General features: G+C 35.2%; 1 long non-coding RNA gene and 1 pseudogene across 1 annotated transcript; one reads left to right on the top strand and one right to left on the bottom strand.

Annotated features, from left to right (window-relative positions):
• Positions 1–5,608: 5,608 nt before the first annotated feature.
• On the bottom strand, positions 5,609–207,077 carry LOC141581963 (uncharacterized). Its single transcript, XR_012514789.1, has 3 exons — positions 206,961–207,077; positions 94,482–94,574; positions 5,609–5,723 (listed from the first exon to the last, which is right to left on the bottom strand). It is a non-coding gene; the product is annotated as an uncharacterized LOC141581963 (long non-coding RNA).
• Positions 110,224–133,533, top strand: LOC101039078 (eukaryotic initiation factor 4A-I pseudogene; annotated as a pseudogene).
• Positions 207,078–288,358: the final 81,281 nt, after the last annotated feature.

Genomic DNA, 288,358 nt, shown 5'->3' on the forward strand with positions numbered 1-288,358 from the left:
TGGAGACAACCAGGCAGCATCTCACTGTCAACTTCTCACCAGGGCTTTTCAGAAACTGCCATGTGGAAGGCCCGTTGGAAGGAGAGTGGGAAGAAAGTCAATACATTAACACATTCTCTTTTATTCCCCCCAGGCAGATGGTTTTGAAATACACACCATAAGTTTCTCAGAGTGTCACATGGGATTGAGCAAATCGTTGCTCCAAGTGGTAGAGTAGTTATTATATTGTGCTTATATATCAAGGTAAGGATTAAAAGTTAAGGAGATATATCTAAATAAGAGATCATAATTCTATGGACTAAATAGTGTCCTCTCAACATTTGTAAATTGAAGTCCTAATTTCCATTTGACTATGTTTGGAGTAAGGAAGTAATTAATATTAAAGATGTTGTAAGGGTGGGGCCTGATCTGATGCGATTAGTGTCTATATGATAAAAGACACTTTCTCTCTGCCATGAGAAGACACAATGAGAAGACAGCCATTTGAAAATCAGAAAGAGAGTCTTCAACGGAAATTGATTTGACTAGCATCTTGATATTGAAATTCCCAGCCTCCAGAGTTCAGGGGGAAAGATACATTTCTGCTGTTTAAGCCACCCAGTCTATATAGCACTTTATTATGGAAGCCCAAGCTGACTAAGAATAATTTTGGTACCAGAAGTGGGGTTCCATTGTAAAAGATATCTAAAAATGTGAAAGTAGTTTTAGAACTGGATAATGTGTAGAGATTGGAAGAGTGATGAAGTGCATACTAGAAATATGGATGAGGTCACAGATGAAGTAAAGGATCAAGTTGTTAGAAACCAGAGGAAGAACAGTTCTTGTTATACAGTGACAAAGACTTAGGTGAATTGAGTTGTAGTGTTTTGTGGAAAGTAAAACCTCTGATGAGATTTCTAAGCAAAGTATTGAATGAATGGCTTTTGTCCTCCCTGCTGCTAATAGTAAAATGTGAAAAGAGAGAGATGCATTGAAGAAGAAATTGTTACCATAAATAAACCAGAACTCTGAGATTTGGAAAATTCTGTCTTCCATATTGCAAATTTAAAAAGAAAAGAGAGACAGAGAGAGAGAGAGAGAGAGAGAGAGAGAGAGAGAGAGTCTCCTTTGAAGAGGACACTAAGAATGTAGCTAAACAACCATTTGATAAACAGATCATGGATAGATTTAAGCAGTTATTTCAACAGCAGAATTTAAGAGAGATGGGATTATAGCAACAGAGACATTGCCAGTTTGAACTAAAGGAGAAAACAGGATGAAATGAAGCAAGCAAGCTTGTTGAGCGTGTTGGATTCTACAAGAATAATCTATAACAGGATCATAAGTCTATTTAACTTTGAAAATGTGTATTCTTAAAAAAAAAAAGGAAGAATCAGTGCCTAAGGCAATTATTCAGAGATCCTCCAGGCTGCCACTCCCACCTCAGTCATATGGCTCAAGGTTGTATCTCCCTCAGTTTTAGAGAGTAGCAATTTAGCAGAGGACCCGGGAGACAGGGAATGTTCCCCAGCACCAAATAGGCAGGCCTGCCCTGTAGAGGTGTGAGGCTGATGTTGCCAGCCCAGTGGGCCATGAAGGCAGAAATTCAAGACAAATAAGATGATTCTTGTGCCTTAAGATCTAATGAAATTTGCCTTGATAGGTCTTGGACTTGATTGAAACCTGTCTCCCTTCCATCTTTTATATTTCTCTTTGTTTGCATGGGATGTCTTTTTTATGAATGTCTCACCATTGTGTGCATAACTTTTCTAATTTCATAAGTTCACAGCTGGAACAGAATTTTGTCTAGGAATAAAGTGTATCTCAAGTCTCATATCTGATCTAGTTATACTTAGATGAGATGTTGGAGTTGAGTTGATTCTGGAAAAACTTAAGATTTTGGGGGCTGTTGGAGTGGAATCCACCAATTTTGCATGTGACTAAAGTAATAAATTTTGGAGGGCCAGGGATAAAATGGTAGGTACTGAATTATGTCTCCTTCAAAATGTATAAGTTGGAACCATGTCCTCAATGTAAGTGTATTTGGAGTATGGAAGTAATTAAAGTTAATAAAGCTCACAAAGGCAGGGAACTAATATGATTGAATTAAAGTCCTTTTTTTAAAAAGATACCAGATACATTGCTATCTTTCTCTCTATAGCTGGTGAAAGCTCAGCAAGAGGGCAGCTATCTGCAAGCCAGAAAGAGAGCCCTCACCAGAAAGTTTTTAATCTTGGACTTCCCAGCCTCCAGAAATGTAAAAAAAAAAAAAAAAAAAAAAAGTTATTTAAGCCAAACAATCTATAGCAATTTATTACGGAAGCCTGAGCAGACTAAGAAACATGCGTAGGAAGCAGTCTTCTTTAAATAAGTGATTTTAATAATTGTTTTCTTAAATCAAAATTCCATCTCTTATTATAAAAAGATAATCTTGTTGCCTCCCCCAGGTTGGTGGAGTGCACTGGTAAGTCTTCTGTTTTAATGTTTCCCTCTTGCCCAGGCTGGAGTGTAGGGGAACAATCATAGCTTAGTGCAGCCTTGAATTCTTGGGATCAAGGGATCCTCCTGCCTCAGCCTCCTGAGTATCTGGGACTACAGGCATGTGGCACACCACCAAGCTAAATTTTTTTAAAGTTTTTTCTTTTTCTTTCTTTCTTTTTTTTTTTTTTTTTTTTTTTTTTTTTTGTAGAGACAGGGTCTTGTCATCATGCCCAGTCTGTTCTCAAACTCCTGGGTTTAAGGGATCCTCTTGTTTCAGCCTCCCAAACAGCTGAGATTATAGGCATAAGCCACTATGCTCAACTATCTGGTATATTACCTAAAGATTGATAACAGAAGCTGATATATTTTTGAACTGGAGGATTCCAAACTAACACGGGCACGGGAAAGTAAGTCACTATTCTGTGAAGAAACAAATACAACACTTCAAATATTCCTGTCACTTCAAAACTAACTTTCACATAATTCTTCAGTAATTGTCCTGTAGAATATGATATTACAATTTCATTCCCCACTATGACCCATGTGTCTACTAGTCAGCTTCACTAATATCAAGATTGCCAGGCTCTGAGAGGAAATTCTAATATTTAATTAATATTTAAGCAAAATGTAAAGAGTAAAACCACCAGTCCATTGCTACTGTTGAGGTTTTGTAAAGTGAAAATTTCTCTTTAAGTACTAAAAAAAAAAAATGTTTACTAAAGTAGGTTCTTTCTTAGTATTTTACAGCACATTATTGTTCTTAAAATTTTTAAACAGTTGTAAAAAATTATAACTTCCTCAAATCTTAACTAGTGTTCACCTTAGTAGCACTTGTCTGTGGAGCCTAATTATTTCCTGGTAGCATGTTTGACATCTATTAATGGTCATTATTAAATGACTCAATTTTACACAGCCAACTAAAATGCAGAAAATCTCACAAATCCACTCCCTCGCTTTCCATATGCATAAGCCAAGGCTAGGAGAAGTAAAAAATGACCAAGGCCATGGTAATAAGTAGTGACAGAAGCAATCTAGATATTTTAGGTTTCAGACCAATGCTGTTTGCAATGCACCATTTATTCCTTTTCTATGTCTACTGGCTAGGGGGTATGGCTGAAGAGTGTGTGTGTGTGTGTGTGTGTGTGTGTGTGTGTGTGTGTGTGTGTGTACGAAATGACTATCTAATTGCAGCATTAGCTTTGTATGGAATTCCCCGTGTGGCTTTCCCATTGCTTCATTTTCCTCTTGGATTCCAGTATGTTAAGGCAGGATGAGCACAGATTTATATAGTACCATTTTATTACAATATAATGAGATCTTTGTTTTTAGCTTTTTATGCTTTGTTTCTAAGATTAAAAAAATATGTGAGAACAGGTACTAACAACACAAATGAAACAGAGTTTCATCTTCTGTACAATTGGTATCTATCTTGCAAAAAGTTAAAGTTTTTACATTTATTTATTAGTTAAAAAGGCAAAGTGATTTTCTTTGTTCATTCAAACCCTTGGAAAGAAGAAAGTTTGCAAGTAAACACAGTGAATTTGAAAATTATTTTTGCATTTATGCTCTCATTTCTCTGTCAAGTAATTTCTAAAAACTAATTTAGATATCCTTTTGAATATATCCATTTGGCAAAGGGCAAATATCCAGAATCTACAAAGAACTTAAACAAATTTGCAAAAAAAAAAAAAAAAAAAGACCTTCAAAAAGTGGGTAAAGTATATGAGCAAACAATTTTCCAAAGAAGACATTTATGTGCCCAAGAAACATATGAAAAAAAAAAAAGCTCATTATCACCCGTCATTAGATAAATGCAAATCAAAACCACAATAAGATGCCATCTCATGCCAGTTAGAATGGCAATCATTAAAAAGTCAGGAAACAACAGATGCTGGAGAGGATGTGGAAAAATAAGAACACTTGTATACTGTTGGTGGGAGCATAAATTAGTTCAACCATTGTGGAAGACAGTGTGGGGATTCCTCAAGAATCTAGAACCAGAAATACCATTTGACCCAGCAATCCTATTACTCAGTATATACCCAAAAGATTATAAATCATTCTACTATAAAGACACATGCACACGTATATTTACTGCAGCACTGTTTACAATAGCAAAGACTTGGAACCAACACAAATGCCCATCAATTATAGACTGGATAAAGAAAATATGGCACATATGCAGCCATAAAAAAGGGTGAATTTATGTCCTTTGCAGAAACTTAGATAAAGCTGGAAACCATCATTCTCAGCAAACTAACACAAGAATAGAAAACCAAACACTGCATGTTCTCACTCATGAGAGTTGAACAATGAGAACACATGGACACTGGCAGGGGAACATCACACACTGTGGCCTATCGGGGGGTGTTGGGGCTAGGGGAGGGATAGCAAGAGGTGGGGTGATTGGGGAGGGATAACATTAGGAGATATACCAAATGTAGATGGCAGGTGGATGGGTGTAGCAAACCACCAAGCCATGTATATACCTATGTAACAAATCTACATGTTTTGCACATGTATCTCAGAACTTAAAGTATAATAAAAAAATTTTTTTAATAATAATTTATAGGAGTATGAATTTTTCAGATGAATCTAATAAATTATAATCTAAATTAAATAAATATTTTGTGGTGATTTGGTAGTGCCGTGAGGCAGATAAATGGAGTCCTGCTGAGCTGTGTAGTATTAAGTCTGCTGGAAGTGTCTCATCTTTGTTGTTTCTCCATTGCCTTCAGAGAAATTCATCAGGAAACATCCAACACACCATTCTAATTTTGCCCATCTCTGACATGCTGATCTGAACACCAAGCCATTTCTTTTTTTATTAATTGTATTTAAAATGAAAAGCCATTTTAACATATCACTTTACACCCAATTCTAAAAGTGAAGATCTGGAGTAAAAAAACGTCATGTCTTAGATATTACCAACAGTTGTTCTACCAATCAACTATTTAATTCATTATCAATCATAAAAGTTCAAGTCTTGGCCGGGCAGGGTGGCTCACGCCTGCAATCCAGGCACTTTGGGAGGCCGAGGCAGGTGGATCACGAGGTCAAGAGATCGAGACCATCCTGGCCATTGTGAAACCCCGTCTCTACTAAAAATACAAACAAATTAGCCGGGCGTAGTGGCACGCACCTGTGGTCCCAGCTACTAGGGAGGTTGAGGCGGAGGAATCGCTTGAACCCAGGAGACTGAGGTTGCAGTGAGCCAAGATTGTGCCACTGTTCTCCAGCCTGGTGACAGAGCAAGACACCATCTAAAAAAAAAAAAAAAATTCAAGTCTTTCTCATTCCAGATTTCAGAGTAAGGCTGCTAAAAATAATACCACCACCAATAACAACAATAAATCACAAAAAAATGAACGTGCCACATTCATGTCAATGCTAGCATTGATTAAAAATACTTAAAAAGATAGCCACGATTTTTTAAAATAAAGCCATCAACAACAGAATAATTAGATAACATTTTCTTTCTTTTTTGTTTTCTTTGTACTTTGAGCTCTGGGGTACATGTGCACATCCTGCATCCTGCAATATTGTTGCATAGGTCTATACATGCCATGGTGGTTTGCTGTCTCCACTCCCCACTGCCCCATCACCTACATCAGTCATTTCTCCAGGTGTTATCCCGCCCATCCTCCCCACTATCCCGTCCCTCCCTTACCTCCCCTCCAACCCCTGCACCTATCCCTGAGTGTTGTTCTCTTCCCTGTGCCTATGTGTTCTCATTGTTCATCAACTGCCTGTGAGTGAACACAGATGGTGTTTGGTTTTCTGTTCATGTGTCAGTTTACTGAGAATGATGGTTTCTAGATTCATCTATGTCTCTACAAAGGACACAAACTCATCATTTTTTATGGTTCCATAGTATTCCATGGTGTACATATGCCACATTTTCTTTGTCCAGTCTATCATTGATGGGCTTTTGGGTTGGTTGTTTAAATGCTACTTGTCTTTATTTAGCACTTTTCAAATAAAAATTCCTGAAATAATAATATTTAAAATGCTTTAAGTTCTATTTAGTGATTTATGTTTGTCTTTTTCAAATAAATTTTTAAAAACCTCAGTGTTTTAGAAAGAGATTTCTATAAACTATTTTCCATCATGCAATTACTAATTTGGACCTGATTAAGACATCATGTTTGAAGACCTCACACAATGACCTAAGATTAGTGATTAATAACTGATTGTAGTGTTTAATGGACGTTTAGATCACCTTAAATATATTTGGTTATGCTTCTTCTTATGGCCCAAAGCTCTTGAGTGATCTTTGTTTCTGAGTTAAGAAAACAAACAGGATCAAACACATACCTAATGGTCCTTGGTAGTCCTAGATAGATAGAGAAGAATCAGTGTTGTCAAGAAATTGTAGAGCATGCATGGTGGCTCATGCCTGTAATCCCAGCACTTTGGGAGGCTGAGGAGGGTAGATCATTTGAGGCCAGTTCAAGATCAGCCTGGCCAACATGGTGAAACCCTGTCTCTACTAAAATACAAAAATTAGCTAGGCATGGTGTGTGTGCCTATAGTCCCAGCTAGTTAGGAGGCTAAGACACAAAAATGTCTTGAATCTGGGAGGCAGAGGCTACAATGAACCAATGTCATGGTACCTCATACCAGCCTGGGCGACAGTGAGACTCCATAGCAAAAAAAAAAAAAAAAAAAAAAAAAAGAAAAGAAAAAAAAGAAATTGTAAAAGAAAAACACATATCCAAGAACATACCCAAAAAATAAAAATAATACAACAGTATTGATTAAAGCTGTGACTACCCCTAAGGGTAGGATTTTCACAACCCAGTTGAGAAACTTTCAAAACTTTCTTTGAGCAGACAACAGAAGACATTTCATTATATATTCATTCCTCAGTAAGATAAGGGCAGTTTCTATTTGTCATTGAAAAACTTTCAGGATGAAAAATCAGAAATTTCCTTTCCATAGACTTCAGAAAGTCATTTACTCATTGGCCCACTGAACAACAAAATCATTTTGAAGCATTTTAAAATGTCTTTTTAATATTGATTTTTCATATCAATGTATTTTGTCTGAAAAAAATGACCCATACATATGATTTAATAGATTGGTGACTATAATTAATGATAATGTATTGTGTTCTTAGAAAATGCTAAGAGAGTGTTCTCACCATATTAATAATAACTATATCAGGTAATGCATTTGTTAATTAGCTACATTTAATCATTCTACTATATATGTACTTCAAAAATTATGCATAATAAACACATAATTTTATATCTCAATTAAAAATAAATTTGAAAAAATACATATATTTTTATCATGAACAAACGTTTTAATTGAAAAGAAGTATTGCATTTTTACAAGATTCATTTCTATTTATTGATATTATTTACAGGATACTTAAAATCAATATTAAAATGTTAAATATACAATCCTACACAGTTTCACTAAAATATGTTTACTCCTTATGTTTTGTATATGTAAGCATTCAATGAATTATTTTGACATTAGTGAGTTTGGACTATTTTAGTTAAAATACTTTACTCATGCTCCCAATTTCAGCAGCTATTGTTTATATTTTTTTGCCAAATCCTAAAATTCAAAGTGGTGACATCCAGCTAGTATTTTTTTTCTGGGATAGTTTTCAGTTTCTAATCTAATCTGCTTCTTTCCCACTTCCTTTCTTTCTAGCAAAATATGTTTATTTAAGTCTTCATACCTATTTTTGCATCCAGCCAGCCTCCAACTGTTGACTACTTATTTCCCATTAATGCATGGAATTAAGCCACTTAGTTCTCGATGGCACAATTTCTGAGATTTAGGTACACTGTGTCAAATGGAAATAAATGCTAAAAAAGCTTTGGAAGTAAGTCCAGTCATTGTTCCTGTGGTAGTTGCTGTTAGACCTGTCACTTATGCATATAGCTTATATTTTCACATCTCAAAATATGTGAAGTCTGATATGGTTTGGCTGTGTCCCCACCCAAATCTCACTTTGGACTGTAATAATCACCATGTGTTAAAGGCAGGGTCAGAAAATGATTGAATTATAGGGGTCATTCCCACATGCTCTTCTCATGGTAGTGAATAAGTCTCATGAGATCTGATGGTTTTATAAATCTAAGTTTTTATGCACAAGCCCTCTTTTACCTGCCACCGTGTAAGACATGTCTTGCTTCCCCTTCACCTTCTACCGTGATTATGAGGCCTCCCTAGCCACGTGAAAGTGTTAGTCAATGAAATCTCTTTCCTTTATAAATTGTCCAGTCTCCAGTATATCTTTATTAGCAACCTAAGAACAGACTAATACAGAGTCTATACAAATTGTATTTTAAAACAAATTAGAATTGGTGGGTTAATTATTCCACAGGTAGTACAATAACAGTTCAAATGATCCGTTTACAACAACTATCTCAAATTAGTTTGGGAAATCAGGAGCTCACTTTCTGGACTTAAAACAGCACAATCAAGATGGAAAGAAAATCATACCCTCTGAACTTATGCCTCCTATTTGGGAAAGGATTAAATTTACAACATTTCTCTCTCAGTGTCAAGTCTATTTGTTTATTTTGGGAGAAAAACATGTTCTTGCCTCTGAGTTTCACCCTAGAATCCCTTTGGAAAATAATTGGATCAAGATGATACATTCTTGGTTTTAAAAAAACACAGAATCCATAGCTAGCATTTTTGGGGTTTGGTTTATATCCAAGTTTCAATAACTGGCACTTAAGGTAAGTCCTGCACTCATTTGTTCAGAGGCTTGATGTTTTCTGATGGCTAAGGGCAAACTGTTATGCATAGCTGGCTAAGATTCTGGGTGTAGGTGGTTCTGACTAGAGTTGGCACTAACTGACAGGAAGGAAGGGATTTCAAAATTTAAAGGGGATTTATTCATGAAGAACACATAAAACAAATACAATTTTCTATAATTTCAAAGTGATCCCCCTTAAGCAGCTCCTTGGTATGGACTTTAGCAGGTGTTGGCAAATGACAAAGTTATGTTTAGTGAATGAGAGTCGCTCTAGCCCACGTGTTATATCACTATAGTCCATTGGGCAGCATCATTGCAAGGCATGGAAAAGTATGCTCTTAGAGTTTTAATGTTTAACTTCAATAAATATATTTTTACACCTTTTCCTTAACTTATGCCTCTTTGTCTTTTTTAATCTGAAATGGATTCCCATAGGGATTCTGTTTTTTTTTTTTTTAAATATTTTTTTCAAGATGGGTGTCTTACTATGTTGCTTAGGCTGGTCTCAAATTCCTTAGCTCAAGGGACCCTCCTGTTTCAGCCTCCCAAGTAGCTGGGAATACAGGTGCATGCCATCATGCCCAGCTGGGATGCTGTTAGTTAATTAGCAACAAAAGTATTAATAGTTCTAATGAGTGAAAAATAAATTAGCTGACTTCTGTGCCAAGTAGGTTAGAAAGAGGGCAAACAGATTTCTCTGAATAGCATGGCAGCCATATGTTCCCTAATTGTTTTTATACTTACGTCCTTATACTGTTTTTCTTTGGAGCAACTACTCAATGCTAAGTAGTGGTAAGTGCTTTGAATGCATTAATTTGTGTTATCTTCTAACAACTCAATGAGATATTGGCTACAAATTTATAACTGATGAAACTTGAGCTTAAAGCTGTTAGGCAATTTCTGCAAGGTTATGGTACTTCTATCTCTAAGAGTGAGTTTCTGACACCAAAATCTGTAATTTATGCTATAAAACCTCTGCTGAATTTTTTTTATGTCTTACTTAATGAGATGACACAAGTACTCTTTACACTAAACATCAGTTGTTCGTTTTGGTATTAGTTTTATTTTTTTGTAGATACGTTATTCACTTTAATTGGTCAGGGTATTTAAGTGAACTATGTGTTGCTGCCTCAATGCTTATTTCTGCTTTTAGAAAGTATTTCTACATTGAAACACTAATATGCTTTCAAAACCATTTTGAAAATGTAATTACAAAATTTAGTACCCCAAGAAATTAATATAGGTTCAATTTGCTCAACTAAAACAAAACACGTACTTTTGTTACTCAAAATGAGTAAATGCACACTTGCAAGAGTAATGGACGCATCAAAACCTAAGGTAACAACAAAGAAGATATATCAATATAAATCATAAGTATTTCAGAAACTTCAGTTTCATTAGATCAGAATCTTCTTAATGTTTAACTTTATTCAGATAAAGAATGCCCTAAAACCTCAGTTTGGAAGCACACAAATTGTTTGAAAATTTTGCATTTTCACTTCAGAGTTATTTTAATTAATAAAATTTGTTATTAATTTCATGAATATTGTCATGCACACAAAATATAACATTTCTCAATACCTGGATTACTTTGATTGAAATCCCTCATGTGAAAAATAACACAATCTTGGTGTTTTCCTAGTTCTTAATTAAATCATGTAAAAACAACAATGTACATAATACAGTGAATTTACATCAAAATATGAGAAATACGATGAGCTTTACCATCTTTATGCAGGCTTTTCTTGTTAAATACTTGTCTTGCCTGGTTGATTTAAACTCTTCTGGTTTTAATGCATCTTAATATATCTTGACACAGGAGTGTAAAATAAGATGCATTGAGTGTTTTCAGGTATAAAAAATAGTAATTAGCAGTTACTCTCACTGATTCTGCTGAAGCCAAGAATCCTGTATCCACCTCTTGGGTGAAGATTATCTTTAATTTATTATACGAATATTGTGATAAGAAAAATAATTGAACTAAATTACAATATACAGTAAGTGGGATTATAAGGATACCAGACTACCCTGAATTTAGTGGAATTTTTCTTATTTTTTTCTGATGTGTAGTCCTGTTTAAAACAGAAAAGTTCATTTTAGAGTGTAGTAATTAGGAAATATTGTCAAGCAGTTTGATAAAATAGATGTTGTTTGACTATATATATATAACAAACTCGTGTTAAAATTGAATGCTATCTAAAGAATACAATTTAATACAGGTATGAAATGGCTTAACTGTTGAAAAGTGAGGAGAGTATCACATTCTTATTCTTTAAGATGGGAAAGTATATGCATGGTGAAGATGACTTCTCTGAGATGGTAGTACACGTAGTACACTACTGATCATTCTCAAGTCTCTAAGTATCATCTATGTTTTCTATTACTTTAACATATGCTAGAGTTGTATCACTTGCCATCATACAACATTTTCATGTAAGACAGCTTAACTTTTTAAAATTAAACATTGATTGAGTTTTGAATATTGAACTGCTCTTGGCCACTTGATCACAGTGTACCATTTTCTTAATATTGTGCTTAAATCAATTTGCTCATATTTTGGTAAGAATATTTGCATTATATGTATAAGCAATATTGGTCTGTAGGTTCTGTTTTGCATTGTGTTTTTCTCTCTTTGCCTGGTTTGAGTACCAGAGAAAAACTGTTTCAATAAAATAAATTTGGAAATATTTCTATTCTATTTTCAGAAACATTTTGTGTAGTATTGATGTTCATTCTTCCCTAAATTTTCAGTGGAATTCTCCATGGAAACCACATGGGTCTGGAGATTTCTTTATTGTTTTTTGCATTATAAGTCCTATTTTCTTAAAATGTATTAAGGCTGTTCAAATTATCTACTTTTATTGGATGACTTTTGACAGTTTATGCTTTTTAGAATATTGGTCCATTTCATCTTAATTGCCAAATTTTTATGTATAACATTGTTATCAGTATTCCCTTATTCTTTAAATGTCTGCAGAGTCTGAAGTGGTATTCTTTACCTCACTTCTGATATTGATACACGTGTTTTCTGCCTTTTTTAAATCATCAGTCTTGGTAAAGAATCATCAATTTCATTGATTGTTTAAAAAATCAGCTTTTTCCCATTGACTTTTTCCCAATTTCATTGATTTATATTATTTTTATGGTAGCAAGATAATGTAGAAACCCATAACTATCCTTGGCAAACTTCTTGAGTTAGGGAGTAGCATAAAGTATATATGGGAATGATAACTTGCCTCTTTTTACTTAGTAATTCTGTGGCTAGTAACTTTCAATGGGATCTAGGAAAAGAGAGACATCGAAATCAGCCCAAGTTTTGGTATAGGAAGCTGTACTACATGAACCTTTCATCTAGAATAATTGATTTGATTACCAAACAATCAAACAAAAAAAGGATTGCTGTTACATAAGAGTGACACAAAGAAATATTTTAGTAGTGATTAACACTACATACAAATCTTAGCTTACAGGAATATTAAGGTGTGATTGTGACAGAAACAAAAGATGAAACACTTCTCAGGTTTGAGTGTAGATTATAATAGAATCTAAGAGTTTCCCTTTCCATTTTCCACCATGAGTTGAAGCAGCCTGATGTCCTCACCAGTAGCAGCTGCCCAGACTCAAACCTTCTAACTGCCGGAATCACAAGCCACATAAACTATCTTTCTTTTTAAATTACCCAGGCTTGAGTATTCTGTTACAGAGACATCTCATGCCAGTTAGAATGGCCATCATTAAAAAATCTGGAGACAACAGATGCTGGAGAGGATGTGGAGAAATAGGAACACTTTTACACTGTTGGTGGGAGTGTAAATTAGTTCAACCATTGTGGAAGACAGTGTGGTGATTCCTCAAGGACCTAGAAATTGAAATTCCATTTGACCCAGAAATCCCATTACTGGGTATATATCCAAAGGATTATAAATTGTTCTATTATAAGGACACATGCACACGAATGTTCATTGCAGCACTGTTTACAACAGCAAAGACTTAGAACCAACCCAAATGCCCATCGATGATAGACTGGACGGGGATAATGTGGCACATATACACCATGGAATATCATGCAGCCATGAAAAAACGATGAGTTCATGTCCTTTGTAGGGACATGGATGAACCTGGAAATCATCATTCTCAGCAGACTGACACAAGAACAGAAAATCAAACACTGCATGTTCTCACTCATAATTGGGTATTGAACAATGAGAACACATGGACACAGGGAGGGGAGCATCACATACTGGGGTCTGTGTGAGGGGAACTAGGGGAGGGACAGTAGGGGATGGGGAGTTGGGGAGGGATAACATGGGAAGAAATATTAGATACAGGTGATGGAGAGGAAGGCAGCAAACCGCATTGCCATGTATGTACCCTGGCAACAATCTTGCATGCTCTGCACATGTACCCCAAAACCTAAAACACAATAAAATATATCTTTAAAAAAGGAAAAAAAAAGCATGAGGATAATACATCAGAAATCCATTAACAAGATAAATATTTCTCTCCTTTTTAAGTGAATTACAACTGCAGAGCAGGAAACACATTAGCACACCACTCTTGAGACTTTAACAGAGAACCATTTATATTGGTGTTATAAGATTAATTGACCTAATGAAGAGAAATCGGACTGCTACACAGTTCACAAGCTGAGAGCAATCAGGAAGCCAAATGAAATGTGGTTCACTTCAGTATCCCTTTTTCCAAATAAATGTAACCTTTCTTAATCATGGAGAAACACTCCATATGCACCACTGCGAGTACTCGATCCATGACAATGAGCAACTTTCCTTCTTCCCAAGACCTAAGGTTTATCTGGGCAGGTCTAACAAAAACCAGACAACAGGTTATATGAGGAATTGACTAAGCTTTCTTTTGATTTCTTCTGTGTTTTTTTTTTTTTTTTTTTTTTTTTTCATGGGAATCTGCCTTTGTTGGGAGAATTCTAAGGGTGTCAAATGCAGACATATGTGTATGTTTTGGAATGTAGTGCTGTGGAAAATTACCAACAGATCGTAAAGGCAAGATCAGATAGGGTGGGGCAGTAATAGAGACTCTTCTGGGAAGGGTGAAAGCCAATGTAATGAACCATTGAAAAATTATTTGCATGACTTGAAGGAGAGCATTTCCTTTTCCCACGTTTTATCATCTAATGTCACTACAGTGGCTTTGACTTCCTCTCCATATCATATCAAATCCCCTTGATGTCAAATTTAAGACCAACTCCCTATTTTTGATAAGATTAGGTTCTATGTCACTCTCAGTCCACCTTCTTTTTAGTCTCACTATCAAATACCATTCTTCCTTTCATCATGCATTCTATTATAAAAAGTCTACTTCTACTTCTATCAGGCAAGGCCAGCTAAATTGTTCTTTTCTTAGTAAACTTTGCAAAAAAAAGTTCTCAAATTTCAGGTGAATGTGTATTAATGCACAAGGCAGTGTTTCAGTATTTCATACATTGTAAGCAATTAAGAGAAGTTTAATCTTAAAAATTACATAACCAAATTGAAATGAGGATTTTAAAAATACTACTAATTATTAGCAAGTATATTACATGTATAAATCTATTAGATATATTTAAACTTTATTTTGAACAACATTTAACCTTAAAAAATTGTGTAAACAGTGAAGCTGATTCTCATGTTTTGAATATATACTCATATTCACACTACATTCAATTTATATACACAACCTGATATTATGCTCCCATTGCCATGGAAACAATGAAAACGATGATGGCTAATAGTGCTGAAAATTATTGCATCTTTTACATTTTTAATTTATTATTTAAGAAATTAACTTAAAGTTTCATTTTCCACCTTTTTGATAATAGCTTTCCCTAGAAAAGTGCCATGTATTATTAATAGCATAAATTTGTTATGAAGGAATTTCCAGCCACGTGTGATCAGTATGAGGCTGACAAATGGCAATGTTTTCATTTTGCAAGTAAAATTTATATAACAAAGGCACGAGTTCTGTTTCCTTTATTCTCTCTTTATCAAATCCGTATGTATTATGATTATATGCATCTGTCAATGGCTATAGTTAAATATTCACTGATTGCTCCTGCTAAAATTAAGTCCAATGTTAATAAATATTTTAATTAAAATAAAAATTCATGGGATACCATTATATGTTTTAGGATTATATTGATAAATTCAGTCAAGGTCCAAAAATCACCAAGAATTATGATACTCAAGATTAATGTAACACTCATATACATTTATCAAAGCAAATTCCATAATTCTACTTTTTTAAATTCATTTTTGAGACAGTGTCTCTCTCTGTTGCCTAGGCTGGAGTGCAGTGGTGCTATCTCAGCTCATTGAAGCCTCTGCATCCCAGATTCAAGTAATTCTCCTAACTCAACCTCTCGAGTAGCTGGGACTACAGGCGTGCAACCACCAGCTAATTTTTGTATTTTTTATTAGAGATGGAGTTTCACCATGTTGGCCAGGCTGGTCTTGAGCTCCTGGCCTCAAGTGACCTGCCGGTCTCAGACTCCCAAAGTGCTGGTATTACATGTGTGAGCCACCATGCCTAACCAATTATCAATTTTAGCATGTTCTTCTTAAGATTGTATAGTGAATGAAGAATTTCTAGAAGCTAATACTAATGAAACAACCTGTGTCAAAAATTCTGCATGACCACCCTTACAGACAAAGAAAGGATGTTGGTTATTTCAGACAGAAACAGTATTTTTATGTTAAAAAATATATTATATGCTTGTTAATACTTTGCATTCATGTGTCTTAAACTTTGCTTTGAAACTAATGCTACTCCTTTATTAGGTAGTCTCCATTAACAGAGTAGTTAATAAATTCCAAACATAAAACACAATTATTTCAATCAAAATGTAGTGGGCTTTGTTTTGTTTTGTTTTGTTTTGTTTTTTGATAAGGCATATCTGAAAATACCTGGCAACTCTATAGGAAATCTAAGTGCAGTTGCCTCTCTGGGCACAACAACATGGCCTATCTATATAGCAAAAACTTTGCAAAGGCTACATGTAATTTGCATTTAATCACTATAGAACCTGATGTAAAACCTTAACCATAGCAGATTAGCAGACAGTAGCTGCCCAAAAATCCAGGGCCTTGAAATTGAGTCACTAGTGAATATACAGCCATGATAAGAACCTGAGGGATGCCCAGCTGAGCATCTGAACGCCATGTGGTGACCTCATTTTTTCAGGACTACTATCCTGGTTTTCATCCAGTCTGAGGTAAGAGCTGGCATCTAAGAACTTCCAGTTCCAAGACTGTTATTTGACTGTTTTGATCTGTAGCAAGAAAAATAATTTTAGGCATTCTAAAATCTTTGCTATTAGTGAAGTGTCTCTGAACAGCACTATTACCTACCACTAGTCTGGTTATACACTGCATAACTCTAGGAGGTGCCATTTAAAGAGTAACTTGTATGGACAGTGTTCCTATAATTGTGTATTGCACAACTTATATGGCTGTACATGATGACTCTCACTACTGTCTTAGAAGTATGCTTATTCCTGAAATAACAGAGCCACCCCTTGAAATATTTTATATACAAGGATATTACAATGCTCTTTCTGCTCTCTTTATATTTTTTAACTGACAACAATTAATTACTTTGTAATTACTAAGTATTTCTTGCTGTTTATAGTGATTTTAAGTAATACAAGGTATCACAAGTAAAACATTAGTTTTTTATTCTTGTACTTCAAGTTCATTCTCCTGAGATAATGATTATAAATGATTCAAGCTATTTGATATGCATCAGCTCAGATCCTGTAATTTGTTATTACACATGCTTATTGTATATTTCAACCAAAATTAAGTCATACTGAACCTTCCAATTTGACATTTGCTCTTGTTTTTTCTCCAGAATAAAATATGTTCTGGGCATCTTCCCAAGTTACTATAGTATATTGATCTGTTTTACTTCTTGATTGTGTAAAATTGCTGCCATCTGTTAATATAACAAGTGGAAAGGAGGTGGGAGAAAAATGAGCTTGGAAACAGGTAGTGGGAACGTGAATCTGTACACACACATGAGACAGCCGCTCAGCAATGTTTGGTGCAAATGATTCTCTTTTTTGAATTGAGATGCGGTCTTGTATTGCCCAGACTGGAATGGAGGGTCCATTCACAGTTGTGATCATGGCACGCTACAGCCTTGAACTTTGGGGCTCAAGTGATCCTCCTGGTTTAGCCACTGGAATAGCTGAGACTACTTGCACCCACCTGCAAATGCTCAGAAATTTGATTCTTGATGTGCACTATTGGAGAATACCCATAAATGTTTACCAGTACACAGTTTGAAAATAAGACTCAATGTATAAGATAATAAGCTACTGTAGTTAAAATGGATAAACCGTATTCATGTATGTTATATTACTAATAGGTAGAAGGATAGTTCAATGTTGATTGTAAAAAGCAGACTGCCCAATTATTTTACAAATTTATAAACATATAGTGAGAAATGCAGTGCTATTGATTGTTCATAGGTGTGTGTGTGCACACATACATACACACAATGTTCGAACATGACAAATAGGTGTGTGTGTGCACACATACATACACACAATGTTCGAACATGACAAATAGGTGTGTGTGTGCACACATACATACACACAATGTTCGAACATGACAAATAGGTGTGTGTGTGCACACATACATACACACAATGTTCGAACATGACAAATAGGTGTGTGTGTGCACACATACATACACACAATGTTCGAACATGACAAATAGGTGTGTGTGTGCACACATACATACACACAATGTTCGAACATGAAAAATAGCTTAGTGATTTTAAAATTTGAGTTGGTAAAAAACTTTATATTGCTACATAGAAAAATAGGAATCAAAAAGATTTAAGTAAATTATAGTACATTCAACAGTAGAATGTACATTTGCATAGTTCTTACTGCAATTTATATTGATGAAATAATAAGAGTAATCAGAGTCTTAGAAATGGGAACTTGGGATTTGTCTTGCTTAGTTATTATGCACAAAAGAGAGGAGCTTGCTTTTAGAGAAGGAGTGAAATAACAGCTTTTCTTTTAGCATCAAATATTTATAGAAAGCTAAATAAAACATATGGCAATGCAAAAATATTATATAGCATCAAGAAATCAAGATTCAGTCTCACCCAATCACATATCGCTTCTTCTCTGTATGTAAAGAAAGTAATTCAACACAGGGTATTTTTGTCTAAAATAACATTTGAAAATAAACGAAAACATGACTTTTATTCAAACAGTAAATGAAATATACCTGAAGCACTTTTCAAAAGCCATTTTAAAATTATTTACTTACTTGCCTACTTCTTCTTCCTCTTTGCTTTTTAAATATAGACCATTTAAGCATGTGTAATATCATGGAATGTATGCAACAGTGGTTTAGATAATTGCACATACTTTTCCCCACAAATTGAACCTGTTATCTCTTGTTCCCTCTCTGGTTGGAAAGAGCCAAATATATATATATATTCATTCAACACAGCTATTTTACATGTCTATTCTGTCCTAATCAGGGTGTTCAAAAATGCAAATCCCTTCTTCTTTTTAGCAAGAGCTGAGTGTCACTCATTGGAAGGATTAAAGCCCATAGTGATTTCCATGTAAGATTTATGAGCATTTAATTTGAATGTATTTTTTAAAGTCTGTTATAAAGATTACTACCGGTATCTCTTGCTAGACATAGGCTTGTACCAGGAATTTAGGAGTGTCCTCCTGTGGGAGAGAGTACCTTTGAAGCATTTCAACAATATCAACTGGAAGATCTGTTAAGTGAATGTCCATTTATCCTGTTGGAATACATATGAACCCAGTTAAAGTTTTCTGACTATTTTTTTTCAGTAATGTTAGTGTTACTCTCATCAGGCAATCACCTACTAAGTATGTAATTAGAGTACATGAAATAGAAAGTGTGTGCTAAGCATCAGAAAATTAAATGCCACACATATCTGGTCAAGAAGTAGAGCACGAAGGCTATCTTCCAAAATATTTGTAATCTACTTCAGTCATGGCATATATCAGATTGAAAAGCAAGTTGAACAGTCAGTGTAATTTTTCATCGGCAATTCTAACAGCTGTGACATATTTAAAGCCATATTTAGCAGAATGGGAACCAGGTGATACTATATAGCTGATTAAGAAAAATATATGTGAAAACAGTAACTGATTAGAGAACATATATTAAAATGTGCAACCTGATAGTCTTCTTCCAACAAAAATAAACATCAGTGCACTCTCTGCTTTTTCTAAATCACAGTACATTGCTCAACTCAGCTTGGCAATTTAAATGCATAGATAAGCAAACTTCCCTTGTATTTTATGTGTGCAAACTTTTGAATTGAAGTTTTGATCTGAGTACATTGTGTGAATGGAAAACTAAGTTTTCCTGCCAATGTCAGTGAAGTATACACACACATACAAACACACACACACACACACACACATACAAACACACACACACACACGGTGGTTCTTTGCAATATATTTTTTGAGGGGGTAATCTATTTTAATGACATTCGCTATTTATATATTTACAAAAAATACATATTATAGCTTAACAAAAAAGTACAACTGCACACTAAAAGTTGAGATACCCATCTGCAGCAGACCTACCCTGTTTCATTTGGAGAAAGGACAGTGGGAAAAAGACAGCAGTCTCAGACCAGAGATGCTCCTGTCTTCCTCCCTAGAACGCAATGCGGTTTCATCCTGATATTCAACCTCTCATATAATTCCTTGTTAGGAAGATGGCTGAACTTGGGAGGTAAACAGGAGTGGTGTTGTTGAGGAGCAGAGGGAGGTACAAGACATGGTGGAAGAAGTTGAAGAGGGATCCTGAGGAAGGGCAAATGAGAGTGGGTAACTAAGGAATTAATCAGGAGCTAGAAGCTTCTATTTGTAATTCCAGAATCTGGGAATCTGGCAAGAGTAGGGAAGAAAAAGAAAATGCAGAAGGGAGACTGGCCTGGAAGTTGAGGAGAGAAGGAGACTTCTTTATCTCTCTCTCCCTTTTGTATAGTTCCACTCCTTTATGTTAACCCCAGTCTGTGACAGGGCAAGAGAGGTTCTGGTCACAAACTAGTGTTTGTGTCCCCATGGGAAAAAGGGAAAAAATAATCTAGGAAGTAAACTGCAGAGCCGGCAGAAAAAGCTGGGGTCCTTCTTAGTAAGACACAGCTCCTGGCTGAAGGGAACAACAAAAAGCACTTGAGTTTCATCACTGATGGAGTATAGGTGACAACAAGAGAGAAGATGAGGGTGCCAAAGACCACCATCAGAGTGCCAAACTCACTGTTTTCTTTGAATTAATCCCACTCTTTTCTCCATTCATGAACCAAACCATAGGCTGTATATTTCATCACTGAAAATTACCAGTTTATTAAATGTTGCTTAATTCCAATTTAATTGAGAGAAAGGAAGATAAAGTATGTGTGCTTGCAATAAGGACTGTTTTTTGTCTATTAAGGGATTTGGGGCATCACTGCCTGAAGGAGAACAACACATTCTAAATATGTAGAAACTCCAACCAATGGTAACTCTGCAGGACAGCAGAACTGTCCTTAATCACGTGCTGACACGTCAAAGGTGCTACAAATTCGGTTTTCCTCAGCCATTTGCCCTAAAAGGCTCTGGTAAAATCTGTATTTGTGGAATGTTTGGACCTACTTAATCAGTAGCACTGGCAGTGGGACCCAGGAATATACATTTTAATATGTCTGTCTGTACTTCTATACTTGTTCAGGTTTGACAACAACTCTTTTGAGAAATCCATGCTTTTTTTCAGAAAGCGATTTGAGGCATTTTTTCATATAGTAATGTATTTACCAGTGTATTCAAATTTTTCTAGATATTGATTCCCTCCAAATTCATGTTACATCTCAATAGCCTTGGAACCAGTTTCTAGAAAACTTATCGTTTGTTTTATCTTTGAATATTTTACAAGTTCTCATACCTTTCATTCTCTGATAGCTATTTCCTTGTTAGTCCCAAGTCATACCATCTCTAACATCTCATTCAGGTAAATGGTTAAGCCAGTAATTACAGATTTTTTAGAAATTACAACCATTACCATGAGTTTATTCTTGACCACTTTCTTTTTAGGTATTCACTTTAATGACATTTCCTCAAACAGTCTTTCCTGATGATCCTGGCTAAAATAAACTACTATAAACTTGACATTTTCTAACACACAGTATTATATTTTTGTTTATGTTAATGCTATTTTTAAAATTTATCATGAAGTTTATTGTCTGGTCCCCCCACTTGTGCATAAATTCCATCAGTATAAAGATCATATCTAGTTTGCTTATACTTATAGCTCTATTACAATACTGCAGACAATTTATATACATACAATATAATGATTTAATAAATATTGGTTGATTTAGTTTTTTATCAAATAAAAATGTGTATAATCAAAACTTACGAGGTAAAGCCTGCATAAAAGCAAAATGTATACCTTTAAATGTATTCAATACTGTATTTGAATTTTAGAATTGATTATTTTTTAAACAGTAAAGGGTTAAGATTTCAATGTAGGAATGTGGGGAGAGGGGCAAACATTCAGTTCATAATAATGTTATTTCTTTGCCTTTCCCCAAAAAGTTAAAGCGAATTGCTTACTTTTTGGTAGCATAATTATGCTAAGCAGTTTCAGCAAATCTGTCATGGATGTCCTGAAAGACTGTGCATATATCCTGAGTGTTCAATATATTTGTTTTTTGGACATTACTTGATTATATAAGTAGACCTTAAAATATTATTATGAAGACAATGGGCACAATCATTTTTGGTTTTTGCTCTTGCTTCATATTATTTTATGAGTAGAGAGAGGTTTTAAAGTCTGTTCCAAATGACTTAAACTTACGTAATTGTAATCTGTTCTTACATAATGTTTAAGGAAGTATATATTCTATCTACAAGTAAACTATTGATGATTATACTTACATATACATCATAAAAACAAAGGCCGCATGATATAACTCTGATTTTAAAAATGTGAATGATATGCTTGCAAATAAGATGTTAACCACTAAAAATCAAAGAGAGGTTTTCTTTTTTGTTTGGTGGGGACTGTTTTTAACATTTTATTCATTTTATATCTAAATACAGAAATACAACATATAGGTATACTTAGAGTGTTTGAATGAAGTTATATTAACATTCCAGAAATTTCTCCTGTTGAATTAGCAAATATTCTCCAGAACTACAGAACTACCAGATTAGGTTCAGATATAACGTGGCAGTATCTTTTCCTGTACTTCAAGATACTTGATAAAGCCCAGGTGATGGGTAGCAGGTGCTCAATTTTACCCCCATATCAACTACCTCCAAGACTTTCTCTAGGATGTTTGTTTAATTCCCTAGGATGCCTGTTGAAACGTTTCCCTCACACCATCAATTGACCTCTTAGTAAATTGTATGATGGTGGACAAAATAATAATAATTGTAAAAATAATATATATTTTTTTAAAGTATAGCTTTCCAAATGAAGAGTTACATGGGGAAAAGATGCATTTCTCCACAATCAGTGGAGAGTCACAGTCAATAGAGAAAAGTCTTCGCCCCAAATATTCTGCGATCCAAAGGCATGGGGCAGAGACATTAGAAATCGTCAAAGTAAGACAGAAAGGTCACTCTGTGAAGGAGTAGAGAGACATCATGATTGAGATGTAATGGTACATTTGCAGTGTTTTGAAATCAACAGTTTTCCTTAGCATTGCCTTGTCATCAATGAGGACTGTAATCTTTGGGGTTCACCTTGAGAAGCTCTAAACTCAGGGACTGAGAACTTATAGCTACCTCAGTGATTCCAATACAAAAAAAGAAAAGAAAAGAGAAAAAATGCTCATCATCACTAGTCATTAGAGAAATGCGAATCAAAACTACTTTGAGATACCATTTCATGCCAGTTCGAATGGTGATCATTAAAAATCTGGAGACAACAGATGCTGGAGAGGATGTGGAGAAATAGGAACACTTTTACACTGTTGGTGGGAGTGTAAATTAATTCAATCATTGTGGAAGACAGTGTGGCGATTCCTCAAGGACCTAGAAACAGAAATGCCATTTGACTGAGCAATCCCATTACTGGGTATATATCCAAAGGATTATAAATCATTCTACTATAAGGACACATGCACACGAATGTTCATAGCAGCACTGTTTACAATAGCAAAGACCTGGAACCAACCCAAATGCCCATCGATGATAGACCGGACAGGGAAAATGTGGTACATATACACCATGGAATATTATGCAGCCATCAAAAATGATGAGTTTGTGTCCTTTGTAGGGACATGGATGAACCTGAAAACCATCATTTTCAGCAAACTGACAGAAGAGCAGAAAATCAAACACTGTATATTCTAACTCATAGGTGGGTGTTGAACAATGAGAACACATGGACACAGGGAGGGGAGCACTACACACTGGGGTCTGTTGGGAGGAAATGGGGGAGGGACGGGGGTGGGGAGTTGGGGAGAGATAGCATGGGGAGAAATGTCAGATACAGGTGAAGGGGAGGAAGGCAGCAAACCACACTGCTATGTGTGTACCTATGCAACAATCTTGCATGTTCTTCGCATGTACCCCAAAACAATTATATATATGTATATATACAGAACTGAACGATTTCTTTTCTTTTATATATGTATATAATATGTCATTTATATATATATATACATATTTATACATATATATATGTCAATTTGCTGAGAATGATGGTTTCCAGGTTCATCCACGTCCCTACAAAGGACACAAACTCATCGTTTTTGATGGCTGCATAATATTCCATGGTGTATATGTACCACATTTTCCCTGTCTGGTCTATCATCAATGGGCATTTCTAGAACTGAATGATTTCTTTTGTTATATATATATGTGTGTGTGTATATATATATATATATATATATATATATATATATATATATATCAATTATATATATATACACATTCAATTCCGGGCCCACCCAAGAATGTGTATATATATATATATATATATATATATATATATATATATGAAAGAAAAGAAATCATTCAGTTCTAGAAAGATATGATAAACAGGATGAATCTGCTGACCAGTGTGCCAGGTTTCCTTTCAGTTGGTAGTGTGGACAGATCACTGCCAGATGGAATCATCTTTTCTTACCTGAACATAATATAATTATTCCTCAGCATTGGTCCTTGAATCTTTTTTGCTTTCAGATCAGTCAGTAACAAAGACAGTTATTTTCTGCAGTGTTTTCTGGGTATGTGGGAGAAGGTGCAGAAAGATGGGGAAAATAATACAGAAAGAAGACTTCTTCATCGAAATGCCATACCCATCTCAAATTAGAGGGATAACCATCTAATATTCTAGTTGATAAAATGCCAACCCTCTGGGTGTCATGCAGGAATTCGAAGGCATCAATGGGCACACTATTTATTACTTAATTAAAATGTTGAAATCGATCAAAATGTAGTCTAAGATGTATTATTTACCTCAGCTGGAGAATTTTTGCCAGCAACACATTGCTCTTTGTGAGATAAATTCACCCATACCATAAATATTTAGCATCTTCAAACTATAAGGGACTTCAGGTAATCCAAAGATAAAAGAGGGCAGAGCTTATATTTAGAGAGAAAAAAAAGTGTAGTGAAAAAAAGAGATAAGGCATTTAGTGCATAAATACAGTCCATATGAGATATTTGCTTTCTATCAAGTAAGGTAGAATTTCAGAGGACCAAGAGGTGCTTTCCAAGTTAGAGGAAGAGGAGATTTATACTAGGAGACTTAATAGAAATTACAGTGTGTAACATTTTACACACGGTTTCAGGGGTAATAGAATTTGAATATTTAGTGATAAAAGGAAGATCATCTTATATACAAAGAAACAAGGATATTCATAATGTTTAACTAGAAACATTCAATTCCGGGCCCAACCAAGAATGACAGATTTATAATACTCGGGACTGGGATATAGGAACACATGTTACCAAAAGCTCCTTCTGTAAATCTAAGACAAATAAATACAAGGTTAATAATCAATTTTGACAAAAAAAAAAAAAAAAAAAAAGACCTGGTGATGTTTTTTTGGAGATTGATGACAAAGAAAAAAAAGGAACTAACTTGTCTGAATGTAGACTTTTGTTTCTTTTAGTGCCTTAGGCTGCATCAAAACATTCTGCTCAATATGTACACAGGGACTACAGACAAAGTTGCAGTCACTGGGAAGTCTGTCTCCTGATTGACACTGAAGGTGTCTGGATGTAGGGAGGTAAAGTGACCTGGAGACAATGAAAGTGGTTGGGAAGGATTGTTTACAAAGTATAAGAGATAAAAAGAAAGGAGTGTTTGAATGTAGACCTGATAGGATCTATCTAATGATTAGGTTTAGAGAGCAAGAAAATAAAAGGTAAAATTCTTTGTAGGATAAAATATATTTTCCAATATAGGAGTAAGCAATTGAGTGGATAGAAAAAATATAAACTCAATTTTGACATGTTAGAAAAATATAATGGAATTTTTGATTGGCTAGAATTTGTCTATGAAGAAATAAAAATCACACAATTTATTATGCCAATAAATCATTTCAGGTACATATTTATGGTATAACCTGTATACTATGTCAGTTACTTTAACTCATCTATGTTACTGAAACAAACATTATTTAATGGAGAATTGGCTTGCAAATAATAAAAAATAAAAATTAAGCAAATTGGCAAAGAGTTGAAATTTTTACTCAAAGTTGACTTAAAATTTTCACTCTGAACATTCTGAATTACATAAACCAAAAAGTCTCCACAAGTCTGTGGGTTTTCTAATTTTCCAGATGGTTTTTCAGACTTTGGAAAAAGCCAAGATCGAAGAAAATGTGCCAAAGACAACTATAGATCTTGTAATAAAACATGAATGGATTTAGTAATTTAAACACAGAAATGTAAGGAATGATGAATAAGATTTGAGCACTAATATTTGGCAGAATAGTAGTGAAAAATGGTTACATTTCTTATCTTGTCTGTTGGAAACTATGTCTACAAATCTAAACAACCGATTGAAGACAATATTCAAAATTAGATATGTATTTAACGTGCAAAATGTCAAATAAGTCATTTTAGCTTTTCTTTTGAAGAGGCAGTCATTGTGAAGAATATTGTTAATAATTATTCATGGCAAAGTTACAGATAATGAATTTCAGAATTATCACTTTTATGTTGGTCTACTCTGGACTTTCTAGTAAGCTTTTTATTTAATAATTTACCACAAGAAAACTCCTAGCATAGCAGTAGTATCTATTTTATGATGTTTTCCCTCCGTTCTATAATATTTGGTTAAAATCCAGAGACTATAATGTTCACAGTCTAATTTGAGTCTCATCAACATGAGTAAGAGGAATAAAGAGTGAATAATAAATAAATAGTAAATAAATAAATAATTATAATTATATAATATCTCATTTAAGCTTTCTTATGTTGGATGACTTAGAAAAAATGATCTGAGTTAATTTAAAGTCCCATGACCCCTTGTCTCTGGTTTGCAATGAAATTGTAGGCACTCAGTGTGCAGATATAAGTAGGATGGATGTCTCGGGTGTCATTTGTCCACACACTGGCACCTGATGCGACACCTACTGTCCCTCTAATCTTCACTTCTTCACTCCACACAGGTATTTGCTCTGTTATCCTTTGTTCTCTTCTTTGATTCTGGTTTCTATGGGTCTAATTCTATTTCAGCCTCTTCCAGTGCCATTTAAATGGGCAAAAAGTCACCCATGCCTCAGGACTTCTCTGCCTACACCTGCTACCTGAATCCTCTCTATTCTCTCAGTATTTCTATGATAGAACTTAATGCAGAAATGAAGGTGCAGGTCCCACAAATTTTTGTCATGTACACTAGGACAGCCATTTTCATGCCAAGTAAGCTTATGTTTGGAGGAAAACATCCTTTCTAGGCATCTACTCTTAGAATATCACTTGAGTCAAATGTCATATGAGTCATATGGTTTAGCTTCTTGAAGTGGTATAGGAGTAAAAAGTTATGTAAATTATCAAAAAATACACTTTTGTAAAGTAATTTGTCACATGAGTAATTAGGTTCATTTTAGATTGGAATTTACCTTTCCTTATGTATTTTTATTTTATATAATAAAAATAATACTTTTATACTTAGAAATTAACTGGAATTAATTAAATTAAACATGATTTGATGTAATTAAAGCACACATAGTACAAGCTGTGATGTTTAGTGTTCTGTTTGCAACATAAATTGACTTATAGATAACAGAACCATTACTCTGAAGAACTGACAAAATATTCCACTATTTTTCCAAATCTTCTTTTAAACTTACTTTAGTTGAAACTTTGGTCAAGAAAATCAATAGCAAATAGGAGATAGCAGTCAGTTGACATGCTTAACATATTTATTCACCCTTCCACACTCCATATAAATATATCTATAGAAAAGAAATCGTATTGGATGTGGTGCAGTTTAATCTTTTATAGACACACATTGTTCCACATTAGTACTGACTAAGACTGAATAATAACATTATGGTCTTTTTGTTGTTATTATTATTGAAACCATAAGGAAGAATTAGTCTTTGTATGAGAAACAAGATTTCACCTGCAGGGAAGAGGTAACCCATTGTTAGCCAATCTGGTTCTGAAAGAGGAACAGAAGGATTTTGTCCTTTTCTGTGGCTGAGAAGGCACTTGAGCCTAGATTTCAATGTGTGGTAATATCTGCTGATTCCTCCTGACAGAGAATGAAACTACCGACCACAAGAAGGACTTCTTGTGGTTGGGTAAGGCGTCAATGTTCCTCTGTTTTGTTCACGGCCTCTACAGAAGCAACCTTTCCTAAGTAAATAGTAGTGAAGTGTAGTCACTCTTGCTATTACGCATAATCTGTGGCTGAGCTTTAGCAGTGTTTAGCTCAATAACTTGCTCTCAGTTTTTCTGAAAGGTATTAGAGAAAGAATGTCCTCTCTCAAACCTTGGGCAAAGGTATGAATGGCAATGGTAAAAGAGAGCTCTGTCTCACAACACAATCGCTTCACAAAGGTAATTGGCTTCAAATATAGCCACAGGATTTCACCACAAAGTCACTGCCTAAGAATTTGGGAGTATACTTGAGTTAATGGCAAGGCAAAGTGATCAGAAACATTGGGGTTTGGCACTTATCATGAAAGGAAGTGATGATAAAATTTTTATCATAATTTCTTTTTTTTGAGATGGAGTCTCACTCTGTCACCCAGGCTGGAGTGCAGTGATGCAATCTTGGCTTACTGCAACATCTGCTGCCAGAGTTCAAACAGTTCTCCTGCCTCCACCTCCTGAGGACCTGGGAATAAAACCCACTGCACCCCGCTAATTTTTGTATTTTCAGTAGAGACAGGATTTCACCATCTTGGTCAGGCTGGTCTTGAACTCCAGACCTCGGGATCCACCTGCCTTGGCTTCCCAAAGTGCTGGGATTACAGGTCTGAGCCACTGAACTTGGCCAATGATAAAATTTTTGACTCAGGCTGGTGAGACCAGGAAAAGATGCAACCTATCTGTATTACTAAATACTTATGAACATGTGAGTGGACATTCATGTGTGTATGACTGAATATGAAAGACCTTATACTATATATTTCTACTACCTCCTATTACCTATATGTTTATGGTTATATATAAATTACAAGGATAACTAAATAATTGCTATGATCTGTGTCCCCCAAAATTCAGTCATTAGAAATTTAATCCCCAATGTGTTAGAAGGTGTGGTCTTTTGGGAGCTGTTTACGTCAGGAGGCCTCCACCATCATTCTTCTTAGGGATTACTTACGTCACTGTAAACTATATTTTGATATAAATATGGTTAGTAAAAGCCATTCTGATGAGGTCTCAGATGGAAATGAGGAATGAGGTGTTGAAAACTGAAGGCAAGGCCATCCTTGTTATAAAATGGCAAAGAACTTGACTGAATTATATCTGTGTCCTAAAACTTTGTGGAAGCAAAATTTAAAAGCTATGAGTCAGGGTAGTGGGCAGAAGAAATCTCAAAGCAGCAAAATAGTTACAATTCTGCTTTGCTTTTCTTATTTGCCTATAGTAAAATGCAAAAACAGAAATGACGTAAAGATAGAATGTATAATCAAAAGACTAGCAGGAAGTAAAGATTTAAAAAATTCTCAGCCTGGTTGGATAAAGTATTTTAAAAGTGTGTTGAGGACAGAAACCCAAGGATGTGGCTGAGATACATCGTAATAAGGAGATTAGGGTGGCTAGGAGGAAGCCAGGTGCTATTCATCAAGACAATGAGGGAATGATCCCAAAGGCATTTCAGAGGTCCTGTGCAAGGAGAGCTCACTTGCCCAGGCTGTCTCAGATCTCTGCTCTCTGCATTCTGGTGCAGCTCTCCTCAGCCACTTCAGCTGTGGCTCCAGGGAGAACAGGTGCAACTCAGGCTGCCACTCTGGAGGACATAGCGATGAGCCTTAGCAGCATGCACATACTGCTAATTCTGCAGGTGTACAGTCTACAAAATCCATCAGTGCAGGTGCGCAGGTGTACAGACTACAAAATCAATCAGTGCAGGTGTACAGACTACAAAATCAGTGCAGGTGTGTCTTCCTTCACCTAAATTTCAGAGGTCATTGCAGACCTTTGCGGCTGCAAGGCCTGAGCAGAGACCTGCGCAGAGGTGGATCTGTCACAGAGAGCCCCACTAGGTCAATACTTAGTGGAGCCATGGGATAAGGCTCCAAGACCCCGCAACTGTAGAGCCACCTGTGTGTGATACCAGCTAGAAAACTCACAGACATATAGCTTCAATGCACAAGTGTTGAAGCATGGACTGTGCCTAGCTAGGCCATGGAAGCAGAGCTGCTGGGAGCCTAAAGACCCAACCCTCACCCTAGCGTATCCAAGCAGCAGAACATGGAGTTAAAATGGATACTCCAAAGCCTTAAGATTTAACGTTGTTGGCCCTGTTGGGTACTGGACTTAATTAGGACCTGTTACTCCTTCCTGCTTAACTCTCCCTTTCAGAATGGAAATGTCTGTCCCACCACTGCGTTTTAGAATCACATTACTTGTTTGATGTCACAGGCTCGCAGATGAAGAAAAATTTCTCCTAGGATGAATCATCCATTGAGCCTTACCCATAACTGATTCAGATAAGACTGCAGACTTCAGATTTTTAAGTAGGCACTAGAATGACTTTTTGGGCTATTGAGATGGTATAACTGTATTTTACATTTGAAAAGATCATCAGTTTGAGGGTCTGGGGTGGAATACTATGGTCAAAATGAGTCCCCTAAAGTTCATATGTTAGAAACAATCCCTAATGCAACAATGTTGGGAGATAAGGCATTTTGTGAAGTGTTTAGCTCATGAGGCCTCTTTGCTAATAAGTAGGTTAATTCCATTATAAAAGGGTCTAATAAAAAGGAGTTTGCCCCTTTTCGATTTTTACCGTCCTGCCTGCTGCTATGTGAGGATATAACATTCCCCCATTTTCAAAAAACACATAATTCAAGGTGCCATCTTGGAAGCAGAGACCAGATCCTTATCAGACAGATGAACCTGACCTGTATCTTGGACTTCCTAGCCTCTAAGACACTGCGAAGATATACATTTATCTTAAATTACCCAGTTGTGGAATTCTGTCTGAGAAGCACAAAATGAACTAAGACAATAGCTGTAGGAACTACATAGTTGCCTTACATACTTTGCCCTTGAACAACATGAGGGTTAGGGATACCAAAGCCCCATACAGTAAAAAATTCATGTATAAGTTTTGACTCCCCCAAAACTTAACTGCTAATAGTCTACTGTGGACTGGAAGCCTATTGATAACATAAATTGTTGATTAACGTATATTTGGTATGCTGTATTTGTTATATATTGTAATCTTACATTAAAGCAAGCTAAGAGAAAAGCGTTACTAAAAAATCATGAAGAGGAGAAAACATATTTACTATTCATTAAGTGGAAGTGGATCATCACAAAGGTCTTCCTCATTGACTTCACATTGACTGGGCTGAGGAGGAGGCAGAACATGGGACAGCTGACCTTGCTGTATCAAGGATGGCAGAGGTAAGGAAATCCATGTGTAAGTGGAGCTGTACAGTTCAAACCCATGTTATTCAAGGGTTTTGTCTTAGAATATGTCCAAGACATTGTTCTCTCTCAGTGTTCTAAAAATAGGTATTATTTTACTGACTGCAGTATTGTGTGATTGAAGACTGTTGAAATAATTTATTCCCTCATTAACTTGAAAATTGAAATGATTCATTCTCTCATTAACTTAAAAATTGAAACAATTTGTTCTTTCATTAACTTGTTACCCTTGAGTACCCCTCTGTCCTCAGTCTTAATAACAATGGAAAATGTCCCATTTTAATCTTTAATGACCTCATTGTCAAAATATAATTCATAAACATAATGCAAAGTCCAAGATTATTAGCCATATTGATTTTTTAATTTCTTCCTGTGATTTACTAGTTCAATTTCTTTACCCACCTTGGTGGATTACTTGAACTTTCTTTAATAATTCATAAAAGGAGGTTATATATATTAAAGATATTGACAATTTATTTGTACACGTTGCAAATTTTTTCCTATTCTTGTCTTTTGCCTTCTTACTTGATTTGATATGGCTTGACAAGCAAAAGTTTTTAAACATTTAAATCTGTCGGACTACAATCCTTTCTGAGTTCAGTCTTTGGTATCATATTAAGAAAGGCCGGTAAGTTTGCATATGGTTTCAGTTTTAAAGTTTAGATCTTTAATCCAACTGGAACTCGTTTTGTGTAAAAGTTGTGAAATAGGGATATATCTTTCCTGTCATGTCCTCCCAAGTGTAGAGTTAATTTTCATCATTCCATTTATTGAAAAATTCATGCTTTCTTCATTTTTTAAATGTCATTTTGGTATTTTATTAATTCTGATACACACAGCTGTATTTTTCAGAATGCTTAATGGAATTATTCTGAGCTATTTATCACTCGTATCTTAGTATCACATTGTGTTATTGTGATTGAATCTGGTAAAATAATTTCCCCCTTAGCACTACAATTTTAGTAAGTATTTGAAACCCCACTCTATATAAACCTCTAACTAGGAAGATAAATCATATATACCTACTATGTATCAAGGACTGTGTACAACTTGAAACAGATTTGCCTAATGGATTTTAAACTCACGATAGGCTGTAGTACTTTATTTCACTCTTAAAAATAACAACGACAGCTTTTCTTTTATACTTTTATAGAATCTTCTACTGATTTAAAAAGCATTTTTATTAAGACAAGATCCAATTTTTAAAATGAACTTTTTTTTTTTTTTTTAGATAATATGTAAAAACCCAGAAGGAAAATAAATTCTTCTTTTGTAGGCAACATGATTAGCCACTAGAGGAAGTAAGTGTTTTGCATTGCTGGGCAGCAACACAGGAACTAACTTATGAAAGAAAATCACTGCTAAGATTTATTCTGCTTGGTAGAATGCCTGGCAGTTCCAGAATGCAGAATTTGCATTTATAATGTGTTAACTTAGTGAGTGTATAAAATGGCATGATTAAAATAACTATATTTGACTGAAAGTAGTTATTAGATGTTCCTGATAGTACACAAAAGGAAAAAAATACTGTCATCTCAACTAGATCATATACCTTTAATTAACTAATTTATTTAAAAAATTTCAAAGCTCTTTTACTATAAACACATTAAAATTAAAATCAAATTTTCTGAAGAACTGATAATCATAAAACTTGTTTTCACCATAAAATGACAAAAAAAAAGTTAAGAACTAAAGTGTTATATTTTTAATTGTAAACGTTCCTTTGTAGAAAAACTGGTCTTGGAGGCATTCAAACATGCATGAAACACACTGAAGGAAAATGAAGAAATATGTGCTTTTCTTTGTGCTTATTTGTATTAGAAAATAGCAATTACAGTCTCATTTAAAATGTAGTGATTATGAGAGAACTATGTTTATTCATTTAGTAAGTAGTTATTGAGCACCTCCCATTAGACAGTTACTGTGTGGGATATCTAACACGTAGTCCAATAATAAACAGCTTATTTGTGCATTTGGCACACATCTATTATAACTGTATTATGTGCTGGAGAACTCACTTTTTCACTCTCAGTAAGTCATGCTCTCCACATACTAAGTAGGCACTTCTTTTTGCCTAGCATTTTTCCACATCAACTATTTTATCTGGTAACATACTTACTCTTTGGGTATCTTTTCTCCTGAGAAGACTTTCTAACTGAAAAACCATAATTAAATATCCTCTTCTAGGACAGCATCATCATTTCTGAACCATGGTATGTAGTAGCAGAAGTACCTTTGGAATCTTCCATATTCTTCACTAGATTGTAAATTCCATGAGAGAGTCATGCATCCATTCAAAAATATTTACTGAGCACATAAAAATTACCAAGACCTAGCCTGCTTGCGGTGAATATAGGGGTTTACAAAATTAGAAGTATAAAAGAGAATGAAAGTTAAGAGTCATCTCTTTTGCCTAGTAGGGTACAAAGTGTACCGACTGGCTCTCACATCATGTAAGTGAGCCAAGTCAGTCATCATCCTCCAGAGGTGCTAACAACAAGCACAAGTTTGCAGCATACTCTAAGCTTCTGGGTCAAAATATCTGGGTGGTGTATCTCGGGAATAGGCACATTGTAAAGTGCTTCAACTGGTTAGTATGCATGCTGAGACTGAGATCCACCGGCCCTCAGTAATGGGGAGACTGTGTTTGAAGTATTCACTGCCAGCATACACAGCAGGAAGTAGAGTACCTGGCACAAAGTGAATTGTTGTTAATTAGGAGCTGAGTGAATGAATGAGTTCCTGACAACCTCGAGTAGTTTACATGACCCACACACCACAGAGGAGTAGAGCATGTTCTCCAGAATAACACAGAAGTACATGACTGCTTCTTTAGGGAGACCAGAAAACATTCAGAGGCCAACGGTGTATGCAAGGAAAGGGTAAGAAGGTTGGGAGGCAGAAACAGCAGTAGAAGGGAGAGCAAGAGCCAAGGCACAGAAGATCAAGTTCATGGGGTGTTCAGGAAGTATGGAGTATGTGTGTGCTGCCAGACACCAGGTAGACATGGGGAGGTTAAGATATGGAGGGAGACTTGTAGACATTCTGGCCTTTCCTGTAGGTGATAGTGAGCCACTGTGACCAACAAAACTGTTGTAAGTAAATCAACCTTGGTAAAGTTGTGGAGGATAGATAGTCTGCTAGGAGACAATGAGATAAAGGGTAAGAATAAATGGTCATTAGTTACATGAGTGGAGTGACACAGAATGGGAGAAGGACAGCATCATGAATTACATATCAAACAAAATCTACCAGATGTGACAACTCTTTTAGGGGATATGGCAAGAGTCATATTTTCATGATGATGTCAGTATTTTTGTGAGAAGACATTAATAATTGCTACAATTTGAATCTAAAAAAAGAAACTGCTATGCCCTACAAAATAATACAGAATTCAGTGGTTAGAACTTCTGAATGAATCTGCAAATATTATTATGGCTATCATTTAGTTCTTTATTATGCTGTTTGTAACTTACTCAGTTTAATTATACTGTTTTATGAACAAAAGGATAAGAAGCAAACTAATTTTTGTTTACCCCAAGCATTACTTTTTCCTCTATTATTATACTGTGTGAACATTGCTGATTGACTAAAATCATTTTTTTTTTTTCTTGATACCAAACTTTTCTATTGAAGTGGCTAGATAAAGTTCAGCAACTTTGACATTAGCTAGTATTTTTCGAAGCAGAAGTAAACACAGAACTTCAGGAAAGTTTCTCCTTTAGAACGTATTTTTAAAATTGCCCTTGTCAACTACATGTCTATTCTGATAAAGTATGGATTCTATGGGAAAAGAAATCAAAAGCCTTTCAATGACATTTTATCTCTGGCTCCTCTGGATGCAATAAACAGCATAACTAATGTTCATTGATTCCAAAGTGCTGCTGCACAGAAAGATGCATCCTTCTCTGTTTTATTTGGGAGACAGAAATTAGGTATTCCTGAGTAGGAAAGAAACTACAATCACGGCCGGGCGCGGTGGCTCAAGCCTGTAATCCCAGCACTTTGGGAGGCCGAGGCGGGTGGATCACGAGGTCGAGAGATCGAGACCATCCCGGTCAACATAGTGAAACCCCGTCTCTACTAAAAATACAAAACATTAGCTGGCCGTGGTGGCACGTGCCTGTAATCCCAGCTACTCAGGAGGCTGAGGCAGGAGAATTGCCTGAACCCAGGAGGCGGAGGTTGCGGTGAGCCAAGATCGCGCCATTGCACTCCAGCCTGGGTAACAAGAGCGAAACTCGGTCTCAAAAAAAAAAAAAAAAAAAAAAGAAACTACAATCACATTTAATCAACAGTAAAACTGAAGTCCAAAATATTGTAACTACTTTTCTTTTTGCTTTTGAAAAGGTGCTGATTTCTCTTTGCACAAAGCGCTGAGTGCAAACAAGAGGACAAACCACGTCGAGACTGAACCAAAGAGACGGGTTTAACCAGGACTGTCATAGACATTTCATCAAGAAAAATGGCACGTCTTGTTTACAATTACTTTGTCTGATTCACTTCTCCATTAGAAAAAGCATTTTTAAAACATCCTTACAATCCTCCTCAAGAGAAGAAAGTTGCTGGTTATTCAGACTAGACTAATATTGGAAGAGAACCCGAAGTTCTGTATGTATTGTGAAGGGCTGTGTGTGTGTGTGTGTGTGTGTGTGTGTGTGTGTGTTATACATGCATATGTAAAATGTTAATCAAATATCTCTCAAGATTAGTGAAATTAGAGACATTTTCTTCTCAGTACTTTGGAATGACTTCACTCAAATGGATAATATTCCCCAAACAGAACAGGGACTAAGAAGATAACAGAACCTATGACCAATTGTTCTTTCATCCTCTCTACCAGGGCTGCAAAATCTCATACTGATGTATTGAATTTAAGTCTGTCCTGGCTCTCATTCCTCAGATAACTGGTGCTTGGACTGAAACACCCAAAGCAAATGGAGTTCAAATTGTTCATAATATACAATAGATATTCAAACCCCTCGTATACTAAGTCCTTCTTTTACTTTAACATGCAGACTGACAGAGATAATTTTAATGGTTACATCAACATAAGCCACTGTAAAAATTCAAAAAAAAAAAAAAAACGTTTTGAGATGGAATCTCGCTCTGTCGCCCAGGCTAGAGTGCAGTGGCACGATCTCGGCTCACTGCAACCTCTGCCTCCCAGGTTCAAGCCATTCTCATGCCTCAGCCTCTTAAGTAGCTGGGGCTGTGAGTCTTTGCCACCACCCCTGGCTAATTTTTTTTTTTTTTTTTTTTTTTGTATTTTTAGCAAAGACACCATTTCACTGTGCTAGCCAGGATAGTCTCGATCTCTTGACCTTGTGATGTGCCAACCTCGGCCTCCCAAGGTGCTGTGATTACAGCGTGATCCACTGCGCCCGGCTAGTAATTCAAAAATTTTAATTCAGTTTTCCTCATCTGATGGAGCAGAAATAACATATTAGAAAACATATTTAGATGAAAGTTCCCTTTCCTTTCAAAAAAATATATCAAATAAAACAAAAACAGGCTTCCTTCTAGGTATTATTTATGCACCTTTCCTTTTTCACTCCTTGCGCTTTCCCAGTGGTTCTTTCTACAGGTATTAATATCATTACTTTAGAATTTACTTAAGATGAACTGATTCTGTGATACATGGAGCAATATTATAAATCATAATTTACAGAAAACTATTAAAAGGTTTAAGAGATTTTTTTTCACCATTAATTAAAAACAATTGAGCTTGTGAAGTAAGATTGGTACTTATAAGGTTAAGGAACGTGTTTCTGGAGGCCATAAGCCTGTTTGAAGCTTGAAACCCACCCGTTATGTGACTCCAGGCAAGTTATTTAAGATCTTTAGGTTTTCAGTTCCTCTTCTGTTAAACGGGGATAAAAATAGCATTTACAGCCTAGGACTGTTATTGGCATTAAATTAGTTAACATCCGTAAATCACTTTTCCTCTTGCCCACTGCGTCAGGTCTGCTAAGCTTCATTCACCTGGGGACCTTTGCCTCACAGGCCACCCAGCCACCTTTGAGGCCATGGACCTCGCAAGTTTACCTCTCAGTTTCACATAGACACAATACACAGTGAGTTACATCATGTCTGTGCTCCATGTGTTCCTCTCTCATTTTCTACCCAAGAGCTTCTCTGGTGTAGCTAAGGCTTGATAGATCAGGGACCAGCTTAGAACCTGCACAAGAGCAGCCCAGAAGTGCTGGGAAGTGAACGCCTGGCAGGGTGCAACTTTCACAAAGGAGACTCTTGACCAGCACGTTAAGTGCTTTCTCCTTCTTTTCCAATGGAGAGCCCAGGAATGCCAGCATCTTAGAAGATGTTCCCGGGAGATTTAGACCCTACTGTTTTCTTATTACAAGTGGCAGCCAGATCAGAGACAACCATTTTTATTCCCTTGCTCTCCTTTCCTACCTCATATCCGTTCTTCTTCAACCCCCTTCCTTGGGATTGCTTTCCCCAATGAAGTGTTAGAACATATGAATTGCTGGAGTATCTAATTTCTACAGGTCTCATGCTGAGGAATTATATGAATTAGGTTCTGTTGCTCAAAAACCACCCTATAAAAAGCCTCACAGTCCATATTACCAGACAAAGCACTTCATTCCAGTCACTCACTATCTTCTTGACATTCCCATTACTTGATACATTGTGTAATTCTTAACTGTTATCAACTGCTCCCCTAAACTAGAATATAAACATTGGAGTCTTAGACTGTTTTGTCCACTATGTATCCCATGCAGCTAAAACATATTTGGCAGTCCATAAATGTGCTAAGTTTTACTTAAAGATCACCTCTATAAGACCTACTGGGACCATCCCATTTGAAATTTCAACCCTCTCTCCAGTCCTTGTACCCAATCTTCTTTGCCATTTCTATTTTTCCAAATTATTTATCATTGTCTAAGTAGCTATATAATCTGACTTTTTTTTTTTTTTTTTTTTTTTTTGAGGCTGAGTCTCTGTCACCCAGGCTGGAGTGCAGTGGTGCGATCTCGGCTCACTACAACCTCTGCCTCCTGGGTTCAAGCAATTCTCCTGCCTCAGCCTCTTGAGTGGCGGGGACTACAGGCCCCTGCCACCACACTCAACTAATTTTTGTATTTTTAGTAGAGACAGGGTTTCACCATGTTGATGAGGCTGGTCTCGAACTCCTGACCTTTTGATCCACCTGCCTCAAACTCCCAAAGTTCTGGGATTACAGGAGTGAGCCACCATGCCCAGCCTGACATTCTTGTTTATAGTTTAGTTTGGCCACCCCTTACCAGCACACAAACTTTGTAAAGTCAAGGTTGCTTTGTTTGTTTGTTTTTTGTTTTTTGGTTTTTTTTTTTTTTGGCTTGCTTGTTTGTTTTTTAGCTTTGTATGCTCATACATTCACATATCCCAAAGGCCTAAAACAGGCCTGTCATACAGAGGGTCCTTTACAGAATGAATGAGGCACGTGCTCGACCTGAGAGGTAGGAAAATTGTCATTGGTTACAGCTTCCATTCAGCCAGAGACTCTGTGAATTGGTTTCATGTGAATTGATTTTCCAGGATTAGATTCCCACACACAGAAAGTTCAATTTAAGGAGAACAAAAAGAGAATTTAAGGAGAGTAAACCGACTTTGCAGATGCTAGAAAAAATATACAAAATATCTTATTACCACCGCTTCCCCCCAAAATATCCTTCAAGAATTTTCTTTGATTGTATCTTTTCTACTTCCTACAACTCACCTATGTGTATTTCTGGTGTTTCAGTGCCCTTTATATGAAACTGAGACTTCATCCTTATTTTTCTCATTTTTGAAGAAACTCTAAAATAGTTCAAGCTACTTTCTTCTTTTATCTTAAACTGTATGTTGGAATGGATATTTTTAATGACAGTATAAACAGTGTAAGCCTTCCTTTAAACATTTTGATCGTATCAGGCACAGAATAATACAAAAACCCTCAACAAATGTAACAAAAATTCCTGGTCATTACTTTGTCAATAGTCGACTTCACTTTTTCACTATAGCTTCCTTCAGTTTCCTTTCTACTTCCAGCCATATTCTAAACTTCAAACATTAACGTTTGTTTTCCCATCTACACCAAGATCTCACCCAGCTATGTTTCTAATTTTTGTACCTTTCATGTTGCATCAACCCAGGCAGGGTAGGTGGAGAGCCCAAGCTGCCTTAGGGGTAGAATAATAACCTCCCCCCGCTCCCTGGACAGGAGCCCTTCAGCTCCAAACTTTCTTACCTCAACCATATATAAATTCTCTGCTAAAGCCAACTTCCCCTGTGAATTATTTTCTTATTAATCTCTGGTCCTCATAATCTCTCTCCTGAGTATATGACTTCATATTTTGGGTTCTTGTATAGTAGGTTTTCTATATTATCATAATGCTTATGATAGCAGCTCCCGGTTTTGAAACTACCTTCTCACTACCACAAGAAGCAACCATGTAACATCAGCGTTCAGTTTACACTGGTGTACATTTCCTATCACCTGAATTGAATGCTTTTGATTTCAGAAGCAAGGACCAGGATTTCCTCTCACTTTTTAAACGCTCCATCCAATACAGATTGAGTGCTCTATACACTCTGTGGACATATGTATTAAATGTTGACAGCTTTTCTTTCTAAGCATGGTTCAAAAACATTAAACATTTCTCATATGATTTCAAACAATGGTGAATCTCTGTGTCAGGATTATGTACGTAGTGATAACAGACAAGAGGAGTGTTACTCATAAAATTTTGGCTGCAGAATGGGACGAAACTTTGGGTCGAGGATAATATATTACTCCGTTTTCATGCTGTTGATAAAGACATGCCCAAGACGGGAAAGAAAAATAGGTTTAATGGACTCACAGTTCCACGTGGCTGGGAGAGCCTCACAATCATGGCAGAAGGTGGAAGGACTTCTTGTGTGGTGGCAGCAGGAGAGAATGAGGAAGAAGCAAGAACAGAAACCCCTAATACGACTATCAGATCTCCTAAGATTTACTTACTACCAGGAGACTAGTATGGGGAAAACCACAACATGATTCAGTTATCTCCCACTGGATCCCTCCCGGGACCTGTGGGAATTATAGGAGCTACAATTTAAGATGAGATCTGGGTGGGGTCACAGAGACAACCATATCAGATAATCACCTCCTATATTAACAACAAAAGCAGAAAGAGCCCACACTGGGGCCAAAGTTGCCTGAGTTAGGTGAGGTGAGAGAGTGTACCTCTAGAGAGCTAAACCCCAGCTAGAGAGCTAAGGAGGTCATAATGAAGTTTGAAGGGAGGTAGCTTTAGAAACATCTCATTGATTCTGCCCTAGAAAATAAGAAAGGACTTTGGCAATGGTTGTGATATTTTTGTTCCAAGAGCACCCCAGTGGGTGATAAGCAAAATTTTATGCCACTGAAGTAGAGGATAAGGAAGCCAGAGAAATATGCAAAATTATAGAGAATGCGTATTTTTATTTGATTTTGTTTTAGGAGGCTCAGATATGTTGCTACAGGCATTTGTGCCATTTCTGTCCTTTTAAATTTTACCTTTTAATTCAACTTGAAAATCAAAAGTTATATTTTACAAGTTTACTTAAAAATGATGAATATGCTTCTACCGTTCATAGAATTTGTTCACTGAAATCAAACACCAGATAGCATAACAGTCAGAGTGGAGTAAATCAAAACTAAGAACTGGTTACAGGAAAAACTGGGAATTGCATAGAAGAATGTCCCCCCAAACCAAGAGGGGCTGAGGGACCGAAGAATGAGTCAGACAAGCCTAGCTTGACTGGTAGATGAGTTTATTAGGACTTTCATACAGGGCAATGGGGCACAGCAGGACAGTTTTGGAGATCTGCTCTGCCATTTGTGTCTAAGCTGCTTTTAAGCTAATTATCTGGCTCATCATGTGCTGTGTTTGTGCAATGAGACTGTTTTCCTCGGTGTGTTCCCAGCTATGCCCAGGGATATTTGGGCTCTCAAGGACATTTGCTCTTTGGCTGAGCAAGATAGACCTGGCTCACTGTGCAGCCTTCAGGGTTCAAGCAGCAAACATACACCCATAAGTAACCTGATGAGAGACTTGTGATAAATATTGGAATAATTCAGAAACCAATCATCTTTAATGTTAGAAAGGCATATCTAATTTTAATTATGGGAAAACTAAAGCCCATTTTAGTTGTGTGTACTGAGATCAAGAAAGTTGTACAGTCATACATGCAAATAGATACATGTCATTGAGATGCTAAGTTTCACTGTTTATGCATCACAAATTTGATGACAGATTAATTCCGGTGGCATGGAATAAACAGGATCAAACTCTGTCACCTAGCAGAATAGGTCAAGTAAAAGCCTTTTTTTTCTGACAAATACGGTTTGCACTGCCCAAATTTATCCTTGGTAGGACAGTGTGTGGTACTTTGATTTTTATATTATACATAGTTATTCCGGGAATGCAAAGTCAAGATATGCAATTATAGAAATCCTACCGTAAATATCTACATCATCTAAAAGCATAATGTCTTAGTTAACTTAGACTGCTACAAAACTGCCACAAACCGGATAGCTTATGAATAATAGAAATGTATTTCTCACTGTTCTGGAGGCTGGGAAGTCTCAGATTAAGGTGATGGCAGATTCAGTGTCTGGTGAGGATCTGCTTTTTGATTCATAGACAACACCTTCTTGCTATTCCTCACATGATGGAAAGGGAGAAGTAACTCTCTGGGACCTCCTTTATAAGGCCACAAATCCTATGTATGACATTACCCAATTGCATTTGATCCACCCCTGCCACTTGTCTTTAAGCTGCTTTTAAGCTAATTTTCTGGCTCCCAAAAGCCCCACCTCCTAATGCTATGGTTGTAGGGGTTAAAATTTTAATGTATGAATTTTGGAGCAACACAATCATTCAGACCATGGCATATGTCATTTTAAAATGGCATTACTGAACTTTTACTGTGTTCTAGGAACTGTACTAAATGCTTTAAATACAAAAGTAATTATTCAATTTAGTTTTCAAAAAATACTTTTGGATATAATTTTTCTGATTTGCTAGATTTTGAAAATGATGCTTTGAGAAGTTGAATACACTGTCCAGAGTTGCACAGGAATAATGAAAAGAACTGGAGGTTTAGGTGGCGTGAGCACTTGGACAGTCTAATCTAAAATCCTTGTTCTATATCACAGTTCTGTGTAGCATTATTAACACCTGGGACCTAAAAGTTCTTTGTGGTGGGTATTGCAGGATGTTTAGCAGCATCTCTGGCTTCTGCCTTCTAGAAGTAATTAGCATTGCCTCAGTTCTAACAACTACAACTTCCTTCAGGTATTGCCTAATATACCTTGTGGGTGTATATTGTGTGGAGAAGGGGGATGGAAGGCAGAGTCTCCCCTCCCACCACTCGGAAGCCACTGACTCTTCCATGTCCACCTACATAATAACATTAGTGGTGTCAATGGGGCTATCTGATGTGCCTTACAGAATGTGTGTGTTAAGGCACCAGTCTATACTGACTCAGTAGCAAACAAAGATTATATTTTACTGATATAAAAACAAAAAAATAATTATAATGGCATAGTAAATCATTTTTTTTACCACTGAGAAAGCCTTTGAAGCTCTACTTCTTGCATCAGACAGAAAGTATTGAGATGACTGTCTTCTTGATATTTAACCTCATCTCAGTAAGTTTCAACATAAACTCTTTTCTAAACAGTGGAGGCAGAGAAAAGACTAGATATTTTCTGCAGCACTTAACGAAACCATGATTTCTCTCTTTTATTCTCAGCCCTGAAAAGGCAAGTGAGTCCTTACTTTGAAGGCCAGCTGAGGATTACTGAATGAACAATAGCTATCCACTGTAGCCAAATCTCCAGTCAGTTGGCCTAATTCTAACGTGGTAATTTTCTGTGTACAGGTCCCAAGAATCCCCAACTAATTCCACGTATTAGTTTGTGTTATGTGTTTAAAGCTATGATTATGTGGCTGGCGAAACTCACCAAACATGAAAAAAATCCTCAGTAAAACTTCACTGGCTCTTTAAACAAAGTAGTACCAACCAGGACAGTAATTTTGTTTTTCTTTTTAATTGTGCATTTTCTTCTTCTTACATTTTGTGGAACTGTGTTAAAGCAAATGAGTGTTTTGGATATTTTGATATGTCAATAAGATGTAAAAAGTAAGACGTTTCAAAATCATTTACAAAATGGGTGTACACTCAGAAGGCTTTTCTGTTATTTCTTCAAAACTTCTCTTCTGAAGTGTTTGTTTATCTCGGTCTGCCTTTGTAACAGAGTAAAACACTAGGATCTATTTTCTCTAAAAGTATAAATTTAGAAAATGTAACATGCGTGCCTATTTTAGGATCCATCAAACCTCCAGCTTAACACACATTTCTTGAGCTCATGTGATTTTTGAGAAACTTGGCTAAATATTGTGAGGGGCGACTTGGAAAAAGAGAACCCAGTATCTATGTTTAATAACACACGTGTAAGAATAACTGGGATCCAAGATGGTGTGAGATATGGGCTCTAGAATAGTTCAAACAAAGTTCATTGGAGTTTCATGTCAGGAGGTTGTGTTGAATGGGAGGATCAGAGAGACTTTATGGATGAAGTGGTGTTTGAGTTGAGACTTGGAAGGGTTGCAAAAAATGAAGATGAAGTGGGAGGAAAACTCTAGCCTATGTGAGCAAATAAATGCACGCAAAAGTGAACACTGTCTTTCAAGAGTAGCGAGGAGGACGTGTAGTCTAGTGATTGAAGTATACGCTGAAAAAAAATAGGAGCGACTGACGGTGGATAGAAAAGTTGGACTGTCTGAGGAAGGCCAGACTGAGGATAACAAGCTGGCAGCAGTGAATCCTTGCGTGTTCTTGACAAGTGGGTGATAAATCATCCAAATGACATTTAAGAAAAAATATTCTAGTAGCCTGGAATGACCTGGATGTAAATTGAAGAGAAAGGAGCAGAAGTACTGATTTTCATGTTTTCCTGGATTACATGTTAGATGTAATGAAAGCTGAGCTCACAACAGTCATGATGAAATAAAGGAAGGAAATAATTCAAGAGACTTTGAGAAAGTACAATTAAAGTCACTTGTCAATCTGATTGAATGTATAGCATGAGGAAAACTTTCTGATTGGAGAAACATACTACTTTACAATTAATTCCTTCAATGAATGTTTATCAACTGTGTAAGTTAATTCCTAATTCTATTAGAAATCTAAATCTAGGTAAGGTAGAAATACTTAGTGATATGTTTCTAAATGTTTTTTTAACTACTATACTGTTTTGGGTGTTTGGGGTAAATTATGTATTTACACGTGTATTTTATATGCATATACACATATATGTATATTGTGTGTGTACAAACACCATATATATACATATATATACTGTACACATATATATATACATATATATGTATATATATATATACATAGACATAATTTAAGTCACCACTATTATATTGTTGTCAAAAACAAACCCCATTTTAAACACATTAGAAGAATTATTGTAAATTACCACCATATTATGGGAAGATCAAGTCTTGAAACTGGTCACATTTGTTATATTAATAACATTAATAACACAAAGCATTAGCTGAGTATTCTTTATGTGCTAAAAACTGTGCTAGACACTTCACACAGATTATTTCACTGAAATCTCACAGCAAGTCCAGAAGGGGACACTGTCACAATCTTTCCTTTATAGATGAGGAACAGAGAAGTTTAAGAAAGTTGCTACACTCACAAGGGTTAAGAGAGAAAGAGAATAAGAAATTAGGCAGTCAAATTAAAAGTCTGTGTAGCTGATTACTGGGCTATTCTCAGTATTGGTCTTTAGGAGGAAGAGAGGTAATACAGAGTTGACTCACAAGAGCACTGCTAGAATGCTGGTAAGAGCTGAAATAGATCAGATGCGGAACAATTTTAAAGGAAACTGGCAAGATTTGTCTGGTTACAATAAGTATTGGATAGTGAGAAAGGGCACAGTGCATGTTTTGTAATATCTTCTCCAATTTGTTTCTGTCCAATCTCTGGAACACAGAAAACACTACCCGAAGTTACTCAAAAATCTATTTCCCTTTGGTTTGCCCCAGTTGTCTAATGGCTAGAACTATTTAGAGATAGAGTGGGCCATATCCAGAGGCAATGAGTCCCCATGCCTGAATGTTACATTTGAACAGTACTTAATAGGGGAGTGCACAGACAGTGCAGGCCTCATTATTCATATAAATGAAAGTTAATATACAATGTCAAACAGAATGTTTCTAAAATGTAAATTAATGGTTTACATCTTTTATAAATTATAATTAAAGGGTAGAAAGAAATAGCCTAATTTTGTAAAGACCATGCCAGTGTTTAATATTAACCAGATAAAATCATGAAATGAGTTTCTGTTTCTGCTCCTCTGATTTAATATCACTATTTATTCAATTTTATATTATTTTCCCTACCATACAAGCCAAGGCACACATATTGAGAGGGATTAGACTGTCTAGTCAATAATGATATTTTGTGGTAATAGAGTGATTTCAAGAACAATGCGTGTATTATTTCCAGCCATAAACAGATAAATCTGTGGGCTGCAATGGGAGTGAATGGTATTTCTAGGTCTGCTTGATCACGCCATTAGGTAGGTGATTCATCTGCTATCATTAAAATTGGAATGATTTTCTCCTACTGTAAGATGACTGCATTTCTATTCATATTAGATTTCAATGAGTCAAGAAAAAACACAACAGTCAGAAATCATGATAACATGTGTTTCAGATACACAAATAAATTAGAAAGTGTCATACAGCTCTACTACTTAGAGTTCAGTTTAGATATAATAACACAAGAGTAATTAATAAAAATTATAGTAATAGCTAATACTGAGCATTTACTATATATGAAGAAATGTGCTACATGTTTTACATAGATGATTTCATGTATCCCCTGGAAATAGCCTATTAAATAAATGCCTTATTACACTGAGGGTAATTATGTAAATTTATCTCTAGTTGTTGGGGAAGTGGATAAATTCTTTTACCTGATTATTACAATTATGGAAAGTTAGGATTTAAATAAAATGTGATGATATTCTACCTAAAACCCTAATGTGAGGCTTGAGCCTCCTAAGGTTCAATGTTGTTCAGAACTTAATGTTTGTTCAATATTGTTTAATATTCAAACACAGGGAACTCATTGCCTCTGGTGGCGCATGGTACAATGTCAGATTGGTATTGATTTTTTTAATCATCTGGGGTAAGAAGTGATATTTACAGGAGAGGAAAAATATGCATGTCTCTGTGTATGTTTATGTATATTTAAATCCCATTATATAATTTTTATATATACATTATATATATGTTTACATATGTGTGAATATAAGTATATATAATTATAGAATATAATTATATTTCTATATGTACATTTCTATTACATTTACATATGTGTGAATATACTTATATACTTATATTCTTAATATAATCATATATGTGTGTATATATGTACATTTAAGAGTAGTTACATGAAAAGTCACTAGATCTGTTTTTCTCCAGAAAGAAAATGATTTAGAATGAACAAATAGATGTATCTGTGAGATTTTTAAAGAAAAAAATGTAATAGCTCCAAAATTCTAATTATTGAATCAATGAAAAAGAAAAGAAGGAAGGAAGGGAAGAAGAGAGGAGAAAAAGAAGGGAGAAAATGCTTTGTAAGGTGCTGAGTGTCTGCAATGGCCCAGTTCATTTAAATGTTGGAATTCTGTCTACCAGACCATTGCTTAAAAAGGGATTTGTGATGGGTTGAGATAAAGTCAAAAAATTCACAGCATCCCTCGGAAATTGAGTATTTTAAAATGTTTTTGCTTTAATGCTACTTGAAGGCTGGAGAATTATTTTGTAGTAAAATAAAGAAACTATTTCTTCCCTCTTTCTAATGTCTAGATAATTTTAAATAAACGGAATTCTTAACAGTAAGTGGAAATATTTAGAAAAATCTTATTTAGTTGGCTTAGGTGGGAGAAATGCTAGACCTAACTGAATTTTTGAGATATACAATATCCAGTTAAGTCCATGTGTGTGTTTGTGTGTGTATGTATGTGACAAAATATCTACATGCATACACACACACACACACACACACACACACATATTTAGGCATCACCACTACCACCATGAAAAACAAACTGGGTATTCCGCTTTTGGTCCAGTTATTTATTGATTTGTTTTTGTTGTGTCCTGGATGACTGTACTGCCAGTTGAGTTAAATTGGGCATTATTACATTAATATTTTCAAAGATGATTAATGATCGAGGCACAACTCTTGAGAGACAAGAGCTCTAAGCATAGATGCTATCTGAGGTCAGATCAGAGAGATCTTTATCTAATCAACCAGGAATAAGACAGAGGCATCCACTCCAAAGAGAGGTCTGGACAAAGGATCCATGTTGTAAACCAAATGCCAGATGATTGCTCTTAGGTAAAAACATTTAAATGATCAAAAAATACTGACCGTCTTGAAAATTTATGTAAAAGCCGTATTATGAAAGTCTAAATATTTCATGAAGTACTATTAACCTTAGGATGAGATACAACCAGGCATTTAGCCTCAGGCATACATAACTTTTTATGGAAAATGCAGAATGCTAGTAATATCTTGCAAGCTTATTCACATTCCTATTTATATGCATGTTTTAGTGTTTTCATAGAAAGAAAATAATTTACCCAAACAGTAAGGTCACTCCTAGGACACAATATCTTCTTATTTGAAAGGTTCTATATACAGATGAAAAATATGAGCAAAATAAAAGGGGAGGGGTTTTCAAGTCTTCACTACTGACCCATTTGTTACTCACTTTCTCAGTGGAGTAACAATTTGTTTGAGAAATTGGAGTTTGAGAAAGTGGAATAACAAATGTGTCGGTAGTGAAGACTTAAACCTTAGAAAATAATTTTCCTGAAAAAAATAAAATCAATATTGGACCTTTGTTGTTGATGGCAAATTTTCTATTTTTCATATTTTAGTATTTTAAATTGTGATATATTTTTCCTCATAGCAATCATGCTAATAACAGGAGAGGGAATTTGCTAAAAGTCAAAATTTATTCTTGCATCTTGAGAAGCCAAGATAATAGTTAAGTTGGTTATGCAATATTTCCAGGATCGAACAGCCTTTTAAATAAAAACATCACCTAAAGATCTGAATTTTATCTTGTTACCTTGTTTTTGTTTTTGTTTTTTTGGTTAGTTGGTTGATAAAACTACAAAATACTTTGTATGTAATGGAAATTCTGTAATCTGATCAGCAAGATATTGCAGAGAAAATGTAAAGAAAAAATACATGAGGAATAATTCTTTTAATGATAATCATCATTCAATTTAGAAAAAAAAATCTGTGTTTGCTTGTTAAAGAAAAAAGTAAGTGTGTGTGTGTGTGTGTGTGTGTGTGTGTGTGTGTGTGCATATCAGTGGAAACAGCTGAAATTCCATTTCCAGGTGGGAGAGGTGTGTTAATGTATCCAACAGCTGAAAATTGTCAAGGCGTTTCTGAGACCCTGACAGCCCTATACTTACCCTCCCTGATAATGAGTTATAAATTACAACCTGCCTCTCTGCACTCAAATGATCTTCTGCTATCAATTGTTTGGACTAGTGCTGTCCAATAAGACATTCTGAGATGAAAATATCTGCTATCCAATTTGCTAGGCATCAGCTTCATGTGACTATTAAGCACTGGAAATATGTTTAGTATGGCCAAGGGACTGAATTTTTAATTAATTGAAATTTTAATGTACATAGCCTTATGTAGCTCATGGTTACCATCTTGTCCAGCCCCTGGTAAATGCAAACATGGACATCAAAACTTGAAGAATTTACCTTTTGCAAAAGCCTTCCCTTGGTACAACCAAGTCTTCTTGGCCATTGCAAACTTCATTCTCAGCAACCCAAGCAACGCTTCGTATCCCCACACATCAAAAGGGTTATGTCTTAGAAGCAAGAGAGTATGACATCAAATAGGAGGAGGACTGAAGTGTCACTGGGACTCAAAGGTAGAATTTTTTTTTCTGGTAGTATTACTTTAGCTACAGTGTAGATCAATAGGCAGTCATGCTTGTTCTGCAAGCCTTAAACTGTGTACAATCTGTGTGTCACTAGTAAAATTTAAAAAAAATCAAACAAAGACACTTCAAGTGTTCCAATTTCCCACTATAATTTTGGAAACACATTTTTGTAATTATCTGTTTATCATTTGAATTTTCCAATTGGCTCTATTTATAATACATTGTTGGGATTCTTGTAATGTGCAAGTCTATATACTAGTCACACACAAAGGCCAATAGTGCAAAACCCAAACTCAAGGAGTTTGCAATCTCTGCTGTACAGTGGTCAGAAAGAGCCAGAAGTGTGCAAAGGCCAATGGCTGAGAGAAGTAATAGCTGCTTATGAGTTCAAAGGAATTGTTTTAAAAGAAAGAATATCTGAGGAAGTGGAGTAACAAATTAAAGATTGTTGATTGCCAGGAGTCAAGAGTAAATAGTAGTGAAGTATTGGAAGTAATATATATTATATTTTATACCTGATTTTATTATAAATACTAAAACATTCTCCTATGAATTAAAAATGAAATCTCTGAATGACTAAAAAAAATTGAGTGTGAATATATCCAAGTGCTAAAGATGCTTTATCCTCCAAGTCACAGAGATTTCTTGGCATTAATAGGTACAGGCTTCATGGCCAAATTCTATTACTAGCATTAATGGGGCTCACTCAGATAGATGATCCCAGAAAACCATGTATGGAAGAGGCTGTATGGCTAACCACGACACAAATATACTCAAAAAGGAGGTGCAGCCCAAGTTTATCAGAAGTAAAAAGGAAGTCTTTCTGGGTGCAACAGCTAAACAGGGTTCAAAGTTAGAATGCAGGACCTCAGCAACAATATTAGCCCTACAGTATCTATTATTTGTTGAATACCAATCTGATACTGTATTGTGCTAGGCTCTGTATTTGTGTTTCAGGTAATCCTCACAGCAACTCTAAGGGGACTACCTCAACTATAATCATGTCCATTTGAGAGTTAATTAACCTTCCCTAATTAGTATGAGCAAGTGCTTCCATGTAAATAAAGATACTTCTACTCTAAAGCTCATACTCTAAATTAACGTATATTGCTTTCTCATACACATGAAATCTGAGATGCACCATATGAAGTTATCAAACTGGGTTGAGCCCAAAACAAAGGCAATTTTATATGGCTTAAACTGATCAAAGCAGTCTGTCAGAGGACTAAAGTATGTCTTGGAAGGTTACCTGCATTGTAAGATAATTTATTATGGGTGTCTCTGAGTTATCTAGAGATTCTCACTTCCAAATGGAATTTTCTTGAATGATAAAAATCTTATACTAGCTTAGACAGGCTCTCACCTGGGGATGAGAAATACTCTTAATTCAGCCAGGAAAATATGGCATAATGAAAGGCGTAGTCTCCTGGCTGAAACTGTGTTTCTGTTATTATCCTATTATCAAGGAGTTACTCTGGTAGATTTATTTTTATTTACTTGTTTTCTTGTAATGTGAAGATATGCCATCTTACTTCTATACCACATTTTCTTTTTTTCAATTTTAAATTTTGATATCTAGTTATGGAATACAAAATTTTGCTAAAAAATACATTTTACTTACTAGCGAATAAACGAGATATTCAGGGGAGAGATTATGAGATTTTCTTTTTTTTACTTCTTAGGTTACAAGTTTTGATAAGGCTGCTGATGAAGTTAAACAAGATTTAATCTCTTATTTCCTAAGGGGATAAGGGAACCAGAAAGAATGGTATGTTGGTCACTCCATCTAGACAAAGCTATGGTGTGACGGCAAAATACTACACTAAGAGTCAGAAGACCTGGGTCCTTTCTCTCTATTGCCTACATCAATTCACTGAATTTTCCCTACATTTTCCTACATTTCAGTGAAGATGTGAGTATCAACGAAAATGTATGGCAAGGAGATGTGTAAATTCTAAAAGCAATATGATTCTAACTGGATCGTGACTAACATCCATTACACATGTAAGATGGGAATAATACATATCACATTTTTTCAGAATAATTATGTGTCATGTTTCATTAAAGATTCAACTGCATTACATCTTCTCTAAACTTAAATTGATATACTCAGGAAAGAGGTATCAAAGCCTTAGATTCTTCTAGATAATTTCCAAAATAGATATTAGTTTTATCTAAAAAAAAAAAAAAACCCAAAATCTTAAAAGTAGGTAGTTGTTGGACCTCCAAATTCTCATCTTCTGTACCTGGTTGTGACTCAAATTTAAGTTGTAACAGTCTGTGACTAGTACTTTAAGGAATATACTTGTTAATACTTTTGTTGGAAATGTTGGGTACATTCTTCTCATGATAATTTTCATCAGAAACTATTTACTACATTTTTTTGTTGTTGTGGCTTAAATAAATATCCTTTGATATTTAAATAAATATCCTTTGATACCTAAATAAATATCCTTTGATCTCTGCCAAATGAATTTCCATTTCTTTCATATTACCTGGATTTGCTGAGTAACATATTGACTAAGGATGAGTATTGTCTGAATTCAGACTTTCAGTCCTAGTCTTAAATTAAATCTAAATCTGCCTCTTCTACTTAAGAAAAAGACATTTCAAAATGTCTCTGAATTTTTCTGTAATTATATGGATCATCTGGAGATACAAATCTCAATAGAAAATTTACTTTTCCAATTTGTCTTGTAAAAAATGAGTCTTTAAGGATGAGTCATTTGATTATTAATTAGAATGCAAATTCTTTACAAAAAATACTCAATGGCAACCATTTAATTGTATGATTAATACAGTAAACATTTGAAAGGTCACACCTTCCCGAAAATTATCCTGATAGTACAAGCAGATATAGACTCAGTGTAGTATGTATGTTTTAATTTAAAGCTTTAAATAGTATATATTTAAACAGATGGCTCAGAATTCATATTTTATATTACAAATATAAATTAGTTATTCAAATAGGATAATAAAATTATCTGTTTGAAATTTAAGTAAGTGGCCTTTTATATTTGCTTTACTATAAACAAATTTAGAAATAAGCAAGAAAAATACATAATATATTAATATTGGGAAAAGGCAAATAAATACATTTAATATAACAATGTATTAAATTATTTTTAGATTATTTGCCAACTGATATATTTCAGTTTCTTCTGTAACAATTACAGTATTGTCATACCGAGTGGAAAAGAATGTAACATTGAACAACTCTCAAATCCCATCTCCTAGTGAATCCCTTAGACCTTCTTTGTAAAATCAATATGACACTAGACTACCCGTGTCTCTTTAAATGGATCTATAGGGACAAAACTTATTTTCTTAATAATACTAAGACATTATTTGTCTTTTTATTATCATCCTCTTTCAAGTGTAGAGTGGAGTTTTTAGAGATGACAACACGTGATGATGTCATCACTAAGCCTGATATTGCAATATGTTGCTTGTGCATTTTTGTGTTTTACATTCTTGAAGAGTGTAAAGAGGTCTTCAGAACAAAAGGCATAAACATTTGCTACCCTAGAAGAAAGTTTAGCCCAATAAGAAGTGAATGACTATGTTGCTTGACATCTGCTCCCTACTTCTGAAGGTCTAGAATTCTGGTTTTCAAAAATTACAGAATGTATTTGGAACAATATTATTTTGTCACTTTTTTCTCCTGTGGCATCTATAACTTGAGCATTTTCAGACACATTTAATCAAAACAGTAGGTGTGCTTGATAAAAATTTGTCTAACAAAAGAGAAATATAAGAAAAGTTACTTTTCTTATATTTAGTACAGATTAAAAGTCGCTTAATTTTGGCTGCTCATCTTTTGCTCCCTGATGAAAGGCAAATCTCTCATCTCACCAACTCCAAAGCAACAGAGTTGCATCACTTACCTGGGCCTTAATTTTTTTTAAAGCACAGACATTTTATACGGACATTAAAATGTTAAAGCATTTTTAAACAACTTAGGAGTGGCAGTTTCTTTTCCACTATTTAAATTATGTTCCTTCAAAGGAAGGGAACATTATGTTCAAAGGATAGGTTTCCTCATAGCAAAAAATTGGAGGAATCACTTTTATTTCATGGTGACAGTATCCAGATCTGAGTGACTTCATCAAAGAAGTGGGTCCCTTGCCGTTAGCCAAACTAAAGTGTTCCAAGTAACCTATTCTAAGTTTCCAACAGAAAAATCAATTCTTAAGACTATCTCAGAATCTTGGGTAAACTTTCAAGCCTTCAGAGTTACATTTATTAACTAATGAACAGGAATCTTTCCTCCAAATGGGTTGCAAGATTATCAAATGAAATAAAACTAAGCTCAATTTTACTATTGAAGAACAGAAACTAATTTCTTTTTATTTTATGCTTATCAATCTGGTTTAGTTAAAACTTTCATAAGTTCTCACATTCAAAATTACCCTGAAAATATTCAATTAAGGAGTATGTGTTAAAGTATATTGCTCTTAGAATCACATTATTGATTCAGCTGAATGGATGGTGATAAGAATGCTTGCTGTCTTTCTAGATCCCTTTTGCTGGTCCCACATTATGAATGCTGAGAAAGATATGCAACACATCTTGACTTCAGAGAATTATCTTTGAATAATGGTTGTTTCCTAGGGTTACACCCACCTCTGCTGGAGGTCACCATTAACTAATATTGTGTTCCAAAAACCCCACCCCCTGAAAACTCTCCTGTGATTTACAGTTTACAATCATCCCATAGAGTATCAGGCATGACTTACAAACAAGGGCAGCTCACTAAGTGGGTTAGCTCACTGAGTAGCCCTGCATAAAGTTACATCAACAGTTATACTAATCAGTTTATTAACAGATCATTTATTGAGTCCCCATTGTGTGCCAGATGGTGGTAGATTCTGGGAAAAATTATACAAAAAGCAGAAAAGATCCCTGTCCTCTTGAAAGTTAAATTCTAATGGATTAAATAAGCAAGAACTACAGAGGCAAATAAAGATTGATTGTGAAGTAACATGAAAGAAACTAACAAGGGCCTGAGTTAATGATGCTTTAGATGATTAAGTGGGTGGCTATTCTAATAAGATATCCTTCAAACAAGAGGCAGAGAACGTAACTGTCCAAGCATAAAGCTCCAGTCAGAGCAGAGAAAAATTCAGAGTGCCTGCAGTAGTAAGAGCCGAAATTTGTCACATTTCAGATTTGGTAGAACCTATGGACTCAGGTTGGTGAGAGATGGGTACTTCAGGTCCACTCTGTGAACAAACACATACGCAGTGATTATATCTTAGTGACAAGGCACTTAAGAAAAAAAAGACAGAGAGAAGAAAGGAAAGGAGGGGAGAAGTAAGGAAGAAGGGAGACAGGGAGGAAAGAAGAAAGGAAGGAAAGTACGGGAAGGGAGGAGAGGAGAGGCAAAGGGAGGTGAGGAAAGGAATGAAAAAAAGGGAAGGAAGGAAGAGAAAAGGAGAGTGAGGGAAGGAGGAAGAAAAAAGAGAGGGATGGAGGGAGGGAGGGAAAAATGCAATTCCAGCATACGCTACAGACAAGATTTTGTGGTACAGGAATAAATGAAACCCACAGATGAGGAACTCTACCAGTCAAATACACAGACTGTTTTATTCCGCACACTCTATGGCTTTATGATAAGAGCCTTTAATACAATATAAGAAATTTATTTATTCTTTATATTGTAATGTTTATATCTATATGTATAGGAAGGTATATGTGTAATATGTGGGTATATGTGTATGTGTATCCACACACAAACATATATTGTATTTATCTAGAAATTTTTGTTTGTTTGCTGTTTTTCATTTTAATCAAATGGGGGAATTCATCTTTCTCAGATATGCTTAAACATGGTCATAAATTTCCAAGTTAAGAAACATTTTGCCCCTGCTCAGGGTAACTTTCTGAGGTCGACATCATACAGAAACTAAGCTAGTTCTACCAAATTGCTAAATTTAAAAGTTTGGTGCCGTAGGGGACAGAAACAAAGTGATCAGCATTTACTTCTCAGAGAATTTCAACCTAAGGCTCAATTCTATCTTGGAATGTAAATTCTATTCACATGCCCTTGTAGCCATCGGCATCTGTTTGTCACATCATGTGTAAGAAGAATAGTAACATGAGCTGGTATTGGAGAGCGTTAACTGGGTCTCAAAGGACATTGTCTAAACTTCAGTCCCATATACCTAATAAAAGATTGGTGTCTACAATTGAAGCACAGACTTTATTAAATAAATTTACTTTTATAAGAGATAGAAATGATTAGTATGCTGAGAAATTTCCATGTAACTTCCAGACAAAATAATACATTCAAAATTAGTATTTACTGAATTCTAATTCTGTCTAAATGATGTTTCAGAGGTACTTCCACATAGTAAATTTGTTTGTGGCCCTCACATTTATTTGTGATGATAATCAACAAAGATGTTTAATTTTAATTGAGAAATGCATACAACTTATACATATTTTTTATTTGCTGATTTTTAATACTTTGCAAACATTAATGTGTCTTGTATTTTTATTATCTTCGAGAGTTTGAATTGATGATTTTTATTTATTGACAGATTAATACTTTTTCATTCTAAAGTAAAAATTAAATCAGCTGGGTTAAGTGCACTTTTTATTACATTGCACTGTTTCCAAATAAGGTCTACAAGAATAGCAAGATGATTCAATATTAACTGTATTTATTTCACTAATTTCAATATTACTCACTATGTATCCTGCTATTCTTCATCCATTTTCAATTGTAAAGGAACCCCAAAGGCAAAAATGACTATTGAACAGCTCATGTACTTTGTCAAGTAAAGTGTATAGGAAAAACTTGTTAATTTAGCCATCTATTCCATTTAAACTGTTGAGATACTATGATGAGGGATGCCAAATAGTTGATAAAGAATTATTTCTGATTGTGTCTATGAGGATGTTTTTAGAGGGGACTGACATTTGAGTTTGTGGACTTAGTGGGGAAGATTCACCCTCAACGTACGTGGCACGATCCAGTTGGCAAGGGGCCTGAATGGAACAGAAAAAGAAGTGGAGGGAGAAGGAATTCTTTTTCCTTCCAGAGCCTGAATGCTCTTCAACCTTTAGAAATCAGAACTTGAAGTTCTCTGACGTTTGGACCCCAGGCCTGGCACAAGCGGTCACCAGGGCCCTTGGGCCACTGGCTTCAAAGTGAGAGTTCTCAAGCCTTCCATTTTGGATTAAGCCATACAACCAGCTTCCCTGCTGCTACAGCTTGCAGACGGCCTATTGTGGAATTTCTCAGCTTTCATAATTATATGAGTCAATTCTCAGTCTCTATAGTTATGTGATTCAATTTCTCCCTAATAAATCTCCTTTTATATATCTATTTATGTATATCCTATGTTCTATCTCTCTGGAGAACTATGACTAATCCAGACAAAGAAAAGACACAAAAAAATCACATAGTACCTTGATGTGCTAGGAATTCTATATTTATAATAGGTCAACAAGTGGTGGAAGAATGGTAAACCAAATTAAGTAGATAAATGTATATATTATCTTAGCTCCCAGTCATCAAATAATCCTAAGAAACTTAGAGTGACTTCGTATTTACACAAAATTATTTATTTTCTCTATTCCTATATTAATATTTTGATCTTATGTCCTGGAATTATTGATGTATTTCACTCTTCATTAACCATAAACTTTTAAATGATAATATTTCAAACCTTCAAATTGATACAATTTTCAGGCTTAGAAATTACTCATTACAACCTGTATAACTCTACAAATATTTTCATGTATTCCTAACATATCTAGGATTCTAATAGTTGTTATTGTATTTTCTATCTTTTGACAGACATCAAAATTATGTAGTCAGTTATTTTGACTCTTTGACTATATATTTTTATTTATTTATTAATATGCCACACATCTCTGAAGCTCATTTGAGTAGAAAATAGAGTGCATGAGACTTTTGGGTATACCTCTTCAGGAGAAGTTGAATGATCTCTGCATGTAAGAAGAAGAGAGAAAAGGAAGTACATTGGAGACTATGAGTGAACTGTAGTGAAGAAAGGGGTACTCAACAAGCACTCTGATTACCTACCATTTTTGTTTTCCAGTCACCTTGGTTAGGGTCACATGATTTTTCCTAGTTAATAAAATGTGAGCAAGAGTAATATGTTACACATTGAAGGTGAAGTCAGAATGTTTATACACAGTTCTCCCTATTCTCTCTTAGCTTCTTGATATCATTCCAAGGCCACATGTTGAAGATGGTATAGTTACAAGATAATAAGCTATGAGGTGGCACACTGCCTTGAAACCATGTGATCAAGATGGTAGTGCCTCCATCAGGCAAACTGGAGGTGCTAATGTCTGCCCTCTGTGAGCAGGGGCAGCTGCTAATTAGCATGGGGTATGTGGCATGAGCAAAATATTAACTTCTGCCCAATATATGGAGAACTGTTTGTTACTGTAAGCATACAGGAATTCATACTGACAAATACAGATATTGACTCAGTTCTCTGAGATTAGTTCAACTTCATGGGAGATACAGGTATAGATATAAAGATATATAATTTATAAATTATATATATTAAAGTATATGTATTTATATTAAGTATATACCTATCTATACTTAATAAATATAAATATACATTAAATAAACACGAGTAGGATAAGGGTTTAATAAAGGATAGCCATTAATATAGATATCCACTTACGAATGGCTTGATCATGTTAAATCAATTAACTAAATTTAAGATACAGTGTCTTCTATCATTCAATGACCTAGAATTTATAAATATTTATTCATCACGATACCATTGGTTTGAGGCTTATTCTTTAATTATGAGTCTTAGGAGATAAATCATTAGGTTTTCATAGTAGCTGACCATATTTCAGTAGAAAATATTTACCTCATGGAACATGCTCATTTTAAAACGTTCAATTTTAATTTCAAGTTCTATAATTCACTGAAATGGCTCTGGTTCCAAAGGGGTATTTAATTAATTCCTTATTAAGTCTGTGCAAAAGAAATGGGTAACACAACAATATCAGACCTGTCACTTGTCATCTGCTCATTTTGGTTGCATTCCTCAGAAACATGGCTCTTGGTCAGTTTCTTGGTAACGTTGACTTTTTTTAGTTAATATCATATCCGTTGTCGTTAAATTTCCAGCTAATATCTCAACAAGAATTTATGAAAATTTATAGATCAAAATATGTGGTTTTAAAAGAAATTAATGTCGATAGTATTTAGAGAGCATATGAAGGAGCTCTAAGCACAAATTGTGACAAATCACAAACTTGACCAAGCTTGTCACTTTAAAACAACGTACAAGGCAATAGGTAATTCAGAGACAGAAAGAGACAGAAACTACTGGGTCAAGATTATTCGATCAAAGAAACAGATGTAGTCGGAGAAGCGTACTTACAGGGGTTAAAGAGGAATTTTTTTTTTTTTTTTTCAAGGAATTGGCTTGCATGTTGTGTGGTTATAGGATACAGTTAGGCCACTCCAAAAGTCCAAAATCCATAGGGCGGGCCATCAGGAAAGGGAGCATACAAGTCTTGGGCACAGTACGAAGCTGCTATCATCATGCAGAATCTCTTATTCTCCAGAGATACTTCAGCTCTGCTTTGAAGACCTTTCAACTATTAAATCAGGCCCACTCAGATGATCTAGGGAAGCCCACTTAGTTATAGCCAGCTAATTATGTACTTTAATCACCTCTATAAAATAGCTTCCCAGAAACACCTAGATTAGTCTTCAGTTGAATAACTGAGGACCATAGCCTGGCAATGCTGATATGTATAAAAAGACCAATTTGTCCTGCTTAAGAGCACTGTTCCACGCAGAAGAGGACCCACTCAACCAGAAAGTATAATTGTGCTTTTGCAGCAAACGAGCAGGCAAAATGAAGAGTTATTATACTGTTAAGGGGTAATTCAGCTTGAATGTAGGAGCTGAGGTTGCTGCTACAAAGGAGGGTAAGAAGGTCTACTTTCTGAACATGAGAGATTCACTAGGGCACTCATTTCATGGTGCTTGTATTGTCAGCACTAGTTTTAAGAGTGTAATTGTAGCAACCACAGCTTAGAAAATATAAAGCAACTAAGACCTTAGATCCTTTGAGGATGAAGATTGGAATTATCTGACTAAGCAAACAATCTGGGCATCCCACAGTGCTGTTCAAAGGTGAGGGAGATATTGAAGGAAAAGCGGAGAGAGCAGGGGATGAAAGCGATGATCAGTACCAGTGGCTGAAGAGGAGACTGAAACTTACTTCACTTACTCTTCAGTGAGAAGGCTTTAGAGCAGATTACGTCTGGTCCAAGTTCTTGAAGTTTCTCTCGTGAATTTGACTTAATGGAGCTCGTTAGAAGGAAATCCAAGCAAAGATGCACTCTCTAGGACATCTCTTATGTTTCCTACGAAATCCTCTCAGCTCACGGCTCCTCCAGCTGCATAATCAGCTTCACAGAGCTGAACCTGACGGCATCTTGCTTCAGCTCTGCCAAGAATCTCTTAGCCTTTTTCTTGGGCTTTTCAGAGAGAAATCTGCCTGGTACAGTGTTGATATTCACTTGGGGTGGCTAACAAAATACTACAGAAAATATTAGGGAAAGTTATAGATTATAGTCTGAAACCTTTTGGAACGCCGAAAGGTTTTATTAGGGCAGGCAGAAGGTGGCCAGCTGGTCGGTCCATCACTAGGAAGGAGATAGGGATGATAAAAAGCTTTCCCAGTCTAAATCTGTTCACCCCACATACCTTTGTCTTTACTCTGTTTAGTCCTGTAAACTTTGTGCTGGATGGTCCTCTCAGGAGGAGATCAAAGCAGAATTATCTGTTAAGAGTGTTTACTCTTAACAGAACCTAAGCCAGAACCTAAGGCTTTTATCGTTCATAAAACCACTCTTTTAACCATGTTAATTGTCCATAAGCCTATTGACTTAGAACCTTTGTTATGAATAAAAGTACAGATAGACAGAGAGGCTTGGTCAATTGGTTACATTTGCCCTCTGAAAGCAGCAATGGCATTCCTAGCTCACTTGTATCGCTATACTAGCGTGAGTGCATTCATTCATCCATCGTTAAGTCCAGGTCTGCAGGTCAGACTTTAGCAGGTGGTGGTTGATGTCTCAGCACAGGCAGGGATTAAGCAAACCTCACAGTGTGGGAAAATGAACATGCTTTGGGGATACCCTTGACCAATGGAGGATGAAATCCAGTGACAAAAAGTCCCTCTTTTCCCTTCCTCATGCAACTTTATGGTGGCAACAGACTGACCCCCAGCTGTTTAAAGTTATGACCAACATTGACCTCTTCTTTTTTCACTCTTTCTCATGTTCTACCCCTATTCATTCAGATCTTGGCAGAAAACAAAGAAACACAATTTGAGGTTAAACCATCTGACCATGTACTAACTACGGTGTATGTTTCATCTGGTAGAAAAACTTTAACAAACTAAGGTACCATTTCTGTAGCAATAGAGAATGAAATATCAACATTAAAGACTCATTTTTGATGAAAAATATATCATTAAAATAATTTTAATTTACTCCTATTTTGTAACAATAATAATTCACAACTGACAGTTAACCACTGTTTACATATCCCAAATATTTTATTTGTAAGCACAGAGGCAATTACCTAGTTCCTAGAATCAGAACCTAAAAAGGTTACAAGTTTTAGAAAAAATTGACAATGTTACATTATGGAGATTTAGTTAAATTTATATCCATTTGCACGTATACAAATCACTATCACACAGAAATATTTAATTTGTCCTGTTACTAGAGTAAATAATTTTTTAATTTGCCTGAATTTAGAATGTATTTAACATCATAGCACAAATCCAAAATAAATTGTTGCTTTTAAAATATATTATTTAGTAAAAAGCATATTTTCATCTGATTCAGAGAATAGCATTTTACTGTCCCTGAGATTAAAAAAAAAATCTCACATTCGATACAGCATTTTTCAAACCCAAGTTACATTAATATTTTTCAAAGTACTATTTATTTACCAAAGTAAAAATTACTTTAGTTGCTTTACCCTGTTGTAGAACCTCCTTGAAGCCTACGTTATTGCTAACATTTTCAAGGATAATGGTTCTTGATAGACCTTTTAGGATAGTTCATTTACCCTCAAATGTTGCCTTGAAATTTACTTTACTCATGGTGGTGTGAATAAAATTATCCCTAGGAATCTCTTTTCTGCTCTGATAAACAAAACTCAGTTTTGTGAGATTAAATTCACGCGTATCAATTGCTTTTCTTTCATATATCTGCCTCATTCCCACCAGAGATTTAGTAAAGCAATCTAGAAAAAGAGGCAAATAGGCTATAAGATCACAAAAAGTAAAAAAGGTGGTAATTAGGTATTTTATAGACTCTCTAATTTGGGAATTGTTCTCTATTCTTGATATTCATCCAACTGGCTAAGATTTGCCTTTCATGAGTCCAATCCCTGACTTCTCAACCGTGGGGAAGCACATAATTTTCAGATCTTCCTATTTCAGTAAAGGAAGGAAACTGCTCAGCCAGATGAACGTCAATTGGGCCGGAATTGCTGCTGAATAGAGGCTCACCTTAAGCGGGAAGGAAAATGTGCTGGTTGCTAAGCTACTGATAGGTTTTGCCCTTCCTCTGTTTAATGGGCAGTCACTGGGTCAAGGCACAAATGATGACGTTAAAGCTGGTGTTTCTTTGCTAATTGAATGGTTACATAGGAAGTGGCTAAGGGTTTCCTCTAAATCAGTTGTTACTCCTTGCTATTCTCTAACCTTCACTCCCAGGGTGAAGGGTAACTGGAGGCTAGGAGATGAAATGAATAGAAGATTTACTGAACAGTAAAATTAGCAAACATTAACAATACATTAAGATACTATAACTGTATAAAAATAATGAATTTGTCAAAACAGCTTATAACAAAAAACAGGAGGACTTGTTTCAACCATATTGGTTTATATTGTTCATCCTTTCCCATGTCATTATTCCTGATGGCAAAAGATTGTGAGGGCTTATCCTTGGGTCTTTGCTCAAATTTGAAATGCCATGCCCTTTTAAGATTAGGGTAACAAGATGAATCTCAGAAATTAACAGGCATAACCTCAAGGCACAAGATATACAGCCTCCTATAGTTAAGTTCAATGAATGTGGCTTTCATTGCCTGTCTCTTACCCACTTACACACATACAGTAGCATGTTACAGCTCTTACACTAATAAAACCACTGCTATCAAAGTTCTGGACTTGACGTCCAGCAGTATTAGCTCTGTTTTACCCTCAAGCTTCTGGGTTAGTGGGTTATTGCTCACCAAAGAAGTTCTGGTTGGAGGAAGAGGTAAGATATTTCCAGTGCAGCTGAGATGAATGAGTAAGGGAAGAAGTCTTTGTGATTTCTGAGCCCTGACTGCATTCAGACATTGTTCTAGGGGCTGGTTATACAGTGGAGGAATAAAGACGTGTAACTACTCCCATTATGTTTCCAGTTACTCAAAGTCTGAAGCTGGACTCAGACCAAGGCAGCTGATGTTATCATTGGGATTTATGGGATGGGATGTAGGAGAAACTGGGGCTGTTAGATGTATTGTGAGCTGAAAGCTGTTGGATTTTCTAACTGTGAGTAAGAGAATAGTACTTTAACATGATTTCACTGAAAGATCTATCATGTGAAGTATTGTGTTTCTACTGTTGGAGACAGTCATCTTGCAGCAGCTCTCCGCTTTGAAAAAAGTATTCAAATGGTCATTATAAGACCATTACTTTAAGACAAATGTCTTTCTAAATTCTTGAGAATGGTGCACAAGATATTTATTAATGGCTGAACTCAATTCAGATGGAGCTGTGTTATATCCATATTTCTTAGTATGCATAGCTGAAATGTTTCTATGTATGCATCTTCAGTATTGTCTAAGCTTTAAGGAGTCATTTGTGATATAAATGGACTTTACTTTATGGTTTACAGGTATTGCAGTTTATGAAGATGATTGGAATGGTTTTGATATAGGCCAGATAAAGAGAAGAAAAATAAAGCATTGAGTTAAAACACACACACACACAGAGCATTGATAACAGTGACAGATTTTGTTTTTGCACTTAGATCTTAATAGTTGGGCTTGACAATAATTAAGAAATGTTTGATAAACAGTCAAGCATTATTAAGTGCTCTGAATAAATATAAAACAGGGGAGGGAGTGATGGTGATATAAGTTGGAGAGATGGTCATAAACGGTCGCTTTGAGGAGGTGATATTTGAGTAGAAATCTGAATGAATGAAAGCATCCTGCCATTTGACTGTCTCAGTAAAAATGATCTCAGGGAAAGCTCTGTTTAAGAAAGAGACAGGACTCCAGCTAGAGTATAGTCAGCAGAGGGGATGGTAAGTGGAAATGTGATCGGAGGGTAGCCAGGGGTTAGAGCGTAGAGAGTCTTGTAAATCAGCATACATATTTTGTGTTTTCTTTCTAATATTAAGGAAGGCCAATGAAGGATTACATTCTTGGAAGTGAAATGGTCTGCTTTGTATTTTAGAAGAACTTTGTTACAGGTTGAATAAATTCTAGAGGGACAAGAGTTGAAGCAGAAAGTTGAGTTAGAAAGCTATTTCAGCAGCCAATATGAAAGATGGTCTTAGTTTGGACTAAAATAATAACAGTGGAGATGATATAAGATGTTGGATAATGGATCTGTTTTGAAGATAGAGATCCCAGGATTTCTATAGGATTGCATGTAAGGACTACAAAAAGAGGAGTCAAGGTTAACTTGTTTTGATCTGAACAACTGGGAGCTTCATGGTGCCATTTTCTGTGATATGATATACTGTGATAGTTAATTTTAGGTATCAAGTTGACTGGACCATGACATGCCAGACAGTTGGTCAAACATAATTCTGAGTGTGTCTGAGAATTTTCTATAAAGATTTAACATTTGAAGCCGGGCGCGGTGGCTCAAGCCTGTAATCCCCGCACTTTGGGAGGCTGAGGCGGGTGGATCACGAGGTCGAGAGATCGAGACCATCCTGGTCAACATGGTGAAACCCCGTCTCTACTAAAGATACAAAAAATTAGCTGGGCATGGTGGCACGTGCCTGTAATCCCAGCTACTCAGGAGGCTGAGGCAGGAGAATTGCCTGAGCCCAGGAGGCGGAGGTTGTGGTGAGCCGAGATCACGCCATTGCACTCCAGCCTGGGTAACAAGAGCGAAACTCCGTCTCAAAAAAAAAAAAAAGATTTAACATTTGAATCAGTAGAAACAATTAAGTGGATAAAGCAGATTGTTCTCCCTATGGTGGATGGGCCTCATCCAGTGAATTGAAGACCTGAATAGAACAAAAATGCTGAATAAGGGGGAGGTCTGTTTGCCCATCTACTCGATCTGGGACACTGATATCTTTCTGCCTCCAGATTAAACCTAAAGCATTTGGTTTTCTCTCATGTCTTAAGCCTTCCAGCTCTCAGCCCGGCACTTACACCATTGTCTCTCTTTGTTCTCAGGCCTTTAGATTCAGACTAGAACCACACCATCAAATGTCCTGGTTCTCAAGCCTTTGGACTCAGACTGGAAGTATACCATTGGCTCTGCTGCATCTGTAGCTTGCTCACTGAAAATTTTAAGACTTCTCAGCCTCCAGAATCACATAGGGCAATTCCGTATAATAGTTCTCTCTCTCTCTCTGACAACCAAGCAAAGGGGTCCACAGAGAACCTCCAACCCTGCTGTGCACTGGGAGAAGAAGCTGGAGCTACTGGAACTTGTGCTATTTGCAGCAGGAAGGAGCCTGGTCCCTCCCCTTCCGGTATGAGAATCTGGGATTCAATCTGTAAGATGAGGGCCTGTCAACAAGAACCCCTCTCTCATTTTCTGTGTTTTTTTTTCCTTTTTCCTTTTTGCCCATTAAATTCCATCCCCCTTATCCTTTAATGTGTCTGCAAGCCTAATATTTCCTGGTCATGTGACAGGTACTTAGATTTTCCTACAAGACATCGATGTATCTATCTAGCTGTGTACCTTCCTACCTACCTACCTATCCATCCCTATTGCTTCTGTTTCTCTGGAGAATCCTGACTAATACACACCTTTTGGGAAACGAAGATAATTTTATTTGCTCATTTGTTTTTGTTCTAATCTCTTCAGTTTTGTGGTGTGCTGAGAATTAAGAAATATATTTTAGACTGGCTAAGATTGTTATGCTTACTTAGCATCCAAGTGGAATTATATCAGAAGCATTGGCTTTTACAGTCATGGGAAAAACAAAAACTGGGAAAATACATGTGGAATTTATCAATGTAAAGGCTTTGAAAGAAATAGTACTTGGCAATTACTTCTGGAGGGTGATTAACTCTGTCAAAATATACTGATTTGGAAAAGTAAGAGGAAGACTGAGAATTGGCCATTGAATTTGGCAACTTTGATATCATTCATGACCATGAAAAATGTAGTTTAAAGACAGTGATAGATGCCAAAACTTGACTGAAATAAGGTCAAAGAGTACAGAAGTGAAGGAGAAAGGATACGTATAAATTATTTTGTTATTGTTGAGAGTTATGATATAAAGAGTAAGATAGAAATGGGATGGTAGGTGAAGATAAATATGAGATAATGGTAGATTTGTGGGTGTGTTTTTTTTTTAAGATTAAATCTATGCTTTAAAAGAAGATAGAAGATTCGGTAGCACATTTGCGAATTGAATGATCCAGTAAAGAAGGAAAAACTGGTGATCGAAGCAAGATAGGACATAAGTGCAAGTAAAACTAATTATTGTAAGCAAGATGCAAGGAATCACATCAGTGTTTAGAGGAGGTGTCTCAATAAAGGAGTAAAGAGAGTGAGCCCACTAAAACAGTGTAGCGAAAGCAGAGATACACTGAGAAAATGTGAGACCAGAGTTGTCTTTGCAAAACCTCTTGTTTCTGTTTTACTTGCTTTAGTTTGAGATACAGAAATTGTTGGATATTAAATTTGCCAGCCTGCAAATAACTGAATTCCCAGTCAGTTTGTATTCCAGGTTACATGCAGGGAATGTCTTCCTTATCAGAATCAGGGTTTTTGTTATGTCTACATGTAGGCTAATTGAGCCCCTATTTATCTTTCTCATAGAAATATGTGGAAGATGTCCAAAAACATCCAAAATGCATTGATTTTATTAATACTTAATTAGTATTGCTATGAATGCTATTGTTTCAGTGAACACTTATCAACAATCATTTTATTAAAAATTTATGATCCAATTGTTGTTTATTGATTTTATGAAATAGTTTTTCTGTGTCATAACAGGGATGAACAGCCTGCAAATTCTGCATCCTCCCTGCCTGTCACTGAAATCACTACTGTAGTGGCCACAACGTGTGGTAATACAATTTCCAAGATAACTCTTGATTCCCTGCCTTTGATCCACGAGGAAGCATGCTATAAAAATTGGGCTTCCCTTAGAAGTACGTACTTCCCAAAACTAACTTCAGATGTGGCCATGGAGATTGAAGAATACAAAGGAAACTCCCACTGCTGTAACAAAGTATAAAAAATGGGTGGCTCAAAAAAACGGAAATGTATTGTCCCACAGTCCTGGAGTCTGGAAGTCTAAAATCAAGGTGCCAGCAGGACCATGCTCACTCTGAAACCAGTAGGAAAATCCTCTCTTGCCCTTTTCCAACCTCTGATACTTTATTGGGCTGAAATCTTTGGTTTTCCTTGATAAATCAGTGGTATATCACTCTGCTTCTCCATCTCCCCATGGCATTCACCATGTGTCCCTTGTCTGTGTTCCTTTCCTCTTCTGATGACACCAGTTATATTGGATTATGGGTCTCCTCTATTCCAGTGTGACCTTGTCTTAATTTATTAAATCTTCAATCACTTCACTTCCAAATAAGGCCACATTCTGATGTACTGGAATGTAGAATTTTCAACATGTCTTTTTTCGGGGTCAGGATTCCACTCAGAACAGAAACTTAGAGCAATAACTTACTCTGCTGCCAGGTGGAGCTGTTTCAGTTCCTGCCCAGCTGCATTTGATAATTACTATGGCTTTAGTGAGCCTTCTGTATCTGGACTCTCCCTTACTAATCACGAGGTTAAGTTCGGCTATCTTGGGATTACTCCCCTTTTGGATATTGGCTTTTTACTGAAAGAAAGGGCTTAGAAATTGCTTGTGTTTTAGGTTTCTGGGTACTGGCTATGATTCCACTGAGCATCATTGTGAAATGCTGGGCACTCTTACTGAGCAGTTGCATAGAACTTATGAGTGGTCTCTCGTGGAGGATGGGGTACATGTTTTATAATTGGAATAATGATAATGAATTTATGGGAAGTGAACAGAGAAGTGAATAATGGCAGGAATAGTCATACCCCAGTAGCTCTTCTCCTGGTTTCCTTAATGCTAATAAACTATTCTTAAAATAGCCGTTGGCCACGCAAAATAAAGGCCCATTAGGAGTTCCAAACTTGTGGTGGTTAATATTGAGTGTCAACTTGATTGGATTGAAGGATGCAAATCCTTGTTTCTGGGTGTGTCTGTGAGGTTGTTGCCAAAGGAGATTACCATTTGAGTCAGTGGACTGGGAGAGGCAGACTTGCCCCCAATCAAACAGGAATGGAAAGAGCAGACTGGGTGAGTCTTCTGGCCATCGCATGCTGGATGCTTTCTGCCTTTGAACGTTGGATTCCAAGTTCTTCAGCCTTTGGACTCTTGGACCTACACCAATGGTTTTCTAGGAACACGCAGGCCTTCCACCACAGACCGAACGCTGTACTGTCAGTTTTTCTGCTTTTGAGGTTTTGGAACTCGGACTGGCTTCCTTGCTCCTCAGCTTGCAGATGGCCTATTGTGGGATTTCACCTGGTGATCCTGTGAGTCAATACTCCTTAATAAACTCCCTTTCATTTATGCATCTAATCCATTAGTCCTGGCCCTCTTGAGAACCCTGACTAATACACCTTGCAACTAAGTTATGGACATTTGGATGTCAGAATAATTGATGTGTGCAACTTTAATACCTTATCATCTGAAGGAAGGGTCTGTTCTCTACCTCCCACCCCAACCTTTGTCCATGCTGTTGCTTGAAATCAAGATTTGCTTTTAAGCTATCTTGGACTATGTAACAAGATTATCATTCTAAGATTAAACAAACAAGCAGAAAAGAATGCATCCAGGATGAATCTATAGGTTCACATCAAACAGTTGGCACAACAGGTATAACACAAAACTGCTATATTTTGGGGTTTCAGCAGGAACTCTATGTAAGTCACAGAAGTCCAATAAGAATAAGGTTCTTGAATGGGCTATTCTGACATTCCAATCTCTTGTCTATAATACAGTAGTCACTAATACTAATTATTTGAAATAAATAAGCTTTCCTAGCATCCTCAGTCTTTTTGAAGAAAAGAGAGAAATAAATATATTTCTTGAGATCAGCAGAGTGAAAGTTCTGTTTTACATGAAATATTAGAAGCTGCTATTTTGTTGTGTAACATAACTTGATAAAGCAAAGCCCGACAGTTACATATTTTAGATCTATTTTACACCTAAGATTCTAAGCTTGGATCAAAATTGCTTTATAGGCTATAACGAATGCCAGTCAACATTAGAATCCGAGTTGATTAAGCATCAAAAACTCCATCTAAATACTAATCATGCTTATGGAGTCCAGTTGGCAATCAAGATCCAAAAGTAAAATTTGAAGAAAAATGACCATAAAATTTGACAAGTCTAGGATAGTCTTAAGGAAGCTTCTTCCACCAACTAGACCCAGCATGAGTGTGTGGAAGAGTTACATAGCGGGACAGAATCTAAGGAGAGGAGAGGAACACCTGCATAAAACCACTGTTTAAAAATCTGCTGAGAGAATAGATCTTAAGTGTCCTTACCACGCATGCACACAAACACATACACAAATACGCAAACGGTAACTAAGTGAAGTAATGGAGGTGGTGATTAACTTGACTGTAGTAATCATTTTATAATTTTTCATATATCAAATCATCACATTGTACACCTTAAATATATTAGAAAATTATGAATTGCATTTCAATAAAGTTGGAAACAAAAACAAAGTTAAAAATAAAATAAAAGGGTTGAGGGTAGGGCAGTACATGGGTATGCTCTATACAAATGACATTTAGACTACAGCCTCAGTCAGATTTAGATTAGGTAAAGGAAAACCGATTTCATAAGATTTTGTGGGCTTCGTAAATCCGTCTATTAACTTTCACTAATAAGAGGCTATTATTATCAGAAGAAGCAGTTTAAGATTGGAAATAATTATCATCACTCTCATTTCATACAAATGTTCTCTATAAATGAACTAAAGTACGTTATGTCACTTTAAAGTGGTATATATGACACAGATATGGGGTTTTTAAGTCTTATGTATAAAAATGCATTTATCTTAAATAAATTATAGATTCCTTTACTGAGTTCTTCCTTTAAACATTAAAATATCTTTCTCAGGGTTGCGTAGAGTAAAAGATACAGGAGAAAGATTGAGAGCTGAAGGAGCTGCATGTTAAATTCGCATTTCAGAAGATAGTGAAATGGGAGAGTTCCCCTTTGTAGGATTGGGATGTGGCTTGCATATTTAGTCATCGCTGCTTAAACCCTTGGTGGGAGGGGGAGCATGCAGACAGGCAGGTACAGAGTCCAGGGCCGAGTGCTTTGGACCGCAGCCCTGAGATACTGGGTACTGTCTAGGAGTGAGTGCTTACAACCCCAAAGCTCTTTCAGCTTTGCTGTCCACAGATAGCTTGAGTGTTAATCAGCTCAATAGCCCTTCTGCCTTTTTGAAAGGGCAGAGGGTCAGTGTGACAGCTTTCAGTATCCCTAGCTTTTGCCCAGACATGGTTTGAAAGATGAATGTGAGATTTTATTGAGTGATGGAGGTGGCTTTCAGCTGAACGGATGAGTGAGGAGCTGGAAGGTAGGGAATGGACTGAGAAGGGCCATCCAGCAGCTGGATTCCTCCCCACCACCCCCAGTGGAACTCCTCTCAGAATTCAAATGTTCCTCCTCTTCTCTCTTTCTCTGCCACATCATTCCACTGTCCATCCATCTGCTGATCTGCTGGCTTGCTGGTCTGCTTCTGGAGCCTGGGGTTTGGGGTTTATATGGGTGCAGGATAGCGGGTACGGCAAGCCAAAAGGCAACTCTTTGGGTGTGAAAACAGGAATGCCTGTTCTCATTTAGAGCCCAGGTCTTCGGGCTTGAGGATAGGGCCTTTGCCAGGGAACTGCTCTCTTCTACACAGTATTTCTCTGTCTCCTGTGCATAACAATGGGGCTAATGTTCAGATTTCAGATAGAATTAAATCTTTGCCTATATGTATTTCATTCCCAATACATTTATGAAATTTATATTGGCTCATAATAAAAATTTTTAAGTCTATATTTACAGATAATTAAAATATCTACTTCTATTTTATTATCAAGCTGCTAATTGGTCAGTTTATGATCGGCCAATGACAAACTTTATGTTTTAGTATATCCAGGGAAATATGGTAAGAATATTACCAAATAATACTAAATATTATGTTATTTAACAATATAATTTAATCCTTGAAATCACTATATGAAATAGGTTATACCACTTGTTTATAGTATAGATGACAAAATTAAGGAGCAAAAAGCTGGAATTTATCTCCCCTAAACCAGACAACACAGTTGTGCCTTTGCTTTGGAAGTTTAACAAAAGCATAAAACCTTCCTAAGCAAAAAGCCTGTAACTAGAAAACAATTTAACTACTTTTAACATGTTTAAGCATCACATTTTAAATTATCGAAGAACATACACTTCCCTGTGCAAGTTCTGTCGGTCATTATTAAACTCATAAGTGGTTTCAGATGTTTCCAATACATTCAGCTGTGAAGTCTAAAACAAGATTCTCTTTAAAGGATTCAGCTAAAAAGATCGTGAAGTCATAAAATAAATTAACTAAACAAGTAAGTAAACAAATAAACAGCACTATTTTAAAACATCTACATATAGAATACATAGAACATCTTCGTGTTTTCATTCAAGCAAACCATATTGAGTTCCCAATATAACTTAGTTCAGTTGTGGACTTTGGAATTACAATGACAAATAATGTAAGAAAAATGGTGACCCTCCAGGGAATAAGGATACAATAGAGTAAATTAGTAAAAGTAATATTAGTCCATAAGACTTAAACATCCAACTCTGAACAGCTAAACACCTCTGACAATTATGTTTTCCCCTTTATTCCTTGGATGTTTGAAGCACATGCGTAGGAACGTTAGTAAATGACACATTAATTGAGTTGTTAAAGAATGCCCTATGTAAGATTATTCTAGAAATCCATCACAGTACATGACATAAGTCCGCAAACCTAGCCATGCCACAAGGCTACCATTGACAATTGTGAAAACATAGAGTATGAAGCTTGTAAATGCAGAAAAAAAGAGGTGGCTTTCTTGAGTAGGGGGTACAAACTTGTCTGAATAGACTCCAGCCACATGTCCTGAAGTCTGAACAACCATATCAGCATCTCTGTCCTGAAGAAAGAGGATCTGAGAAAAAGAGGGAGGAGAGGAGAAGGCTACACACTGAGGGTGTTCTGCACACCACACCTTGGGAGCCAAGTGGAAAGTCTCATTTCCAGACTAGAAGGGAGTCCAGTTGGTAAAAGTTGCAGGCGGAAGTGATATATGAATTGAGTTTTGAGGTAAAAATGCGCTAGATAAACTATTCATGGATTGATAAGAAGGGAATAGCAGTCAGAAGGGGGCTTAATTATCCAAAATTAGATTACAAAATGCAAGATATGTGTAACTAGAGATAAAGCTGCTAATAACACACAATAAACTATGTTAGAGAGTTTCAAGCATTTGCTGGTTTTACTGTCACTGAAGGAATTTGAGAACAAGAGTAACATGAGTCAAAGTACTTTAATTGTATTACCTTTTACACCTGTACATGTTGTTTTCTAAAAACACTTATGTATATAAAGTGTTTTCTAAAATATGTTTCGATTTATAATTTTTAAAAATTTCCTCAAAAACAGTATTAGTCTCAAGAAAGCCAGTGCCATATCTCCCCTTGAGTTTTTCAACTATTCAGCATGATTCTGAAATTTATTTACATTAGAATTCCATATGAGTTTTGGCTTTCAAAATTCAAATCAACTTACATGTGAATACATCACCCTTGAAAATATTCAGACTAATTTCTTTTTTTTTTCTCCTTTCTTTCTTTCTCCTTTCATCCTTTCCTCTTTCAACCAACATGTCTAAGTATCTACTTTGTATTAAATTGGGAAGCCTTTATAAAGGAGTAGTCGCAGACCTCACTGAATTTATACAGCTATGGAGGATAGAGAAAATGAGGATTTAAACACAAAATAAGTATAAAATGAGATCAGGATTATGAAGGCAATAAATGAGGTGTTACGACAGCACATGTCTAGGGAAATAAGAATACTGTGGAAAGCTGGTTCAGATAAGCCTCCATAAGAGATGGCATTTAAATTGAGACATGGATTATATACAGGAAGTAATAATGCAGACAGCCAGGTGAAAAGTATCTTAGGTATAAGGAACAGCATTGCAAAGTTCCTGAGGCAGAAATCATGTGTTAGAGCATCACAGAAAGGGACTAATCAGAGGAGCAAAGTAAAAAGCTAGTTCAAAGAGGTAGGAAAATGCCAGATAATGCTAGTCCTTGATACAATGCTAAGGAGTTTGGAATTTATTCAAAGAATGATCGTAAACGTCTCCAAATTTTAAACTCTAGAATGATATAATTAGAATTGTGTTTGTAAAACACTGTTTCATGTATTGTGTAGACAATAGAGTTGTAAAGGGGTAAGAGTGACATCATCTAAGTCTTTTGAAGAATTATTGAAATAAGTTAAAGGTGTTGGTTGCTGGGACTACAGAGATAGCTGAGAAATGGTGATAATTATGGAAATTTGAGATATCTGGAAGATAATTTAAGAAAGACATGCTGATGAATTGGATGTGTAAAGTCAGGAAAGATTGACTTTAATTTTATGGCTTCATAACTTGGTGAATAGAAAAGTTTTTCACTGAGATGGGAAAGAGTGAGTAGAGGAGGTTTAAACAGGAAAATAAAGTGTTCTTTTTAAACATGTTTCTCTCTCCACTTTTATCTCTCCTTTTCTCTTTCTCTGTCATTGTTTTCTCTGTGGAACAGCTTCTATTTCTCATTTAACTTTGATTACATTTCTCTTCCTACATTCATTGTTGCTCTTCTTTTTTTTTTTAAAGCACTTCCCTGTTCCTAACTCAGACCCATTTTCCCTCCTCACTTGTTTTCTTCTATTCTTTACCTTTTCAACAACTTAAGAACTTTACACTTGCAATGATCTCTTCTCTTTCTTCCATAACGAGGTTTTTAGTTATGTTGGATTACTTCTAACAGCATACAGATACTCATTACTTCTCTATTAAAAATAAAAATAATAAACAAAGCAAGAGCAACAACACAAATCAAAAACAAACATTCCCTTGGTTCCACATCTTCCTCCATCTAATACCTAACTCCCATTCTTGTAGTAAAAATCCTCAAAAGAATTAACATTTGACTACCACCACTTCTACTTTATTTAAAGCCCTAGCCAGGCTTTCAAGTCCCTTATGTCACTGAAAATGTGATTGTTGAAATTTTAACAAATTTCTACCTTGTTAACCCCAAAACTCTTAATCCCAATTAACTCTACTTCCACACAATAGTTGCTAGCATTTATCAATTCTGTCTTCTTGAAAGCTTTTTGCATTCGTTGTTCAGGAAATCTCAGCCTCTTAGTCTTCCTCCTATCTTTCTTACTTATCTTTCTCCGTCTCCTTTGTAAGATTATTTTCCTTTTTCTGAGCTGGAAAAGATGGAGGGCCACAACACACAAAACTGAACCACTTTTATTCTCTATCTAAAAACTATCCTGTGTTAATCTTGTACAGTTTTATGGCTTTATAGATACTCACATTTATATATTCAATCTAACAAATAGAAAACTCATTAATTCATCTGTCTAATCTGTCTACTTCATAGATGCACTCATGTATGTCTATTTTACATTTTAACTTTTAACCTTAGCCACTGGTTTAAATCTCTTTTGGAGTCCAGCTTCCTCTGTGTCCCTGTGTTGCACCCTTATGTTGTTACACCATATCCCCTACAGTGGTTAAACAAGCTATAAGAATATTCCATTGATTGTAACCGAAAAAAGTCATAATGAATACAAATGGGAACAGAATATTTCTATTCTGTGTGTTTGATTCTTGGAGAATTTTGACCGTTAGTTGATGCATTTTCTTCATTGTGTCAATGGTCTTTACCATTTGGTACATTTTGCAGTGGCTGGTACTGGTTGTTCCTTTCCATGTTTAGTGCTTCCTTCAGGAGCTTTTGTAAGACAGGCCTGCTGGTAATGAAATCTCTCAGCAATTGCTTGTCTGTAAAAGATTTTATTTCTCCTTCACTTATGAAGCTTAGTTTAGCTGGATATGAAATTCTGGGTTGAAAATTCTTTTCTTTAAGAATGTTGAATATTGGCCCCCACTCTCTTCTGGCTTGTAGAGTTTCTGCCAAGAGATCCCTGTGAGTCTGATGGGCTTCCCTTTCTAGGTAACCTGACCTTTCTCTCTGGCTGCCCTTGGCATTTTTTCTTCATTTCAATCCTGGTGAATTTGATGATTATGTGCCTTGGTGTTGCTCTTCTTGAGGAATATCTTAGTGGTGTTCTGTGTATTTCCTGGATTTGAGTGTTGGCCTGCCTTGCTAGGTTGGAGAAGTTCTCCTGGATGATATCCTGAAGAGTGTTTTCTAGATTGGATTCATTCACCCCATCACATTCAGGTACACTGATCAACTATAGATTAGGTATTTTCACATAATCCCATATTTCTTGGAGGCTTTGTTCATTTCCTTTTATTCCTTTTTCTCTAACCTTGCCTTCTCATTTTATTTCATTGAGTTGATCTTCAATCTCTGATATCCTTTTTTTCTGATTGATCGATTTGGCTATCGTATGCTTCATGAAGTCCTTGTGTTGTGTTTTTCAGCTCTATCAAGTCATTTATGTTTCTCTCTAAGCTGGTTATTCTAGTTAGCATTTCATCTAACCTTTTTTCAAGGTTCTTAGTTTTTTTCTGTTGTGTTACAATGTGCTTCTTTGGCTCAAATAAGTTTGTTATTACCCACCTTCCGAAGCCTGCTTCTATCAATTCCTCAAACTCATTCTCCATCCAATTTTGTTCCCTTGCTGGTGAGGAGTTGTGATCCCTTGGAGGAGGAGAGGCATTGTGGTCTTTGGTGATTTCATCCTTTTTGCACTGATTTCTTCCCATTTTCATGGATTTATCTACCTTTGGTCTTTGAAGTTGGTGACTTTTGGTTGGGGTCTCTAAGTGGACATCCTTTCTGTTGATGTTGAAACTCTTTCTGTTTTTTAATCTTCTCACAGTCAGGCCTCTCTGCTGCAAGACTGCTGGAGGTTCACTTTAGACCCTGATTGCCTGGGAATCACCTGTGGGGGCTTCAAAATAGCAGGGATTGCTGACTTTTCCTTCTTCTGGTAGCTTTATCCCTCAAGGGTACCTGCCAGATGTCAGCCAGAAGTTTCCTGAATCAGGTGTTCCTTTGTACATACAGGATTCAGGGAGCCACTTGAGGAGGCAGTCTGTCTCTTATCAGAGCTCAAGTGCTGTGATGGGAGCTCCATTGCTCCCTTCAGAGCAGCTAGACAGACACATTTATGTCTGTTGCAGTGGAACTCACAGCTGACCCTTTTCCCAGGTGATCTGTCCCAGTAAGTTGGGGCTTTATTTATAAGTCCCTGATGGACTGCTGTGTTTTTTCAGAGATGCCCTGCCCAGATTTTGTTCAGTGACATAAAATAAGGCTAGCATGTTTACTTCCTGCTGTTTTGTTTCAATATATGTTAATTTTCCTATAATCTGAACATAGTACTTCATGATTAGGGTTTTAGATTAAGCCTAGTTTTATAAGCTAGGAATAAAGTTTATTAAAGAAAACTGAAATCCTGCTCTGGAAAACAGGAAAATCTGACACAATTTTAAAAACGAATAGTTTGTTAGCATATATTACTAATCTTAGATTTCCCCTCATTTACAGTTGCCAAGGCTTTTAAAGGCAGATAAAATTTCCTAATTAAATGAACATTCATCTCTGACTGATACTGACTGAGGACACATGAGATGAACTCAAGGACAGTATGTGCTCCACTGTCCATGGTTCCTCCTACCAGAGCTATATACACAGTCAGTTTATTTATACAATGTAAATACCACCTTCTAGCCAGAGAGGGGGATATATCCAATTGGGCAAATTTTCAGTCATGGTCTAATAAGAAGATGGGCAACTGGCTTTCAGAGGATAGCTGAATATCTTTTTGGTTTCTTTAAGGAATGCATTCTATTTACTCAGAGATTTTTCTCTTTCACCTCTAAGCAAGATTAGAAGAAAACAAACAAAAGATAAAATTTTCTCCTGTTACAATGCAGGTTATTGCTCTTTCTTTTTGTTTGCGTTTTGTTTTGGTTGTTCTGCTTTATTTTTGTTTCTTCTTGAACAATGTTTCCAAAGACCTCTTATTAAGCACATGAGAGTCAAATGGATAGCAATCAGGGACATGCTTCAATTCAAAGCAGTTTCCTAGTGTTTTTCACCATAAATTTGAGAAAATTCCGCTTGGGAATCCTTTCTGTGTAAACTGGATGTGCTTGCCTTTTCAATGCTAGGGATGACAAAGTTTAAATTAATGCATCCAGGTATTTCTCACGTGCTGGGCTTACAGAGGACAGTTTTCTGCTTTCTTTGCCTGTAGGCCCTGCCCTGTATCACTCCCCTCCATCTCTCCCTCTGAGAATGACAGCCCTTGCTTGGTCTCAGTGACCTGGGGTAACTGCCATAAAGCGGCTTTTGATAAGAAACAGGATGTGCAGTATTTCCCCTAAAATAAAGCTGGATTAAAAATGCATGCTTCCCTGCCATATGCCAGCATAGGACTAGATGCAGACACCTGACTATATCATCAGTTTTACAATTACCAGATGAGGTAAATAACACAAGAAATAGAACAAATCTTTGAAAGGTTGAAGAAAATCACCATTATCAAATTACAAGCTGGATAATTAGTGAGCTGCTGGTAGGGGAAAGAATTTTGAAGTTAGTTTAGTTTTTTTTTTTTTTTTTTTTTTTTGACTCAGCATCTTATCTTTTTTCTTTTCCTTGAGGCCATGTTTTGGAGAAAGAGAGTGTGAGAGAGAAAGAGGATGCTGGAAAGTCTTAGGCTAAATAGTGCCCCCTCTCCACAAGAGCAACAACAAAACAATCTATAACCAAATTCCTAGAACCTGTAAATAGCTGCTTATAGTACAAGACAAAAAGAAAGAAGGAACAAGAAAGAAGAAAAGAAAGAAGAAAGAAAGAAAGAGAAAGAAAAGAAAGAAAGGAGAGAAAATGAAAGAAAGAAAGGGAGACAAAAGCAATAACAAAAAAGTGACTGCAAATAAAATTTTAGGTCACAGATATTAATATAGGGTAATTTTTAGGTTACTGACTTTAAAGTAGGGAATTTTTTCTGATTATCTACAGAAACACAATCTAGTCACATGAGGCCTTCAAAGCAGGGAATTTTCCCTGCCTGGTGTCAGAGAGATGTGGTGAAAGAGGAAGAAAGAAGGGGAAGTCACAGTGTTTCCAAATATGAGAAGCATTCAACTTCTACATGCCTCTGCTGGTTCTAGATAAGAGGCGGCCACAAACAAGGACTGGCAAGAGAATTCTAGGAAATATGGCCAGTTCCCAGCTCTACAAGGAGTACAAGAAGATGAGAACGTCTTGGCTAAAACCGTTAAGAAACTGAATTCCATCAATAGCTTCATCCTTTCTCACTTTCTTTGGTAAGAAACCCCACTCTTCTGACACCTCAATTTTAATCCAGAGAAGCTGAGGCAGAGTGGAGACAGAGCTAGGCTTCAAGTCACCTTCAGTAGAGCGGTCTTTCATGCATGTTCACTGATCACGGAACTCACACCACTACCTCACTGACATCACCGTTTAAGTAAACACGCCTTTACTTAAAGAATTTCAGGAACTGGCCTTAGGAGATAATTAAGGTTGAAGAGGGTCCCACCTTAGGAAGAACCACAGCCTTATTGCCCTGGCCAGACCACCAAGTGGTTCATTATTCAACCATTGCAACCAGATAATGCTAGCCTGCACTCTACCATTCATGGTTTTATCCAGCCCAATTTGCTTGTCAACTCTTATGCATTGCCTAATTAAAAAGTCCTAAACATGTATACACCATGGAATACTATGCAGCCATAAAAAAGATGAGTTAATGTCCTTTGCAAGTATATGGATGAAGCTAGAAACCATCATTCTCAGCAAACTGACACAGGAACAGAAATCCAAACGCTGCATGTTCTCACTCATAATTGAGAGTTGAACAATGAAAACACATGGACACAGGGAGGGGAACATCACACATTACACACCAAGGCTTGCTGTCGGGTGGGAGGCTAGAGGAGCAATAGCATTAGGAGAAATACCTAATGTAAATGATGGGGTGATAGATGCAGCAAACCAACACGGCACATGTATATCTATGTAACAAACTTGCACGTTCTGCATATGTACCCCGGAACTTAAAGTATAAAAAAGATAAAAGGTAAAAGCCCTACAGCTCTTTTAGTGGAATTAGGGAATTCTCTCTCTTCCTCTCTTTCTCTCTTATGCCTGAGCAGAAGTTCCAACGAAGATTTGTCTGGGAGAACTCTATTTGCCTCAAATCAAAGTACCTGTTGCCAGTAACATGACCAGTGTCAGACTTTGGACCTATGTGTTTAAGCTGGTAAGGCTATAGTGATGTGTTACATACAACAGGTCTAGAAAACTAATAAAGCAGATAGCTGAACACAGACATGCACACACTCACACACTCATTATTTTTAACACTTCAAATTAAGGAATATTGAGGCAGAAGTGGGGTAGCAACTTGGCCTTTGAGCTCCCAAAGCAGACAAATCAGGCACATATAAATTGCAAGGCTAAATCTTAAACAAATATCTTAAATATACCACCAAATATTCTGTATGTTCCCCATCTCTCTTCACTCAGAAACACATAGCAAAAGAGAGGACTCAGTAAAAAACAAAATGTGTACAATTTATCCTCTTTTATTTATTTAAAGACTTTTTAAGAGGAAACAGAAGATAGGCAAATGAATAACTTAATAGTGACTTTAAAAACCATGGCACATAGCATTGTTAAAAGCATCCTTGAAAGCCTTAACCACAGTGTCATGGTGCAAAATCATCTATGTGCATTTTTACCTCTTCTCCCTTGGGTGTCATCTTCTCCTAATCTGGGAATATAGCACATGCAAGGAGCATTTTACCAGGAAAATCAAAGTGCTGAAAATGTGCGATGGAAAAGAAAACATCTTAGAATTGCTTTGATTTTAGTGCATTGATAGGAAATTTTTTTCCAGTCACTCTCATTGATGTTCAGATGATTGAATTAAGTTGAGACATTCTGGTCAGGAGGTGAAAACAACCATGGGTGTTATTGGCTCCCGTCTGAAAGTTCACTGTCCCAACATGACATGATCCCTGAGTCAAGCTGAAAACATGTGCCACGCTGTCCCTGTAGCTCAGAGCTCACCAGCTGACCACAGTTGGAATTTGCATGCCAGTAGAAAGCAGGGGAAAGGGGGTAAGCACTGAGCTGTTTTGTAGCCTGGAGGAGGCCTGTGATTGCCAAGGATAATAGCATGGCAAACACTTTGCTACTGACAGCCTGGATTCAACTTTCTAACCATAATTCTGCCAAACAAGGCTAGTAAAGTTCAGAAATCACTATTAGGAATAATTAAGGCAGTGGAGGATTTATTTTGTATGGAAAGATTAAATAAATTTTACATGTGTTACTTGGCTGTGCAAACATGAACAGGGAATATGAAAACTATCAACCAATACTTGAATGGTTTAAATTATTGGGAGGGAGATGTGAGTTTTAAGTAATAAAGCATGATAATGTGGCACCATGCACCCAACCTAAGCTAAGAGAGATACATTGAAAAAAACTAAACCATTTCAGATTTAAACTACCATAAAAAGTTACAAAGATTAAACACTGTATTCCCATATCAAGGAAAAAATTAAAGGATATTATTAGAGTTTTCCAACTCTTAGTCAATCCCTCCGGGATAGGTGGCAGGATGTAAATATAATGCTGTTTTTTAGACAGAAAGACTCCATGTGTGTGCCTTTAAATGCATTTAAGATTATATTATGGAGTAAGCCAGAATGCATTTCTTTTTTATTTTATTTTGACGTAAAGCTGATTCATTGTGTCCATTAAGACACTCAGAGAACGCTCTTGCTATTTCCAGACGAGCTGGAAGTCAGTACAGCATTAGCATAGTACTGTCGAGAAAGAGATCATGTGTCCCTCAAAAGAGTGTGCTCCATCAATTCCCCCCAAACCAGGTGGCGACTAGGTGGCAAAGCAGATTCATTTTTCTGTGATCATCTTGCTCCAGTGCGAAGTTCCTGATCCTTAAAGGGGAGTGACAGATGTGCTGATATAAAAAACAAACAACCTGGGCACAGTGGCTCACACCTCTAATCCCAGCACTTTGGGAGGCTGAATTGAGGTCAAGGATGTCGAGACCAACCTGCCAGCATGGTGAAATCCCATCTCTACCAAAAAAATACAAAATTAGCCATACATTGTGGCAGGCACCTGTAGTCCCAGCTACTCAGGAGGCTGAGGCAGGAGAATTGCTTGAACCTGGGAGGTGGAAGCTGCAGTGAGCTGAAATCATGCCACTGCACTCCAGCCTGGGGGATAGAGCAAGATTCCGTCTCCAAAAAAAAAAAAAAAAAAAAAAAAAAAAAACTGTTGTTTTTTTTTTTTCTCTTACTTTCCTACAATTTCCTTAGCATATAAAAGAACAGACACAGTAACACTGGAAAGCCAAAGAGTAAAGGGTCCCTACCACAGAGCAAAACTGCATGAGCAGAGGTCCAAAACCAAGTTTTTACCTCTTCCCTCTCCTCCCATGAGTACCATTTCATTGGTTACATCATAAGACAGTGAGGAATATGGTGGTTGTTTCCTTGGGTAATCTGTTCTCAAGAACTTGCAAAATGGACCTCAGATTAGCAGATTAGCAGGCTACACATCATTTAAAATCCAAGGAAAAAAAAGTTGACTTCTAAGTAAAGACAAGAAGATAGTACAGAAATTAATTTTATAATTTCAGTTAGACTAGAGAAATAAGTTCAGGACACAGTGATAATAGTTAACAGCAATGTATTACGTGCTTGAAAATTGCTGAAAGGGCCGGGCGCGGTGGCTCAAGCCTGTAATCCCAGCACTTTGGGAGGCCAAGGCGGGTGGATCACGAGGTCAAGAGATCGAGACCATCCTGGTCAACATGGTGAAACCCTGACTCTACTAAAAATACAAAAAATTAGCTGGGCATGGTGGCGCTTGCCTGTAATCCCAGCTACTCAGGAGGCTGAGGCAGGAGAATTGCCTGAACCCAGGAGGCGGAGGTTGCGGTGAGCCAAGATCGCGCCATTGCACTCCAGCCTGGGTAACAAGAGCGAAACTCTGTCTCAAAAAAAAAAAAAAAAAAGAAAATTGCTGAAAGAGTAGATTTTAAGTATTGTCACCACAAAAATGATAAGCGTTTGAGGAAATGGGATATGCTAATTAGCCTGATTCTGTCATTCCATATTGTCTCTCTATATATCCAAAACATCATGTTGTACCGCATATATACAATGCTATTTGCCAATTAAACATAAATAAAAATAAATTGATGTGTATATAAATCTTATATTAAGAATTCATGAAAATGTTTGTCCCTAGGCAATTTCAGTGCTGAGATCCTATAGTTGAACATTAAAGTGTTTAAACTTTAACTCATGCTGTGTAGTATATGTCCTACTCACATTACAGACCCAGCCTCTAAGAGTGTTAGGTTACATTTAGTGTCGTGTTAACCCAAGGGATCCCATGTTCTTCATCGATATAATGCCATTTTGCTAAAGAGAAAGAATATGCAATCAACAAAACATGGACAACTTCAAACAATAAAAATATGAATGAATCATTAAATACAGCACTTTCCTTAAAACTTAAAATGACCAATGAATTGTGTTTGTCAAGAAACACAATTCTGATAAATGGAAAATTGACCTCAGAACAATATTTTGAGTTTTTCTTTTTGTATTTGATAAAATTGTAAATTCAAGACACTATGAGGGACATTTCTCTCAACTCTTCCTTTCGTGTGAAAGAGAGAAAAAGAAAAAGAGAAATAACATTTAAAAACTTCAGAAAATGGAACCTGACAGCCACCTCTCTACAGAAAGGTAAAGAAATGAACTCTTGGAAAGTTCGCTCAGCATGGTAATGATGGATTATTCTTTTTCCATGCTATTAACATATTAGAGATGCCCTCACACTTCATAAGTTAATATCTATATTTTTCAGTCATCTTTCCTGTTACTTTGCCTCATTAATCAAGAAATACACTATGCTTCATGTATTCATTTTAAATATTTTGAAGTAAGTGAATGAACTAAGCTTTATTTATTTAGACTGTATTTATCTGACTGTGTGGCTCACTAAAGAGCTCCTCACGACCTGAAACCTCTGGTGCTAAGCTTACACTGTATTTATTTTTGCTCCCTATCGACTTCTTTATCTATACACTTTTCCTGTTATTATACATGAGTAGTTTGAAAACTATTCAAATATTTTCCAAAGGCATTTAATTGTCTTGTTTCAACACCAGAAATACATGTTGCGATGTGGTCAGAATTTCACTATTATCAAAATATTCTTATCCCTTGACAGAGAAAAATGGGACACATTACAAAACCTCTGGTTCCCTTGTAATATGAACTCTAAGAGACTGCTGCTCAGTGTCCCTTTTACCACACAAAGTTATGAATCTCCTTATGGGAAGCAAACTAACTTTCCTTTTATACCCAGGTTTTACCTGGCCCACAGTTTGTCAATTGCTTCTTTTTAAAAGATTTGAAAATTACCATATAATGTCTGAAATACAAATTTTTATAGTTTAAGTTTATTGTAAAATTACATTTGAAACATTAAATTGAAAAAGTACTTCTATTAAAATATTTCTCTAACTCCTTTTCTCTTTTGATACTTAACTTTGATTTCATTGTTCATTTTGTCTGTATGTGTTTTGTCTTTCATAGAATAAATATGTTATTGTACTTCTTAAATGACCCATTCACTATTGCCTTTAACAATTTTGAATGTTATGGATTTATACATGTGAGTCATGACAATCAACTATAACTTGCTATATAAAATACACATAAACTTTTTCAAATAAATGTATAATTCTGGTATTAGAACTCATTTCCTTCATATACTAAACCTTCTGGGAAAATAAAAGCTGAGTACATTATTATTCCAGCACACTTACATTTTTTTGAAAGCTCATTCTTAGAAGACATGCCAAAGATAGTCTGGATTAAAGCTTCACAAGCATTTCTGAGCGCTGGGTCAGTTGAGGAAAGCTTAAAAAGCAGTTAACTTGGGCAAGCCACTTAACCAATTTGGACATCCATTGGTAAATCCATTTGGATATCCTTAGGAAAATAAAGCTGGGACTTCGGGCCCTTTTTGAAATCTATTATTATAAAATAAATGAACAGATGCCTTGAGTTATTTTATATTTTTTAAAAAGGCCCTTTACTTGGAAAAGTACTTTAAATACGTGCTATTAATTTCAATGGGAAATATGTGAATACCATTACTATCCTTCAATATAATAACAAAAAATCATTTAATTATAAAAATGTGTATAGAAATTGAATGAAGTTTAATACATTCTTAAAAGCAGGCATATTGCTACTTCAAGTAAAGTCTAATCTAAAATCCCACCCAGAGCAAATAAAATTAAAGATATAACCATAATCTATTGAGCAACTCTAAGGAAATAGAAGCTCTATCATTTGACATTAATATAAGTTGAGAAAACAGGAAAGGGTAAATACGTTTCTTTACCAAATTCCAGTTGAAAAGTAATTTTAGTAGTTGTTAATTTTACTGTTAAGTGCTGCAATTTCATAATACTTAAAATCAGCTCCATACATTTTGAAATGCAATTATAATATCCCAGGTTTATGAAAGCAACCATTCACAATATCCTAGGACCACAGTTAAATACAAATATTGTATCCTGGGTCACACAGCCAATACATAAGAACATTATGCTAGAGTTTTGTAGTAGCCATCAGATTTTTGCACCTCCCATGCAAATTATGATTTCATTATTATAGTTCATATTTAACCATCTATTTCCAGCTACATCAAATTATTCATCATCCTACTAACAAACCCAAAAGTACTGCATAAGATCATGCTATTTATTTCCTTACCATTACTACATATTTTAACTTACTGTAAACCTTGACAACTAATTTGATGATAAATAAATCTCTAACCTAGTATAAGTGATTGTTCTCCCACTGATGATCCTTTAGCACATTAAAAAGTAAACAAATTTCAAGAAGAAGAAATATAACACAATAATTTTCTCTGCATACACTATTTACAGTAAAGTAAATATTAATATTTTGGCTTCTGTTCTTTCTGTTGTTAAAAATAATATTGAAGGAGTAACACCAGCATGATGATGAAAAGGAGGTTTACAGCTCTCCTCACAAAAACATCAATTTAAACAACCATCCATGCTTGAAAATACCAAGAGCTAAGGAATCCATATGACAGATTATAACACCTGGAGTACAGAAATAAGAAAAGATGGATTGAAGATGGTAGTAAGGACAGTTTCACATTACTCACATCACTTCTCCCCCAAGCACATTGCCAAAAGTGATATCCTCCATATAGGGGAAGAAGAGTGAAGTTAATGAATAATTTCACTGTGGTCTTCATCACCATGCCCCTTCAGGGCCAGCTTTCAGACCCACCCCAGTGCCAGGCTATCTCCCGCTGCCTCAAGGTTCAGGCCAACCCCTGTGGATGTTGGTCCCAGACCTGCCCTCATGGACTCGGGCTCTGGACCCACACCAATGGACCTAGACTCTAGTCCTGTCATCATGAACACAGTTACTATGTCCACCCCAGTGGACCTCAGCAACACACTAGACCCCATGTACCTAGAATCCAGGCTTACAACTGTAGACCCAAGCTTCATGCTCACCCCTGTGGACTGAGACATCAGGCCCATTGACACAAAACCAAATTCCATGTCTGCCCCAGTGGTCACAGCCTAAATGCCTACTCCTACAGACCCAGGCAACAGGCTGGACCCTATGGACCCAAAAGCCAGGGCCACTCATCTACTTATTGAGGTACAAGGTCAGCTGTTTCAAAGACTCCAGCAGCAAGTACACACAGATATCCCAGAACTATTCCTCTTAGAATATCTACATGGGCTGATCAGTGAAGGACTCTCTCTGCTGAAGTCTATCTGTAAAGACTAGAAGAGGTGCTTACTTCTTCGAATACACAGATCATACTGCAAGGCAAAAATAATGTCAAATAATCAGGGAAATGTCACATCACCAAAAGAGGGAAAAAAAATAAAGGAACCAGTAACTAGCCCTAAAAAATAGAGATATATGAACTGACTGATAAATACTTCAAAATAATTCTCTTAAGGAAGCTTAGTAATATACAGAGGAAGACAGACAATTAATGAAATCATAAAAACAATATATGAACAAAGTTAGAAGTTTAACAAAAAGGTAGAAACTATTAAAAAAAAGAACAAAACAGTAATTCTGGGGCTGGATAACATAATAACTGAAGAGAAAAATTTCTTAGAAACCTTCAACAGCATACAAATGTTCCTCAACTTACAATGTTACATTCTAATATACTTACTGTTAGTTGAGAACATGGTAAGTAAAAGATGCATTTGATATACATAGCCTACCAAACATCACAGTTTAGTCTAGCTCACCTTAACTATGTTCAGAACTCTTAAATTAGCCCACGTTGGGCAAACTCATCTAACACAAAGTCAATTTTATAATTAAGTGCCATACATCTCATGTACCACTTACTGCTAGCCTGGGAGAGATCACAGTTCAAAATTTAAAGTATACCAAAATTGTGATGGTGTTGTACCATTTTAAAGTCAAAAAGTTGTAAGTCAAACCACTGCAAAAAGTTGTATGTAAAATACAGAAACATCTGTATTTGATCAAACAGAAGAAAAAAATCAGGGAGCTCAACAAGTCATTTGAGATTCCTCAGTCAACAAAACAGAAAGATAAAAGAATGAAAAGAGTGAAGAAAGGCAACAGAAGTTACAGCTGAACATCAAGCAAACAATATATGCATTATGAAAATTCTAGAAGTAACAAAAAAAAATGACTGAAAGTTTATTTAAAGAAATAATGACAGAAAATTTCACAAATCTGGAGTGGAAAATGAACATCCAGATAGATGAAGCTTGAAGAACCTCAGTTAGATAGAATGTAAAGAGATCTTCACCAGATACACCATAACCAAATTATCAAAAGTCAAAAATTCAGTATGCTTTTATAATAGAGAAAGAAAAAATGACTCTTCACATGTAAAGGAATCCCCCATAAGGACTATAAGCAAATTTTCCAGCAAAAGCTTTGCAAATCAAGAGAGAGTGAGATTATCTATTCAAAGTACTGAAAGAAAAAGAAAATCTGCCAATAAGTCTATTATACTCTGCAAATCTGACCTTTAGAAATGGAGAGACAAAATATCTCAGGAAAACAAAATCTGATGGATTTCATTACCACCAGACATGCCTGACAATAAATGACAAAAGGAGTTATTCAAATTAAAATGCAAGAATGTTAGCCAACAACATGAGAACATGTAAAAATATAAAACTCACTGTAAAGGCAAGAATAAAGGTAATTCAAAATATTCGAATGTATCAAGAATGGTGTACAAATTACTTTTAACTATAGTAGAAAGGTTAAAAGACAAAAGTATTAAAATAACTTTATGCTAATTTGTTAATGTATTCATAGCATACGCAAGATGTAAACTGTGACATTGGTAACATAAAATGCGGTGAGAGAAGGTAATATACAGTTTTATATGTAGTCAAAGTTCAAATTGCCTTAAAACAGACTGTACAACTATAAAAATGTTTTATGTAAGCCACAAGGTAATCACAAAGAAAAATCTGTGTAGTAGGTAGACAAAAGATAAAGAGAAAAGAAAGCATACCATTACATTTAAAAACTGCCAATAGTAAATTAAATAAATAATTTTTTAAATGTAAATGGATTATATTTTCTAACCAGAAGATATAGAGTGACTAAAATGAATGAAAAGACAATATATAACTACATGCTGCATACAGGAGACTCACTATAGCTTTAAGGGTACACAGAAGCTGAAAGTGAAGGAATGGAAAAATATATTCCATTCACATGCTAACTAAAAGGGAGCACTAAATACTATATTTATGAGACAGAGTAGACTTTAAGTAAAAAACTGTCACAAGAGATAAAGAAAGTCATTATGTAATGATAAAGGGGTCAGATCATCTCAAGAGCATCTCTTATATACATTTATATATATATTTATATATATTATAAATATATATTTATAAATATGCTTATATATTTATAAATATTTATATATTATAAATATATATGCACCCATTAATGGAACACTTCAATATACAAAGCAAATGTTAAGAGAACTTAAGAGAGAAATAGGGACCAATACAATAATTCGACACTTCAAAGAAAAGACTGTGTAGACACCAGTCCTATAATGTAAATAAATACATAGTAGAAAGAACTGTCACTGTGTATGATGGAACTGTGGTCATATTTATGGGTCCCAGGCCTTGGCGTAAATTGAACTTGAAACAATAATGCCATATTTTCCAGCAAGTATCACTGAGACAAGTCATTCCAAGTTTTATAAGTTGAGCTACATGTACGTTGAGCCCTTTATTGTCACATGTAATAGAAAGTTCAAACCACCTTAAGAAAAGAAACAAGAACAAAAAGCAAAATGTAGCATTTATCCAGATAGCTGGTACCAAGAGAGTCAACCAAAGCTCTCAAGCTTCAGTTTTATCTATGTCTTGACTCTACATTGGATACTCTTTCTGTTTTCTCTCTTTTCCTACAGGCTTCCAATTTCTACTGATAAGATCCTTGCAAAATCATCCGGAAATACACCTTATCGTTACAGCGTCCCTTAGCAGAAAGGACAACTTTTCTTTTTCCAGTTGTTCTCTAGAGTCTCACAATTGAGTCTCATTGCATTGTGTTGGATACCATGACCTCCCGAACAAACATGCAAAGTTCTAATGTCAGTGTCAAGATCACATTATCTCAAACGGACTCTGTGGAATTAACAGCATCTAATCTAGGAGAATGAACATGTGCCCATGAGAAGGCCAACTAAACAGAATGGGTGGCTGGGTGCAGTGGCTCATGCCTGTAATCCTAGCACTTTGGAAGGCCATGGCAGGCAGATCACGAGGTAAGGAGTTCAAGACCAGCCTGACCAACGTGGTGAAACTTCATCTCTACTAAAAATGCAAAAATTAGACTGGTGTGGTGGTGTGTGCCTATAATCCCAGCTACTCAGGAGACTGAGGCAGGAGAATCTCTTGAACCTGGGACGTGGAGGTTGCACACCAGCCTGGGCAACAGAGTGAGACCCTGTCTCAAAAAAAAAAAATGTGCATACATTTGTCCAATATGTTTCCTCTTTCAGATGAAATTGTTGGAAAAGAAAATAAAGTGGCACTAAACTTTCTAGTGAGTAACATAAAGTCAAGGAATCAAGTCAATAAGGAAAAGAATGAGGCAATTAAGTATTGTTGACAATAGCTTCTGTTATATTTTAAAAGATTTTAGCTAATTTTAGATCAGGTAGACAAATATATCTTTATTGTTTGTTTGTCTGGCTTTCAGTTTCCTGGAGTATAAATCATCCAGGATATTTTTATTTAAATAAGTTCAAAGCAGTCACAGTTTTTTTTCTTTTATCAAATGTATCTTAATCTTCATTTCAAAGTTTAATTTAAGAAGTATTACACTTGAGATCCTGTATACTATTTATAAAGAATGACAAATCTTGCTTAGAACAAGCCAACTTTTGTTTAAAAGAAATTGCACTTCCAGGAATGCTATTATTATTAAAATTCTATTTTAAAAGACATATACCACTCTTCACTCCATAATTATTATTCAAACTTAATTACATAAATATATTGTATTAGAGACTTAATGTTTCAATTTTCAATTACTGTTCGTTTATAATAATTTAGCCTATGAATTGAGTTTAAATGTAAACTCCACTTTTAATATTATTGTTATAACTAAAAATGCATGATAACTGATTATCTTCTGCAGACTGAGCTAGAGTTAGTATTAATGGAAAAGTAGAAGAGTAGTTAATATTTAACATTTCATGTAAATACACATAAAATTATATAATTAGCCCTCACCTTCATCCCTGATTTTTTCTTTAATGAGTTAGCAGTCAACCTTGCAACTTTCATAGGAAACCTAAGAAAAGGGAAGGCTGTTGTTCACGGACTAAAGAACATGCAAATGATATTTATTTTACTGTATACAGTGATAGAAATGTATATTTATCTCATTCATTGGTTTCAATATTCTATCCTATTGACCCAGAGGACATTTTAATTACATGGAAAATCAACAGCAGCCTCTACCTGGAAGAAGAGTAAATGAAAAACAATATCACATCCCTGGAGGGAATGCAGAGATTAGTGCCACCATCAAGGACTTGAAAGATACAGGGGTGGTGATTCCCACAACATCCCTGTTCACATCTCCTTTTTGGCCTGTGCGGAAGACAGATAGGTCTTCTAGAACGACAGTGGATTATCATAAGCTAAACCAAGTATGACCCCAATTGCAGCTGCTGTACCAGATGTGGTTTCATTGCTTGAGCAAATTGACACATCTTCTGGTACCTGGTATGTAGCCATTAACTTGGCAAATGTCTTTTTCTCCATACCTGTCCATAAAGCCCACCAGAAGTAGTTTGCCTTCAGCTGGCAAAACCAGCAGGAAACCTTCATTGTCCTACTTCAGGGGTATAACAACTCTCCAGCTATGTGCCATAATCTTGTTTGCAGAGATCTTGATTGCCTTTCCCTTCCACAAGATATCACGCTGGTCCATTGCATTAATGACATCATACTGATTGAATCAAGTGAGTGATAAGTAGCAAACACACTGTATTTATGGGTGAGACATTTGAGTGCCAGGTGATGAGAAATGAATCTGACTACAATTCAGGGACCTTCTACCTCAGTAAAATTTCTTGGGGTCCACTGTTGTGGGGCCTGTCGAGATATGCCTTCTAAGGTGAAGGAAAAGTTGCTTCCTTTGGCCCCTCTTACAACCGAGAGGCACACTACCTACTGGGCCTATTTGGATTTTGGGGGCAACACATTTCTCATTTTGGGGTGTTACTCTGGCCCATGTATCAAGTGACCCAAAAGGCTACCAGCTTTCAGTGGGGTCCAGAACAGGAGAAGGTTCTGCAACAGATCCAGGCTGCTGTTCAAATCTACTACTCCCCAGTGGAGGGAAAGAAGAATATGAGTGGAATACAGAAGAGCCCTTACGAAATCTCTTAGTATTACTATGCCCTGTGATTAAGGTCAATGGGAAACTACAACAGCCCAATCTGGGCAGGGCTACAAATGGCCCAGATCCTTCAGAAATGAAGGTTCGGGGTCACTCCACCAGGTAAAAACCCATGCCTGCTGGGGTGCTTGCTGAAGGCAAAAGAAATATACAATGGGTAGTAGAAGAAGGTAGTCACCAATACCAGCTACAACAACATGACCAGTAGCAGAAAAGAGGACTATAATTGTCATGAGTATTTCCTTCTTATTTTTTTTAAGAACATGAGTGTGCAGGTATACACTTGTGCTAACATAGTCATTTTATTTCCTTTCTTTTTTCTTCATCATGTGACGTAAGATTTATTGACTTCATGTCAGAATTTAAGTGTTGTTAACTTTATGTAACAGCATCTGGGTTGGGAATTGATCTGTTTCCGGTTGTACAAAGGATAGGTTTATTATGTTAGACATAATAAATAAAACTTTATTATTGTCTTTATTTGAAGATAATATATAATTTCAGGAGATGTATATGGGTTCAAGTCTACAAGGGGTGGACTTGTGATAGTTAATATTGAGTGCCAATTTGATTGGATTGAAGGATGCAAATTATTGTTTTTGGGTGTGTCTGTGATGATGTTGCCAAAGGAGATTAACATTCGAGTCAGTGAACTGGGAGAGGCAGATCCACCCTCAGTCTGGGTGGGCACCATCTAATCAGTTGCCAGTGTGGCTAGAATAAAAGCAGGCAGAGTAACATGGAAGGACTAGACTGTCTGAGTCTTCTGGCCTCCATCTTTCTCCTGTGCTGGATGCTTCCTGTCCTCAAACGTTGAACACCAAGTTCTTTAGCTTTTGGACTCTTGGGCTTACACCAGTGGTTTGCCAGCGGCTCTTGGGCCTTCGGCCACAGACTGAAGGGTGCACTGTCTGCTTCCCTACTTTTGAGGTTTTGGGACACAGATTGGCTTCCTTTTTGTCAGCTTGCAGATGACCTATTGTAGGATTTCACCTTGTGATCCTGTGAGTCCGTATTCCTTAATAAACTCCCTTTCATATCTAGCTATCTTTTTTTTTTTTTTTCAAGACTTAGTCCTGTTCTGTTTCCCAGGCTGGAGTGCAATGGCACGATCTCAGCTCACTGCAACCTCCGCCTCCTAGGTTCAAGCAATTCTCTTGCCTCAGCCTCCTGAGTAACTGGGATTACAGGCATATGCCACCACACCTAGCTAATTTTTGTATTCATAGTAGAGACGGGGTGTCACCATATTGGCCAGGCTGGTCTTGAATTCCTGATCTCATGATCCACCCACCTCAGCCTCCCAAAGTGCTGGGATTACAGGCGTGAGCCAACACACCTAGCCATACATCTATCTTGTTAGTCCTGTCCCTCTAGAGCACCCTGACTAATACAGAGCTAGATTTAGGACTCATGCTTGGGTTTGTGTGATAATGACAAGAAGTTGCATAATAAAATTCCAGTGGGTTCTCCCATGAAAATCACTGTGGTTTTATGTGATTAAAAATTGAATGTAAATTAAAAATAGCTAAATCATAAATGAATTTAAATATAGCGTTCAGAAATTCGGAGGGATGATATGGATAGTTTGTGGAAGAAGAGATTGGGTCATTCAGCTACTTAATTTTGTCCAGTGGGATAGGACTTGATAAATTTAAAGGAGTTTAATTGAGCAATGAATGAGTCACAAATCTTGCAGCCCCAAAATCCCAGCAGTTTCACAGAGAATCCAGCCCAGCCACAGCCATATGGTGGAAAATTTATAGACAAAAAGAGGAAACTAACATACAGAAATTGGAAGCGAGATACAGAATGGCTGGATTGGTTACAGCTCAGCGTTTGCCTTATTTGAACACAGTATGAACACTCATTGGTTTATGACTTGTTTAAGAATAGCCACTGGGATTGGCCAGGACTTAGCTATTGTTACAGGCGCATATTCCTAAGTGACGTTTTTAATCTTAACTGACTCTTAAACTAGGTTACAGTTCATCCACATGGACTCAAATATAGAAGTACAGAGTCCTTCTCAGGCGATAGTTTGCTTTAACAGACTGTACAGTTACACTGCACAGAAACCATATCAATTGAGAATTAGTAAAAGTAACTGAGAATATATATCCTGGATAACAATCGGGTGATTCCACCATCTTCAGATAATACCTACTGACTTATGGGAATAGGCAGAAACTACTTCTGGGAAGCTCAAAGACACAACTGAGAAGTACAAATGAGAATAACAGAAAGGCAGTTTATAGTATAAGAAAGAACTTTCTAACAACTCTTCCAGTTCAATAATGGAGTAAACTTGGGAAGTTAATGACCTTCCCAGAACTGGAAGGAATGAATGAAGAAACTTGTATTTATTAAATAACTATTGTGCTGGTCTCTATAATGGGAATGTTAAATATATTACCTTGCAGAATCCCCAGAAACCCATGAAATGGCTAATATTACCCTCATTTAAATGAAGAAAACAGACTCAGAAGGTTTCCCCTGATCTCAGAGCTAAGAAGTGCAGCGACTATGTAAAGCCAAGTGCATCCAAAGTGTACAGTCCAAAAACTGCAACAAGTAGAAATGGGTTGGGTACCCACTGAAAACCTATAAAAGAGGTTCATTCCCTAGTTGATAGCATATAGACTAGATGATCATTACAGTCTTTTTAAAGTTTGAAATAGTATGGCTTGTTAAAGAACAGAGGTTTAAGTTTAATTTGTCTGACATGCAAATTATTTTCAAGCCTACTCTATTTAACTGCCTCCAGGACTGGTTAATAATATCACTGGTATTACATATGGAATATACAATATACTGAATATGTCACTGATATTATACATAAAAAAACCAGATAGAAGATATAGGTATATATCATACATATGTATATATCACATACATATATATCAGATATAGACATATATATCACACATATATTTGCTATATAATATAGGTGAGATGTATAATATGTACTATTAATATACACATATTTTATATATTATATGTAATAAATATGTTATATATGTGTACACACATACACACACACACACACACTCTATCACTAGAGCTATCCTTCCTGGCATGGCCTCTTTGATAGAGGTTACCATTCTTCCAAGAAAATTTTCAAAATAAAAGCCAGCTGAGCTTCACTTGCCTAACATCTTTCACAGCTTTGTCAACTTCATGAGCAGTAACCCTTAAGCTGAAGGAAGGGTCAGAATCAGTAAGCCATTCCTTGTGTGGAAATTGACAGCAAGGCACAATATGCCCTATGCTAATCAGGAATACAAAACTCAGCATTCTTATAGTACTTGGCAAGTCTCCAAGCAAGCTAAGAGTTCCTGACAAAAGCTGCTTGTTTTGTTCTACACTCTGTCTCATTTAAAGATGGAAACTCTTCCTAACTATTGCTTTATAGACTTTTGCATATGCATGTGTAAAAGTATTTTTCTTATAAGCCATTAAAATGATATCATATTTAGCATTAGATTTTGAAATTTCAGTGAAGCATTTCATGCTAAAACAACTTACCTGAAATTGAAGCATGCTTTAGGTAACATGTTGCACAGGTTGTGACGTTTGGGTATAAGCCTGAATGATGCGATGAACCATGTATACAGAGAGCTGGAACGAACAAAGAAGGAGACATGGAGGAAATTAACTAGAAAAGATCACAAATGCTTTAATAGTAGTTGTATTTATTGTTCAAAATAATTAAAACACAAACTGATTTTTATTTTTCTTCTTGGGATATGTTCTCAATACAAGCTAATGCAATTGTGGAAAAACAAAGAAAAATAAGTAAAAACAGATTTAAAAGGGCTGTTTTCAGATAACATTGCATTTGGTTGGAAGCCAGAAAAAAAAAAAATCATAGAAACAGGAAGATGGAGCTTGGGGAGGAAAAAAATGAGCAAAGAAGCAAGAGCAAGGATGATTCATATTTAATAGCAAGTGAAACGACGCTTTTAAAATCTTTCCCTGCTACTACTCTAACTTGAAACTTCCCAACTTCATGAAATAAGGTAACCTATTTTCTCAATAACCCTGCTATGCTTATTTCAATTTGTGATGTAATCTCTTATTTTTCAACTGCATTTACAGTGGTTACAAAGGACACTTCAGTCTTCTAACAAGTCTTTACGTGCTCTGTCTCAGTAAATATATTAGAAGCGGCTCTGCTGGTACGTCTATCATACGTGTTCTCATTCCTCTTTGTCTCCTACATGCATAATCTCAATTTGCCTTTGCCAGAAAACAGTACTGCCTTTGGCTGAGTCAGAACATCTGGATCCTGATCTCATGGCCCTTGGAAGATAAGCAGAAAATAAAATTGTTCTGAATTCCTGATGTCTTCCCTAACAAGCATTTTATAAGAGAATTATAGTCTCTTCGGGGAAAGGAAAATGATTGAAATGACCACATTCAATCCTAGACGAAAGCTGTAATTCTGAACTATCTGAGAAAGAGGAGCAGGACTGCAAACGGTTCAGGGGGCCCTGACATTCGTGCTGAAACTGAAGGAGTGACAGCAAGAAGCAATCAGAAAAAGATAAAAAAAATTTGGCACTCTGAAAAATATTTATCTTGGCAAATTAGCAAATTTTCATCAAATCACTGAAACAAGTCTATTTGAGAAACACGAAATGCTGGATTACAAAATTTAACTGACCCACTTTACATGCAAAGAAGAAAACATCTGTTTAGCAGAAATTCCTTCAATGTATCCTCAAGTTTAAAAAATGTGGCTATATAAAGCTGATATTTTTCTGTTTAGAAGAAAAATAGCAGATTATTTTAGTAACTAGATAATTTAAATGCCTAAACTAACCTACTCACTCAAATTAAATACACATTCAGCACAATTCTCTTTTGCACTGTCAAGCCAGTGACACTGGGTGGGAAGCTGTCAGACACAAAAAGAGTAAAGACATGCTTAGGTTTTTTCTCTTTAACTCTCCAAATAATTTGTTAAAACCACATGATAATGGAAATTAATGGACTTTATGCACATGAGTAAACATCTGCTTCTCCTTAAGTTGCTACCTCTATTCTCTCACGTTGTTCTTTTCAAGAATTTAAAATGATGAAAAAGCTGTAAGATCAGTACAAACAATATTTCTTCTTCATCACCTAGATTCCCCAAATTCCAACATTTTAACATATTTTCTATGCAGTCAATTTCCCTCTCTCACATACATGTGCACACACTAACACACATACACACACATCTACTGTGTAGCATTTAAAATATGACCACAAATAATTTGACAATTATCCTTATAAAATGTGAAGTTTTTTATTCCTGATGGGATTGTGAAGAACAGAGAGGTGGAAGCGATAATAGAATAGGTCAATAAAACACCCTAAGTTTATATTGTGACACCTTAGGCTCGTTCGTAAAAAGCCCTTATACTTGTGATGACTTTGTAATGTGTTAACTCGGCTGACTTGAACTACAACTGAGTTGAACTAAGACTGAACTTGAACTACATATTTCAGAATTTCCTTTCCTGTGTGCTTCTATTTAGAGTGGAATTAAATAGCAATTGAGGAACAAATGAAGACTGTAGGGTTATTTGCAGTAAGGAAGAAAAGCAGAAGCCATGTTGCAACTCACAGAGACTTTAGCTGATCTGCTAACTTATCTCACTGACTTGAAGCCGTGGCTGTCTGCAACTTCTGTCTTCCCTTAGGTCTAGGTCTTTCTTCAGCTTCCTTGACTTCTAGGCCAGATGTGTGTTCATCTCTCTGTGTGTGTGTGTGTGTGTGTGTGTGTGTGTGTGTGTGTGTGTGTCTTTACCTCCATGACAAAAAGGGCCAGCTTCTTCAGAATATACTCGTCACTAGAGTCAGAGGCAACGACAAATAACATGTAAAATTTCAGTCTGTCCTCATCAGGTTCTAATTAGTGCTTGTGAGTTCTGGCTTGCCCTTGATTTCACCACCTTACATACATGTTCCCTTCCTGACCTCCTGTTCTGGAGACTTCAACTCCAGCCAAGACGCCAGCTTTACACAGGCTGCATAGCCCACTTCCCCAATTGTGCAAGAGCAAATCCTGGTAATAACATTATATATATATATATATATATATATATATATATATATATATACACATACACATATATATATATATGAAAAAATCTATTATATATATTTATGTATGAGTGTGTATATGTACACACACACACACACACATTTCTTCGCCTCTTTTCCTTTCTCTCAACTGATTTAAACAGAACAGAATTTGGTACCAGAGTGATCTTAGAGAAATAGAATCTTAAGATTAAGTTCTCTCCTTAATGAGTTCTGAATTTTCTGGCCGTGATTCTCTGTGTTGAGTATATTAAAAGCATAATGACTTTGTTTTCACTGGTAAAGTGGAAACTGGTAGTTCACGGCATGCAGTGGCAAACATTTATCCAAAATATCATTTGTAGATAACCTGTAATCAAGTACCTATAGAAGGCATGGCTCTGGGTAACAAAGTATTTGCTACATCAGAACATTTAGTTAAAATTAGTAGTGTTATAGAGTTAGTTGGTGTATGAGTTTGCTAATGGCTGCCATGACAAAGTATACCACCGCCTGGGTGCAACAGGAATTAAATCTGCTCTATATGACCCCTAAATCCCCCAGCAGCTAGAACTAGGATCACTGTATAAAAATCAGAGGACAACAATGTTTGGCCCAAATAATGAAAACCATTTTTAATGCTCAGAGCAATCCAAGATAGAAATAAACAAGCTGTCTTCAAAGAAAAATGAGTTTTCTTACTGAAGATCTCCATGCTGTGGCTGAACAACTTTGATAAGCCTTTGTAACATTTATATCACTGCTGTCAACTCTGTGGCTAGCAGTTAGTGAGGACAGGGATCTTATATTTGCATCTATGAGTCACATAAAGCATCTACAAAATAATGAGTGTGTAAAACATATTGAAATTGATACTTTGAATTTATAATTGAACAGTAAATGTGATAAAGTTATACATAGTATACAGTAATTATAATGTCAGAAATATTGTATAATTATTATTTTATCTTTTGTAAAAATGGAAAAGATTCAAAATAAAATTCTCTCAATCATGATGTTTGCTTTTACTGTAAACATTATTGCATGTATTAGTTATAACCAATATATTGTGGAACAACAAATTGCACCAAAATGTAATAGCTTAAAACAAACAAAATTTTTTTGTTTCTTATTTACCTATGGGTTCACTGAATAGGTCTCCTGAGCTAACAAGGCTCAGCTGCTCCCAACTGGGCTCAGCTGCTCCCAGCTGAGATTGCTCAAGTATCTGTGATCAGGCGGAGAGTTGGCTAAAAACAGACTATCGGGGATAGTTGGAACCATTAGGCTTTGTCCACATGTTTCATGTGGCTACAGCAAGCTAGCCTAAGGTTTTTCTTGGTACAGTCCCAAGAGACCAGAGACATGCAGGCTCCCCTAAGACCTAGACTTGAAACGGGCACACTGTCATTTCCAAGATGTTCTATGGGCCAAAGCAAGTCACATCACCATGCAGTAAATAGATTCTACCTCTCGATGAAAGATACAAAGCCAAGTAGCCTAGGGCAAGGATACCAAGAGAGTAAAAAATGGGAAAATTTTAGCAATTAATCTATCACACTGAAAAAGAATGTTTTGGCATGTCCTACTAGGTACATGGCAATAATTGAACTGATATTATTTATTATATATGTAATATTTAATAATTAATATTAATTATTAAGAATAATAGAAGTATAAAGTTAATTTCACAATGATTTGCTTTACTATTATTTATCTGTTAAATAGTCACACTTTGCTGTATTTGCAAATTTAGTAGGAGAACTGTGTCGGTTTTCATTTGTTGTACAACAAATTCACTTGAATTTAGCAGCTTAAAGGAACATACATAGATTGTCTAACTATTTCCGTGAATTAGGAATCTGGGAATGACCTGAGCCCCTTCTGCTTAGGGTCTCACAAGGCTGAAATTAAGGTGTCGGCTAGGGGTGGAGTTTCATCTAAGGTTTAGGATACTCTTCCAAGGCCATAAAGTCATTGGCAAATTTAACTTCTGTTGATTACCTAACTCTTGGTGGCCTGCTACTCCAAGACCAGCAGGACAGTTCTCTGACATCCAGACCCACTTGGAAAGATTTGCTTGATTAAGCTTACTAAATATTTTCCACTTGATTACTTCAGTTCAATTTATTTGGAACCATAGTTGCATGTGCAAATCCCCTTCACTTTTGTCATGTAGCATAATCACGGCAATGGCACCTATCATATGTGAAGCTTTCTTCTGTAATTAAGGAAGAGAATACAAGGTAAATACAACAAGGAGCAGAATTATTGCAGGCCATCCTAAGATTCTGCATGCCTCATAAATTCATCTAAGATAGTTTAAAAGTTTTAATCACAATCACAATTTTACTTACAGAATTCTTCCTGCCTGTATGGTACAGAACAAAGTCAACAAGTTGCTGCCCAGCTTATATAATTGTTTTCAATAACTTCTTCACAAAGTTTTCTAATATCAGCAGGCTTTATGACCTGATAGCTATTAAAATCAGTGTATTACAACGGGGAACAACAGACATAGGGGCCTATATAAGGTGAAGGTTGGGAGGAGGTAGAGGAATAGACAAAAATAACTATTGAGTATTAGGTATAGTACTGGAGTGACAAAATAATCTACACAAGAAACCCCTGTGACATAAATTTACCAATATAGCAAACCTGCACATGTTCCCCTGAACCTAAAGTAAAAGTTTAAAAAATAATAAAAATAAAAATAAATTGGTGTCTTCATTCAATTAAAAAAAAAATCACTGAAATTCTAAGTCTAAACCTTAGCTCTAGTTTTGTTATATGTAAGTGTTTTGGAGATGCTGCCCAACTTACATAATTTGCAGAACTGATATAATAAATCAAGACAAATTAATACATCTATGTTTAGGCCACCTCAGCTAAGGATCAGAAAAGACATCTGCATATTTAATCATTTGAAGGAAGTTTCTACTTAAAAAAATACCTGCTACTCAGGACAGGGGAACAAGAATGCAAGTGTGAGATGTAATGATCAGGAAAAAATGGGTCCATGTTTCCCTTAAATTCCAGTTTAAAGAGACGCAAGAGCAGCAGCTTTTGTTTTTCAGCTACAGGCAAGGTCAAAACAAGATGCAGGGAAGTTGATAAGGGTAACTAGGGCCAATATGGAATCTTCTGGGCAGACTCTCATCCATACTAAAAACAAACTCTGGTTCACCCTTGCTAGAAAGCCCAAAATGTTCTCCCATGGAGCCCTTCATACATTTTAGAAAGCCTGGCAAACTTCTCAAATGTGTTTCTGAATTTCTGTGTGTGTACATGTATGTGTGTGTGTATATGTGTATACATGTATGTTTGTATAGCTGCGTGTGTATATGTGTGTACACCTGTGAGTGCATGTGTGTATATGCTTCTGGGCTTGTGTATGTTTTATATATTCACGTATGTACAATTTTGTGTTTTCAATCTGCAAGTAGAATACCTCGTTTTCCCCAGTATTCATTTTGATAAAGCCACACAGAAGTGGATATCATCCTTCTAAGCTTCCTGAAGTATCAACACATATAAAATACAAAAAAAAAAAAAAAAAGGCACAAAGTGTTCAAAAAAAGAAATAACATCAGAATTGAAGTTTGAAAGCCACAAATCTAGGAAAACACATATTTCCGTAAGTTCAAGGTTTGGCTTTATTTGTATTTTCATTTTAGTGCTTTTTTTTTTTTTTTCTTACAAGGATCCCAAAAGCTTCTGTGGCAATACAACTGGCTGCTAAGGAACTTAAGACATTGAGAGGTTAAAACTGGCAGACTGAGAAAAGTTTGTGGCTCACAGACCTATTTCTTTGGTTTAACAAGTGGTTTAAGAAAATTGAATTTTAAAAAACTGGGCATGTGCTCTCAAACTTAGCACAATCCTCATCACTCTATCACCTTACAATTAAGAGGTTTTATTTGCTGAGGTTTCCTGGCTGTGGCAGGAAGGACCCCAGTATGTGATCCTTACCTTACAGGACTAAAGACGATGAAGAGAAAAGTTTCAGGTTAATCTCATTAATTAAAGCTTGTTTCAAAAATTTTTATTACTTATAAAATAAAATTATAAAGATGACTTATTAGATCCAAAGAGTATAAATATTATTTTATGTATCGCCATTTTTCCCTTCGTTTTTTCCTTCTGTGGTTGAAATGAGATACTTATAAATTGTGCTCTGTGGCAGACAGTTTGCATGTAAGACTCTACGAAGCACTTCCTTTTCCTCAGAGTCTGATCTTCCATCCAAAAACTTAATGTCTTTCTGATGATGACTTTGATTTTTAATTCTGTGAGAGAGGCCATGCAATTTGAATACTTCAGATGGGAAAATGGTTGTGTGTAACCATTTTTAACGCATTCAATCTGCCACAGGGGACTAGGTGTCTGTCAGCCCTCTTCCACTGTTCACAAGGACCCAGGGTTTAACTTTCTGTTCCAAGGTAACACGTGCCAGGAGAGAACTACGATCTGGCTCTATCAATCCATTTCACATATGTCTGAGCTGCCTTCCTGAGACAAGACTGTGAGCGCTGGGCTTCTTTTCTCTCTCCTGTGACTGCTTTGGCAAAGTGATTTTTCCTGCTGTTTTGTCTTCCTTTCCCCTCCCCATCTCCTAGTTTCATCTTTTTCTGATTATCCTCAACCAGAATGACTTAAAATCCACATACAACCAAAATGAAATTTTTGTGGCTGGGGGCAAGGAATTCAAAAGTGAATGTGTGTGTATATTAATGTCATGTATGGGTAAGTAGAGGTGGGGGAGGTGTTGCTGAGCAAAAACATGCATGACAACACAACCAGCACCCCAAAATGAGAAGAAGAGATTTTACCTTGTTTGACACCTGTAAACGTGCCTGTGAATCAATGGATCACTTTAGAGCTATCATTCTTTACCCATTTGAATATCTTTCACATCCATTGGTCCTGCATGATTTCCTGACCTCTCAGCTCACCTATTTCCCAGGCTCCCCATCCCAGGCTGTCTTTGGTTCTGAATGTACCAGCAGTTCCCTCAGTGTGAAACTCACCTTTCTTCCTGGCTGGGTTCTGTAAAACTAAGTTTCATACTTGACCATTCTGTGTATATATCTTTGTGTTTTTTTAAGATAAAACTGGTGGCATTGTGACTGAATACCCTTCACTCAAAGGTAACTTCTTGTTTCATGAGTATGTGTTTTGTGTGTATATGTATGAGACAGAAAAGAATTACTCATATTAATAGAAGTATAGGCAGTATTTTCAGGTAAAAGAACACACCATTTAGAAAAACACTTAAGGAAGTGTCTAGGTAATTCTTGACTTCTTCAAATGATGTCACACCCTTCCTTGTTTCATGTTTAGGGGCAACAATACTTACATTCTTGTTGCACATGTTTAGGGGCAATGATACTTATATTCTTGTTGGACAAAATAAACTAGATATATTTGGCCTTTAAGCTTCTCAGTACTCTGCTTCTACAACTTTGTCATTCTGCAGCATTTGCCTGTGCAATATGTAATAAGTTTGGGTTTGGACGTAAATGAACTTCTACATCAACTTTTAACCAAGCTATTCTTTTTCCCGAAGTATAAATACCATTGGTATTTGTGTTGGGATAAAAACCAGGCAGGGCGTGTGTGTGTTTGTGTAGGCCAACCTCATATGGGTGGGATAATAAAAACAAAACCTCAGCGTAGTGTACCTTGAGAAAAAAGTGGATGAAGAGAGATAATGTGTGGTATAAATTAAAAATGACCTCAGATGGAAATTTTGTGGAAATTATAAAAACATAAAAACAATCTATCTGTCAGCAGAGAGTTTACCATAATGGTGACTTCTCATTCTTCACATCTTAAACTATCTTCCTATTATTCCAAAGCACAATTCATATTTGTGATATTCTTTTATTTTCTGTGGAACCATGGGCTTCATAAGGAGAATGGTATTAATCATGTTTCTGCTAACTTTACAACATGGGTAACCTTTTAGGGATTAAGACCATCAAATTGTCAACTATTTTGAACCCAGTTCCCCAATGTTTCAAGTTAATGAAAACACTGTAAAAAGGGAAGTATACATAACGCCTTTGTTGGTTTAAATTATTTATTTATTTTCTCTATCTTAATGAGCAGAGAGGTAGATACAAACTTCTACAGAAGTCAGTATGGGACAGTGGGAATGAGGAATGCTATGGGACCTTGCATCTCTGGTCTGGAAGCCTGTTTCTGGTACTTACAGCTGGGTGAATTGGGCAAATTACTTAAACTGTCCAGATCTCAATTTTATTAACTATAAAATCACGTAATAAGATCTAACTTGAAAGGTTGTTAGTATCAAGGCTGAGATAACCTTTTGGTTATTATAATGAATAAATAGGTACTATTCTTAGTACTGTTTATTTTTTGGAAAAAATCTATATTATTAATTTATCAATTCTATGAAAACCACTATAGAACACTTATGAATGGAATTACTCATGTAAGAGTTCAGCCTGCTGGAATCATTTGCAATCCCTTAAACAGTCTTAGTAGTACCATGTCAATTTTAGTATAAAATCATCATTCTTCCATGTGAATTTTTGATCCACTTGTCTCTTATCTTTAATTGAACAGCAGAGAGGCTTTTAACCTGCCTTTTCTAAAGTCACTTTTCTTCCTTAGCAGGCTTTCCAGTTCACCGTACCTACTTCAGCCAGACCATAGGAACTGTTTAAATCTATTTCATGTCTTGAAAGATTTGATGATGATCATCCTAAAAATCTGCCTCTCTTGATAACTGAGACATTGCTTTGCCATTTTACTTAATTATTTCAACTCTACATCTTTATTTGAAGATGGTGTTGTGAGCATTTAATGTAAAGCTCTTATTACAGCCCCTGGCTCAAAAAAAATTGCTCAAAAACTGGCATATATTATTATTATGACATCATCATCATTATCATTTTCATAATTACTTAATTTCTTGGTTGGCTTTCCTTCTTCCTGATCTATAGAAATAATGGACTTCCAAGTATTCATTCTTGATCTTTTAGTTTTTGTCCACTCAGTTCTTTTTATGAAAATCACTCATTCAAATAAGTTGGACTATCTTATCAGATGTAACTCTCTAGCCCCAAAATACTTACTAATGTTTCAGTTTTCTATTTCCAACTGCCTACAAGACTTTTACACAAATAGGATATTCTTTCACCATCACAAATAGAGTATGTGCACACTCACCTAGTTTCTCTTCCAAAGTGCTTTATTTGCTTGCCTGGTTATCTCCCCTAGCTAACTTAGCTCTCTTCGGGTAATCCTGCTCCTATCTCTGTCAAAAGACACCAGGACAGTATTTTTCTTGAATTTGTCCTTTCATCTTTAGCAAATCAATACCATTTTCTTCTAATTGCCTTCTAATGGAACCTTAATCTCCCATGAAACTGAATTCCAGTTCTTCACTGATACTCTTATAAGAATGATTTCTAATTTATTTTTAATTAGCTTATTTGTCTGTTTGTTTCAGAGTTTACAAACCTCCCTTATGCTGTTCATTTGACATTTAAGTATATCTATATAGTTTCCAGATTAATAATGTCTGAAACATGTATCTATCCCAGCTTTCCCCCACCACACACACAACTACTCTGTATGAATAGCATTTCAATCAGTCTGGATTTTATGGTACCAGCCTAAAATCAGAATGAGTAACTATTGATTCTAGAACACTGGTTCATGCTTTGACTCCTTACTTGGAAATTCTTTCACATATTCTTCTTTACCTATCAATTTGTTGTATTTCCTTCAAGACAATTAAATATTCATTGCTTTATAAAGCTTTTCCTTGAGAGGTTGGCTAATTTTGCCTCTCTTTTCTAATTAAAACATCTTGTTAAGTGCAGCATAGGTTGATCATACACTATCTCTAATTATAACATCATCTGGGCTAAATGCTTTTATGGCTTTGTAAAATGTACTTTCGGTTACTTCCCAAATATTTTCAATGATCTCTCCCTTCTCTGTAATTCTCCATGCCAAAATTCAGGCATACCAAAGTTCAGGTACTCTTAATTATTTTCAAGAACTATCGCCTCTGGCCGCCTCATACTCAGCATTTGTTTTTCCTCGAATCCATCCTGAATGCTGTTGCCAAGTTCATGTTTCCAAAGCTAAAATCAGCTCATTTAAAAACCTTGTTTATAACAACAGCCACATTCATAGTGGTCTCTTACCTGTTTAGTAAATATGCCCTTTGGTTGTAAACTCTGGGTCTTTATTTACTGTCCTCTAAATACCTAAAATTACTATGCCAAACTGTCCGAATAATGGAACTCTTGGAATTCCATTATTTAAAATCATCTGTCAGCAGGCTTTTCTAGATTTTTTAAATTTTATTTTTTAGCATTTTCTGCTTCTGGGATTTGGTCTTTGATTTTGCCTTAGTTATACTTCTTGTTTAGGCATCTAACTCCTAAATAAGGATCAATTACAATTGCCTCATAAGGATACTTGGTTTCCAATAATATCCCACCTCAGTTCTTTCTAAATGCTCCTGACTTAATGATTGTGCCAAATTAGACCTTTTTGATTCTCTCATTTTATTTTCCATTCTGCTTGGCTTCAATATTTGTTTGTCTGTCTTTTGCATCCTGTTGGGCTATGAACAACTCAGTCTATGCATTCATCATGCTCTGTCTCCACAGAAGATGGAGATGTACTGTTGAAACTAAGATAATTAAATATGTCACCATTATCATCATTGCATGTTTTCCACACAGTGAATTATATGAGTTCTTTTAATACTCTAGGTAGCTACAATTAAACAGCTTCATCACTAGAAAACATATAGTGGGTCAACTTACCCATTGTTACTTTCAATAAGACAATCAATCTGTTTAAAAATGTTTGTTGAGCTCCAGATACCATGCTAAGTATTAAGAGCATAATGATAAATATGACAAATTTCCTATTGCTGAAGAGCTTAATATAGAGTAAAGGAGGCATAAAACTATTGTGCTACATGATAACATCAAAATATATTTTTTAAAAAAGAAGGCTGAAGGAAAAGTCATGGAAAAGACAGACAACAGATGAAGGATAGAGGGGTAGATGAAATACTGTTGAGTGGGTTCATGAAGGATGGGATCTTTTTATTATGATGATGTTAGCTGTGGATGATCAAAAATATATTTTAAAGTTCTCCTAAATAAAAATTTTGTATTTTATCTAATAAAAATTTCTCTGGTATGCTAATCTGCTGTATCCCCATGCATATTTTGAAGATACAATTCTAACTCCCCTCAATTCTATTAGATGTGTTTCTTTTGAACATACAATAAGCTTTCTTTTTCATATTCCCACTTGTTAAGTTCCTTCGTCAGCTTCTGAAATTGAAAGCATCCATAATTATAAGCTTACTTTGTGGCTTAGATGGCAAAGATCGGTATTTTTCAAATAAAAAAGTCATCTGCCTGGATAAATATCAAATCTAGAATTCAATCTCTAAATTACAGGCTGTTTGAAAATCTCTGCATGATTGTGGGTTTCTCTCTCTAACTAATACCTTTCATGGATGGCATAGGTTTTCCTCTGAAAATGAAATACATAGATTGGATCTCTAAACCCACCAAATAGAACTGAATCTATAAAGATGGCATATTTTGTGGGTCAGTACTACCCAGATATTCTAATGTTCATTTGAGATCTCAGTTACCCTCTTGAATGGATAAATAGGTACTAAAGTAAAAACTTAAGATTAAGGTCTCAGAAGCCAGCCGGCCTGGATTTGAATCCTGACTTTGCCTTTTACCAATGGTGTGATTTTGTGCAGAAGCATTAAATACTCTACCACTATATAGTATATATAGCTTACCTAGTAGACTTTTAAGATTTAATGAGTTAGTAACATCTATATTCTGACTCCTAATAATAATTTAATAGCGTTAAACTATTTTTATTGTGTTCACTTTTCAAGTTCCTGTTCACTAGATTTGTTACTCAGATTTTTCTTCCATCTGTACATAGATATCTGGAGCTATAAATAGTTTTCCTGAGTTTGTTCTTAGTTCTTTCTTCCTGAGAATTAACTGACACATTAAGAGCAATGAATACATCAATATTCCATAGTCCTGTCAGTAAAATTAATTTATTTTTACCTTCCACAGATCATCTATGGCCTATTTTCTTTCATTCGCTAAGTAAAATATTAATTTTTTAAAAAGCCTGTTAACTTATTTATAATAGTAGTTGTTATTATTTATACAAGAGTCTTTATTTAACTCTCCTTACTTTTCTCTCTTGATTAATTGAATGAATTGCTTGAATGAATGTGGGTTGTCTGTATGGTTCAGAGAGACCATAATAAACTTTCACTAAATAAATTTAGAAGCAGAAAGGAAGTCACATTTAGTCTTGCATGGCAAAGAACACGTCATGGTTCTGCAGTTAGAGGCCCTTTGGCATAGACCAGATAACTTGCCAAAGGAAAAAAATTTTTCATATTTTCCTTGAATGGCTCAGAAAAAATACATATCTATTCACTGAAATTCTGCTGTCACATAAACTTAGACATTCATGAAAAAATGTACATTTCACTTGGGACATTCTAAGTTGTTAATATATGAAAAGATATTTAAAATTTTTCCTTATTACTGCAATTCACTAAAGCATACCTATCTCCTTCCTCCAAGAAAAATATTTTCATCAAAAAAGGTTTAACAAAAATGCTGTAGGATGGCAGCATTTTCGCATAAGGTGCCAACTCCATCCCTGTTTTGTAAGCTGTGATGTTTACAGTGTGGTAAGCATATTAAACCACAACTCATAAAATGAAAGAGCTAACGGAAAATCTCACTTGTACGTCTGAAACAAGCCAATTGTTTACACTTAACATTTTTAAATTAGTAGGTCATAAACCAGCATCACAGAATTCTGTGTATTGAACATATTTTCAGTAGAAAGATGGAAAGCATATTCCTTTTTTGAGTTTATTTGAAATTAAAAACAAAGCATATTTATATATATATATATATATATATATATATATATATATATACTTTTTCCATTAGAGATCTAATATAGTCATTTCATACTTGAACTTTATTTTGGTAATAATTGTATACTCACTGCTTTTATAAGGAAGAACAAAGGGCAGGAGTGTATCTATCCCTAGTATAATATTAAGGAAGAGCAAATATTCTCTTTTCTTTTTAAAATTTTTCTTCTCTTTTCTTTATTTTTTCTTTTCCTTTTTTTTTTTTTTTTTTTTTGAGACAAAATTTTGCTATTGTTGCTCGGGCTGGAGTACAGTGGTGCAATCTTGGCTCACTACAACCTCCGTCTCCTAGGTTCAAGCAATACTCCTGCCTCAGTCTGCTGAGTAGCTGGGCTTACAGGCACGCGCCTCCACATTCACCTAACTCTGTAAGTAGAGAAAGAGTTTCACCATGTTCGTCAGGCTGGTCTTAACTCCTGACCTTAGATGATCCTCCTGCCTTGGCTTCCCAAAATGTTGGGATTACAGGTGTGAGCCACCGTGCTCTGTCTAGGATTTTCTATACACAGAAAAATAAACCTGAAAGATGATATACCAATATGTGAATTGTACTTGCTCTAGGGAACAAAATCATGGGATTTCACCTTATAGTTTATACATTTCGATAGTCTTAAAATGTTTTTACCTTGAACATATGTGCTTTAGAAATTGGGGTTAATATGTAAACGGATGTTTTAGTAGGACATTTAAAAATTGTTTCCTTATTACTGAAGTTCACTAAAACATAACTATCTCCTTTCCCCAAGAAAAATATTTTCATTAAAAAGGTTTTACAAAAAATGCCGTAGGCTAGCAGCATTTTCATGTAATATACGGACTCCATCCCCTCAAAGGAGAAGCAATGCCACTCCTTTTTAAATACATTTCATTCTCACATATTGTCATGGGCTGTATGACATTAGAGATAAAACCTTAATATTTGAGAGTACTTAGCATCTATTTCAGCTATGGTAAAAATTAATTTAACAACATGTAACTTTCAGTCAGGCTAGATGTGCACAAAGACGAGATCTCTGACAAAGACTGATGAACATGTGTTCAAATTTAAAGAACTGAAATGTATTCATTGTTGGCTGTTCCTTTAAGGACATAAGGACTATTTAATATGTTTTAAGAAAGCTAATTTATTTTCAACCAAAATGTCCTAGGTTTTGATTCCATTTCTTTCTTCCTAAAATGTCTTAAGATAACACATAGACTCTTAAGTTTGTCTGTCCCTCAAATATTAGTTTACCTATTGCCTCAGTCAGTTGTTTCTGCAATATAGTGAAATAATGACACTTGATATTAATTTCTTGTTCACACTTTAGCATGTAAGCTTTAGCAGCTTTTTCCCTTTCCTTTATTTGATATGGTTTCTGAAAGAACCAAATAATAGCAATTAGAAACTCGTACAAGGGTGAGAAGAAGCACAATGTTTTGTAAGATCTAAGTTGAAATTGACACAGTGGTATTGGCTACAGTGTGGAAGTGGGTTCTTTCTGCAGAGGTGAGGTTGGAGAGCAGAGAACAAATTCTGGTGACGAGTGGTGAAGCTACGGCAGCTACGTCTACTACTGTGCTAGGTCCTGGAGACAGAAAATGCAGTGTCTTGTGATAAATGCTATACACGAAAGACACATGAGAATTATTGTAGAAACAGACAGGCAACGACTTCCACCTTTTGGAAGAGCTGAAAAACCTTTATGAAGTCAATAATACCAGAACAAAGTCTCAAAAAACATATGAGTTCACAAGAACAAGTAGGTGAGGATATTGTACTAAGAAAGCATAATACCCATAAAATATGGAAATATAGAGTAACAGAAAACAGTATTGGATGAAGAAAACATGTGAAGTATATGAATTGAGAATATATTTCAAGGGGACAAAGTACCAGGATTGAGACTGAAAATATAAACCTAGAGAGACCTTGATTAGAGTCAAAACATTTGGAATTATTTTGTGAATTATTATGAGTTACTTTATACTGTATAACTATCACAAAATACAGTGGCTGAAAACAAACATTTAACAGCATAGCAAACTCATCAAATATTTACTGGTTTAACACAACACTGTTTTTTAGATAATGATTTTGTGCATCAGCATAGGGGCTGGGCTAAGAAAGGCACTCCTCCTGGTCTCACATGGACCCCTCATTTGTCTGCAGTATTACTGGGTAGGAAGGAGACCCGTGCGACTATGGGCTCTGTGAGATCTCATCCTCCAGTGGACTAGCCCAGGCTCAGTTCCGTGAGCAAGGCAGAGATCCCAGGACAGCAGGTGGAATTCTACAAGGCCTCTTGAGGCCTAGAGTTGGAACGTGCACATCAACACCTTTTTGTGCTGTATTCCATTGGCCAAAGCGTGTCCACAAGACCAATCTAAAGATCATAGACTTTATTTCTTGATACAATAGTAGAGCTTCAAAGTCACATTACACAAGGAAAGAAGCTAACAAGAGTAAAAAGTTGTACCTATTTTTGCAATTTATCAGAAGAGACTTTTGAATCATTTTCTTGGTACAGTGGGTATAACTGTGTACTGGATTTAGATAGAATTATTTCAAATGTCATCTCTTGGCCTCAAGGTAACAAAATGCTGAAAGAAGAAAAAAATAAGAAATACAGAAACTGGAGACATTAGAGCAACTCTGATTGTTATAAAAAGAGGATAATAGAAAATATCTCTTTCTAGGGGACCCTAAAACTCCATTCTTCTTATTTCTCTTAAGCAGATAGCACTCCCAGTTAAAAAAAAATTCTTTATGCCAAGTCTCACATGTCAGTAATATAATAAAATAAAAACTAATTTCAATGAATAGTTATTTTCTTTAAAATAAAAAACCTCAATGTTAACAAGAGTGTCTATTATACATGCACAAACCATAGTTAGTATAAATTGAGAACAGCCAACTAAGTTTAGAACAATATAGCTGGCCAGATGTGGTAGGAGAACGAACATAGTTTTGAGACACTGGTCAGAATGTAAACTCATTTTTTATTGTTGTTTTCTAGAAGTGGAACTAAGAAAAAGGGAGATCACTATCACCAGCTGTGACAGGGAGGGGCAGAACCCAGCACTGCTGAGATCATTTCCCTTTAGACAGGCCACAGCTGGGTGTCCATGAGTTCCTCATGAGGGTACAAGTGAGGAGTGGTTGGAGCCAATGAAGCGCAGCGACTTTGGCCCTTGGCATGGTTAGGCGGTTTTCCCCAGGGACTTTTAAAATTTCAGTGACAGTTATTTGCTTCAATGAGGCTTTTAAAAGACTTGCGTTATTTTCAAGTCTTTTACGTCTTTTTAGTTTAGTTTGATTTTTTCACTATAGAAAAGATGCCCTTTTCTATACTTTTATATAAAACTACCTCGTATTGGGAAGAGCATGTATTGAGAGTGGTATCCGTCCCTCAATATAAGCCCTGCGTATGGGAAATTGAATGCTCCTAAGTTGAGCTGAAATGTGCTCCTCCCCCAGGTGTCTGTTGACATGCAATAGATAAGTGGTGGAATGGATGGAAGTGAGAGATGATGTTGACTTTGAGGCATGTGGTTTCTCCCAGAGCAAGGAGCCATCGCAGAGACTAAAACGGCTTGTAGAGCCAGATGTGGAGACTGACGCAGGCTGCCTGTGACAAAGGAGGTGTGAGAAAAGTATCCTGTCCTGCATGATGGGTTCGCCCAAAACAGACCTCGTTCTCTCGTTGTCCCTGAAACCCCATGTAAATAAACAAAAACAAAAACAAAAACAAACTTACTGTCATTGGAACTTCAGGGAATATCAGGCCCTAGTCCTCCATTAAAAATGATCTCAGCAAACTAACACAAGAACAGAGAACCAAACAACGCGTGTTCTCACTCATAAGTGGGAGTTGAACAATGAAAACACATGGACACAGGGAGGGGAACATCACACACTGGGACCTGTCCAGAGGTGGGGGACTAGGGGAGGGATAGCATTAGGAGAAATACCAAATGTAGATGATGGATTGATGGGTGTAGCAAACCACCATGGCACGTGTATGCCTTTGTAACAAACCTGCACATTCTGCACATGTATCTCAGAACTTAAAGTATAATTAAAAAAAAAATGACAGGAGAGTATGTGAAGTTATTTCATAATCTACCTGCTGCACATTCCTGCTCTTAGAACGTATGAGAAGGTGGATGGGATTGGAAAATTAATGTAGACAAGCAAGTTTATGCTTTGTGGTTGTAGCCACATCCTGGGACAGCGTCAGGCTTCCTCTGCTTAACTGACCCCCTTCATTCTCCCAGACCCTGTCTAGCCTGTTTTCAGGTTTTTCTTCTCCATTTCTTCCTCTCTGAGCCCTCGCTTGCATAAGCTCAAGATGGATGTTGGCTCTGTATAGCAAAGTATGCACTTTTCTCTTTGATAATAATGAGCAGACAAATGAAAAAATAAATTTCAATTATCACAGTGAATAGGATGAGCAGTCACTCATTTCCCACATCTGAGCTCCTAGATTTCTACTTGGCAGTTCATGTAATCAGGAAAAAAAAAAATGTTATTAATGCAGAAAATGTGAATCAGCAAGAGAAACTGGTGAAGCACATTTTCTCACACACTGAGTAAGCCAGTGACTTCACCTGGTGCTTCCGATCCCACTCCCAGACCTGACCATCCCATTCTCAAGAGCTGGGTCAGGGATTTTAGCTTTCCCTCTTGTAGCTTTATTGTTTTAAGACCTGCTCCTCACCTCTAAGCAAACATTTCCACATCCTGCCTGATGAAGACACGCCTTTAGAGATAAGAACTGGAAATCACAGTTATTTTGTGTCATCAGTCTTGGTGTTTGAGATATCAGCTTATAATATTTTAGGATACAATAGCCAAAAAATGTTCAGTGTAATGATCCTTGGTAGTTATATGCAAATTTTTAAACAGAATATAAATTTTATTTAAAATATAATAAAATAGGAGTTATTTGTTATTGAATAGGTTTTTAAAGATTAGATAAATTGGTTTTATATATATTTATATATAAATATATAAATAATTATATAAATTGGTGAATTAGACTACACAATTATTAAATTATAAAGGTATTTTTACTGAGCTATAATTGACAATCAAAATTGTTTACATTTAAGATATATATAAAGTTTTGATGTCCATACACACTGTGAAATGATGACCACAATGAACTTAATTAACACATCTATCTCTTTACGTAGTTACCTACTTTTTGGGAGGAACAACATTTTTAAGTTCTTAAAATGAAAGCTTGTCAATCCAGACTTTATTTATGTAGTAAAACTCTCCTTAAAAATGAAAGTTAAATAATGAAATTCAGAAAATTAATTGCCAGCAGATCTCTACTAAAAGGATAATTAAAGAAATTTTTTTTTTCTTTTTTTTTAGACAGTGTTTCCCTCCTGTTGCCCCAAGCTGGAGTGCAAGGGCACAATCTCAGCTCACTGCAACCTCCACTTCCCAGGTTCAAGTGATTCTCCTGCCTCAGGCTCCCAACCCCAGTAGCTGAGATTACAAGCATGTGCCACCATTCTCAGCTAATTTTTTGTATTTTTAATAGAGACAATGTTTCACCATGTTGACCATGGCTGGTCTTGAACTCCTGACCTCAGTTGGTCCACCCACCTCGGCCTTCCAAAGTACTGGGATTCCAGGCATGAGCCACGACTCCTGGCCTTAAAGGACCTTCTTTAGAGAGAATACCAGAGGGAAATTTGAAACATTAGTAATGAAAGTAGAGCAACAAAAATAGTACTATTGAGAAAGTGTTATAGACTATCATTTTTCTCTTGAGTTTTAAAAACATGTTTGAAAGTGGAAGGGAAATTATAACATTGTTAATAGTATTTTAATTATATGTTGCTGTAATACATGAGACGACTCAACATAAAGTAGGAGGATAAAGAACCCCAAAGGATGGTAAGCTTTCTGCATTCCACGTGCAGTGGGAAAATAATGATTTTAGTTGGACATTACAAATATAAATATGCATATTTATTATGTTAGGAGTTAGACATGAAGAGGGCAAAAGAAGCATCCTTGAGCCCCCATCAGTAATATCGGGGGATCATCAGATGATGGTCAGGTGGTTTTTACACTGTTTCTCTAAAATAATAATTGGCTGCAGCCAGCACTGGGGAAAAGCAGTCTCCCAATAGATAGAAAAAAAAAAACTGAAACGTGATTTGATTACAGCTTCCCAGTACAATGTCAGGAGTTGGGTCAGTAGGCTCAAGCATCCAAATTAAGGGGCAAAAATGGCAGAAATTAACTGGTAGATGACCATCTAGGGACATTTGACTGGTCAAGGAGGACTGCCTCAAGTGAGCACGCATACAACTCCAGTAAACACACTTCCTAGGTCCCTTCCCAAGGGCTAGCAGGCCACTGCACACGTGGACAGCCCACCCCAAGGGAAGAATCAGGGGAGAAGTAAGACAAGACAAGAAGTATGCCAAAATATTTTTAAAAACCAAGTCAAAAGGTCAAACCGTATATGTGATCTCTCAAGTCACCTGCTTGGCCCTCTTCCAAGGGTAATTTACTTCCTTTCATTCCTGCTCCAAAGCTTTTTAAAGAACTTTTGCTCCTGCTGTAAAACTTGGCTAGGTCTCTCCTTCTGCCTTATGTCCCTCAGTCAAATTCTTTCTTCTGAGGAGGCAAAAATTGAGGTTCCTGCAGATCTACATAAATTTGCTGCCTGTAACATAATCCCTAGAACATATATTAAAAGTAACCACAGAAAGACAAAGGACATTATTAAAAACACAGTTAAGGCCAGTGCAGTGGCTCATGCCTGTAATCCCAGCACTGTGGGAGGCCAAGGCAGGCAGATCACTTGAGGTTATGAGCTCGAGACCAACCTCTCCAACATAGCAAATTCCCATCTCTACTAAAAATACAAAAATTTGCTGGACATGGTGGTGTGCACCTGTAATCTGGCTACTCTGTAGTCTGAAACAGAAGAATAACTTGAAATGAGGAAGCGGAGTTCTCGTGTTGTGTTTTTCAGCTACTGTTGGTGAGAGTGTAAATTAGTTCAACCATTGTGGAAGACAGTGTATCGATTCCTCAATGACCTAAAAATAGAAATGCCATTTGACCCAGCGATCCCATTACTGGATATATATCCAAAGGATTATAAATCATTCTACTATAAGGTCACATGCACACGAATGTTCATTGCAGCACTGTTTACAATAGCAAAGACCTGGAACCAACCCAAATGCCCAACAATGATAGATTGGATAGGGAAAATGTGGTACATATACAGCATGGAATATTACGCAGCCATCAAAAATGATGAGTTTGTGTCCTTTGTAGGGACATGGATGAAGCTGGAAACCATCATTCTCAGCAAACTTTCACAAGAACAGAAAATCAAACACTGCATGTTCTCACTCATAGGTGTGTGTTGAACAATGAGAACACATGGACACGGGGAGGGGAGCACTACACACTGGAGTTCGTTGATGGGAAATGGCGGAGGGATGGGGATTGGAGAGATGGGGAGAGATAGCATGGGGAGAAATGACAGATATAGCTGAAGGGAAGGAAGGCAGCAAATCACACTGCCATGTGTGTACCTATGCAACAATCTTGCATGTTCTTCACATGTACCCCAAAACCTAAAATGCAATAAAAAAAAAAAAAAAGAAATGGGAGGCAGAGGTTGTGGTGAGCTGAGATCACACCATTGCACTTCATCCTGGGCAACAGAGCAAGACTCTAACTAAAAATAAGTAAATAAACAAACAAACAAATAAATAAATACACAATAAATTAAAATTGAATAAAAATTAAAGTTTAAATGATACAAAAGAGGACACTGTTAAGGAAGAACTGGAAAATAACAGAAGGAATAAATATAAAATAAATAAAATAGTTTTAAGTCAGAACATTTTAATAATTATATTAAACATAAATTGTTAAACATATCAAATGAAAGGCAGATTGTCAGATGGAGAAAGGTGTATCATGTTCATGCAAATAATAATCAGAAGAAAGCTGGATTACCTATGTATATTGGACAAAGTAGACTTCAAGCAAAGAAAATTGGCGTATCTCTGTATTAGAATATCACAGCATCACACTAAAAATGATCATCATGAAATTACTGATTACTATCCAATCCAAATAATGAAATCAAACTGAGAAATGTGTTTTGAGAAGGAAAATTATAAATTTTTGACCTTATAATTGCCCTTACAAGAATAATACTATTTTATTAACATCTCCAGATAGATTTTTCTCAGGAAAACAAACCAAAAATACAAAAAAAATCTTTTATGATTAAACGATATTAAGATTATGTTTTCTATAGTTTTCTGAAACTTGTACTTGTCAGTCAATAATATATTATAGAAATGCCTATAATTCAACTGCTATAGTTTTGATTTATGCTTGTTAAGTGGCTTCATGCTCTAAATGCACTAAAGATTATTCAGCATTCCCGTTATAAATGAATGAGCATTCATTTCATTTCTTCTTTTGCCACAATGAATGCTAAAATTAATATTCCTCAGACATTTATCTTTTCATACAATTACTTTTCATACAACTAATTTTATTCCTATGATGTAGATTCTGAGGAATAGAATTTTGAGTATATAAGTTTATCAAAATATTTTTAGCCCATGTTTTTAAAACTTGTTAGATTTTTTTAAAAAAAAAACTATTTATATTACATCTAAGTTTTCATTCTTCTGTTAGGTGATGAGCTCATAGGGCTCTCTGACATTTTTTCATCAATAGTCCTCAAATGGTCAAATCCATAATTACCATTAATTTACCTTTTAAAAATACTTTATTTTTAATTGCCACATAATTGTACACATCTTTGTGGTACAGAGCCATATTTCCATATACCTTTACAATGTATAATGATCAAATCAAGGCAAATAGCATATTAATTACCACAAACAGTTACCATTTCTTTGTGCTGAAAACATTCAAAATTTCTTTCTACATAAATCTTAGAAAGGGCAAATAATAAAAAACAAGACTAACTCAAAGGCATAGGCAACAAAAATAAAAATAGACAAATGGAATTCTATCAAACTAAAAAATAATCTGACAGAAAAGGGAACAGTCAATAGAGTGCAGAGAAAATGCACAGAATAGGACAAAATATTTGTAAGCCATACATATGATAAGGGGTTAATATCCAAAATATAAGGAACTCAAACACCTCAATAGTGAGAATTCAAATAACCCAATTAGAAAAGTATCCTGAATAGATATTTCTCAAAAGAAGTTATACAGATGACCAACGAGTATATGAAAAAAAAAACAAAACTCAACATCACTAATCCTCAGAGAAATGCACATTAAAGCCACAAAGAGATATCATCTCACAGCTGTAAGAATGCTATTATCAAAAATATGAAACATTAATGTTGGTGAGAAAGTGGAGGAATGGGAACTCTTGTACATTGTTGCTGAGAATGCTATTATAGAAAATAGTATGGAGCAAAGTAGGGAGCTGTAGCTGGAAAGGAGCTGCACTTCCAGCTGGTGAAAGGTAGGTCAAAATGCATGCATCCCAGGGACTAGGTGTGGCATATACAGCAGGAACATTAGCCTGGAGGGCATCCAAAATGATCCCTACCCAGAGATGCATCCTATAGTCCCAAGAATTCAACAGTAAGTGGTTCTTGGTGGAGAAAGCTGAAGCCGATCAACAGTGGCCAGGCAACAGAGAGGCATCATCTATATCATGGAAGCTATAGTCAAAGGAAACCAACTAGTTGTCTTCGAAGAACTCACAAAATACCTTGCAAGAGAAGGCACAGCTTTAAATACCTGCTAGATACAGGACATATGAAGGCTGCATGCAGTAGTGCCACGCCAGGCAAGGAGGAATGCTCTCTGCCTCCTTCTGCATCTTCTCTCCCTTCATACCACCCTTAGGGATTAGAAGTAGCATCTATCAGCAGGGTTAGAATTGAGTGACAAGAATAGTGAAGTCCACTCCAATTAATTTTTCTGACAGCCACAAGCCTTCCTGAGGCTGATTCTAGCTGACAGAGGAATAGAAAGACAAATTATCTCAAATAGATATTAAAATACCATATCTTCACCCATCCTTCTTTTTGTTTTCATCCACTCTCTTATCTTCTAAGGTTGACTTTCTTTGTGCTATTTCACTGTAGTTATATATGTAACTATATAGCTATATATCTATATCTATATAACTATATATCTCTCTCTATATATAACTATATATATATCAATATATACATATATTGATATATTAAATATATATATATTTATATAAAAAATATATGTACATATATGTATATATTTTATATAAATATATATCTCATACAAATATATATATTTTATATATAAATATATGCATGTATATATCTATATATAATTATATAGAGACATATAGATATATAGATATATATATCTGTATATATATAGACTCGTATAGATAGCAAGACTTGTATCAAAAAATATATATATAACTGTATATATATGTATATATATAACTATATATATACATTTATATATATGTATATATATATTTTATATATATATGTATATATATATATATGTGTGTGTATATATATATATATATATTTTTTTTTTTTTTTTTTGATACGAGTCTTGCTCTGTTGCCCAGGCTGGAGTGCAATGGCAAAATTTCAGCTCACTGCAACCTTTGCCTCCTGGATTCAAATGATTCTCCTGCCTCAGCCTCCCAAGCAGCTGGGACTACAAGCATGTGCCACCACCCCTGGCTGTTTATATATATATATATATATATTTGGTAGATACGGGGTTTCATGGTGTTAGCCAGGATGGTCTCAATCTCCTGACCTCGTGATCCACTGCCTTGGCCTCCCAAAGTATTGGGATTACAGACGTGAGCCACCATGCCTGGCCTAGTTATATAATTTTACTTATTTTTATTTATTTATTTATTTTTCTAACCACCATTGCTTTCTTTCCTTAAAGGTGAGTTTGCCGTAGGGGGAGAAATTTGGCCCAGTAGGAGGCATTGTCAATGTGGGAAGATGTTATGACTGTCATAACTAAGGAGGTGATGTTACCAGCATCAGGGGAAAGGGCCGTGAATGATGACAAATGTCTTAGAAGGCACTCCCTAGGGACTCTTATGATATGTAACTGGATACTTCAATTTGCTGAAAAAATGAGACTATGTTTACCCCTTAAAGTGGACCATATATTTTGTACTATATAAAAATGACCAGAAATTATAGCATCCTCCCCACACGTCTATCTAGTGGTAGAGAAAAAATGTTCTCCTCTGCACAGCTTTAAATAGACAATAAAAGACAAACATAAACTCTCTATTAGCTCTAATGAGTCCTACTTGATTAGCATATAGATTGTATAGACACACTGACTTTCGTTCAACGTGATGTAAGAAGTCAATGATTAAAAAAAATAATAACAAAACTCTCAATGTTAACTAGAGGTAGGTAGATGGATAAATAGATAAAAGATTGATATAGTTAATATATTGTATATACATACACATATACAAATAAATATTGGTAAGGGGGGTTTCTAAACATTCAAATCAGTATATATGCAATGCACAGGGACTGTTTCTATATTTCCAATAGGAGGACTCTCTTCCGTGGATTAATATACATACATCCAACTCTTTTAACAAATACATTTTTTACGGTATTACTCGTCCCACTTTATTAGTTACATGAAGCACAGTTTGGGAATTTATCAAAACCTCCAAACACTTAATAATTCACTGATTTTTCTTCCCGGTTTTTCCATTATCACTCATTCTCTTCCTGATAACTCAGCCTGGATCTAATCATTAATCATTTTACCTACATTTTATCCTGGGATCTCTTTCTGTGCATCTTATTCCAGAACCACACCTGCCCTGTGATAACCTCAAACGCTGATCATTTTCACCATTTGTTTTCTATTGACTGATTCCCTTGAGGTTGAACATTGCTGGGGAATATTTCATCAGCTTGCCTATTGGCACTACTTCAGGTTATTATTCAACCTCAGCTGCTCCTCAACATTCCTTGGCAAGTAATTATTGCAAAAGCTTAATCATGTCCTTTATCAAACCACTAAAAACCTACTAACATCAAACCACCCTCTCACATTTCATATCTGTTCCACTTTTACTTTTCTGGGGAAAAATTGAGTCCTTCAGTTATACATTTACTCTCTCCAAACCCATATCTTCACCCACCCTTCTTTTTATCTTTCTTCACTCTATTACCTTCTAAGATTGACTTTATTTGTGTTATTTCTCTACAGTTATATCATATTTTTTAGTTTTTTTTTTTTTTTTTTTTTTTTTCATTCTAACTGCCAGTGCTGTCTTTCCTTAGAGCTCAGTTTGTTGAAGGGGTAGAAACGTAACCCTGTAGGAGAGACACTTGCCAACATGCAGAGATGTTATGATAATCGCAACCAAAGAGGTGATGCTACTGGCCTTCAGGGGAAAGGGTCATGAATGCTGGCTAATATCTTGGATGGCACTCCCTACTGACTCTCTTCCCTATTAATTCATTCATTAAAATTATCACATTAGTTTTGTTGGATTTAATTACAAAACCATAATACACCTTAAATAAGTATTTTCATAGAAAGGTAAAATGATTGCAAACATTTTTTAAAAAAGAAGACACACAGATCCATCAGGCAAAAACATTAACAAAAATATTTACTGGCACTCAAATAACACACTAAATTAGAAAAAGAATTTTTGAGAAATAGAGATTGTCATTCTGTTTGCCGTTGTTTCCCACTCTGCTTTCCTGGTCACCCTTCCCAATTTGCAGGGTTATTTATTTGGCACCGTTGAACATAATCAGTGGAGAAAAACAAGAACATGGTTTCTATCTCAAGTCTGAGATTTCCAGGCTCTGCTCTTGCCACATCCCTTCTTGTCTGAGTTAATCACAAGGGCGGGGAACACATACAATTCCCGACTTCAACAATTACTCCTTCTGCCTCACACCCATGGGAGAAGTCTTTACAGATAAAGTAATGATCTGCAGCACGTTAAATGCGCCTCTCTGACCAACCTTGGGAGAAGAAAATGACAGGAAGCAAGAACACTTGGAAACACTTGTTCTTTATAATGCTTTAGTAAGTTGATATGCATTGGGTTCTGTAAAATATAAAAAGAGAAAGGAAAAGAGTCTTACACGGTTTAGCTTTCGTTTTAAAATCTAAGAAGGAAAAAAGGAAAAGGGATCCTCTTGAACCAAAAATGTTTATTGTTGTCATTGCTGCTCAAGAAAATCCCGTTAAATAGTTAATGCACCATGGTGTTTTTGAGACAGATTGGGACATTTTTGAAGTTATTGTTTGTAAATGCAGAGGTTATTAAATGCATTCAGTCTGGCAACATTTTGAGTGTGTTATTCTCTCTCATAGGCTCTGAGTATTGTCTTGAAAATGCCTTTGCTAAGCATCTAAAATTGTAAAAGCAGGGAAGTTTTAGCCAACCTTTAAACTTGAGCAGATTTCCAAAATCAATTTGTGAGGTGTACTTCTAAAGAACTAAACCTATATTTGCTAAAGTCCAGCAAAATCTGTACTTCTCCTTGTTTAATGCTTTTCGGCATTGTTTTTCCCTTCAGAAATTGTTCTTCTGATAGAGGGTATTCACAAAACCATTTTCATTTATTTTGGCATTTTGTATTCATGTTCGTTGATTTTCCAGATATACAGTTCAGCAATTTTTGCTTTAAGTTCTCATGAAAGTTTCTTATGATTGAACAACAGGTGAATAAAAACAAAATTGTGGGGTTTTTTTGCATATAGTTTAGACAAAACAAACATTTTGCCAATAAATGCTTTCAATTTTCATTTAATTCCTCGACTAAAATAAAAGACATCTGAATGTTTAGGCCTCATTCATAAACATAGCTTGTGTTTGTGTTATTAAAACAATCTCACCAGGCTTTGGTTAGAAATTTACATTCACAGTAGCAGTTGTTTAAAGACAAGAAATAGAAAGCCATGTGCTGAAGGCCATATATTTAATGCCACAAAGGGAATGACAAGAAAAAACGACTTGGATTGACAAAATAAGTGACGTCAAATGCTAAATCACTTATTCAGATTCTTGAGTATTTAGTGGTTGATGATGCTACTATTCACAGTACAGCCAAACTTCCTGGCTTTTTTATCTTCGTTCCGTTCTCCACTCCCACCCTCTATACTTCCCGTTATAATTTCACTATTGCTGCTTTTGAGTAAAATGGGATATCTTGGAATAAAGTTGCTTGCCAATGACTGTATCATTAAATTTTAAACCATTTATGCTCTACTTGTAGATCTACAATCTCTATAGATAATTTATATGTAAATATGTAGATTGGATTTTGTAGATTAATCTGTCATGCTAAGAAAATTTAAATTGTACTAAGAATATGAAAAAAAAGAGTCTTATTTGACAAGTCGTTCCATCATCTACATAAGGAATGCAAACTTTAAGTATCCTCTGCATTGAACGTTAATTGAACAATAAATACATTCACAAGACACATAAATCCGAATGTTTTGACTGTTGCCCTAAAAGTGCTAAGTCAGCTTCTTGCCCATAATGCACTTCACACATTTTAATTGACTGTTTGTTAGAAAACTCCATTACAAAATAGTATTCAAAGAAGTCATGCAACCCTCTTCAAATAATGTTTTTAGTCCCTGTATCTACTACTTACACCTAAATTTCTTATGTTAATGGACTAATTTCATTTTAAATATGTATAAAAATAAATTCCTGGCCAGGTGCAATCCCAGCCTGTAATCTCAGCACTTTGGGAGGTCAAGGTGAACAGACTGCTTGTTTAAGACCATCATGGGCGACATGGCGAAACCTTGTCTCTACAAAAAAACACAAAAATTAGCTAGGTATTGTGGTGTGTGGCTGTAGTCCCAGGCACTGGGGAGGCTGAGGTAGGAGGATTGCTTGAGCCTAACAGTCAGAGGTTGCAGTGAGTTGAGATCTTACCACTGCACTCCAGCCTGGATTAGCAGAGTGAGATACTGTCTCAAAATAAATTTCTTTACCATTTTATATCAAATATGACATGGTTTTCAGACCTTGAATCAAGTGTCTCCTCCTTGGGGAAGTTACACAGTTTGTTCTGACATTGTCCCCAGTCTAAGCTAAGTGTACCACGTATGGCATGTCAAATATGCAGCAAGCTTTTGGATGAGAGAGTATATATCAGCCAAATTTCAAGCAGGGGACCAGAACCAGTAGGAGCTATATGTTAAAGGATTTATTGCAATGAATGGGCTTATATGATTGTGGAGGCTGGCTCGGCAAGTTCAAAGTCCATAGGGCAGATCTTCAAGAAGGGAGACTGAATCTCTAGAGCATGAACTAAAGCTTCATTCCACAGGCAGAAATTATTATTATTCAAGGAAGCCTCAGTTCTGGTACTAAGCTTTTTAATCAATTGAATCAGGCCCACCTAGATAACCTAGGATAACCTCCTTTACTTAAAGTCAACTGGTGATAGCCCTTAATCACATCTACAAAGTATCTTCATAGCAATACCTAGATTGGTGTTTGATAAAATATTGCTACTAGAGCTCAGCCAAGTTGACATAAAACTGATCATTATAGGATCTTTTTTTTTTTTTACAGATTTTTATAATAAAAGAAGTCAAAAATGCAAGAATGGAAAGAAACTTACTAAAAACACTCACATGCCACCTACCTAGAATTGAAATGTATTAACATTTCAGCAAATTTGCTGTGTGTTTGTATGTGTGCACAGTTGCATGTATTTTTTAAGCATTTGAAAATATATTGCACACAAACATCACCCTGTGTCTCTAAAACTTTAATATCCATAGCCTCGAAATAGGACATTCTTCTTCATAGCCACAATTACATCTCCTACCAAAAATTAAATAAATTAAAAAATAGATAAATCTTACAAAAATCATCAAAAATTACTTTATATTCAAAGTTGTTCCAAATCAAGGAAACCAAAAATAAAGAAAGGAAGGAAAGAAAAACAGAGAAAGCAATAAATAAAGAGGAAATCTTGAAGTTTCCTTCTAAGATTTAAGGTCAGATATGAGATGCATGTGTCTAAAACATCTCCTATAGTCGTTGGAAATTTAAGTTTAGTTTTGGGCAAGTTGGGTGTGGAGTACATCCAACAAAGAAATAGGGTGATGCCTCCAAACCCTACTCATATCTCTGAATTTTATAAGCTGCTGTTACTGTTATACATCTAAATCCAAGATGTGCACTTTAATATTTGATCCTTTGGATATTCTACATTTACTTAATTGCAATCCATTTGCTAGGAATCAGTTGCTACTGTCTTATCATGTACCAAGCAGTGCAGGATAAGGAGTGAGATAAGAAGATTATATTTTACTTTGTTTAATTATTTTTTACATCAATCAGTGCTTCAAGTTTATTTTTACAACCTCTACTTCAAGAGCAGAATTACTGTAGAAAACAGTTATTTTTTAAGTAATTTGGATTAAGCGGGATTTTTTAAAGTATCATTCCTGTATTAATGCCAATTTGAAAGAGTGAGAATATTTGGATTATTTTTATTGATAATAAGAATATGTTATATATAACACTGAAAGTAATTTGTATTCGATTCATAATTAATCCTTCATACAAAAACAAGACACTGAATTACTAGTGAGTTGTTTAATAGATTTCAAAATTGTTGTAACATATGGTCCTTGTGATGAAGAAGAGTAGGCAAATTATTAGGTAAAGAGAAATGGAAAGATAAGATAAATAAAAACATGTAAAATTGTGTTAACTAAAAAGCATATTTTGGTAGCCACTCAACTGTTTCAGTGCCCATCTTCACTTAACCTTAATTCTCATAAATCCTCACTAACTTCCAAGCCATGAGTTAGGAATTACTTGGTTAACAATACGTCATCTGGTTTTCCCAGAATTTTGAGAAGTAGTAACACTTAGGCGTTTGTTTAAAGATAACAACTTTGTACGTGACAAAATTGATTTTCCCTTCATTCATTTAATTCCAATAAATGTTTACCCACTTACCCATTATATAAATCCAGTTTCAAATAGGATTTGAGGAAGGATTACTTCAAAGAATGTTTTCTGAGACATGTTTAAATGATAATTGATGATATGAGTATTTGCTTTGCTAGAGCAGTTTTTTAGCTGTGGAGACATCGTGTTCCTTGCAAGTAGTTTAACTACATAGTAAATGCTTAAGAAAAACAGGAAAAAATAAAAAAACACTCAGAAAATTACTAAACCTTGTATGACTTCAAGTCAACCTTGAAATTTTGTGTGGGGAAAATACAAAGAAACAATTTTGTTTGCCTCCTTCAAAATTTGAAAAGTTTATTGCATTTGTTAGAAATTAACACTGAAGCAAAAGAGACCTCCCGTGAGTTTCTGTCTGGCCATTAGCACCATTGGCATAGGGTAGAGGCTTTTTCAAAGGCTATAAATCCAGAGCCACAGTGTGCCCCCTACAAAATCACACTGTCTCACAGCCTGAATAGAGCTGGATTTATGGAGTTCTTTTTCATCAGAACGTGAGGAAAGCTTAAGAACTGGATGTGTGGGTAAGAAAAGGTGAGAAAAGACCTCCTTTTAAGATAAGACAGAGATATAAAACAATCACTTCAACTTAAAATGCAGTATATATTACTTTAGTATTAAGTATGCTCCTTATGGGGCTTATGTGGGTCCCAAAGTTTCTGAATTCAGATCCCAGGCTAATGTTAAAGAAGTTGCAATTACTTTGATAATTTTTGACTTCACTTCCTCACTCTTTTGCCATATTATATGCCTCTTGATCTTCAAAGAGAACTGTAATGGAATCCTTTTAACCCAAATATGTCCCACATGCAGCTCTAAGGCTTCTTAGTTTCAAAATTAGCAAAGTCTTAGAAGGATTTTGTACAGAGCTATATTTCCCATTGAAAGAAATTTTCTAAGTCTAACCTAATCCACTGACTGATGGTTTTCACATACTAATTAACAAGAATAATTTCAGTCATTTGCAGCATGTGACCTCTCAAGCACCTTTGGTCAAAAGCTTAGTTACCTCTTTTTCATTTTCTGTTTTATCATTATTATTATTTTTAATAGAGACAGGGTCTCACTGTGTTGCCCAGACAGGTCTTGAACTCCTTAGCTCAATCAATTCTCCCACATTGGCTTCCCAAAGTACTGAAACTACAGGCATGAGCCACAACAATTGTCCCTTAGTTATTTCTTTTTCAGTTTTTACAAAATGTCTGTACTGTGTGTACGTTGTATTGTTATTGTTCTGGGTGTGTGTGAGACTGTTCTTTTTTAAAGAACAGAATCTTCTAAAAGTGAAAAGTTTTAGTTAGTCTACACAGTGTAAATGTTTAAAATCTATTTATAAAGTATCCATCCTAGTAACCATAATTGTCATAATGGGCTTCACATGAAGGTTGTTGCATTTTATCAAACAATTGTTTCTTGCTGGATCATAAGAGAAACAATATTTTTACATATTTTGAAGCTGTATTTGGTTTGGGGTATTTTCTCTATCAGGAAAAAAATGTAGTCAGTGACTTATGTCATGAGTAAAAGAAAGTTTGGTTCCAAACAACATCTTATCATAAATTCCACTATTTTTCATTCTGCCTTGCCATTCATAGCCAAGAAGATATTCTTTTGCCATTAAAAATAAATAAATACAGGTGAAAACTGAAGGATAAGAACAAGGCATCTAATACAAGATATTAAAAGGTTAATAATTTGGATTTTATACATATGAACTATAAAGTAACTATACTATAAATTATTAGGATTATAGCCATTAATAAAAGTTGAAAAAGTTGAAGCAGTAGTAATTTTATCTCTGAAAGGATTCCAGTAGAAATTCTAACTTCTGATGTCCCCAGTGTCCCAGTGTCTCTTCTCTATCTGTACTCTCTCTCCAGCAAATCTCATTTATCTCATGTCTCATGTCTTAAATGCAATCTACCAATGAGACCTACGTTAATAACAACCTCTTGCCTGAACTACAGAAGTGTACTTCAGCTGCCTATGTGGCACTTTGACTTAATTCTAATAAGCATATCAACTTGACCTTGTCACCGCCCCACCCATTTCCTCTTGCCTTGATACATGTTATCATCATCTGCCAAGTTACTTATCCAAGTCCTTATTCTTCATGCCTCTTTCCTCTTCTTTCTCACTTTTAATCTGTAGGCAAATCTTCAGGCACTTTTACTTCAATATATACACTGACTGTTCACTCCTCCCCACTATCATTGCTATAGATCAAGTCTGAGTCTCAGTTTTGCTCACACCATAGATCCTTACTGCTCTTCCTGCTCCAAAATCCAAATAGCATGATTTTTCCAAAAATTCAAAATAGATAATGGTGTCTCCTTGTTTATAACAGTCAATAGCTTTCCACTTCACTTCTAATATATATCTCTTACAATGACCAGTCTCTAAAGGATCTGGCCCCTACCTGCCTCTCTGATTACACATGATACCACTTTTACTTTGCTCATAGCAGCCACATTGACCTTTTATCCAGGTTATCAAGAGTAACAGGTGGCTTTGCACTTGTTGATTTCTCTTGTCATCTCCACAAAGGTAATTCCGTGATAAATTAAAATCTCAGTTTAAATGTAAGGCCCTCACTATAGCCAGATTTAATTACATAGTTTGGAGGGGCTCAGTGATTACTTTTTGATTATGTTACCTTCCTTCATTTTTATTGTAATATGTACCACTACTTAAAAGTATCCAATTTATACATTTATTTCTTTATTTTCTGTATCCCTTTGTATAGAATTACACATTGCCCTTTTTTTGGGCCAATCTAATTGTGATAGAATCTTACCAATTTAAGAATGTCAGGTATGGAGAATATTTTGAAAGTCCATACCTCCACTTTTTTCATCTATAAAAGATGAGGAAATGCCCGGTAGCTATCTCAGTGGTTTGTTGTGTATAGCAAAATAGATAAGAAAGATGAAAATAATGATGAATAACAAAATTTCCATACAACAAAAAATAGGACTAGTCTCATTAGGTTTGGGCCTGGGTAACATCACAGATAATGGGAAGACTTTTCCTATTTGAGTATTTTATGGTAAACTCAGAACTGTAGAACTCTGTGTCCATCATCACTTAATAATTTATGTGAACTACTACATATATTGCTATATAAAATATATTTTTACCTCTAGAGTTAATTGACCTCAAGTCAGTGCTTAGAATCACCACTCAAATGATCACCCTTAAAGATGTGGAAATGATTCAACATATTCTGTAATGCATGATCCCACTGAAAGATAAGGCAGTCAAGCGCTTATTATCCTGTGCTTTCTCCCTCAAACATGTCTTCACAATCAACCTCACACTGATAAGAAATACCCAGCTCCAACAAAGAGCACATGGAGACAGCTAGTGTCCTTAAACGTCATCTTCCTCTACATAAATGAGTAAAAACCCCACAAACACAAATAATAATGAAGCTATCATGTCAGCAATAGGACTTTTGTAGGCTGATTTCTACAACAAAATCTAGGAAATTAACCTGTCAACTTTTTTTCAGATCTCTCCCATTCTAGGATAGATTGAATAATTTAGGACAGTCTGAATTGGTTCCTAACACTGACCTTCAGAAATTGAAATTCCAAGAATGTGAAACAGCTGCCGTTTACAGAAATAAGCCAGAGACTGTAAAGCTGAGAGATTTCAACGTCAAAAAATTGGGATGTTATTAGCAACAATTTAAAAGTTCTGAGACCTATTAAGTAAACTGAAAAATAAGACCCAAATAGAGAATACAGACAAATAATAATCATCACACCTAGCCCAGCCTTGTGGCCATTGATGATCTTGTATACATATTCTACCTAATGGTATTTGTACATAAGGAAACTGTAGTAATTTATATATTCCTGCCACACATCTTATTTAGTAAGCATATTAGGTATATTTTTTGTTTAGATTATCTTATCTCCCATACTTAGAAGTCAAATGCCAAATTTTTTCTTACTCCATTCTTCATATTAGTTTCCAAAATTACACTAAGATTACTTAGAATTTTTGACTTCCTGCAATGCATTTTTTCATCTGCCATACAAATCACTTTAAAATAAAGATAATAATGAAAGAAAATTGGCACCACAACTAAGCCCTCAGTTTGTGACAAGTATAAATCAGTGGGGACAGTAGTCAGAGCAGCTTTATAAGCACACATCACGTGCTGACCTTGCATTCCCTCAATTCTATTTCTGCTACTTCCAGTTCCTATTTGAAAGAATTGAAAATCCTGCAGTTGTGCCAGGGTTTATTTTGGTGGTTGGCAATCAAGTAAAATACATTTACCAAGGAAAATGAAAGGTGGGTTTTGTATTATTGACTAGACTATTAAATCTTGCAAAGATGTATTATATTTTTCTTTGAACAGCCTTGAACGTTTTGGTTTGGTTTTGAAAAGTAGGAGAAAAAATATGAAGCCCCAAATATTAGTAAGGAGTTCTATTTTAAAATCCTAAGTTTTAGAGGTTGAATAACCTATAAAATGTATAGGAAAAAAATAATAATTAGTTGAAATCTTAGCCCTATATGCAGTGGATTAATTGTAAAAGTGTCTCCAATTATTTCTTGTTTGGTACACATACCCTCTGAATGTAAGTTTTCTCAATGCAACCTCTCACACCTGCAAGTATGTGGTGGAGTCTTAATCCAGTTCTCAAACATGTACTGGCCTTGTGACTTGCTCTGTCCTATAGAATGCAGCAGATGTGATGCTTGCCCAGTTTCAAGTTGAGACCTGAAGAGGTCTCATCTAATTCTGCTCATTCTTTTAAAATGTTAATGCCAATGCTATGTGCAAAAGTTCATACTAGCATGCCAGAGAATAAGAAACCTAGTAGCAGGCAACCTTATCATCCTCAGCCAAGCAAAGGCACCTTGCTTCAACTAATGCTGGAGAAAGCACATATTCACTGATTGCTCAATTCAGAAGTGTAAAGACCCACTCTCTTTTCTCAGTTAAGGACATATCTGAAGGGTCATTGCAAGGTTCAGAATTCCGCATAGACTGGCTAAGACTTCTGTTGCAGAAGCATCACACACAGTTCAACTCTGGCTAATCTTACTCCTTCCACTTCCTTCCAGGTGTTGTTCTGGAGAACGCTCCCTTATATACCAAGTACATGCAAATCTCTATTTTTGCATATGATTTCTAGAACACAGGAAGACAAACTTAAATGCTAAGAGTAGACTTAAAAAATAGACTATAAAGAGACATTTGCATCTGTATAATTGGCCAGATGGCTGACAGGTGGAGCAGGGATAGCTCCCAGTAGGAAGTACTAGTGCAACTGTTAAACTTTCATTGATGGAAGGAAGTGGATGAATGAGTGCAGCATGATTTCAGAGTTCATGGAAGGTAATAACTATAAGGTTTATAAAATGGATTGACTTTTGTTGAGCATTCAATATTTTAGAAAAGGAAAACAAAAGCTGAATGTGATTAATTCATTAATTTATAGCTAATGTGAAAGTTAGAGGGCATTTTAGCAGCACATAAAGACTCATCTCCTATAGCCATAAGGCAGAAATAGTTGAGGATCACATTAACAATTTAATAATAAAAACAGCAGAGCCAACAGGAAGGTTGTAACCAGGTGCAGTGCTGTATGCCTGTCATTTTAGTTACTCAAGAGGCTGAGGCACAAGAATTGCTTGAACCCAGGAGGCAGAGGTTGCAGTGACCTGATATCATGCCACTGCACTCCAGCCTGGATGATGGAGTGAGACTCTTTCTCAAAAATAAAATAAAATAAAAATAAAATAAATGTTGAATTCTCAAAATCAGCAAGTCTATGAAGTCATGTCAGTGTCCTTATTCAAGAGGAGTAAGACCTTACAAGTGGATGTGGGGATATAAGGGGCAGTGCCTTGAAAATTGTGAGGTTATTCCAAACACTATGGGCCTGCAGAAATGCTACACTCTTCCCAGGTGAAGGCCACCTAAGGCCCCTGCACTGGGAGCACAGCCATATCCACTTGCTTACACATTATCTATGGCTGCTGTCACACTGCAACAGTAGAGTTGAATACTTGAGATGCAAAAACTCTATGTCCTTCAAATCCTAATATATTTGCTATTTGGCACATTTTAAGAAAAACTTTGCTAATCGCTGATACAGAGGACTTTGACCTTGATTCTCGGGGCCTGAAATTTCATCAGAGTCTCCTATTTCAGGAGAAATGATAAAGTACTGGCCTATTTGTGAGTCACAGTAGATTCAACGGATAAATAGATCCCCTTGATGGTTATTGCTTTAGGTCCAAGAATGTTTAATTGATATGATCATATTGGCCTTTGGCATGCTCCTCAATGTTACTTCTTCTGTAAGGCAAGACCTAGCCCAGTGAGGACACTCAAGTGGAAGCCTTTGAAACTGCTCAACGATTTCTGCCTCACTGAGACAGTGAATAAAAAACACTATTACATCTTAGGGAGAACAACAGATATTAGTGTAAATCTTAAAGAAAGACTCTTAAAAAATGATGTAGGTATGGTTTTTCTCAGTGTAATCCATGCCACCAATTTGTCTTCTATAATATCTAGAGGAATCCTGGAAAAAGTCTTCTATTCTCTCAAATAATCCTGGAAAACATGCATAGGCTGTAAGCTCCAGGTCATGAAACATGGTGCATGTGTTCTTTTGACTCCTGCACATGACTGGTAGGCCTCTCTGGTCTCTGGAGGCAACATATTCCACACTTAAGAAAATAATTTCAGCCCATTTCCTGAGTAACGTGCGAGTCTCCAAGCTTTAAATGGGGCCTGGAGAAGGAAATGGATCCGTATCAGGTTCACGTTACAATCAAAGCAGCCATGCCACCTTAGCCATAAACCTATAGACTCGTGCATTTGAGGTATCTTTAGTGCTGCAGGAGATCGGAATATGCCACAATTCTCCTAAACAGGAAGGACTGTTGAGCTAAAGGCAATGAAGAAGTAGTTGCAGGAAAGATTTCTGCCCTTTTCTACTTCCATAAAAGTAGAACATAGCTTCACAAAGACAGAAGATATAATGTCACCCTCCCACCAGGGAGGACAAAGGTAAAGTTCACTAAAGACCACTTTAGACCCTCATTGGCCTGTAGATAGATGGTACCAGAAGAATCCTTTAATAATTAGTTTTTTTTGTTTGTTTGTTTGGTTTTTTTTGAGACAGAATCTCACTCTGTCACCCTCAGGCTGGGTGTGGTGGCACAATTTTGGCTCACTGCTACCTCTGCCTCCCAGGTTTGAATGTTCAAGCCCTTCTCCTGCCTCAGCCTCCTGAGTAGCTGGGATTACAGGCCTGTGCTACCACACCCAGCTATTTTTTTTATTTTTAGTAGAGAGGGGGTTTTAGCATGATAGCCAGGCTGATCTCGAGCTCCTGACTTCAAGTGATCCACCTGTCTAGGCCTCCCAAAGTGCTGGGATTACAGGTGTCAGTCAGGATTTCCAATCCTGAGACAATGGCCCTGGTGGGATGGAGCCCAAAAGCATCATTATGAGCAACTGGAATGAAATTGTTGACAGCTTTGATGACATTAACCTCTAGGAGTTTCTCCTCCATGGCATCTATTCCTACGGTTTTGAGAAGCCCTCTGCCATCCAGCAGCAGGCCATTCTACCTTGTATCAAGGGTTATGATGTGATCACTCAAGCCCAATCTAGGACTGGAAAAATGGCCACATTTGCCATATCGATTCTGCAGCAGATCGAATTAGATCTAAAGGCCACCCAGGCTTTGGTCCTAGCACCCACTAGAGAATTGGCTAAGCAGACACAGAAAGTGGTCATGACACTAGGAGACTGCATGGGTACCTCCTATTATGTCTGTACTGGGGGCACTAGTGTGTGTACCGAGGTGCAGAAACTGCAGATGGAAGCTCCTGTGTCATTGTCGGTACTGCTGGACATGTGTTTGATACGGTTAACTGGAGATATCTGCCTCCCAAATACATCAAAATGTTTGTACTGGACAAAGATGATAAAATGTTAAGCCATGGATTCAAGGACCAGATCTATGACATATTCCAAAAGTTTAACAGCAATACCCAGGTAGTTTTGCTATTAGCTGCAATGCCTTCTGATGTACTTGAGGTAACCAAGAAGTTCATGAGGGCCCCCATTTGGATTCTTGGCAAGAAGGACGAGTTGACCCTGGAGCATTTCCACCAATTCCTTATCAACGTGGAATGAGAGGAATGGAAGCTGGACACACTGTGCTACTTGTATGAAACCCTGACCATCACTCAAGCAGTCATCGTCAGTGCCTGAAGGAAGGTGGACTGACTTACTGAGCAGATGCACGCTTGGGATTTCACTCTCTCTCCTGTGCATGGAGATATGAACCAAAAGGAATGAGATGTGATAATTAGCTTTTCCACTGTTTATTTGCCTTCCCAGAAGTTGCTGCTTCTAGAGTCTCAAAGTCCTTTTCTTTGTCTTATTACCTATCTAAAAATCTACTTTTATTTTTAAGATACTAGATATGAACTATTCATTCCCTGGGTATCTCACGCATCCATATGAAATATACATGTTAATAAACTACTGTTGGTTTTCCTCTCGTTAATCTGCTTTTTGTTACAGTGGTCCATTTTAACTAAACATTTATCAGAGTTGAAGAAAAGTTATTTTTCTTCCTTTACATTTGTGACAAGCTCTTGTCTCAGAACAACAAAAAAGAACCCTCAGATTCCGTATCTAAGTCAGACTGTCTGTATCTGCATTCAGAAAGCATCTCCCAGCATGCAAAAGGGCTCTGATAGAGACTGACCAGATGAACATGGCCCATCAAGTGGCCATCTGACCAGAACTGCCCATCTTGCACTGTATTTATGTCATTTTCACAAGCTCCAAGGTCAAGGCCTAGCAGTGACACATTTTAAGAAGAAAACAATGTATATGGAATCAGGCACAAAGAATTTCAGATGGTGAGATTAATCTACACACCAGTTTTCCCACCACCATTCATTCTTCCTTTTGGTGTAGGGGTAATTTCTTATGGCCATCTGACAGAGGAGGAAAAGGGCTGAGTTTCCCCAGGGCCTCACCTGGGTAAGTGGGTTCAAGCTGAAAATCAGTTCTGGTTGTACAACAGTCCCGCTCACAGATGATCCAAAAAGAATGGTGATTATAAATTTACCTATTAGGCAGATCTTAGGGTGATACAACTTGTCATCCACAGCGCATGGAGATAGAAAGTCCATGGTTAAGAGTATATATAGACACATTCACAGAAGCTAATGGTTTGATCGAAGGAAAAAGATTGGCAGGACTGGGACATGTAGATGAACATATAGGAATTTTAACAAAATATGAAGGTCTATATATGACATTTTAATGCCTACCAAAGAACACTCACAAGGAAGAGGCACTAACAGTGCAGATTGAACAGCAGCTTGGTGACATCAGCCAGCATCTATGCTCAGACACTCCTTTGCTGCAGCATAAATTCAAGCACAGAGTAGCCATAATAGTAGCGATGGAGACTTGCAGGGCCTGACAGCATTGAATCCCGCTCAATAAGGTTGATCTGGCTATTTCTCTAGTAAAATGCCCAATCTCTTAGCAACTGAGATCAACTGTGAGTCTCTAGTATGGCACTTTAAGATAATCAACCAGGCATTTAGTAGCAAGTTGCTACCTTTGGATTTCTGCTCAAAAAGGGACATGATTAATCATGGTTATAACTGACACATATTTTAGGTATTGGCTTCCTTTTCCCGACCTCAAGACCTAAGCCAGTTACACTACCACAAAGTTTACTATATATTTGAACAATCACACAGGATTCTGCCTACAATCTCTTCAGATTAAAGGAATTGTTTTGCACGAATTAAGATGAAGGACATTACAACCAAGAAATCTTTTAGTCTTATCACATACTGTATTCCCCAAAGTGCCAGAGGCTACCAGCTGATGGAGTAAAGGAATGAGCTTTTTTATTCAGCTACATTAAGGTAGAATTGACAAATTAAAAAATTGTGTATATTTGGACACAGTGGCTCATGCCTGTAATTCCAGCACTTTGGGAGGCCAAGGTGGACGGATCATGAGGTCAGGAGATCAAGATCACCCTGACCATCATGGTGAAACCCCAACTCTACTAAAAATACAAAAATTAGCTGGGTATGTGCTTGTAGTCCCAGCTACTTGGGAGGCTGAAGCAGGAGAATCGCATGAACCCCAGGAAGTGGTAGTTGCAGCAAGCCGAGCTAGCACCACTGGTACTCCAGCCTGGCGAAAGAGAAAGACTCTGCTTAAAAAAGAAAAAGAAAAAGTATATATTTAAGGTGTAAAATGTGTACCTCTGGGTTATTTAATTAAACTCATATATTAGGATTATAAAATTTAGAATTACGTAGATGAAGTAATTCAACGTTTTTTTCAGATGATGTGGCAAAAATTGTACATCTTATGCAAAAATAAATGTGAATCACACTTTGCACCACAGGCAGATATTATAAAACATCTCCAAGGAAATGTCTACAAAGAAAAAACAACCCAGGAGACATTCTATACAACCTTGGGTTAAGCTTAGACTCAACATCCAGTAATATGAATCATAAAAGGAAAATCAAATATGTTGGCATCCAACAGAATAAAAAAATTAAAAAAAAATTGCTCTTTGAAAAACACTGTTAAAAACATCAAAGAACAAGTCACAGACTGGGAGAAAATATTTCAAAAGAATATGTGTGTGTGTGTGTGTGTGTGTGTGTGTGTGTGTATAAAATGAAAGATTGATACTAAAAATATATTTTAAAATTTCAAAATTCAAAAATAATTTAAAAATTTAAAATGTGCAAAATATAAAACTTTATCCAAGGACTATGTGGATGCACATCAACATATGAAATGATACTATACCTCATTTTTTATTAAGGGAAATACCAATTCAGACCACAATGAGGTAGCAAACATCTGCTAGAATGGCTTTAAAACAAAACTGGCAGTATCAAGTGGTGAGCATGCAGATCAGTTGGAACTTTCATGCAATGCTAGTGGTAATGCATAATGACACAGCTATTTTTGAAAATGACACAGCTACTTTTGAAAATATTTTGATGGTTTCTCATAAAGTTATACATCCATACCAATCTCATTCCTAGGTAGATATGAAAGAGAATTGAAAGCATATGTTTGTATAAATGCCTATACATCCATGATTATATACCAATCTCTCTCATAATTACCCAGATTAAACCCAAATGTCCATCAATAAGGGAAAGACATATACACATTTTGGTACATCTATACAATGGAATAAAAAACAGCAATGCAGCAACATTAATGATCCACAAATGTTTGTGAAATGATTCACAATTATGCTAATTGAAATAAACTAGAAGCAAATGGTAGTACATACAGTATGATTTCACTCATATGACATTTTGGAAAAGGCAAAACAATATGGACAGAAAACAGACCATTGTTTGTTAAGAGCTGAATACGGGAGGAAGAACTGGCCACAAACTGGCACAAGGGAATTTTTTTAGGTGACAAAAATGTTCAATGTCTTAAATGTAATGATGATTTCTTGACTATATGCATTTATCAGAATGAATAGAACTGTACAACCAAAAGGAATGAATTTGTCTATGATTAAATTATATCCCAATACATGCAAATTAATTCAGTAGTCCAAGAAGAACTTAGGACAATTTCTGGCACAAGTAGGTGTCCAAGAAACACTCACTGCTATTGTTATCACCATCACCATTACTGAAATGACAAAGCAGTTTCAGTAAGTGAATAGTTACAGTTTTTATAATACAGAATGAGAAGATAATATAAATTCAATTTCATAGTCAAATATTTAAATGGTCAAATGAATAAGACTATAAAAGCACAAGTGACCTAAATCTCAAATTTACATTTAGCAATAACAGCAAATATTAGTTATATTTTTACAGTATTCCAACTAATTTTCAAAACTGATTAAAAGTGTCTTCATGCATTTATTTGTGCCATATTTATTGACCACTACCATGTATAAGTCCTATGCTGCTATGAACTGGGACTACTAGTGCTATGACCCTGAACTGAATGTATTAGTTTAGAAATTATCAATAATAAATTTACTCTTACATAATCTAGTGTGTTGTATAATCAAACATGTAATAGCGATTAATTCAAGAATATTCAGAAAGAAAACCATAGTCAGAATGAGGACTGAATGCATAATACATGTTTATAATTTTTAAAGAATTTTTCTGTGTTGGTAAAAGTCAAATCAAGTGGAACAATTGAACATAAAGTATTTACGTCAATACTGTTAAAGCCAAGGGGGAAATAATGAAAATGTTTAATGGAAAGTTGGGATCTAGTTATGTTTGAATAAAGAATGTTTCAATTACCACGGCTACATAACAAATTATCTGAAATCTAGTGTTAAAAAATACTATTTTACTAGTATTGGATTCTAGTAAATTACTGTCATGGATTCTGAAGTTCAGCATGGCTTGCTTCAACTCCAACTTGAGTTTTACTTCAGAAGTCTTCTGGCTGGAAGCTTGAATCATCAGAAGGCATCTTTCCTCACATATGTGATCGTTGATGCAGGTTGGCTGAAACCTAAGCTGAGCTGTGGATTAGAACTCCTAAGGTGGCCTCTTGTTGTCTAATTCATGTCTTCAAAATAGTTTTCAACTCAGTAATAGTTTTTCTAAAACCCCAATTTAAAAATGGGGAAAACATGTTAGTTTATTTATAAGTATTTTTACTCGGAAGTTTATTTAAAGAAACTGGATCCCTGGCTCATGATTGAGAACAGCACCTCTGAAGGCTGAATATCGTCATTGAACTTGATGGAGTAAGGATAAATTTACTCTCCGCTGACATCTAGAGGGGGTGTATTTGGAGAGGAAGATTTGGGCTTCTTTCCAGTGTAGTGACTGCAGCAAATATCCTAAGAGAACAAAGTGAATAGAGCCTAACACTTTTATAATCAGACCTTGGAAATGTGATGGTGTCATTTTAGCCTTATTCTATTGGTTGAAGTGGTCACAGAAGTCTACTCTGCTGCAATGGATGGGATTAGAGGTGGCAGTTGAAAGATTCAATCTGCTACAAAATGTGAGTATTTGTCATTGTATTATATGAATATTGATATAATTAGCAATTGGTGAGTTCCCTTTTGGAAATTTAGTAATTGACATCAGAGCTAAGTGAACATTACAAAATTGGCCTCCAATATTTAGGTCCCCAGCTTAAGAGTCTCATTAATCATTTTCATTCTATAGGAAAGTTTGCCATTAATATTCAGGTCATATAAGCAAATGCAGATATTTATAGATAGCCAAAAGCAGACATGTATTCATAACTTTATGGGCTAAGCACCAATTATACCTAGTAAAGACATCATGTTTTCCATATAAAACTACTATATTAAGTATTCTGCTGGTATGAGTATTTTCTTTTACCACACAATGACCTGTATTTTACTTTTGAAGAAAATTTTTCTCAGCTTACAAAATGTTAGTTGGATATTTACCACTTTTATTACCTTCATAGAAGTCCAACTAGATTCAGATGCCTTTTGAAGAATGAGCTAAGATGAGGCATTTGATAAATTTATTACAGCTATTGTTCCTCTTGTTATTTTTATGGGATGGTATTAAACATCACGAAATATCAGTTTACAATGACTGGAAAATCCAGTTCCCTTAATAATGAAGAAGGTTAAACTTTGCAAAGATTGTTACATATCTCCAAGCACAGTATAACCTGATAGATCTACAGCATTCCTTTTCCTTAATATAGACAAAATCCAGCGTATTATAGCAATAAAACAGGAATACAAAATGTCTTTTTTGCTAGTATCTTTTCTTGAGTTGATTGCAGTCTCATTCCCATTTCTCTTTGAAAGAGCGTGTTGGAGGAGTGGAGAGAATGATTAGTTTTGGCTGATGGGATGTTGGTGGGAAAAAAAATAAGTTATTTCATTAAAGATCCTTCTTCTCTTGTTTGATGTCCAAATGCAAGGGATTTGTAGAAGGCTTCAAGACTCCAGGGGACTCTGAAATACTTAGCAACGGTGGAAGATACTACATAAGAGGTGCTTGGACCTTTGGATCACCACTGGGAAGAGCACCACTGAAGCCTGACTATATCTGCACTGAACTTGATGGAACAAGAATTAATTTTACTCTCCACTGACATCTAGGGGGTTATATTTTCAGCAATTGCCACCAGGATCAATATAGCTAGTATTGTGAGACAGAAGGTAAAGTTTGAACGAGTTCATAGTCTCAGTGCAAGTAGCTGAAGAATAAAACTACCAATTCCACGTGAAGAAGAAGATCAAGATTTAAAAAAAAAAATGCTAGTGTTGCAGACCTAATTTATGCATCATATAAAATCCTCCCAGTCCTACCAGCGTACGTATTCATCCTGTCCTCGATCTTGGCCCTTGCCTATTTCCTAAGGGACGGGCATAACGATAACTCAGGGACTTCCCAGGTCCAGACTACTCCCCCTGCTCTACCACCAATAGATGTTTGGCAGCCTCATGCAATGCACTGGCTGACGAGGAAGACTAGCTTACCTTCCCATGGTCCCGCTGGACCCACAGGATATCTGGTTCCTCTGGCTACCCAGGGGGGCCAAATTACACATCCCTGATGTGAAGTGTGAATGAGTCAGCTCCTTGGGGCACACTTATACCAATGAGAAACAGGATATGAGATTTTCTGTTTCCACAAAATCTTAGAAACACAAGAAAAATAGTTCATCTAAATTAAGTAAACATTTCCCTATAAACAATCCACATTGTCTTTCAAATAAATATGCTAATCTGGAGAAATGTCACTAACATATAAAATTAACTTCTCAGTTAATAAAGGCCAATTTTGATGTCTTTCTAGCACTTTCAAGCAAGAAATAATGTGAATAGTTTTACAGTTTTACAGTTCTGGTAAAGATTTGGCTTCTGTGCTTTTAAGTTACCATCGTAACTCTGAAGCCACATTTTGATTTAATCCTGAAAGATTTAAAAAAGAAATCATAGACTACAAAATTGTATAGTGTAACTCTTTGTGTTAAATAAATGCAACATTTAAAAATTCTGCATTGGACAAAAGTAAAATATTCTAGCTTACTCAAATAAAACAACAGCTGAATGATGATCAGTGTATTCATTTATATGCTATTTTATCTTCAATCTCACCAGACCTTTGGCTGACAGTCACAACCATGTGTCCTAAACTTCCTATTATCTGCTTTGATGTTTGTTTTCACTACAACTGACCGTAAACACATGTTAGAGACTGTTACTGATATTATTTCTTTTTTAATTCTTAATGTTGTGTGAAGTATCTGGCATGTGGTAGGGAATCAATAAAGATTAGAGAAATTAACTTAGGAGGAAAAATATGGATTTGAAGCTGAAAATAAAATACTCAGAAAGGAAGTATTATGGGGGATATTTTAATAACTTGACATTTCATTGATTAAGATTTTTTTTCTCATTTTGTAATATCAAAGATCTTTCAAAAACTACAGGGATAACAACATAGAAGAACACATTTAGAAACATCATATAATGATTCAAAAGTATTATCTTTACTTTTAAGATTTTTTTTATCACTGTAACATAAACTTCCATGGGAATGGGATCGCTTAAGGATAAGGAACTTTGGACTGCTGCAGAGCCATAAATTACAAATTCCAACCAGTTGACAGATTGAGCTCTGAAAAAAAAAAAAAAAAGAAAAGAAAAAAAGAAAAAGAAAAATGCAAACTCAAAAGTTTAAAATGTAAACATGTTGCCCAAAACCATTAAAAAGTCAGTTTGCATGATACTCTCAAGGTTGTTTTTTGGAAAGGCTATTGGTTAAGTAAAGACAGTGTTGTTTACCCTTTGAAGCGGATTCCCAAGGAGAAGGGGTGCCCTTTTGTTATTCACTATGAAAGTCAAAATTAAAATGTAAGGTTTTATTTCATGCTTAAAGTTGTCCTAGGCCTGTGCTAATGCTTTCTACTGCTTATTTCTAAAATTTTGTGTATGAAGCTATTGCTATAGAAAATCTTTTTTTTTCTTAATACTTTAATGCCTGGTAATCACACTACTGTAAAATTGCTTCTCTATGAGGACTTTATCAGTGGGATTTAGTAGGTAATTCAAGTAGACAGCAAGCAACAAAAGATTTGGAATTTCTCTGGCTGTAAGATAATCAATGACATTCTATAAAATCCTAGGAATGGTATCATTTTGGGATGATTTGTCTTATGGTTGTTATTGAGTAATTTTATAATACGAATTTCAGACAAATCACCACATGCATTTATTGATTTTATTGATACAAGATTTAGTTATGCAGTCCTTGTTTTATACATGATAGCATGCTAGTGGGTTTGTCTGTTGGTTGAGGGGAGAGTAAGTTACAGACCTGGACATTAAGGGACCTGAAGTCTTATAGAAGAGTTGACACATGAGTCCAGTTACAAAGGCATTGCAGGAACTTCTAAGAGTCTCACTCAAGACTCACATGTCTGCTTTTCTTCCTTTACACCTTTGTCTTTTCCTCTCTCATCATTCAAAATTTCAACACCCACCCAGGAGAGTGTCAGAAGTTCCAAACACACACATCCCATTTTTAACTACAATGTCCTCTTTTTCAGTTACTTTGTTAATTTTCTTCCACTAGAACTCATTCTCAATTTGCCTTGAACTTACATCTCATTGGATCTTTCTACTTTTTCTTTACCCATGTTCCTTTCTCTTTATTTTTCAACATATCAAACTTATACTTCATGGTCCAATCTTTAACAGCTTGGAGAATATTGAATCTCTCTGAATTCTTCACTTCCAAAAACTCTAGAAAAGCTCCAACCCAGTTTACACCCACTTTCTTTTAGCTAGCATCTGTAAAGCTACATGTTGCATATAGGTACCAATATGAAGTTACCTATTTAAAACTCAACAGAGTTCAAGCAAGTTGATTATATTACATGGTTTTCCTACTAGGTAGCTTAGAGCCCCTTCAAATTCATCTTGTTCAAAATAACACTCTCCCTGGGAGAACATTTCCCCTTGTATGTTTCTCATCTAATTATTTGTCAACCACATCTACCTAATTACCTACACCAGAAATCTATGTGTTACTCTTTACTGCATTTTCTCCCTTACTTGAGAATTTCGATCAGTCATAAAGTTGAGTCAATTCTGGTAGATTTATCTGTCTCCTTTTCTAAAGTTGTACTGTTACCTCTTGGTCAAGCCACCATCATCTTTTGTGTAGACCATTGGAACAAAATCTTAACTCACCCTCCTTGCTTCCAGTCTACTTTCTTGTCAATACTTTCTATATGTTGAGGCCTTAGTAACATTTGAATAATGCAAATCTGATAGTTATTTCCTTATACTAAACAGAATTTAATAATTTCCCATTCCATTTAGGAAAATGTTGCATCTCATTACAACTTACAAGCACTCTATCCTTTGGCCACACATGCTTATTCAGTATTCTTATTGCTATCTCCCCATTTTGCAGTCTATAGCTGGCAATACTAAATTTTCTTATTTTTATTTCATTTAACGTCTTGGACTATATTTCACCATTTCTTGCTTCTGGAATTTTTCCTAGCTTTCTGTTTTACTACACAGTGCTTTCTGCTTCTCTTTGTTTAACTAATTCTATTTACGCTTTAGAATCATGAAAATTTTCTTGAAGCATATGGTCTTCATATCATTATACCAAACATACTTCCAAATTCTTACTCAATAGCCACATTATACACTAGACCATTGGCTCTGTGAAGGCAAAGAGTACATCTAAGCTGTCTCGGCCTCTGTTTTCTGGCATTTACAGGGTATTGAGTGAACATACTGAAAGAATGAATGATGAAGAAATTCACAGGGGGAAGTTTTATTCATATGGCAGCATGGTTGAAAAGGTGGATTAATACCTTTTTGATGATAGCCATGTAATCAATGACATTAAATACTATAAACATTAAAGAATAGTACAGTGTGTTATTAAGAACTGTATACCAACAAATTTGACAAAATAAAACAGACAACTTTCTTAAAAAATACAATTTATCAATATTAAGAAAGAAAATCTGAGTAATCCTAATCTCCATTAAGACAATTAAATTTGTCATCATAAAGAAAGTTCCAGGCTGAAATACTTTTATTGGTAAATTCTGTCTGAAACTAAATAAATAAAATCAAAGTTTTATACACTTTTTTTTTTTTCAGGAAAAAAAGAGGAAGAGGGACTATGCAATACATTATATAAGGTCAGTCTAATACTACACTAAAAAGTGAAAAAAACCTAGAAAGAAAAAAATTACTGACCATGATGTATACTGTATTTGAGAAGAAACTTTAAGAGGTAATAATAAAATTTTTATGCATTTTTTTCTGTTTCCTGTCTGGGTCCTGGAATAAAAATAATATGGATGAGGATTTCAGCTGACTTCAGCCTACATGCAGTTTGAATATTAACTAAGTGTTGATTTATTATTGTAAGCCCCTGAGATTACGTGGATGGTTGTTTCCCCAGCAAACTGGGCTAAACCATTCTGACTTCTACAATTTGACTAAATAAATGTAGTATGTATGGCAGAGACTCACTCCATCATTATTTGTTCATTGCTGAGTTTTCAGTTCCTAGATGGTACTAACACATAATTGGAACTCAATGAATATTTTTGGAAGATTTAATAGAATAGTGAAATAAGAGAATGAAAGAAAATGAAATAAGAGGATAAGTATCTTCATTATGGGTCACATTTTGAAAGTCAATTTAGCAACAGAAAATGAAGCTACATATAGAATGAGTACACAATGAGAAAAGCTATGAATATCAGTTGCGTTATATTTTATGCAGCACAAAATAATTCAGAATGTATATTTTTAGATTTTTTATTATTCTTCAACTCACTTTAATCTGTTGTCTCCCTCTACTAGTTCCCCAAATGTCTTCCCAATGTATATATTTAAGATATAATCTTTCTTAACATTTCATCAGCTTTGAAAAATGTTTACCATTACATTTTTCAAAGCAACTTATTTCTTCTAAAATCCCACACATCTGCTGATTTTTCCTTTTATTTCCCTGTTTTCTCCAGGAATTGAAATGTTGACATTTCACCCTAAGTTTTCTTCTTTAGCAGTCCATACTTACTTTCTGGATAACTTAATATATAATCACAGCTTCAATCTTACCTATTCAGGGATAGCCGATCCAATCACACTTCTAATATTCACCTCTAGCCTGAACCTATTGTTGATGTGTATCTCTGACAACTGAAACTAGGTTTTATTTTAAGACAGAGGCAAAGTCAAAGGTATTGTACATTTTTGAGAGATTGCATAAAATGAGTTGTTCTGATGAAATGATAAAGGTAGAATCCAAAGAAGTTGAAGAATTATCCATGGTGGGGAAATTATAATTATCCATGATGAGGAAACTGAGAAAATGAAATGGACATTCTTGATGAAGTTTGTGATGGGATACAGAGACAGGTTGGCAACCGTAAGGGAAAGTGAATATTTTTCAGTTCAAGTACATTTCACATTTGCACAATTTATAGCAAAAAAGTAAAAACTATCAGTGGCTTTCATAAGAGGTAAGTATTATGTTAGAGGACTAAACGCGACAAAATTAGCATGCATTTTGGATTTTTTTCCCCAATTTGATCCAAAAAATCTTAACAAGTTGTAAAAGCAAACATTGAATTTATGAGTTTGGTATTATTCATAGATTCAATATACTGATGCCAGTTTTGACAGTTTCTCTTGACTCCTGGAAGTATGTGATTTAAGCTACTCCATTAGTAGGTCAAGTGATGTTTAAATAACACTGATCCAGCTGCAATTGATTCGGTTTACTTTTTAAATCTCAGAATGTTTTTGTTGCAATAGAAAATTTGAGGTATTCACACCTGTAATTTCAGCACTTTGGGAGGTCAATGTGGGTAGATCTCTTGAGCCCAGGGGATTCAAAACCAGCCTGGGCAACAAGGCAAAACCCCACCTCTGTAGCCTAGGCAACAGAGTGAGACACTGTCTAAAAAAAAAAATCTAAAAAGAGAAAGTTTGTAATTTTGAATTCTAATTTTGAAATTATGTCAAAAACTGATTTTAAAAAACAGACTAAAATGGAAATGGAAATACATTACTATTACAAGCATACCCATATATCTGCAACAATTATGCTCTGGTAATGAGAGGCAAGTTCTTAGTTGAACTAAAATATATTTCTACTACATAGTCACTTGCTTTGGTTGCTTCCTGGGAAATTCAAAATGAGTCAAACAAATGAAATTGCTGAATCATTGGTTTGCTTTCTCTATGAAAATTTAAGAACTAAAGCTTTGTGATGATCAAATAACATTCTGAATTTTATTACATTAAACAGTCTAATACGCATTTGATTTTAAATTTATTAAAATGAATTTCCTTTAGTCACTTTGGATTTGCCTTCTCTGAGATCCATTTATGCATTAGCCTGTTTGGCCAATGACTAGACATCAAGGAATAAATGAGAGAACTGTTTTCATTTGCTTCAGTGAAAATTCAGCCACATTCTTTGTACGGGGTTGATTGTTTTCCATTTCTATTTCCCAGTCATTCTAGATCGGTCTTTCAAAGAGAGACACTGTGTAAATGAAAATATGTAAGTATTTCATAAAAAGTAACATATCCTTCCAAATTTTTATTAAAGACTTTGAATTGTCTTTTGTAAATGTTTTGGATTTGTTGTATTTTTTTTTTTTTTTTACCGAAAACCTATAATGAAGAAAATAAATATTTATATTCTAAGTCAATTCCCAATTGAAATGACATAACCTTTTAGTTCAGAAACACAACAGGTTTAACTATCTTCACATCGGTTTCAAATTGCATTTCTATATTTAAGGCCTTCTTTTAAATATACATGGATCCAGGCAATACTCATATTCTTCTGTAACATTGAAATGAGATTAAAAAAATAAAAATTTTTATTCTATTTCAATTTTCATCTTAGTAAAACAATGTAGCAGAATGGAATAATGGCCAGAATCTAGTTCCATGTGCAATTATATGTTTCTAAAATTTGCAGAAATAAAAACAATATTTTCAGCCTTTTAAAAGAGGTCATTGTGATTCCAAATGGCTAGCACTGATTGTGCTAAAGACATTATAGCCTGTGATATAATGTGAAAAACAAAATCATTCCAGCCTTCAAACAAAATGTTTCTGATATCACTGACCTAACACTGTTGTTTATTGTCTATAAAGGATCATTTACTATAGATGCATTTACAGTAAAATGAATTGACTAATGTTGAAAATATTCTACCTGAATATATTTTTAATACATTAAATATATTATTTGTAAGTAATACAGATGCTTATTTACTTCTAATAGAATTATGTCCAATAAATTCATCTTAAATTAAAAATATAGTAAGTCAAAATGCATTTAATAAATCTAACCTACCAAATGTCATAGCTTATCTAGACCAGCCTACCTCAAACATACCCAGAACATCCACATTATTGGTTTATAATTGAGCAAAATCATCTAATAATAAGCCTATTTTATAATTAAGTATGCAATAGCTCATATTGAATACTTTATTGAAAGTGACAAACAGAATGATTATATAGAATCTAATGAGTGCTTATCACTTTTGCACCATTGTGAAGTTGAAAAATTCGAAGCCAATGTTATAAGCTGGGGACTGGCTGTACTGTATAGTAAATATAAGTATTTAATGGAATGAAGGCTTTGTGAACATTTTAGAGTCAGTTTGAATTACTGTTTTTCTGAATGACTTGTTTTGGCTAGCTACAGTTATAAACTGTCATAAAAGCAGATCTTTTACATGCTAACTAGTTGCATATTTTTTCAAGTAAAATTATGATAACCAACACTGTGCTTAAAATATGCTTGTGTAATTGAAAGAAATCAGCAAAGGTCCAGGTAATGGGGCTACATGTGGATATTAAACTGTACTGCTGCTGCTGGCTAGCTGATTTCTTAATAACTTTAAAGCAAAGTAAATGAAACAAACAAACAACAACAACAAAAACCTAAATTTGACATTCAAGATGTAGGGCTGTTATCTCTGACTTTGACTTCCTTTTGTTTTTTCTTTATGAGATAGGCACAGCCTGTCTCATTATTAACATCCCCCACCTAAGTGGTACATTGTCACAACTGATAAACCTGCATAGACACATTGTCACTCAAAGTCCACAGCCTACATTAAGGCTCACTCTTGGAGTTGTGCATTCTATGGGTTTGGACAAATGGATAGTGGCATGTGCTCAGCATTATAGTATTATGCAGAGTAGTTTCATGGCTTTAAAAATCCTCTGTGCTACACCTATTTATCCCTTTCCCCTCTTAAGTCCGTGGCAACCACTATTCCTTTTATGGTCTCCATAATGGTGTCTTTGCCAGAATGTCGTAGAGTTGGAGTTATACAGGCTGTAGCCTTTGCAGATTGGATGTTATATAGTCTTTTCAGATTGGATGTTATATAGTCTTTTCAGATTTAGCAATGTGCATTTAAGTTTTCTTCCTCTATGTCTTTTTGTGGCTTGATCGTGCCTGTATTGCTGAATAACATTTAATTGTCTGAATGTGCGTCCGTGTCAGTGTATTTATCCATTCTTCTACTGAAGGACATCTTACTTGCTTCCAAGTTTGGAGAATTATGAATAAAGCCACTGTAAACTTCCATGTGCAGGTTTTTGTGTTGACATAAGTTTTCAACTCATTTGGGAAAATATCACAGAGTGCTGGGTCATTAACCACATTTCATTATCTGTTCACTAAAGGCATCATAATCTCTTAATTTTCTTACATACTATCTACATTTCATTATCAGTTCACCAAAGGCATCATAATCTCTTAATTTTCTTACATACAGAATTTAAGTTTACCTAAAATACCTATTGGTAAATATTTGAATCTTCTAATAAGTACTGGTTTCTTATCAAGTTTTTAAAGAAGGAATGTAAGATGTTTCATGATATTGCCTATAACCTTTACTTTGATTTTAATTAACCTTCTGTGGAAAAGCATAATGACATAAAGTGACATTTTAGATATGGCAGTGTGATTGGAAGAAAAAGAAAAACACTCACAAACAGTTATTACATGTCTACTATTTTCCTAGCATTTTCTAACAGATGTATATAAAAGTTCAACAATTGAATTTCTCTTTTAGAATGAAGAAGCGTAGGGTCAGGGAGGTTAACTAATTTGTCATCGGTAATACTGCAATTCCATCTGTGTAATCCTAGGTTCGTTTTCTTTCCAAGACATAATATTCACAACTGTGACGGGAGGAGATTTCTGCTTTATTAGTTTATCTCAGGTTTTTTCCACAAAGAGTTTTTAAACCACAATGCCCATGCATCTATCTCATGTGTGTGATTATTCTCTGTGAAAGTTCAGGGTAGGGCCACAAATGATTTCATAACATGCAAGTCCAGAATATAAACCATATGGCTACATTTTATTCTTGCATAAATATATCATATTATCTCTACACATTAGTAGAAGTACATGTGTAATTATGTACTCACACAGTAGTCATTACAGGAAAGGTCTTTGCCCTAAAACACAGAAAATCATAACAGTGCAGCTACTCAGAAGTAATATGTGACATTCTTACACATTTTTACTTATAATAGAAATAGAATTGTAAAAATGCAGGATTTTTAGAAATTAAAAACTGCGTTTCAAATGCAAAGTATATTTATAATAAGAAAGACTCCGCCAATGTTTTTCTATAAATGAAATGTACTATTATTCAGAATGTTTTCTTAGCTGCCTTGTAATTTATCTTTTCCCAAGTGTTTATCGAAAGTTTCTCTGCTACTGCAGTAAACATGCTTTGTTAAGAATAACAAATGCTGCTATTCTTTCACTGTTTATAATTTACTGTAGCATTCAAATTTAGAGTTGCTTGAATAAATAATCACGAATGTCAGAAATAGTTGTTAAAATTCCTTCAAGTTTAGCTAAGCAAAGGAAAATCTCTCCTAAGATAGAGGACAGTTCTAATATCAAAGTTGTAGTTAGGTGAGGGAGAGATCACCTGGAAAGCCTTACCTCTGATATTACTCTCTCAATGAATGGAACTTAACTGACCTCACCTGTGAAAGTGAAATGCTATCTCGGATCCAGTAGTGGCTATGATGACTGCAAATTGCAAAGTAGAAAATTCTTACAAAAACATATTTTTTTCTAAATAGCCTCTTCAATGCCAGAAATAAGTCATAGATACGGAAATAGATGATCTTACTCAATAAAGAAATAAAATATTTCAAGACCAGCCTGGCCAACATGATGAACCCCCGTCTCTGCTAAAAATACAAAAAATTAGCTGCACGTGATGGTGTGCACCCGTAATCCCCGCTACTCAGGAGGCTGAGGCAGGAGAATTGCTTGAGCCCAGGAGGCAGAGGTTACAGTGAGTGGAGATCGTGCCACTGCACTCCAGCCTGAGCAGCAAGAGCAGAAATCCATCTCAAAAAAAAAAAAAGAAAAAAAATAATGCTGTGAGATTATAAAAATACTACATTTCCATGTCAAATGTGAAAAAATGAAGAATATATTCAGTAAACATGTTAATAAATATATCAAACATCAAATTCTCATGTTATTTACCTTAAAAAATTTTTGTCTTTTTTTTTTTTCTGAAGGACATCAGTAAAAGGGTAATAGATTTGAATGCGTTCAAGAGTCCTTTGCCCATGTTTGGATTTGTTTACAGCAAATGCTGACATTTTTGGATAATGAATTGGTGATAGATAAGTGAGCACTGAGCAAAAGCCTTTGCCTATTTGACAGTAAATTATGCTTGATCATTTTACAATCATATATTACTGGTAAATCATGGAATAATATATTTGATTGATATGCCATTCTACACTAAAAATAAATATTTGATAAAATATTTAGGCAATACAATCCTATGAATTATGCATTATTTTCTTGTGTAGGTGTATATGTTTGAAAAAGAGCTCTTATTTTATTTTTATTTTTATTTATTATTATTATTACTATTTCTGCTAGAGGGGGAACAGGTGGTATTTGGTATAATTGATAAGTTTTTAGTGATGACTTCTGAGATTTTAGTGCACCCATCACCCAAGCAGTTTAAATTGAACCCAGTGTATGATCTTTTATCCTTCACCCCATTCCCTCCCTTCCCCCAAAGTCCCCAGAGTCCATTACATCATTCTTATACCTTTGCATCCTCATGGCTAAGATTCCACTTATTAGTGAGAACATATGATGTTTAGTTTTCCATTCCTGAGTTACTTCACTTAAAATAATGGTCTCTGACTCCATCCAGGTTTCTGTGAATGCCATTATTTTGTTCCTTTTTATGGCTGAGTAGTATTCAAGGTATATATATATATATACATATATATATATATATATATATATATATATATATATATATATATCACATTTGCTTATCCATTCATTGGTTGATGGGCATTTACGCAGGTCCCATATTTTTGTCATTGTAAATTATACAGCTATAAACACGCATGTCCGGGTGCTTTTTTAAATAACGACTTCTTTTCCTCTGAGTAGATACCCGGAAGTGGGATTGCTGGGTGAAATGGTGGAAAGTGAAGGGGGAGCAAAGGCACATTTTATATGGTGGCAGGCAAGAGATCATGTGCAGGGGAACTGCCCTGTATAAAACCATTAGATTTCATGAGACTCATTCAGTATCACAAGAACAGCACGGGAAAAACCCACCCCCATCATATTGCCCTGTATATGCTTAAGCAAACAAATTGGAATATATGAAATAGATTCCATCTAAAGAATGTCAAAGTAAGTTTTACTGACCACAACATTTGTTTTCACAACCAGACAAGGTAAGAGCTTTGGCTGGTTCAGATCAGCATATAGTTGTCACAACAGTTTGAGAAACACTTTGCTTTTGCTATGCCTATGTTATGATCTCTTTAACTCAAGGGTTTATAAAAGATATCAGAGGAAAGCATTTCAAATAATTAAATATTTTATATATGTACATCATTTAAGAGATGATTAAATCTAAAATGCTAGATTTCTAAATTTTTAGGAAAACTTGAAATGCTTTAAATATTGTTTAATAAAGCTTTAACAGCTATGTAAATATATTTTCTGCCACCTTCTAAAACTTACCCAGATTTCTGAGATGTGGTTGTACATATTGTCAGAAATACTAACTGCTATCTACATATGCCCTGTGCCAATAACCTCATCCTTGAGTATACAAATTTCTAGGACTCTGAACTCAGCTTCAGAGCATCTTTATTTTCTGTATTTCAAATTGAAAAATGACTGCACTATTGTAAACCATTCAGAACAACTGTGGCAGCTTTTATTGTTATTATTATTATTATTATTATTTTAAGCAGAATCATAGGTCAGTCTGACAATAACCATAGAAAAATCAGATAAGGCTGACATTTATTTAGTAACATTAGTGAAGAAAGACTAGCAATGGCACTTTTCATCTGACAAATGTATTTTACTTTTGTTTCTGTTTTTATTTTTTACAGCATCTCTGCAAGAACCTCCAACAGTAAGAGGTTTAATTATTTGGACTGTAGTATTTCTGCTAAGATTCTGTTATTCCCTGATTGCACTGAAATTCCTTTAAAACTGATAACAGTGCAAAAGGATCACACACACACACACACACACACACACACACACCCCACCCCACATACACACACATAAGATTAACAAGCATAAGAATTTTTCATCTCCATGTTACTTCAACTACTGTGGAAGTAAAGCTCTTTCCAGAATCAGTCATGCTATGATTTCTTCCAATGAATTCAGTATTCTAATCAGTATTCTAATAACAAATCTAAAGAAGGTCTATTAAGAAACCAGGATAGTTTTTCAGAACACAATACAGAAAAATAGAGTGCACATTATTGCATGCACACACATACACGTATTCACTCTCATACCAAAGGTCTTCAGGGATCACATCGTGGTGTGTGTGTGTAGTCTTCTCTGTCTTGCACTTTCAGTTTCATTATTTTACAATATATTCTGCTACAGAATAAAGAACATAATCTGGGTCGACTTGTCAAACTCAAATGCATCATCCAATGTACATAAAGATGGCTTGTTAACAGAAGGAAAGTGGTGCAACTTCTTTCCAACTGGATCCTAATAAAAAATGTAAGATATGCAGCATTTTGGAGGATTTATTATGAGTTAATTAGAACATGTTGAGTAGGAACTAATAATGAATAACTGAAAAGGATTTATAGTCACAACTCTGTGACTAGCTGTGAATACTTAAAGTTCAGCATTACGATTCCAACAGGAAATAGTAGCAGAAGGAATATAAGTTGTCATTGTGATGAAATAAAATATTTACAATTGCAGATGGATCATTAACTAATATTGACTCTTGCTCTAAAAGCTGTCAGAGCTTTGCACTGAAACAGCTGGGAATGTCCTGTCAGGGAACCATGAGAGAAACGCTTTACTTGGATTGAAATTCAAAAGCTCGATATTTGCTAAAAACACACGAGCCATATGTTTATTTGTGGCAAAACTAAACATAACTTTTTCAGTGTATTCTAAAATGTTTTCTTCTTTCTTTCATCACACATCTATTCAGCATTTACAAAGTGACAGGCACTGTAGGTTCCCCAAAGTGAACAAATCACACATCAACCCTGCTGTTTTGGAAACTGCAATCTAGAAAACATCAAATTAATCATTTAAAGGTTTTTATAAGAATGGTGAAAAAAAAAAAAAAAAGCCTCATTGGTCGGGTAGGCTAACTGCATCAAAAACAGATCCAAAGAGATGGAGGTGCAACTTAACGGAAGTTTAGATCCCATTAATATTTCAGTCTTGGGCAAAGTGTTCCGGTTGAGGGATTTGCTTTCATCCATGCTCCCATTCGTGTACCTAGGGCACGAATGCGAGCATGGATGTTGTTCCAGCATCCCACTGGGTCTCAATGTCATCAACAATCAGCTAGCCGAATCATCCAGATCAGGAAGGAGTTCACCCACTTCTTAAAAGCTTTGATCCTAAACTGGCACATACCACTTGTATTGGATTCACTTGCGTCAAGTAGCTACTACACATAGCAATAAAAGGGGCAATTAGGAGTGGGGAAGACAGAAAATATAAGTGGCTTGGCATCTACTTTCCAGCTACAACCTTATCATATGAGTGAGGAGACCAGAGAACAGTGAGGCATCTCTACAATATGAGCAGAACAGGAAACGGTATTCACAAGCAACTCCAAGATTAAAAATACCTTAATGTAAAAAATATTATTAGTGTTTCACTTAGAAAATTTTCTCTGACAATGTTTAGACTCATCACAAGGAGTATTTTCATTAGTTAATATCTGTTTAGAAACTTTGGGTAATAGTGTCTTCTTCAATCAAGGATAATACCAACACTGGAATGACTATTCAATAAATGAACTTTGAAGCATCAAATTATTTCATTAATATTAGCATAAATCAAGCAATTATAAAAATTTATAGTGTCACACTCAATCCCTATTGCTATTTTATCATTTATTTTGTCAGAGACAAGAATATGTTTATAAACAAAAGTACTTGGTATTGGATGTTGCCGGATTATCAGTGGCATAAAATATGGTAAACAATTTTTTTAAAAACTTGTGAGATGAAGTGTGGAGAATGGTTCAGAAGACCAAGTTATAGCATGTAAATAATACATCTAGAATTATATCATAGTTGTCTTGCTCCAAGCTCCCAGACATCTATATTAAATGCACCCTATTCCCATTCCATCTTCTCTTTTAATCTTACCTATCTGTTTATATAATATTCACATTCATAAATATAGCTGGGTCTCGCATAACAATCATAGAATCTCTCATAGAACAACCAGATGTCTACTTGAGTGAAAACGTGTACCAGTGGTGAAATAAATCAAGTCTCTATTATGGTAGGCACTGTCATCCTTCCATTTTGTATGAGTCAACAAAAAATTTATTTTTTCAAGAAATTTTCCAAGACTGGAATTTTCAAAGGTAAAAATAATAATGGGTGTACTATCCTGTCTTGTCTCCCTTCACCACTGATGCCTTTGTTTGAATCTTGGGGTGATCATATAAACTTATTCTGGACAAAGAGACCTGAGTAGAAATCAGCAGAGAGATTGGCTTGAGGTGGCTTGAAATGTATAATTGTACTGTCTCACAGTTCTGGAGGGGTACAAGTTCAGAATCAAGGTGTCCACAGAGTTTTTTTTCTGAGGGCTGTGAGGGAAGGATATGGCACAGACTTGTAGATGGCAATTTTCGCCTTGTGACTCTTCACATCATTTTTCCTCTCTATTCTGTCTCTGTGTCCAAATTGCCCTTTTTAATAAGGACATCAGTCATATTGGGTTAGTCCTTAATTTGTGAAAATCCTATCTCCAAATGATGACATTCTGAAGCACTGAGAGTACTGTGGTTTAAATGTTTGTTTTCTCCCTAAATTCTCATGTCAAAATCCTAAATCCAAAGTGATGGTATTAGGAGGTGGAGACTTTGGGGTGATGATTAGATCATTCCTAGACTCCAGAATTGTCAGAAATAAATTTTATTGTTCATGGGCCATCTAGTTTGTTATATTTTGTTATAACATCCCACAATAACTAAAACAGAGAACTCCAATATCTTTTTGGGGGGCGACATAATTCAAACTATGACAGAACTCAAACACGATGTTAGGGTAAAGTAATTATCTTGTAATGAGGTAACCAGTTTGAGAATGAAATCCAACAACAGAATAGGATATGGTGGTGGATCGAAAACTAGAATAAGGGTCACTAGTGACACTGGAAAATAGTAGACTACCTCTGTTTGCTTCAAAGTAAGTTTTGCTAAAATGTATTTCCAAAATGAGATGTATACCAATGTCTTGTTAATAGAGTAAATGTTTACTATTTATTTCAGAAATTGTTGACATATTTAGAAAAACTAAGATTGGCACTTTTACAGGCATATTTTATTTTTACTAGGTGCATGTGCTAATCTGAAAATGAATGTATCTTACATTTGTTTTAATAATTGATTTATATTTTCATATTTATTTAATTACAATATTGCTTTATAAAGGAAGCATTATTTTTAGGTACTTGCAAATTTACTTTATGGCTGAAAAAAATGTGATTGAGCATATAAAAACAACAAAAGACACACTAACTTCTTCGCTTACAAATGGGACAAAAACACTACAGAGGTATTGTCTCCCAGTAGTTGGTAAAGGCTTTGATTTGTGAGATGATTTATTAGATTATGACCCTCTAAATGCTTTTGTTCCTGTTCTTATTATTTCAGTGCCGTGTCAGTATGTAGCTCAGTTCACATAACTGTAATACAGAAGACAATGCCTTTGCTCAATGATGTTACTGTAAAAGATCTTCAGTTTCACAGCATGCTTAATGTTTGTTGTTGTTTATGATTTTTGTGTCTCCCGTATTGAAATAACTGAGGTTAATGTTTTGCAGTGAACATCCCTGCATTGTACACATTCAATTCACTCCACTGGTTCTAAGAGAGAACACTTGCTGTCTGAGGTTTCATGTTTGCATTTCCTGCCATGTGCAGGCAGTTAACCACATTCCTTTCCTATTTATATAAGCAAACAATTACTATTACATAAACAGTTTAACTTTTAAATGCTCAGTGTATTCCACTAGATCTATTACTAGACTTATTTTACATATTCTTAAAAACATTGAAATTTGAAAGAGGAGATACTCGATTAGGGACTCATTTTAAGGCTAATCAACAACAGACAGACAAAGTTTTAAGTAACAAAAAGCAAGCACAAATCGCTTTTCAATAAAAAAAAAAAAAAAAAAAAAAAAAAAAAAAAAAAAAAAAAAAAAAAACCTGAGGAAGATTGGCAATGGAATATTTCATCTATAGATTAGCCATTTTAATGGGGTTCATGGTCTTATAAACCAAATAGAAATTGATGTAAATTGCTGTAAATGTTATAGAAACATGGCTGAATAGACAGCAAAGTATTAAATGTCTAATTGTTTGAGTTTAAACAATATCTTAAGCAAAGCAGTAAAAAGATATTTACAATTTTTATTTTGAGAAGAATTTAAAAATTCGTCTTATCTGTTATATTGCCCTTTGGTTTAGAAGAAATGATGCTTTCTTGTTTTTCTCATTCTCTTGACTTAAATTGGGATTGATATAAAAATAATAAGACATTGGTTTGGAGGAGTAACAATCATTCCAAAGGATGGAATCAGGGTGAGAAGTGCTTTACAGAAAGCAAAAGGTTTTTCTAAACTTTCTTTTAAAAAGCATCGTTAATGTGTTCTTAAATTCCTGATGTCAAATTAATACCTGAGAGTAAGGTTTTAATAAATCAGATGATTCATGAATGCTATATGTATTTAATTGCATTCAAATAATTTGAAATAATAATCACATACAGTATAAAAGTAATTCAAATAATATATTTTCTCCCAATAATTATATAATCATACTACCATATAGCCAGAAAGCATTTAGATATCATGCAAAACACCTTCCTATGCAACTCAGGAATCTCTTTGATGTCCTTTCATATATGGGATTACACAGGGCCCTTTAATAAAGGGGATTTTGATATAATTGCAGGGCTACTGAGTTGATTTCTGAAAAATTCTGTTTGTGATATAGATGTACTTAACAAACTTTGCTCTTCCTTAATTTCCACTAGATTTACTTTGCTCTGTCTTCCACTTGTCTACCAAATAAGCTTAATCTGTCACAAAAATGCAAAATGCCTTCACTCCCTATTTGACTTTATGCCCTGAAGGGAAGAATCACTGCTTATTCACCATCTTATTGCCATGACCGAGCGTATAATAGATGGTCAATTATTATTTGTGGAATTAAAATGAAGAACACTTATTCACATATTATTCTGAAGTTGTCATCACCCTAACCACTTACTGTCATAATTAATAAGAACAATTGGTTGTCATTAGCTGCATTCCCCAAAATTTTGTTAGTAGCACCAGGTATAAGCAACCTTTACCTCTAGCTTCAGATACATTTCAACTCTCATTAAGGCTCATTATATGACCTAAAATGTCATCAGAAGAAGAATTTGCCTTTTATCTTGCTTTATTAAATACTCATTATCAAGGGGAGACCAGTTAATAACTATTCAAGCAACCTGTAATAAAAAAATATGACCTTGCTACAATGTCACCATGAATCTCATTTAGATTTTTTCAAATGTATTTATCCAGTACTTTGTGTTGAGTTATAACTCCATGAATTAGCCAAAAGTATAATTATGTCAAAGGCAATAATTGTATAGCTGACTGAATCTTAGAGATACTCTTATTCTTGCACATCACAATTCCCTAAAAGGAAAAGCTTGTTCTATAGCTGCGTTTCTAGAAGAATTCTGTTTGGCAACAAACAGAATTTAAGTAGTTTTGCCTCACTATTTTATACTTTACTGTCAATTAAAAACATAGTTCAAGGTCATTCTGAGAAATTTTGTGAGATCCCCCTCATCTATAAAAATTAAAAAATAAATAAAATTACTTACTACTGCATGGTAGTAGAACATATTTGACATAGGTTATTTATATAACCTATTTTATTTATAGCCTATTCAATAATACTGTAATTTTAGGGTTTTTTTTTTTTCCTGAGATGGTATATTAGAGCCTTGTCATACCTCAGCCACCTGGAAATAGTGAAATAGTGCATAAAGATCTATTCTGTGTACTTTAATTCAAGAAGGAAAACAGGAATTCCCTGGACTAGCAAAGGACACCCCAGATACCAGAGAGGAGAAGGCAGGCAAGCAGCCTCTATGACAGTGTTTGGTTGATAAAACGGAATGAAGCCCCAGTACATGAGGAGCCAATGAGTCATCTTCTGTGACTTACCTTTCTACTAGGTATTCATGTAGCCGAGGCCAAAGGAGAGTATTTTGTTTCTCACAAGCCCAAGAGTAACTCAAACCCAAAACTAGCAGAAGAAATAATAAAGATCAGAGCAGAACTAAATGAGATTAAGACTAATAAATTGAAACAATGGATAAATGAAACAAAAAGTTGTTTTATGTAAAGATAAGAAAAATTGACATATGGCTAGCTAGAATAGCCAATAAAAATGAGAGAAGATTCAAATAAGTACAATCAGAAATAAGGAAGGGGCCATTACAACTAATACAGAAATGAAAAAGATTTTCAGAGACTGTTATGAACATTTTTATGCACACCAAATAGAAAACCTAGAGAAAATAAATATCTGAAAACATAAAACCCTCCACAACTGAACCAGGAAGAAACATAAATCCTGAACTGACTAATAATGAGTAATTAAGTAGAATAAGAAATAAAACATCTTTCAACAACAACAGCAAAAGCCCAGGACCAGACAGATTCATAGCTGCATTTTACTAGATATGTAAAGAAAAGCTGATACAAGTTTTACTGAAATTATTCTCAAAGAAAAAAAAAAAAAACTAAAGAGGCGAAATTACTCCCTAACTCATTCCACAAAATCAGTATCGCCCTCATAATCAAAATCAGGCAAGGGCAAAAGAACAACAACAAAAAAATACAGGCCAATATTCTGGATGAATATCAATGCAAAAATCCTCAACAAAATACTAGCAAACTGAATGCAACAGTATATCAAAAAAAGGCTTCAGCACAATCAAGTGAGTTTTATTCCAGCAATGCAAGAATGGTTCAACATCCACAAATCAATCAATGTCACTCATCACATAAACAAAACTAAAAACAAAAACCATATGACCACCTCAACAGAAACAGAAAAAGCATTTAAGAAAATTCAGTGTCCCTTCATGATAAAAATCATCAACAAACCAGGCATTGAAGAAACATCTCAAAATAATAAGAGGATCTGTGACAAACCCACAACCAACATTATACAGAATGGGGTAAAGCTGAAAGCATTCCGCTTAAGAACCAGAACAAGACAAGGATGTCTACTCTTACCACTGCTGTTCAACACAGTACTGCAGTTATTAGCCAGAGCAATCAGATAAGAGAAAACACTGGAAATAAATAAGTCAAATTATTTCTGTTCACTGAAGACATAATCATACAAACAGAAAACCCTAAAGATATCTCCAAAAGACTCCTAGATTTAATAAATAAATACAGTAAATTTTTGGGATACAAATCAATGTAAAATCAGTTGCATTTCTATAAATAATGATCGACCTGAAATTGTTGCATTTCTATAATAATGTTCAACCTGAAAACCAAATCAAGAATTCAATTCCATTTACAATAGCCACCCAATAACAACAACAACCTAGAAATACATTTAACTAAGGAGGTAATAAATCTCTAAGGAAGAGTTATAGAACACTGATTAAAGAAATCATGGATGACAGAGTCAAAAAGATTCCATTCTCATGGATTCAAAGAATCAATGTCATTAAAATGATTATACTACCCAAAGCATTCTACAAATTCAATGGCAATCTCTATTAAATTACCAATATCATTCTTCACAGAATTGAGGGAAAAAGATTCTAAATTTCATATGGAACCAAAAATGATCCCAAATAGCCAAAGCAATTCTAAGCCAAAAGAACAAATTTAAAGGCATCTAGATTTGCCTGACTTTACTTCTGGACTTCAGATTTTCCTTCAAGGCTATATAACAAAAATATCATTATACTGGTACAAAATAGGTACACAGACCAATAGAACAAAATAGATAATGCAATATAAAGCCACATATCTACAACCCACTGATCTTTGACAAAATTGACAAAAATAAATAATGGAGAAAGAGCATCCTGTTCAATAAATGGTTCTGGAATAGCTCGCTAGTCATATATAGAAGAATGAAACTGGACCACCTACCTCTTCTTATATGCAAAAATTAATTCAATATGGATGTATTAGTCTGTTCTCATGCTGCTAGTACAGACATACCTGAGACTGGCTAATTCATAAAGGAAAGAAGTTTAATGGACTCACTTTTTCCACATGGCTGGCAGGCCTCACAATCATGACAAAAGACAAAGGAAGAGCAAAGGGACATCTTACATGGTAGCAGGCAAAAAGATCGCATGTGCAGGGGATCTCCTCTTTATAAAAGCATCAGATCCCTTGAGACTTATTCACTATCATGAGAAGACCTTCATGATTCAATTACCTCCCACTAGGTCCATCCTATGATGCATGGGGATTGTAAGAGCTACAATTCAAGATGAGATTTGAGTGGGAACACAGCGAAACTATATCAATGGTTTAAAATGTAAATTTAATACCTGAATCTATAAAAATACTAGAAGAAAAATACTAGAAAAAAATTTTCTGGACATTGGCCTAGGCAAAGAATTTATAATGAAGACGCCAAAACAAAAACAGAAAAATGAGAGTTAATTAAACTAAAAAGCTTCTATACAGCAAAACAAATAATCAGCAGAGTAAACAGGCAACCTACAAAATGGGAGAAAATATTTGCAAATTGTGCCTCTGACAAAGGACTAATATTCAGAATCTATGAGGAACTTAAACAACTCAAAAAGAAAACAATCCCATTAAAAGCTGGGCAAAGGACACGAGCAACATCTCTCAAAGGAAGAAATGCAAGTGGCCAAGAAACACATGAAAAAATGCTCAATGTCACTAATCATCAGAGAAATAAAATTAAAACCATAATGCAATATCATCTTACACCAGTCAGAATGGCTATTACTAAAACATCAAAAAACAGATGTTGGTGTGTATGCAGAGAAAAGGGAAATTCTAAATATTGTTGGTGGAAATATGAATTAGTTCAACTTCTAGAGACATTAGTTTAGAAGTTTCTCAAATAACTAAAAGTAGAACTACTATTTGGCCCAACAATCCCACTACTGAGTAGTGGGATTTTCTTACCCAAGAGAAAAGACACCTGTACTAATTTGTTCACTATTCACAATAGCAAAGTCATAGAACCAACCTAAGTGTCCAGTTATGTTCTGACACTTAGATTTTAAAAATGTGCCATATGTACACTGTGGAATGTTAGGCAGTCATAAAAAAGAATGTAATCAGGTTCTGTACAGCAACATACTTGGAATAGAGGCCAATATCCTAAGTGAACTAACTTAGAAACAAAAAGGTAAATACCATATAGTTTTACATACAAGTGGGAATTAAATAATGGGTACACATGAACATAAAGATAGAACTGATAGACAATAGGGACTCCAAAAGGGGGAAGAGTGGAAAGGAGCTAAGGGTTAAAGAATTACCTATCAGGTACAATGTTCAATATTTCATTATTGGTATGCTTAGAAGCTAAAACCCCACAAGTAAGTACTATATGTAAAAAATAAGCATATGTACCACCAATTCTAAAGAAAATTTAAAAATAAAAATAATTTCATAATGGTCACTTTGACCTAAAAAATTTTACAATATAGCAGAATTAATTGCACAAGCTACTTAAATTTAAATGTGTTATATGTGATCGTTTCCATATTTTAACCTCTAAAATATAGAATGTAAGAAGTTAAAATATTTGTCCCAAATATATAGTGCAGAGCAATTTTATTTCTAGATATGCATTACAATTATTCATTATTTTTATTGAAGATGATAAAGTGAATTATTACAAATTGTTAAGAAACATTTCTAGCACTCTGCCTTACAAAAGTAGAAATTCACAAACATGCATTTTCATAATTTAAAGTATTTATTATGAAGTCAAAGATGCACATGAGGAACATTTTAAGAATTATTCTTGGAATGTTATAGCAATGCAGACCAATATGTTCTTAAGCAGACTATGAAGAAATGCATATAAACTGATTTATTAATTAAATAAGTGTGAAAAGTAATATTCCATAATATATAGTAATTATCATTTACAGCAAACGTATTTTAAATACATATGTGTGTTATAGTTAATTACCTAGAAAAAGTAGTATAAAAAGATATAAAATTACCTAACTTGGGTGGAATTTTTCAAATGCCAGATATAGTCCTGGGCTTTTAAGATGCTTGAAAAGATAACTGAAAACCCTCATTCATAAAAAGAAGAGATGGTGCATATCAGCTTACAAGTTTTCTGTTCTGTTTAAGGAACACTGGCTGATTAGAGACTTTTCCATAGAATAGAGCCCTCTCAGCAGAGATGTTTCCCCTCATGATCTGACTTCCCTGTAGAAGCAACCACTTGGACCAGGATTCAGCATTAACTAAAGAGCAGTCAATTCATAATCCAATCAAAAACCTTGGATGTGGATAGAAGAAGAGAGATGGCAGTCAGCCCCTGTATAGTGAATTTCATTGACAATAACAACAAAATAGCAGAGGAAAGTTGGTTAACATCACAGTAGATTTGAGGTAAAGGAAAAACCAAGAACTGTTTATGGCATTCAACATAAGTCAGCCTTGCCTCACAGAGCTTACAGTTTTTAAAGGAAAACATAGTCATTAAATAAATGCTCATGAACTACAAATTTTACAACAAATAGTTCTCAACAGTATGAAGGGAAAATGTAAATTTTATGAGTAAAATGGTAAACCCCAAATTAGATTGGGACTTCCAGAATTGTCTTCAGTGAGAATAATTTGCTCCTGGACCCTTGTAATTCAGGATATTGACCTCCTTCTGTGAGGTCCTCTGTGCAGAGAGCAGTGGAAAAGTCCAATCTTCTGTTCCCCACCCCCACCCTTACCATCACCAACCTTTTTTTTTTTTTTTTTTACTGGACAACACTTGCAATTTTCACCAATCATTCTAAGTCTTAAAATTAGATAAAGATGTGCTATCCAACAGAGCTAAGACGCAACTAGGCACATAACTACTTATCAAATTGTTTTGTCTAATGGAGTAAGGATTTTTCATCCTTCTCTGCACACAAAATTTGCTTAAGCTCCTGGGTTTGCATGTATGAATTAATACAAACATTGAGAAAGTAATGTTCGTAAAAGCTAAGGAATGGGCTAAAATATTTTTCTGCTGACATAAAGTCTTCAAAAGTTCCAACTCTCTTACTACCGAAATGATACAATTTTGAGTGAATTGTTTTCTTTTGAGGAGTGGACCTTTATGACAAATGCTGAGATTAAGAGAGTTGGATTTGTATAATGCACTCAAAAACACTCCTAAAACCACATTTACTCAAACCTAATGTAATACATGTTTTATAAACTACTTTTTACAGATAGATTGAGTTTTTGTTACACCCTTTGGGGAGTTAACCGAGAAGCGTTCTGTAACACTCTCAATTGTTTGGATGCATTCTTTAGAAATTAATATCCTTATTGGCATATGTGTTATATTACCTCATATGCTTCTTTGCCTAAAACTTGCTGACATTTTAGGGGAAAAAAATAGTAAAGAGTAGCCTATCAGCTGTGTTGCACTAAAATGCTTAGTGTTATGCATCTAGGCAAGCAGGGCCCTCACAACATGCCTTAATTGTGAATTTCATGCCAAAGGAACAAGATATTTGCAGAATTTTTCAAAAGTTTGGGGTTATGGGGAGAGTGGCAGAAAGTCAATGTTTTTGCCATATTGCAAGCATTCAATGAAAGTTAGAAATATAAAGATATGAGGTGAAAGGATTCTTGGTCTCTCCCTGTCACTGAAATCTATGCCTTCCAACTTTGTTTTTTCTGACAGCAAATATTTTCAGACTGCACATTACAGAGCTGGAGTAAAAGATAACTAACTCTTCATATCTGCAAATTCCTAAAACATGGACGAAGTCCAGTCCTCTTTCGTGAGACTTTTGTTATCACGAAAGGATTGTAACTTGTTTATATTCTTCTCACAGCAAAAGTCATTGTTGTAGATTTTTCTTCACTCCACTTGAGAAATGTAGACAGTTGGAACATCTTGCAAAATAATGTGTATGTATTGAGAGAGATATTTCTCTTTAAACTTGACATATGTTGATATCTTGCTCCCTTGGCATCAAATAAAAATAAAAACAGATTTCAACCTCAACTTTAATGTAGTTGGCTAAAAAGCTAAAAAACAACTGAATTTAATTAAGCACAAATGCAGTGATTGGAAGACATTTTAGACATGGAGCTTGAGTAAATCCAACGATTCTGTCATTTTCAGCTTATGTGAACAATAGCTATTGTAATTCCCATTTAATAGCTGTAAACTCAAGGATATAAATAATTCAAATTACTTTCTTCAACCATAGAGTCTGTAGAAAGGAGTAAAATTGAAATGTAGCAGTTGGGATTTTAACAATGTCTGATATTTTCTTGATGTTTATCAACAGAGAGAACAATACAGGGATGAGTAGTACTCTCAGAGGAAATTAGGGAGAAAACAGTGATTAAGGAAAAAACAATGGTGTTTCCCCATTTTACAGTTTACAAAATATTTAACAAGCAATATATCTACTTGTAAATAGGAATTAAAATTTCTGCTATTCACTAACTCAGATACTAAATAGGATAGTTGTTATCTCCAGAGAGAAACACTAAGTTGTCAAAAAAAATAAAGACAGACAGATACAGACAGGCAGTAATGGCTTCTGATAGTGCATAGACACTAAGGGCTTCCTAACGTGGAATAAAGCACAGCTTGTATTGTGTAAAGAGTCCTCAGACCTCTCTTAAGACCCCTGCCCAGGCCTGTGGTATGCTGTAACTGTCTCATATGGTTTTATGAGAGTCAACTGTTAAATATTTAGAAATTTTGCAAGTTAGTTGGTAGCTGGAAATTGGCTATTTTAAGAGTATTTACACCATAGAAATTGGCTACAAATCCTGGTATTTTTTTTTTTTTCTCAGATATCCAATTTGTCAGCACATCACTACTTGTACCTAAAGAGTAGCCTGCGCACCTTTATATGTAATCCAACACTAAGCTACTGCAGTCTACTTTTAGGGATAAAATGAAACATTCCAGCAATGGTTAGTGAGAAGTCCCAGTTGGATTGTTATTTACTGTGTAAGAATTCTCCATAATCATCAGCAGTGAGGCTGTTGAAAGAGGCATATTTCTTTTCTTTTCTTTTTTCTTTTTCTTCTTCTTTTTTTTTTTTTTTTTTTTTTTTTTGAGATGGAGTCTTGTTCTTTCGCCCAGGCTGAAGTGCAGTGACACCATCTCAGTTCACTGCAAACTCTGCCTCCTGGGTTCAAGCGATTTTGCTGCCTCAGTCTCCCAAGTAGTTGGGACTGCAGGCCTGTGACACAATGCCCAGCTAATTTTTGTATTATTAGTAGAGAATGGGTTTCTCTATGTTGGTCAGGCTGGTTTCTAACTCCTGACATTAGGTGATCCATCTTCTTCAGCCTCCTAAAGTGTTGGGATTACAATCGTTAGCCACCACCCCCAGCTGGAAGAAGCATATTTTATGCAAACCATAGGGGATTTTGCCCTACTTCCTGTTATAGATCTTGGTTACGTTATTACAAAACATAATGGCATATTAGTTGTCTAATGACAGTATTAGACACATATGCTGGTCCCAAGGCTTAATAATTTACCCCTAAATGAGTTTATCTTTCTTTGTTTCTGGGTTTGTTTTATGATCTGTATTATTGGCTATTTTTGTTTTAAATTTATCTTATCTAGTTGTGAATAGAATCACTGCAAGATAAAAGACATGTATTTTATGCAGTGTTGAAGCAGAAATAATAATATTAAGTTATGTAGCTTGGATTTCTTTTTATTAAAAAGAAATTTTGCCTGTGTCACTCCAGATGTTAACCTTTGGTTGTGAAAAGTTGCCACCAAAAGATAATGGATACCTTTTTTTTTTTTTGAGTTAGAATCTTGCTCTTGTCATCCAGGCTAGAGTGCAATGACAGAATCTCAGCTCACTGCTACCTCTGCCACCAAGGTTCAAGCAATTCTCCTGCCTCAGCCTCCCGAGTATCTGGGATTACAGGTGCCCACCACCACGCTCAGCCAATTTTGTATTTTTAGTAGAGACAGAGTTTTGCCATGTTGGACATGCTGGTCTTGAGCTCCTGACCTTGTGATCCACCCACCTCAGCCTCCCAAAGTGCTGGGATTACAGGCATGAGCCACCGTGCCCAGCTTATGAATACCTTTTTCCATACCAAGATAGAAAATGATCCATAAGCCAGTTGATTAATCAAATCATCAGTTAAATAACAGTTATATACTGAGTTTGACAGCATTTTACAAGAACATAATTGTTTCAGCCTCACTTTTATTTCTTCATAGAATGCAATAAAGGCAATATATATTATGTTTCACCCATCCACTTACAGCTTCTTGGGGCTGAGAAAAAGAGGAGTCAATCATTATAAAGATACCCACAATCTATGGATTTTCAATCTTCTTGAATTATGTGAGGTTGGTATAAACTTTTAGTTTGAGTACTCCCAGCTCATAAACTGTTAATTAGTATATGACATAAACTTAAAGTTTTCAATGTGTTCTGATTTTATGGTTGACAATATGTTAATAATTTTATTCAAAAAAGAACATTTCTAAAATGCAATTTATAAGGTATGTTATTCTTAAAACTTATCTTTTTATTTTGACTTCATGATACCCCAAACCCACTTCCTAGTACATGACCCTCTTCACCTCACATAATTCAAACCTGTTTATTGTCTTTGAGGTTTCTTTGTTTACCCATAAATTGGATTAGATCCCAAATTTTTCTTTATTCACTAAAAATTAAAACTGATCTGTTTTCAATTTCTGAAGTTGGACAACTTGGTATAAACCTCAAAAAAATTACCATAACAAATCATATATGGGCAATTTTCATGCCTGCTACTGTATGGGCTTCTCAGAGAGGTCACTATATCATCCAATGTCATAACCAGAAACACTCAAAACTGCAAACCAGGAAAATCCATCAGATTGCAATTGCTATTCTCATTCCACCACTTTTAGATTTGAATCTTTAAATTTAAATCTATAAATCTGGACCATCTAGCATTAAGACTAAAAAAACTGAGTTTATGATTCACTCCAACTATTAACCTTTATTTTTCTTTTATTTTTCTAATGGTGCCTTCGGTAATCTTCAAGTAATAGAATCCGAAGTGAACAATTTAGCCTCAGTATAGGAGAGTTCTTAATATCCTAATTGCTCAACAAAGAGGAGATTATGCTCTTACTGGAGAAAAACACTGCTTCTGTGTCAATATATTAGGCATTATTACCCAAAATTTAAAATAACTTAATGATCAGTTGCAAATCTTTCCCCCCAATAGGCAAGGCTTCTTTCATGAATGTATTTAACTGGTTAAATGTTGGCTCCTGGGAATCTTTGCTCCAGGGAATTTTTCAGTCTTTGACTAGTATTCTCTTCACAGTCATTGTATTAATCTTCCTGGCAAGTTATATCTTCTCAAGAGTGTTAAATGTCCTTTGGAAGCCTCTCACACGTCAAATAACATCCATCAGGATTATTTTATTCAAAGAACTCAATGCCCTTACCACCCATGTGTGTGATGATTATTCCTGTCTCAGTAACAGTTACTTCATAACTATCACTCCAGTGACTCCACCAACTGTGATACCTCAGAGTCATGCTATACCATTTGGCTACATTCTCAGCTTTCTGAGAGGCTGACCAAAATGGGGGCAGTGTTAAAATAAAATGGAGACCAAGCTTGAGAATCCCCTGAGCAGACAAAATAAGTTAGGCCAGATGAGTGAAACACAGCTTAGGTGATTTCTTGTAAATGCCTCTGATAGTCATAAATGAAACTTAAGTAGCCTTCCCAAAATAGTATTATTCCCTGCCATCTTGAAACCTCAATGGTAATAGGCAATCACTGTAGGGATTAAGTGACTTCCTCATTTTTGTTTAATAACCCACCCTGTAAATACCGTATGTCTCAACTTCCTTTGACCACTTTTAGTTTGAGCACTCCTAGTTCACAAACTGTTAGTTTGTATGTACCATAAACAAAGTTTTCAATCTGATCTGAGTTTACTCAGATAATTGATAATTGATAATATATTAGTAATTTTATTCAAAACAAAAAGGGCATTTCCAAAATGCAATTTATAAGGTATGTTATTCTTAGACCTTACCTTTTTATCTTGACTGCATTATACCCCAAAGCAGCAATACAAGCTTACATGCAAATCACTTTTTAAGGTTGTATGTCAATCCCTAGTTTAAAAAGTTACATGGGAAAGTACTTAGGTATGACTCATTTGAAAAATCTTGGTTTCCTCTTTTTAAAATCTACTAAAAAAATGATAGCTTCCTACAACTTCTGGATGAAGAACGCATTGAGTTGCTAAAACTCTCTTGGCGGATTCAGCTTCTTGTTCTCTACAGTTTGATTTATGAAAGCCAGTGCTTGAAGCCAAATTGTTTCTAAGACAAAGGTTAGTATTTTGTAAAATGGACTGTGAGGTAGTATCTTGCATCACTCTTATGAATTGTTAAATTTAACGTTTACCAGAGCTTGATTTTTATATATTCCTCTCTGTAAATACATTATTATTTTATGAAGTTATAGGTAGCTATATTTTTAAACAACAACAAAAAAGGTGGTGGGTAGGTATTATGGCACTTAAAGAGCATTATTAAAGGTGCCCAAAGTTTGAAGGGACATTTACACTGTATAGTTCTTAATGCAACATATGTCAAGGGCCTTACTCACTTGCATGTAAGTTAAATATTTATTGAATTTGCAATCTCTTTGAGGTTGCTGTGTCAATACCAAGGAGATAGGGTTATAGAAATACTTATTGGCACACAAAAAAACTGATTTAGTTATTCTACTAATGTTGGGATTGTGAAGTAAAATAATGAAATCCAAATCAATAAAACCATACACACACGTGCTGAATTATAAAGCTCTGTGGGTAAAAGATAGAAGAGACACATCAAAGAATATGGGGGTCCAGGTGTGGTGGCTTACCCCTAAAATCCCAGCACTTTAGGAGGACAAGGTAGGTGGATCATTTGAGGTCAGGAGTTCGAGACCAGCCTGCCCAATGCGGCAAAACTCCATCTCTACTAAAAATACAAAAATTAGCTGGTTATGGCAGTGTACACCTGTAGTCCCAGCTACTCTGGAGGATGAGGCTTGAGAATCACTTAAACTCAGGAGGTGGAGGCTGCAGTGAGCTGAGATAGTGCCACTGCACTCCAGCCTGGGTGATAGAGTAAGATTTTGACTAAAAAAAAAATGAAAAATAAAAATATGAGGCGGGGGAAAGATGAAATAAGTAAGTACATCATGGTGAAAGGAGATTGTTAAACATCCAGAAGTTTGGAAAAGGTCTCTTGTCCTTTTCTTGGGTAGGAAATATAAATGTCTGACAAAGAATGCAATTAACTTGAGGGGGATTATGTGCCCAATAACCAAAAACACTGTCTGGCTATCTCCTCCGCTCATTGTTTTTTTGTTTGTTTTATGTATATATTCCCTATGAAGATGGGAACCATGTGTGAAACCCAAAGTCAAGAAAGCTTAGTATTAGAAGCTACAGGATTTAACATTTCTGTTGCAGTCATAATTGTAAACAAAGCTTTCATTTTATGGTGACTTATAGGTCTCTGATTATTTTTTGAAAATACAGTGGTGATTCACTTACTATATCTTACAATAATTTACTAGAAAGTTCCCTGTAGTTCTTTCAACAACTGGGTGGATACACCAAAATGTGGAAAGAGTGTGGGTAAAGTAACGATGCCACCCAGAAAAGTAAAACAAACCACGTGCTGGATTCTGGTTAAAGTATGTAACACGCAGAGATGCAGGAATAAAAGAAAAACAAATGCAAATAGAGAATAGACAATATAGAATTCAAAAATAAAAAAGTAAAAAGAGGGGAAATGTGCTTTTCCAGTGCCCTTCCAGAACTTTTCAAACCCAGAGTTCTACTGAGGGAAATGGCAACAATTATAACCTATTCCTAAACCCCGCTTGTTATAGTTGATTGGGATAGGAATGAGCTGAGCATCTAATCCAAAACTAACAAACTCTAGACTGACCAGAATTCTATGGAGTACACTGACATAAAAGTTGGTTCTTTTGTTAGATGAGAAGGATTAACTTGTATCAATAAAATTTCTTACAAAGATTTTGGAATCACCAGTTCATGAAATCAGCCAATAAAAACTAAAAAGGAATAGAAATAATAAATAAGCAGAAACAATGACTAAATATTAGGAAGTACACAAAAATATGCAGAATAATGACTGTTCCTTCAGAAATGTCAGATGCTGAGATTGAAAGAGCATGGACATTATATTTGCAGACTGAAAAAAGATCACATGACTAGCTCTTCCTCCTGAGATGAGACAAGCTCATAGGTCTATGTCTTAACTTCAGACTCTATGGAGAACAGACTCTGAGGTTCACATTTGCTTTCAAGTAATTTTCTAGGGAGTGCTCTTCAGAAATCCTTGCTCAGAAGAATCAAGGATGTGGGATTAGAGGGAGGACTTTAAATGTGATATTCTTATAGCAATCTCAAAAAGATCTCTGGTGCTGAGCAAACTCTTCAGAGGCCAGTTTTAAACTCCTTTATCACTAGTTAGATTCCAGGTTACAGCCAAGATGGAATATCCCTAATACATCCAAGGTTCTCCCTCTGATAACTAAAAACATTGGATATAATGCAACAAACAAGCATGAAAAAAAAGTCTGAAATGTTAACAAAGAAAGTAGTCTGGCTAGTGACCTTGGAACATGGTGGTGAGTTCCCAGGTTTGTCTTTCTTTCTTTCTTTCTTTTTTGCCCTCTTATAAGTGCCAGTAAACCAGTAAAAAAAAAAAAAAAAAAAGGAAAAAAAACCTTGAAGAAAAACCTAACCTACTCCCATTAGCCAAAGTACTAGGCAAAAGGCCAAATAACTAGGTAAAAGGTGGCCAAACAGCAGATAACCATTTCAGCAATTGCTGCCTTACTCCAGCCAAACACCAATAAAAAAGCATGAAAGCATGAACATATTCTCTCCCCACCGTACAGTTTCCGTGAGGCTGAGTGAGGAAGCTATCTTGCAGAGTCAGGGAGCAGAGCTCCAATTTTCCCATTGGAAAAATTGTGGTGTCAGCAGCACTGAGCAAACAACTAATCTTCCATTCCAAGCCTTGCAGAAGCAGATGGAGCATCCATTCCTCAGCTGGTTGTTGTTAACAGCGCAGAGAAAGGAGTTTATTATGCAAACCTCTCGTACTGGAAGTAGATTATAACAATCAAATTCACCTACTGGGTTAGTATAACAGGAACCAAATGGCACTGATCTTAATCCCTTGTTTGTACAAGCAGGTAATGCACCAATTCTCCCACCAAGGTAGTGCTGGTGGAACCCAACAACAAAGAAATGCAAAGGCAGGACATTCACATCTAGGCATCACCCTCCCCACACTCTCACTCCATCCTCTGTGTTGTCAGAACCCAATGAGATGCTGAAGCTGCGTCTCCAGGTGGGAACAAACACACTAAATGAGACACTGAGAAGCAAGACTACACAGCACTCTGCCCCATGTCTCTGGTATCAGTAGGGTCCAAGGGAACAATAAACCTTCTCATCTACCCAGTATCAATGAGACAGAACAAGGTGGATGGGGGCAAGGATAGTTTGTACTCCACTTCCTCTCTTCTCCTCCACTGGTGCCAGTGAGACTCAAAAGGAGCTGATCTTCAACCCCTACCAGGAAGCACAAAGCAGTGTTATTTAGAACTCCACTTCTCCATTTTCTTATGTCAGTGGGGCTAAGAAAGGAGCTGAGCTTATATATCACCTGTCTGCGGTAAAGCAGTGTGAGTCAGCTCTCTGCTTTTGCTTGGATGGTACCAGCAGGGCTGAAAATAAAGCAGAACATAGAAATTCACTCTTCTCTTGTACTATACTTTAACAGGTTAAATCGGATCTGGAGTATCATAATGCAATATTCAAATGAAAAATAAAAAAATCACAACTTGAAGGAGAAAAAAATGATAGGTACCAAAACTGAAACAGAATCAAATGTTTAAAATGATTTGACATTTTAAAAATGTCAGCCTTCATAAAAATCCTTTAAGAAACAGTTGGAAGTTATATCAAATAAATAAAATAAAGAAAATCTCAGCAAAGAAATAGAAGTTATATAAAAAAGGACCAATTGGAGATTATGGAACTCAAAAATACAATCAAAAGAAAAAGAACTCACTGGATGGGTTCAACATTAAAGTGCAGCCTCTAGAATATATCAATAGATTTTTCTCAATCTGAAAAATGGATTAAAAATGGACTGTAAGTGCTGGATACTATAGCTCATGCCTATAATCCCAGCAGTTTGGGAGACCAAGCTGGGAAGATTGCTTAAGTTTCTGAGTTTGAGACCAGCCTGCACAACATAGCAAAACCCAATTTCTACAAAAAATAAAATAAAATAAAAAGTCATTAGCCAGGCATGGCAGCATGTGGCTGTAGTCCCAGCTACTCAGCAGGCTGAGGTGAGGGATCACTTGAGCCCAGGAGGTGGAGGTGGCAGTGAGCCAAGGTTGTGCCACTGTCACCCACTTCAGCCTGGGTGACAGAGTGAGACCCTGTCTCTAAATACATAAGTAAATAAAAATAAAAATAATAAAAACAGATTGCAGAGAAAAATGAACAGAACATCAGAAACCTGAGGAACGATAACATAAGAGCTGACATTCCTAGCTGCAAATTTTCAGAAGAATAAAGAGGGTAACCCAAATATTATTTTAAAATAATGGCTAAAAACTCCTGAGTTGGTGAAAGACAAAAATTTGAGATTGAAGAAGCTGATTGTTTATTAGTCTGGTCACACAATGATAATAAAGACATAACCAAGATTGGGTAATAATAAAGAAAAGAAGTTTAATTGACTCATAGGTCCACATGCCTGGGGAGGCCTCATAATCATAGCAGAAGGAGAATGAGGAGCAAAGTCATGTCTTATATGTCAGCAGGAAAGAGCCTGCGCAGGGGAACTCCCATTTATAGAACCATCAGATTTCATGAGACTTATTCACTACCATGAGAATAGCATGGGGGAAACTGCCCCATAATTCAATTATCTCCACCTGGCCCCACCCTGGACACATGAGGATGATTACAATTCAAGGTGAGGTTTGGGTGGAAACACAGCCAAGCCATATTGTGATGAGAGCTTAAGTAGAATAAACCCAAAGAAATTCATGCCAAAACACATTAATAATTAAGCTTTTGTCAACTAATGACAAAAACAAAAATTTTGAAAGCAACCAGAAACAAACGAGTGTAACAGAGGAACACACCAATTTGAATGACAGTGACTTTCTCTTCCACAATGGAGGCTGGAAGGAAATGATGCAGTGTTTTTCAAGTGCTGAAAGAAACAAACTGTCAATCATAAACTCTGTATTCAGCAAAAATACCTTCCAGGAGTAAATAGAAAATACAGACATTTGCCAATGTAATTAAATTAAAATATGTTGCTGGCAAGCCTACTGCTAAATGATGACTAAAAGAAGTTCTTCAAACAGAAAAATAGTGAGAGCAAAAGAAGGTATGGGACTTCAAAAAAGGTGCTCCTGATAGGCATAAACATGCAAAAAGGATTTCATAATTTTTCTCTCTCCCAGAGTTCATTTCTATTTGAGACATATTTAGATTTCCTTATCCTTTATCTTCCAATGTTTCTCATTACAGAACACTGACCAACCACCCAAACCAATTCTACTTTGTATCCTGTCCATGAAGCCTCTAGTTTTCACATTTACTCTTTAATTGTGAAGTAATTAGCTTCAGGTTTCCATTGTCTTCCGCTTATGCATAAATTTTCTCAAACAGTGTCTATGAAATACTATAGTACTTATATTTAACTCTTTACCTGCATTTCTCAAAAACCCAGCCTGTTACCCCTGCCAGTACATTCTCTTCCACCAATATCCTATCCTTTTTCACAGTCATGGCATATTTTACCCACACCATGACTGTGAAACATTATAGTTTGGAGAGTTTGCCCATGTCCTATGTGGTACCTGTGATGAGGTTTTTGGGGAGAACTGGCAGGAAAAAGACCCAGTTCCAAAATCCTATTTCAAAAATGTTTTCCTCAGACCACTCTTGATATTAATTTTCTTACATTTTTTTCTAGAAAATGCCCCTAGATATGGTTTGACTCTGTGTCCTCACCCTAATCTCACCTTGAATTAGAATCTCCATAATCCCCATGTGTCAAAATTGGAACCAGGTAAAGGTAATTGAATCATGGCAGCCATTTCCCACATGCTGTTTGCATGATAATAAGTGAGTCTCACAAGATCTGATGGTTTTTATAAGTGTTTAGCATTTTCCCTGCTTGCACTTCTCCTTTCTGCCGCCTTGTGAAGAAGGTGCCTTGCTTCCTCTTTGCCTTCCTCCATGACTGTAAGGTTCCTGAGGCCTCCCTGGCCATGATAAACTTTGAGTCAACCTCTTTCCTCTATAAAAGGAAAAGTCTCAGGTATGTCTTTATTAGCAGTGTGAGAATAGACTAACATACTCTTTGAGACAGATATTTGTACACAGAGATTTTACTGGGGAGTGGTTTTAAGAACAATGACTATGGAAGGTGAAAAAGTAGGATTGGGCAGGAGGCAATGGTGAACAGTGATACACTCACAACAGCCTCAAGAGGAGATCTGGAGATGAGTGGGCCCTGCAGAGTTGATTCACTAAGCCAAGGGAGACAGACCTTCATACATTATTTCAATCTGTCATTAGACAAGATCTTCACACCAGAGAGGAGGCCTGACTTTAGGCAAAGCAGTTCTTTTCAGCTGAGGGAAGTTCCAAGAGCACCACTGCCAGTGGTTATAACAGTGAATGACTCTATCCTAAATGGGGCTCTGAGAAGTCACCACAATATTCACTATAACTTCCTTCTAATTATCAGCTATTTATGTTTCTGCTCTGAAATTGTATCTCAGTTTCCTAGATATATCTGATTGTATAGCTGTTTTAAGATAGTTGGCTGTATCTTTATTTCTCTGTGTATTTTTGTAATTTAGATGAGCTAAACAAGTAAGTTTTAATAATATTTGCTTTCTATGTCTTTTTCATGCTGTTTGAGTAGTTACATTCTTGTTAAGAGATGAATAAAAAGAGAAGAATTGTATGCTGGGAGATGATGCTATTAAAAGAAAGTAATGTCTTATATTTATATAATTCTTGCCCCAAAAATGTATACACAATTCAAGAAACTTATGTCAGATTAACCTATCTATAATTTATTGACATCAAGGAACCAAAAGGCCAGAAGTATTAGTAAAATTTTTCTTATTTGGAGAAGGTGTGAAAAATAGAACTGTACACAGATTTGCTTGCTATTCTCATCCAAAACTGTCATACTACTCAATATGGTTGGGCTGTCTCCCCACCCAAATCACACCTTGAATTGTAATAATCCCCACATACTGTAGGAGAAAGCTGGTTGGAAGTAATTAAATCATGGAGGGGGGTTTTTCCTGTGTTATTCTCATGATAGTGAAGAAGTTTCACAAGACTATTGTTTTATAAAGGGGAGTTCTTGTCTCTTGCCTGCCTCCATGTAAAACGTGCCTTTGCTCCTCCTTCCCTTTCTGTCATGATTGTGAGGCCTCCACAGCCACATGGAACTGTGATTCCATTAAACCTCTTTCCTTTACAAATTACCCAGTCTTGGGTGTGTCTTTATTAGCAGCATGAGAACATACTAATACACCACTAAATCAACAATTTGTCAAGGCTAGACAGGATGACTCACACCTATAACCCCCGGACTTTGGGAGGCTGAGACAGGAAAATTGCTTGAGCTAGGGGTTCAAGACCAACCTAAACAACAGAGCCAGAACCTGTGTTTACAATTTTTTTTCTTTTTTTATTAGCTGAGCATAGTGACACACCTGTATCTCAGCTACTCAACAGGTTGAGGCAGGAGGATCACCTGAGTCCAAGGAGTTCAAGTCTACAGAAAGCTAAGATCAAGCCATGCATTTCAGCCCTGATAACAGGGTGAGACCCTGTCTCTAAAAACAAAAACAAAACAAAACTTAAAAATACTAAACACTGTGTGAAGCACCAATAGAGTCAATTCATGATATATATCAATATTAGGAGATTATCAACATGTAAAAATTCTATGCATTTTATAACTGAGGAAAAGATGTGTTTGATTCCTTTTATAATAAGTCTAATATATATTTATTTATATTAAACTTATGGAAAACTATATATTTTTATTTATTCAATTATAATATGCATCTATATTGTAACTGTTCAGCTGTTTGAATTTTCATACACCGAGCATTGCTTTGTAATCAGGATGTACACCAGAAGCAGAGCATGACAAGGCCCACAAAGGCTACCTCCACCCTCTTATGGTTCCCATTAAGCATTGCTTCTCCCCAGTGGTTAATTGCTATCCTGCATTCTCTCAGAATAAATTAGTTTTGCCTGTTTTTGTACTTTATGTGAATCATATAATATCCTTCCTTTGCCATCTAGCTTCTCTTAACTCAGCACTATGTTTGTGAGATTCTTCCATATCATCCTGTGTATTTCATTCAACAAGTTTTAATTGATCACTTACATCATGCCTGGCAACTTACATCCTTATTACTTATAACCCTTACTAAATATGCATACATCCTCCTAAATTAATAGTTGAAAATCTCTTCAAAAAATGTATCCCTTTTTACTCCCTTGAAAAATGCAATTTAGTAAATAAAGTTATATTTTGACTGATCAAGTTGGCCAGTACTCATTTGCCCTTGGCTACATTTGAAGTTGTAGTCACCACACAGTGGAGAACAATGTATACAGAGTCTGCCAAGCTGAGAACAGCAGATACATACTTTTTTATGGTAAAGAAAATATTCTTTCCAAAAAATAGTTATTAGCAAGATTTATTATTAAAGTCAACAGGATTTGGAAACTTGCTTGGAAACTCTAACACAATGTCTGCTGAATATAGAAAACTGCTGAGGTTCATTAAAAAACAGAATTGTATTGTGAAGCACAAAATCATGTATAAATTCATCTCATAAATCAGTAACCACTTGAAATAGGTAGTCAATCAAATTAGTTTTTATAAAGTAGAAAATTTTTCATTAGATGTCTACATTGCAGTGTTTGTTAGAGGCGAATTATTTATCACATTTTCTTGTACTTAAAAAAAAAAGTATTTGACCTGCAATTTACTAGAGAGAATATATAGACTAAATGAAAGGAAAGAGCAAAATAAAGAAATGGTATATAGCTTTTTCTCTAGCAAATCATAAGTGCTTCGCTGTACTCTGCAAGGGCACTTGTCTGAAGAATATACTTACAGCCTGCATTCAATCATATTTCATCAAGATAAAGACTAGTAGCAGGAAAAAGAAACAAGGAAGTGGACCTTAACTCAAGATGATCAGATATGGGGATGCAATTAGGTTATGCCATTCCAAGTAGTGGTTTCGGTGAGTGCATAAGACCACATACTCCATATAGAAAGATTCCAGGGGTATAAGGGAAATTTCAAGGATTCAGGGAAGTGGTATTCACTGGAGATAAACACAAAAAAGTTAGAAATACGGTTTTGGGAATTTGAGAGTGGGTGGAGACGGCATTTCAGAATATATGACCACAATGCTGAAAATCCCTTTGGTGGAAGTCCAAAAATTGAATACAGTCTACGTGACTAGACTACAATGGACACCAGGGTAAATGAAAGTAGGTTGGTCTAGAAAGAAGAGAAAAATACTGCAGGAATTTACAAACCATGTTAATGACGTTGGTCTTCACTTTGAGAGCAATGGGAACCTAAGACAGGCTTTAAGCAGTAGAGTTACATGATCAGATTTGCACAATAGAAGTATTAGGATGGAGAATAGATTGAAGAAACACAAGGAAAGACAAAGCCAAGTAGATATTCTTGCTGTATCTTTAGAAGGTAAATATCAAAGAAATACTAAGTTAGGAATCATGACAAATGGGTTCCAGGCTTTTTTCTCTAGTGAATATTTTACATGGCAATGGAAAATTAACTTACTTGAGATTTAGGTTCTTTAAATTTAAAATGACAATAACAGTAATAATATGTTCATCATACAATTTGGAGAAGTAAATAGAATGACATAAAGACCTTTCTATAAACCAAAAACAATAGTTAGCTCTTATTTTAATAAGCACAAATTTAAATCATAAATGAAATAAATGCATTTACTAAGAGTATGCAAATTTGCCACGAAGTTGCAGTTAATCTTAAGAAGGTCAAAGACTAAGGAATTTCAATTTACTTACATAAATATTTCAGTGACTCATTAAAAAATAATCAGGAAAAGCAGGTTTAAAACTAAAACGTCTATTGATTAATTGGTAATATGAAAATAACCTCCTTCTGATAAAATACACATACATACATGCTCACAAATACTTTCTAGTTGCTAAAAGAGGTTTTTTTTTTTTCAAAGTAATAAATTAGTTCACCAGATTTAAGAACACCTTACCTTTTCCTGAAACATAGACAAAGGAGGATATGAGATTTATCACATTGACTGAATTCTTGAAGTCATGTCAAAAAAACTCCTACAAATTCCACTAAGTTCAAGTGATGACAACATCTCATTTTAGTTATTTTCTTTTGTTACTGAACTATCTCAAGCATAAATGTTGGCATTCCATGGGGTAAAATATGTTCTTTCAACAGGATCATAAGAAAATTATTTTTTTCCTAGAGTGGAATGGTGATTAACTAGTGAGACTAGAAGAGAGTCAAAATACAAGGATTTGATTAGGTTAAATAGGCCATTATTGATCAAATAAAGCAGGTTCTGTTTCAGATCCTTTAAAAGGAGTGTTTTTTCTAAAATCATTCTGTAGAAATAAATTTCAGATAAATGTAACACATGAATATTTTTTGTTATTGTCAGAAGTGTATATTTTTTCAACTGTAAACCAAAAATGGCCTCTGATTATGTAGAATAATATGTTTAATAATACAATATTTGCTGACATTTTATATATTTTAAAAGACTGGATGAATGAAAGAGAGGAAGATGAAGAAAAATAGAGAAGCAAAGTACAAAAAAGTAAGAAAGGGAGAAAGGGAAGGAGAAAGCATGGGTAGAAGAAAAGAGCACATAAACCAAAAAAAATCAGTGGACTTACATAAGCGGGAATCATATTCCACAACTCAAGATTTTAGTTAATAAGTCCAAAAATAACCTGTCTTTTCTGATTTGATTCAAATTAATAAATGACCAGATGAGAAAGGCATACTGAAAAAATAATCATAATTATCTATGTTATTGTCCATTGCTATTAGGATACTGAGGGGTAGCCTAAGTAAAACTAAACTGTCTGAAGACAGCAATAAACCATTCAAAGTAGATGTATGCTATTTTTGTTTTGTTTTTATTTTGAAGAAAATATGCAAAGATTTATTATTTCAATTTTTCTTACAATAGGGTTTTTTTTTTTTTTTGGATTCTTTCTATATTTGTCTATGTTGATAAAACATTGAAATCCCATATGGCTCAAAGGTAGTTCACTTAAGAAATCTAAGCACTGATAACATCTAAGCCCCAATTCTTCGTAGACATTGTCAAGCCTATTATAATGTTGGTACAGAGAAGAAGTAAACTATATTTTAGACAGGCATATAAAGCAATTTCTCCTGTAATTGGAGTTTACAAAAAGTTTATGTATTTCTTTTTAAGTTTGTCATTAATAGCAGTTCTCACAGCCAGAACATATGTTTGTAAATAATGCATTACAGAATCTTAGTAGCGAACAAGGAAATTCCTAAAATAGTTTTCACTGTCATGTCAATTAAAATATACATAAAGCCTTATATACAACATGTTTGCATCCAGGCTAAACAAATTAAACAAGAATAGAAGCACTGACAGTTTTGTTTCAAAATTGGTTTAACTCATATTTGTAGGGCATTGTAGTACCTTATGAAGTTGATTGCTGATTTGCTGTCTTTTACATAATTCTGTCAGGTTGTTCATATTTCTTATAAAGAGTGATTCAAACAAATAAAACTTGTCAGGATTGTATATGCCCTATGGTGATATGCAGTTATGTAACATGATATTTTAAATTACAAACAAATGGAAAATAAAATGAAAATAATATTGAGACTTTCCTAACACTTCAAAAATGTGTTGAAATACAATGAAATTTCCAAGGTGTTAAAACATGTAAAGTTGAATAATTATATTAAACTTACAGAAATTAAATTTCTTTATTTTATAAGAGGTAGTGAAAATATAAAATTAATCATAAAGAAAGAATACTCTTAGTAAGACATGGCCATATAAAGCATATTCCCATTTATTACATCAACCAGAAAACAGTAAATGCCAATGCATTCTCTAAAATTATTTTCAGCCTGTTGATTTTATTTTATACAACTGGCTTTCTTCCCCTTGAAATATGTTCTGAAAATTGGGAACAGGCAGAAATTTGTAAGAAACCAAAAGATCTAAAGCAAAAAGAAATTCCCTGTGAACCCCACCCTCTTAGAGCCAATATGGCCAAGATAAACAGCTTATTAGAGGAAGAACAGCAATCAGTAGGAGGAAGGCACAAACTCTAACAGTTGCAAACATGTGACCCTGCCTGGACTGAATTATTAATGCAGGCCAGAAAAGAGAAGATTTTAGATTAGGCAATAGTAAGAAAATGGAATTAGGTATTACATAGTAAAATAGAATTGTTTACTATTTTATGTGCGCGCGTGTGTGTGTGTATATATATATATACATATATATATACATACATATATATGATCCTTTAACTCTTTCTTCAGTCTTAGAATTGCATCATTACTCAAAAGTAATTCCCTAACTAAAATTGATTACATAATTATATTATTGCTATATTGTAGGTATATTTAATTTTTATATGTGATCTAATAATATTCATATACTTTTTATGAAAGTGCTAAGGGGCTACATCACAAGAAAAATATGTTTTAGTCAGATTTTGTATAAATTCCACTCCCAATATTACACATTTTTTAGAAACATACATCTGTGTTATAACAATTCTAAAAAAATGTGTTAAAATGTGTTTATGAAATTCTTCGTAAAGTCATACAATTAAAGTTGATCTTTCCTCAATCACTTAGTCCAATCATTAACAACCTGCAAGCTAAATAAAGTTTTTAAACAAATTATTGCATACTCATAATCATAAGACAATCAGTCCTTCCACCTACAAATCTGCAGGCACATTGGGACTATCAAAGTTACATATTTTTCCTGGATTTGAAAAACACTGTAGCAATCAGCATTGAAGAACTATAAAACTTAGCCAGCAAAAATGTGAAAGAAATGTTTAAATATACACTATAAAATATAAACAGAGTGGAATTCCTTAGTCCATTTTTAAGTTAAAGAGAAAATCAGGGAAAGGATGAGAGCTAGAGAAGGTGAAAGAATAAATAGAGTTCATTCACAGGCAAAACACATACATGGACACAGCTACAGAGGAAAGGAAAAAGAGTAGAGGAGAGAATAAAGATTTTCTGATTTGGAAGAATTTGGCATTTTCTATGTACATATGCGTGCTATCTAATATGGTTTGGCTCTATGTCCCCACCTGAATCTCACCTTGGATTATAATAACTACCACATGTCATAGAACAGACCCAGTGGGAGGTAATTGAAACATGGGTGCAGGTTTTACCCTGCTGTTCTTAAAATAGTGAGTAAGTCTCATGAGAGCTGATGGTTTCATAAAGGGCATTTGCTCTGCACGTGCTCTCTTACCTGCCACTATGTAAGGCATGATTTGCTCTTCCTTTGCCTTCCACCGTAATTGTAAGGTTTCCTCAGCCATTTGGAAGTGTGAATGTATGAAACCTTTTTCCTTTATGAATTACCCGGTCTCTGGTAAGTCTGTATTAGCCACATGAGAAAGAACTAATCCACTCTTATTGTTTTTTATAAGCCTCATAAACTAGTTTCATTTTAATCTTTATTTTATAGATAACAAAATGAAGTTCAGAAAGATTCAGTAATTTTTCCAAGATTAGATAGCAAACTTATTCATATCTGCCTCCAAATGTTGTGATGTCTCATGAGTTTCTGATTGTTTTGCCTCCCTTTTTAAAATCTCAATGATTTCTTAATCTATTTGACCTAGAATAGACAGTAAATGTCACTAAGTCCAGATACACAAATTTTGCTTAGAAAATGGTTGTACTCTTTGGCAACTATCTAAAAAATTATTTAATGGAGAAACATAAAAATCCTAAGAAACATCTTTCTTTCTATGTTTCTTTGTTTTTTTTTATTGCTTGCTTTTTCTTTCTTTCTTCCTTCCTCACATCCTTCCCTTTTTCTTCCTTCCTTCTTCTTTGCTTTTAGACTTTAAAATACAAGGTCCTGATAATGACTTTTCAAAGATGACTTTCCTTATAATGACTTTCATTTTATTTTAAAAATACATCTAGTCTTTTCAGCTTAAAAAAAAAACTGCACTCTAATTGTGATTTTCTTCAGCTGGTATACACATACATTAGTCCCTATGAACTCTGGAGTCAATGTAACTAGGCAATTCAGTTTGAATGCATTCTTTCTTCCAAATGTGAAAGTCCAACTTGGGAAATCAGAGACCCATAACTATTCTGGGAATGAGGGAGGGAGGACAGTTGCAGGACAGTAGAGTGAAGAGTCTGGCACCATTCTGATAGCTGTTCTTTATGAAGGACTGTACTTGGCCCTGCTTCTGGCCTGCTGGAGGGAGACACCCAGCTGGCTCACTTGGTGGGGCACATGTGTATGGTTTGCATCTTGAGTAGGACTGCAACAAAGATGGACATTGTCTAGCCAGGCAGTTTGATAGGATGCTCCATTATTTGTATATATTGGCTCTACTGACCACAAGTTGGCAGAAAACACTTTTTTTTACAGCTAGGATAATAGAAGAACAGGCAGAAATTTGTAAGAAACCAAAAGATGTAAAGCAAAAAGAAATTCCCTGTGAACCCCACCCTCTCAGAGCCAATATGGCCAAGATAAACAGCTTATTAGAGGAAGACCAGCAATCAGTAGGAGGAAGGCACAGACTCTAACAGTTGCAAACATGTGACCCTGCCTGGACTGAATTATTAATACAGGCCAGAAAAGAGAAGATTTTAGATTAGGCAATAGTAAGAAAATGGAATTAGATATTATATAGTAAAATAGAATTGTTTATTTGGAGGATAGGATGTTTTCCTCTTGTGATGATAAAATATATTTGACAGTGCAAATACTTAAATGAGAATCAAACTCAGGTCTACTTTACCCTCTACGACATAAGGGAATTTTGTAAACATAAACAATAAGATTATTTCTCATCTACCTGTAACAGTATCTTATTACTTTTTTTCCTTTAGTCCCTACAGATTGCCTCAGTTATAGCTGATTTCTACATTATCAAGCTTATCTCTAAAACTGATAGTCAGATTTAATTTTAAGGGTGGTATGAAAATCTTTTTAAAATGTATTGCACATTGCCTATTACTATTGGTGATTCAGGACATCACAATGAACAGCAATTATTTTTTCTAAACTTGGATTATGATAGTAGATGCATTTATTTACTTAGAAAAAAATTGTTCCTTTTTAAAATAATTACAAGTTTTCTGAGTTTATAGATCTGATTTGTGTTGCTTTTATGTATTTCCCTCTCCCTTCCAAGCCATATCGTTCACATTCAATATGGCTGCAGTTTTTAGGCCTCGTTCTGTCTCTGATTTCCTACCATAAAAAAATACTATAATCAAGCTAATGTTTAGGAAAATATCTGAAAGGCACTGAATGCCTAGTGAATCCAAAATGATAATATGGTTTTCATAACTCAACTGCTAATTAAAGAAGGCCCTAGATAAGCACTGTGTTTAAAAGCATGGACTTTAGAGTATGAACTCCAAGTTTGGCCAGGTGCAGTGGCTCATGCTGTAATCCCGGCACTTTGGGTGACCAAGGCAGGCAGATCACCTGTGGTCAGGAGTTCAAGACCAGCCTGGCCAACATGGCAAAACCGCATCTCTACTAAAAATACAAAAATTAGCTGGGCATGGTGGCACACACCTGTAATCCCAGCTACTTGGTAGAATGAGACAGGAGAATTGCTTGACCCCAGGAGTTGGAGGTTGCAGTGAGTCAAGATTGTGCCACTGCATTCCAGCCTGGGCAGTAGAGCAAAACCCTGTCTCAAAAGAAAAAAAAAAAAGAGCGAGAACTCCAGGTTCAAGTCCCAAGTTTATAATTTCTGGCCATATACTTTTAAGTAGATTATTAAGTCTCCTAAGACTTCCTTTATTTGTGTGTAAAGAAGATTAATGACAGTGTTTAAGTGATGAAATTGGTGGACGGATTAAATAAAATAATGTATATAGAGCCCTTAGGAAAATTAAGATCTCCAAAATAACTTTAGTAGTGGAGGTAGTGGTATTCTGTGAGGACGTGTGACTTTTAAAATCCTCTTTCACATGAAGATTTTATCCAACTACAATCATTCTAGAGTCTGATTGTTCTACTAACCATGAAAATCCATGCCAGGCTGGATGCGGTGGCTTATGCCTGTAATCCCAGCACTCTAGGAGGCCAAGGCGGACAGATCACAAGCTCAAGAGATAGAGACCATCCCGGCTAAAATGGTGAAACCCCTTCTCTACTAAAAATACAAAAACATAAGCTGGGCATGGTGGCCTGTAATCCCAGCTACTTAGGAGGCTAAGGCAGGAGAACAGCTTGAGCCCAGGAGGCAGAGGTTTCAGTGAGCCAAGAGCGGGCCACTATACTCCAGCCTGGCAACAGAGCAAGACTCCATCAAAAAAAGAAAAAAAAAAATCCATGCCTTAGCCTGCCTTAAAATAATTTTCATTTTAAAAATTTTAGCAATTAAATCAAGGTACCTCTATGAAAAATTCACCTAATATTTACTTTCAACATATTCTAGTAGGTATATAGCAGCACCCATTATACATATTTTGACATAAATTTAATTACTTTATATAAGACAAATGTTTCTTTAGATATTTAAATGTAGTATGCTTAAATATAAATGAAACTAGTAAATCTGTTAGCAATGATACAGCTATGAAAATTGCATATACTATATTCATTTATCTATTCAAAAAATATATGAAGATTGAACACATACACTAAGGTTTGGGAATACAGAAGGGCCAGGCCCAGGGAAAGCAGAAGGGCCAGGCAAAGGGAAAGCCAGAGATATTAAAGTGAGAAAACAATTAGACTGTATTGCAGAAGGTGTCACCTTATATAACATGAGAAATAAAAATGTTGGCAGCCTCTAGAGAAGTAAAGGCTCATCCCTAGCTGACAGGCAGCAAGGAAGTGGGACCTCAGCCCTACAACCACAGGGAACTGAGTTTGACCATCAACTGGAATGAACTTGGAAGCAGGTTCTTCCCCAGAGCCTCTGATAAGAAAGGCAGCCATGCTGACAGCCTGCTTTTACTCTTCGGAGAACTTAAGCCAACAACCCCGTCAAGCATATCTAGGTTTCTGATCTGTAAGTCACTAATAAATATTTTTTTCATTTTAAGCCACTACATTTTTGGTAACTTGTAATTACAGTAGAAAAGTAATGACTTACCTGTATTTAATGATTAATGTAATTCAGTCCTCTACAAGTTATTGATAAACTCCCTGAGTATATCTATGATCCTAAGGGCCTTCAATGATTTATTCTAAAAAAAATTAAAATGTTATATTTAATAAGTATCTTAATCCTCTATTTAAAATTAGTGATTTGTGAGAATATTTGCTCTGAAGAATGCAGCCTAAAGACAGATTGCAATTTCCAAGTCATCTCTGACAGCCAAAATCAAGGCTAAGGATTTACAGTATTCAAGATTGAGATCCAATCATTTTTGTGATGGAAAAGGAAAATTCAGCTATGAGAACTGGAACAAAAATAAATATGTGTTATGACTTTCAGACATCAGCCCTTGGGTTACCAAAACACTGAGGGAGCCTAACCATAGCCAAAGTAATTTTCCAAAGATTCTCTGAGGATATAAAACTGTTCCTCCAACTCTTTTTTGCGGACATTCCTCTACTCCTTCTAAAATATACGTAAATTCCTCCATTTTGGAATTTCACTTTTTACTTGGAAAACCGAATATGTGATTGCTACAATAGCATATTTATACATCTTTTACTCACAAATAGTTTTTAAACAGAGGCTGTGAATGGAGTGTTTTCATCATGTGTGTGTGTGTGTGTGTGTGTGTGTGTGTGTGTGTGTGTTAATGGGGGGCTGGCTTCTTTGGTACTAAACACCAGGGTTTTCATTACCCTGATACCAATTCTTAGCAGTAACATGTAGAATTATTTTATATGCAACAACTGTGCGATACGCATGTTAGTCTTTTACCTGGTTCCACTTAGTATCATCACCTCTAAGCCTTTCTAAAGTTATTCAATCTATTATAAAGACATTACCTTGTATTTTACATATCTCATGTATTCTTATAATGAACTTCAAATCCTTTTTTAAAAAAGGTATGAGAAGTAGAATTTTTAAATGTATGTGAATGCTTTCTTTGGCAGGTACTTAACTTTGAATAGATACAGAGAAAATTATCTTGCACATCATTCGTTCCCCAGGGATAATACATAAATTCACAAACTATTCCATATTTTATGCATTTATCAAAACTCAGCACGTATACTCATGATCTGCATTTACACAAATCTTCTACATTAGAAAAAAAACAGCAAACAAAAGAGGCATACTGAAGCATTTGTAGGGTAGTGTATTAATGTGTACAATTTACCATGAAATGCATCAAAGATAAAATAGATTCATTGATAGAGGAACACATATATGAAAGAACATATAATAACACAGGTATAATAAAATAATAATAGAAGAAAGATGGAAGGTATCTGAGTGCATTCACACTAAAATTTAATATTTTTAATTGCCATATTTATATATACATACATAAGTATGTATGTGTATATAACATCTTCATATGATAAGCATTTCAAAAAAATTTGTATCTCAGCTTTGTGAATTTTTATCTTTGTAAACTTGACCAAATGACCTTTCATTTTCTCTTGAGCCCGGGAGACAGAGGTTGCAGTGAACTGAGATCACACCATCACACTTCAGCCTGGGTGACAGAGCAAGACTGTCTCAAGAAAATAAAAAAGACTGTCTCTATATATATTAAAAAATGTTATTCACAAGAAAGATCTCAAGTGGACAGTAACTGTAAGAAGATATTTAAACTATATTGATATAATAAAACAGATTTGCATACTAAAAAGAATTATTCAAGATATACTGGATTCAGAATAATAATACATTATCATTTCTTTATTAGTTATAGGCTAAACATGATATATAATTTTTGAAAGACACTTTTAAAAGACTTGCGTAAATTGAGAAAGCAGTCAGTTCTCAGTTTTCGAGAAAGTCGCTTCTCCGTGAATGTATGTAAGTCTTTGTTACTCTCTACCGGATGGGCAAAGAGTCAGAAAATTGGCAAGACAATTTCCTAAGACAAAGAGAAGTGCAAGGAGGAAGGAAGGAAGGAGGACGGAAGAGAGAGGAGCCAGAAGAGCGAAGGAATTGCATTGTTCTAAGTGAGATTTTCTTTAAATGTAAAACAATGAACATTTAAATACTAAATCCACAAGAGACAAATCTACGGCCACATAGTGAAGAGCTGAAATACAGACTGCTGAATCAGTTGGAAACTCAATAGGTGACAGAGGTGGCCAGGTCAACAGAAAAGGGGACACTGGTCATTAAATGGAGCTGGGACAGTCTATTCATGTGATGGATTAAGTTAGATCCATACCTACAGAATACACACACACACACACACACACACACACACACACACACACATCAATTCAAAGTATATTGGACCTAAAAGTAAATGTTGAAAATTCAAAAAAAATTATTATTATTATTATTATGCTTTAAGTTCTGGATTACATGGGCAGATCATGAAGGTTTGTTACACAGGTTTGGTACACAGGTATACACGTACCACTGCGGTTTGCTGCATCTATCCCCCTGTCATCTACATTAGGTATTTCTCCTAATGTTATCCCTCCCCAATCCTCCCACCTGCTGCTATCCCTACCCTAGTGTCCCCCCACCCCCTGACAGGTCCTGGTGTGTGATGTCTCCCTCCCTGGGTCCATGTATTCTCATTGTTCAACAACCACTTATGAGTGAGAACATGCGGTGTTTGGTTTTCTGTTACTATGTCAGTTTGCTGAGAATGATTGTTTCCCGCTTCATTCATGTCCCTGCAAAGGACAGGAACTCACTCCTTTAGATGGCTGCATATTGTTCCATGGTGTATATGTGTCACATTTTCTTTACCCAGGCTACCATTGATGGGCATTTGTGTTAGTTTGAAGTCTTTGCTATTGTAAACAGTGCCACAATAAACATACATGTGCATGTGTCTTTATAATTGAATGTCTGAATATCTCTGTTGTCTCGTGGAAAAGGAATGGTTATAAACAAGATATAAATAGCTAAAATAAGAAAGATAAGGATAAAAAGTAGATACTTTTAAAATTTCTTCTCATTAAAACAGGCAGTGTGTAGATGAAGATAAAGAAAACTAAGCTCTGGGGAAAATTAACATAATCTGCAAGAATTCTTATCCAAAGTATGTAAATAACTCCTATGAATCAACAAGATAAAACCTACACTATCCAAGCAGAGAGGTCAAGGTTTATGTACAGGCAATTCCTAGAAAAGAAATCCAAATGGGGGTGTGTGTCTGCATGTTTATCTGTTTAAGTGTGCTAACTTCAGCAGTAATCAGAGACGTGTACCTAATAATCATCAGAAAAAATAATTATTTCATACCTCCATAGAATTAGACAAATTAAAACTCTCTACTTCTCCCCCCACCCCACCCCCATCACACACACACACACACACACACACACACACACACACACGCAGGCATGCATTACACAGGCACAAACACTACTGTAAACGTGGTTGATTGCAAAGAGTAACGGAATATCTTATGCATGCCTGAGAACAACAATTGGTTCCACCCTGTTTGAGAGCAAGTTGGTGCATCAAATAAAATTATAAATGTGCATATCCTATAAAACTCTGTGCCCGGTCCCCTGCCTCTCTCTCTTTCTCATTCAGAGCAAAATGCCCATTAAAAGATGAATGAACAAATCAATTGTGGAAGAGCATGTTGACGCCATCAATGGTTTCAGTCAGATTGTCTTTTCTGAGCAGGATCCTGAATGTATGGATGTTCTTCACTGTCGGTTCTTTATTCATTTTGGAATTCTGAAATATTTTATAACCATTTAAAAAATAAAAACAAGGTGTTACTATAAGGTGAAAGGAGCAGAAATTCTGAATTTGAACCCCTTTCTTTTATTTGTAGTTTATATGAGCCTGAGAAAAATCCCTTAATATCAGTAAGCTTGTCTTTTCCCACTGGTACATTTTTATAATAATCACATCTCTTCTACTCCTCACAAAATTTATAGGAAGCTCAATAAAATAATGCATAGAAAAGTGCTTTGTAAGTCAAAAAATCAAACAAATATTAGTTTTCTGATAATCATATTGTTACTATTATAATCATGTTGTTACTATTATGATTACAATAAAAATTATTACCGCCTGGGTAATTTACATGATCTGGTATCTTTGAAAATGTTAATTTTAATGAAATGAGCTCTAATGAGCCTCTGCACTTAACATTCTGAAACTGATTTGTGACTATAATCAAACACTGCAAAAGAGAAGAATGATGCTTATTGGTTTGGGCTATACAATAAGTAACAATCATTATAGTTATGAATCATGAACATTTAAATAAGTAAAAGTAACACATTTAATATTATACAGAGCTAAACATATTCATTTCAGTACCTATTGTTATGAATTGAAATTACTTTATATTGAGAAATAAACTGAAAAGTTGGATTGAATTGGCCAAGTGTCTCTAAGTGAATTTGAGAGCTATTTAAATATAATACTGAATGTCATGTAGGAAGATCAACACATTTTAACAGCAGTGCTTATTCAGTGATGCCACAGTTTCTGGGAACATTAAAACATTGGGTGAGACAACATTCTGCATCCCAGAGTTTACCACTAGGAACTTAACTATATTTTTCCATCACATTCATATATGGAGAATATGAGCACAGAGAGCAAGGATTCAAACCTACTCACTAAAAAAATTCAAATACAACGAACAAGGAATTATAGACAAAATGCTTAACAGTGAGGGCTGTGGAATAAGCCTAAATCTAAATGCTGTCTTCACCACTTCCTGCATGACTTGTTTCTTCATCTGAAAAATGACAGTTATAACAGTAAAAAAATCCTCATATGTAGGCATTCATTTCTGCAGAATCAAATGAGTGACCAATATGGTTATGTAATTCTTGGCACATAGTATCTCTTCAATCTCTCAGAGATGGTGAGCTGCTAAAAAAAATGTATTTGGGGGAAATTATGAGGGTAATTGAGAATTTTACAGTTAATAACCCTCAAAATGTAGAAGGATTTACCATCTATTCATGTAACTTAAATTTGCCTAAGACTCTGAATCACAGAGGTTATTGGTTATAAAATTTGGCCTAAAATTCATTAAGTACCACCTCTGTGGCCTAAAATTACAGTACCTTTGCCTTCTAATATTTGGCTATAATTTATAAATAACCTGTTCTTTATTTTATTTCTATGTTCTGTACCAAATAATGTTTTCCAGAAATTTTCTGGAAAGTTTTCTGTTATCTGATTATTTTGTTTTGTTTTGTTCTAGTTGGATATACTAAATTTTATTTCTGTTGAAACTTACTTTTGCTGCTTTTCCTAATTTCAAAGAAATTTGTCTTATTCATACATATTTAATATATCAGATAATTCTGTAATGTGTTAGGTTACAAATCAAATTCAATTTTGGAATGAAAAGCATGTAGACAAGATAAGAAGCTTTGATTGTTATTTAAATGCAAAATTAAAGGTATTTTAGAGTCATGTTTTCCAAAGAAGGAAAATAAGAAAAAAAATCTCAGAGGGAAAGAATATTCTGAAATCTTAAAGAAGTGTCTTAGTGCTGGCATAAATTTTTCTTTAGATGATCATAAAGGCGTCAATTTCAACTTTCAACATTTTCATCTTTCTTTTTAAATGTCCATAATTAATTCATATATAATAGTATTTCAAATATCTCATTTATTTTTCCAAAAAAGTCCTCAAATACCAGACTTTCAAAGCCTATGAACTGTGACAAGTTATCTCATGATGAAAGCGCCTATTTTTCTTCATTTTAGCACTCTTCATATTCCTCATCTTGCAGATCATTTTATTTAACAAATCTAATACAACCTTAAATATTTCTTTGTTCTAGCTACACAAAAATTTTTGACCATGTATTATACATACTTTATATACTTATTTTAAAATTGTATTTGAAAGTTTGCTTTTAAGTAAATGTAAACATTAACCTAAATAACATTAACCTAAACTTTAACAAATATTAATAACTTAAACATTAATCTACATAGACCTTATTTAGAACAAACTGCCTTAGGGAATATTTACCTCTGTTTTAGAAACTGTGGAGCACAATAGGCAGCTTTAAACCTCCTGCTCCACCCATGTGGGGAAGCCTCTAGGCAATAAATTCTCTTTGGTTCAAATTAAAATTTGATACCTTATTGATATTGTTGATATTGGGGGTGAAGTGGGGGTAGTGACAGTGGTGATGTTGATGGCGGTGTGAAGGAGGAAAGGATTTAATTTTTTTCTACTTATGAAGTTCCAGAAAGATTTCCTCAAAGCTCTGAAAGTTACAATATAACCCCAACATCTGTTGACAAGATTTGCTTTTTACCCTCTTCACTTGTTTTGTAATGGGGCCTGACCATCCTTGTCTTTAAGGTCTTAGGTAAAATGACATGTCTTCAGAGAAGCCTGCTCTAGGAAAAGAAATAAATAAATAAAATAGCAAATCCACTTTTCCAGTTGAATTTCTTTCACATTATCCCAATTTATTTCATATAGCATCCATCACAATCTAAAACATCTTGTCTGTGTGATGACAGACTTATCTATTGTCAGGTTCATTCTACTACAACAAATGGAATCAAGTCCTTCTCTGTCTTATTTGTCATTGTACTTAATCAGCTCAATTGTTAGAACTTGGCTTTTCATTTAAGTTTTACTGCAGGAAGAGAAAGTTCTGGCCATGCTGATATGGGCTGTGTGTAAGCCAAATAATCCTTGTAAATTAAAAACTTGGCATTTTGCTATCTTTATGTCAATGTCATTCTCTCTGAGCTGACATGAAAGGTCCAGGTTTGGGGCCTGGAAAGTTGGCATACGATTTCTCTTTTTTAATGATCTTTCATGAATAGTAAACCCATTCCCATACCTATTCTCATCTTTGATCTTACCATGAAACTTATATTCTTCATAGAAAATTTAATTAAAATCCCCAGCTGGACTTTAGCCTTGTTTCTGATTTAGGTCCAACTCACGGGCCTCTTAGGCTAAAGGAGACTTTCATTGACTTACTGATCTTCTTCCCAGATTTCTTTGGTTACTGTGTGTTCCATAACTCTTACCTTGTCTGCTTGGCTTAACAATCTATTGCCTATTTTCACTTGTTTTGTTCTGATTTTCTTCTGATATTTCGGGTTACAATAATTCAAAGTTGACTCCCATTTCACCAACTGCATTGCCTTACAATAATAGGATGACAACCCGTTCAGCTCATTTTATCTTAAGGGCAGAATTCAATTTTGGCAGACATGAAACCAGTAAGACAAAACCAATAAGACATGAAAACCTTCACTTAGAAATAAAATAAATAGATTGGACATACACACCATAAACTAATATGAGGAACATCTGCTCAAATTATTACAAGTTATTATTGTGGTCATAATATGAACTCCACCCAGTGTTACTGGAAATCCAGTTACTCAACAGGCAAAACTTAACAAATCTGGTTTGAGCTTGTGATAAAGAACATGGCTATAATGGAGCTAAGGAAAAACAAGATCATACTAAATCCTAGCCACTTTCTATAAAACTGTATATCATGTCAATAGGAATGCCTTAATTTACAGACAGATCTTAAGAGCTTGATTAAGAAAAAAATATCGACAACAATTATTTTGATGAGTAAGAAATTTTAGGAAAACTTCCAAAGTATTATTTTTCAAACTTATGAAACTCCATAAATGCTAATTTCATATTATACACGTTAACTGTACTTAAACTGTGCTATCAGGAACAAAGAGATCCAACGCTCCTATGGGATTAGTTTCTATGTCTTATGTGTATTAACTGATATGCTTTTCTGTGAGAATCAGTGTGATATAAAGGAGACTGCCATGTTTATGTGTTTGAAATTTGACATTCCTGGGTTTCCAATCTATGTCTGTAGCTTTCTCACCATGCAGTCCTATATAAGTTATATATTATTTCTAAGTTTTGACTTATTTAGCTACAGAATGGGGATAATAATGCCTAGTTTTCATAATACATAGATCTCAATAAATGACGTTTTTTTGTGTGTGATTATATACCCACTAGTTGAAAAATCACAAAAGTATCAAAGTATTATGGCAGACGCTGATGAGGTGGAATGATATTAACACAACACACATCTTCAAATTTCAACTGTATTTAGGGCAATCACTAGTAAATATTCGTATGACAGAGGGACGTGTCTATGTTTTACCTTGGCTAACGTCAATTCTGTCATGGATTGAGGTATACCTGCTGTCCTATCATTTCCTGGGATCAATAAACCAAATCAAAACCTCATTTTACTTTGAAGATGGCCACTTGCTTGGTACTTCTAAAACTTGGAGGGAATCAGATTAAAATAGAACAGCACAAATGATAATATGTGTCTTTTATTTGCAGTCACTTTTCTCGAGTTGCATTGTGAAATGGTATATATCTTCTTATTTCTCTCTCTAAAAAAGGACAACACTCCTACTTCTAGATTAAAATTACTAACAGCCCAACCTCACACACTGAGTTTGCATGGTTTTATAAGCTTTCAAAAAATGATGTGGCATGTCCCATTAATGGCAGATAAATACATTTCTATGTCATTTGTTTTATCTGCTGGTTCAGGATCACATATATCTCTTCTATCATAATATTCACTGCATGTCTTACAAGGATTGATTGTCCACTAGTCATTTTTCCCTTCTAGAAAGTGACTTCCAAAGGTTCTTAACACTTATACAATAATGAATACATTACAGAGCCACGGATGAATAAATGAGTGAACATAAACACAACAGTGGAAGGGTGGAGAGTATCAGACAAATCTCCATGTTTTGAGGGTTTACTAGTGAAAGAAAGAATTATAAGCCCTAAGAGTCTACAAGCAGGAGAAGAGAATTTCTAGCTGAATTACCGTCAACATAGTTAGGGAGATAACACATATGATACGGCTTAGCTCTGTGTCCCTCACCCAAATTTCATGACAAATTGTAATTCACGATGTTGGGTCAGGGACCTGGTGGGAGGTGATTGGATCATGGGGGTGGACTTTGCTTGCAACCAACCCAAATGCCCATTAATGATAGACTGGACAAAGAAAATGTGGCACATATACACCATGGAATACTATGCAACCAGAAAAAAGATTAGTTCACGTCCTTTGCAGGGACATGGATGAAGCTGTAAACCATCATTCTCAACAAACTGACACAAGAACAGAAAACCAAATACCACATGTTCTCACTCATAAGTGGGTGTTAAACAATGAGAACACATGGACACAGGGAGGGGACCATCACACCACATACCGGGGCCTGTCAGGGGGTGGGGGGATTGGGGAGGGATAACATTAGAAATATCTAATGTAGATGATGGGGAGATGGATGCAGCAAACCACCATGGCATGGGTATACCTATGTAACAACCATGCACTAACCAGCACATGTACTCCAGAACTCAAAATATAAAAAACATACAAATATGCACATCCTCCCATATATTTAAATCATCTGTAGATTATGTAGAATACCAAAAATAACGTAAATGTTATGTACATTGTTGGGAACAGCCCAACCCAGTATGTGGGTGCCCTGAGTCCTGGTGGTGACAAGGGAATGAGAAAAGAAATAAGACAAAGTCAAGAGTAGAATTTAACAGTATGGATCCAGGGGGCCAAGGCACTCTTGTACGGGGTAAGCGCATTGACACTGATCTGGCTCCACAGACTTTTATTAGGTGCATTATCCTGTTAATCTTGCAGGCTGTGGGGAGGGGAGGTAAGAAAGAAGATGGCTGGGCGTGGGGGAAGAGCGTGTGTCTTGCAGCATTCAATAGCAAATGTGGTTCTTCTAAGAAATTGTCTCACTAGTCTATTATGAACACTAAGGACACTGAGTTTTACCACCCATTTGTATCCAGGTGCATCTGCAAAGAGGAAAAGCGCCATAAGGTATGTATTAAGGGGTTTTTGTCTCCGCGCATCGTGGACACAGAGCAATCAGAATTGCTCCACATTCTGAGAACATAGGCAGAGCCTGTGGTGGTCCAGTTATCTCTGCCTTGCAAGGCTTTTGGGCCTCACAAGCTTCCGTCGGCAAAGACCCTCCCAAATCTTGTGAGCAGAGGTTGCATTCCTTCCCAGAGTTCTTGCACAAGCCCTCTTTACAAAACCTTCATGTAAACCCTATGTTGGCAGGAGATTGTGGGACCAAAGCAGTCTTTGCTGCCTTGCAACCACACCACAGCATTCTGCGAGTATAAACGGCTCTCAGATGGTCCTCACTGTAGGTCTCCTGTTACTGCTTGATCTCTGCTTTTATTTTACTACATCATAGTTTGAAGTTTTCTTAATTCAATATTTGATCTGTGGCACAAATATCAGGGTATAAAATGCAAAGGATGCTTGTAATCATTTAACTATAAGTAACACGGGTCTGCCCCTGGCCATCTTGGCCTACAGTAAATGATTGTTATACAGTATTGTTTATGGAATAATAACAGGAAAGAAAATCTGTACATGTTCAGTACAGATGCAATTTTTAAAAATATTTTTCATTTGCAATTGGTTAAATCTATGGATGCAAGAACCATGGATATCAAGGGCTGACTGTGTAAGCATGTGTGTGCATACATATATGTATGTGTGTGTGTGTATATATAATCAACTGTGGTATATGGAATTGGCATAATTATCTTTTGTTACATGTATTATTCGAAAACATTAAAAACATATGGGAATAGAAGAGGATAAAAAAAATCAGAGTACATGGAAAAACTCATAGAACAGGAAGAGATTATAGCTTGTGTAGCTCAACTGTGTACCCAGGGGAGGAAAGTCCTCTGGATCAATGCTTTGCTATAGATGGCAATCACCTGAGAATGTTGTTAAAATGCAGATTGTTAAAATGCAGGTTCAGCATGGCACTTGAGATTCTGCATTTCTAACAAGTTCCAAAATGATGCCAATTATCTCTAGTGTGGAGTTTAGTGTATGCAAGAATTGTCTCATGAGTCTATTATGAACACTTTTTATGGCATGGGACTCACTGCTTTAAGAAGAAATAATCTCCATTTGGGGACAGTTCACATTATTTTTTTTTTCTTTGCATTAAGTCAAAATTTGCTTCTCAATAATTTCCACCTATTGGTCCTAGTTACAGCCTCCAGAATCACAACTGCTCAGTCAATTTATATTTTTACTGGAAAAATTGAACTTGAGAAATTATTGTCTTTTAATCTTTTATTTCCTCAAAAAGTATATCCCCCATATGATAACTGAAACAGGAATAAGACAGGGTGGTTGCAGGAGAATAGAAAATTCCAGGTAGAAGTTTCACACAACTAGAAAAGGAAACTATTGAAATAGTTGCATAAGCTAAGGACCGATAAGGCCCTGAAAAAGTAGAGGGTGGACCAAGCTTGCTAAGGCCAACAGGACCCAACATGCACTGGATTTGACCCAAGTCTCATGTAGGACCTCATTATACACTCAATAACATACTAAGTCATACAGCCACTAGCATCATGATAGGTCCCAGAACACCCATATTTAGTATAAAAATGGGTGGCACCCAGGAGGCGGAAGTTGCAGTGAGCTGAGATTGTGCCACTGCACTCCAGCCTGGTGACAGAGCAAGACTCTGTCTAAAAAAAAAAAATCACATCACAGTTCCAAAAAATCTTAACCTTTGTCCAGGGGCCATCATGAATATTCCACCCCTTGATTAAAGAAACCCATAAAGGCAGAAACCCCAAAGGCCCTGGTGTGACACTCTGGAATACACCTGCACTCCTTTTTCTTGAGTGTGTACTTTTCATTTTGCATTATTAAATCTCTGTTCTTTCACTATTTGCCAACTCATCCTTGCATTCCTTCTCATGACAGGATCAAGAACCCGGACACCAACTGAAATCGAGGTCCAACTGACATCTGGGGACCTCCTCCAGCCTACCAGTATCATAATGACTTTGAGTTCTCTCTGCTACATTGTGCTCTTTACTGAGTATGTTTCAATGTGTAAAGTCTATCTAAAATTGAGACCCCAGAACATAAACACAACACCCAGTCTAGACTGGTCTGATGGTCATCGTGTGCTTCAAGTTATGATACTACATTTCTATCAGGCTCTTTGAATGTCAATAAATTTATGTAAAACCCATGGACTCAGCTTCGGCCTAGCATAGCAACCAAAACTGACAATATATATGGCTAATAAATCCCCAGAAAACAACCCCTATGTCAGTCAAAATAGTTAAATAGCTAACCTCCTCTCTCTTTCTCTTTCTTTCTTACAAAAAGAATTCTCAGGAAAATTTCTTTGCTGGCTTAGTCACCTCGCTCACAACACCCCCTTCTCTCCCTTTCTTGTCATCACTCTCACACTGTGGCCTCACACTTCTTAAAATTATTGAACTCCAGTAACCCCCATCCCCACTCCAACTCAACCGTTTTAACATGTCCACACCCTAGCTGTCTCCAGAAACCACTTCTCTCCACAACTTCAGATTTAGCCACTGCTTCAACCTGAATACTGTCTGCTTTTTCATAACGCATGCAGAACCTGATTTGTGTTTTTGCTGTGATCCTTGTGCCTTTGATCTCTCCAAGCTGTAGTCATTCACGGTGCCAATTTGATTTCACTGTTCTTTCAACCCAGTTTGCAACTTCTTATTCAAACAGTTTGAGAAGCCTCTTGCACTGCATCTGTAATGCCTCCTGCAGGGTCCACACTTCTTTTCCACAATCCCAGCCCTGGGAAATTCTCATTATCTGTTTTCTTTGCTCCTATCTGAACAAATGTTCATGGCTGGAGGAAAAAAGTGGTTTCAACTTATTGATTTTATTAGAAATGGGAGTGACTCAAACTTCACTGTTGACTCTGTATTTCACTCTCTATAGCAACTTATCCAAACTTTTTTCAACATCTTGAACTCTCCAACCCTCCCCAGGAGCATAAATTTTAACAGATGAATAAATGATCTCAGTGAAAATTCTCTGAAATTATCAAGACCACCTGGCATTTGGTCTCTCAGGTTCCCTCTTCTCCTTAGAGTTTCTTTGTATTTTCACAAGACTTTTTTCTTCTCTCATTGTAGCCTTTTTGTAGGAAGCTCTCCCTTTTTTAAATGCCACAGATTATATGTATTTCCCCTTAACACTTTCCTGCTTGAACAATGTTCTATCAATTATAGATTCTGTCTTGTCCTTTTAGTCTCTCTACTGGATTAATACTCTATCACGCATAAAAATGCTCAATTTCCATGTCCTCTAATTAGCTTTCTCTTAAGCTTATCTCTCTTTTTTTGTTTTGTTTTCACCTATGAACTTGGTGAATTAAGCCAGTGCTCCCTGCCTACACTTTACCCAAATACTGTCTCTGTAAGCCCATGCAATTTGAGGCTCCTTCACTTTTCTCACCACCGTCTCATCACTGAAACCAATCTATTGAAAGTTACCTCTAATAAGCTTAACAGCATTTTCTCGTTCATGCTCCTCTTTGGCCTCTCTATGGCAGTTTATATTACTGTTCTTTCCCAAAGCTTCCTTTTATTGATTCCATTAAGTTGTATTACTCTGGCTCATCTTATCTCTTTGTTCCCATGTCCAATAAACTAAAAAGCCTACCCCATAGCAGATGAATTTCCTATCTTCTTCTCTTTCTATTTGAAGTTAATAATATATTCTCAGCCTTCTTCTCTCTGTAACTGTTCATCTATCACTAATGTAGCATATGAAAATAACTGCCACATCTATATTTTTATCTCATATGTCTCTGTCTATACTTTTGGAGACATAAAGGCATCAATCTACTGCAACAATTTCATGTAAAAATTCTAAAGATACTTCAAAAGACTCAAAATTTTTCTAAATAACTTTTTCCTTAAATATTCTTCTTCTATTACTTTTCTGTCTTGGTTGTCAATATCATCATCAATCTATGCCCTAAGATATTTGCATTATGCATCATCTCTCCTTACATAAACCACTCAGTCAGCTGGACCCAGTGGCTCTCATCTGTAATCCCAACACTTTAGCATGTCAAGGTGAGAGCATTGCTTGAGTTCAGGAGTTTTGAGATGAGCCTGGACAACATGGCAAAAACCCATCTCAGTAAAACATACAATAATTATCTGTGGTGGCACATGCCTGTAGTCCCAACTACCTGGGAGGCTAAGGTGGGGGGATTGTTTGAGCCTGGGAGGTGCAGGTTGCAGTGAGCTGTGATCAGGCCACTGCACTCCAGCCTGGATGACAGAGTGAGACCCTTTCTCAGAAAAACAAAAAGAAAAAACCACCCAGTCAATCCTGTTATTATTTTTCTCTAACAACTTTTGCATTCATTATTCTATTGGCTCTGCTTCTCTTTTCATTGTTTAGTCTAGGTTCTTATCATTCCTTGGAAGGTATATCATTATAGCCTCTTAACGGGTCTCTGACTTTTCAACCTTTAATCCTTGATCCTCATTGCTACCACTGCTACCTTCCTAAAATCTGTCTCCTCCCCAGACAGATTCCACACCACTTTAGGAGGCACACATTGTCTTCTGTGGCCTGACACCTACCATATCTGTGTACTTGTGCCCTCTCATATCTAAATACTGCATAATTACCTTCAATTCATTCTTCTCTCACTAAAGATGTCCCCTTTTTAATACTCATTGAAATATGCTCTTCATTTAATTATCCATTTCCAATTGCAACACATAACCTATTAATAGTTTCCTAATATCTGCAACTGGGAATAACACCAGCATTCACTCAATTCCAGCAATGGCTGCTTGGTGTCTCAGTTATGATACTTATTATTGAGTATGCCTTCCTTGCTTTTTGTCTCTAATTAGTTTGTAATCAGGCTGAGAATGAGGATACATCTCTCCACCTTAAACAGTGGCTATTAAATAGCCTGTTACTCTTGCTGGGAGAATTAAATTGCCTTTGAATGACAAAAAAAACAACAAAAATCAAAAACCTAGATTAAGGATTTGCCTGTAAATTTTTTATCTTTGAATTATTCATGAAAAACTTCATATTCATATATAATACTGATGAATCTTATGCCTCTAGAATTCAGAAGTCACACAATATGTAACAATTTTAGATAAAATATAAATGGAAAGCAGAAGTTAATTTATTTAGCTTCACCTATGTAATTGCAAATCGGGTGGCTGTAAATCACAGGAGAGCTAAGATAAACAGTTCTTTAAAGATATGATTGTTTTTTGGCCAGACACAGTGGCTCATGCCTGTAATCCCAGCACTTTGGGAGGCCGAGGTGGGCAGATTATGAGGTCAAGAGATCGAGACCATGGTGAAACCCCATCGCTACTAAAAAATACAAAAATTAGCTGGGTGTGGTGATGCGTGCCTGTGGTCCCAGCTACTTGGGAGGCTGAGGCAGGAGAATTGCTTGAAACTGGGAGGTGGAGGTTGCAGTGAGCCGAGATTGTGCCACTGCACTCCAGCCTGGCGCCTGGCAACAGAGTAAGACTCTGTCACAAAAAAAAAAAAAAAAAAAAAAAAAAGATACGATTGTTTTTCTCCAATATAAGAAGATGATAGTTGAGTAAACTTCTTTAGTTGTCAGAGAGTAGTAATAGTATTGCTTTCAAATGTTTATCTTGAAATATCTATGTCATTAGGGACAATTTCAATACTTGCTCTTCCAGTGTTATTAGAAACAACAGTCATGAGTTGCTATGTTCTTGCTTGTAGATCACTTGCTATTTGTCTCTAATGGCCTAATAAATCACACCTCTGATGCTGCCTTGTATAAATGGAGGTGGTAGTTTTCTACCACCTACCTCCTCCTAGAATGTGTAGTGTTGCGCAGAAGATTCTTTGTATGTTCAGAGAATTTTCTAGTTTTACATCTGAAACATGGGTGAATGTATATTTGCAGGAAAGATACTAATAGGTGTGGCCAAGCCATTTCTGTGCTCAGTTAAGCAAAGAAATAGAGCTTCCTACACCCTGAAGATACTCACCCTACTGCTGAACTGATTTACCTAGATATGAGCTATGAAAACATTTGATAAAGAAATTTACAAAATATGAATACATGATTGCCCTAACCTAACCTCAAAAGCAACACTTTGTCACCTCTATTATTTCCTATTTATTATTAATGAGAGTCCAGTCCACACTCAGGTGTATGGACCCCAGCCTCCCAGTGGCAGAATTACTGAGAGCCCTCTCAGAAGGTGCCTAATAGTACATTACCATCTACTTACTCATCAATTCCTCTGTCTCCACAGACTCAGGAGACTCCCTGGGTGCCTTTCCTTTCAAGGCCCACTCTTTTTTTTTTTTTTTTTTTTTTTTTTTTGGTGGAGTCTTCCTCTGTTGCTCAGGATGGAATGCAGTGCACCATCTCAGCTCACTACTCCACCTCCCGGGTTCGGTTCAAGCAATTCTCTGCAACATAAATGCATGTTCCCCTGGCCCAGAGGCCCTGATCTGACCCTGGCTACTTTTTCCACCACACACACTGTTAGGCTTTCCTGCCTCTTCACAATCCATACTTCCTATCACTTTATCTGTCATTGCCTTTATGATAATTTGCTTATCTTTTAACACGTGATCACATCTACTGCAATGGAAGCTGCTTGAATATGTTTACCAATTTTGTCACCATTGTATGTTTAGCTCCTAGATAAGTGTTTAGTACGTAACATATGTTCAATAAACACACAGGTATAAAGTAAACAAATAAATTGATGAATGAATCTGTCAATCGATGAAAATAATACTCTGTTAACATATCTATTTTCCATCACTCATGGAATCCAAAAGCAGTAGATGTTACTTAGGTAACAAACATGGCTATTTGTTAAAATGAATAAATAAATAAATAAAAGAAAAAAAGAAAGCAAAGCAAAGAAAAAAGTTTAGTAAACAAAAATTGGACATTCTAATAGTATATTTTGAGTACAGGCAACTGAAATTAATTTTGGCATTAGGCAACTAACACTCTAAATTTTATCTTAGAGGTTTCAAGTCTTTTCAAGAGAGAAACATAACATAGTAAATAGGACTTGTACATAGAATTCTCTAATCCCTGGCTTCTTGATTCATCTGAAATATCTTTGAACAGACTTGTGGATTTTGCTTTGTTTTTTTCTCTTTTGCTTTCATGTCACACAATGAAAACTTTAAAAACACAAAAGTGTTTTGGCTCGGAGTCAAATAATTAAACAACTGAATTAGCATTTTAGAGCTAATTTAAATTAACAGGGCAAGCAATTTTTACCCAATTTGTATTAATTCAATGCAAAAAAAGTATTCTGTCAAAATAAAATACTTTCTAATAAGTTAAGTTCTACATCTTGCTGATTTTTATTAATCAGTAAAATGCTACCGCTAAATTAGTAAATTATCTAAAAACTGTCTAGTTCATAGAAAATCTTAGTGAAATGTGGAAACATAATATGCATATTTTTACTTCTAAGATATATATATAAAAGTAGTTCTATTATAATTTAAAACTAAAACTGCCTCTCAAAACATGAATTTTTGAATTAATTAGGAGGTTTTTTTTCAAACACGCACCTTATTTCTTGTCTCAAAAAATGAGAACATTCACCATAAAAATATACCTTGAATGTTAACTCGAAGTGTTGAGGTAAAATTTACAAAATGTGTTAATTATTTACAGTCAATATTGCCTTTAATTTTTTTTTTTTCCTGAAGAATACCTGGAGATCAGGACTGCTGCTTTCTACGGCTGTGCTTTCCTTGACCACCACCAGCTTTGGTACCCTGCACGATTTTAACCACCCTCTTTAATATCCCAAGTTTCTACCTTTATCTTCAAAATTGGGTACATTTTTAAAACACACTGGTAAAAACAAAACAAAACAAAAAAACTTACATCTTATTAACTATTGTCCTTAGAAGAGAATTTTAGAATGATGCATTTAAACTTGTCATTGTAATGAATAAATTAGAAGTTCATATTAAATACATTAAGGCATTGGAATCATATCATTTTTTACAGTTTCCTGAGGCTACTGTAGTAAATTATCACAAACTAGATGGCATAAAACAACAGAAATTTATTCTTTCAGAGCTCTGGAGATCAAGAGTCTGAAATTGTCAGGAACCTCTCCCTCTTGGGGGTGGCTATAGGAAAACCTCTTCCAGTTTCCCTGATTGTTGACATTCCTGGACTTGCAGACTAGTCTAAGCTCTGATTCTGTCTTGACATAACCTTATCCTCCATGTGTGTGTCTTTTCTATATGTCTCTTTAAGGCCATTTGTCATTATATTTAGTGTCCATCCAGATCATGCACCTTAAGTCTCCTCATATCAAAATCCTTGACTTAATTACCTCTGCAAAACCCCCTCTTCTGAGTGAGGTAGCATTCACAGGTTCCAGAGATTAGGATGTGAACTTACCTTTTCCAGGGCCACCATCCAATCCCTCAAGGTCTAGATGGGAAATTTAGAGTAGTAAAAGTAATAACAGTATTCATAGCACTTCCATAGTGCTGTATCATCCTCAGGGTGTTTTTAGTTGAATCTTCTCATTTTATAACTTATCATAGTGCCTTCATTTTGCAATAAAACAACTGAAGCAAGAAGAATTAACTCAAAGATATCACAAGGCTAATTAGTGGCAAAGCACAATTACCACGAAGTCACTATAACACTTTTTAAAGTTTTTATTTTTAACTAAAACAAAATCAACTGATTTTTGCAGAAAATACATTTTTTTTTTCATATCTGCACATGGGGATCTCATAGAAGAGTTTTCTCATAACATTTTGGCAACAGCTACAGTTTCAAAAATCTTGGATTTGGGTTACAAACAATAAGTCATACCATTCATCCAGATTCGTAATAATGGTCGGTGGATAAGAAGCTTCTACTATTTGTCAGGTATGACTTTTAAATGGATTACCTCATTGAAGTGCAATACATATGGTGGCTAAAGTCTGACTCTGGTATCTGACAACCCTGAGTAGAATTCAATTGCAGCATTTACTTATAGGTGGCCCTTTCACAAGTCAGTCAAACTCTCTAATCCTAATTTTCTTGATCTCAGAATTAGGAGTCACACTAGACACACTCCAACAGGGTTGTCCTAAGACAGAATCAAAATGATCCAGGCAGCCCTTAAAAACATACACTTCTTCCTAGTGTGTCATCCATTGGTTTTATCTGGAGAGTATATTCTTTTGGGTAGAAGACACTTTATTTAACACAATTTCCTCAGTTAGAGCTACAGATTTTCTCCATTTTTAACATTTTGGAAAAACGTCTTTATACAGAGAGAGGTAAATACTTATGTGTATACCTAATAGTTCAATACTTGCTCATTCCCTACATCCATTTCCTCCTCTTGTTTCCATCTTTACACTTTCACGTAACATTCTCCTTTTTTTAACAAGCCCATACAAGAAAAACAGTTTTGGAAAATGTTCTTTAGAACTGAAGAGCAGCCAACGATGCTATCCTTACGGTATGGCAAAAGGGGTTGATTATCCTGGAATGAATGCTCCTTCCAAGTCAAGAGTAACCAGACATACAAAACCACTTTCTTGAAAATCTCCTGCTTCAACTCGTAACACAACACTGCAAGCATGGTGGAAAGTCAAAGCTCTGCTAACACCTCTCACCATGTACAAAAACTGCCCAGACCCTGTCTCAACAGCTTTACTGAGTGTGCAATTTGTCATGAAGTTATTGTCTCTTGGAAGGACCTTAACCACAAATCGTAAGTACTAAGTCTCTGTAGTGTCTAAATAGAAAACACATTTTAATTGGCTCTCTTTTGTTGAACACATCACAAGCACATATTTGACAATTTTCAGTAGATTTGCATCTTTTGCTGTTAACAAATTTTGGAAACTGGAAGAAACTAAAAAACCAACTCAAGATAAAGGGAGAGTACATAGCTGTGAGGAAGTCTCCCAGAGGGCCCAGTAAAGATCAGTGTAAGAGCTTTACTTTACAGAACATCTTTAATCATGGCTGTGAAAGGGGAACAAACTGCTCACTAATGACCCTCATCAGGGACATGATACAAACACCACTGGGGAAGATGATAATAAAAAACGGGATATAGTTGCTAAAGCCCAGATGAATAAATAGAGTAAAATGGATCAAAATATGTAAGCTAATAAATCTAGAGAAAAAAATATTTCAGTTAAATATGTGTAAAAAACACAAGGGTCTGTAGAAAACCACTGATATTAACATTAGGTGATTGTGTGACCATTTAAAAGGAAAAGAAAGTATTCAGATGGTTTCAAACCAGAACTAAAAGTAATGGGATAAAATCGTGGAAGGAAAATTTGGTTAGATTGTCAGAAAAACATTTCCTAGCATCAAAATCTATTAAATCATGGAATAAGTTCCCAAGCTAATTTAAGTCCCTTCATTTGATTATTTTAAAATTAGACTAGACGAGCCACTGGGAAACAGCTAGTCCAGAGTTTAATTCATCCCAATTGGCAAGGAAAGGCATTCAAGATGATCTAATAAGTTGATCCTAAACTTGTATTAAACATGACTAGCCACTTGTTTTGTTCACATCACCATTTGCCTCCTAGAAACTGAAACTGGCACATGTAAATCTATAATGCATTCAATGTGTTAGGTGCCATTTTACACATTGAATGCATTAAATATATGCTCCAGGAAAAAAACAATTTGTCTGGCACTGAGGATACTGATATTCTCATCTTCTCATGGGAAAGACAACTAAATAATAACAAGTATAGTAAAGGAAAGCTAGAATTCCCTTCTACCCACACCACCACTGCCATTGCTCATTGAGTCAAGTCCAAACACTGTCATAGTTACCATGGTGTTGCATTACCTAAAGCTCACATACATCGTGAGCTTCTCTCTTCACTCTTTCTCCAAGGTTCACAATGGCCAATGCCATCTTGTTCCAGTTCATCGAGCATTCAATGTCCTCTGATCACTCACACTAATAACTCTACTTGGAGTAAAGGTCATTCCTTTGTACAGTTTTTACCACTCTCACCGTTGACACAGTCATGACTTCTTTTGGAGAGTTAACAGCAAACCCACAGGTATAAATAAGGCACCAGCCTAATATGTTCCCACAGCACCATGCTCTAATCAAAGCATTTCTCCACATTCTATTTTTATTATCCATCAACTTGTCTCTATCACTCTCTAAACAGTAGTTTATGAAAACATATATCACTATTCTTTTGTCTACTATTTTATCACCATCTAGGTTAGTGTCTAACATATAAGAGTTCCGAAGGCATTTCTTGAAAGTGTATACATAAACCACCAATTGCAACAGTAATGTCTTGAAAAGAAACCTCCCTAAAAACTAGTGGTTTACAACAATCACTTGTTCATGTTTGTGTCCTTGCAGGTCAGCTGAGAGCTGTCTGATTAAGCAGCTGAACTTGGCTAGATGGGCGATCACCTGAGGTCAGGCATTGGAGACCAGCCTGATCAACATGGAGAAACCCCATCTCAACTAAAAACACACAATTAGCCAGGGATGGTTGCACATACCTGTAATCCCAGCTACTCAGGAGGCTGAAGCAGGAGAATTGCCTGAATCTGGGAGACAGAGGTTGCCGCGAGCTGAATTCGCACCATTGCACTCCAGCCTGGGCAACAAGAGTGAAACTCCATCTGAAAGAAAAAAAAGTGAAGAGTTATCTGTCTGTCATGCAAGGTAGCTTTAAATGATTAACAAAGTCATAAAATCCATTACTAATTGTTTGTCTATTTGAGTTCTTTTGTAACACAAAACTAACCTGTGATTTAAATTACACCTTTCCAGAGACCAGAGACATCTCAGGATTTGTATTCACATTTATATTAACAAGAAAAAAATGGAAAAAGGAAGAAATTTAGCTGATTGTTTTACTATTTTTTAGGAATTTGAACCACTAATCACCAGATAAGTATCTTTAATGTGGATATGCAATAGGACAATATCTTTAATGTGTAATGTGATTGTCAATAAGATGATTCTGAGACTTTCTCCAAAAGTGTCATCAATTTAGTTTGCCCTAGAAACACTGAGGTTGCTTTCAAGGTCATTCTGTAGAAGAGCTGTTTATTTTTAAAATCACTTCATTTAGGGCCTCTCTTTTATGTAACCTGTAATCCACATTACCACCATTGATCTTTATCTACTATTTTTGTCCTGCTATTACCCAGTTGACTTGGGTATCATCAAATGTCCTATAGACCTTTACATTTCTACTAAGATGTTCCCCCCCAAGATTTTACCTGCAGGTCCCTGGGAATTAGTGACTGTCTTTAAAAAATTGCAACACCAACCAACAAAGGATTAGGCTGCTCATATTCCTTGATTCAGTTCTCTCATCCACTTATGCTCATAAATTCTGGGTTCTTGAGTCTCTATGGGATTTCTATCTCCTATGATCTTATTCTTTTGGCACTGTTTTCTTCTGATTCCCATATGCCAAAGTGCTTTTGACCAATGGCTTAGAATGACCATCTTGAAACATGTTTTGTACAATGCTAATTTCTTATGAGGGCAAGAGGTAGTGTTTGGTGTAGGGTGAGTCTATGCTCAAACTCACTTGGAAACTTCTAGCAGAAACAAACTGAAAGAGTGTCCTATAACTTAGTACCTTTAATATGTGCATTGTACATCCTGTAGGAGAGAATAAAAATGTTAGCATATTTCAGAGTTTTTCAGAGTACCTTATAAACCCTCGCTGATTATCATGATGTAAAACTATTCATCCTGGCCACTTTATGCCTTCTCAGCAAAGTGACTCTGAGGATAAAGTGAAAAGTCATGATTTCTTTTCTAAGCTGTATCAAATGTGATACTATAAATAATCTGCAACTTCCCTACCTACCTACATTTGACCCCTTAAATCACATCTTCTTTTCCATCTAAACAGCTCACTGAGTGTTATAATTGGTTCAATGACTCATCACGGAAAATTGGGTCAACATCACACTTTGAGGATCTACTGTGTGAAAAACACTGAGATCTGCCAGGAGTATAAGAATAAATAAAATTCAACCCTTGGTCTGAGGGAGTTCACAAATTGCCTGGGATGACAGTGTGATAAATGTATGAGCATAATATGTTATGGTTAGTGCTTTGACCAAAGAATACAAATACATTACTATCGGAACCCAAAAGTCAGGGCCTGAGCCATTTAGTCTCTCAGTGCTGTTTGGTGGCTAGAAGATGATATACAGTTGGTATCTTTTGGGATTTCTGCTCCACTGATGACCCACCGCCACAAATTGTCCCCAGCATGGAAGGCTTTATTTACATATCCACATATCTGAGGTGATCCAACTTGTTAATGGTTAATGGAACTGGGTTAATCATCCAGTCTACCTAAGCACATCAGCTCTGAACAGAGATCCTATAGTGCTTTATTTGTGAGCAATAGATCTGGAAGCTCATACAGATTCAGAAAATAATAGCATTCTTTTAGTTCAGCCATACTAGGTGATTTGCAAATGAATCCAAAATCTGCCTCAAAAGGAGCACAAGAAATAATGAGCTACAGAGGGTAGCAACACCGAAAGACTTCATAGTCTCACAGAGTTAGAGCAAGATAGGATAAAGTAACCTAGAGAAAAGCAAATGCTATTAGAAAAATCATAAAGAAGATAAAAGTCTTAAGTAATTCTATTTATTCAATGGAAGTAGATTATCATAAAAGTCTTCATCTTGTCTTCATATTGAATAGGCTGAGGAGGAAGAGAAGGAAGAAGGGTTGATCTTGCTGTCCCAGATGGTAGAGGCAGAAGAGGTGGAGGAGGTGGAAGGGGAGGCAGAAGAAGCAGACACACCTGTAACTTTTATTGAAAAATAAATCCATGTGTAAGTGAACTTGTGCGGTTCAACCCCATGTTGTTTAATGATCAACTGTAGTGAGTATCAAGGTTTAGGACTAGATGATAATGTTGGCCTTGCTTCTGAAAGTTTTTTTATTTCAGTACTTTCACTTTGCGAACTACATCATAGCTAAGCTCATAAAATTGATGACATCTCTTGGTTTTTCTGCCTAGGCTGTTTCTCTCTAGCTCCTATTTGCAATATGTGGACTGAAAACTATTACTTTACATCTTCTTTCTAAAAATTGGAATCTTTTTAGTTGTAATTCTGTGCACTGGACCCTCTTGTATGGGCAAAGCATTGAGACAGAGCCTAAAACTTTAAACTAGCCACCAATCTATACTCCTAGAGGGTTCTGGTTTCAACCATTTCTCACAATAGTTAAAAACTTAAGCGCTTAATTATTATATTAAGCATTTTTATATTTTAAAATGTGTGTTTTAGTCTTTGATTTGAGATTAATTAGTCATTTCATCATAAAAAGTTGCTTAAATTTTCTGAACCCCATTTTCCAAATGTATGAAATGTATGTAGCTGAGAAGATCCAGAGTTTGCCTCCCGGTAGAGCTGTCTATCCTCATTACAGTAGTCCCCTGTTACTCACTGAGGATATGATCCGAAGCCTCCAATGGATGCCTAAAAGCATGGATAGTAATGAACCCAATTCCCATCAATTTGCACAAGTATCAGTTCGTGTCTTCCATCTACAAATTTAATGCCTTTTCTGTCTTAACTAAACTCTTGCCATGCATGGTGGCTATAATTCTTTCAGTTTGATGTGTAACACCAAAACTGGTACAAATTTCTTTTTCCTTCTTCACCATTTTGCATATAGAAGATTTGTCTCTGCAGTAGGCCTTAGCAACATCGACATACGTTTCTTTCTTCTTTACTAAGAACTTTCAACCCTTGGTTCAAAGGAGAAAATTTACAGCTTCACTTTGTCATATAAAACTTGTTAGAATTACTACCTTAGTGTTTTGGGGCCATAAGTCAAATAAGGGTTATTTGAACACCAGTGCTGTGATATCACCATGGATTGCAGCTAGTGGAACGTAGATAGTTACTAAGTGACTAAGGGGTGGGTAGTGTCTACAGCGCTGATGCTCTGGGCAAAAGGATGATTCACATCCCAGGCAAGATGGTTGGGAAGAAGTAGAATAGTGTGAGACTCCCTGCTGCTATGCAGAATAGCACACAAGTTAGGTATAGTTCTGAAATGATCTGTTTAATATTTTTGTGCTGTGATTGACTGCTGATAAATGAAACCTTCAAAAGCGAAACTGTGGATAAGAGGGCACTTATATAATATTCATTATGACAGAGCACTCTTTTACATTCCTCTTTCAAAATGTGTCTTGTCCTACTGAAGGGGTGTCTAACATTATGCTAAAAAACCTTAACATTTATGGAGTACTTCCTGAAGGCTAGACACTGGTCTAAGCACTAAATATTTATTAACTCATTTGCCTTTGTAACAACCTAATCATCACCATCCACATTTACTAAATGTGGATGAGAAAAACTAAATAACTTTCATAGTGGTCACATAGTCAGGATATGGCTGAGTCAGAACTAAAATTTAAATTGATGGACATTTGGGTGTTGCTCCAAAGACTTCACTTTCTAAATTAAAGAATTCTGAGATAGCAGAGGAAATTTACAGAAGAAAATAAAAGTAGAAAATGAGCACTAGTGGGCACTCAGCTGTGCTCCTTTTGTGTGCGTGTGTGTATTTGTGTGCAGAAAGAAAGAAAAAGAGAGAAAGAAAGAGAATGTGTGATTGTGTCTTCCTCTAATTAATAACAAAACCATGGCCAGTATCTGAAGGCATTCTGGTTGATTTCAACACAAGTTCATTATTTTGATTTATTCACATATTTTAAATCGCACTTTAATGAAATTTCTTACCTGTATAGAAAATCTATTGTAATTTGTTTTCTAAACTTTTAGCCTTGTGGTTTTTACCCTACCATAAATAAACAGAAGTTGAATGGTAATTTCCTGCCCCAGCCTTGTATGCAAAAATATTCTTGTAGACAAAATATTCAGACACTTAGCCAGGCACAGTGAGGAATGCCTGTAGTCCTAGCAATGCAGTAGGCTGAGGTGGGAGGACTGTTTGAGGCCAGGGGTTCAAGGCTGCAATGCTCTTATCACACCTATGAAAAGCTGCTGCACTACAGCCTGAGCAACACAGTGAGATCCCATCTCCATTAAAAAAAAAAAAAAAAAAAAAAAAACGTTCAGGCAGCTAAGTGTTATAAGCTGCATTCATTTTGGGCTGGAAAATGCATCAGCTCCTGGTCAATACAAGTATATAGATCTTCTGTATTTGTACCTTTTTCTATTTGTTCAAATATAAATCAACTGTTAGAAATCTAAGATTTCTAGTTATGAAAAGTCATGTTCTTTAATTGGTTTTGAACAGTATCATATAGTATTGCTCAAAACAAATTAAGGAACATATATCTATGAACTAAATAAATATTATTGGATTATAATGTTGGTTTAAACATTTATGTGAAATTGTCAGAAATGAAATTCAGATGTAGAGGAGACTTTGAAAATGAACTGTGGGAAATGAGGAGTTGCTACTCAATAGGTGTAAAGTTTCAGTATGCAAGATGAAAACGTTTTTGAGGTCTACTGTACACCATTGTGTTTATAGTTCACAACACTGTACCACACACAAATGTGTGTTGAGGGTAGATTTGTGTTATTTGTTTTTACCACAATAAAAAAGAATGTACTTTGTTACCCTCATATTTTGTAGATTTTAGAAGTAAGTCTCACAAAATTTAAGTGACATTTCCAGTACAAAATAGCTAATGAATCTCAAAGCCCACAGCTCTTAGTATATAACCAATCTTGCATCATATAGAGGCTGGAGCATAGCACTAAAGTAATGCACTATAAGTCTATTATTATTTCCATGCCCAGCAAGTTTCTTTCTGTATCTCTTTATTAACCAGAATAACTAACTCAAGATTTCAAAATAGGCCCAGCAAATGCCTTCTGGCTACACAGCAGCTGGCTGAAAGTCTTGTCAGTAACAGATGTACAGAAAGTGATAAGAATGCAAACTTGATGTGTTCCACACTTTATATCTTTACTCCACCAAACAACTGCAGAAAAATTGGATCAAGGAAAAAAACCAGTTGACTAAAATTTCCAGATGTGTGGTACAGATGTCCAAATTATTAAACAAAAGTGTAGTTTTTATTCTAATGGTTACATGGCCAAAAATATTGAAAAACAATTTTTCAAGTTGTAATTTAGAGATTTAAAGAAAACAATAATAAGCAAATACTATTGTTGATATTTTATTAATTTCTCATTTTTAAATAAGAAATAAAAAATGATTTCTATAAACTTACATAAAAGTTTGATTTTATTTACTGGGAAAAAAATGTGACTTAGAAGAACCAAATGTCCCAGAGTCTCGATTTTGAAATATGTTGTTTCATTCAGTCAGAGAAAAAGTCACCAAGAACCACCATTCTACATAATTGTTATTATTAATCACTAGGAGAAGATTAGTCATTACCCAAGAGATGTGACCCTTGAAAACAAAATTATTTAAGGGTAGAGTCATTTTAAGAAGACCTAAATGTACACTTTGTACCAAACAGTTACACATAGAACTTTTCATAAAATATTTCGGTGAAGGAATTTTTCTCATAAATCGAGAGGCATATTTGTCAATTCTTATGGAAATCTGTAAATGTAAAAATCAATGTATTACTAGAAAAATTTTGTTGTTAGCTTCTAGCAATTAAAAACAATCATTTCATAACCAACTGCAGTTCACTATATTATTTCTTTTCTTCTGTAGAATGGTCAGGTCATCAAGTCCTGCAGTGGCTTGAACTCTTGATGACAAATATAAAGGAAAACTTCATGCTGCCAGTTCAAGTTTGGTTTTGGGTGACTTTGGTGGAAACAGCCTAAAATCCAGTAGCACCACTTGAGAAGGCCACCAATTAAATCACCAACTTCCTCAAGCTACATTCTTCCCTACTGGCCATGTGTTCTTATTGTCTATGAAAGACTTAGATGGTTTACATTGAAACAAGTCACCTGGGAAGCAATTTTTCTTAGCTATCAAGAAGTACTTATGTTAAAACAACTCATTTAAACTAGGTTTTGTTTACCCACTTCCTTATGTTTTGTAAAAGAAAACAAACGCAATGACATTAAGAGACTTTGAGTACCTTATTCTTCAAGGTCCTTATTATTATCAGAAAGATATATCAGAAAAAAGTCAGTTTTTTTTCAGGAAACAATGTACAGTAATTCAAAATTCTTTAATAAAGATTTACAAACAAATATGACTAAAAGAAAGATAGTGAAAATCCAATATTTCAGCAGGCATATATTTTTTAAATGTACACATGAACACGGGTTAGCATTCAGTTTTTACCCTAAATAATAACAACAAAAAGTATGAAAGCAGATTGGGACAATGAAATACAGTCCTGTATAGAGCAGTTATTTTTGTGAGTGAGGTAAACAGCCAAATAAGACAATGAAGTTTCAACTATATTTAATAATCAATCATTCTTGTCTTGGACATAGAAGTAGTAGATGCCCTAACAATGGCTGCACACTCAGTAGTTTATTGGTTACTATTCTCTCATCAGATCTTCTTTCAGGATTAGTATATTTTAGCATCATTTTTTTTTTAGTAAAACGTAATCAAAAGCCAAAATTTTATGACTCTGTAGATATATTTCATTCTTTTTTTTGAACCAATAAAAATTTGTGGTTTTAGCAGATTTATTTATTATTTTTAGAGACCATCCAAATGCTTAAAATCCCTTGGTAGCATCGCCATGATTCTTCAATGAATACCAGTTAGGAGAAGCAGGGGTTCCAGCATTGTATAGATTGAAAAAGCAAATGATTGCATCACCTGAATGTGTTTTTATTTGTATCCTTATGGAAAACAGTTCTTGAGTGGGTTGAAACAAATTAGCTTTTTAAATATTGACCAGATATTCTGGGAATAAGACTGTTTTCTAGAGTCTCAATGTATTTGGACTTTTCCAAGGATGACCAGCCTGATATCATATCTGCTTTACTTCCTTCATTGCTCTTCTTTCCCATCACTTCCTCTTCTTTGAGAGAGGACTGCTTAATAAAAGAGTACCACATATATTTATGTCTCAGATGCTGATTTCTGAGGAACCTGGCAGAATGGTGAGAAAAGAAAAATATTGTCCGAACAGAAATAGCAGTGTAATCCTATTTCCATTAAATTATACATTAATGATTTTGCTGTCTAAGTCACCATCCTATTTATTTGGTGTAGTGTCTTTTGCCATCAAATCACCCTAGAAAATATAATTAAAATAAGCCGATAGTGTGACAACATGAAATCCTCATTATAAAATAGATGAAGAGGCTAAAGTATTAAACAGGCTGTATGGGTGAGGCTGCTGGGTTTGAACTTTTATGGACTGTCATGTCTTGGGGCTCAGCAGTGCTCTTGGTTTTCTATTTTGTCTCATATTGTTTTTCCCTTTGGGCAAAAAAAACTAAAATATCAATTTGGTTATTTCTTAGGTAGCCTAAACAGCCCACCCAAAAGATGAATTCATGAAAACTTGGAAACATAATTTAATTAAGTAATTTAAAAACTAAACTGCCATTTGTTCTAAACAAAATGATGAAATAGTTTAGTATGATAGAAAATGTATATTATCCTTAAGGTAAGTTTTTAATAAAATATTCAGTGAGAAAAATGAGTGTATCTTTTATAAAAAGATTGTGTGTGTGTGTGTGTGTGTGTGTGTGTGTGTGTGTGTTAAAGACAAACATTTGGCTGAAAAATAATATAATACATTTATTTCATTTTGAAGCTTTACTAGAATTATAAAACAGCTTTTGACATGTGCATTATATTGTATTCTATGCAAATATTTGAAAAAGCTTGCTTTTCATGTATCTACTGATAATGAATAAATAAAATATAATTAAGAGACTAGATAGTTAAATGAATTGAAGTAAATTTATAATGTTTACCTCTAAGATATTTAGATATTTGGATATTTTGCCATAGATAGAAACAGATCAGTGGAGTTTAAGCTCAGGGCAACAGAAATAAGAATTCAAAGACTAGCTCATGAGCATTACTACAAACTCACAAGCAAATCTTCTCGGGAAACACCCTCAAAGACACCCCCCAAGGAAGTCTGTACCAGGTTTCTAGGCATTCCTTAATCCAGCCAAGTTGACCCCTATAATTAACTGCCAAATATTTAAGTGTTTATCCTATAGAGGGAGAGTCAATAAATGTGAATCTTCTATAGAAGAAGCATCTCTCAAGTATTAAAACGGCAAATACATCAGAGCTGAAGGTTATTCATTGTGCTGAGGAAGGTTTGTTCAGCATGAGACTGAAATGAAATGGCTGGATCATGATGATACATTTTCTGCTATTTCCAGGTATAGCAGGCTATATAAGACACTCTTGTCCCCTGCCCAATGGAGAGCAGGAGCCCATGAGCCAATCCTCCTTTCCTCCAGTGCAGTTGAGTGGACAATTCTGAAGCACATTTTAAAGAGTATCTCTCACGTGGCCAGTAGAATCCAAGCCCAATTGCTCACAGTGGCATCAACTCAATTCAAGAGTGCCTCCTGGTTACCTTCACTCCTTTTTCCTTTAATCCCCAATCACAAACCAAAATAAATCCTTTGCATTTAACCCCTTGATTTAATGTCTGCTTTGAGAGCAGTAGGACGGAAGAACTCTAGGACAATGGAGTCACTAAGGGCTTAATTAAAAAATAAATGTTAATAGGAGAGTGACATCCCCTCTGATATGGTTTGGCTGTGTCCCCACTCAAATCTCATCTTAAATTGTAGCTAACACAATTCCCACATGTAGTAGGAGGAAACCAGTAGAAGGTAATTGAATCATGATAGCATGTCTTTCCCATGCTATTCTCATGATAGTGAATAAGTCTCACAGGATCTGACAGTTTTATAAAGGGAATTTTCATGAACAAGTTCTCTCTTCTCTTGTCTGCCACCAAGTGAGATGTGACTTTCACCTTCCACCATGATTGTGAGGCTTCCCCAGCCACGGGAAACTCTGAGTCCATTAAACCTCTTTCTTTTGTAAATTATCCAGACTCAGGTATGTCTTTATCAGCAGCATGAAAACGGACTAATAAAACCTCGAAGGGCAAAAAAGACCATTATTTTGCCAAGGCATGTGTATACCTATGAAACAATCCTGTACCATCTACAAATGTACCCCAGAACTTAAAGTACATTTTTTAAAAAGATCAAAAAAAGAGCAGTAAAAATTTTAATAAATCATATGTTTGCCAGTATGCATAATTTATATAAAAAATTTAAACTTACTAAAGCTACTGCTATTCCAAGCAAATTAAGCAATCTATCTCCCAAGTTATTTTCTTCTAAAAGTGAAGGCTATCTATTGTTTTTTGCTATATTTAAAGGGAATAAAGCCAGAACAATGAGGAGTTATGAAATTTCCTAACTGCTTTACTTGGCAGAAATTCCTAGTGCATTTTCAATCTACCTAACTCTAATTTATGCTTTATCTTTTTTATAAATTTCATATAAAGTTTCAGAAAGACATGAGATATTTGAGAACACCAATTTTTCTTCACAAAATCTTCTAACATCACAACTGTTCTCTGAAGCTTTTCTTTCTCTCTAATTCTTAGGAGACAAGGCAATTTTAACAACTAACAATATGGATTAAATATATATAATCCTTCTTCTGTTTTTCCGCAACAATAGAAGTATTCTGCTTTACCATTTCTGTTGCAAGTCATCTCATTTTACAAGGCTTCTCTTTTTTGTTCCTATGAGCATATGTAAGGAATGACCCCAAACACTTTTTAAACTAATTGGCCAGTATGAAGTCCATGAATTATGGGATTCAGAAGTGGTACAAGTTCAACTCCAAGTTTACCATTCACATTATCTTTATCATCATGCTGCTGTCCCAAAAGCTACATGGGATACAATCTTCATGGCCATACAGTGACCCAGATTTTCTCCCCATCTTCTCAATGTGCTTTTCCTGCTTGCTCTATTCTATATTTCTTGAGATTATGCACTTAACAAGTGAAGGAGCTATTTGAGATTCACACCCCGGCTGTTGAATCCCTGAGTCTGTGTTCTTAACCCTACAATACGTTTCATCTTGATGTAAGTAAATCGTTACCCGAGGAAGAGGAAGCATAAACACAGAGACAAAGTCAAAAGATCACAAAGCAGATACATACAGGAAGGGGCCTCTAAAGACGGGCATAGCCATGTAGCCATTAGTGGTACTAACTGATTGCTCTTTCAATCTTATACGATGTCTATACATGCAAAAAAGAATAACTGATGGTGCAGAAATAATTCCCACATTGTGAAAAAAGTATGATAGGATGAGATGCCAAGAAGACTGTTAACACTTTGATCAGGAACTCCCAATATGTCTATGTCTACATGGTTCACTTAGAAGCACATGGTTATGCTATGAAATGCAGGCCACCCAAATTTTATTAGATTCTTATAAACTGTGGCAAGAACTTGAAGTAATTTAACAAATTATATTGTAGAGATTTATAACATATCTTCTGCATCTTACAGTAATCTCCTATTTATTATAGACATATAACACACCATGGCAGTTAGGACATTAGGAAACCCTGCTGTTACATTCTGATGTTTTACATAAGCCCAATGTGTTTATGATTTCGCTTTTGCACTACTGTTGAACATTAATAAGACCACCCAATGTAAATTTCAGCTATGAACAAAGGTGTAAATAAATTGAGTAGACTCCCACTCTGACAGGCTCCTGGGTTGAATGAGTGGGAAATACGTTGTAACAATGATGAAACAAATCCAGTTTCTTCTTTTAAAAAAGATGCGTCTCACTAACAAAAATAAGCTATGAAAAATAAGTTTTAAATTGGAGATTCAATTGTTATTGAAATTAACTTTCTTGAAGAGAAAATTTGGTCTTCTAAGGTCTATCAAACAAAACAGGTAGTTAAATCAAAGAAGTGTTATAATAGCATTTGTTCTTTAGCATTTATCTACACAGACATATTGGTGAAATTAAATATTGCATTTTAAAAATAGGGAAAAAATAATCAGTTACATGGGAATTCTACTGGGAGGACAAAAAAATTCCATCAGAGATTTTGGAGAAGAGGTTTACCTTCTCCTGTTTTATTTTTTACTATACCTAGAAATAAAGATATATATCAAGAAACCACATGTATGTGAATATATGTGTACATATATATAATTTTCACGTCAACAGAAAATTTTTTGTGTGTGCTTTAAGCTCTGAGGTACATGTGCACATCCTGCAGGGTTGTTGCACAAGTGCACGCATGCCATGGTGGTTTGCTGTCTCCATCACTAAGTCTCCTATGTCAGGCATTTCTCCCAGTTTTTTCCCTCACCAGCCTCCCCATGCCACAACCCACCCTAGTGTGTGATGTTTCCCTCCCTATGCCCACATGTTTTCATTGTTCAACACCTGCTTGTGAGTGAGAACATGCAGTGTTTGGTTTTCTGTTCTTGTGTCAGTTTGCTGAGAATGATGGTTTCCAGATTCATCCATGTCCCTGCAAAGGACATGAACTTGTCATATTTTATGGCTGCGTAGTACTCCATGGTGTATATGTGCCACATTTTCTTTGTGTTGATGGGCATTTAGGTTAGTTCCAGGTCTTTGCTATTGTAAACAGCACCACAACAAACATATATGTGCATGTGTCTTTATAACAGAACAATTTATAATCCTTTGGATATATACCCAGTAATGGCATTACTGGGTCAAATGGAATTTCTAGTTCTAGTTCCTTGAGGAATCGCCCCACTGTCTTCCATAATGGTTGAGCTAATTTACACTTCCACCAAGAGTGTGAAAGTGTTCCTTTTCCTCTACATCCTCTCCAGCATCTGTTGTCTTCAGATTGTTTAATGGTCACCATTCTAACTGGCATGAGATGGTATCTCAATGTGGTTTTGATTTGCATTTCTCTAATGACCAATGGTGATGAACATTTTTTCACGTTTGTTGGCCATATAAATGTCTTCTTTTGAAAAGTGTCTGTTTATATCCTTTGCCCACTTATGAATGGATTTGTTTGTTTGTTTTTTTCTTGTAAAACTGCTTTAGTTCTTTGTAGATTCTGGATGTTAGCCCTTTGTCAGATGGGTAGTTTGCAAATTTTTTTTCCATTCTATTGGTTGCCAGTTCAATCTAATGATTGTGCCTTTTTGCTGTGCAGAAGCTCTTAAGTTTAATTAGATCCCATTTGTCTGTTTTGGCTTTTGTTGCCATTGCTTTTGGTGTTTAAGTCATGAAGTCCTTGCCTATGCCTATGTCCTGAATTGAGACAGAGTTTCACTCTTGTCGCCCAGGCTGGAGTGCAATGGTGCAATCTTGGCTGCCTTAGTCTGGCTACAAATCTAACATGATCACCTCATGCAATGATCTAAATATTTGTGTTCCCTCAAAAATTCAAATGTTGAAATCTAATTTCCAAGGTGATGACAGTAGGAGTGAGGTCTTTTGAAGCTGATTAGGTGATTAGTAATGAGATTAGTTCCCTTAAAAGAGGGGCAAGAATGCCTCTTGCCTCTTCACTCTTGTGAGGACACGGCAAGAAGGCACCATTTATAAATCAGACAGTTCCTCTCACCAGACACTGAATATGCTTGTACCTTGACCTTGGACTTCCCAGGCTTCAGAACTGTGAGAAATAAAGTCCTGTTGTTAGTGGGCTACCCAGCTTATCGCATTTTACTACAGCAACCAGAAAAGACTAAGACACCCCACATGGAGGGCAGGAGTATAGAGATGGCAAGGCATTGGCATACTCCTGGCTGTGTCTATGGCCCATCATTCAGAGGCTGTGGGAGGGGCCAAAGTGCCTGTGCCCAGCAGCCAGATCCATTGCCTATCAGCAACTGGAAAGCTACCCTGAGCAGAAGCAGCATTTTAAAGGGATTCTGTATACATTATTTAAAACTAAACTTACATTTTAGTATTATATCTGGTATAGTTTAGCCAGCTATAATTTAGGTGAGGCTATGCACTGGCAGAATTACCCATTTTTTTCCTATCTTTAAAATCAATTAAGAGTGGGGAATTCCTTTTTTTGTTTTTTTTTTGAGAGAATATGCATCAACATCTTGAATCATCCATTGAATTCTCACATTAATTGAATAAAGTAGATAGAATTATAATACTCATCGTTTTGATGGCTGCGTAATATTCCATGGTGTATATGTACCACAGTTTACGTCCTTTGTAGGGACATGGATGAACCTGGAAACCATCATTCTCAGCAAACTGACACAAGAGCAGAAAATCAAACACTGCATGTTCTCACTCATAGGCGGGTGTTGAACAATGAGAACACATGGACACAGGGAGGGGAGCACTACACGCTGGGGTCCGTTGGGGGGAAATGGGAGAGGGACGGGGAGGTGGGGAGGTGGGAAGAGGTAGCATGGGGAGAAATGACAGATATGGGTGCGGGGAAGGAAGGCAGCAAACCACACTGCCATGTGTGTACCTATGCAACAATCTTGCATGTTCTTCACATGTACCCCCAAACCTAAAACGCAATAAAAAATAAAAAATAAAAAAACAATTATAATATTCATTTTACAGAGAAAAAAATTGAAGCTAAAATTGTGTGACATGACACATCACAAAGGGTTGGTTTTGATGGAGTTAGGGGTTGAAATCAGATATTGGAGCCCAGACAGGCAGAGGACCTGTGTTTAGCCACAAAGCTAAGCTGCCTCTTACTATCTATTAGGCTGAACTCATCCCATACTAGCAGACCCATTGCACAATGCATTTACGAGTTATTTTCCAGTTGCAATTAACTATGCATTAAGATACTTGAAAACATCAACTCTATATCACAATTGCTGACCCAATTGATAAACATTGGATGAGATGAGAGATGATGGCTTTTTTTTTTTTTACTTCAGTGCAGAATAAACCAAATGTAATGCATCCCTTTTGTTGAAAACCACAAAATTTTAATTAGTGCTATGGCTATGAAACTCAAACCCAAAAGCTTCTTAACCTTTCAAGAATTAATGTATAAATATATTCCCCTCCCCCTCATAAACCCATAGTTGGCTTTCAAGATAGAATGACATACTTAAATAATTCTCCTGCCAAAGTCTTGAAAAGAATATTGTAATACACATACATATTATTCCCTAGTTTTTATTTCAGTGGACATGTGGGAATCTACCAAATATTTGCTGGAAGAAAGAAACTTCTGATATGAAACCCTTTCCCCTCAACATATTAAATTCTTGATTTAATGCCTAAGGTAGTAAACCATAAAGGAATATAAAGAGCAGAGAGAAAGTAAGTTCATTGTTATGTAGAGTTAAACATATATATGTAGTGCTACTTTTACAAGGCATAAAAAATGTTCATAAAGTGCATTCTGTCTCCCACACTTCTCAAAGTCCCAGAAAAGTGCTACTCAGCAGTATTTTTGTATTTCTCAAATATAGATTCCTATGGAATTTTAGTATCAAACAGAAGAAATTACACCACCTAATCCTTCCTCTCAGATTTTTATTTCTTTACCTACTAAAATTGAAGATACTTCCAATTTTAAAACCTGAACTATTTTCAAGTCCAGCTGTTAAAGATTATATGTATACTCCTGCAAAATCAGCTTATATTGGCTTTATGTTGGCAATGCTAGTTGACAAAAATAATATAACACATTTTGGGATTTACAGTGCAAAACACAAAGTGGATTGTAGTAACGGACACAGGTATAATAAATATTAATCTGTATCCATCTGTATGCTCTCATTTTCTAAGGCTTTATCTATTTAACAAAGTCATCTACCTATTTATATCATTTTGCAAATCACATACACACACACACACAAATGAATGCAATAGCAGTTTGTTTTAATTATTGTGGTCTCAGTGGTGAAAACATAACATGCTATGTGTTTTAAGGAGACATAGTATTAGGATACATTAGGAGTTTACCCCAATCATTGGAAGGTCTGCTGCATCAGGCCTTGATCAGGACTCCCAGGAACCATGAACAACTACTTAGCCACCACTTGTTCACCACCAAGCAGCATGTTCAGTATGTTCAATAACATTCTAAGAGATTTTTGATAAGTGATCTAGAACCTGGAATGACGTAATGTTCCAAATCTAAGTAGAACTTACTTTTGGAACCCTAACTGTGTGGATGTCAGGGAAATGTAAACATCAATTATTCAGCCCCTGGAGATAGATGCTGAGTGCCCAACACCTTTAGAAAAACATTAAAGCATATTTTGAACGGAATGATCAATCCGATAATATTTCATTGTTTTAATAGAAACTACACAAAATCTTGTTGTGGTTTCTGCCAATAAACAGCAAAACTTCCAAAACTGATTATCTTAATATTAGCTAGAACTAACCTCACAGTTTCTTTATGGCCCTATTGAATTGGTAACTCTAAATATGTATTTGTCAAATAGGACTTAACTGATATTTCAGCCACTTCTGGTGCCCCATAGGATAGATTTTAAAACTAGCAGAAAGCAGCAGAGGGCAGTTGATATACAAAGCGAGAAGTGTTTGAAGAATGAGCAATAGCTACAGTGACTGCAAAACCTGTCCACACAGGGATGACGGGTGAAACGCCTGCTTTAGTACCTGTTAAAAAAATCACGATCAACACTTCAGTGGTGGGAAATCATGTCTATAAATCATAATTAGAACAATTACAATCGTTTTTGGTTTGCCGAGTAGTAAAAGGACAAATATCCAAAACAAATTGAAATGATAATTCCTCTCAATACAACTACATTCAATCTATCAAAAAGTAATTGTTGGAAGTTGAAACAATGCTAAGATAGAAACACAGCATATTCTAGATGTCTTGTTAGAAAAACAAAGTATCAACAGCTCATGTGTTAAAAGGGTTTAATGTCTAATGGCATTTGGAAAGCTACAAATTTTTGAAGGAAATGATATAAGATGTTCCATCATAATAATCTAACTTATTACATTGGTGCAAAAGTAATGGCAAAAACCACAATTACTTTTGCACCAACGTAATAATTTTCTCTTCTTAGAATGTTAAATATTATATTTTAAACTCTATTATTTCTAGTAATATTCAACAAAATTACAGCATTCATATGGACTATGATGGAATTATTTTTAATGACCACTCACAATTTTGTATAAAGACAAGAGGCAAAATGACCTACTTTTATGTTTTCTTTTAATCTATCTTTCTCTGCAACTTTCATAAATATAAAAATATCCATCTAAGCTTTTATAGTCAACTTTTTGTTTATTTCTTGTTCTATCATACAACAAAACTCAACGGATCTTGGGATAGAATGTCTCATGATATATTCCAAATTTGCATCAACAAACAAGTTCACAGTTTAAAATACTGAGAGAGATTTTTCGAGTACATTTATTCAGTTAACATATATGGGCTAATGATCCAAAACTTCTTAATGTTCACAATGACCTACTCGACAAATACATTTGATGTCTTTTTTTTTTTTTTTTTTTTTTTTTTTTGAGACAGAGTTTCACTCTGACACCCAGGCTGGAGTGCAATGACGTGATCTAGACTCATTGCAACCTTAGCCTCCTGGGTTCAAGCGATTCTCCTGCCTCAGCTTCCTGAGTAGCTGGGACTACAGGTACATGCCACAACTCCTGGCTGATTTTTTGTACTTTTAGTAGAGACAGGTTTCATTGTGTTAATCAGGCATGATCTGCCCACCTTGGCTTCTCAAAGTGCTGGGATTTATAGGTGTGAGCCACCAAGCCCGGCCTGATGTCTTAAATGAAAAAAATCTTTTTTCCTAAATCCTGCAATCTTATAAAATAAATATATATAATATATCTGATAAGTACTGAGAATCAGAAAGTAGCAGCATTGTGTAACACTAGAGCTTGGTTAGAAATCCGCATGTTGAACTGCCATTTAATTTTAGTTCAGTGATCAAATTAGGAGTCATAATTTTTTAAATAAAACAACTCATATCTACTAAAGCTAAATAAAATAAACAAAAAACATGTATGGTATTTTAAACAAAAACCACAATGATCATATCTGGTGCAACTAAAATCCTTGCTGTTCAGGAACTACAATGTCTGCCACTGTTGCTGAATGGATGTATTAATACCATCTTGTCAACTAATCTAATAGTAGGGAAAAGCTGTCAAAAAGCTCAAGCTCATTTCTTTATCCCCATGAAAAATCAAGAAATTGATTGACTGGACTAAGCTCCATTATTTAAGCATAGTAATAAAATAACCATCATTTATCAAGTACCTATCATTTGTATTGTTCGATAAATACATATATTTTGGTAGCCTTTACAACAACCTTGTGAGGTTGGTTTTTAAGAAGAACCCATAGTGGAGCCTAGCTGAGCAGCTGAATCCAGAGCTCACATGAATGCATTTCTAGGACAGGACTTACTCTCCTGGGTGGCTCAAATGCTTGTTCATCACATCCAGATGCCTCTGGATAGTTTGTACTCTAATGATGTCACCAAAAAAACACGGCCTTTCCATTTACCGTTTTAGTATACTGCTATTTTTTCCTTTAAAATAACAAGAATCAAAGTTGTATCAGGACTTCCAGCAAGCTTCAAGTCAGAAGTAGCGTTTCCCTTAAGTATCATAGCAAAATTAAGTTACATTAAACTAAAATTAATATCAGAAAGGTCATTAAAATAATTACTCAAAAAGTAAGGCAGAAAGCTACAAAACCTGAAAACCAGAAAGACTCTAAGGGTTTGAAATTGTACAGAAAAAAATGCTTTTAAATCTAGGGGTGAGAGCTGAGATTTTTCAGCGCTAATTTTAACCCAGGTACTCATCGATCATATTAATTAATGGAGTTAAGACATGACTAGAAGCAGAATAGCACAACATAGAAGGAAAAGGGGTTCTTGAGTTCCAACCTGGCTATTCCTTTACTAGCTGTGTGACCTTGAGTGCTTTTCTAAACACATTGACCTTTAGCTTACTCATAACTAAAATAGGGAAAATAAACACACACACAAATATACATCTGGTAGAGATATTCTTAAGTTGCCAAGAGCTAGCAGATCCAGTGCTTGCACAGGATCTCTCATACAATGGCAGCTACTACTACTATTATTATGGGAGATCAAAAAATACTTAAGAAACAAAATTAGAGATAAAACTGAGAGCCATTATAAATACATATTGACAACAGAATAGTAAACATAAGTAACATCAATACTAATATTCATATGCACACCTCAAGTTAGTAGCATTAGACCTCTTTACATAAATTCTTTTTCTTTCCCATTAAAAATATTTTAAGATCTCTCACCCTACAAGTTTTCATTAAATACTTGAAAATTTGTTTTGCTTGGCTATGGATCATACACTAATACAAGAATGCATTTTTCTCCGTGTTTCTTTTCTTTTATCATTATTCAATGCCTTTTAAATAAAAGATTCAAAATTATCTCCTTGGCCTTTCATTTTCTTAATACCAAGTCCTGTTGTCTGGATCCTGTCATGATCCCAGTGATTCAGAAAAACTTACATGCTTAACAAGGAAAACAAATGTGGATGTCAAGTAACTCCCATTCATATTTTGATATATATTCATATGTTTTATCAGTCCTTTACAGTAACATTGCAAGATTGGGATATGATGATTACTTGTTGGATGAAGAACTTTGTGAACAACTGTCTCGTATTTGGCAATCTTCTCCCTGGGGATGAAACATCTGGAGAGGTGGGGTGCAGCGCTCTTTGAAGACAGACTGACTATGATCAGAAAGAGAATTCTTAACTGTACCACTTGCTAGCTTAGGAAAGTTTCTTAATCTCTCTGTATCTCTTTTATCTATAAAATTCAAGCAGAATCTTGGACCTGTTCATGGAATGTAGTAACTTCTGTGAAGACACAGGAACTAAATATCTTCTTTACTTTGCAGCTAGTGAAGTAGGAGTTCTAGTCTAAATTAAAAGTGTACTGTCCAAAACTGGATTGACAATGCCTCAATATTTTTTCCCTTCACCATCTGCTTTATCTTTTTTATTTTTTTACTGTTAACATATTTAGCAAATATAGGGTATCAAATGAAATTTGAACTTCAGATAAGCAATGATTTTTTTAGTGTAAGTATGGTCTAAATATTACATAGGATGTAATAATTTTTTAAGTATTATTTATATAAAATTCCAATTAATTAGTCATCTTATATTTTATTTGGCAAAGTTTTCTCTCCTTTTCCTAATTATGCCAACAAATATTGACATAAAATTCAGTATTCATCCATTTTTCAAATAACATTTTTTAAAATACTGTATTCTACTTTTAAAAATGGAATGAGAAAAACAGATAAATTTTTATTGCCATAAAGACAAATTTTACAGAAGAAAATCTAAATTGGGTAGGAATTACTCCAAATTTTATACATTGAAATGTTGTTTATTTGCTTATGCCTACAAAAAATGGCCTTGCTCCGTCCTTCCCCCTAACTAAAAAGTAAGAGTTTAAAATATTAATGAAAACAGAATTGTTTAAGTGACTTTTCAAATAATTGATAGTGGAAACTGATTTTATTTTCACAGAATACATAAGCCAGGTTTGCCAAATTATTTTATTGGATGTCTGATTTTTTTTTTTTTTTTTTTTTTTTTTTAGCATGGGAGAATGATAGGATTTGATAGCACAATGTGTATGCCAAGCATTCAACAACAAGGAGGCAGTCCTGCCAAAGAAATAACATTTCTCACAGCGCTTCAATAATTGAACTATTTTTCTAAAAACGATCTCCATTTTGAAAGCTTATCCATATTCAACAACAACGAACAGAAATTAGATCCATAGATTTTAAGGCATACAATTAAATTATTTGAAGAATTTTATTAGCATGCAATGGCATAACAGAAAATATGTTTATCACCTGATAACTACCTTGGAAGCTAGAAATGGTAATTAAAATTCCTGAAAGATATTAGAAAGTCTCCTAAGAAAAAGGGGGAAATCACATAAATCCTAAATTTCTTGGGTGTGTCCTCATAGCAGCACTCAATCAAATGCTTTACTCAAGTTGTTTTGGCAATATCTACACTACAGGAAAACACATTTCTAGGTCCAGATGAATGGTTAGCTTTGGAGTACTGTCTTGAAATCCAAAAGCACATTACATGGGAACCAGAGAAATGGTTTTAAGCCCTCTCTGAGTTGAAACTCCATATTTACATACAGTTTGCAAATACTGCTAAGAGCAACTTCACAAATTTTACGTAATATTTGATATTAGTTAGTTTCAGGAATATGCCAACATTTCAGAAGGATAATAAGCATTGAAAATCTTTAGAGAAAGCAAAATTTGAGGAAATGATTAGAAAAGATCTTTTTAAACATTGGAGAGAAGAGGCATGGTGCTTCTTTTAATACCACTGAGAATTGAGGGAGAGGGCATTAGATTTCAAATAATATGAAAACAGTCTAGAGGAAAAGCAAGCACACACATGCATCCACAAATAGAAACAAACAAAACCACCATGAAAATGATCAGGAATTAAAACCAGGTGATACCAAATACCAAGATTAAGGAATAGGAGCCTAAAAACATAATTAAACAGTGGGTTAACAGTGTTGGACAGAAACATAGGAGGGCAGATGGGTTGGAGAACCCCAATCAGAAGTATTTGAGATTCCATTCAGAAGAGATGTTATGGTCCAGGCTGACAGGTACACACAAAAAGACATCCAGAGAGAATAGAGAGCAAAGACTAAGTTGTCTGCCCTCCTGGTCTGGCTGCGGTTTACAGATTCTCCTGCATGACATTCCCATGAAACAACACGATGTAAAACATAACCTAAAAGACAATGTGAGCTGTACATATTTCTTTATAGTTAGGTCAGAATTTATGCTTTCTGAATGCCTTCTTCCTTGATTTCTCACCTAATTATTGCAGCCGCCATGCAAGGCAGGACTTACTGTTTGAGATGAATTCTAATAGGGATAAAAGCAAGTTGAGAAGGATTTCTTGAAAATCCTCATTCCAAAGACTTGTAAATAGATCAAGAGTCAGAATCTAGCTCTTTTTATGCTACTTTCCCCAAAAAACATAAGCTACATATTTTATGTATTCTTACAAAAATAAAACAAAACATAAGACAAAAACAAAACTACACTGATACTGTTTGTAATAGGTCTAAGGTTAAAAAGATTGGAAAAATTAGAGGCTTAGACTCTGGAAGGCGAAGACTGAACCCAGCATTCTCTTATGGTTAGGGAAACTACAGTTGCTACGTTTAGCAAATAAAAATATAGGCTGCCCAGTACAATTTGAATTTTATGTAAGCATCACATTTTAAAATTTATTTTTTAGTGTATATCCTAGTGTTTTTGTATAAGCATGTTCCAGTTTCATTATAAATATATCTTGATATTTTGATAATTATTGTACTATAAAATTTTTCTCTGTTTCTATAAAATTCAAATGGAAACAGGCATTGTGTTTTACCTGACAATGTTTCTTAAAATACAGAGGTTCTCTCTAGTTAAAGGGGGTTGGGTATTCCTACAGGGATCCTAAACTCAAACAGCAACATGCTCAGCAATTGATTTTAAATTATCTCTGTTGCAATAAAGCTTTATTGAATTTTATGGCCTGACCTTGCATTAATTGTGAGAAATCAAAGGCTTGCATTCACAGCTTGAATAAAATAGTTACAGAAGAAGGAAAAGAGACAGTCTAAGAATGCTGGTCTCTAACCAAAAGTAATGAACTAAAGTAGAGAGGGAGATCTGTTTAGGGGCAAACAGCTGGGCAAGAGAGCAGAGAGGTGTGTGGCAAATGGAAGTCATTCCTAGCAGAAAATGAGACTGAATTTTTGTCTTTAAAGGTTAAAGGAATACAGGAACTTATGAACAGATGAAACTTCCCTCGGACGTTAATGTAGAAAACTCTCTTTGTCAAATACACCATAGTGACAGTGCTAACCTATCTTCTAATAAGCAGAATAACATCAGGATGGGTAGACTCAATGCAAGCAATTAATCTGCACTGATATTTATTGTCTATATTCCCATGGATTCTTAAGCTTCTTTACATGTAAAATTTTCCGTAATAAAAAGTAGGAGTAAAAAGAAAATCTTTACACGTTTCACAACAGTGGAATGATATACATTTTTCATGGTCATCTTACTTAAATTTGAGATCCAGTTTATTCACCTGTAAAATGAGAAGACTCTACCTTACAGGGATACCACAGGATTTAACTAGCTAATATTTCCAAGGCACTAGTATTAAGCTCGTTCCGTGTTGTATCTCCCTCCTCTTTCTGTTTCTACCACTGTTTGTTCTTAAAATGTATCAGGTCATCTTTGTTTTACAGCTCTTAGTCTTAGCATAAGCACTGCAGGTAAAGTTCTTATTCTTTATGATTAAGGCAGAGGAAACCTTTAAAAGGTATACATTCTACTGTAAAATCAATGCTATAAGTAACATTCCATCAGAACTTAGAATTTTCCCCAGAATCAAAGAATGATTACAAACAAAACAAAATAAAAAATTATCACAATGTGAGGATTAACCATTTTCACTGAAAAGGATATTAAAAGGAATGAAACATGTATTTAAAAAGGCAAAGAAAAAGATGCAAGATAAATAATATTTATTTTATCCACATATTCCTCTAATATAAATAAAAGAAAAAATTCTTTAATTACCGAATTTTTCCTCAGGTTGGAGACTTAAAGAAAGCCATTTCAGTAAACAGAATGTGTAAGAACAAAAATGGTTGAATTACTCACATCATAGCTATGAGACCTATAAACCCAAAGCAAAACATGGAAAAGCAAGTTGCTTCATTTAATATATTACAGTCAAAACAACAAAAGTTAAGCCAAATATCAATAAATACACCAAAACTTAGCTAAGGAGTTTGAAACTGATAACTTACAAAGTCTACAATGTAAAAAAAATTAATTTATTTCAATATTTTATTGCACATAGCTTGTGTAAAGTGATTAATGAAAACAACTGAAAAAAAATAAATTAACAAGTAATAACTTATACATCTGAAATGGCTACAGTATATCAAAAGTGTATATAACTCAAACTTAAATTTTATCTAATTTAGTTTACAAAGGTAAGGTCTCTTTCTTTTTTTATTAATTTCGTATTCCAGAAACATATATGTCCTTTCTTAACTAATGTGATTCTAACACTTTGTAGCTTGGAAAATTTGTTCTTTAAAGCTGTGTACAATGGAAAATTGCTATATAATTTCTAAAGCCATGCAATAGTGGAATTAAACTACTACATGCTCCTTTTCATCTGAGTTTCAATGTAAGTGTTTTTCAAAGTCGATTTCAGAAGTCCTTAAAATAAATAAGGCTTGAGCACATTTTTCCCTATGCAGTACTATTAAATCTGACCCCCAAATTTCCAAATGAAACACTGAGCATTTTATACGTTGTTTGAATAATTTCAATTGCATGCATTTGATTACTTGTTTGTGTTATTTTAGTTCATTTTATGATATACTACTTTTCAATTATTGAAATAACATCTACTTTTACAGAAATAAAACTATTTTTTGAGAATAACATTTTTCTTACGGCACATTCTACTACAAACTCTCTGAGTGTCAAATTTTACCTATTTGATTTTTGAAATTTAGTAGTAATTATTGCAAGCTAAAATTTGTTGATAAACAGTAATGCCTTTGAAAGAGGTATGTAGAAATGTTGAGTCATCTTATAAATCTTCTAATATTATATACTAAGAATACATTAAGGTTCAAATTTTATTTTGCTGGGTCAATCTTGCATAGTATTTGTGCTTAACAAAAGTCAAATGGACTTCCAATCACTTTCTTTGACTTTTCCTAGTAATAAACATTGTGTCATCTTCAACTAAGTATACAATAATATATTTGTATGTATTTTCTTAATTTATAAATCAATGCTCAAATGTAAATGTAAATGTAAATGTATATTATATTTAATTGTATTGCATTTTTTATTGTATGATGTGTGCAAAATTTATAAATGTCAAGAATACTGTTTGATTCATCTGAGCTACTCTGTCTTTTCTCTTTAATAGTGACTATTTTTTTAACACATAGTGGAAAATTAATCTAAAACATTAATGACTATGAAACACATCATTGAGCAGTAAATACAGTCTCAGTGTCTTTATTCACAAAGCTTCACATATGCTATCTTTAGTCTTCACAACACTGTAAGATAAACTGCATTATCCTCATTTTATAGGGAAACTGATTTCTAGTGAAATTGTCTTTCACATGTTCATACACAGCAAGGGTAGACTCACATTAAAAAAAACAGGTTGATCTAACTATAATATTCTAAATTCTAGCACTTCCATCTTCACTCCATTATATCCCTCCACTTTGCCTTTCTCAACTTTGAAACTACATATTACCTTTACTAATTAAAATGTTACTATTGGGAAGATATTTCTAATTATTCTGGAATTCCATACGTAGAAAGTGAAAAATCTTAGTCTATGATACAGATACGTTTACCTGTAAGAAACATTCTTTTGATTTTACTCTAAGTAAAGCTCTATGAGATACTAACAAAAATTAAAATTTGTACTATTTATTAAAACTTTTTATGCAAAACAATATAAATACAAATGAATGAAATTAAAGTGGATATTCTCCAATTATCATTTTGTTAGCAATATATTGATGACTATTATTATAAAATTTTCTATCAATTTAGGAGTCTTTAAGAAAAGTGCATGCCTTAGGAAATACTTTGAAACTATGAAACTTATCAAACTGGTTTACTGTACTTTATGCCGTTTGAATTTTCATGTTATTGAAACTAAAAAAAAAAAACCTCAATGTCATTATATTTACACACATTTCAAGGCCCGTTTTCAGATATTATTTCATCAGTAAATGCTTATCATTCAAAGTATATTTATTGAGAGCCTTCAAAAATAATTCTTAGAAATTTAAATTCACAGTCAACTCATCTGCCTTATTACACCTGTGATAATTTAAAAACAATGCATGGAATCACCTATATATTTTTATAACTATTTATACTCCCTTGATTTTGACCAGGATGGGGCAGCTTACAGCATATAAATGTACCACAATTCTTCATATATTATACACACCTATACACATATTCACATGTGAATGCTCTAGGGAGTTGCTGAGGCAACTAGGATTTAAGGGGTCAACATCCATGAAAAACAAAAATATAGGCAAGTATGCCAATTTGATCTGAGTACCTCTGCCATTTGTTTCTTTTTTAAGGGTCTTTGTGGTGTTTGCTCCACTCACCTACAGAATGAGAACTATAAAGAAATCAAGAAAGAGATAAGCTTAAGAAATGAGAACTTTTGAGTTTAGAGTCACCGAGAATAGTCAGAAATTGGTGTGCCTAGACAATATAGAGTAAAACAAATGGAGAGAAATGGGTTGGAGGCCTGTCATTCTGAGACATTTGCCAAATTGTTAAGTTTGATTAAATAAGACTTTAAGCAGCTAAGCCAAATGCCATGGAAGCACAGAAAGAATATTTAGTCATCTTAAAGTATTAAGAAGCTAAAATGGGTGTTCAGATCTGATCATGAAAATAGAGTTTTAATAAGCATTTCAAGATCTCAGTTGTGGTTCTAGGAAATCTAACTCTTTATAGCAAATTGAAATAGTAATTGAGTGAGCTTCACCAAACTGCACATAAGTCTGGACTCAGTTCAGTCCTTAATTGGACTAGGAAGACCTGCTCCCCCTTAAGCCGCCTGCCTGAATTCAGGGTCAACCTTTTGTGGAAGAAGATAACATTGTCCAAAGACTGTGCAATTTTTATATACCATATTGTGCATTATATTAAAATTATCAGTCAAAGTGATTAACAGAAACATGATCAAAAATAGTACAGACAGTGGAAATGGTAGAGTCAGTTATTGGAATAATAACATGTGGACTTTACTTAATGACTGTGAAAATAACAGGGCTGATAACTATAAAAATAATACAAGCTAGAAAATTTAGAAAAAGAGTAGATGAAAGGACAGATAATTTTGGTCAACATTTGGCTTTAATAAAAAAGATTCAAATGGGCATTCTAAAACTCAGAATATCTAAGATTAATAAAATGATGGTTTTAACATAAGACTGTACAATTAGTTTTGAACCAAGTGACATGTTAGAACAAAAATTCCTAAACAGAAGCATATGCAAAAAAGAAAAATGAGGAATAAATGAAATAGCACAGATCATAAAAAGTGAAAATATGCAAATATGAAACTTTCAACATACATATCACTGGAGTGCCATCGTTAGAAAATGTGGCAGAAGCAATATTCAATTAAATAATGGCTGATAATTTCCTAAGTTCCATAGGCCAGAAGTTCAGAGAACCTGAAGTAAGAAAAAGAAAAAAAAAAAATAGTCTAGTCTACAATGCTACGTTTTCTCCTAAAATTTTAAACATAAAACAAACTGACAAAAGAAAATAAAGGGCTGGGTGTGGTGTAGTGGCTCTCCCCTGTAATTCCAGCATTTTGAGAGGCCGAGTCGAGTGGATCACCTAGGTCAGGAGTTCTAGACCAGCCTACCCAACATGCTGAAATCCCATCTCTACTAAAAATACAAAATTAGCAGCGTATGGTGGCTGGCATCAGTAATCTCAGCTGTTCAAGAGGCTGAGACAGAAGGATCGCTTGAGTCCAGAAATCAGAGATTGCAGTGAGCCACGTTTGAGTCACTGCACACAAAAAAAGAAAAAAAGAAAGAAGGAAGGAAGGAAGGAAGGAAGGAAAAGAAAGAAAGAAAAAGAAAAAAGAAAACAAAGGGGTGGAGTATGAAATGGGGCAAGAAGATTCATAGAAAAAGAAAGCATAGAAAAAAATATTTATTATCTTCAAAGAGCCACTATAAAGAAGACAGACGATTGAGAAACAATATTTTTGTTGTTGTTTTCTTTTCTTTCTTTTTTTTTTTTTTTTTTTTGAGATGGAGTTTTTCTCTTGTCGCCCAGGCTGGAGGGCAACAGCGTGATATCAGCTCACTGCAACCTCTGCCTCCCAGGCTCAAGCGATTCTCCTGCCTCAGCCCCACAAGTAACTAGGGTTACAGGTGTGCACCACTATGCTCAGCTATTTTTGTGTAGCTTTTTCACCATGTTGGTCAGGTTGGTTTTGAACTCCTGACCTCAAGTGATCCACCTGCCTTAGCCTCCCAAAGTTCTGAGATTATTGGTGTGAGCTACAGTATCTGGCCGGACAAGGATAAATTTAATGGTGGTTGTGAGTTTAAAGCCGACTCTGATGTTATCATTGTAACTTAAAGCAGAGTTTTCTAAACTGACTTTTACTGTCCTTTTCACTGGGTGAAGGACATAAGCGTAGGGGTCTCGACCTTTACTTTTGATCAAGAAAATGGTAACAGAGCTACTACATTTGACTCACTGGATGAATTACTCAAATCCATAATAGTGGGTGCTGCTTCCTTTTCTCCACACCTCTTTTCTCAACTTTGAATGTCACTTAAAGTTCTATCTGATTTTTTAGAAACATCACAAGAAACACAGTGGAATAATTTTAAGCTGAAAACACAGATTGCTAACTTGTAAAATATCCAGTGGTTTCTTCAAGAAACCCTCATTCTTTTGAATTTCTGAAAAATCATTATTACTAATTCTCATGGAAACTAAAAATAGGCTAACATATATTTTTTTTAAAGTGGGAGGAATTCTAAATTGACATGGATTAATTATTTAGTATAGATTAGAAATGAAAAAATAATAAATGGGTTTAACAGAAACACTAAGCACAGTAACATAAATTCTGAAGTTACATTCCGTGATTTTAATGGGAAGGAAGGATTTTAGCCAAGTTCTTCTTTAAACATAATGGACAGTTTACCACATCACTACCCTTCTTCCAGCCGTTAGCTGCATGTTATTTTAGAAAGACTGCTTCCTTTATCTAAAAAACTTAGCTCCAAACCATTCAAGCACACTCTGCTGCTTAAGAGGAATAATATTTTGAGGGACTCACTTTTTAAAGAACCTTAACTCAATATGCCATCCAAAAAAGGAAAACTTTCACAGGATTATATGTAAAATTTAGTCTAGGCTACAATGCTGTATTTTCTCCTAAAATTTTAAACATGAAACAGATTGAAAATAATTAAGAAGGAGAATGGTTACATCACACTGGCCATAGGAAATTCAATGCTTTTATGAGAGAAAAATGTATGAATTGCTTTTAGTCATGCTGTCAATATGGTGAGCTCTGTAGGAGATTACTTTCAAGCCAACATTACCAAAATTCAGCAAAATATTACATTTTGAAGACTACTGCTAAGAAGTCCCTTATAAGGTTATCTAGATCCTTTGTGTTTTTTAAATGAATAAATTTCACATCTCTAACGATTTCAAACATATAGAGAGGAATTTAACTAATTAAACATGGATAATCATTTACTAAAGCCAAGAAATCATTATCAACAGATGGACAAAGAAAGTCAGGAAATCAACAGGATGCATTATCATAAGACTTGGAGACTCAACTTGCCTGTCAAGGGAAGCAAGAGAAGTCACCATTGCTATCTCCTGGGGAAAGCCTATCGGAAGTCAAGTCTTGAATGGGAGCTATGGGTAATACCAATGGGATTGGGATCTGCTCCTGCCTCCTAGAGCTAATAATTTAGGAAGGAGTAAAAGGCACGTGGCACATGTATAAATAACCATGATAAAAATAAAGCTGATACTGGAAACTGTTAAACATAAGACATGTCAGCTTTATTTATTGTGATGGATCAGAAAGACTGGGAAAATCCAAAAGGGTTTCTTGGATGAAGTGAGGTTTAAGCTGAGCTTTAAACAGGGCTTGTAAAACTCTAGTGTGTGTATGAATCCCCTGAGGATCTTGTTAATTGCAGTTTCTGATTCACTAGGGTCCAGATGGGACCTGAGATTCTGCATTTCTAATAAGCTCCCAAGTGAGGTCATCGCCGCTGGTTCTGAAACCACATTTTGAGAACCAAAACTTTAAAGAACAAATAAAATTATATTTATTACCTTTCTTGGGTAACACAAATCCAGTCCAGGTGTAGAGAGCAGCTTGAGAAGACACACAGGGCAACAAAATGCAATGCTTACCTAAGCATAGCAAATAACTAGTGTGGCTGTTGTGCCAAGGGGGAAGCTTGTAGAGCTGTCAGATTCTGCTCCTAATTGTCTCTCAAATCCACCTCTACCTACTCCATGCTGTTTCTTCAACTAATTCCGTTATGGTTTACTACTTGAGTAACTGTAATAGTTTCTTAACCAGCATTTCTTCTTCTGGCTTATTTCTCCTAGAATTTATTCTTTCTTGTGTTGCTACAATTATTTTTCTAAAAGGTGAATCCTTGGCTCTCTAACTCATCAGATGGAGTTCAAATACTGAGACATGGTATAACTGTCCACTTGAGCTCTCTGGGATTTCACTGTTTCAATCTGCAACCACCCTGACCCTTGATCATATCTTAGCAGCACCAAATATCTTAGAGCTCCCTTAATGGATCACATTATTTCATATAACTGTATATCTGCACATGTTATCCAGCCTGAAATATAGTTCTTCACAATGTGTAACTGAGAAAATCCTATTCACTTTTCAAGCTACAACTATAAAAGCTGGGCACAGTGTCTCACTCCTGTAGTCCCATGTATTTAAGAGACTAGGGTGGGTGGATCACCTGAGCCCAGGAGTTCAAGGCTGTAATGAGATATGATTGTGCCATTGTGCTCTAGCCTGGGAGACAGAACAAGATCCTGTCTGAAAAAAATTAAAAATTAAAAAAAATGCCACAAATTATAGACAGGATAAAGAAAGCATGGCACATATATACTGTGGAATACTATACAGCCATTTAAAAGGATGAGTTCATGCCCTTTGCAGGACATGGATGAACCTGGAAACCATCATTCTCAGCAAACTGACGCAAGATAGAAAACCCAACACTGCATGTTCTCATTCAGAAGTAGTTGTTGAACAATGAGAACTCATCAACACAGGGAAGGAAACATCACACACTGGGATCTTTGGGGGGGTTTGGGGGGTAGGGGGATTGTGGAGGGATAACATTAAGATAAACACCTAATGTAGATGATGGAGGGATGGATGTAGCAAACCACCAGGGCATGTGTACACCTATGCAGCAAACCTGCACCATCTGTACATATACCCTACAACTTAAAGTATGACAACAATAAAGAAATTGTTTTAAAGACAAGAAAAAAAAGGATTCAGATATGTTAGCCAATATATTGGCCATTGTAGGCAGTATGATTCACTTTCTCCTCTGTTCTTCTCTTGATTTGACTCATGCATTTAGTAATTGAAAAAAAAATATTTTCTGAATGCATGCTATGTGCCAGGCAGTGAAAAAGATAGCTGAGGCCCCAGCATTCGTGGTACTGAGAGTGCAGAAGGGAATGCAGATATTAAATGAATTATTACTTGTCGGTTATTGTTAGAAAAGGACAAATAAGTACCTCTTCTCTTGAAAAAAATAGATGGTCAGGAAACACTACTATGTATTTCCATGTGGAACAATCAGCAAAAGTTGAGTAATGTTGCCCCGTTAGAGAGGATACCATAAAATCTCAAGTTCAACCATTCTCAACTCACTCATGTGCTGGCCTGGGTCTTGGAACACTTGAGTTCATGACTTCTTTTTAAAACCAGAGAATGACACATACAAGCTTCAAGTTTGTAAGATCATTGGTCAAAGAGAGAGAAAATAAGTTGAAAGGTGGCAATAATTGATATAAGGTAGACAGTTATGAAAATATTGTTACAATCATCCTGTCAATAAATGGAGTTGCTGTATCTGGCAATGGTGTGAGCAGAGATAAGAGACAAATAAGAAAATTAAAAACATATTTATGGTCTACATTAACAGCATTTATTATTTGTATGGGGGGATTATATTAATAGAGAAGTAAATGGTGACTCTCAGAATTCTTGCCTGAACAATTGGTACCTTCTGGTCATATAATGAGAAAAAAAATATTGAATACTAACAGTTATAAAGCAGGGAAGAGATCATGAATGTAATTTTGTGCTTATTAAGCTTGAGGTGTTTGTGCAATATTTGTGTAAGGAATGGTAAGTAGACATTTAGGTGGAGAACTAAGAAAACAAGTCAAGCTAGTGGGTGTACCTTTGGGACTTGTCAGCGTAGACATGACTGTATTAATGAGACCATGTCGAAATAAGGTTTAAAATAAGCAGTGAAAAAAGTTTAAGAGGATCCTCAATGTTGAATAATTGTGTAACAGGAAGACAATTGGCCTAAGAGACTCAGAAAAAAAAAAATGAAAGACTTCTGAAAGAAACAGAAGCACAATCATTTTGTTTGTTTTAAATGCCAAGAAATCCAAGAAAAGATGGTATGTCAACAAAAGAAGAAAGACAAACTTAAGAAATTCAATAAGCTTGATCTGAAAAGTTTCCATGCAGTGCTGACATGGAGCCAATAGGTCTTGTGAGACAGAGGAGTTTTAGAGGATTCATTGGCACAAGCCAGGAAAAGGGGGATGAGGAATCGATGAATGGCAAAGTAACAGAGGCAATGAGCGTAGGTAATTGTTTTCTAAATGTACAATTGAAAACAGAGAGGCAGAGAGAGATTAAAGGATGAACAGAAGGATAATCAAGGGATGAAATGTTGAGGTGGAAGATATGAATGTTTAAAAGCCAATGGAAAGCCAACAAATGGGAAAGAGAAAACCAGAGAGCACAGATTCATGTTAGTGACCCTCTGCAAATAAGAGTAGGTGGGAGAGAGGAGAGAAGATTGGTGTTGAACAGAACAAAGGCCACATTGCCCCTGCTTAGACCCTTAGAAAGAATGGATGGCTGAAAATGCGAATATTTTTATACAGTAAGAAGTTCAGGAAACTACTCTGATTGCTTCAGTTTTCCCTGTGAAGTATGAGGAAGGTGATCTCCCAAGAAAGGAGGGTAGAGAGAGGCAGGAACGTTTCTCAAAATGTAGCTCATCAACATGTCTCTCTTGGTAGCATCAGCTGGGGAGCAAGTGTGAGTATTCTGCCCCAATTAATGAAATACCAGCATTTTTGCATTTTAGTAAGCCACTTCAAATGATGTTCAAACATATTGAAGTTTGACAATCACAGAGACAGGAGAAGGAAATAAATGAGTCATTTTACTCAGAGCTTGCTTGATTTTCTTTAGAAAACACTCCAAAGATACTGCTTTGAGGTTTAGGCCTTAGGTCACTCATATCTTTGTTTCCTTATAAGTAGGGACCTTTGTTTTCTTTCTGGCTGTGACAGTTGTTTTGCCAAAAGTGGTTAGTCCCTACTTGTTCTCTGCTAGTTCCAGAAAGAGGGATGTCCCAGAGAGAGCAGGCAATTGACAACATCACTTCCTCTGCCCAGGAAGGCATCCTTCCTTAGCTTCCCCGTAATTGACTACTGAAAGAAAGTCTAAATGTCATTTTCTCTCTTTTCTTTTTAAAAATTATTTTATGGTTTCTCATTATCATTTACAAAAAGATGACCAAAAGAAGTATCAATCAAAACTGTGTTTCAGTTGCTAAACATCAAGCAGAGAGGGTTTTGCTCTACAACAGTACCAGCTGTAAAACATCTTACTTTCCTTCAACACTTTTTTTCTTTAGAATTCACTTTTTTATAGTTACTTCTCTGAAAAATGTCACAAAAAATTCAATATACTGTGACTGACATATGCCAACACATAAATTACACCCACTGAATCATGAATTATCATTCTACCATCTCCATAAAGTGGTTGTCAGGGTACGAATGGTAGTGGGATCAAAAGTCCTCTCAAAGTCCTAAATCCTATTGTTAAGTTATTAATAGGTCAATAGGTTAAAGGTTGTATGCACAACTAAAAGCTATACATGACCATCTTTTAAAGGATACTAAATTCTAGTAGTCATAAGAAAATTTACTACATCACAGAGAGTTCCTAAGTATTTTCATAATCTTGTAAGAATTCTGACTGCCATACAGGTTGTATGTAGAAAAAAAAATAGCTGTAATTACTCTATTTTAAAAATGATCATTTGCTATCAGTGCATCCTGTGTTAGTTTGAATTGATTGTGGTTATTTATTGATTGCAACAATTTTTTCTTTTACATTATAAGTAATAGCTTATTTTCAATACTACCAATTTTTCATGCTGTGAATTACTTGGTCAACCCCATGACCTATAGTGTATAAAACTATACATGTTCATCCACATAGTTTTGACATATAAATTTTAAATGTGCAGATTTAAAAATATGTATGTGTTGTAGATTAAAATAGAATCAGCATTATCCACATTGTTGAACATGAGATATAGCTAATACTTCTAAATTATTACATGATAGCACTTCTTTAGTGATTAATTATCAATGAATGTGAATTAGAAAACACTCCAAAGATACTGCTTTGAAGTTTTGGCCTTAGGTCACTCATCTCTGTTTCTTAATAAGTAGAAATCTTTTTTTCCTTTCCAGCTTTTATCATATAGTCATGCTGAGTCGATATCTTGTCGTATATTGTAAAAAAAATGGAAGAAAATTCCTAGTTATTTCAAAGTTTATAAAGCACTATTTTAAAATGTAAATTCAACTAAACTTATTTTTGCTTATAAATAAAATAATAAATTACATATCTTATTAGAAATTTGTTTAACTGTTTTGGAATGACCTTCCTCCATTTATTAATTTATTAGTTTAGTTTGTTCTTTTTCCAAAAAAAATGCAAAGGTAAGATCATAGGATTTTTCTTTAACACACTTAGGATTGAAATGAATGCACTAGGCCAAAACATATATAAGTCAAAACTCTGTAGGGATAGTCAAGGCTTGTTCTTTATTTCATTACAGGGGTTGCAGTAATGATAAATAAACTCTAGGTCTTTGAGAAATATTGTCAGTTATTAGTATGTGTATGAACTATACATCCAACACTTATCTGTTAAGTATGTATGCTAGGAACAGCAGTTAATCATTTGCACTATTTTATTTTTCTCGTGAAGAGTTTAGGAAACTGAACCAAGACTGTAACGCAGGCAGCATTCAGCTTGGTTGCCCCTCCTTTGAGTGACATCTGTTATGGTAAAGTTGCCCGCACATTATTCTACACAAATGACAAGGTGTTGGCCCAGGGCAGCAATGGTGGGTGAGGTTGTGACCAGATTCTACTGAGCTCTCATTAGGCAAAAGGGACATGAAGCTTGTTCACTTACAGAGGTACACTTCAATACACATCTATTCATGACCCCAGCCATGTTGCTAAAACCCCATAACAGTTTTCCACTTTTCCATTTCTTCTCCACTCCACAGAGCTATGAGAGGACTGACTGGGAAATCTCACCAAAGGGTAATAATTCCCTGAGAAGTATATGAGTGAGAAAGATAGGAGATTTTATATATGAGTATTTGCATTTGCATTTCTACTATCCTTTGCTCTTGAGACACAGGGACTCCATGATCTTAGATGTAAAGTAGAGAATCTTTCAACCAGCCACCTTGGAACCAGTGAAGTAAGCATATAAGAGGCACTGGCTCATGAGAAGTGAGTTTATATGCATTGAACTCGCCAAATTCTGAAAGTACCTCATGGAAGCCACTGGTCTGGCCCCAGATATTTGCAGTGTGCATCTGTGTCTCATGGTTCAATGGAGGCAGTACTTGCGGATTCTAATAGTTTTTAAGCAATTTTGAAGAAATTAGTTTGCATGCTAATTGATAAACATAAGCATACATCCATGCACAAACATAATACACATGTTTGTATTTGTATAAAGTAAGTAGTAACTGCTTTGTATGAAATAATTTTTTTTTCTTGAATTGTTTTCTTTGTATTTGGTGGATACAAAATTATTGTAATGATAACAGAATGTTCTAATTTTGGAAGAATAAATGGATCCAAATACTTTTGACAGGTGGGAGTTACTCTTAGATGTGACTGAATTAGCCACAGCTGCTTTCCATAGAAAAAAGCCCATATGCTTAGTAAAAAGAGAGGTTAATTTTTATCATATAGTCATGCTGAGTAATAATATTTAAGGAACTACATTAATGCAAGCTAACTCCATTTGTATCTGATGCACTAAAAATTCAACACAGATAAAATGCACCATATGTGAAAGGAATTATGTGTCTGACCTCCCAGAAATATGCAATTGAATGACATTTCATGGAACATTGACACTGTCTATAAATTGCGAAACTTCTCTTAATTGCCTCATACTCTTATTGATAGTTGCATCTGGGGTCGCAGTCATTAACTAATTATTGACTTCAATACAGCTCAGTTTCAATTAAAGAATAAGAGATTTGTCTTTCGGTTTGGAACTAAAAAGTTCAATACAAACATATAGCATTCACCATGACAGACAGATATATTTGTTTCTAGAATGTGGCTTCATTTTTTCCCTATTATCGGCCAAATATTCATAATTATTTTAACTACTAGTCCTGTTTAATCATTAGGTGTTTAGTGAAATTATTCTCTGCAGACTTGTTATTTTATTATGAGAACATTAGCTATTACATAAGAAATAATAGAGCAAATATATTCAATGAAAACAACATGGGCATAGGCTTACATAATATAACTATGGAATTAAAATGTAAATGTAACACATCAGTGAAACATCATTGGATTTGAATCACCATAAAGGAAAATAGAATGTTCTTTCAAAGATGAAATGATATTAAATAAGATTTTCTTTGATTCTCTGAAGATCCAGTTGTGCTAAGGACCTGGGAAGACCAGAGCATACAAAAATTCCTCCAACCAGTGAAGCCAAGTACACTTCCTATGTAAAATACTGCTCTCTTATAATCAATTGAATAATAGTGAAGGGTGAGTGTGAAATGCACATATCCTATTTTACAGGAGAAAACAAAATATGATTTCTTTTTTACCTAGGAAGCTTTTAGGAAGGTAATGACCATTATGTATCTTCTATATCTACCATGCATAGCTCTTTCTAGCACCTCTAGGAGCCCACAAGAGGGAGTAAGGTTCAGTGGCTTGAAGTAACAATAAACTCAAGAAAAAGCCCCTATCTGAAGCTTTCATAGAGACCCAGAATCCTGGAGTCAATGCTTCTCACTGCTAAGGCATGAATCTAGAAGTAACAAGCAATAGATAGCTTGGAATCATTAAGAAGTAGTATCTGCTTTTTGTGGTCACAGGAAGAGAAAGTAAATATGACTTTATCTTGAGTAGATCTCAACAGTTCTGAACTTTCTAACAGAAATATGCTTATTATGTTATCAATGCAAAAAAATGTATCTAAATCCTAATGATAATCTCCAGTTTATTTTAACTTGGATACTATTTACTTATTCAGGGAGTATGATGAAAATTTTACTATTATAACAAGTAAAACATGAATCGAGACTAAATATTTTGAATTCTACTTTTTCAGTCATGTAAATTCATTAAAATATAAAAAACAAAATGTAGAAAAGTAAAGAGAAGAAAATATAGAGAAATAAATATTTTCAAACCCATTTTAATGTGTTTAATTCTACATTTTCCAGGGACCCTTTAAACCTTTTCGACAAAAATTGTTTAGTAATGTTTAAAAAATAAAGTATCTTCTATGATTTCTATGCCTAAAGAGAATTTTGTACTAATTCCCAACTTCAACAGATCATTAAAACTTCTTTAGCCAAAAGATTATTTTACCAATGAAACATATATTTACACACACATATGCACATTTGTATTTCATATAAATGGCAAATAACCACTTCAAGGCTGTTATAAAGAGGATTTCCAGGAAGAAAAGAGAATCTAACTCTCGGTTTCTAACTCTTTTTCCAAAGGGGAAAAAAAAAAATCAGAGCCAATGGCATAGATAGGAAATCTACTAGCATGTTCAGCTCCAAGAGTGTATCAGTGTTCCCTACCACACCCCAGGAAATGCTATTTTGTTCATGTTTGACATAAAAAAGCCCATTCATACTTTGGGATTTAATGGAACTGGTGGAGATCTTATTTATAGACCCAAGAGAAGCTCCCTAATACATGAAACAGATGCAGCACTCTAATATCTACATTCACATCTGAAATGGTTGTGCAATGAGGTCTTCTCTCTCTTCTTCCAGGAAAAATAAGTGGAGAATCAGAGAGAAAATTCAAGTCATAATGATGATATACTTTTTGTTATGAATAATAAAAAACAGCATGAATGTATCAAAGAATTTTATTACAAAATCCCTAGGCTTATTCTTCAAACTACACATTCAAAGAGTCAAGCCAAAGCTACAAAATGTTTTAACAATCTTATGCCTGACTGCACCTCTTTCCAAAAAAGTGTTAAAATATTCTCAGTTAACTTTCACTGACTTTTGTTTAAAAATCCAGTAGCAAAAAGGAAGTAAAGGAGCAAAACTGCTCTACATAAAACAGAAAGAGAAAGAACTACAAGACTAAGATTGAATGAAGAGCTGAAAATCTGGGAGGCAGCATTAATTTCTTAAATGTTTGATCTGTTTAGTAAACACATTTGACTATAAGAAAATCTCTCCAGTTACAGACCACCATGATACATATAAGTGTAATGAGTGTTTCATTTCAAGGTACATGTGGGAAGGAGAGCCTGCTTCCACTCTCAGAGTAACAAATTCCATGGTATTATTGTAGGCCTGGTATATACAAAGAAGACAGTATTCTTGTAGAGAAGATCTAAGATGGATACATTTAGTGAGTCAGTGTGTCAGTGGAGCCCTTCTGTATTAGTCCATTTTCACACTGCTATAAAGCCATACCTGAGACTGGGTGACTTATAAAGAAAAAGTTTAATTGATTCACAGTTCTGCATGGCTAGGGAGGCCTCAGGAAACTTCCTATCATGGTAGAAGGCAAGTAGAAAACAAGGTATGTCTTAACACGGCAAAGCAGGAGAGAGAGACAAAGAAAGGGAAACTGCCACTTTTAAACCATCAGATCTCAGGAGAACTCCCTCAATATCATGAGAACAGCATGGGGGAAATGGCCCCCATGATCCAATCACCTCCCACCACATCCCTCCCTTGACACATGGGGATTACAATTAGAGATGAGATTTGGGTATGGACACAGAGCAAACCATATCACCTTGGCTCTGTGTTGAGCACAGTAGAGTTTGAATTCTGCTCCCAACAACCATTTAGCTTTGGTCTTTGGATAGGTTGTTGAAATTATTTTTGTCGTATTACTGTCAACTTTAATGGAGTATTAATCAAGCCAGGTCACAAGCATATTGGGAAGATTATAAAGGCTGGTGTAGGTAAAGCATTTTTATATGCATAATGATGATCACTCTAAAAGCTTATTACATCTTTCCTACTTCCTCCTTCTTCCTTTTATTCTTTTTTCTTAACATTATTTCATTTCTCTTTTTACTTTTATTATTTGTATAGCCTACTTACCAATATTTGAGCTGATTTTATGACATTTAATGAAAATTTAATTTTCTGAATGTGAGAGTATAAATTCTTTGTAAACTCTGTAGCAAAAAAAAACTGCTTAAGTAAAATAATTAGCAGGGATTACTGCAAATATTTTCTAAACACTGCCACATAGAAGAAATTGTAATAGTCTTTACTGTGTGATTGTCATGGTCTAAACAGTTTTCTAAATCCTGTCATGTGATTTAATCTTCACAATATGTTTATGAGGTAGTAGTTACTATTAGTCTTAGTGTAGAGGTGAAGACCATAAAACCTCATAGGGATGGTATATTAATGTACCTAAAGGTACACCACTAGTTCTGACCAAAACAGGATTCGAGTCTTGTTCATTGAACTATGCTGTTTCCACAACCGTCATCTCCACTGGAGTTTCTAACAGCAAAAGTTCAGGTCATGGGTACATATCCCAGAAAATAATGTTTCAATTAGCAGTGAACAATGGTGTCAAAAAAGGAGGCTCAAAGGAAGTGATCATTAATGGCAAAAGGGTTTATGATATCCTTTCTTGTGTCTAAAAAACATAAACTTTAATCTTGAGGCAGCTACAATACAGAAAAGCATTTTGTAATGAGCTCAATTCTGTTATGAAATCTTTAAAAATTAAAATATGGCATTTACTACCTAAATATCTCTAAGTGACTTTGGTTGTGAGACTTTTTAAAAAATAAAATGTTTATTTTTGAACAGTTTTAGTTTTACAGAACATTACATTTATAGCACAAAGAGTTTCATGTGCATAGTTACACGCAATTTTTGTATTAACATCTTGCACAAATATGGCACATATGTTACACTTAATGAATGAATATTGAAACATTATTATTAACTAAAACTCATGCTTTATTCCGATTCCATTAGTTTTTATCTAATGTATTTTTTCTGTTATAGGATTCCATCTAGGAAACCACATTACATTAACTTGCCATGCTTCCTTAGGCCTTAGGCCTCTGTTGGCTGTGGCAGTTTGTTGTTAAACATTTTAAAGAAACTGATCATCTATTTGTACAGAGATGAAATCTCATAAATTTTACGTAATTTTTTAAGAAGTGAACATGCTCAAGTCATTTGTACCATAGCTGTGAATTGCTCATATGAACAAAGAACTATTTAAATATTATCCCCAAAACACTGACACTTACATATGGGAGAAATCTGTATTATAAATATATATATATAATATTTATATATATGTTATATAAATATGAATTATATATAGCTTATATTTATAAGCTATATATAATACATATTTATGTCTTATAGATATACCTTATAGATATATCTATATTTATAGCTTATAGATATAAATACAATATATATTTATAAGACACAAATATATATTATACATATATTTTGAGAATCTTTTTTTTTTTTTTTTACTTTGGGCTCTGGGGTCCATGTGCACATTCTGCATCCTGCAGGATTGTTGCATAGGTACATACATGCCATTGTAGTTTGCTGTCTCCAGCTCCCCTGTCCCCATCACCACATCAGGCATTTCTCCCAGTGTTATCCCTCCCATCCTCCCTGACACCCTGCTGCCCCTCCCCTTTCCTTCCCTCCCCTCCCCTCCACCCTCTCCACCTAGCCCAGTGAGTGTCATTTCCTTCCCTGTGCCTATGAGTGAAAACATGTGGTATTTGATTTTCTGCTCTTGTCAGTTTGCTGAGAATGATGGTTTCTAATTTCATCCATGTCTCTGCAAAGAATAAAAACTTGTCATTTTTTATGGCTGCATAGTATTCCATGGTGTATATGTGCCACATTTTTTTTGTGTGTGCAGTCTATCATTGGTAGGCATTTGGGTTGGTTCCAGGTCTTTGCTATTGTACATAGTGCTGCAATGTACATACATGTGCATGTATAATAGAATGATTTATAATCCTTTGGGTATATACCCAGTAATGGGATTGCTGGGTCAAATGGAATTTCTATTTCTAGATCCTTGAGGAATCCACACTGTCTTCCATAATGGCTGAACTAATTTACACTGCCACCAACAGTGTAAAAGTGTTCCTATTTCTCCACATCCTCTCCAGCATCTGTTGTCTCCTGATTTTTTAATGATCGCCATTCTAACTGGTGTGAGGTGGTATCTCAATGTGGTTTTGATTTACATTTCTCTGATGACCAGTGATGATGAGCATTTTTTCACATTCGTTGGCTGCATAAATGTCTTCTTTGGAAAAGTGTCTGTTCATATCCTTTGCCCACTTTTATATGGGTTTGTTTGTGTTTTTCTTGTAAATCTGCTTTAGTTCTTTGTAGATTCTGGATGTTAGCCCTTTGTCAGATGGGTAGATTGCAAATTTTTTTTCCATTCTGTTGGTTGCCAGTTCAATCTAATGATTGTTTCTTTTGCTGTGAAGAAGCCCTTAAGTTTAATTAGATCCCATTTGTCTATTTTGGCTTTTGTTGCCATTGCTTTTGGTGTTTCAGCCATGAAGTCCTTGCCTATGCCTATGTCCTGAATGGTGTTGCCTAGGTTTTCTTCTAGGGTTTTTATGGTGTTAGTTCTTGTATTTAAACCTTTAAACCATGCAGAGTTAATTTTTGTCTCATCACATATATTTTTTTAGTTAAAAAATGACAGCTAAACCAAGTACCATGACATGATCATTTAAAACAAAGATAATTCATGGAGCTTTAAAATATTCCCGAAAGCGTTACAAAACCTTGTCCTTATCGTGGCTAACACATAGTGAAGGTTTAAATATATATATACATGTAAAATTGTACATATATAAAGATTAATAGTGCTTTGGATCATTAACAACTGACCAAAAGTATTGTTTTCTCTTTAGATGACAAAGAGAAAATCAGTTATTTCTAGCGAATTTTTTTTTTTTTTTGATATGGAGTCTTGCTCTATTACCCAGGCTGGAGTGCAGTGGCACAATCTCAGCTCACAGCAACCACCACCTCCCAGATCTGAGTGATTCTCCTGCCTCAGCCTCCCGAGTAGCTGGGATTACAGACACGTGCCATCATGCCTGGCTAATTTTTATATTTTTCATAGGAATGAGGTTTCCCCATGTTGACCAGGCTGGTCTTGAACTCCTGACCTCAAGTGATCTGCTGGCCTCGGCCTCCCAAAGTGTTGGAATTACAGGCGTGAGCCATTGTGCTCAAGCAGAATTGTGTTTTGTCTCACACATTCCTTTCATATTGTACAGCTGCTTTGAGACAGGAAAAATAATAAATGTGGGAGGCCCTTTGATGAACCTGATGTATTTGCTCTTAGCCACTCCCACTGGCTCTTCTGGATTGGCTATTTTACTGCTCTTGCTGGCATCTGAGAGGTAAGTATATTAGTTCTACTCAGTGTCCCACAATTCAAGAATTCTGGAAGATAATAGAGATTCTATTCTAGACAAAAGTTAGTTCTAAGGTAACAGTTCACATTGCATAATGAAGATCAAAATTAAAATCTCTATGGTGTAAAAGAAATACTTTGGAAAGTGTCAGGAGAATGTTAGCACACCTATGAGGTAACACATCTGTTTTTGTTTTCAAAAAGTTCCTCTGGTCACAATGTATCAAGGGCAATTCCCTAATTCTTGGACAGAATCAAAAGCTAATAGTCCAATGAAGCTACATTAGTCAACGTTTGTGTCTAAATATGTCAATAGAGAATTAGCCCTAATAGTCCAGGTAATCCTAAATGATGTAAAAATTGGAGTGAGGTAATAAAAATGAGAGAGAAGCAGAACCAGCATCAGAAACCTGAGTGCTCCTGTCACATCAGTACCCTGATACTCGGATTTCGTGCCAGGTAGAAGACATGACCTAGCACAAAAGATGATGTGCAGGGGTGTTGGGGGAGCCAGTGCCACAGAAGCTGCCAGTATCGGGGCAGAGTAGTGGCCAGGACATCAGATGTCCCAAGGGCAGTTTGGGGATATCAGCTCAAAGTTTTAGGAAAAGAAGAAACTCTAAGAAATCAATAAATCCTCTTTCAGTTATATGCTCATTTAAGAATTAGAGTCCTCTCACTAAAAATAATTAAATAGTTGCCTAAATAATGACATTATTTTATACATCAGAAGAACTTGGAAAATTTATATTATTGTATGTATAATACCAAACATTACTTAAGGCAGAATTACAGATTGAAGAGCTTTTCTTAATTAAAGGATGCCAATAGATTCTCTTAATGATGTAACTATTATTTAATAATGCTAATATTAAAATATGAAGGTAAGAAGCAGCCAGTCATATGAAATGAGACAACACTCTGGTCAATATTCAACTAAGTGTTTTACATACATTAATGCATTTAACAAGACGATTCAAAATTACATATTAAATATTAGCAAAATCTTATATTTGCTGATTGACATCATCTTTTAAAAAATTTTGCGGTTAACACCAAACCTCAAAACATAGTCATAGATTATCAAACACAAACCGTATTTATTTATTACACTGAAATTTTATCACTCTTACATAATTTTTTCTTTAAAAAAAATCTTCTACTCATTTTAGATGCCTTAAAAATGCCTGTGCTTCTATTCACAGTAGCAAAGACTTGGAACCAACCCAAATGCCCATCAGTGATAGACTGGATAAGGAAAATATGGTACATATACACCATAAAATACTATGCAGCCATAAAAAAAAATGAGTTCATGTCCTTTGCAGTAACATGGATGAAGCTGGAAGCCATCATTCTCAGCACACTAACACAGGAACAGAAAACCAAACACCACACGTTCTCACTCATAAGTGGAAATTGAACAATGAGAACACATGGACACAAGGAGGGGAATATCACACACTGGGGCCTGTCAGGATGCGGGGGGCTAGCTAGGGAAGGGATAGCATTAGGAGAAATACCTAATGTAGATGATGGATTGATGGGTGCAGCAACCCACCATGGCACATGTATACCTATGTAGCATACCTACACGTTCTGCACATGTATACAGAACTGAAAGTATTAAAAAAAAATGCCTGTGCTTAAATACATTTAGTTCCTTCTAGAAGACATTATAAAACTTCCATGCTGCATCAAATGCTATTTGAGCTAATAATGAACAAACTGAGAAAAAAATCCAAGAATAAATATTATTTTTAAATTATTGCTCAAAATCTCTTTTTCACATGTGAAACCAATAGTTTTGTACACTCTTGATTTGGCATCTCTTTTATGTTTGGGATTTCCTAGAACAATTCTATTAACATACACGCTGGGGGTGTGGAAAATTTGATTCGGCTAAATGCAGAAATAATAATCTTAGGGACCTAATCTTAGGGATTAACTTCAGAAAGTGGACTCAAGATAATTAGTGATCAAATATACTTGCCCTGGGCCAAATTTAATTCTTGTGATTTAATACATGCTTTAAACTGGTTAATCTAAAAATACCTGTAGCTTTCTCTTTTGGAATTTATTACTTCATTGGACACCATTGGTATTCCACCCACATCCCCTGAGATACATTTACCAGCTTTGTGTGTTTGCCACTAACAGCTGGCTTCTACCACATTCTTCAGAGGACTTCTCCTGGGCTACTTGATCTATTAGGATCAGAAATTACCTGCACTCAGTTCTTGCCAGGCAGCCTCCTGGCCAATAGCCGATTGACTCTAGAAAGCAATCTAGCTCCCTTGCTCTTAAAAGGAACATACTCTGCATTGTGATTTACACTCAGAGCTCTAGGTGGGATTGGGCTGAGAATGGGAATTTGACAAAAACAAAGAAACAAAACAAATTTTTAAAATCTCACCTTTGTTTCATTTCTTTCTTTCTTTTATTTTTATTTTTGTTTTTGAGACAGAGTCTCACTCTGTCACCTGGACTGGAGTGCAGTGGTGCGATCTTGGCTCACGGCAACCGCCACCTCCTGGGTTCAAGGAATTCTTCTGCCTCAGACTCCTGAGTAACTGATTACAGGCACCTGCCTGCCACTATGCCCAGCTAATTTTTTGTAATTTTAGTAAATATGGGGTTTAACCATGTTGGCCGGGCTGATCCTGAACTCCTGACCTTGTGACTAGCCCACCTTGGCCTCCCAAAGTGCTGGTATTACAGATGTGAGCCACAGGGCTCTTAACTTCCTTACTTGATTCTCCTGGAAGCATTTGCATATGAATCCACATCTTGTTGGTTTCTAGAAATCCCAATCAAATACTCCCTCTGATTTAGCCATTCTTCAAAATAAGGAAGATCAGTTTCACATATGGTAGTGTTAAAATTCTGAATAGATTATCCACCACAAGTCTAACAATACAAAAAAATTATAAGTGTCAATAATTCCAGGAAAGCAAAAATTGTTCTATATTAGAAGTTCTACTAAATATGATTAACAGTATTAATGTTTCAAAGGTGAAAATTATTATAATTAATAAATAGAAAATAGAAGTCATAGAATACTGTCTCCCTTAAATTAGAAAAATGAAATTCAATCCAAAGCTTAATTAAAAGTTTCCAACCACATTCAAATTATAGGAAACTTTGTGGGTTATATTTGCATCTCTCCTCAGTTTTATAATGCTATGATGGTTTCTTCTCATTTACAATTCATGTAAATCAAATATAAACGTAAATTAATCTATATAACAATACTAAAATTGAGATCAGTATAATTATATGAAATAGAAAATAAATAGGTTGAAATTATTAGAAAAGCAGTAAATGACAAGCTCTACCATAATTACATTTTCAAAGAAATCCATGATACTTGAAGATTATATTTCCTGGATTTGTCAAGAGCAAGGCTTAAAAAAATATATTTTCTCTCATCATTAAAATTCCTATGTTTGCAGCAAGTTTGTTTTATGTTTTCTGACTATGAGAAATCATCTGACTTAAAGCTAATCTATTAATTATTTATGCAGATGGCTTAAAAACATACCACAGATATCAGTAAAAGCTCCTTCAAGACTTAAAATAAAAAACATCTGTGAAAATGTCCTGTATATGTTTTCCCTTTTAAAATATCCTACAATGAAGACTGAAAAGTATTAGAGATCTAGCTATTCATATCTCTGAGGTAATTATAAGTGGTGGCAATAACAAGAAAAAAGATGAGATTTCTAGCCATGGCAGATTAAAGTTCTCTTAGAAGTTACTCAGAATAATTCAGTCTCGTGATATACTTTAAAGTAATAGGTTTTCTACCAACTCAGTAAATACAGACAGAGAGAACTTCGAAGGGAATATTTTTCTCAAACTTGTAAATTTTTAGAAACAGACTACCTTAATATAAACCACTGGTCGGATACTAGAGAAAAAATAGGTATATTTCTCCAATATTTATGAAAAAGTAAATCATGGAGAATAACAAGAAAAAACACTTCCATTTCTTCTATATTTATGAAAAATCGAATATATAAATTTGAGAAGCAGATATTATGATTTTCATTGTTTAAGTAGGGAAACTGAGTTTCAAATGTGAGTTTAAAACATACAGGTATTAACTCCTTATCTTCTATAGATCATGCCTATAATCTTGACATTCTCTCATGGATGAAGTGCTGGTCTTTGGAAAACAGTTACATCTTTTTTTGTTCTTCATTTTGCCCAGAGGCAGAAGGAAAATCGGATAAACCATCAGAACAGCAAGTTTTGTTCTACTGAAACAAATAAGATCTACCCTTGGAAGCCATGTTAGGATTTTTAGATTTCATGCTTCCATGACCTCAGTTAATGTAAGGCCACATAAGGGGAAAGGAAGAATACACAGGACATTCCAAGGAGCATTGGCCACCACCCTTACAAAGACCAATATGGGAAAAAAATTGATGTAAGTTTGTTACACAACAATATCTTTATAGAAATATATTTTTTAAATGATGTATCATTGTATATTGGTTATATTGGGGTGGAAAAGTTGTCTTTCCATTCAAAGTCCCAATGCAGAAGGGTTGGCAAACATTTTCTGCAAAGGACCATATGATAAATATTTTAGAATTTCCAGGACAACAGGAAAAACAAAGAATATTATTTATTCTTCCTTTAAATGTAAACATTTAAAATTATAAACACACACACACACACACACACACACACACACAATTAGGTTGTGGGCCATACAAAAACAGACAGCAGTCCAGATTTGGCTATAGAGTCATGTTTTGCTGACCTCTGATATAAGACATGAAAAGCTGAGCAGAGATGTGATGAGGATTACACATCATGCAAAATACAGAATTTGATCAAGGATGAGATTTTTAGTTGTTTCTGTTTGAAAAGGACTGAGTGTGTTTAATTTTGACATCAGCATTTGTAACATAATATCTAAGCAAAGGATGGATCATGATGGGCATTTTTGCTGGATTCTTTCCAAACATCCATATTGCACCAGCTGTTTTTCCTCTTCCAGCTGTGGCAATTCCCTCTGCCTCACAGGGATCAGGTAAGGAACGGATCTAGAGCACAATTCTGGTCAACAGGATATACAGGGAAGTCTATGTGGAGGCATTCCAGAAAAATTTTCTGAAGAAGGAGACCTAGGTGGTCCTCTTGTTTTTTCATATTCTTAATATAGTCCCATGTGAATATTAGATGTGATGCCAGGAACTATTGCACCCATCCTGTTACCAGCCTGAATGTGAGACTGGTATGCAGAATGGCATATCAAAAAGTTAATGTTATTATTCAGCTGGTTCTGCCGGTTTCTCCACCCAGATCCTAGAATAACCACAGATTCATGTATTTTCTAAAACTTTCTAGACCATTTCTGATTCCCATAGATACTTGTCTTTTTTGTTATTTTAGCTGTATCTTTGACATTTTAGCTTTAATCTGTATTACTGTGAACTTAAAGCATTCTGCTGTTTGGAGAATTTAAGTATTTTTTAAAAATATCTAAGCCTTTTATATTTTAGCTTCTATCTATCCTATGAGGTACTTGAGAAATTATCGGGGTAGACTCAAAGTATGACTTATATGGGTATCTTGATTTTAGGTGTTCAGATTTTCTTCAGATCTAGCATTCAAATGCAGACTGAATGATGTTTGATGTTTGGGAAGAATCCAGAAAAAAATGCCCACCACAATCCATCCTTTGCTCATATATTATGTTACAAATGCTGATGTCAAAATTAAACACACTCAGTCCTTCTTCAAACAGAAACAACTCAAAGTCTCATCTTTGATCAAATTCAGTATTTTACATGATGTGTAATCCTCATCACATCTCTGCTCAGTTTTTCATGTTCTGTATCAGAAGTCAACAAAATATGGCCCTGCAACCATACTGATTTTGTTGGCCTCTTGCACGTGCACCAGGCTACAGCATATATTGGTCAATTTGTGCATGGCTTCCAGACGCCTGGGTGCTCATCTGACATCTGGCCACTGGAGTAGAATGGCATGGTACAATTAGGTTGTGGTGGTGGTTGAGCTAGACAATACAAAGCAATGATAGATGCAACCATCTGTGGCTGCTGTTACCCAAAATGCACAGTAGATGTGGAAACATCACTAAATGAAAGCTAGATTGAGGGCTGTCTTAAGAGAGAGAAATATACTCCAGAGTAGGAGGGGTGGAGTTAATTCTTCTCCCTGTAAGCCTAGAGAACATCGCTAATGTGATACAGAGAAATTGTATGATTTGTTCTCTACTGGCTTGAAACTTGAATGTAGAGTTCACAGCATCAGAGAAGCAGTCAAGCCAGAAGGTGCAAGCCTGTATTTGGGGATACAGAGAAAAAGGAAGTTCAAATGTAAGTGGAGATCCCCTCAGAAATAGCTGAGAAATTTGGGGACTATGTCCTTAAGGTACACAGGATAATAAGACTTTGCTTTAGATGTTGAGGTGAAGTTAATTTTAACATCAATTTACTTTTCTTCCTCGTAAATTCCGTATATATTCCTTCTTACTTGTGCTCTGCAGCTATTGTCTATCAGATTGAATTAACCACAGGTAAAAAATGAAGGAATAATTCCCACCCTTACTACTCCTGCCAGGTAAGGGTATAGCACTTTCTGCCAAAGATCTCCCAAGTAAATAAGTTGCACTGATCCCGAGCTCTTGGATTTAGACAGATATGTCCAAAATAAAACTATCAACCTGTCACTGAAGTGGGGGCAAGTAGCCCTTCTTATCTGTCAAGCATTAAAGAATGTTGGATGAATGAATTTTACTACTGCTCTATCTCATGGGAATAAATTAGGCAAACAAAAAAAAAAGTGTGGGCTGATTAATTATTTGTGTTTATTGGCAGGACATTCCTAAGATATTCTACCACATACTCCCTCAGTTTATATTATGTTGGAGATGTCTAATACGGTTGTAAAATCCATTATTCAGAATAGAGCGAGAAAGTCTACATCTTTTATGTGCCAAGCCATGAAAGAAAGTGATCATTGAAAAAAATAAAAGCAGCCTTTGTCCTAGGTAAGTTTCACATAAAATTCTGCATGCTGGAATTCTAAATTGCTTTGGGAACCTGCCAGGCAACAACCTAAGGGGGCACAGGACAAAATAAAGAAGGACATGTACTTACTATGCACACTTAATATGTCTTGAGTTCTATCTAAAGTAATTCTGAAGACTTATCCACTGGGTATTTCCCAACCATTTTGAAAACATTATTTATACTTCATGGATAATGAACACTAGGTTATAGATACTATTTATATTACATTTTAGAGAGTAGGATATTGGTACTGGAAACTCAAATATGATTGCCAACCAAATTGAACTGAAATATTTCTGCCATAATTATCAGGAAAAAAAATGCTTTTTAATGATTCTCGACAAATCGAGCAACTGATGGGTATCTTTGGAAACAATTCTTTCATTCATTCATTTGTTCATTCATTCATTTAACAAGACTGAGTGTTTACTATGTGTGAAGCCCTGTGCTAAATGCTGGCAATATAGATTTAAACAGTCCTGAAACTCATATAATATATGTTCCAGTGTATTTCAAACTACCAAAGTTAAAGATTTATGTTTGCATTATAATAAATTCATTGAAAAATATAAACTACCAAAGCTCATCCATGAAGGAATATCAAACTATATATATTACTATATCTAATTACTATATCTATATGGTAATATTAAATATAGATATAGTAATTAGACTATATCTATATTTAATATTAAATTTTAGTTTAAAATCTCTTTATAAAGAAAATTCCAGACCTAAATGGTGAATTAAGTCAAGTATTTAAATAAGAAATAAAAATAATTTCACATTAACTCTTGCAGATAATTGAAAAGTACAGAATATGTTGAAATTTATTCTACTAATCTTGCACAGTCTCATAATAACAGCAGACTAGGACATTACACGAAAAAGAAAAATACCGATAAATATACTTCATAAACTTAGTTGCAAAAATTGTAAGAAAATACAATGAGCAAACCAAATTCAACAATGTTGGTTCCCTCCAAAACTCATGTTAAAATTTGGTTGCCATTGTGATTTTTGAGTGGCGGTTGGTCATGAAATCATTTCCTCATAAATGAATTAATATTGTTATGCAGGAGTAGGTTTATTATGGGAGTTGATTTGTCATAAAAAGGTATGATTGAGCTCCTCTGCTCTCTCTCTCCCTTTATCTCTCTGTCTCTCACCCTCTTCTCTTCTGCCATGGCATGGCACAGCAAGGCTTTTGTAAGATGTCCACACCTTGACATCGGATTTCCTAGCCTTCATGACTGTATGCCAATAAATTTCCATTAATTATAAATTACCTAGGTCTCAAATATTCTACTACAGCAGCAGAAAGCAAAATAAGACACTGTATTTCTAATTTTATTTAATTCTAAACATTTTCCAATTTTTCTTTTGATTTCTTAGGTACATAAATTAATTTTTAAATATTTGAGGATTCCCCAGGTATTTTTCTGCTACTGATTTCTATTTAATGCCACTGTTTAGAGAACATTATGTATTTTCTTTTAACATCATATGTTCATATTACATTTAAATACATAAAAGTTCTTGAATGCTTGTAATTTATTGAGATTTATTTTGTGGTTCATAATATGAACTATCTTGGTAAATACTGAACGTACATTTGAAAAGAACAATTCCTCTTATCCCAGTTCTCATATATTTTAATCAAAATGAACCTTTGCTCTATTAAATATATTAATTATCCAAAGTAATGAATACTTTTCTTCCCCGTGCTATGGAGAAGTAAACCTTAAAATGGCTTGAAATTAAAGTAAATTCATTTCTCTCCTGCTCTCTTGCTTAAGAGTAACAAATCATGGGAAAAATACAGATTATCACAGTTTCTGATTTATATCAGAAATTCCATACACACACAGAAATACACAGAATAAAAAAAAGCCAAAAGGAAACAGATTTGTGCACTTGACATTTTCTCCTAAATGCCATTTCTCTAGATGGAATTTCAGTGCATGTAAAGTTCATAGGGTATAGAGCCCTTAGGAATTTTACATTCCTATTGTAAAATAGAATCTATGTTTTCTCTTTTAGACTACTTAAAAAATTACCAAAATCAAATGTCTATATAAACACAGGCAATCATATAGTCAATCATAGTTTTTTTTAAAAAAAAATAGTATTAGCAGAAACCATTCTAATTTTTTTCAAGTTTTCCAATAATGAGTTCAAGATGTCTTAACCACATGGCACTGAATCCTTGCAAATTTAGGATCATCTGTAGGACAACAGACTTGCACTTTCAAAGTATGTTTGCTTTCAAGAGGCCTCAGAACTCTGAGACTTTTTCCACCCTTCATGAACCTCACCATTGAATGACTCACTATGGGTGGGGAGTCTGGGATATCACCCTTCATAAGCCCACCAATGTGGTCTTGGCAGTTACTTGATTCTTCTGACAAAATGGGAAATAACACAAGGAAGCCATCATGATATGTTTTCATGCTACACAGAAAATGTTCTTGCAAAAAATAGCACACAGATTTGTGAAGACTTATAAGAACAAAATATATTTTGATGCTTTCTTGTTATATATTTATTTGATATTTATTTATATTTAGAGTTCATCAGAAAATACAAGTAATAAACTAAACTTACTGAAAATCAGAGGTATCCTCTAAGAGCATCAAACCAAATTCATCCACATTTTATGATTTTCAATTATATCTTAAATCTCACCAAACCATTTTTTATGCATAAGGGGACAGGTCATTTTTCTAAATATGCAGGGAAAAAAATCACAAAATAATACTACACTAACCTATCCTCATTTTTATTTTTTTATTATTTTATTTTATTTTATTGCATTTTAGGTTTGAGGATACATGTGAAGAACATGCAAGATTGTTGCATAGGCACACACATGGCAGTGTGATTTGCTGCCTTCCTCCCCTTCACCTGTATCTGGCATTTCTCCCCATGCTATCTCTCCCCACCTCCCCACCCCCATCCCTCCCCCATTTCCCCCCAACAGACCCCACTTAACTTGAAATAGTACCAATTAGCTGATTCTGCTTCATGTGGTGATCATCAATAACTCATAAAACTGTGACAAGAACATTTTTATATGAATTTAATATACAGTTAAGTTTACATTTACATTAAAAAGTCAATTGTAACAGAACTGACTATAGCCAAGTATATTTTATGTTAATGAAAAAAGGCTAAATATAGGGTTTCATATTGTTCTCTTGGATTTTTTAATAGATTTCTCCAAAATTTGGTATACAATATTTATGCCAACAATAGAGCATGCTTCTTAATGTCTTTTGAAGCCTTGAATAGAAAAAAAAAGTAAAAATAACAACTGAATATCCATTTTTATTTTAAGCGATTGATTAATTACCTTTATGGTTTTCCTACCAAGTACAGAAATAGTTGAAAGGGCACACGAGGCTGAGCACGGTGGCTCATGCCCATAATCAGCACTTTGGAAGGCTGATGTGGGCGAATCACGAGGTCAGGAGATGGAGACCATCCTGGCTAACACCGTGAAACCCCATCTCTACTAAAAATACAAAAAAAAAAAAAAAGAAAAAAGAAAAAAAAAATTAGCAGGGCATAGTGGCATGCTCCTGTAGTCTCAGCTACTGGGGAGGCTGTGGCAGGAGAATCACTTTAACCTGGGAGGCGGAGGTTGCAGTGAGTCGAGATCATGCCATTGCACTCTAGCCTGGGTGACAGCAAGACACCATCTCAGAAAAAAACAAAACAAAGCAACAAAAATAAATGTACACAAATCAACATGCATGTGCGGTTGGTTGTAGGAATATCGCATATAATACTGATAAAAGGCAGATCACAAGAAATGACTTATATGCATGGCCATAATTGCATTCCTAATACCATAACCCATAATTTAGTTTACTCTCCAACTGCTGGCTTCCTCTTCAAGGGCAGTACCCACCCTGTAGGACTGATGTGAATGTAGAAAGTAAAAGGTTTCAGAAGAGACTAAGCTTCACTTACTGAGTTTGCTTCATTATATTTCAACAAATTGTGAAATCGATATTAATTTTCATTTTACCAATTACATATTTAACCACAATGGTTAAAAAACTGCAAGACGCCTGTTATTTTAACCTTGAAACTACACTTTTCAATAGCACACAGAGACTGCAAGTAAAGAATAACAATATTTGATTTCTTTTATAAGTAAAGACAGTTAACAGAGATTCCACTGTATGAAAAATGAAACTTTATGGCCATAAAGATCTTAGTGATAACAAATATAAATATAAAATAAAGAAACTAAAGCCTAGAAAGGTTAAATGACTCACCCAACTTTCCCCAAGCTGATAGCTACAGAAGTAGCATTGAAACGCATGCCTCTTGAATTACATATTTTATTGACTGGCTTACCTTACCTTAACTTTCACATCAACTGCTCCACTAACTTATTCATTAGGGGAAAAGACATTCTTGGGCTTTTAGAATAATCCCTTTGTGGAGCTGATTCACTTTGGGCCACATTTCTTTAAAACCACGGCAAGTTCATACTTTACAGAGTTCCGATGGGCTGGGTTCCAAAGAGTGTTAGAAACATAGGCAAATGGGACTTGCAAAATGGGCTGTTCTTAATGGCCACTTCCAAGAGAGCTTCAGGCCATTAAAAGTCACCCATTCTGTTTTATTGGGCACACAGCCAGTTAGTTCCATAGCTAGTGTTGTACAGAAACCCAGATTCTGGCTGATACTTCAGGAAATTTTCCTCTTTCCTTCTCTCATTCCACTTCTCCAAACTAGAAATAAATTTGAAATTACTGACTGATTGTAAAGAATCACTCAATTAAAAAATTAATTTAAAGGTGATAGCCTTTTATTTACTTATTATAGATAATAATTTACTGGACTGAAATTCATTACAGCAATATATAAGCACAAAACTATTGTTATACCTGTGTAATGAGTTTCTGCATGTGCATATGTATGTGCATGTGCATGTGCATGCACATGGGGTGTGTGAATTGTGAAACAGCAAGCAAATAAAACTTAAGCTTCAGGGGTGCTCATTTGAATAGGTCCTTTCCTACACCCTGGAAGAGGGCCAGCAGTGTGTTCACATGACCATGCAGTGGGTTCACATAACCACACGTTTTTTAGAAAATTCACAAAAGTAAGTTACTTTTACTGTAATTGCTTAAAAGGGTCATGTCTTTTCATTCCCACTTAATCTCTGTCACACTTCACCTGGTGTAGAATGTTGTCAAAATGATTGCAGGAATACTTGAGATCTGTCAAGAGGAAGTTGAATAGGGGATGCACTTAGCTTTCGTTTAGTGTGCTTCTCAGTCACCGCCACATATGGTCAAGCTTTGTCTGCAAGTTTTCTAGGCGAGTCAGTGACAGGTCTAGAATACTAACCAGAGTTTTACTGATGTTAATAGTAATGATCTTAACACTGTTTGACGGAAGTAAGCAAACATTTTCTGTATTTATCAATTAGTAAATATCCTAGGCCTTGTGGGCCACATATGAGATGTGATGTGTTCTTTAAAAAAACAAAAACAAAAAACAAACAAAAAAAAACCTTTAAAATATTCAAGTCATTTCCAGCTCACAAAGCCTCTCATTTAGGATTATTTGTTTTTTTTTAATCAAAAAGTACTTTAAAGTAATATGAACATTCTTGTTTCAAAATATTTGAGGTTGTCGTCTACTTACACATTTCATTGCAATTTTCTTTCACTACTTATGAAGTATCTGCTTATTTGCATTCAATTGACTATTATTAACCATTGTAAGATATTACTGAATTATAAAATCACATAAACCTCAGACTTTCTAAATGAATTACTCTAGACTGTTTTAAGAAAAAAAATTGTTAGCCCTGTTTAAAAACAAACAACACTTGGCTAACTATATATTTAACAAATATATCTTGGTCAAAATGAGCTATATAATTGTTTAAAATTAATTAACTGCTTGTAATTATCAAATAAAAATAAGAGATGACATCCTTCTCATTATACAAGTGTTAATATTTATTAATTTTAATATATATAAGATTAGAAGTATATATTTTTCTGATTAGGTTAAAAATATTGATAACAGATGTAAGCCTCTTTTGTATTATTTTACTCAAAGATAGCTGCTATAACAAAATTCTTTCATCATTATTTACATGCTCCTCAACATATTTAATTCTAAACTATGTTGCTTTTAGTGCTCTGAAAATATTCTTATATTTTCTTAAAATGTTCATTTGTTTAGAGTCATAAAGTAAAACTTTAATCAACAGTTATAAACAACAAATGTGATTTTTAATCATGCACATAATTACTAATATAATACATAATTACTAATATAATACATAATTACTAATATAATGCAAAAATACTAATATAAGGCAGAATTTTTTTCAATCAAACTATAAGATGGCAGCAATTATTCATTGTCTAGAACATGATAAGTCTGCAATTGTATTCTATTTGCAAGCTAATAAATTAGTCCTTCAGTTTCATGGGTGCTGATATAAGACATGAGACTCCTGGGTCAGATATTAAGGACAATTTTTTACTCACATCAATGGCAATATCATCACTTTAGTGTCATGTTATCAAGCCTCAATTCTTACAAGAAAGACACAAAGAATGATGTTTGCATATGCAGTGGGCTGCATTACAGGAAAGAAACTCTTAAAAAAAAAATCTTATAATGGGCTTTAAGCACACTTACTCTTTGCTCAGAGAGGAAACATGGTCTCTACCTACCAAGACTATGTATCATATAAACATTCTTGAAAAGATAGTCCAGAAAAAAGGCAGCCAATGCCTCTACTTGAAAATATGTCATTCATTCTCTCAAAAATGTCCTCCCTCTCAATTTCATTTAATTAACTTGTACTCAAATTTCAAATTTAAACTCAAGTGCCACTTACTGTATGTGACTTCGTAAGTAAAATCCTCCTATCTGAGGAAAACTTTATCAAAGATTTACTATTTAGGCTGGGCACAGTGGCTCATGTCTGCAATCCCAGCACTTTGGGAGACCAAAGTGGGTGTATCACTTGAGGTCAAGAGTTAAAGACCAGCCTGGCCAACATGGTGAAACCTCGTCTCTACTAGAACTACAAAAATAAAGAAAAAAATAATTAGCTGGGCATGGTGGCATGCACCTGTAATCCCAGCTACTCAGGAGGCTGAGACAGGAGAATTGCTTGAACCCAGGAGGCAGAGGTTGCAGTGAGCTGAAATTGTGCCATTGCACTCCAGCCTAGGTGATGGAGCAAAACTCTGTCTCAAAAAAAAAAAAAAATCGATTTTAAGTATATCTAGTTTTCAAGTTTGTATACATTGAGTCACACAGTATGTATTATTTTCTATCTTAACCTCTTTGTAAATTTAGCTTATGTTTTTCTATATAGCCATAGCTTATTCATTCTCATTGCTGACCAGTTCTAGAACTTAGAAATGGTGATATTTAGGTTTCCTTTTTTCCACCTGGGGGCTACTATTAGTAGTTTGCCATAAACATCCTTGTACGCGTATTTTGATAAACCTTTGTACATATTTCTAGTATTGTTCCACATTCTGTGGAGTAACTGGGTCATTATGGCTATGGTTAACATAGTCAATATTATCAGTGTTCTAAATTCTTTTCACTACTATGAATTTTCAAGAATAGCATATCAGATTTCTAGGCACTCTGCATCCTATTCAACAATAGCTCTTTTCTATATATTTTTTAAAACTTTGTCTTGAGGATATTGATACAGGAGCTAGAAAGACATTATTTAGGCAAGATAGTAAGGGTAAAATAGTCCTCAGCAAGGCTTTCCTTTTAACAAAAGCAGCCCATACATAATTTCTTTTCTAACAAAGAGCAGCCTAGAAAATTGAGCTGGAAACATAGATAAGCAAGCTGGAAGTTTGCACAGGGAAATGCTGGCAGCTGTGCCAATAAAAAAGGGCAACTGAGGCCAGACGTGCTCAACATGGAGGTTCCATGTTCCCTTTTGTCATTATCATGTTTATAGTAAAGAAATGGGCCACACGGCTCCATCTGCATAATAAAAGATTAGGGTTGGGCAGCCAAAAATGTGCACCCTGTGCAAATGGCACTCCTAGTTCTAACCAGGTTTTCATGCCTTATGCAAACAGCATGCCTGGTCTGACCAATCTTTCACACCCTATGTAAATCAGACACCATCTCCTGAATCTCATCTATAAATACCCTGCATTTCACCATGGAACCAGCAACCCATTTTCCAGGACCCCACTCTCTAGCAGAGAGCTATTCTCTTTCTTTTTTTTTTTTTTTTTTTTTTTTTTTGAGACAGAGTTTCGCTCTTGTTACCCAGGCTGGAGTGCAATGGCGCGATCTCGGCTCACCGCAGCCTCCGCCTCCTGGATTCAGGCAATTCTCCTGCCTCAGCCTCCTGAGTAGCTGGGATTACAGGCACGTGCCACCATGCCCAGCTAATTTTTTGTATTTATAGTAGAGACGGGGTTTCACCATGTTGACCAGGATGGTCTCGATCTCTTGACCTTGTGATTCACCCGCCTTGGCCTCCCAAAGTGCTGGGATTACAAGCTTGAGCCACCGCACCCGGCCAGAGCTATTCTCTTTCTTTCCCCTATTGAACCTCAGCTTTTAACCTCACTCCTGTGTGTCTGCATCCTCGTTTTCTGTGGCCATGAGACAACGATTCTTGAGTATTTACCGCAGTTGAATGACGCCATTTCAATATGTAGTAGTATATTACATGTGGTTTTAGTTTTTATTACTTTTATGAATACTGAAGTTTAGCACCTTTTAATATGTTAGTTAACCTTTTAGCTATCTTTTTTTAATGTGTCTATTTTAATCTGTTGCCCATTTTTTAATTGAAATATTCAAATTTTCTCATTGATTTATAGAAACTGATGTTTTAAAAATTATGTATTCTGGATCCCAGCCTTTGTAGAATAGATTTGGCAAATATCTTATTTTTCTTGTTTGTTATTTCACTAGCTTTTGAGAAATAGAACTCCTCAATTATATTGTAATTCAATGTAATTTTTTAAAAAATCATTTACAGTTGGATTTTGTGTTTTCATCTTTTCCTCCCTAAATATCTTAGTCCCATGGTTTTCTAAAAGCTTTATAATGTACATTTCACATTCAAAACTATAATTCATCTTGAAATAATTTTTGTCAAATTGTGTGAGATAGGAACCAAGATACTTTCTTCATTTTTAAATATGTCTAGTTGACAAAGAATCCTTTATTGAAAGAAAAAAATCCTTTTTTCCACTACACTACAGTAACAGTTTTGTCATACATTAGTTAAGTGCACATAATACATCTGTTTTTGAACTCTCTACTCCATGTGACTAGTCTATTTGTTGACATTTTCCCCAATATCACAAATCTTATTTGCTATAGATTTGTAACATATCTTAATAATTGGTATTATAAAATCTCCAGATTTCCTTCTAAATTACTTGATCTTTTTAAGTAATTTAATGAACATTTTAGATTCAGCTGATTAAATTTAGGTTAAGACTGAATTAAAATTATAGATAGATTTGTAATAATTGACAATTTTATGGAGTCTTGTAATCTACAGTATACGGCATAAGGTTGTGATACATTTCTAGACATATGTAGATGTAGCATTGATTGTAGAAATCTTGTGCATCATTTTTAAATTTACAACTATGTATTTAATAGCCTCTATTTTATTTTCTGTTTATTGTTGGTTTATAGAAATGGAAGTGTTGTATATTGTTATTACATTCTGCTACTTTACTAAATTTACTTACTAATTCTAATATAGTTTTGAAATTGCTGATTTTCCAGGTACACAATAATTATCTGTAATCAATTAAAACTAATTAGAGATAAATTTAGAAGGTAAAGTCAATAGAACTGGTAATTGGATACAGAGGTAAGGGAGAAAAAGTCGTATTGAAGATAATGTCTGGTGGTTAGTCCAATGTGATCTCTTTTATAGAGATGGGGAATCCCACCATGGGTGGGGGGGTCTAGGTTTAGGAGTAATGATGATGAGTTCAATTATGAACTGAAGGGTTTGTGGTGTCTTTTAGCTATCCAAATGGAAAATTCTAGCATAAAATTAGAATAGGTGAGCCTGACATAGACATTTGGAAATTTTTAAAATAAGTTTTAAATTAATGAGCATGGATAATGGGAGGAAGTATGGAGTGAGACACAAGAACGCCTCATTTCAATTCTTGAGTAATGCAAGACTGGGTGGTCTATATGAGGAAGTTGGCAGAGGGACAGAGATTCACTTTACATGGTATATTTTACATTATTTAGATAGTTGACTCTAAATAAGCATCCTTCACATTAAAATAAAAATGTAAAAAAAATAGTTACAGGAAGGTTGTTTGGCAAAGGAGAATAGAAAAGAGGAGCTGGACAACCTATATCTGGTTTATTGCCCAAACCTCTATATTCTTCATCTTATTTTATCTCATTACCTTTAGTATTTGTTCTACATAACATTATCAATGTAATCTTTTAAAAATGTGCCTGTCTAAACATCATCATTCATACTTGCTATTTATTTTTTCTCACAGTGAGCATGTAGTTTTCATAAACTAAAATAGTAAATTTCATCACAATAACAATTTTTAAATCAAAAGAACAATCTAGGCCGGGCGCGGTGGCTCAAGCCTGTAATCCCAGCACTTTGGGAGGCCGAGGCGGGTGGATCACGAGGTCCAGAGATCGAGACCATCCTGGTCAACATGGTGAAACCCCGTATCTACTAAAAAATACAAAAAACTAGCTGGGCGTGGTGGCGCGTGCCTGTAATCCCAGCTACTCAGGAGGCTGAGGCAGGAGAATTGCCTGAACCCAGGAGGCGGAGGTTGCGGTGAGCCGAGATCACGCCATTGCACTCCAGCCTGGGTAACAAGAGCGAAACTCCGTCTCAAAAAAAAAAAAAAAAAAAAAATCTAATATGAGAACAGTCAAATAGCAAATGTTCTCATTATTATTATGTCATGTTTTAGCTATTCTAGAAATTTTAGGAATATCTTTCTCAGTAAAGAAACAGTTCACAGAAAAGAAAACACATTTTCTTCTCTTTATTGTTAAGATTTATTGTTAAAGCATATGCATAGAAATTCAATATCAGTTTTTGTCTTATAAAAGAAAACCTTACTCAAACTATTTTTTATTTTTCTCCAGCCACAATTATATGAAAACAGACAGAACAAATGTCTGCATAGACAAAAAAAAAAAAAAAAAAAGACACTGCAAAGAGAAGAGAGAATGACTGTGGTAAAAGAAAAGTGATGACACAGAAATTAAATACTCAAGATCAGTGTGAATGTTGAAAGTGCCTACTGGCTCAACAGTGCAAGATGTTTTTGCCTATAAAATCTACCTTTTGTAAAATCCAAGCCCATATTAACTGGTTGATTCATCTATCTTTCTCTATACTTAATACTATTCATCCTTTATATATATATATAAGCTCATGAAATAGATTCAGAATTTTCCTCATAACAAGACGAAATGAGAAGAAAGGCAATTATATCCTTTTCTTTTTCTCAATGGTCATACCATGAAGAATAACAAAAAGGAAAGTTAGACTTGGTGTGGCTTGGTTTTTTCGAGATGCATTGTAGAGAATGTTCAGTGTCACACTGATCCAACAGATGAGGTGCTAAGGAAAATGTTTTTCCTCCTCACTCTACTCACCTTGGCTATAAATGGCAAATTACAATGATAATAATTTTAAGAAAGTTTTGATGGCAAACATGTAATGATAAAGGACAAAACCAATATTTATTACAATTACCTATCTTCCAACATGTCAATCCATTGGAAATGTATATAATTCAGCATATGTGATCATGGCTTCTTTTATGCACATTCTAACCTTAAGTACATGTTCTAAGTGGGTACAGAAGTCACAGAAAAAAAGGTTAAAGAGGCAAATTTGGGGCCACAGTTTTTATATTGTTGTTGCTGCCATGAACACTTTTGCAGTTGTTATTGTCATTACTATTTTAATTTCATTATGCTAAATACCAGGAGCCATTAAAATACATTATACTGTGAAAAATGAAAAATAAAAGCATCTACTACAACCAGATTCAATGGAAAAACTCAATCTAAAAAAATCTATATATGTCTATATACAATTTGAAGTAACTTTGGATGTCAGAGATTTTAAAGGGATAATTGACTTTGCTACTTCAAGGCAAAAAGAATAACCATAGGAGTATCTGATAGGGAAAAAGGAGAAAACAGACAAAAAAAGAGGAATCTCACTTGGGAGATTGTGTTGTAGATAACTTGAATGAGCTATTTGCAAAAACCTCAGCAGACAAGTGTCATGCCTAATGGACTCAAAATAAGTTTCAATTATACTTAAAAAGGCATTTGAAAGTGCATTTCTCTCCTATGAGAAATGTGATATGATGATCTAAATGATAAGGGAAGGTCTAATTTTACACTCAAAACCAAACTCATTTTAGAAGAGGGGAAACTCAGATTGGCAGGCAGATCACTAAGCAACCTGAAATACGGAATTATCTTTGTATGTTTTTGTTGACATACAAACCATAATAGAAGATGTCCTAGCACACAGAAAAGAACCTTGAGACATGGGTTCAGCCTTTAGGCAAATAAGTTTTAATCTTGTTATTTTAATACCATACATTGAATGCTTTCGGTGCTGAGAATGTTATATATTCATTTAATCCTCACAATAACTGTATGATGCAGGCCATCTTATCTTTAACTACCTTCCTGTCTATCTGTGCACATATCTAATCATCTCTAGTTGACAAAACTGAGACTCAAGAAGTTTACAAAGTGTAAATTCCCACCACCAGGAAGGTAAAGAGTTAGAATTAATCTAATTGCGTAAGACTCTGCTTTTAATATAGTTTATATCACTGATATGTGTTAACAAAAAAAATCAAAGATTAAATATAAGCCAGAATATATGTATATATAAAATATCTTATTCATTTTATATTCTCTGTGTCAAAGTAACTAGAAAATTAAATGAAGAAATGGGGAGTACACATGTAAAGCAGTTGCATATTCTTATATCATTGTTGTCTAAAGGAAAATAAATTTATACGTGATTTGTGAGCCATACCAGCTATTTTCTTCCTTGAATACTAGTATTATTTGAAAGAATGACTGATTGATAGACCATAGTTACTTAAACTCAGATATATGGCAGATGCTTTCTCAGAAATGAAGTGAGTCTTAAATGCAAACAACAGATATATTTGCTCAAATTTAAGTTTTCAAGTGAAAATTAGAACTTCGATATATTTGTATCTGTTACTGTGAGCTTGACTCCTTCCAAATACTTAAAGACTTTTCAGCTGAGATTAGTGATGACATTGCTGATTGTTAGTTTTTTTATTTGTTATTCTATAACAAAATGTATCAACATTTAGAATATCTGCCTAATTCAGGGAACTAATATTGTCCAAATGACCAATGCATTATGTTCCAAAATCCACATGGGCAAATGATGCATTGAACGTGAAAAATAAACAAATATTTTAAGGTAACATAGTATCAATGTTCACTAATATGGTTTCAGATTATGCTATGCAACTAATTCTTATGAAATTATTAATTTAATTTTTGTCAAATATTAAAGAAAAATGTTCACAATTATTAGAAAGTACAATTATTTCTCTTTATGCAGAAAAATATGTCAGAAATTGTTCATCAAAAAATTAAGTGCTTATCTATGAGTATGAATATTTTAGTAATTAATCTTACATTTCATGCTTTTTACATTACTTGAAAATTGTTCATAATTGAATATTATCTTTATAATATAATATTTTCATTTTCAAATATTGAACAATTTAAACAAGTATATGTAAAATATTTTAAATAACTTGATATTAGTATGTGGAATTAAGGCAATTTCATCCATTTTCTCATTCAGACATTCATATAAGTACTTGTAATCATGAATACAAGCATATTAACACTAGAGATTTTAGAATCTCTCGGTTATTTCCCTAGTTTTCTAGCTGTAATTTGATCAAACTATGTTTATAAGTTCCTTTTTATTAAATTTATGTGGTAAACTAGATTTAAATCTTTTTGGAGAAAAATTGTTATTTAATATTCAATATAATTTATTTCATTAGAAATATAAAATATATAACCTTCCAAGTTACAAAGGGTAATGAATTTATTGTTTAAAGAGAATCATAAATATAGAAAATAAGAGCTTATACTCTTTATTTTCTATATGTCATTCTATTTTCTTTATTTTCACATTTCTAATTTATGGCACTTGGAACTACAAAGTACATGTTAAAACATCTATCAAATGCCATAAACATTTTCAATTACGGCTTATTGAAGCCCTTAGTAACTTGATGCCTTCTATTTATTTTGTGTAGAACCCTACCTGAAAGGTTTGCAAACAGGACAAAACTTAAATGTAAATTTTTAATTTGTTATTTTGGAACAAAAAATCGCAGCTCATAATCTTTTTCAAGTAGGCGTATTCTCTTTAACAATTTTAAATTAAAATCAATTTATGTATATAGGCTTCAAGGACATATAATTTTACAGAGTAAATCTGATTGTTTGTAGAATTATTCAATAAAGAAATCATTGCTTATTTCTGGATATGGTCTCTATTGACCAATATGAACTACCAGAGACCTAGTTCCAAACCTAGAATAAAGCCATTCTGTCAGCTCAGAGATAGCCTAAGCCTGCCTTTTCCTTGCCTACAAAATTAAATTCAAAATTTTTGCCATGAACATTCTACGCCCTCCATGATCTTATGCCAGTTTACATTAGTTTGTCCCTAAATAGAACAATCCCCTTCTTCCCCCTTTCCTCCAAAAGATCAACTGCCCCACTTGCTCAAGTCTTCCTGCTGCCATGAACTTGGGCACTGGAAGGCAGTAGAGACATGGTACAGAGGATTGTCTCAGACAGGTGGTGCTGTTCACTTTCCCACTTCACCCTCACTAGTGCACCATCTTGGTCATATTGCTTAACTTATCTGTTTCAGTTTCTTCAGCTGTAAAATATGGATGATAAACTTGCCTATCTCATAGAGCTGTCATGAAACAATATAATGCAAAGCATGTCACAGTTTCTCAATTTTATTATTTGAAAAGGAGTAATTTGTAAACAAAAATAAATCAGATCCTTTCAAGTCATTTTATAAAATTCTATAATTGACGAATCTTTACTAAAATATTAAACTGAGGATTTATAATTCTCAAATATTACTTTCCAAAACTAGACTATTTAAAAGGAAAAACGGCTGATAATATCAGTGCAGTTCTCAAGCAGTGTCTATCCTCTTACTTCATTATGATCTTGATGAAACATTTGCCAGTATAAAATCATGACAAAGCTATTTCATGGGTGTGCACCTTGAGAAAACCAGTTCAACTTCAATTATTTTTTGGCTTGGTTACTTTCACTGGTCATTCTTTCTTTTTTGTTGGTTTTAAAACTCATTGCTATTTCCACTGAAAAATCTGGCCTCCTAGGCAATCATATCTTTTTGTAAGACCATCAGACTGTTGATATTTTTGCTGAAAAGTCGTCAGTATTGTCAATTTAAAATTTCCCTTGATTTCAGAATTCTGTAATATACAGTATTTTTTTAACTTTCCTCTATTAGTTCCATATTATATTTTATCTAGTAGGCATTCAATAAAAGATTCTCAAAAAAGAAAAGTAAGCCTGGGTAGCATAGGGAGACTGTACCTCTACAAAAAATTTAAAAAGTAGCTGGGCATGGTGGTGCATGCCAGTAGTCCTAGCTTCTTGGGAGGCTGAGATGGTAGTATTGCTTGAGCCTGGGGAGTTGAGGCTCCGGTGAGTTGTGATTGCACTACTGCACTCCAGCCCTGGTGGCAGAGTGAGACCCTGTCTCAAAAAAAAAAAAAAAAAAAAAGAATTTCTGTTTTAGGTAAATATTATGTCTCCTTCTTCTATATACTTTTTTAACTTGGAAATAATGTTTTGTTTTAATGGAAGGAAAAATTTATAATTAAAAGACCAGTTTATATTAGATGTGAATTCCATTTAATAGTAACAGGGTACTGATTAAAATTCACCTAGTGATGGCAAACTAACAACTTTTCACTCCTTAGGAGGTGGAGGAAATACAGCGAAGAAGGTTCTCAAGTTTATGGGGAAACTTTATTTTTGCAACATTAATAACTATTTCATGGCAACACCTACATTTTCAGTCAAACTTCCCACATAAATGCAAGGTGTCAATGACATAGCAGTAATACATTCACGTTTTTAAATAAGAGTGCAAACGATTAAGTATTTTCATGGAAAATGATAACACATAATTTGCCCAAAGGCTGATTAAAGACTGAATATTTAAACAGGACAATTCAACATCATGCTGAGCCCTAACATGTTCCTCTAAGAAGTTAAAAATTCTATTCTCTTAAAGATTTAACTTTTAAAAAATTCTAGCTATAAACTAAAATAAAATTAATTGCATTTACATGCCTGGCCCCTTGTATTTTAGAGCTGATAGTTATTTAAAAACCAGATCAACTTAGGACTTAAGTTACAAAAAATGCCCTGTCCTGCCCTTGTCAGTTCAAGGCAGATGTTTAACATTGAGCAGACATAGTGTTTTTTAAGATTTAATTTTCATTGACTTCTACTTTTTAGAAGAGCAGTGCTGCAATTTAGTATTATTACAACATAAAAAATCTCGGCCACATGGTAAAAGTTGATCCAAAAACAAGTGAGTAACATCAAAACCAGGCCAAAAATCATATCCAGTGAACCAAAAAAAGAGAAAAATTTAACAATTTCAACGGAAACTTCTACACTAGTTGTGATCTTAAAATTAAGGGTGGAGAAGGTCATTATTTTATTAACTCTGTAAAACACTGAAATATGGGAACCAAAGTGAATTTTCTACTTCACCAGAGGAAAGTCAGAGAATTTATAAATTACAGGGGTACATTTTGCTATTTATTGGTCAGTGGTCTCTAAAACTAAGATTTATTTAAAATACAATCATGCTAACGGTTAAGTCATTTTCTATTTACTTAAATCTTTTCTATCAGTGTTTGCTTAAGTAAAACCTAAGGAACATCCTCTTTTAATGTTGTCATTATCTGTTCTCTCAGATCATATAAAGGTGAGATTGAAATGAACATTTGTAGATGAAAAAACACTGTTTTCCTCATAAAGAATTTGCTTAAACCTATTGTTTAAAGAACCAATATTCTTAGGCTCTATGTTGATTTCTAATAAGAGACATATTTTTTCTAGTATGGAAATATTCTAATCAGAGTAGATATCCAGTTAACCCTGAATAACTTACCTAAAACTGTGTACTTTAGGAAATAGGGAAAAATTCCTACATGCATTGATGTTATTATATCAAACTCTTTTACAGACAAAAGCACCATGTTTTCTCAGTCTGAAGAAAGAAACAAAGAAACGTTATTTCTGGCTCAGATGTCTTTATAGTTCTGGGTGAATTCTCTAATTATTCAATATTTTATTTTCCTTGTCTATTCCAGAAGGAACTTGGATTATTTACACTACATATCTTCTTAACCCTGTACTCTTAATATTGAAGAAGGTGGCATTCAAACGAAGTGAAAAATGGCAAAGGTGTGCAAATCTGTGGAAAAGAATGTCAAATAAAGTGAGATCAATCTCAAAAATCTCTAAATCTAGAGGTGTGGAAGCTGAGGTGAGAGAGAGGTAACTATAAGGACCATCCAGTAAAAGGTCTGAACCAGGCAAAGGTGCGAGAAGATAAAGAAGACCAGGGTGCTCCTGTATTGGGTGTGTATATATTTAGGATCGTTAGCTCTTCTTGTTGCAGAAGACAGTGTGGTGATTCCTCAATGACCTAAAAATAGAAATCCCATTTAACCCAGCAATCCCATTACTGGGTATATATCCAAAGGATTATAAATCATTCTACTATAAGGACACATGCACACGAATGTTCATTGCAGCACTGTTTACAATAGCAAAGACCTGGAACCAATCCAAATGCCCATCAATGATAGACTGGATAGGGAAAATGTGGTACATATACACCATGAAATATTACACAGCCATCAAAAATGATGAGTTCGTGTCCTTTGTAGGGACATGGATGAACCTGGAAACCATCATTCTCAGCAAACTGACACAAGAGCAGAAAATCAAACACCGCATGTTCTGACTCATAGGCGGGTGTTGAACAATGAGAACACATGGACACAGGGAGGGGAGCACTACACACTGGGGTCCGTTGGGGGGAAATGGAGGAGGGATGAGGGGTGGGGAGGTAGGAAGAGATAGCATGGGGAGAAATGACAGATACAGGTGAGGGGAAGGAAGGCAGCAAATCACACTGCCATGTGTGTACCTATGCAACAATCTTGCATGTTCTTCACATGTACCCCAAAACCTAAAATGCAATAAAAAATATATAAAAAAAGAAAAAGAAAAAAAAAGAAGACCAGATGAAAAGTTATTGTTTGTTTCAACAATTTCTCATATAATTGAAAAAGTGAGGAACATGAACTCTAGAAGTAATTTTCTTCTCACTCAGGTGGACTCTGCAGTAAACAGCAGTAAATAGTTGTTAAGGAATTGTGCATGCAAAGATAAGCTCAAGGTTAATGACTTCAAATTATCTGAGAAGCATGGAGACCACATAAACGAATAACAAACCAAAGTACTCACACACAAGGAAATAGTACTAAAGCACTCAGAAGATGACTTTAGAAAAAGTGACATTAATTAAGTTAACGTTGCACCTATGAAACAAAAGCAAATTTCCCTAAAAAAGATTCATTAGAGATAATGAAGATATATTCACACACACACACACCCCCCACATGTTGAATTTAAACAAATGTATATATTATGTATAGATATAAATATAGATTATGTTGGAAAAGATTTATGGATGGATGAATAAAGAATGGTTATAGATGAAGCAAGGACAGATGGTCTAAAAATACTATAGTTAGTAGATATTATAAGTCTATGTATCTGTGGCTATGTATTCTATACATCTATAACAATATATTCTATAGTTCAATAGGAATGCCGAAAGAACAGAACAGATAAAATAAAGTCAAGCATAGTAATTATAGAACTGACATCTGGAATTAAGCAAAATTTATAGGTTATGCCTAAGATGCCATCAACAGATGGTGAAGGGAAGGACTATAGAAAATAATTTGGGGTAGAAATGGGAGGAAAATGCTGTTAAGTTTATCATACTCAATACTCTTATTGAAATATCCTTGTGTAGAATGGTGAAACAGACATGTGGAGTTTACGGGAACTACAATTCAAGATGAAATTTGGGTGAAGACACAGCCAAACTATATCACTCATGGTGAAAGATGTTGGTTTTAAATGCGCTGGACATGTTCAAGGATTGTTAAGAAAACTGTTTTGTTAGCTACAGAGTAAGCAAGGAAGAGAATAGAAGGAAAGAGAAGAATTCAGAGACAAGAACCAGTTCATATAGCACCTTGTAGGCCCTTAAGAAAATTAGGCTTTATTTTACATGTAATGTGAAGTCATCAGAGGGTTTTAAATAGACAAATGAACTATCATCTATTTTAAGAGACCACTCTAGGTTCTTTCTGGAGAATAGAAAACCACAAGAAACAATGAAGAAAGAGTATTAGAAATCTATTTTTATATCGTTTGTTAGAAAGTCAGTTTGTCTTGTAGGCATCTATTATTTAACAAAATTATAATACAAATTTAATGTGAATTCTAGTATTTTAAAACTACTTCTAATTAGTCTACAAGATGTTATTTACATAATGTCACCTATGATACATGACTAGTTGGGATAGTTTTATACTGATCTCTTAACAAACATTCACTTACTTTCTTTGACAATAACTAGTAAGACTTTGAAGAATGGTCTCCTGGGTTTAAAGATAAAAGGATTAGACTGTTAGAGATTAAGAAAACAGATGACTCAGAAAAATGTCTTAAGTTTATTCGGCGGCCAACTATTACAACAACAAAATGAATATTTACTATTGGCTATTTGCTATAGATTAATTATAATCTAAATATCATGACTTAATTTATTCTGAATTCTGAGAGGCTAAGCTATCTTTAAACTTTGCATTCTCTAATGATAGAAGCCTCTCCAATTAAGAGCCAGGGAATATTTTCATTTGTTGAGTGATTACAAAGTGCTAATCACTATGCAAAGTGTTTACTTACATACTTTATCTCATCAAATCCTCATAACTACTTAAATTGGGTGTTTCCATTCCTATTTTTCATATGAGGAAGCTCTGTCACAAAGAGTCTAAGTCACTTTTTATGGCCAAATAAGTAATGTCAAACCTGAGATTTAAAATCAGGGTCCTCTGACTTGAAAGCAGTCTTAGCCAATGTTCTATACTGCATCACTTACAATAAAATGGCAGATCTGATTCCAGTTACAGTTCAGTCACTATCTGATGGTGTGATTTGAAGTGAATTATTGAAAGTTTTATCTGTAAGCATATTAAACAAAAACCTAAACTCTATTCGGTATATATCAAAATTAATGAAATAACCTTTTTGAAAATCCATCACACTGCCTGACAGCAGAGATAAATCTCAATTTATGTAAAAATATATATTATACATAACATATATGATACATACATTATATATAAATTGAATAATCATGTTGTACATATGGTATATGTATCATATATGTAAATACATACATATCTCTTTCCTTCAAAACTAAGTAATTTTTAGAATAAATCATTCTAAAACACAAAACAAATGTATCCATCTTTTTAACCAGAGATACTTATCCTACATTTACACTTTTTTAAACATGAGGGGAACTACCATCAACAACTATTATTATAGAAAATGGGCCAGGATTATTAGCTATAGATAAATGCATGACTATACTTTACCATGCTCTTTTGTGTTTTGAATGCTGCATTCCCAGTCACCTCCCATTCTGTCAGGTATAACTATCTCCTAATATTGGTTATCTTCGTCTAGTTATTGATACTGTTTTTATAATTTTACACTTCTATTTTATGCCTCTAATCTGTGGTGAGATGGACCTTTAGAAGATAAAATTCACGGCATGTGTTACAGATGTAAAAATTTATACAAACAAATCAAGGATTCAAGAACTCTATTATGACTGAAGTCAATGAATTTTAGTGTATGGCCCATTTATTTTAGTTTAGAAGTATTGTTTTTTTATTCAATCTACAGTTCCTGACTTTGCTCTGGATAGATAGTCAAAGGAAATAAACAATCTATGAATGAGACATTTGTTGCTAAAGGTTAAGAAATAAAATGTTTCCTCAATGATAAGTTATCATATACTTTGTAGGTATCAGTCCTGATTTTCTCTTTAGAATATGACAGCTTAGTGGTTACGTTACTTGGCAGATAGCAAAATTCATATCATACAAGTTGCATGTTGTCACAAGTTAGTGTTATCCTTCAGTTGAAAAATTCTGGTGATCCCATAATATCTGTCATCCATAGGTCACATTATTTTATTTTATTTCTTTTGTTCCAGACCCAGCTAATATCTAATGAAAATGATTAGCCTAGAGCCTTAGATGGCAAAGCTGTTTGCTAGATGATAAACTGATAGCAATGCAAAGGAGAACCATCAGTCATATTCACTTCCATATTCCTAGTCAGTCAGTGCCTGGCATATCACAGGCACTCAATAAATGTTTCTTAAAAAATCAGTATACACATGTAACTGACTCAGTTAAGTGGGTGCCTCCTACTTAGGCCTTATGGATCTGGGTTTAATTTTAACATTTAGAGGATTTAACTTTTAAAGAATTGCAATGTCATCAAAAAAGTTCAGTGATCGCACATTAGTCACATGCATCACCAATTAAAAGTCCTGAGACTTCCCTCTTACTAAGTTTTTAAAGGAAAAAGAAATAATAGCTATGAATCTACAAAGAAATCATGAGAAGATGCATGAGGGAATAAAATTTCAACTAATACGTCATCAGAGAGAAAGCATAGATTTGGCATCACAAGCCATAGGTGAAGGGATGGAGTATTTTTAAATGACAGTACCAAAATCAGTTCATTATAAGAAAAAAATAGATACCACATTCAAAAGTAAAATTCAGATGGAATAAATATCTACATAAAAAAAGAAAAAACTATGTTGCTAATAGGAGATAATACAGAGACTATCTTTTTGGTTCCAGAGTCAGGGAAGAAATTTTTTGGCTTCATCTCATCCCAAAATTGTTCTCATTTTATAGTTTTTTGTTTGTTTTTTAAATTTTTATCTTATGTTCAGGAGTGCATGTACAGCTTTTTAATATAAATAACTCATGTCACAGGGTTTTGTTGAAGATTATTTCATCACCCAAGTACTAAGCCTAGTACCCGCTAGTAATTTTTTCTGATCCTCCCACCCTCATTTCATAATTTAAATGAAGTTTCTTCTCCTTAATCAGGAAAAAAGCCAGAACCAACAGTTGAGTCCTGGTCATGTTCTTTCCTGGAAACCATTTTTCATATATTTATCTGTCCCAAGGGACACATACGTTATCTTGAATCCTTCTGATTCTTGGAGATTTGGTTAAACCTGACCTGAAATACAATTTCAGGCTGTGACTATACAGATCCCTCCTCACAGACTCTGGGAGCTGCTGAGACAGGTCCTCAGCTTTCTTCTGACTATATATTTTCCTATCTGCATGAGTTTCTGTCCTCCATGAGCACAGATATGTACCCAGCCTCATCACTGGTTCATATACACACCCTCAAACACGCATCACTCTTAAACACTCAGATCTACTAATGACATGCATTTCTCAGTTTGGTAACTTTATTCAACATACAGCAGACAATGAGTGGAGTTATTTTAAATTCCATACAGCTTTCTACCATCTACCTAGCTCCACAACCCTCTTCCGCTCTCCTTTTTCTAGATTGACAAGTATATTATTTTAACATCTCACTTAGAACATTTCCACCCACTTCCAGGTCCTTGAAGATCTCATCTTCCATTATCAATCACTTGTCAAGGGGTTGTAGTTATTTTCTTTTTATTTTTTTCCTGAGCAAATACACTAGCTTTTTATAAAAGGAAGTCTGATGGAAGCTATTAATGAGATTTTTCCACGTCATCATAAATACGAATTTATCATACTTAACATTACGCCATGAATAAAAAACACTTGGTGACCCAATTATATAGTCCAGGAAATAAAGCTAATAAATAGTACTCAAAAGGCAGTTTTTCAGTCCATTCCTCACTCTCTCCTCACCCTTAAGTAATTCCCAGTGTTTACTGTTTCCATCTTTATGTCTATGTGTTTTTAATGCTTATTCCCAACTTATAAGTGAGAACATACAGTATTTGCTTTTTTAGTTTTGCATTAATTCACTTAATTTAATGGCCTTCACCTGTATCCATGTTGCTCAAAGGACAATATTTCATTCATTTTTATGACTGTGTGGTATTCCATGGTGTATATACACCACATTGTCTTTATCCAATCCAACATTGACGGGCACCTAGGTTGATTCCATGTCTTTGCTATTGTCAATAGCACTGTGATTAACATACATGTGTCTTTTTGAGAGAATGAATTATTTCCCTCTGGGTATATACCCAGTAGTGGGATTGGTGGATTAAAACTGCAATGAGACACTATCTCACACCACTCAAAATGGTCATTATTAAGAAGTTAAACAATAACATATGCTGGCAAGGCTATGGAAAAAAGGAACACTTACATGCTATTGGAGGGAATGCAAATTAGTTCAGCTACTGTGGAAAGCAGTTTGGAGATTTCTCAAAAAAACTTAAGAATTTTGAGTAAAAATAGACTAGTTAAGTAATCCTAAATGAAAGGGAGAAAGACATTCTCAATGCAAGGTGTTGAAATGATTCATTTAAATTGCAAGATTTCAGTGAGTTGACATTTAACGTGAAGTCCTAACTCCCTATAATCTCCAGAGTTTCTTTTGGGAGTGATTAAAACCATTTCCAAAAATCCACCAGGATTTAGCTAGTTTAGCATTAATTTAAATTCTCATAAGCCAGAAGAATGTCTTGATTAACAAGTTTAAAAACAATTCTACTCTCAGAACATGGAGCTACAGGAATGCCATGGTCACCATCATTACAAAACGTTAGGAGATCCTATTTCCCTTGTAACTGAATCTTAATGTATGTGATCCAAGAGAGAAAGTGCCCAATTAAGCATGATGTTCAATTGCCTGGGCCTTCCTTGGGGCTTCTGGCATTAGTATCATGGCTCCTTGGTGTAGTTTTTCCTGATAAAAAAAATTATCTGCTCCCCTTTGCCAACTTCATTATTTTATACTCTCAAAGTTCTTGTTCTACTTTTGGATATCTTAGACAATGTTACTGAATGTATGTTTCCCACACGTAACTTTGCACAGCAAAGACAAAGGATAGTCCAGACTCTTTGTTAAACTGGCTAGTCCCAGATTTTCTCTAACTGGTACACCTCCGGAAGTGAAATTCTTTCTTTATTGACTTCCCATTTAGAGTAAATGAACCCTTCTACTTGTTTCTATGACAGACATAAAAAGATACTTAAAATGGTATAGCTTTACCTAAATGGAAAAATATTTCAAATAAATTCTACTAATAAAAAAATTACCATTAAACATAAAATTAGTTCCTCAACGATTTTACCTCGTTGTATAATGAAGGCACCTAATTTCCTATAATTATCTTAGTCCATTCCTGCTCCTGTAACAAAATACCTTGACTGGGTAATTTATAAAAAAAAAGAAATTTATTTCTCACAGTTTTTGAGGCTGAAGGCTCAAGATCAAAATGTCAGCAGGGGCCTGGCACAATGGCTCAGGCCTGTAATCCTAGTACTTTCAAAGGCCGTGGCAGGAGGATCATCTGACGTCAGGAGTTAGAGACCAGCCTGCCCAACAAGGTAAAACCCTGCCTCTACTAAAAGTACAAAATAATTAGCCAGATGTGGTGGCACATGCATGTAGTCTCAGCTACTTAGGAGACTGAGGCAGGAGAATTGCTTGCATATGAGAGGCAGAGGTGGCAGTAAGCCAAATAGTGCCACTGCACTACAGTCTGGGTGACAGAGTTAGACTCCATCTCAAAAAAAAAAAAAAAAAAAAAAAAAAAAACCAGCAGGTTTGATGCCTGATTAAGGCCCACTTTCTGCTTCCAATATGGCACCTCTTGCTGTATTTGCACATGGTGGAAATAAGCAAAAGGACCACATAACGTGTCCTCACATGGCAGAAGAGATGGAAGAATAAGAGTGCAAAAAGGGTCTAGCTAGTTCTCTCCAGCCCTTTCATAGGCACTAAACCTATTCATATATGAGTGCAGAGACCTGATGGCCTAATCACCTCCTAAATGACCCATAACTTAGTACTGTTGCATTAGGATAGTAAGTCTCATTATGAATTTTGGAAGGGACCCAGACATTCAAATGATAGTTGTAACATTGTGGAATTTAGAAAATTAATTTTTAGTCAATTCTCTTATTTGTGAGAGATTATTTCTAAATTTGTACAGTAAAATTATGAAATTTATAAATTTTCTTATTTTTATTTTAAAAACAAACGTTACTTGTAGAAAAAATAAAATTAATTCAAAAATTGCCATAAATATTTTTATGTTAATGTAGGGAATTCTCCTTTAAAATACTGAGGTACCACTACTAAGAAATTTGAAAGACCAAAAATCTATGGAAATGGCTTCATTTCTTTTTTCTTTCTTTTTTTTTTTTTTTTTTTTGAGACAGAGTTTCACTCTTGTTACCCAGGCTGGAGTGCAATGGCGCGATGATCTAGGCTCACCGCAACCTCCGCCTCCTGGGTTCAGGCAATTCTCCTGCCTCAGCCTCCTGAGTAGCTGGGATTACAGGCACATGCCACCGTGCCCAGCTAATTTTTTTGTATTTTCAGTAGAGACGGGGTTTCACCATGTTGACCAGGATGATCTCGATCTCTTGACCTCGTGATCCACCCGCCTCAGCCTCCCAAAGTGCTGGGATTACAGGCTTGAGCCACCGCACCCGGCCTGGAAATGGCTTCATTTCTAATCAACTATGTCTGAATTTTGGTTCTTGGCAAAGAGGCATTAAAAAAATAAATCAGTTGAGATAGCTAATAGGACCAGGCCATTGAAATTTAATGCCATAGGTTTGTTACAGGGCTGATGGTAGCTACATTGGTATAGAATAGTATATCAAGTTCTCTCAAGTTTGTTTCCCGCTGATCTCCCCATCCTTTCCTGCTCCTTCACTCTTGACATATTATATGTATTAGCCCATTTTCATACTGCTGTGAAGAAATAGCTGAGACTGTGTAATTTATAAAGAAAAAGAGGTTTAATGGACTCACAGTTTCACATGGCTAGGGAGGCCTCACAATCATGGTGGAAGGCAAATGAGAAGCAAAGTCATGTCTTACATGTTGGCAAGTAAGAGAGCCTGTGCAGGGGAACTTCTCATTATAAAATCATCAGATCTCATGAGATTTATTCACTATCACAAGAACAGCATAGGAAAACCCAGCCCCATGATTCAATTACCACTCACAGTGTCCTTCCCACAACACATGGAGATTATGCAGCTACACTTCAAGATGAGATTTGGGTAGGGACACAGCCAAAGCATATCACTGTTTGTCTTAAGGCTTCTCACACAACACTTCTCAAAGCTTTGCACATTCCCTTTTGTTGATGTAGACCTCACTGTCCAACACAGTAGCCACTAGCCACATGTGGCCATGGAGCACCTGAACTGTAGATGGCCCAAGTTGAAACTACACTGTAAGTGAAAAATATATGCTGAATTTCAAAGACACAATAGAGAAACAGAATGTAAAGCATCTCTGTATTAGTTTGTTTTCATGCTGCTGATAAAGACATACCCAAGACTGGGCAATTTACAAAAGAAAGAGGTTTAATGGACTTACAGTTCCACATGGCTGGGGAGGCCTCACAATTATTGCAGAAGGCAAGGAAAAGCAAGTTGTGTCTTACATGGATAGCAGCAGGCAAAGAGAAAGAAAGCTTGTGCAGGGAAACTCTTCTTTTTAAAACCATCAGATCTCCTGAGATGTATTCACTATCATGAGACTAGCGCAAGAAAGACCCACTCCCATGATTCAATTACCTCTCACAACTTCCCTCCCATTACACGTGGGAATTGTGGGAGTTACAATTCAAAAGAGATTTGGGTAGGGACACAGTCAAACCATATCAATCTCATTAATTGCCTTCATATTAGTTACATGTAGCAATAAAAATATTTTTCATATGTTCCTTAAATGAAATATATCACTAAAATTAATTTCCTCTGCTAATTCTTATCTGTTTAATGTGACTAATAGCAAATTTTAAATTACATATGTGGCTCTCCTGATATTGCTATCCTATTGAATAGTGCTATTCCAGAATTTGTTCATCCCAATCATGAACATAAAAAATTCTATGGCATAGATGATAGTGATTTTACCTATCTCCTCTACTAGACAGTCTTTTTAATGGAAAAAAGTCATGTTTTACTTTTTTTGTTTTCTAGATGCTGCCTATGACAACATCTAGAACTTACTAGACACACAGTAAAACATCTGCAAAATAAATTGAAATTAAAGCATAAGAAAAATACTCAAGCAATTATATGGTTCAAGTTATATTGTTACCTGTTTACATATTATTAAAACATATTAGTACTGAGTAAAATAGTTTAGGATTACATTTCCTCATTTTTCTTCCCAGATCTTGATAAGCATTTGTTAATCTATTATTCAAAAGTTATGAAAAGAAATTCTACCACTACAATTATGTTCCAAATAATTTAACTCTAAAAATCTGAAGAAATGCTTAGGCCACCAAGAAGTATAGGATTTTTATTGCTAATATAGTGAGAGATTAGCTAATCAGTTCCTACTTCATCAGAAAACATTGCATGTTTTCTAATTATTTTAGCTTGAAATAGATAGTAGTAAATTAAAAAAAAAAAAACCTGACTGTTGTCACATATAAATACAGATTATATATATGTCAGATAATGTGTCTTTAAGAATACAACATGAAATTGAAAATTATTTACCAAAATTATGAATGAAAAATCAGTTCCATTGACAAAAGTATAAATTGAAAGCATCACACTCTCCAGCCCAATAGATAGCATCTCTCTAATTATGAAACTTGGAAGTATTATAGAAAAGAAAAAATACAAATAGACCAGTGAAGTTCTCTACTGCTAAAATAAAACTTAAATTGTGTTTTTTATCTTGGACTCATACACCACGATAGAAAAACTAAAATATTTTATTAAAATATGTCACAATAAAAAATGCTTTAGTTTTTGGAATACTTAATTTTACCTAGATTTTATAATTTTTCTGTGCCTTTTCTGAGTCTACATTATAGAATATATCAAGAAAGAGGTCAAGACAAAGTCTATGGAGGCTCTGAAGACTTCAGCTGGCCATACCAGGGGTCTGCCTTTTTAATATTACTATTTATTGGTAAACATGGTATTTGTTGAAAAATACAATTATTCAATAAAATCCATATGTGAATCAAATCTTTTTAATAAAGTTCTTGATAAAATATGCAGTTATTTTAAGATAATACTACTCCCTTTCAGGCATCAAAACATACTCAAGCCATTCACTAACGCTTGACCTTGAGAAAATTAGTGGATTTAAAGGATTCTCATATTTGCCTACAAATTGAAGACTTTCATCCTGGGACCCGCTTGTTGTTTTGTGCCTGCAAGGGTGGTTGGATGCAGAAAATCTGGGTGCATTTGTGAATGTAAGGGAGGCTTTACTACACTAGACTTCAGTTTCTCATCCAAAAAAGAGGATTTTGATTAGATAACTTCAAAATCAATTACATTAAAAAAAAATTTTTAAAGAAAATGGTGTTCAAGTAATTATATTGCTCATGTTATATTCTTTAATATTGCTAAACTATGTTGCCATATACCAAGTAATGCATAAAATGGTATTTAATAAACTCTAAAAGAACTATAAAATATAAATATTTGTTTATATTAGAAGGCCGTTGTGTAATTTATTATATCCCTTTTACCTTGAAGGTGATTAAGGCTACACTCTCTAAAGTGAGAATATTTGCAGAGACCCAGAGCACTTTCTTATCTCAGGGGCGGATTTATTTTTAGGGTTTCCTCTATGTGCCAGTTTCAGATCTATGTTTAGTTATTGCTATATAATGCACCATTGTTTAAAATAAATAAATAAATAAATAATAGTTTTCAAATTTCTTAAAAAGCAAACCACCACTGGAACCTTACATTCTTGTATTTATGATTGTATAGCTACTGGAATTTCCAAAAAGAGCTGGATTCAAATTTAATGAGTGTTATAAATAACAGAATAAGTGAGAAATTACAAAAATAAAAATAAAAATCCTGAGTGCATATACTCAGTTCTGTCACACTGACTGATATATTCAAGGCTATGCTACAGATTAGAATACTTTTCAACTTTCAAAGTAGGAGAGAACATCTCTTCCACAAAAATAAATCTTAAAAATTAACATTTTTTTAAAAAAAGTATACTTTATGAATTCTTGTATAAAAATTTGTAGTTTTTGATAACACTGACAGAGCTATCTTGCTCAGTCCACAGATGCTGGAATACTCCCTCTGCGTTCAAGCATTCAAAGATGATTCCGTTATTTATAGGACAAGTCTAAATTCTGAATCCTAACCTCACAGTCAAACTGTCTTTTGACCTTTAGCTACTTGTACTCTTCTGTCATCCTCAAAGGCACCTTATTGTTATGCCCCAACCACACGATTTTTATTACACATTATTTTCTTTCATGCAACTGCACCTGTCTTTCCTTTTTTTTTTTTTTTTTTTTGGATTAGATATACTCCTAGCACACTGTCCCCCTCTGCACTGGAATTAAACTTACCTGTTAAACTCACATCAGGTTTATTGTTAGGTACTCTCAGATCTGCAGACTCAGTAATATCTCCTTCTATTCTACCATAATACTGTGTAGTAGCACAGGGTAACGATAATTGTGCCTTGAACATAAAGTGTGGTCAATTAATATTAGCTGAATGTTGAATGAAATTAAATGTATTAACTGACATATGATAGAGCAACTTTGAAATTCTGAGCAAGGGACTTCATATAGCTGAGTATTCTTCTTTTCACTGTAAGTGAAGCTAATTGTATCTATTACCTTGTAAGTTTGCTGGTAAGGATTAAATGAGATATCTGGTACTTAAAACACTGATTACTCTTCTAAATAGCCACAGTAAATGTAAAGCATAATCACCAGGGTGGTAAGATAATTCTGTTTAACCTGTCACTAAATCACGAGCACTATGAATTATGTTTGTCATTAGCAGATAATGAATAAATATGGACGGATGACTGAGTAAATGGATGATGGAATGTGTTAGATTATATTTTATAAAGAGACTATAAAAATGTGTAACCAATGTAGTGGCAACTTTCTCTCTCTGGATATTGTGGAAACACCAGAGAAAATTACTTAATGGTAAAGAGTTCACCCTCCAAGGTAAGTTGCATAAAATGGAATCTTAGAGTGGCCACCTACTAGTTGTTTGCCTAATGTATTTGAGTTAGTTAACCATGGGAAAGTTTCTTACATTTCTGTGATTTTATTAATTCACTCCTAAAATGAAAATATTTTCTGATGGCTAAGGTAGTTAAGCATAAAGGACTTAGCATAATTCTAGCATACAAGAAGATTGGAACAAATGTGATTACTCTTATTTTTGTTATTAAAAGTACTTTTACTTTATTCTTATCCACAATAGAGAATTATCTGGTTAATGAAGTGAAAAATGACATAAACCTTGAAAGAAGAAAACCATGACTACGGTTTTGACTACGGTTTTCTTCTTTCAAGGTTTATGTCATTTTTCATAAATAGCAAAAGAGATGAGTTTTCGAGCATGCTTTGTAGAATTAATGAATTTGGAGGAGATTCCATGGACTGATTAAGAGTAAATACACCTAGACTATAAGGGGGCAGCTCAGAAATGAATCTCCCCTTACATAATTACATACTGTCATAAAGGAGAAAATTAAAGAACAGTTTAAGGCCATCAGGCGCCTGAATAGTGAATATAGGATAAGCCGAACACTTAAGGCCAAACAGGAATAATTTTTAAATCATAGCTAATAAAGCTATTAAAAGTTTTATTTTAAATAGTGAAACGAAATGCAAGTAGAAGAGTTGAATCTATGTATTAGTTATTTTCATGGATAGTAACTAATGTTATTTTTGGTATTTTACAAAATTTACCCAAGATGTAAAGCCATATTCTAAAAGGAGAATATTTTTCTCTTATAAAATTAAAGCATTCGTAAAATATTAATAATGCTAAAAAGGAGAGTACACATCTATTATTCTTTCATAATTAGAAAGCACTTTTTTTTGTGTATTTGATTATAACCCACAAACTGGATACTACACAGAAGATAGTGGTCAGAATAGTGTAGAGGCTTAAATAACCATATTACATGATAGAGTGAAAGGTAATAAAATACTTTACCTCAAGGTCTTTGATTCTGAAAGATATCAGCATTTGAATCATCTAATCCTTTAAGGATCCAAATAGAATGAAAAGGTGGAGAATGGTCAAATTTTCTTTTTCTGTCTCACTCTCTGCCTTCCCCTCTGAGCTTGGACATCCATCTTCCCCCATCCTTGGACATCAGAGCCCCTGGTTGTCCTTACCTCCTTCTCAGGTCTTTGAACTCAAACTTATACCACTGGCTTCCCTGGTTCTATAGCTTGCACACAATCCATAGATTGTGGAACTTCTCAGCCTCCATAATAGCAAGGGTCAATTCCCACAATTAATCTGCTGTTATATATCTATATATATTCTTTTGGTTCTGTTCTCTGGAAAACCTTGACTAATATATCCTGTGACTTTCCTAAGGCCAGGGCTAGAATAAAAGGCTGGAGATTACAGGGAAATCAATATCAGATAACTACTAATAAAAGAAAGAATTTTCTTAGAGGTGGTCAAAAAATTCATGGGCTGCTTGATATAGAGGTGACCTCATTCCATCTCTGGTACCATAAAAAGAGAGTTCCTATAAACATTGATAGGAATGCCCAGGTCAGGGTGAGGCTGAAGTTGCTTAGCAGCCAATAAGAACAGTTCTACTAA

This window comes from Saimiri boliviensis, chromosome 18 (assembly GCF_048565385.1).
Source record: "Saimiri boliviensis isolate mSaiBol1 chromosome 18, mSaiBol1.pri, whole genome shotgun sequence".
NCBI classification, from domain to species: domain Eukaryota; kingdom Metazoa; phylum Chordata; class Mammalia; order Primates; family Cebidae; genus Saimiri; species Saimiri boliviensis.